The 288358-nt window shown below is 41.3% G+C and overlaps 1 protein-coding gene across 5 annotated transcripts; it reads left to right on the top strand.

Annotated features, from left to right (window-relative positions):
• Positions 1-62501: 62501 nt before the first annotated feature.
• Positions 62502-230539, top strand: FAT1 (FAT atypical cadherin 1). Of its 5 annotated transcripts, none has more exons than XM_006128452.5 (29): positions 62502-63189; positions 79625-82906; positions 115642-115956; positions 144518-144579; positions 153667-153996; positions 154502-154712; positions 160692-160831; positions 181779-182054; positions 182333-182543; positions 187451-191518; positions 192138-192334; positions 193495-193648; positions 195530-195763; positions 199143-199532; positions 203302-203516; positions 203953-204090; positions 204803-204946; positions 208743-208940; positions 212664-213465; positions 214395-214526; positions 215245-215408; positions 216093-216555; positions 216943-217096; positions 217975-218085; positions 219243-219874; positions 220186-220323; positions 222631-222690; positions 228020-228055; positions 229080-230539. In XM_006128452.5, the coding sequence occupies exons 2-29, from the start codon at positions 79645-79647 to the stop codon at positions 229703-229705; spliced, it is 13863 nt and encodes a 4620-aa protein (XP_006128514.3). In that variant the 5' UTR covers positions 62502-63189; positions 79625-79644; the 3' UTR covers positions 229706-230539. The 5 variants fall into 5 exon arrangements, with proteins under 5 accessions (XP_006128514.3, XP_006128510.3, XP_089634012.1 ...); XM_006128448.3 differs by lacking the exon at positions 62502-63189 and adding an exon at positions 66054-66208; XM_075930342.2 differs by lacking the exon at positions 62502-63189 and adding an exon at positions 66851-66872.
• Positions 230540-288358: the final 57819 nt, after the last annotated feature.

Consider the following 288358-nt stretch of genomic DNA (forward strand, 5'->3'; position numbering starts at 1 on the left):
GCAGCCTGGAGGTGTTAGCTGCTTTTCACCACTCTATGGGTAGTAATGGACAAGCTGCTTCCAGCCACAGGGGCTGTGTCCAGACTCAGGGTTTTTTTTGAAAAAAGTAGCCTTTTTTCGAAAAAACTTCACCTGCGTCCAGACTCAAGCCGCGTTCTTTCGAAATTAAATTGAAAGAACGCGGCTTTTCTTTTGACGGCGGTAAACCTCAATTTACGAGGAAGAACGCCTTCTTTCGAAAGTTCCTCTTTCGAAAGAAGGCGTTCTTGAATGTAAATAGGGCTTCTTCGAAAGAGAGCTTCCAGACTCACTGGATGCTTTCTTTCGAAAAAGCAAGCCGCTTTTTCGAAAGTTCAACGTGCAGTCTAGACGCTCTCTTTCGAAAGAGGCTCTTTCGAAAGTATCTTTCGAAAGAGCCTCTTTCGAAAGAGGCTTGCAGTCTAGACATAGCCAGGGAGGGAGGGAAGGATGGAGGATATGAGCTCTGCAAAGACACATGCCAGATCATCCCTTTCCCCTGCTTCCTCTTCATTTGTGGCTAGAAGCAGCTCCCTTCCCTTCCCTCCTGTACAAGGCTGAAAGGCTGCTGGCCACATTCTGGTGTGAACCCTGGCAGAAATCTAGAGTAGATGGCACATGTGTTCTCCCCCCATGTTTTGCCTAAGGAAGACATGGCATCAGGTAATCTGGATCAGTCCTGGGAGCCCAGATTGGCACAGAGGGTAGAGATTCCAAAGCAGGGAGAGTCAGGTCAGTCTCTACCCATGTGAGAGAGATTTATGTGAGTGTGTTTGTGTCACCGCTCTTGGGGGGGGAGAAATAGAGGTGTATGTGTCACCTTGCCCCCATGTGAACCCTAGCACCTTAAAGACGGTAAATGTAAAGAATTCAATTATTTGGTATTTCTTTTTTAATGGCTGTTCAGTCAACTTGATGTTAATTTGAACATTTGTACTGCATGGTTCAGATTGATTGCCACTGAACTCACATCAGTGCAAGTAATTTTACCAGATATCCAATATTCAGCATATAGACATATGATCACCCTAGATATAATGTACCTGTGCCAGCTGGCCTCTGATATACAGGAGATCAGAGCAGATGATCTGATGGTGGTCCCCTCTGGCTTTAAACTCTATAACGTGCCTTAGCAGAACATCACAGATCTGCACATAGTATTTCCATGCTTGTCATTTCTAATTTTTTTCTCCAGACCTTTTTATTCATATTTCTAAGTGCATGCCTAAAAATCATCATCATTCCAAGTAGATTAATATAATATGACATGTAATTACTTTTTTTGCATCTGTTCATACATACATATATCCTCATCAGCAGAGAGTCAATTATTGGGCTTCTAAATGTGGATCTTTGTAATTAGCCATTGAAATGCTTTCTTATTTCATTTCTTCTTTGTTGAATTCTTTTGCTATACCACTGTAATTTTGGTTTCACATACCCGTCTTTTCAATACTTGTGGGTCTGTGATTTGCCATGGTAATTTTTTAGGAAGGATGCTCTTCAAGAAAGGGGCAAAATCTTGGAAACACAAGATTGAAATGTCTAATGTCACAGGCATTATTCTGTGTCTGAGACTGCATTTATCTTTTCATGCTTAGTGTGAATAACAAAACTAGCACATGTGTTGCAATAGCAGTGAGTAATCTGGAACATAGGAATTCCCAGACCACAGCTTATTTTTGCAAATTCAACTAAAGGCCTTTCATTTAAACAGAGGGGCCTTTTCAACCTTAATGGATTTCAAGTTTTCAGAAAGTGGTCTAGTCCTATATGCTGTCCTGCTCTTGCTATTGACTATTATTATAGCCTCTGATGAAGCCTAAGATTTAAATATGAAATGTTCAATGAAGGTTTATTACCCTCACACTCACTCACTCAAAAATATTAAGAGTTTAGTTGAATCTTGTGACCTTCTATGGCTCCTGTGAGAACATTTCAGCTTAGCTCTGAGATATTTAAGAGAAGTCAGAAGATTTATTCATTACCTCCACTCCTTTCACTGGCTTACTGTGGATTTAACCCTGGCTAGTGCTAGTCAACACAAAGTAGCCAGCTAATGAACTCAACAATGATTAAATGATGCTTAAGGATGAGCAACATTAATGATTTCATGATGGGCAAGGATGAGGATTTCTTATACAGCCTTGGCCAGCCACATGACTCCATTTTGGTTTTACAGCATGGCATTAGGATCACCATGAACCTTAATCAGATTAGGGAAAAGGAGTGGCTGTGCTTTTTGCCTCTGTGGTGTAGAGGCATCTTCATCATTTCATCAGATTCCTGATCAGGCATTTGTCCCGCATGATGTTATTTATGTCATGTCAGCAAAACAGCCTTAATTTGTGGTTTGCAAATGATTTAATTTAACAATATCTTTAACTTTTCTGTATTTTCTATTAATTATTTGTGGTATGTGACTGGTCACCAAAATCAAATGGTGGTATTTCTATTAATTGAGTGGATAACAAACTTTATAAACAGGCAAATGGTGAATGAATTATGAATAGTGAATAATAAATAGCAAATAATGTATATCCAGGATAAATTTTCAAGACTGGCAAACATTGTCATGAATAAAATTGATAGGCATCTGAATGCTCTTGAACACTGAATAATATGATACCACAAGTAACAGAACATGTTTACTGAATTATTTCCAAAAATATTCATGGTCCACATTTTTTACTAGTTTAGCACTTTTGCTTTCCATGCTTCTACTTTCACTTTTCCATTTATATTCATGTTTTTCCAACATGATTGGAGTTTCATTAGGGGAGGTTTTGGAACAAATTGATAAACCTAACAGTAACAAGTCACTCGGACCAGATGGCATTCACCCAAGTATTCTGAAAGAACTCAAATGCGAAATTGCTAAACTATTAACTGTGGTTTGTAACCTATCCTTTAAATCAGCTTCTGTACCTACTGACTGGAAGATAGCTAATGTAACACCAATATTTAAAAAGGGTTCTAGAGGTAATCCTGGCAGTTACAGACCAGTAAGACTAACATCAGTACTGGGCAAATTAGTTGAAATTATAGTAAAGAATAAAATTGTCAGACACATAGATGAATATAATTTGTTGAGACAAAGTCAATATGGTTTCTGTAAAGGGAAATCAGGCTTTAGCAATCTACTAGAGTTCTTTGAAGGGGTCAACAAACACATGGAAAAGAAGGATCCAGTAGCTATAGGGTACTTAGATTTCTAGAAAGCCTTTGACAAGGTCCCTTACCAAAGGCTCTTAAATAAAGTTACTTGTCATGGGATAGAAGGGAAGGTCCACTCGTGGATTGAGAACAGGTTAAAAGACAGGAAACAATAGGTAGAAATAAATGATAAGCTTTCAGAATGGAGAGAGGTAACAAGTGGGGTCCCCCAAGGGTCCGTACTGGGTCCAATCTACTTCATCCTATTTATAAATGATCTAGAGAAAAGGGTAAACAGTGAGGTGGCAAAATTTGCAGATGATACCAAACTGCTCAAGATAGTTAAAACCAGACTTTGAAGAGCTTCAAAAAGATCTCACAAAACTAAGTCATTGGGTAACAAAATGGCAAATGAAATTTAATGTTCGTAAATATAGTTGGAATTATTTTTTCCAATGTGCATTACTTTATATGTACAATATGATGTGGACAAATTTAGCTATCACTACTCAAGAGAGAGATCCTGGAGTCACTGTGGATAGTTCTCTGAAAACAACTACTCAATATGCAGCAGCAGTGTCACGGGTCCCCCCCACCTGCTGTGGGGCTAGGCGCCCGGGGTACAGCAGGGCCCCGAGGTTCCTTACACGGCTCCTGGCCAGCCCAGCAGGGATTGTGCTGCCTACAGTGGGTGATCCGTTGATTTCCCCTCTGCTTGCCACCAGGAGGGGAGGGAAGGGGGTCCGGGCCCACCCTCGCTCCGTACCCCAGCCCAGGGCCCTAAGGTGAGGTCAGTATCCTCACTCAACGGGGGGGGGGGGGGTAGCCAAACCCTCTGTTCTCGGGTTCTACAGCCCCGCTCTGGGCCACTTCTTCCCCCTCCCCCTTCAGGAGGTTTAATTCACCCCCCTGGTCCACATCCGAGGGAGGCCCTTACCCGGCTCGGCCTCCTTACTCTGACTCTGTCCATCTCTGCTCTCCCCCTGAGGGCCTTCCCGGACCCCTTTTAAAAATCCCGCCACCGGCCCGTGGCCCCGCCCCCACGCAGCGTCACCCTCGTCCGGTGGCCCGGACGCCAGAGTCGTCATCAGCCGGCGCTGGAGTTTGCCCCTGCCATCCCTCGCCAGCCGTCCCGGCCACACCGGCAGTGTCCCTGCCCAACTGCGCCTCCGGATCCTGCTGGTGGGCCCCGGAGTCGGCCTGAGTGCGGGGTGCGGCCGTGCCGGACGCCGCCCCGTCACAAGCAGTCAAAAAAGCAAACAGATTGTTAAGAATAATTTTAAAAGGGATAGAGTATAAGACAGAGAATATCTTATTACCTCTATATAAAACCATAATATGCCCACATTATGAATACTGTGTACAAATGTGGTCCCCTCATCTCAAAAAAGATTGGCATTGGAAAAGGTACAGAAAAGGGCAACAAAAATGGTTAGGGGTTTGGAACATATGAAGAGAGATTAAAAAGACTGGGATGTCACATTTTAGAAAATAGGAGACTAAGGGGGGTTAGGATAGAGGTCTATAAAAGCATGACTGATGTGGAAAAAGTAAATAACGAAAAGTTATTTACTTGTTCCCATAATATAAGATATAGGAGTGACCATAGGTAGCAGATTTAAAACAAACAAAAGGACATTTTTCTTCAAACGGCACATGGTCAACCTGTGGAAATCCTAGACAGAGGATGTTTTGAAGACCAGGACTTTAACAAGATTCAAAAAAGAACTAGATACATTCATGAAGATTAGGTCCATCAATGGCTTTTAGCCAAAATGGGTAGAAATTGAGTCTGTTTGTTAGAAGCTGGAAATAGGTTACAGTGGAGGGATCATGTGAGGATTGCCTGTTGTGATCTCTCCCTCTGAGGCATCTGGTATCGGCCACTGTCGGCAGACAGCATACTGGGCTAGATGAACCTTTGGTCTGACCCAGTATGGCTGTTCTTATGTTCTTATACGTGATACATCCAGATTCCACTGTCAGGGTGTAGGAGTCAATTGCAGAAGAACCTTGTACGTTCTAGTTTAGGGGTGGTGAGGTCTGCATTCTTTCCCCCCTTTCCCCTATATCTGATGAGCCAGAAGCAAGTCTTTGGGAACATACGCCATTTAAGATAAGCATTACAATATAATAATAATGGAGATTGCCTGTCTCCTAGAACTGGAAGGGACCTTGAAAGGTCATCAAGTCCAGTCCCCTGCCTTCACAGCAGGACCAAGTACCATCCCTGACAAATTTTTGCCCCAAATCCCAAAATGGCCTCCACAAGGATTGAACTCACAACCTTGGTTTAGCAGGCCAATGCTCAAACCACTGAGGATGTGAAAAAGCTTTTGCTTGCACAGGTGACTTGCTGTGCACTTCAAATCACTTCAGGCGTGTTCTTGCCCTTTGCTCTTATCTTATACTTGTTCTTGCTATACTGGCAAGGCAATAGGATGAAGTAGATTGGACCCAGAACAAGTAGAACTAGATCAGAACCAGATCGATAACTAACAGATAAGCCCTATATCAGCACGTAATGAGTAACCCCTGGAAATTTCCATGCTTCCAAACAAGGCAGGAAAACTGTATTTAAGGCTTCACCAAAACACAGCAATTTGGACCTCACCAATGGGCTTTGGGTACCGGCGCCTCGGAAGCTGAGACAACCTCCCACTTCATCCACAGCCTACCTGGGGTTCCAGGCTTGCAGGAAGGGACGTAAGATATGCCGCTTCTTTGTCATATTGTTCTTCCAGTTATGGGGCACAGCTGTTAGCTGTCAGGAAATAAACTACTTGTGTTTGACAGATACCTGTGTGGCATCCTTTGTGCTTTGAGAACCCAGTGTTGGACCTTAGACTTACTCTTGCCGACTACAGATAAGTGCTAGCTTTCATCATGAAATTGTTTTTGTAATATGAATATTTCTCACCTTGATTAATTACCCATTCACTCACTGGCCTTCTCTTTTCCAGAGGGACTCCAGTTTGCAAATAAGTGAGAAACTATCTTGTGGTACAGCTACCATATGTCCAAGCCAGCAATAATATGATGCAGACTTATGGTTGCAGCAGAATTATGAGCCAGAGCTATGAGCTATATGTTAACCATGCAGATCATTGCTGTTCCTTAAGGGCTGTTCTGATGTAGGAAGATATCAGAAGTATTTGGGAACAGAGATTAGGTGCTGGACTGCTCATACAGATGGTTATATGTTAGGTCTGAGTAAATTGCCAGAATTGACTCATATGGCGCAAACAGTAAAATAAAGTCTTTCATCAAGATGGTTTCCTCAAAATCGTTATTATTCAGCTTGTAACAAACTAAATTAAAAAGAACCCACAGGGTTTATAACAAGCAGGAAAACAAAAGTGCTTATGAATATTACAGATAAACCAGCTTAAGGTTGAATCTCTCTAGTCCGACACCCTGAGGACCTCCAGTTAGAATGCTGCCACAGTATCTTTTGAGAGCTGTAGTTCAATTGCCTCATATTCCCATTCTCCTCTATGGTCCAGGCTCCCCAGCTAGACTACATCTCCTATGATTTTCTATGGCCAGAGACTCCATTTACGGATGCTGCCACTTTTCACCAAGAGGGGAAATTCTGGCAAGTCCTGGGTGATGTAGTTTTATTGTAGTTTTATTTTTATCTGTAGAGGAAATTGGGAGAACAAGGCACTTCCAAATAAAATTATTTCAATTTTCAGCCCAAATATTTCTGGATTAGATTTTTCTTCAAAAAGTAAAAATTTTCTCAAGGATGGGAAGAGAATAGGTCTGATCAATTGTAAAAAAGTGTTTAAGAGTAGGGGAATAATGCCAGTCATTTAAGTTCTCATACAGGCACGTATAGACACACAAATATGTGAGAACTAAGGGTATGTCTACACTACCACCCTAGTTCGAACTAGGGTGGTAATGTAAGCAACCGGAGTTGCAAATGAAGCCCGGGATTTGAATTTCCTGGGCTTCATTTGCAAAAAGCCGAGCGCCGCCATTTTTAAATGTCCACTAGTGCGGACTCCATGTCGCGCGGCTACACGCGGCACGGACTAGGTAGTTCAGACTAGGCTTCCTAGTCCGAACTACCTTTACTCCTCGTTTCCGAACTACCTAGTCCGTGCCGCGTGTAGCCGCGTGGCACGGAGTCCGCACTAGAGGACATTTAAAATTGGCGGCGCCCGGCTTTATGCAAATGAAGCCCGGGAAATTCAAATCCCGGGCTTCATTTGCAACTCCGGTTGCCTACATTACCACCCTAGTTTGAACTAGGGTGGTAGTGTAGACATACCCTAACAGATTACAATGTTGTAGCTATGCTGATCCCAGGATAAGTGAAGGACAAAGTGGGTGAGGTATTATCTTTTACTGGACCAACTTCTGTTGATGAAAGAGACAAGCTTCTGAGCTACAGCTATAAACAAAAAGTCCTCTGAATAATGGTATAAGTCATGTGTAATTGCATAGCAACAATGGAAGTCTTGTCAACTGTGACTATTATCAGTTATTTCAGTGAACCTTTTCAAATAAATAAATGGGGTCAAATTTATCCCTAGTGTAAATCTACTGATGTCAGAGAGACACTGATGTGTAAATCCAATGACATCTGTGTCTCTCTAATGATGTCAATAGATTTACATCAGGGTTGAATTTGATCCTTTCTTTAAAATGTTCAGTATTTGTCACTGTATTTTACCATAAATTCTCAAACTCTTCAATAAATTATTTGCATTTTTGACAATAATGCGACCATATCCCTGGTTACACACAAAGTGTAATGATTACATGATTGCCATGTCTTCATGTTCAGGGGAGAAAGGCAGTGACTGCTGTTTCTGAAAGACAAAAAAAGCACTTTTGAGCTAATATTATGGTCTATATCAATAGCAGCTTTAGTAGACAGATGTTACACTAATATACATATCAGAGATTACATTAGATGGCATAAGTTAAAAAATCCTGCAATCTATTCAAAGTGTTGATGCATATTTTATTTAAAATATGAGAATCTACAAAAGTACCATAAAATGCAGATACACAAAAAACATATTCCAGGCCTGATTCTCCATTGCCTTGCACATTGTGTAGTCTTTAGCCTCTGTGCAAAGTGAGTGTTAAGGGTATAATCCATTCTCTTTGGTAACATTTTACACCCATGTAGCATTAACTCTGCACAAGGTGCAACTATAAGAAAGGTAAACAGATAAAGGCAAAAATGAAGCCTATTGTTACAGATATGGAAGCAGAGAATCTGAAAAGCTTCATCAGTGACTTAGTCAGCTGACAGCAGTCAGGGACACAACTTAGGACCTCAGTGCTATTGAAACTGCTAACCGGGCAGCCACTTTTAATCACACTCATACACTATCTACTAGTAGACCTCTGTCTCCAGATCACTCAGGAGAATTGGGTATAAGTTGTTCAGAAAATCACCTGAAGTGATTTGAAGTGCACAGCAAGTCACCTGTGCAAGCAAAAGCTTTTTCACATTCTGGCATTGAAAACCTATGCTAAGTTCATGTACCCCTATTTATATAATAATAATCATAGAATCATAGAATCATAGGACTGGAAGGGACCTCGAGAGGTCATCGAGTCCAGCCCCCCGCCCTCAAGGCAGGATCAAGCTCCGTCTACACCATCCCTGACAGATGTCTATCTAACCTGTTCTTAAATATCTCCAGAGAGGGAGATTCCACCACCTCCCTTGGCAATTTATTCCAATATTTGACCACCCTGACAGTTAGGAATTTTTTCCTAATGTCCAATCTAAACCTCCCCTGCTGCACTTTAAGCCCATTACTCCTTGTCCTGTCCTCAGAAACCAAGAGGAACAAATTTTCTCCTTCCTCCTTGTGACACCCTTTTAGATATTTGAAAGCCGCTATCATGTCCCCCCTTAATCTTCTTTTTTCCAAACTAAACAAGCCCAGTTCATGAAGCCTGGCTTCATAGGTCATGTTCTCTAAACCTTTAATCATTCTTGTCGCTCTTCTCTGTACCCTTTCCAATTTCTCCACATCTTTCTTGAAATGTGGCGCCCAGAACTGGACACAGTACTCCAGCTGAGGCCTAACTAGTGCAGAGTAGAGCGGCAGAATGACTTCACGAGTTTTGCTTACAACACACCTGTTGATACAACCTAGAATCATATTTGCTTTTTTTGCAACAGCATCACACTGTTGACTCATATTCAACTTGTGGTCCACTATGACCCCTAGATCCCTTTCCGCCATGCTCCTTCCTAGACAGTCGCTTCCCATCTTGTATGTATGGAACTGATTGTTCCTTCCTAAGTGGAGCACTTTGCATTTCTCTTTATTAAACCTCATCCTGTTTACCTCCGACCATTTCTCTAACTTGCTAAGGTCATTCTGAATTATGTCCCTATCCTCCAAAGAAGTCGCAACCCCACCCAGTTTGGTATCATCTGCAAACTTAATAAGCGTACTCTCTATCCCAATATCTACATCATTGATGAAGATATTGAACAGTATGGGTCCCAAAACAGACCCTTGAGGAACTCCACTTGTTATCCCTTTCCAGCAGGATTTAGAACCGTTAACAACCACTCTCTGACTACGGTTATCCAGCCAATTATGCACCCACCTTATCGTGGCCCTATCTAAGTTATATTTGCCTAGTTTATCAATAAGAATATCATGCGAGACCGTATCAAATGCCTTACTAAAGTCTAGGTATATGACATCCACCGCTTCTCCCTTATCCACAAGGCTCGTTATCTTATCAAAGAAAGCTATCAGATTAGTTTGGCATGACTTGTTCTTCACAAACCCATGCTGGCTATTCCCTATCACTTTATTACCTTCCAAGTGTTTGCATATGATTTCCTTAATTACCTGCTCCATTATCTTCCCTGGGACAGACGTTAAACTGACCGGTCTATAGTTTCCTGGGTTGTTCTTATTCCCCTTTTTATAGATGGGCACAATATTTGCCCTTTTCCAGTCTTCTGGAATCTCCCCTGTCTGCCATGATTTTTCAAAGATCATAGCTAAAGGCTCAGATACCTTCTCTATCAGCTCCTTGAGTATCCTGGGATGCATTTCATCAGGACCTGGTGACTTGCTGACATCTAACTTTCCTAAGTGATTTTTAACTTGTTCTTTGTATATCCTATCTTCTAAACTTACCCTCTCTCTGCTTGTATTCACTACGTTAGGCACACCTCCAGACTTCTCGGTGAAGACCGAAACAAAGAAGTCATTGAGCATCTCCGCCATTTCCAAGTTTCCTGTTACTGCTTCTCCCTCCTCACTAAGCAGTGGGCCTACCCTGTCCTTGGTCTTCCTCTTGCTTTTAATGTATTTATAAAAGGTCTTCTTGTTTCCCTTTATGCCTGTAGCTAGTTTGATCTCATTTTGTGCCTTTGCCTTTCTAATCTTGCCCCTGCATTCCCGTGTTGCTTGCCTATATTCATCCTTTGTTATTTGTCCTAGTTTCCATTTTTTATGAGACTCCTTTTTTATTTTGAGATTGTGCAAGATCTCCTTGTTAAGCCAAGCTGGTCTTTTGCCATATTTTCTATCTTTCCTACACAGCGGAATTGTTTGCTTTTGGGCCCTTAACAACGTCCCTTTGAAATACTTCCAACTCTCCTCAGTTGTTTTTCCCTTCAGTCTTGCTTCCCATGGGACCTTACCTACAAGTTCTCTGAGCTTATCAAAATCTGCCTTCCTGAAATCCATTACCTCAATTGTGCTGGTCTCCCTTCTACCTTTCCTTAAGATCATGAACTCTATTATTTCGTGATCACTGTCCCCTATACTGTCTTCCACTTTCAAGTTCTCAACTAGTTCCTCCCTATTTGTTAAAACCAAATCCAGAACAGCTTCTCCTCTGGTAGCTTTTTCAACCTTCTGAAACAGAAAGTTGTCTCCAATGCAGTCCAGAAACTTATTGGATAGCCTGTGCCTCGCTGTGTTAGTTTCCCAACATATGTCTGGATAGTTGAAGTCCCCCATCACCACCAAATCTTGGGCTTTGGATAGTTTTGTTAATTGTTTAAAAAAGGCCTCATCCACCTCTTCCACCTGGCTAGGTGGCCTGTAGTAGACTCCTAGCATGATATCACCCTCGTTTTTTACCCCTTTTAGCTTAACCCAGAGACTCTCTACACAGCTATCTCCTACATTCATCTCCACTTCAGTCCAAGTGTGTACATTTTTAATATACAAGGCAACCCCTCCTCCCTTTTTTCCCTGTCTGTCCTTCCTGAGCAAGCCATACCCTTCCATACCAACATTCCAATCATGCGTCCCATCCCACCAGGTTTCTGTAATACCAATGATATCATAGTTGTATTTATTGGTTAGCAATTCCAGTTCTTCCTGCTTATTACCCATACTTCTCGCATTTGTATATAGGCATCTAAGATACTGATTTGATCTTGCCTCCCTGTTGTGCCCTGACCCTCCTTTCTCCTTGCCATTATAGGCCGTAGTCCCCCCCATTTCCAACCCATCTCCCAGTACCGCACATTCAGCACTTACCTGTGGGTTTTGCTCACCTGCCCCCGATAATGTTCCCATGCCCTCATTCTCTTGACATTTACACCCGTTTATGCAGCCAAAGCAGCATAAAGGGACTCTAAAAGCCTGTATGCAGTTGAGGTTATGTCTAGACTACAGAGCTTTTCCGGGATACCTCCGGTATCCCAGAAAAGCTCCGCCACAACCAAGGAACGTGTCTGCTTTTTCAGAACAGTTTCTGAAAAAGCATACGTGTTCTTTTGGCATCCTGGTATTCCTCTCAGTGAGAGGAATAAGAAATGTTCTGAAAGAGGAGTTTTTTCTGAAATTTGGCCCTGTTTAAATGGGCCAAATTTCAGAAAAGCCTCTTTTGGGAAAAAAGCAAAAAAATATACGCAAATTGCGATTTGCAGTTTGCATATCTTTTTCTGACTTTTCTCAGGAGTCCCATAGCCTAAGGGACTTCTTCAGTGCAGGTTCTGCAGAACACAATTATAAGGCTACCTGCTCAGGACTTCCTCACAAGCCCTCCTATGGATTCCAGGGAGTACTGCATCCCTAGGGCCATCCAGGGAAACTGCTGTAATTCTGACAGGCTTCTGGGACTGTTTAAATTATTCTGGGCTTTCTCATACTTCCAGAGCCCCTAAGGGGTGAGTTCTGTAATGAACATCTTAGAAACACACCACCGAAACTGCAGTAAGAACTTAAAAACTGAATAGTTCTACAGTATCTTAGAGACTTACAAAAAATGTAGATGCTTTTGTGGGCACTACCCACTTTTTCAGATGAACAAGTTCCTCATTAAGAACTTGTAATTCTTGCATTAGGTTCACCCCTTAATGGAAGCTGGTAAAAGCAAGCTGTGGGCACTCATCATCAGTAATTCTTCCTCTATGCTGCCCATAACTCCTGGAATTCAGAAAAAGCCAGTGATTGGCTAATGTTGACTCAGATTTAGGGAGAATTAGGGTGATTATGAGTTTTATTCATTCAGTACAGCTGCTAGGGCAGCGTGGTCAAGATCTGGCCCAGGGCCAGCACTGGCAGGGCATTCAGGCAGGCTCCCTGCCTTCTGCAGCCCCAGGCCCCTCAAAGTGTCTGGCTGCTGAAGCCATATGCCTCTTGCCAGGGAGTGGGGAGACTTAGCATCCTACCCCAACCACCAGCCCAATCATCACAGCTTTCATTGGCTGGTTTCTAGGAACTGCAATGATTGTGCTGGGGATGAGGGCAGACTGCAAAGTTTCCACACCCCAGTGTGCAGCACAGAAGCACATGGAGCAGCCAGCTGCTTTGAGTGGCCTGGCGCTGCAGCAGGCAGAAACCCTGCCTGAGAGTCCCTCTAGGCTGCTGGTCAAGAGCCACCCAGACAAGTGCCTCCTGGCCATAGTTTGCATCTGGCACCCCTGCCTATTCCTCCGCACAACCCTCTGCCCAAAGGTCACCACCCAAGCCTTCTTCAACCTCCTGCCCCACATCACAACTCCTTCAGAAACCCTGAACTCCCTCCTTCACCACTCCCCCAGGCCAGAATCCTCTCCTGCACTCACACCCTCTCCTGCACCCCCCTGCTGCAACCCAATCCCCTGCTCCAGGTCACAACTCAAACCCTCTGCACCTCCTTCCCTCCTGCTCCAGGTCACAACTCCCTCCCAGACTCTCCCCCCAGGTCAGAATCCTCTGCTGCACCCATACCCCCTCCCGGAACCTGCACCCCAATATCCTGCCCCAGGTCACAACTCCCTCCTCCCAAACTCCCTCTCTTCTTCTACAGCCAGTCCCTTACCCCAAGCTCCCTTCTACACCCAACCTCCATCCCACACCCCTTCCATAGAAAACTGAAGCTTTTGACTACTTACCAACATCTTGGAGTGCCCTCCATAAAAAATGATTGCCCACCCCAGCTTTAGAGCTTGGATTTATGAAGCCATGCTTCCCATTAAAACCAAAGAAGTGCCACTTCTCTATAGCTGAACTCCTGGGCATGGCAGACAACAGTAATACTCCAGGGCTACATCTACACTGGCCCCTTTTCCGGAAGGGGCATGTAAATTTCACTAGTCGTCGTAGGGAAATCCGCGGGGGATTTAAATATCCCCCGCGGCATTTAAATAAAAATGTCCGCCGCTTTTTTCCGGCTTTTAAAAAAGCCAGAAAAGAGCGTCTAGACTGGCCCCGATCCTCCGGAAAAAGTGCCCTTTTCCGGAGGCTCTTATTCCTACTTCAAAGGAATAAGAGCCTCCGGAAAAGGGCACTTTTTCCGGAGGATCGGGGCCAGTCTAGGCGCTCTTTTCCGGCTTTTTAAAAGCCGGAAAAAAGCGGCAGACATTTTTATTTAAATGCCCCTTCCGGAAAAGGGGCCAGTGTAGACGTAGCCCAGAAGTTAAAGCTTCTGGCATTATAGATTCCCTATAGGGCTCAGGGGATACAATTTACACACCCATGCTATGGAGGGATAGGCAAGGCACAGAATTAATCTGACTCTTAACAGAGAAAAAAATGATCTCTAAAAGTAAGCAGCAAAGTCTACTGGTGATGACTCATCCAGGGCCTGATCCTCCACTCATTGAAGTCAATGGGAAATTTGCTACTGACTACACTGAGTTCACGGCCTGCTGTAAAACACATTCCATAATCTGGCTTCCATTAGTGGGGTCACATAAACATCAGTTATGAACATGTTTACCAGAGTCCTTTTTTCCCCCAGTGCTTTAAAAGAGATTATTTATCTACGCCATAAATCTCAGAATGGCCAGTTCAAAGCCAGAAATAGGTTTAGAATGTGGCAGTGGATCTGCTCACACGAGAGCTGCTGAGAATCAGACACAAATGAAAAGGAAGGATCATGCACTCTTAACGGCTTTGCATACTTAAGATTGGATTGTTGGAGAAGTATATTTTCTAATAAAATGTGTGTGTACATGAAGCCTTGGACATCTTCAAACAAGTGTGGCTGTGTGTGCCATTGCAGCCAGTCTAATCTTTGGTATAAGTTGGGTTCTTTTATTGACTTTTGGACCTACAGTTCTTCAAATATCAAAATTTAAGACAGATTGCCCAATAATAGCTGCTACAAACATAAGCCTGATTCAAAATACATTGCATAATCTGTCTTCCATTAGTGAAGTCATTAACAGATGTTGTAAACACCAATTCTAAGCGTATTTACCAAAATTATTTCCCCCCTCCCTTATTAAAATAAAGTATAATTTTATCTACACCAAGGTTTTATCTAAGTCAGTGAAACATATATTGTTCAAAAGAAAACATGCAGGTTATAAATATTTACTTCTGTTAGAGGAAAATACAACTTATTTCCTTCCCTTTGATTAGAATTAAAATGTCTGTAGTCTATCCAATTGTTTTAGCATTCTGTACTCTGCAAAATGGGGTGAGAAATGTAAATCACCAAAGATAAACTGTATCCTGAACTTGCTAGTTTGTATATTTTGAACATTTGTTTGAATTAACTGCTTTGAAGTAGAATTATGTGATTTATATTGAATTGACTTCTAGAAAATATTCTTTGTGAAGTGATTCCAAAGTAGGTGATAGATTCATTAGTTTGTATTTTCTCCCCTCTTCTTAGCTTTTCTATGGGGGTGGGAAGACTGTATTTCTGAAATATCAATAGAAGCACATAGACACAGCCCATCTGAAGCCCAAAGTTTCCTTTGAGTGTATATTGAATGAATGAGCTCTTATACTAAAAAAATAGTATACATTCCCTATTGTTCTCTCTTTCTGCCTTCCTATCAGTTTCAGTTCCTTCATCTATTTCCATCTGAGATCATTACTTTAAGATACAAGGTCAAAATGAACTAGTTTGTAGCCAAACAGTTTTATATATGGAACAATTAGTTCTTTCCCCTTACTGATTCTAGAGACTGGTCAACTGGTTAGCCCCACAAAAAGGGCTGGATCTTCAGCTGATGTAATTTAGTCTTACTCCACTGATGTCAATGAAGCAATGTGCGTTTTATATCAGTTGAGGATCTGGCTCAGTGTTCATCATAAATTCCTGACAAAGCCAACAAAGTACAATCCTCAATTTTGAAATCCCAAGGCAATGTGAACAACAATTAGGCTACTGGTTAGTATTCTTTCTTTCTTTCTTTCTTTCTTTCTTTCTTTCTTTCTTTCAAGAAAAGAGATAAATGTGTTAACATGTATCTTCTTGGCCTCAGAAAATTTTATATGCTCATATAGACAATTTGATGATGCTTTCAGAGGCAATAATAAGAAAGTGTTGTCTGCAAATTATATTTTATCCACTCTGTCTCATACTTTTAGCATTTTTCTAATAGCTAGAGGGATTAAAATTGTGGGTATATCAAAATTAAAAATTCTCCTCATTTTGCACACTTTTTATTATGCATGCTATAGGCAAGCTAATAAATTTAGATATGCCAATGATTAGGAATGAATACATTATTGCTGAATTATAATGCACAAACAGGTTTTATGTTCTTCTGCATAATATTAGAAGCTCAAATTTATTGAGTCACAGCATTCTGATCATCCAGCTTTTAAATTAAGGCAGCAAGCATTGATTTATATCTGACATAAAGAAGTTCACTTGTCAAGGTGCTTACTGAGCCATAGTTTAATTCTGATAAACTATAGGAGTCTGTGAATGGGTCATTAAGAATTACTTGGATGTGTGTTTAACAATAAAAATGAACTTTTAAAAAACCTCTTTAAAATGGCATCATCCTATTATCTGCTATGAAATTGTAAACATTCACCAAGTCCACGTGAACAGTTTTTCACTTCATAGAGTTTAAAGATAAATTGTAACCAAGAGATAAAACTTAAAAGGAAGATACATATCTGTGACAATGGGCTGTAATGCATTTTGAATGGGTAAATATTACGGAGTAAATGATTTAGCTGTAGTGGTTATTCTGATAGCTAAACAATCATTCACTCCTCTAGTTAGCAATGACTAAGTATCTCATCCTGGCTGCTCTCTGAGCTCAGTAGCAAAACTCCTAGGCTTCGTCTACACTGCAGGATTTTTGCTCAAGAAGCTTTTTCATGGAAGACATCTTCTGCAAAAACTTCTTGCGCAAAAGCATGTCCAGACCTCAAAGCACATCACAAAAGCGATGTGCTTTGCACAAGAGAGCATCCACACTGCATGGATGCTCTTGCGCAAGAAAGCTCTGATGGCCATTCACAGAATGGCCATCAGAGCACCTGTGCTTTTTGTAAAAGTGACAAGGAGTCCTGTAGCACTTTATAGACTAAGAGATGTATTGGAGCATAAGCTTTCATGGGCAAAGACCCATTTCATCAGATGCATGTAGTGGAAATATCCAGAGGCAGGGATATTTCCACTACATGCATCTGACGAAGTGGGTCTTAGCCCACGAAAGCTTATGTTCTAATACATCTCTTAGTCTATAAGGTACTACAGGACTCCTTGTCGCTTTTGCAGATCCAGACTAACACGGCTACCCCTCTGATACTTGTGCTTTTTGTGATAGTCTCTTTTTGCACAATAAACCCCAGTTGAGTGTCCACACATGCCAATCACTCTTGTGCAAAAAGGAGTTATGCCCTGTAAAAGGAGGTATACGGGCATTGCAAATAGCCCTCTGTTCTGTTGATTGACTATAGATTTTCTTTCACAAAAATGTGCTTGAGGTGTGGACACTCCACAGGTTTTTACACAAAAAACCTGTAGTTTAGATAGAGCCCTATATACTTCAATGGGAAGGAATGGGTGGAGGTGACTGTGCCTCAACCTTTGGTGTATTTGTTTTCATGGGTCTGATCCCGCAGCCTGTACATATGTGACCAGCCCCATTGATTTAAATTGAACTGTTTTCACGATCAAGGCCATAGGATTATTCCCCATGTTTAGATGTGCATTTTTTGACATTATTTATGTATGTTTCTCTAGGATAGCTTGTGATACCCTCACTCACACTAAATAGTGCCTGAAATCATGAATAGTCCCGCTGTAGTCAACTGAATTATTATTATATTACTCCAAAAGTGCTACTCAGTATGAGTAAGAGCTTGTCTACATGGTGGGATAATGCTTTCTATGGGGGACATGATTTCTAAAACACAGAAGCAAATAATACATTTATTGTACCATGTGGATTCTTATGATGCACTCAAAAGATTCCCTGATGTCTTCACATAGTGCAGTTTGAAACTGTATTATGTTAAAACATACCAGCAGTGTCTACACAGACTAGCTAATAAACATGTAAATGCACTTTAGAAATCACACCACTGTAGGCTGTACCCTATTCCCCACCTTACAGAAATCCCTGTGGGTATGTCTACACTTGCACCTAGTTCGAACTAGGGATGCAAATGCAGGCATTCGAAATTGCTAGTGAAGCGGGGATTTAAATATCCCCCGCTTCATTAGCATGATCTCGTCGGCGCGCTAGTTTGAATCGCAGCTGATTTGAACCAGGCAGTGCGCGCCGGGATGTGTTAGTTTGACCCAAACCCTTTGGTTCAAGCTAACGTTACTCCTCAAATTTCAAAAAATATAACTGTAAGTTATATGGCAAAAATATGGCTTATCTGATTTGCTCAAGTGGTCCCATTGATATTCTTGCAATAATTCATAAGAGTGAAGCAAAGATTGACCCCAGATGTGAAATCATGGGAACTAACTGTTGCAATTGAAAAGCAGATAAAAAAAAGTAGAAACATCAAATACAAAAATTGAAAAGGGAAAATAATTGCTTATTTCTTTCCTTAAACCTTTTCTTGGGGGGAGGAGAGGTTATAATGAATACAGAGAGTACTGACGATACATGAAATGTTGTTGTGCTAAGTTTTGCCTGTGGAATTGATCACTTGATTATATACTTTATAGCAAATCAATTTCATGGTATTAAAGTGTATCCCAGAAAGATTAAACAAAAAATCTATACACTCCAGTTCATCAACAAAATAAAAATAACACAACGGAATGTGAATTTTATCTGATACTTTTCTGTATCAGACTTGATAGGTTATCTAATTTTTCCTATGTACCCTGCCTACAATATAAGATATATCTTTGTTTAAGATGCAAAATGGACTCAGACTGATTGCTGAGGTGCATTAAAATAATCAAACACATACATACAGAAAAGAAAATAATCCCAGAAACATGCTTCAATTTTAAAGAATTGGTCCTGAGAACACAGGCTAACCCAAATAATTTCTATCTTCTGCATTTCTCAGGATCAGAATGTAAAGTGCTTCATATATCACCAAAAAGTGTAACAAATTTTGTAACCATGAATGGGGTCAATTTTATTAATTTGCTAGATAGATTACAGCTTTAAAATCTAAGAAACTAAACAGGCCTATCATGCTGATCCATATTGTATCGGTGGTTATTTATACACCTCTGTTGGCTCTTCTTAGAATAGATTACAAACTGTTTGCGGCAGAGACCATCTTTTGTTCAATGTTTGTACAGCACCTAACACAATCGGGTCCTATTGAATAGCTAGGGCCCTTAGACACTATAGTAACATAAATAAAAATAGTTATTTCAATTATAAACAATGGACTTTAATTACAAAAGTCTGGTACAGATTCTTCATTGGAAGATTTCCTAATCTTCATTCTTTCTAAACTTTAATTTATATCTTTTCTTGCTTTGTCAATGTCCCAACAGTTAGTACTTTGCACCTACTGTACAATAATCTCTAGATCAGGTCTAGGGCCTGATTCTCCCCTCAATCCGCCAAGTGTATACCAGAGGTAACTTTGCTGAAGTCAATGGAGTGACCACTGACTACTATATAAAACCACCACAAATGTGCTGCAAATCAGTACTTCTATTTCAGGGCCTACAAGCAATGCAGTACCAGTACAATCTACTCTAACCTTCTGAGCATCAGACACAAAAGAAGCTGCTCTGTTTAACTGAGGATAGGTGGTCTTGAAGAAGAAACAAGGGATCTTTTATAGAAGATCATTTTTAAAATTAAAATATTTCACTACTTACATATCACTGCTGACACACAACTTAGCTGAGCTGTGAGTTTTATGTACTTTTTGTTTTTGCTGCCAGATTTTGCTATCTTCCCTTGGATAGTTACAAAATATTTCAGAAGATTTGAGAATATGATGCCCACAGACTGTTAGCCTCCTAGATCCAATTCCAAATGAGGTTATCCAGGATATGACACAGGAGTTCCAATCTGACACAAAAAGAATATCTGCACATAAACAAAACAAAAAAAACTTTCAGGAGGATAAATCTAGTGCTTGAACATAATCGCATGCCACTCAGCTGTAATCGTGCAATTTAATTTATGGTGTTTGTTTAACCCACACACCTGCCTGAGTGTAGTTCACTGTCCCATGTAGTAGCACTTACACCACTTACAGAGAGAGAGAATAGGTTTCCTCTACAGCCATAGCTAAGAGCTAGCTGGCTTTTAGCTCCAGCTGTAGAGGCTCATGCATTAAGCCCTAAAGGTGCCTCGTTTGGTTCTACTTGTTGGCATTACATTTGGACAATTTAAGATCCATAAGAGAAATGTGGCTATGGGCCTGATTCACCCTTTACTTATATTAGGTTATCCAGGCATAAATTCATTGATTGCAGTGGAGTTACTGCTTCTGATTTACACCGGTGTAAAACAGGCCTGCAGTTTTTAGTCAGATACCTGTCTAGTCATTTACTCTTTAATAACAGTGATCATTACTTTCCATTTATAGAACATATATTTTAAGAACTTTGACAGATGTGGTATAATTTAACTTTGCACATTTCTGCTACTAAGGCTGTGTCCAGACTCAGGGGTATTTTTGAAAAAAGTAGCCTTTTTCAAAAAAACTTCACCTGCGTCTAGACCGCAGCTGCGTTCTTTCGAAATTAAATTGAAAGAACGCGGCTTTTCTTTCGACGGCAGTAAACCTAATTCCACGAGGAAGAACGCCTTTTTTCAAAAGTGCTCTTTTGAAAAAAGGCGTTCTTGAAAGCAAACAGGGCTTTTTAGAAAGAGAGCATCCAGACTCACTTGTTGCTTTCTTTCGAAAAAGTGGCTTGCTTTTTTGAAAGTTCCGCGTGCAGTCTAGATGCTCTCTTTCGAAAGAGGCTTTTTCGAAAGTATCTTTCGAAAAAGCCTCTTTCGAAAGAGGCTTGCAGTCTAGACATAGCCTAAGAGAGAAATTACAAAACAAAAGAAAATTCACAATATTTACTTAGCTAACATAAATCAAGCACATACCTTTCTTTTGGAAGCCACACCCTTCAGAATCACATCCTTTGTAAATTATTGAAAGCTCTCTCAATCAACTTTTAACCTCTTATGGGAACCAGAAATTAAATATTCCCAAAGATTGAAGAAAACTGCCATGTAGAAGAGGTAGATGTTATGTGTCTGGTTATGATTCTAATGATGTTTGAATGTATTTATGATGGAATAGTCATAGAGTCTCAGCCTCAAAAATAATTTTTACGTGAGCTAAACTTTCCTTCTACTGACATAAACAAAATTAATAACACCCAGAAATATAAGTAAAATTCCTGACTTAAAATCTAATTTAGCTTTCTAAATTGCATAGAATATTACTGCGCTATTTCAAGAAGTGACAGTAGATGTAAAAAGTGTATGGGAAGCAGAGGTAAAGGGAATGTTATTTTACTACATTTTTGATAGAGGTTATGCAAACCAAATTGGTATAAATATTCTTATTAAATTGAATTTTTGACAAGTTTTGTCATGGATGGTTAGGAAAATGTGTAGAAAGAATGCTGAAAGTGTAGAAAATAATTGCAGAAATGACTGCATTTTGGTGCATTTCTACATAATTCAGATACTGTAGATAGTATGTTACATCAATATGTAATAACCTGCAATCTAAGTTGTCTGTGGTTTACTGAATAAGTCACTTGTAATTACCATCAATGTGGCACATTCATGCTTCTGAATGAATTGTTCCTTCAAGAATTGTATTTGATTAAACACAGATAGGAAGTAGGGGATTATATAATATCTTTCAGTGAAATTACACAAACCCAGCTACAATAATCATATTTGAAAAAGACAGCATTTAGAAGGATTGCCATGCTTTGAATCTTAAAAAAAACTAGACATTAGCATGAAATCCACAGGTTAATAAAGCATATTTTAATTGCCCCCATTGATTTCATTTTTGTAAGTAATATGGCATGAATGTTACAGTGAACCAAGAGCTAATTTTAGCTGTCTTCATTAATTTCATTTCTCTATAAATTTTGCTTTTAGATCAATAAAAACATAACACCCTGCAGGTGAAATATCCTCAGATGATGGAAGTAGCTGCCCTAAAGAGTAAGAAAGATGTAAAAACATGAATTATTAAGCCTGACTTTTTTTTCCACATTCCTAACAGGTTAGATCAACAAAGAGTATTTAGGAAAGAATGAACTGTTTTCCACTCCCTCCCAGATATAATTCCAGCATATAGTGAACCATGCTTTCCTTTTAAAACCAATCTTTCAACTGTGTTCATCTGTGTCAATACACATAATGCCTAAAGCAATGAAGGAATTTTAAAAAATGAAACCCGCTAACAGAATGAGGCTGGACAGCTGTTATTTTTGGTTAAGGATATTATAGTTTATAAGAAAGCTCCCAGAAAAGAATGGAATGTTTATATGCACATTCTTTGCAGATGAAAGTCGTTTAGGAATGGCTCAGTGGTAAAGCCCTATAAAGATGAACGTATGTATGCTGATAGTAAAGACAATTGTATATTATCACAATCCCTAGGAAACATTTATTTTAAATGCATTTATTATACATGCATGGAAAAAGTAGTGACTTCAGTCTTATCTTGCTCCCATTGAGCTCAATAAGAATTTTATCACTTGCTTTAGCAGGAGCAAAACCAGGCTGTATAATTCCGTATTAGAGAAAGATCCATTTGTATACCTCCAATCCAATATAAAAATGTATGCAATGGCTCTATGCACCCAGAAAGAACACATGTTTGAAAAAACTCCCTCAGAAAATTGAAATTCTATTCATTTTAAAGATTGTAATAAATGTGAGTTGACAATTTTTACTAGTATGCACAGCAGAATAAACAACTTTAGTTGATGTAGATAAGATCAGAAACATCTGGTCAGTTTAAGTAATAACAATAATTCTCACTTACGCTGTAGACCTCATACCATTTTATACAGCGGTATTATCCATTCACATTTTATAAATCGGCTTAGTGAAGTAATACAGCAAGAAAATAGCAGAACCAGGACTAGATCCCCAGTTCCCTGTCTGCCTTTGGCTATGTCTACAATACAAACATAAATCGGAAAAAGAAATGAAATTTACCGTATGCAATTTATGTATCTTTTTCTGATTTACTTCCGAAAGAATTTTTTTCCAAAATTTGTCCCACCTACACGGGGCCAAATTTTGGAAAAAAAACCCTCTTTCGGAACATCCCTTCTTCCTTGTAAAATGAGGTTTACAGGGATACAGACAAAACGCATCTGCTTTTCCGATATTTTTTTCGGAAAAGTGGTCACGTTCCTTGGATATGGCAGAGCTTTTCTGGGATACAGTAATTCCTCATTTAACACTATAGATATGTTTCAGAAAATGATTGTGTTAAGTGAAAACGTGTTATGGGGGGGTCCATTTTCCATTGACAATAATGGAAAATGTGGGGGTTGCATTTCAAGTGGCGGTGTCTGTTGGGACCGGGACATAAGGTTGGGGGAGAAAGGGGACTGGGTTACAGCAGGGAGGGGAGGTATTTGGCTCTGAGGAAGGGAAGGGGAGGAGAAGGGAGGGGGATTGGGTTGGGAGTATGCCCCTGTGATGGGTCTGCCAGGATCTGCACTGCGTCCGACGAGGGGGAGTCAGCGGGGAACAGCGCAGCAAGCGGCAAACTCTCCACCGCTATGCAGGGAGGCAGGGCAAGCTGAGGAAATTGTGTTATTCTGGGGATGGTTGTGTAATTCAAAAAACGTTCCCTAAAAAAAAACCGTGCTATCGCGAAAACGTGTTAAGTGGGCACATGTTAAATGAGGAATTACTGTACCTCTGATATCCCGGAAAAGCTTTGCAGTCTAGACATACCCTCTTTAACTACAGAGACTTCCCACTACTTTGGTTATGATAAGTAACATGGCATGGGTGTCACAAATGATACCTTAATGTAGTCAAGGCACACTTTTTTTTTCTTATGATGTATCTGTTTCAAGTAGTTTCTATAGTTAATTATGATTGAGCAACAGATAAGTCTAGCACTAGCATCAAACTGCCTTTCCATGGTTCAAAATGAAGACAGCCAATATCGGATCTTGACAAACATTTAATAACTAGCCAATTAGCCCGTCATAAGACGGGATTTTCAGGTCTCTCCTCCATGTTGGTCTTCTTTCCTGAGCCTCCGGTCTCTCTCTCTCTCTTTCTTCTCCTCCTACTGCCTCCCCCTCTCTCTCAGCTCTCCTCCGCCTTCTGCCTCTCTCTCCATCTTTCTCTTTCTCTTCTCCTCCTCCTGCCTCTCACTCTCACTTTCTCTTCTCCTCCTCTTCCTGCCTCTCATTCTCTCTCCACTCTCCTTTGTCTCCATAGGGGATGCACGCTTGTCCAGGCCCCATCCCCTGCATGTGTACGTCACCGCCCCGCCCCTCTTCGCCTCCCACCGTGGCGCTTGGCTGACTTCTGTGCCGCTCAGCAGGGCTTCTGTGCAGAAGCAAGCAGCACAAACAGCCTCTCTCTCTCGTCTCCTCCTACTGCCTCACCCTCTCTCTCTCTCTCTTTCTCTTCTCCCTTTCCCACCTCTCACTTTGTGTTTCTCTTTTCCTCCTCCTCCCGCTGTGTCTCTCTCACTCTCTCTCTCACTGTCCTCCACCTCCTCTGTTCTGCTCTCTGTCTCCTCCATGTCCTTTGTGTCTGCTCTGCTTTCCTCCTTTTGAATCCGGCACTCTTTCCTGACATCAGAGATGCACGCTCATCCAGGTCCCATCCCCTGGTTGTTCCCTTTGGGCAGCACTGTTGCCTCCCATCGTGGCGCTCAGCTGACTTCTGCACTGCTCAGCCAACCCGCCACGTGGGAGCAAGTGGCACAAGTGGCCGTTTGGGCCTTGCGCTCCCCATGCAGCACCCTCATGCTGCATGGGGAGCGTGGACCCCAAACAGCCACTTGAGCTGCTTACTCCCATGCAGCGTCCCGGCTAAGCAGTGCAGAAGTCAGTCGAGCGCCATGGTGGGAGGCAATGGCGCTACCCAGAGGGAACAGCCAGTATTTCAGCATTACAGAGTCACAGACATTATATAATAAATAACATATGATTGGACGATTAAATATAAAGATTAGGGTCATTGCACAGGGTTGAAGAAATCAGGTACAGTTAGATATTTAAAGAGTAATTCTATGAGAATAAATTTATTTTCCTTCAGCATTTCCATTTACAGTCCTAGCCAGAACCAGAATGGCACAATAAAAAATGGTCTACATTAACCTAAAAATTAAGATATGAAAATAGGGAGTATGATTAGGATGGCAAAGTAGAGAAGTTTAATATCATATAGCTTGACAGGACTGCAAATGAACAAGTTATGCATCTAAATGTCAGAAAAACAGAAGTTCACATTTAAACATGAGATAATGAAAGACATAAACTAACACTAGCAACTGACAAGTCAGAAGAGAAAAGTAGAAACACATCAACCACAATATCACAAGCTTGAAGAAAATGACTAGTATCAGGCCTTGCCCATCATAGCTTTATGGGCTTCCATAGGACAACTTATAATTGTGTAGTCATACTACTTTTATATCTGTTTAAGTTGAAAAATAAATTGTATGACATTTCTGTTGCAAAAGAATGGATCTGTTAATAAATAGAATAAGACAAAACAAATAGGAAGAAATTAAAATGAGTATTTTCAAATCTCTAAATGGGATTAATTTTAGTTTTAGTTCATGCAATGATTAGTTTCAGTTTAGTTCACCTATGAGCTCTGATTTTACTGAGGGTTTTTTTTTTTCTCCCCTGTTAAAACCATCACCTTTTTGGCAGATTGATGGAAAAATTGTCTGCATCCAGTGTCCAAAAGGGATCATCAATATAATACTCACAAATTACTGTTTGAGGGCAACATTCAGTTCTCTTATTGGGCCAAATTGTGCAATGACTTGTACCCAGTGCAACCTAGTTGAAGAAAGTGGAGTTGCCCACAGTGTAAATCAACACAGACACAGATATGGTCCATTGTCTTTAATGAGATTGTGCACATGCATTCAAGGACAAAATTAATCTCTTTACATACAAATGTGCAAGTCTTGTTGAACTGAGTTCCAGTTTATGGTGCATTTTCTTTTTAAATCTCCCATTCTCCCCCTCCCCCACTGCTGGCTTCTAGAGACTCCATATTATCCGTAGGAATGCAGGCACTCTTCCAACAAAGAGTTAGTGGAGTGTTTTAACAAGTTTTTTTATACTCATGGTTTGTAATAAGAATTTTCTTCCCATTTTGTAAAATGCAGTATCGTGAACATTTAGACATATGACTGTAAGATGTGATTCCACATAAGTGCACACATGCAAACATGAGAAGAGAAAAAGATGAAGATTAATATAGCTTTCTGTTTAATTAACTACAGTGTATTTTGTTTGCTTAGCCAATAGGCTTGTCATATAGTTGATTGTATTATGTTATTCTTGGTTGCAATGATGTTGCTAGAAGAGAGTTTAGCATTATTACTAGGAGAAGGATAGAAAGCTCTAGCACTCATTTTTCAAACCTACTTCTTCGTATAAAAACCTCTGAGCTTCTTCCTCTAGAGTAATGTTAAAAGCAAATTTCACCAAACCCACTTTTTAGTAAAATAATGATAGTATTTAATAACACTAGGCATTTACCAGTACACAATACTTTAACTCATTAAGTAATTAATCACTGTGAAGCACTTGTGTGATAAGTATTATTATCCCCATTTTTACAAATGCAGAAAGATAACAAGGTTAACTGATTTTTTTCAAGGTTACACTGTGTTACACAGCTGGGATTGCATTGTACTGTATTGTGTTTAGGCCTTCTTCCCCCATCTCTCCCTCCTCCACCCCAAGGCTGTGTCTAGACGGAGCCATATAGATTAGGATTATAGGCAAAGGCAAATGAAGCCGGGATTTAAATGATCGCGGCTTCATTTACATTTACATGGCTGCCGCGCTGAGCCGACAAACAGCTCATCGACGGAGCCATATAGTTTAGACATACCCCAAGTGTCTAATCTTGATTAAATGCTAATAGGCTTTAAAGGCAGAGAAGCATATACATGAAATTTAATCTCCTCTTATTCATTAAGAAAAACAATAAGGGCCAATTTTTAAAAAGACATTTAAATTAGACGTGCAGAAACAGTTAACTTCATAATGAAAATAAGAAGGTCCACATAGAAAAGCAGTCACACACACAAATTAGGTTTTTTGTGTTCCCATAACCACATGTGTCAGAAACAACATAGGAGTCCAGTTTTGAAAGCTGGGCCTCTGTCACCCAGCACAGAGATACTCAAATGACTTTGTGCAAAAGGCACATCAATACCTTCAAAAAGCTACCCTCAAATTCATATTGAGTAGGCCCACTGAGAGATTTAGCCACCAAATTGTCACTTTAGGCATCAAAGAAAGTGTAGAAGGTACTCAGAATATCTGTTTAGCTGACACCTACATTTCCATCAGTAAAGTCCCTGGGTGCCTACGTCTCTGACACTACTCATGCACCAAGTGGCCTAAGGCCTTACACCTCCAAGCCACATAGATGGAACCTAGCTCATGCCTAAAACCAGAAGGATTCACATAGTATTTCCCGGCCTGAGTCACTAGGCATTCTCAAAGCGTAACTAGGTGCATAAAACACAATGAAGGTGGTGTACCATACCCACCTTTTACATCCAAAAGTCAGAGCACTCACTTGGAATGTGGGGGAGCCAAGTTTAAAGCCCTCTCTTCAAGATTTTCAGTAGAGACTTGAACTCAAGTGAGTGCCTTAGCCAGGGAGCTATAGGATAGCCAAAGCTGGCATCACATGCTTCTAGTGAAGCTGTTCCACCTTTATAAAATACTTTAAATGATCAGTGGGCCACAGATAGAATGAGAGGGTGTGTCTAGAGGGTGTGTCTGTCGGCAGAGGGATGTAAATGAAGCACTTAGAAAGTACAAATGAAGCGGGGATTTAAATAAGTAAGGGTATGTCTACACTACCCCGCTAGTTCGAACTAGCGGGGTAATGTATGCATACCAAACTTGCTAATGAAGCCCGGGATTTGAATTTCCCGGGCTTCATTAGCAAGTTCGGTATGCATACATTACCCCGCTAGTTCGAACTAGCGGGGTAGGGTAGACATACCATCAGACAGCTTGATACAAGTTTAGTACAAGCTCTGGTTCTGAATCAGGCCTGTGTGGGAATCTGAAGTTAGGTATATCTTAGGTGAGAGTGTTAACATCCACCCCTATTCACTGTGAGAGAGGATTTAGACACCTATATCTAGAAGCAGCTTTGTGGCTGTGAATCCTGAATAGAGCTAGGCACCTCCCTCCAGCCTGTACTTTTGAGGCCTAAGTTCCCTGTGAGGCAAAATTAGGACCTACCCCACTCCTTGGCATTTCCCACTGGCTCCCTGCCCATCTTTCTGTCTTTTTTGAATCTCATTCAAAGGTACCTAATTATGCCCATACATTGCATAAGGAGCCTGGGCACCTCAAAGTTATTAATTCTACTGTATGGCAGGGTGCCAAAAGTGAGGGTCATGATTCTGACCTGAAGTCCCCTTCATGGAACTTGTCTTTAGGTGCTTAGGAGAATGATATTCCCAGTGTTTTGAACCATTATTGAAAAATGCTACAGTATATTTCATAATGGTGAGTAGAATTATCTCATGGAAAAGGCTGAAATAGAGTACGTTAATTTAAGTTAGTATGCAATTATTTTTAATCAAATACTACTAAAGCAATTAACTTTTCTGCAAATGGTGTTAATTGTCATTGGGCAGGTTCTCAGGTGCTGTAACCGGACTTCAGAGGCATTACCCTGATTCATTCTCTGAGTATCCTCAATTTTTATGGTCCTTTTCTGTTCCTTTTGCCTTCATCTCTAGTGTTAAGACCAACAGTGTCTGTCTAGTTATTTGTTGACTGTTATACAACATTGCAACTGGACAATTACATTAAAAATTCAGATATTAGGAGATAATTATTCTATTATGTGGGACACTATATAGGTCTCATCGTGAATCAGCAAAAGCTGATGCTATATTGGAATAGAGACTTAATATTGAAAGGTTGGTTATTAATTTATATACAAATCTAGGTGGGAATGAAGTGTTGGGGACAGAGAAAATATAAAGTAGGAATTCACTTGCTTTCAGTACAGTAGTATAATAAAAGTCAGGGAAATAAACTAAAATGAAAAAACAGATATTTAGCATGGATCATAAAAAAGAAATGTTTCATTCAAAGTGGTGTCAAAATATAGAAGAGTCTGCCAAGGGATATGGTTAAACTAAAAGCAGAGAATTTTAAACTGATATAGAGGTGTACTTGAGATGTATCTTCTGAAAGCTAAGTTGAATTACTTATAGTCAAGAGGCAGCACATGAAATCCAAGAGGCCTTCAATAAAATACAGTCCACACCTTTGAGAACTCCTCCCTAATTTCACAGATGAACTTGGTACCCAGCAGTACCAGTGATGGACATGACTGGATGTCAGTGTTCAGCTTCCCGTTGAATTGCAGCATATTTTTGCACTCAGCAGATTCTGGGGTGTTCCAAATCCCAAGTGATACCAAATTTCATGACATCAGGCTCTGCATATCCCAGATGCTTGCGTAATCTGATTGACAACAAGACTTTGCCACCACAGAGCCCAATAAATATGTATGAACCTCAAAATCAACAGTGTTGATAAGGAGGGACCAGCAGAGATCACTACCTAGGAAAAGGGTGAGTACAAATGTAAGGGAATGGGATGCCTCTCATGGATTTTGTCTGTAAGGGTATGTCTACACTACCACCCTAGTTCGAACTAGGGTGGTTAATGTAGGCAACTGAAGTTGCAAATGAAGCCCGGGATTTAAATATCCCGTGCTTCATTTGCATCTTACCGGGCGCCGCCATTTTTAAAGCCCCGGTAGTTTGGACTCCGTGCCCGTAGCTACACGTGCATGGAGTAGGTAGTTCGGATTAGGCTCTCTAATCCGAACTACCATTACTCCTCGTGGAATGAGGTGTACCAGTAGTTCAGATTAGAGATCCTAATCCGAACTACCTACTCGGTGCCGCGTGTAGCCACGGGCACGGAGTCTGAACTACCGGGGCTTTAAAAATGGTGGCGCCCGGTAAGATGCAAATGAAGCCCGGGATATTTAAATCCCGGGCTTCATTTGCAACTTCGGTTGCCTACATTAACCACCCTAGTTCGAATTAGGGTGGTAGTATAGACATACTCTAAGAGAGAGTGATCCAGCTCATTGCCTTCATCTGTATCAAGTAAATGCTCTCAAAGTCTCAAGGTAAATAAGTACTATTTATATTTAAAAGAACAGATCATTAGGACTACCTTATTTTGCATCTGCCCGTTATTATCCTTCCTCCTGATCTTTTACATCACTAAATCACCTCCGTAGAACAGCACATTAAACAGCTATATGTTTAGAGGTAAAGAGGACCAGATACAAAATGCATGTTAGGCCACAAAGTCGAAATCATCCCATATTAGTACTGCTACTCCAAAACCAAAGGAAATGTTTTCAAGCGCTTCGCCAACTTCTAAAAGCCTTTAATGTTGTTATTGCCACCAGAGAACTGATGTCTCTTCTTGCTAACTGGAAAATACAACTCTATAACTGCATTAAAAAGCTACTGTGAGACAATGATCCAGAGCAGTGTCTAGGAGCATTTGTCAAGTCATTATTTCATTGTGTGGAATTACATGCTTTGGGCATCTTTCATGACAGGGACAAATGAAAGATTACATTTGGACAGTCAAGGATACCTACAAAAACAATGATAAAGAAACATGAAATGCCTTTTCTTTCAACCTGTTGTGGTTTGGAGAAAGAGAAAAAGTCTTTAAGAAAGGTGAGTTGCCCTAGGTGGCTTGGATCTCATGACCCACATTTTTTGAATGAGTTTCAAGTTTAGGCAGCAGGAGCCAATAGGGAAACAATAGGGTCGAGTTAAAACAGGAGCGCACGATCTTTCAGTCTCATGACAAGTGGTTTTGAAAACTTGAACTGAAAATTAACTAATTAAAATGAGGAAACAGCTTTTTACCCTGTGGGTAAAACACAGAACAAAAACAGGTTAAAAAACTGAGATCTGACATGTTAAGCCTTGTGCAGGTACCAGCTCTGAATCTTCACAACATCACTGAGATCCAGTTCTCCATTCCATGCTCACTCCAAACTTATTTTGAAATCAGTGCATCAAGAAAATACAGGATCAGATCCTTTATTATTTGATGTCACCATTTTGCTATATTTATTCTATTTTTAATGAAATGCTAATATAGAAGCTTTTGTGCTATAGGGTAATTTAAAAAGAATAAGACTTACCTTTTTTCCTCTGTTTGGTGAAAGGAATGCCAATAATGAAATTCATTTCCTGTCATGTTCACCATTGGTCTTCCCACATTAAACATTTCAGCTCATATCTTTAACAAAAAACAATAATTAAAGACATGTAGAAACACAAACCTTTCTTAACAATTGAACTTCTGTTAGGAGAAAAGGAGGCATGAACTAACAGCAAAGCAAGTAACGTGCTGCTTCTTTTTTGATGTAAATAGTGGAACTGTGCTGAAAGATACGGAAGAGGCTAGACAAAAGTATAATTGAGCTGAGTTTTTAGATGCCCAAGCATGATCTCTTGCTATGTAAAACAGCTGTGTTATTATGTTACTTGTGACAGATTTGAGGGCTGGCAACCAAGTCCCTTCAGGATCTCACAAGCTTTCGTGTGTGAATCAGATGAAGAACATGTGAAAATTACACAAAACTAAATTGTCCTCTCTCTTCCCCAATAAGGAGGAGCAACCGTGTATGGACGTTCAGTGGGAGAGGTAGGGAGAAAGGAGTTTTCGCTTCATGTCGAAAAGAGGCCTGGAATTGCAACTCTAGATATGACCAAATAGCACCTCCCTGGGAGAAAAGAGGAGCAAGGAGCAGGAAGAGTTATGGTGCTGCTTCTCTGTGCACCAGTCAGCAGAGCCAGCCAGCCAGCCAAGGGACAGGAGAAGAAATTGTTTAGACAGCATTCCCTCCCAACCTCCTGCTGCTGTTTTTGATGATAGTACAGCTCTGGGTCCCATGTTGTTAGCATAATCAAACCCAGAGTGTAGCCTCTAAGGCCTGGAGTTGTCCCTATATGACTTTTGAATAAAGTATCCATACAGAAAGAAAAATACAGGAAAAGCCATTCCCTAGAATGGGGAACCTCAGGCCTGGGGGTTGGATGGAGCCCCCAGCTTGCCTGAATCCAGCCCCTGAGGCTCAAGGCCCCTCCCCAGCATTGGGGAACCCTTGTTGGTATTGCAGTCGTTCCCCCCCCCATACCCCTGCAGGGCTGAAGCACACAAAATCTACTAGGCTGGGGCCCCCTAGGCTCCGGTGTGGAGGAAATGCGGGGAGTCTCACTCCTTCTCAGTCAGTGGCCACATCAGTGTGGGGAGGGGTTGCTTCTCACTTGTGTGTGGCTCTTGACTGATTTTTCTGAGAGTCAGTGATCCTCTCCTTCCCCGTGCCCTACATGAAGCCAGATTGTGTCTCTCTGTTTCCAGGCACTTTAATTTAAGGAAGGGAAAAGTCAAGTGAACTGAAACTGAAAAAAGATTCAAGTGAACTCATTGCAAACTAAATAAGCAAACATGGCATTAGCACTCCTCTCCTTTAGTTCTGTGGGCTAGAATGGAAGGGCCAAATTGTGAGTCTTTATATTGATGAGTCTCTATTACAAGAACATGAGGCACACCCTAGCTTTAAAAATGTAGGAAGAAATCAAGACCTCAATGAAAGATTTTTTCCATTGACTTCAATAAGACCCGGAAGTTTATTCTTTGTTTTCAGTTTGTATAACATTATAGTGTGTTTAAATAACCCCTGGGGTCAAATTAATCTCTGGTGTAACGCCAACAACTTCCATGAAATAAGACCTTTTCCCTTCAGTGAACTGATCCTTGCAACGGTGTTGTAACATCTGAACTATGTTTTTTAAGGATCAGAGGGCAATGTCACTCACAGCAGCTACAGCTTCTCAAGTTTAAATAAAGACATGATAGACAATGCAAGATTTCTGTTTGCAGCGAAAAGTCAAAAAACATGGAGTCATGCTTGCTTGCATTTGAATAAGCCATATCATCTGTACTCTTTTTAGCAAAAGGTATCTTTCAAATAACAATTGCTGAAGTAAGTTTTCCTAATTACTCTATATGTTTGTTTTTTCTTAGAACGAGGGGCTTAAGAACAAAGAGCAGTCAGAAAGTTTCTAGCCTATCCAAAAAACCCCACATGATTTGTGTTCAATTGTTTTATTTTCACTGTGCCTATCCTCTACAAGTTCTTGTCTTGCATGCCCAGAAATTTCTCAGTTGATAGAAGCACCTCATCTTCACAGAAACTCTTCCCACAAAGGTTCCTTCAACCTGGAGAACAGCTGGGAAGTCTAAGGGAGCCAAATTGGGTGAATAAAATGGATTAGGAAGCCGCTGAAAGTTGCTTTTGGTTGCTATGGTCCCTTGAACCTGGGAAGTGTGGGGTAGTGCATTGTACTGATGAAACAAAAAGTTCCAAAAGTTCCCTGAAAAGGTCAAGTCATGCTCTCCTCTGATCATCTCTCAACATTCTGGGAGCCCATCTTGCTGACCCCATTCTCATGTCCAAATCTTCACTGAGGTGGGCATGTATTGACCCAGAATTAGTACTCCCTGTCTCAGCTATGTGCCTAATTTGCTGATCTTCTGTCATTCATCACGAATTTTCAACTCCTTCAATTTTTTCAGACGTGGTGGCCTCTCTGAGATATCCTGACTTTGATTCTTTCTCAGTGCCTATTTTCCCTCACTTAAATGCAGCAGCCCAGCTTTTTACTGAGGCAGATGAAGGGCCATCATCCCCTTGTGTTGCCATCACATCTTCCTGGATTTCAATTTCCTATAGGGAAATCTTTCTTAGGGAGATCCTCAATCACCACTCAGATTTTATTCTTCTCCATTTTCAAATATTCAGCAACTATCTCTCAAGTAGAAGTTCTGAAAATGGAAATAGTTATTCCTAACAAAGGAACATCAAAATATCTGTACTTTGATTTATAAAATCTGTTCCACCCTACAAAATCATTTCACGAGGCATACCGGAGTGGAGCGGTCGACAAAGGCTTCCCTTGTCGACCGCAGCGTATCCAGACTGCTCTGCTGTGCCACCAAACAGCTGATCGGCACAGCGCGGCAGCCATTTTGATGTAAATGAAGCAGCGATTATTTAAATTGCCACTTCATTTTCCTATCTCTAGTAAACTCATCTACATGGCTCCGTCGACGGAGCCATGTAGTCTAGACATACCCTAATAGTTTATGTGAAAAAAATTCTGCCTATGGATTCTCTGAAAACTATTCGCTTTGACTGTCCTCTGCTCATTATTCCTGATGGTAATGTTAGTCACATGGTACTGATTTTGCTTCTTTACTGGATGACTGAACTCTTTAAAACAGAAGAATAAAGAATAACACATGACTAGAGAATAATTAATAGCAAATACTCTTCTCTGTGCCAACAGTATTTTGGTTTTTGCATCTGAATATATGCAAATATGTGTATGAATGTATATCTTTGAACTGACTGAAACTGAAGTAGGTTAGTAAATTAATAAGTCATGAATGGCATTTTTATAGGCTTCTGTCAGGCCTTTGATTCAGTGCATTGAGCAAACTTGTGGGCTCTGATGAGACAATTTGGTTTCCCTCGGAAAAATAATGTCATTGATGGAAGAACCCTATAAGGGAACAGAAAGTTGTGTTTGAGTTAATGCTAAACACATGGTTTCCTATTTCCCTGGGAATTCACCAAGTCTGGATCAGGTCAGCATTATAAGAAGATAAGAACGGCCATACTGGGTCAGACCAAAGGTCCAGCCAACCCAGTATCCTGTCTGCTGACAGTGGCCAATACCAGATACCCCAGAGGGAGCTATCACAACAAGCAATCCTCATGCAATCCCTCCCCTGTGATCCGCCTCCAGAGAAACAGAGGCTAAGGACACCATTCCTACCTACCCTGGCTAATAGCCATTGATGGACCTAACCTCCGTGAATCTATCTAGCTCTTTTTTGAACCCTGTTAAAGTTCTAACCTTCACTGCATCCCCTGGTTGGGAGTTCCACAGGTTGACTATGTGTTGAGTGAAGAAAAACTTCTTTTTGTTTGTTTTAAACCTGCTGCCTATTAATTTCATTTGGTGACCCTTAGTTCTTATAGTTTGGGAATAAGTAAATAACTTTTCCTTATTCACTTTTTCCATACCAGTCATGATTTTATAGACCTCTATCGTATCCCCCCTTAATCTCCTCTTTTCTGAGCTGAAAAGTTCAAGTCTTTTTAATCTCTTTTCATATGGGCCCCATTCCAAAGCCCTAATCATTTTTGTTGCCCTTTTCTGAACCTTTTCCAGCATTCATAGTTCAATATCTTCATTGATTGACTTGAGGATGATTAAGCTTGAGGATGCAGCTGTTTGTGGAGTCAAGCTGAACACCATTTAGTTTCAAGATCCTGAATATACCAGTGAAATTGCCTTGTTGGATCAGTTTGGTAAATCACATCAGGAAGTGCTTGATCTGGTCAGGCAAGAAGCAGTGCAGATTGGTCTGGTTAATCTAAATCCCAGTCTATTATTATCAGGTGGCCTCCAGCTCTACATTACATCCAGCTCATTATTAACCTATCTGCAAGTAGATGACAACCACCAAATATTTTGCAAGCATCATAGGCAGTCCTGGAGGATGCTAAAAAGATGTGGGTGCTAATGTAGCAGCAGCCATCATATTGTTCAATGGCTTCTGTGATGACACTGTTTCATGTGTGTCCTCAAGGTTTTCAAAGGTTTCCACCAAGAAACTAATGACATCAGACTAATCAGTTTGGTATAAGATTTATTAAATGGATCTTGGTTTTATTGGGTAATATAAATTATTATGCACCCTGTTTTACTGATTTGTATGAACAAGTCTGTACTGACTTACAAATAGAGTTGAGGAAGACCTAGGTGTTGTAACCACTTATGAGATGAATTATTGAGATGTCCTTGGAAAGTGAGAGTTTCTCAGACCATGCTGAACAAAAGAGCAAAGCCATGAAGGAGTCAGTCATGCCATGCAGTAATTTTCTTCTCAGATGATTGAACTGTAAGTGTCCATATTATTCACTGTGAAGGAAAGATAAAAAATGATAAAAAATGTTTCATAAGTTTTAATGTTTGTATTGTTAATTATTTATAGTAAACAAATTACCCCACATTTTGTAGTCTAAATCTTTACCTTGCACGATTAAGCAAATGTAAAGATCAAAGCTGCTTTTACTATTTGATGTATTATATTTATTACAGTATATAGTTGTAAGTGTACTGCCTTTTTTTTTGTCAATGGGAAATAGTAATGTTATTTAGCAGGGGACCATAAGCAGAGTTTGTTCAAAGTTGCATGCAAAAGCTAAAGGATGGATTCTGCATTGATTTTCTCCCTATGTAACCCACTGAAACTCATTGTGTGGAAGGCATTACAGAATGGCACAACTGTTTATGGAATTAGAATCTTGGACTAAGATTTTTCAGAGCAGTTTAAAAGATCTGGGCACCTAATCAGAAATTAAAATGATTGGGAAGTAGGCATTTATTCACCTATAGTTTTGTCCAAATAGTTTTGAAAATCTCAGCCTTATTACCTGCTCCATGTCTGTCCTAATGTACTACAAAACCTGAAAAGGAACAGGTTATCTGTGCAATCTCTTTAGCTCCAAGGATTGACAAGATGTCTTTTGGAAACTACTACAAAGAGATTTCCTGCATTTATGATTAGGATCAAACTGGGGAAAAAAATAGTCCTACTATCCAAAGCTCTACCTTCAAACACAACCCTGTCCATTTGAGATGCTACAATGAGATGCCACCTGAAATAGATTGTGCAAATCTCTAATATAGTGTTGTCCCTCTGTGACCTATAGAATTCCTCAATGTCAGCTGACAAGGGGATTGCAAGACTAACCTGTTCCTGGTAAGTTCATTCTGGTTTTTCAAAGAATATCATGTCTTAAGTGAAAGCCAAGGTCATGCTGGTTGTTAATATTGTTGTAAAATGTATATACAGACACTGTCCGAGGAGTTATGTGTATACTGAAAATGTGTCCCTGAAATCTGTGTCAAGGCAAAGTTGACAAACAGGTTTTTTGTCAGACTAAAGATATTTATTCACCTGTCTCTCTGGTGTGTAAATGACACATTGAAAATTAACCCAATGAAGAGTTAACAGGGAGAGGTGAAATCAATAGAGAGGCTGCACACTAAGGGTATGTCTAGACTGTACCCCTCTGCCAGCAGAGGGATGCAGATTAGGCTGGGAGAAATTGCTAATGAAGCGGGGATTTAAATATCCTGTACTTCATTAGCATAAAAATGGTCGCCGCTTTTTTTCAGCACGGAGTTTTGTCGGAGAAAAGCGGCAGTCTAGAGAGTGATCTAGCGCTAAAGAAAGCCTTTTCCAATAGATCCTGTATACCTAGTTTTACAGCTGGCATACAGCTATTAATAACCTTCCAGGCAAAGGAAGGATTGACATGGCCCAGTGAAGAGTCTTTGGGTGGCTGACAAGCTGGAGCTGATACTCAGTTAAGGAAAAGGAGGTCTCCCTCTCATTGGAGGCTGGAGAATAACAAGGTGACTCAGAGTGCTGGCTACCCAAAGGACCTCACACTCTTTTCCTTCTTTTGTGAACAGTAATGAATTAGTTGACAATCTTTAAAAGTTATTGTCTGCTGTCTGCAGACTCAGACAGACTTCATTAAATTGGTTTACATCTGGCTCACATATTGAAGATTGTCTTTGAAAAGGTATAGAAGAAAGACCAGATTTACAAAGGAATTTAGGCATGTACAAATGAAGCACAGTAGGATTTATAAATGCAGCTAAGTAAGTTAAATACATAACTCCCATTAAATGCCTAGTGGGAATTGTAAAAGCACCTAAGAAGACTATCTGCACCTTTATGCATCTGAATAATGTTGATAACCTGTCCCAACTGACTTAGATTATTGAGCACTGAATGGTAACCTCCAGAAAAATATGTTTGCTTGTTACACCACAATGAGCTGGCCCAATATGTCCCCCTGTCTAAGATGGTTCTTGCATTTTTCCTTCTGAATTATATTAATAAAGATATGTGCTAGGTGCTGTTGTGTCATGTAACAAATGTAACGGAACTTAAGCTCCTAAATCACATAGCTACTTTGGAAATTAGCTTGGATCCTAACTTGAGGCCTCTGAAGATTTTTTGTAAATATTGGTGATAGGGTTCAATCCTGCACACCCTTTTACACTCCAGTATTCTCAGGGTATGTCTACTGAGCACCCTAATTCGAAATAATTTTGAAATAGCTTATTTTGAAATTTGGCATGTCTACACAGCACTAAATTACAAAATAAAGTGTTATTTCAAGCCATCCCTTAACCCTCATGCAATGAGGTTTACCGGGATGGTAAAATAGCGCACCAATTATTTCAAAAAATATTTTGAAATAATGGGTAGCATGTGTAGATGCGGGATAGCTATTTCGAGATACTTCCAGTATCTCAAAATAGTCGTGCAGTGTAGACATACCCTTACTGAGTAATCCAGTAGAACTTCTTATGTGAGTAAGAAGTATGTGAGGGTACGTCTACACTACAACGTTAATTCGAACTAACTTAGTTCGAATTAGTTAATTCGAACTAAGGTAATTCGAACTAACGGATCCAGACTAAAAAACTAGTTCGAATTAGCGTTTTGCTAATTCGAACTAGCATGTCCACATTAAGTGGACCCTGAAACGGGCTTAAGGCTGGCCGGAAGCAGTGCCGGCAGGGCATCAGAGGAGGACTTAGAGCGTGGAGCTGCTACCTCAGGCTAGCTGAGGGCTGCGCTTAAAGGGACCTGACCCCCACCCCGGACAGACAGTTCTCAGGGTTCCCCGCTTGCAAAGCAGTCCTGGCTTGGAGTGCCCTGAGTGCCCACACTGGGCACATCACAGCACTCGGCCATCAGACCAGCTGCACTTGCCGCAGGCTGCCATCCGGGGGGAGGGGGCAATCGGGGGGCTGCAGGAGAACTTCCACCCCCAGAAGCCCGCAGAGCCAGCCCAGTCCTCCCCATCAGGGGCTTGTACCCCATTCCTCCCTCACCTCCTTCCACTTACCCTTCCCTAGCCCCCCTTCCTGATGTACAAAATAAAGAAAACGTGTGGTCAAAAATAGAATCTCTCTTTATTGAACAAAACTGGGGAAGACTGGGAAAAGGAGGTGGGAAAGGGGAAGAGAGAGGCTGGGAGAGGGGAGGGCAACTACAATGATCAGGGGTTTGGAACAGGTCCCATATGAAGAGAGGCTAAAGAGACTGGGACTTTTCAGCTTAGAAAAGAGGAGACTGAGGGGGAATATGATAGAGGTCTATAAAAGCAAGAGTGGTGTGGAGAGGGTGCATAAAGAAAAGTTCTTCATTAGTTCCCATAATAGAAGGACTAGAGGACACCAAAGGAAAGGAATGGGTAGCAGGCTTCAAACTAGTAACAGAAAGTTGTTCTTCACAAAGCAAATAGTCAACCTGTGGAACTCCTTGCTGCAGGAGGCTGTGAAGGCTAGAACTGTAACAGAGTTTAAAGGGAAGTGAGATCAAGTCATGGAGGTTGGGTCCATGGAGTGGTATTAGCCAGGGGATAGGAGTGGTGTCCTTGCCCAAGGTTTGTGGAAGGCTGGAGAGGGATGGCACGAGACAAATGGCTTGGTCACTGTCTTCGGTCCATCCCCTCCAGAGTCTCTAGGGTTGGCCTCTGTTGGCAGACAGGCTACTGGGCTAGATGGACCTTTGGTCTGACCCAGGATGGCCATTGTAAGCTCAGGGCTCAGGGTCGGGGGTGTCAGTGGACCCCCTTGATTCTCTTGCACACCTGCTCCTGGGTGGCCAGGCTGGCAGCTCTCCTGCCCAAGCTGGCCACTTTCCTGTGCCTAGTGCGGAGATCGTGGACGACGTCCACGATGTCTGCACTAGCCCAGGCGGGTGCCCGCCTCTTGCGGTCCCAGGCAAGCTCCCGGGAGCCGCCAGCCTGGTCCTGGGAAGAGGGGGAGGGCTGGGGGGCATCGGGTGGGTGGCTCGATCTGTGCAAGGTGCAGGGTCTGCTGGCTGGGTGCTGGCAGGCTTGCACCTGGCATGGGCACCATAGCCAGCCCGTGCCCCTTTAAGGGGTCCGGTGCCGGGAGGGGGGCAGACGAGTTTCCCTGGTTTGGCCAGAGTGGCCACCAGGGAAACCTGGGGAGGGCTAGCCTCCCACTAGTTCGAATTAAGGGGCTACACACCCCTTAATTCGAACTAGCTAGTTCGAACTAGGCTTAATCCTCGTGGAATGAGGATTACCTAGTTCAAACTAAGCGCTCCGCTTAGTTAAATTCGAACTAACGGAGCGCTAGTGTAGCGCCTATGAAAGTTAATTCGAACTAACGTCCGTTAGTTTGAACTAACTTTGTAGTGTAGACATACCCTGAGTGAGTAACAGTCTGTTGTTCGTTCAAGCATCTGGTTCCCAGACTTATTCTGTAAGGCTCCACTCTATTTCTTTGAATGATTTTTTTCCCCTTCAGCTTTTCAGCTCTCAGTGTTTGATTATATTTCACTAGTACATCAACTTTTAAAGAATCATGGTCTGAGTGAAAGACCTTGATTTGTAGGTATCTGACAGCATCAACCTACAGAAGCAGCACATTTTCATAGTAGATATTAGTTTCTGTTGTCCAAGAGCAGATATAGCAGCAATGATAATAAGACTATAGCAAAAATAGGATATAGTACTAATATCATCCAATACATGGCTTCAGTTCTGTTTTATGTTGGGCTTTATTTGTAGTCTTGGAGACCAGAGCAGTTGCTGTATCAGTATTTCATCTTTAAGAGAGCCCATGCTGACCCATTTCTTTTTGCTGTGTATATTGCCATTTATTCCTCACTTTGCTTCCAGATAAATAGATAGATATTATGCACAAGCCCAATTTTAGATGTTGAGATGGATTAATGAAATGTTTTCCTGGAAAAGGTTCGAATTAACCAACTTATTTTGGATAAAAAGGAGATCTTTGCCACATTCCCCACCCTTCTGCTACATGGGGAAATGAAGCCCAGATGTTTGTGATGGTGTCCATGTGTAATGTATTTATTTTAGGGTTTTTTTCCAAATATATGTAAAGATTCTATTCTGAATTTTCTGTTGATTTGTACAAGCATAAATGGAACCAAGGTAAAAAAACTATATATCTATATATATGACAAAACGTAAGCCACCCAACTAAAGAAAGTTTTCCCTCATCCAATCTGTCCCCATAACAAAACCCAAGTGGTCTGCAGGACAGTCAGAATTTCACTAATTCCAATTTCTGATGGACCAAAGGAGGAAATGAGTTCTACCACCCAGGACCTGGTACTGAAACTCCCATCACAAAACACAGCAGACTTAATGTTTGTCCTTAAGGGTATGTCTACACAGCAAAGTTTATTTTGAAATAATGGCAATTATTCCAAAATAACTATGCGAGCGTCTACACAGCAATGCCGTTATTTCAAAATTATTTTGAAATAATAGATGGCTTATTCTGACTTCTGTAAACCTCATTCTATGAAGAATAACACCTATTCCGAAATAGTTATTTTGGAATAGGGGCTGTATAGACAGGGCAAAGGCTGTTATTTTGAAATAGGGGGCCTCTGGCCCTTCCCAGGATTCCCTGCTGGCTGCTTTGTCCACACTCAGCCAAACTCTATTCCTGTCCCTTCCCTGGAGCCCTAAAAGTTGCAGCCTCTGCAGACAGGGTTTCTGGCTCGCAGCAGGCGTGACAGCCATGAGCAACCGTGCAGCAGCACCTGCCTCACTTTTCCCCCAATATGAGCCAGTCCACTGCTAACACTCAGTGCTCCACTGCTCCCAGGGAGCAGACAGACAGCTCCCAGAAGCCTGCCAGGGGCTGAAAAAGATGTGTGCCTTCTGGTCTGGTGCAGACCTTATTGAGGTGTGGCGTGACGAGACCATCCTCAAGGATCTCCACACCAGATGCAGGAATGTGGATGTCTATGGCCGGATGACCAACAGCCTGGCCACAAAAGGTCACATCTGCACACAAAAACAGGTGCAGATGAAGGTAAAAGAGTTTTGCCAGGCATAGGCAATTCCCACTCCAGGGCAGAACCTCATACCTGCCCTTATTTTAACGACTTGGATCATATTGTGGGGGGCAGGGCATTCCCTTCCCCCATGCTGGTTGTGGACTATAGGCTCAAGATACCCATCATCATGCTCATGGGGAAGAGGAGGTGGGGGGAGATGAGAAGGAGCTGGACAAGACCAGCACCAACACTCTCCTGAGCCTGGAGTCGGCACCCCTCCCTGTGGATGAGTCCCAGGCATCATCTGAGGCCAGAGCAGGAACATCATGTGAGTGCCATCCCTTTCCTTTCTTGCAGGAGGTGGAGGATGTGCATCACGAGGGGTAGCTGGGTGCTCCTCGCTTGGCCCTTGCGGCACGAGGATCACACAGTAGCCTGTGGACGTGGAAGCATGTGTCACGCTGTTCCCAGGAGGCTGCCACAGAGGACCCTTGTGCTATTGGCCACAGGATGTCTGGAGAGGCCTGCCATGCTCATGATCCCAGGGTGGGACTCGTGACCCCAGGGTGGGACTTGTGACTGTGGGGTGGGACACCCCTCCCTCTCAGCCACCTCTAGAAGGAGGCTGGGGACATCGGCAGATACACACACTCACTCAGAAGTCCCACACATGGCACACAGTCATGCCTGCACTCTCAAGGCAACACCCACTCCTATCTGGGCCTCTGTAGGAATGTGCCCATTGGCCAGAGAGCACATCACCTTGTTCCAAGCATGTTGTCTTCCACTGAACCAAGAACTGTCACTCTCAGCTCATAGATGAGGGCTGGGTTTCAGGAATAGTAGCCCCTAAAATGACACCATCTCTCTTTATTCTCCTCAGCAGGGCAAACTGCAAGAGAGGGTCGGTCGACACCACCCAGGACAGCCTCTAGCACCCGAGGGATCACCCATGGATGAGTTCCAGAGGCAGCACCACATGGCACTCCGATCGCTGGAGCAGACCATCGACCACAGGCTTCTCCTAGAACGTGGCAGGACATCCAGCTGCAGCAAGACATTTGGCAGGAACTGCTAGAGCAGAGCTGCTCCATGTGTGCTGATATGCACTCCGTCATTGTAGGCATGTTTCCTGCTCCTGCTCCTGCTCCTGCTCCTGCTCCTGCTCCTGCTCCTGCTCCTGCTCCTGCTCCCACCCCTGCTGTCACAGTAGCTCCTCCACCCACTCTTTCTCCTGCGCCCTCTCCCACTTCTGGTCCAAAGGTTGGCAGGGTGCACAGTAGCTGCAGCAGTGATTGGACAGACTGGTTCATCGTGAATGCCAAAAGGAAAGGAGACAAATGGTCCTGCTAATAAAGTGTGTGGACACACATTGCTCTGAGAAACCAGAGACTATATGGCATGCTGGCTGACATAGGGTGCTGAGATAACCTGGGGAGATCTGGGCTCTTGAGTGTTCAGGGACTCAGGCAGCTCCAGCAGCTAAGGAAAAATGACACCAAACTCCCAGTTTTTGGCCTTCACCACAGGCGCTCTCTGCCTGATTCAGGGAGCTCCAGGAGCTTTCTACTTTGCAATGTCTGCAAGTAGTTGCCACCTGCAGCTATCATGGCTTCTTTTCATTCCCTCCCTTCCTCCCTCCCTCTCTCACGTAGTGGCCTCTTTCTGTTTAAATAGCCCACCCCTAGAACATGGCAGGGCCTCCTTGATTAGACCCTGTGACAGGGCGCTTGCCCTGCACTGGCTCTTTAAGGGCAAAACCCCAGCACGGAGCAGGGGCTAGGAGCAAAGCCCCAGCTGAGGCAGTTCTAGCTGATGAGGGCCCAGCTGGGAGCTATACAGGGAGGAACTGACAGCTGCTCTGGGAGAGAGCAATGAGAGCCTGACTGCTAGGGAAGCAGGAGGCTCCCTTGATCTAGAGCAGTGCTGAGGAGGTAAGGCAGGGCTTGGGGAGCTCTGGTCAGACAAGCTCCCAGGCTGCAGTACCTAAGAAGGAGATCAGGGTGCTCTGAGAAATAGAGGACCTTGGGATGTGAGCAGAGGGAACAACAACTTTTCCCGGAAGACACTGGTGTGGGCACTGCTGGGTGGCAGTGTCTGGAAAAGAACACTGTGACACGAGGAGAAACATGGTGCAACACCACCTAGAGAAAGGCATCCAGCAAGGCATGAAGAGCTAATTCCTAGGACAACCAGCTGGTGGTGTCGAGTTGCCCCATCACAGACCACAGACTGTCCCTTAAAGAGTTAGCACACTGGAACTCTAACAGCATCTCAGTACAAGGCGGCAAGAGTTTCATTGCTATTGAGTACAGCGTTTCACCTGTCCTAGCCCAATGAACTAATGTCACAAACTGTATCTAAAAGATAGCAATAGAAAGCTAATAACGTACTGATCATTAATATTAATGTGGTGTATGTAGGGAGAAGAAACTTACAGATGTATTGGAAACTATATTATCAAAGTGTCTCTGCCAAGCAGGGATAAAGTTACTGCCCAGTAGTCAAAGAAATGTGGTTCTGCCACCTGGAAGGCATTCCCAAGGTAGATTATTAGACAATGGGAATGCAAATTATATAAAAGGTAAACTGGAGTATCAGGACAAAATGGAGACGAGACTGCAGGAAACAGAACAGTTCTCCTCTGCAAACACCAGCAGTGAAGAACCCAGCATGAAACATTCTTCACCAGGAGATTCCATGTCATCTTCCTCACACCTTGAATGAACTATGATTTGGAGATGGGATTAACCTGAAGAATCCATTTCAGAGGTTTGAGGAACTGTAAAGAAAAAGACAAAGAACCCAGACTTATGTTTTAACTAAAAGATAAAGGAAACAAGTACCTTGAACAAGTCTGTAGCTTGTTTTATTAAGTCTTAGCCTGTAGAACGCATTTTTACTTTTATTTGTTTATAGCTATTCTTAGCGCTATCCGTAAATTTGAACCCACTTAAAATTCTAACTCCTTTTGCTAGTGAACTTATTTTACTTTTAATCCAAACCATCCTGCTGCTGTGCTTGATTTAAAGCAACTATTAACTCCAGTAAAATAGAACTACAGCATGTTAGTGTCATCTTGCCAGGTGTAACCAGGAAATGGTGGGGCTGTAATAAGCAGGCTACTGAAAGGAGAACTGCTGAATCGGAGCTGTTTGACACACAGTCAGTGCAAGCTTCTTTGCTGGTTGGGAGTATGCAAAGGGTGCTACAACCACAGGGCATTTTGAGGGATGTAGGATTTTACAGGCTGCCAGTGACACCTCAGTAGTCTGGGTTGCATCCCAGAACATGACATACTTCTTCACAGCGATGAATAAACTTGGCTTTGTCTTCTAGACACCCTGGCTATGTCTACACTGTGCTGCTTTTGTGCAAGAAATATGCAAATAAGGGTAAGCATGGAATATCGCCACGCTTCATTTGCATAATTAATGAGCAGCTGCTTTTTGCGCAAGAGGCTTTTGCGCACAAAGGAGCCATTTACACGGCTCCTTCTTGCGCAAAAACCCCCCTCTTGCGCAAGAACTGTTTTTCCAGGAAAAAAAGTGTAAAAGCTGCTCTTGTGCAAGAGGGGGCTTTTGTGCAAGAAGGAGCTGTGTTGACAGCTCCTTTTTGTGCAAAAGCCTCTTGCGCAAAAAACGGCTGCTCATTAATTATGCAAATGAGGTTCGGGGATATTCCACACAGCCTCATTTGCATATTTTTTGCGCAAAACCAGCGCAGTGTAGACATACCCAGCCTGTCATAGTATTCAAAATCTTTGTTGTGGTCAGTCCTTAGACTTCTATCACTGTCACTCTAGTTATCTTCTAATTCACCTTATCTTTCATGAGCCACCTTTACACCATAGTGATTGAGCCAGGAATGAAGGCATTTAGGAGCTGAGGGCTAAGGACAAAAAATTACTCTGAAATTCTACCTAGAGTGGTATGATTTTTTTTTCAGACAAGCAGTATTTTTTTCATTGCTGTTCAGAAGAATATAGCAGTTGCCAGTATACTAAAAATTCTTTAAGGGGAACAATTTGTCAAATAAGCTGGGTGTTTGAGGACACAGAGGGCCAAGCCAATGAAGTGTCTTGTGCACACTTTGATTAATTTCAACACTTAGGAGGCAATGTTTTATAATCCTAAATTAATTAGCCATCACAACAGCCCTGTAGGGTAAACTTTTTATCTCAATTTTACATGTGAGGAAATCATAATATAAATGTTGAGTAATTTGACTAAGTTCCCAAAGCCTTTGTTTAAGAAGAAAGAAGGAATTGCAAAGATAGTGTGCCTTGTCCGTATGCAGAAGTACAAGGGGAGAAGCCTCGTTGAACTTTCTCCAGAACACCTATTCTTAGGGGTGCTAGGCATAACAGAGCCTATTGAGTACTGGCATAAAGGAATATGTTAATGTGTGTCTACTTCTTACCTCTGTAACAAGATATGTATTAACTAATGAAAGGGTTACCATGGTAAAACCTGTTCATTGAATAGCAGTGTGAACAGGAACATAATTAAACAATGTCAATTTAGCTTAGAATAGGGTAATTTACACATACCTGTTTCTAAAAATATGTCAAGATTTTAAACCTAAGCATGAAGAAATAGTGTAAAAGATCAATTCTTGGCTAATCAGGTTTCTGTCTGATGACTATATAGCCCACAAATGAAAAACTGAATGTGTCATGGAATATACTACCACTACAATTTACTTTGAAAATATTAAATTTTTCCCTAAATTCACCTCCAAACAGGCTGGGTTCGTATGCAGTTTAAGACTCTGAACAATTTTCCTTTTGATACAGCTTTATGTGCTAAAAACCCAATTCTGCAACCTTAACTTGTGTTAATAGCACTCTTGCAGGAAGTTCCATTTAGTGAGAATTACAGAACTGGCCTTTAATTTTCATAGAGACAACTTATAAAATAAATAATTATTTTATGGTAAATGTGTTGCCTGCCTGAATGTATGATGTTAAGTAACTTAGGGTATGTCTACACTACCCTCCTAGTTCGAACTAGGAGGGTAATGTAGGCATACCGCACTTGCAAATGAAACCCGGGATTTGAATTTCCCGGGCTTCATTTGCATAAGCGGGGAGCCACCATTTTTAAATCCCCGCTGGTTCGAACCCCGTGCAGCGCGGCTACACGGGGCTCGAACTAGGTAGTTCGGACTAGGATTCCTATTCCGAACTACTGGTACACCTCGTGGTGTACCAGTGTACCGGTAGTTCGGAGTAGGAATCCTAGTCCGAACTACCTAGTTCGAGCCCCGTGTAGCCGCGCTGCACGGGGTTCGAACCAGCGGGGATTTAAAAATGGCGGCTCCCCGCTTATGCAAATGAAGCCCGGGAAATTCAAATCCCGGGCTTCATTTGCAAGTGCGGTATGCCTACATTACCCCGCTAGTTCGAACTAGCGGGGTAGTGTAGACATACCCTTAGAAACTTAATCCTGCAAGCCACTGAGGGTATGTCTACACTACCCCGCTAGTTCGAACTAGCGGGGTAATGTATGCATACCGCACTTGCTAATGAAGCCCGGGATTTGAATTTCCCGGGCTTCATTAGCATAAGCGGGGAGCCGCCATTTTTAAATCCCCGCTGCTTCGAACCCCGTGTAGCGCGGCTACACGGGGCTCGAACTAGGTAGTTCGGACTAGGGTCCTATTCCGAACTACCGGTACTCCTCGTGAAACGAGGTGTACCGGTAGTTCGGAATAGGCACCCTAGTCCGAACTACCTAGTTCGAGCCCCGTGTAGCCGCGCTACACGGGGTTCGAAGCAGCGGGGATTTAAAAATGGCGGCCCCCCGCTTATGCTAATGAAGCCCGGGAAATTCAAATCCCGGGCTTCATTAGCAAGTGCGGTATGCATACATTACCCTCCTAGTTCGAACTAGGAGGGTAGTGTAGACATACCCTGAAATAGTGCACCACAGAGAGTGACAGTGTAAACTTCCCTGTATTGCCTACCCATGTGTGCACCAAGCAAGACAGAAGATGTCTACCCTAGAATTAGAAGGGATATTCCATCTTCAGCAAACATAATCATGCTAGCTGTGATGAACCTACCATGCTAAAAAAGCAAAATGTGGCAGTGCTAAAAGAAGGGACCAGCCATTCTAAATACATACTGATGGGATTAGACTTGGGGAAGCTAGATCTTCATGCTGCTTGAGCCACTGCAGCTGCTCTTCACTGGAGTGAGGAAGGGATGATGCACCTGAGATCAGATACTTCATCTGATCCGGGATGGAGACACGAGTCAGGAAGGAAAGTTGGTGCAGTACATATTGATCTGTGAGCAGCCTCCAATAGTGGGTGACATGCTGGACTGACTGCCAAGTTAATGCAAGTTATTCCTTAAAAACAGACAGTGTGGTTCATGCAAGAAAGTATTAGCAAGTAAAACTTCATCCTCTAAGTTGGAGAGAAAACCAGTGACCTTTGTGGAAGAAAACATTGTCCTCACTCTGCGTTTGTAAGCAACCAGTAGCCAGAGGCACTTTTATTACGAGCTGCAACAAGAGAAGAACTGATTTGGATGGGGGGAAGCCCCCCGAGTCCCTGAGGCAGATCTTCGAATATAAGCAATTATGAAGCAGTTTATATACTGTACATTAGATATAATAACATTAAACAATTAGTCTCTTTCTCATTACAAACACCAATGGCTAACAGTTATTTTAGTTCCACCCAGATGATCCTTATCTCAGGGTCCCTGCCAGAGTCAACATTCTATCTTTATCTCCGTATGGAGGTGAGAGGCGAAGGCAGCGTCTTATTACAGATCTCACGTTGTCAGGCCACAAACTTAGCCTGACTCTTGCTCTCTTGCTAACAAGACAAAGATGGCTGCACACAAATTCCCTTATTCCCTTTTCCATGCCTCCACACCTTGAATATCCCAACAATGACATTCTGCGGTGATCAGTTTTGGCTCTTGTTTTGTTCAATATATACACGTATTACCTTCCTGAAATGTAAGAAATATGTGCAGTTCAATAGCATCTGTATTGCTAACCATGGAAACAACTTCCAGACAATTAAAAGGAATTTCAGCCAAGACATGGATACTACTTTCCATCTAAACAATTGCTGAAAGAATTTGAATTATTAACTCACCAAATCATTTCACATTGCTGTCAGAGAGTAATTACCAGAAGGGGTCAGATTCAAACCGATGACCTATCAGTGAAAAAAACCATTACCAGTCCTGATTATCCAGTCATCTTAGATGGCCTTTTAGCAGAAATAAATAATTACAGAATAAAATGAGAAAGTACCTTTTAATTCTTGGTAGAACACAGGCTAGTTTAATTTTTGTATTTGATATTTCATCAAAATGGAGAAGATTCTTTTACAACTCAAGTTTTTATTCTTCAGTATGGTAATCTTTGCAGTCAAAATTCAGCTGAAGAAACAAACAATGAGGAAGTCCAATGTGAGAGAAGTCATCATGAAAAAGCATTTAATCATTACTGAAAACTTGAATACATGTTGCTAAATATCAATGGAGGACAGGATCTCTTGTCTTTTAAAAGCACCTCACAGTAAATATTTGTGTAATTTCATAACCTTTTCAGTAAACATTGTACAGTAATTTCATCATGTAGGACAATTTCTGATGAGCTTTATTAATTTGAAATTGAGTATTTATTTTAAGAAAGAAAATCAATAGAGCTTGATCAAAATCAATTTTTACTTTTCTAGGCACTTATTGTGCACTTGCAATCTTAACGTGTCTGAGTTTCTAGTTTAGCAGTATCTTGGGACATCTAACTCTTGGGAAGGAGCAAAGATAAGGAAAATGGTATATTAGTCTACATGTAGGGTTTTACTTAATATGAGAGGACATAGCTTGACCTGAGACAAGTTGAATCAAATCTCTCCAAAAGTCATCAAATAAGTTTAATTGGGAAAGTGAAAGGCAGGCCTTTATTTATTTGATGTATTTATTCAAATTTTAACCTACAACTATAGGTGCCACTCTTTGTGCCTTCCCTGTAAATTAGAAATTGCAACCAAAGAAAAGCACTGTATATAGCTAAATTCACCTCAGGCCACCGCTTCCTCAACAGTTGTACAGAAGAAAGACAGATGGTCTTTGCAGCATGCTTGGAAGGTTAACAAAACTAGGGATTGGAACACCAATAGGAGAGCAAATTTCAAAAGTGAAGTCTGTCTCCTGTTTATATTGAGGAAGTTCCAGAGCAAGTGCTTTTGCCAATCTCAACTGTGGCAGTATGTCATAGAGATGAGGGGTGAATATTCAGTAAAGGAATTTAGATGATACACAGAAGACCTTGTTAAATATCCAGAGTAGAGGTCACTGTAGTGTTGCTTGCTGGACTTTCAGAGCAGTTAGGATAATTAATTATAATTAATAACTAAATTCCAACTCCTATTGAAGTCAGGAGTTCAACCATTGACTTAAAGGGAAGTTGGATGACAGTAATCAACATTTTTAGAGATGCTTTTAATCTTCAAAGTACTTTATCTTTACCTCAGCACAACTTTGCAAAATGAACATTATATCTGCTTTATGGAAGAGAAAACTGAAAAAAAGACAGATACGTAAATAACTTGCCTGAGACCAGAGACAGAGTTAGTATCAGATTTAGAACTCCGGACAGGCATTCCTGACTTATTCAGACCATCATTCCCATTGTAGGCACAGAATTATAACTACTTATCAGGAAGAAAGCTTTAATACTAATGTTCTGCAAAATAGGAAAAACTTCACAAAAACATCAACTAAAGAAAATGGTGTATAAATATGAATTTGCTGCAAAGTGACTTCCAACTGATATATTTTAGTAATGGCAAACACAAAATAATAATTAATCATATACACTATTGCTTTATTACTAGTTTTTCTCTGTTCATAAATCAACGGCAATATCTTTCCTTTGAATATTAGCGTGCCAATTAAAACCTACTGTGAATTATAAAACTGGGTTTGTAAAACATTTCATTTCAGTAGTCAGCATGGCATCAGCATAGTAAGAGTTTTGTCTCAACAGACCAAAGCAATTTCTATGAAATTCCTTCTTTAGGCCTGCACTAGTCTATACATAAAAGACAGTATCAAGACCAATGTCTTTGGGCATCAATTTTAAGGGCTAAATTGTAGTACTAAGACACATCCAGATCTAACTATGTTGAATCATTGAAAAATCTTCATATAATCTGCACAAATGTGTATAGTATGGGATTACAAGAAAACCATAGTACAGGTATTATACAGTTTCACATCTTTACTGGGACATATAGTAGGCCTGCTCATCTGTGGCATCATCATTTAAGGAGAGGATTCTGTCTTTCTTTCTTCAGTCCAACATTTCTCACCTTCTACTCACCCTGGCTCATCCCAATATGGATTCCACTCCCAACTCTATCTTCTGTTTCTTGTCCAGATCCCGGCAACAAACTTTGCTCCCTCACCCAGCCTGAAATAAACCGAAGGGTAATTTCACTGCAGCCAATCTGAATCAGTCAATGGGAGTCAAGACTGTAGGGTTGAGTACTGTGGCATTCAGCTCCATTTCAGAGTTTACTGCAGAATTTCTTTTTGAGATATTGATTTCATAAGTGCTGTCAATGTAAAAATAATACAGTAATCTTTTACTTATAGGCCCCTAACCCCTGAAGGCCTGTTGTGTAAATAAAATTAGGTAAATATAAAATGATCTTATAACTGCAATCAGAAAAGGACATATATGTTTTTATTTTACAACCATTGACCTTTATATGATCCCATTTAGGTGAAGAAATTCTTCAGTACACTCACGTAATGCAATATTGGTCTAAATGAACAATTCTACAGTGTTCATTATCTATCTAATTTACATAGTAATAGCCCTATCTGAGGTTCCATAATAGTACTAAAGATAGTATAGAGACCAAACAAGACACATTATAGCTTTATTATGGGGGCTGATGCATTTCATTGACCTCAGACCTTCTAAGTGGCCCTTAGTGATTTTATGGTTCATAATATAAAGGTCTACGGGAAGAAAAGGTGTGGGGAGAAAATTTCTATAACATTAAAATGAAAGATTAATGAGAGCTTTGAAAATGCTGAAGCTGTTGGGAGGAAAGCTAGTTTTCAATTTAGATGTTCAAAATGAAAGTAGGAAAAATCAAATGTACATGGTAAACATTAAATCCTTTTAGTTGAATCTTCATTTTAATGTACATATTAGTTTTGTTGACAGAATCTCTTGATCATACTAAAAATGAGGAATCAGTTCCATTAACAGTACAATTTCAGACATTCCTACCAAAAAAGTGCTTTTTTTACTCTGCCGCTTCAAGTATGTAAAAATGGCGTATCCGTCCTATAATAAGGCAAACACTTTCAAAGCTGGGAATCTGAAGTTAAATAGCTAAATCTACATTTAGGCACCTATATAAAACTGGCCTGACTTTCAAAAGTGCAGAGTAGCCATAACTCCTGCTGAAGATAATAGTAGCTGTAGTGCTATTTTTTTTTAACTGTGGGGGACTATTATTTAAGAGCTTTAACATGGATTTGGATGCCCAAAATATAGGTATCTATATGTGAAATATTTGGCCCCAGCTTTAAAAAATGTCATTAATAGTGGTCAAGATATTTTACTTTTTATGGGAATTTATTTATAGATTGATTAGGAAGCCCCAACAGAAGAGTGAGTGATCCCTTCTACTATCATCTCTGTTTTTTCTACAGTTGGACGATATTGATTAATGGAATAATAAATATATTCCTTCCATCTCTCTCACTATCTTTTTATGGCTGCTCTTCCATCCTCCAGAGACTTCCCATTTTCCCCATTCCCTGCTTGCTGTACCAGAAGTCCCAAGTAATGAGGGCTCCTTTGTTACTCTGAGCATCTTGTTGGCTATATAGTTAGGCTATGTCTAACAGGCGAGTTATTGTGCAAGTATGGCCGTTCTTGCGCAAGAATCCACAGAGCGTCTACACTGCCCACCCACTCTTGCGCAAGGAAATTTACAGTATGGCATGGTAAGAGATGGCTCCTTGCACAAGAGCTACGCTCTTTTCTAATAGGTGTAAGCCCTCTTGTGCTGGAGCTCTTGCGCAAGAGGGCAGTGTGGACGCTCAGCAGGGATTTCTTGCACAAGAAAGCCCTATGGCTAAAATGGCCATCAGAGCTTTCTTGCACAAGAGAGTGTCCACACTGCCATGGGCGCTCTTGCGCAAAAGCACAGCTCACACATGACAGTATGGACGTTTTCTTGTACAAGACTTCTTGCACAAGAACCCTTGTGCAAGATGTTCTTGCGCAATAAACCGCCAGTGTAGACATAGCCTTAGTGTTTTGCTACTTGTAGAGTTAATGCAAGACAAACCAGGCTGTGAATCTATGGTACTCCAGTTTGCCACTCACTGAGTCATCGTGTGGATTCTGCTACTGTGAACTAAATGTCCCATAGTGCACTTCGTGCCTAGCAAGGTCTAACCACCTTGTCAAATGGCCACCAGGCACCCTGTAGAGTCACACCTTGGTTTGCTACACATTTTTTCTCTGTGTTGATAGGGCCTTAGACTATAGCCAAAGGGTCTGATTCAAAGCCCACAAAAATCAGTAGGATGCCTTCCACTTACTTCAGTGGGACTTGGATTACGACCATACTTCAGAACAGTAGGTGACGACATAAGCTGTTAAGTTATTCTGAATGAAGTAGGGAAGCTTAGCACAGGAACTTGCTGGGGAGGCCACTGCCTTTTGCATGTGACTCCTTTGAGTAGGGAGCTGCAGAAATACAGAAGGAAAGAGTATAGTAAAATAAAATAAATAACCCTTACTGACTGGCCAATAAAATCTAATCAGCCTGGGATTTGTGTAAAAACTTCATACTATATTAGAGTGTCATTGGTGTTGGTTGCCAAAAATGTTCAACTCTGTGTCTTTTACTACATTTATGAAATTAATATTTCAAAACAATTGCCTGAAATTATGCAAATGTAAATTTTTATTACTACAAAATGTTAAATATTTATAAGAACTAATTGAGACACTGACATGTATAAAAAAAAACCTTAAATTAAAACATAAATGTTTTAAATCTACTATATTATAAACTATTCAATTAATTGAAATAACCTTCATTAGAAAATAGAAACCCATGTTGAAATGGACACTGGCAAGGAGCTTAGATGAAATGTTTATTGTTGGAAGAAAACAGATTTTTCTCTCCATGAGTTTAAAAATATTTCCCTGAAAAAAAGGGTTGTTATATTTTTATTTACAACTTCCTTTTCCAGTGTTGAACCTGGAGACAGAGCAATATTGTGCTAGTTCATGAACACCAGGAAAATAAGTGGGTATATCAAGCTCTGTTGGGTCCATTACAGTAATTATCACTTGAATCACTTTGAGTGAAAGTAAGTTAATCCAACTCCTAACTACACAGTACCTTTAGCTTCCGACTTTCAATCCTCTCACTCTAACACAGTGACTGAGCCCATTGATTACACCTCTCTTTCTTTGCTATCCCAAGGCCAGACTTTTTCTTCTTACTGTCTTGTGTATTACACTGCTTTGGTGATAGTGCCCAGATCCTCCAAAGGTATTTATGTACCTAACTCCCATTCATTTTAAATAAGCCAAAGGCAAGGCCCACACAGTGTTATAAGGTTTAAAGCTTATTTTCAAATGTGACTTGGGTAGTAAAGGCAAGATTTACAAAGTTACTTGGGCAACTAATAGCCTCTTTATGCTCCTAGGTGTAACATGCAAGTGCCACTGACATTATCAAAACCACAGCTCAACTGCTATATAACTCTGTAGGCATTTGAAGTCTACTAGGAGCCTACATTTCCACTGGTAGGCATGTCTAAATATACCTGAGTCCTTAGAGAATACCTTGAAAATCTAAGCCTAAGTGTAAAGTGTTCACATTACAAAACTCACTACAGTCCAACACAAATTGACCAGGCTATCAATAACCAAAACTTGCTTATGTCAGTGAGACATATAAGATTGTACTGTGTAGTTTGCTACTCTCTGAGTGCCTCAAATCTCACTACATATTTTAGAAATGTGTGTCTGTCTGTCTATGAGTCTGTTTGTTCAATAACTCCTCTAAATGGAAATTGCTAGGACCACCAAAATTGGTATGCAGCTTCCTCTTGTCCTAATTCAAAGCAAAAACAGTGTTTGGTTATGCCAAGAAAATGGGAAGCGGCAGGAATGGGGCCATTTTCTGTAACATGGAAAGGGAAGGATACAGAGAGGAAGGATGTGATACTAAGAGTGATTACTGGGGGCAGCAAGCCTACAGGGGAGAGATATAGTGTAATGGCACTGCGGGGGGGGGAGAGGGCTGTCATACTATCAAGAGAGTAGCTAGCAGGGCTGAGGCTCTGCAATCTTGCCAGTAACCTGAACTGGGTAAGTATCCCCCATCACAAATCCTTTCCCCCTCCCCCAGGCCTTGGCCCCTAGGAGGAGACAGAAGGCTCGCTGAAGGGGGTGGAGGCAGAAGGCCCCGGGTGGCTGAGGAGGGGTTGAAAGGAGGTGACAGAAGGCACCTGATGGCTGGGGGAGGAAGGGACCTGAGGGAGGGAGGGATCTGAGGGAGGGAGGGAAGGCCTCTGCTGGCCTGGGGGGAGGTGGGGAGAAAAGACCCCCCCAGCTGGGGAGGGAGAGAATGCCCTGCCAGATGGGAACATCCCCCTGAGTCCCTCCTCATGCCTCCACTCTCACTCTTGCACCCTCCCAGCCTCCTGCTCCCCCTATCCCCAAGGCCCTGCCCTGACTCCTGAACCCCAACATACATACTGCCAGTCCCCTGCCCTGAAGGACCGGACTATGATGGGTAAGTCTAGTTCAGAATAAAGCTCACTGAAGAGTCACTGGCCAACTTCAATGAGGTTGGAGATTTGAAAACTGAGAGGGATGATGCTGCCACATCTGCCTAGTATTTATCAGCAGATTACTGTGAAGGATCACAGGCCTCAAAACTGTGCTCCGGAATAGTGCTTAGACCACGACTGCCACCCAGCAGTTCACTCCATAATTAGGGAAGAGTCCAGGAAAGGACTAGCTTGCAGAGAGCCTCACCACAAAGCTTCCAATTGGAAGAAACAGCCCTCAGATTGGCTAAGGAGTACTATATAAACCAGAAAATCATATCAGGAAGTTGTCTGAGCAATAGAGGAATCTTTGTGTGGCTACTACTGTTTCCTGCCAGCTCTCAATTCTTGCTTTCCCACCTGCTCCTACTTCCCATCTTCCCATCCTAGACTCCTGTCTACTCCCAGTCTTGCTCCAAGCCCTTGCTCCTCTGCTCACCCTTACATCGTGTCTGGCTCTGGCCTTCTGTTGTATAGCTGCCACCGTCTTTGCTTCTGTCCCTCTGTTCTGACCACTAGGCATAACAGCCCATGTCCCTGTCATTGCAGCTACACATTGATTTGCCAGCCCCAGAACACAGAGAACAATAAGATGAATGGCATTACAAAAACCAGTGGACCTATCAGAATTCCAGGTTGTTCATGCTACAATGAACAATGCCACAATGTAGGCCCAGGCTTGTGCCAGAAGAAGGTTGATGGGGAAGAGTGTTATGTTCTTAAGCAGGTTCCTATTTCCAAAGCCCAGTGCACTTGTTCCCCAGTTGTTGGCTGGTACTTAAAGGAAATCTGTACTTAAAGGAAATCTGGAAATGCAGTGAATGGCCACTGCAAGGCCAGGTGGCATTTGAGTAAGGGATACAATGTAGGCTTCCCAAATTTGCTGTTAAGGAAAATTAACAGCTGGCTTTTCAGATCAGTTAGTTCTCTTTGTTAATAAAACAGAGATTATACAAAGATTTTGGTTGTCCTAAGGTCTTTGGGTGCATCTAAACAGCACACTTAACTCGAAATAAGCTACACAATTTGCGTTACGCAAATTACATAGCTTATTTCAAGTGTATTTTGAAATAACTCACTATTCCCAATTGCCCCTTAACCCTCATGGAATGAGGGTTACCGGGACGTCAAAATGAGCTACCAGTTATTTTGAAATCTATTTTGAAATAATGGGCTGCTTAAATAGAAGTGGAATAGCTATTTCGGGATACTTCAGGTATCCTGAAATAACTCTGCTGTATAGACTTATCCTTTGGGTAGTTGCAGTTCAACCAAAAAAACCCCAAACAAACAAACAAAAAACCTCTGGGACATTATACCTTTTCTTGTAACCCTACCAAAGACATCTTTATTACTAAATCTGGGTACGTTTAATACAGTAGGACTCCACCAAGAGCTAGAGTCCAGAGAGTCTAATGTTTGAGTTGCTTCCAGTACTTGTCTTCAGACTCTTAGTACACATGACATACTACCAAACAGCTGTGAGGGCTTTTGCATTTCACGGTATTCATGGTGATATATGATTAGTTATTTTGACAGTCTCTCTTTGAAAAGCCTTTATAAGTGCTATAAAATAGTAACTACATCAAATATTTGTGTTATTTTTACATTGTGTAAGTTCCTTGGGTATAATTTCAACAGAAAGGTACATTATGAAAAAAGAAAATATTCCTACCAGAATACCGTCAGCTAAAGGAGTATAACTATTGGCACAGATTTGTATTGGCCCTGCAAAGCTTTGTTTCAGGAGGGGAAATACCTGTTTACTTATGAATGTGTGCTTCCCCAAATCGCATCTTTCTCATGGGGGTAAGTGAAGGTGAAGGGTTGTTCCACTCTATTAGGTCTGTGGAGAGTCGCAGCCAGGAATTACACAGAAGTTGAAGCTTTTTGTCCCTTAATCCTGGACCTGTAAGGAAGGGAAACCAAAAGCCAGGTTGCAGTGAAGAACTGCTAAACCCTTCCTGCTGTCCCACGATAAGACTGTTATAGAGCATCTTTTCCCAGAGTGAGGGGAACAAAGGGATGGTTAAGCTACTGATGTTAAATGGGGGAAGAGAATAGGTCTAGATCACAACTTGTACCAACTAACATCCCCTCTTTTTCTGCTTCTCTTTTGAGGGCATAAGTGGGATTTACATGGTACATAGGGTCTGCACTGGAGTGAATTTCACCCTCAACATATCACTTCATACATAACTGACTCTGAACTTGCTGGAAGTTGTGCAAGTTCTGAAAAGGTATATTAGCCCTTTGCCCTAGAGGCTCACAGTTTTACAGACAGTTATTGATACTTGATTATTCCTGGAGGCTCAGGCTATTTTGATGTCCAGAAGTACCGTTTATCATCTGCACTTTGTGTGACAATTGCCACCTTTTGTCTTTGAGATCATGCTACAATTATTCTTGCCTTTGTCATCTTCAAATCGGATACAATTCAAAGTGCTGATTTTGATCTTTAAATCTTCATGTAGTGTAGGTCCTTCTAGCCTGAGTGACTGCAACTCTCCCCAGGTACAATCGCAACAGTTGAAAGATCATCTGAAATGCCTGAGAGCAGTCCTTGGATGTAAATATCTGGGGGAGGGTGGCAAGGTAATTCTGCAGACCTTTGACTTTAGCTTTTATAGGAGATCCATCAGAACTCTAATTTGTTAACTATAGAGTAAAAGACTCATTTGTGTGCCCAGAATTTTGCCTGAGGTAGGTTGTTGGGATCGTAAAGAAGGTGTTCTGATTATTGTATTTAGAAATATTATTTCGGAGTTTCTGCTCCTTTTTATGACGAGTCAATTTTTGTTGTCAGTTGCTGGCAGCTCAGTGTTGAAAATGTTATTAGCTATATCTTAGTTGCTGTAAATGGGCCCAGAATTTTAGACAATGGGTGTTTGTTTCCTTTTTAAAAAAATAAATCTAAGTTCCACTATCTATTGTTAACAATACTAAGTTTCATAGCTAAAGCTTAATCTATTATGGTGACCTTTACAAAGGCTTGGTCACATTCACTGATCAGGTTTGTGATTACCTAGTCCAGAATATTCTTTGCTACAAAATGCACTATGCCAAAGGTCTTTTAAAGTACTCGTCATATCTCCTCTCCCAGACTTCTCAGTGTTGCATACAACATTCTCAATGTTGTAGCCATAGGCTCACAGGTTTCAGACTGATCTTTTCAGAGACACCCTGTCATGTTTCATATTTTCACTATGCATTGGTGCCTGTATTTTGAATGCTCTCCTATCTGTCTCATTAGTGGGTTCAAGAAATATCATCATAATATACCAATTTTCTCTTGGATAACATGCTAAAAATCACCCTGTAAAGAGGACATCGTTTAAATATGATGCTGTGAAATATAATTGTTTCATAGACATTATCTGTAAGACTGAAATATCAAAAAGAAGAAAAAACATCAAATGAAAATGGAATATTGAATATTGAATAAATCACCTTGCAAAATGACTTTGTCAGTATGGATCATTATCTTAAAAACCTATTACAAAAGATCATAAAAATTATACACATAATAAAAACTTACAAACACCAATGATTCAAGCTGCGAGCTTGAACTTTTTGTTTTTCTTGAGTTGATGAATATCAGCACCCAATGTGTGAAAGTGACTGTGTGTCTCCTTTGCTTTCTATTGTAACTCTCTCTCAATCACACAACATAGTGTGGATTTGGGGATGGGGGTAAGATTGTTCTATGAGTAGCAGTAATACTCACCTAAATCTCAATCGTTCTAAGTTCTGAATTTCTAGGCCTTTATAGCATCCCCTAAGAGATGTTCAGTGCCCCAGCTTGCATGGTCATTGTTTAATCAACCAGCAAGTGAAAGTCTCCAAAATCTGGGGCCTTAGAACCTGAATTAAAGCCTAGAAGGCTAGCCTACCAACCATATTAACCAGTCATTATATTACCCATAAAAACCAGCCAACAATATATGTAATAGTCAGCTTTAAATTACTGAACTATAGTAAGACTTGGAAAGATTAGATTTTTATTGGTAATTGTTGACAAACTTCAATTACATTCGACTCACACAAATTGATGAGAAAATAGTTCCATCAATAAATGAAAATTTCAGATAGGCAAAGTAAGCAAAATACTGCTTAATAATATGTTAGCTTTTGATTTAAGAATATTTATCTCATACACTGTAATATGTTGACACTTTAAGAGTTTATAGTTTTAGTTTTCAATCCCAATGTCTGCTGCTATTAAATAATTTCTATCTGACTCCCTCCATAAGTTCCTGTAACTGTGAAAATTTTGATAAATAAGATCCATGATTTTGCCCATCTGTGAAAATTTAAATTGATAAAAAATCAGAACAAAATGGATATTATTAATTGAAACTATAAAAAAACTGAAAATCAAATTCTGCCAAGACTTGCTATTATTCAATTTTGACATTCCTGGTGACCACACAAACCACTCAAGTGGGAAAGGCCTATGTAGAAATCAGAGCCCCCAAACTGAATTATAGTCTTGAAATTCAAAATGTGGTTGTATTTATTTAATATAATATATAAATGTGACAGTTTAATCCAATTGAGGAAGTAAGCAATTTATGTGAAGAAGAAACAAAGTGCTCAGTCTTAGAATAATATGAAATGAGGAGTAAGATGATGAATTATCCAAATTTGAAAAACCCTTTCCCTTTTAACCAACCATTGAGGTAGCTTCACTTCTGTTTCACCAGAGAGGCTTATAGCTCCCTTGCAGTATTTCCATACTCCTCCAGTGTCCAGCTCTCCTCATGACCACGTAAAGAAAGAATAAGAATGATCACTAGCAATGAGGCCTAGCTCAGGAACAGGTGGGAACAGTTGCAAAGTCTTATGTGGGTTAATTTTTTATTCACATCCAGTGAAGTTGATGTACAGGGAGTACAATGCCCTCTGTACTTCTTAAGCTCCATATAGCCAGGAGATCCACTGGCACGGATGACTGACAACTCTTGATAGTGGGGGGGCACAGTTTAAAGGTTTGGAGTGCATGTGCAAGCCTGGCCTTAGGGCAAAGTGAGCAAGGCAGTTGTCTTGGCCTCCGCGCCTTCAGGGCTCCGCTCTGCCCAGTACCTTCCCACCCGGCCACTTACTCACTGTCGTGGCTGGGAGCTCCCTGGCAATGCAGTGCAGCCACTGTCAGCATACCACCTTGGGCCCCACAAACTCTTTGTCCAGACCTGGGCATGTGAGTACCCCACAAATTGCCCCTGCTCCCTTTCTCACTCCCCTGTACCACTTGCACCACTAGCCTCCCCACCACCTCATTCATGGCTCTTTCCCTGCTTACTTCTCTCATCTCTTTCCTGCTGAGGGAACAGCTCCAGCTTGAGTGAGCACCAAACATCTCAAGTAACTGCTGCTGCAGGTGAAAAAGAGATGAGACTCAGAGGGCTTATCTGTGCCCCTCTCTCTTCCCTGATCCTAGCGAGGCTCAGTAGAAGTGCTAGGTGTTGATTTCTTTCCTAAACACTCCTCCCTCTCTGCCACGCTCAGTACAACTGTCCCCTAGCACAAATGGGGGGGGGGCATTTGCTCTCATGTGACCCCATTAGCTCTGGTCTGCTGACACAGCATCCTGTATCTTGGAGCATACTCAAAGTCACCTATGTAGTTCAATATAGCTGACTAAATTTGAGACACCTGAGTTGGACTACAGGTGGGGCTACAGCTCCATTTTTTTCAAAGATACAGTAACCCCAGTGGCTTGAGTGTGTGGGGCTTTACAAAAGGGGGCTGTAGATGAGATTCCAGTATATATGCGTGGGAACCCTTCCATTGACTTCAAGTGGCTTTGGATCAAGTTTGTAAAGTAAAGCTCCTAACTTGTAAAGTGACTGAAGCTCCTTAGGGTTAGGGATGAAAGATGCTCTATAATGCTATGTTGCACTTTTACTCCATCATCCACCTGAGAATCTCAGAACGCTTTACAAATTTAGTCTCACAACACCCCTGTGAGGTTACTAAGTAAGCATTACAGTAGGAGCAGCAGTGGCTGCTCTAGTCAAAGTTTCACAGGCCATGTCATTCTGTTTCATATGTCCTGAAATTGTGACACTTCCCCCCCCCCCCCCTCCTAGTTACATGCAACTTTCTGAAATGTTAACCTTTGGGGCTGAAATTTTCCAGTCTGGCTTCTGCTGGAGGCTGAATCTTTTTGTTTTAATGGATGAGTAAATCCGTGTATTTATTTGATTATGGACAGAGTGGGAGAAAAGCATACCTTCTGCATGTTCTAACCCCTGCCCCTTTTATCTGCACAGATCTAGCGCCAAAAGATCTGCGGGGAGGGGGGTGGAATGTATCATCATAACCCTTTTTGACTGTCCTGCTGGCAAATGGCCTGGAGTTGATCCAGGTATGACCTGCTGAAAATTGCCCCCGGTGTATGTGCAGTACCCTGGGGCTGGGAGGGGGTGGGTAGAACTTGCGAGGAGTAAACGAGCAGAGCAAAGTCGCAGCTCCAAGGTTTATAAGGGGAAATCTGCCACTCCAGGGCTGTAGTGCAGAGGCTGAGGGAGGGGGCGATAAAGGAGGAAGCGCTTTGGGAAGGGGAACGGCACCAGTCTACACTTCTCCCGCCAAGAGGAGCTGGAGCGGTGACAGCGGAGTCCGACTCTCAGGCCAGGAACTGAGACCCGGGACGCGTCGGCGCTGAGTGCTCCAGGAAAGGCAGCGGTAGCGGCAGCGGGGCGCGTCACCTGCTGTCACACACTGGCTCAGGAAACGCTGCGAGCCGTGGTGGGAGGGAGGCTCCGGCTCAGGTGCCTGAGAGCCTCCGCTGTGCCGAGCCAGAGGCAGAGATCCGCCCCCAGGGAGCCGCGGGGGCCAGGGTAGGAGGACTGGCTGCCGCCGCCGGAGAAGCCCTTCATTCCAACGCGTGGAAGAGGGAGGGGACGGCGCTCCAGCGAGCAAGGGCCAAGAGCGAGCGAGCGAGGGAGAGGAGAGGGAGTGAGTCAGTGATCTACTGCAGCTCGCGCTCTCGCTCCTGAGCTGCTCAACTCTCCCCACTCTTTGCCTGGACATGTCTTGACAAACTTGGATCCTTCGGTCCCTGGCTTTTCACTCCTCCCCCCTTCAAGTTTCAAAATCGGATGGGTACAAGACGAAAGGCGGCCATCGGGGTATGGGCACTGGAGCTGGATTTGCTACGCGTTGGAAGAACGGAAGGGAGGCAAAAGTTAATACTTTAGGAGCCTGACTTTTTTATAATTAAGCAAAGAGTACGGGGATCAACTCAACTAGAGTGGACTCTGGGGAAAAGAGTGTTAAGTCCAGCTGGTCTGGTGAGTTATCTGTTTATTTTCCCTGGATTTTTAAAAAATCATTAAATGTGTTTATTTATGCTCTCCCGGAGCATATATGGAAATATTTACGCTCCTCTAGTTTAATGAAATAGACACTGCTGTGTTTGTATGGCTAATGTGGGTGGGTATATATATACCCTGCGTATACCTGTTTTGATTCCTCTAAACATACATGCATATATTTCCCTCCCTTGTTAGAGACAGAGATATATAGACAGATCAGTCAAACCCCGTAAAAAAACCAGAGTCAATTCAAGAAGGATTGTTGCAAAGATGTTCTACTGGGTTTTGCATATAACTTGTTTTAGAAATGGTGCCTTTGGGAAGGAGAGCAAGGGGTCCGGGACGATGTATTGTGGTGCAGCGCCCTCTAGTCCGCACACTGAATATAGCGGCCCCCCCTCCAGGCTGCCAAGTTCAGCATTGTCCGGAGACACCAGGGATCCGGAGGAGTCCCCACTGCCCTCTTATCTCGCTGTTTCCTGCTCCGATCTGTCTAGACTAGGTTGCGGGGTCTTTGTGTCCGCATGACTCGTGCCCCTCACTTTACAATCATTTCCACCACCTACTAAAAAAAGCAAAGGACGTATTTATACGTGAGTCGATTTCTTCTGATCCGGTCCTGAATGCATGAAGATTTAAGTCACAGAATGCGCAGGAATCATTAGGACTCCCAATGATGCCGCATTGATTGACTTATTTGGCCCGGAAAACCCGTGCACGGCGAAATGCGTAATAAATGTGCTCCTCTAATCTTCCTTTCGCCCTGTGCTTGCGTCCTGTGGCGATGTACTCCGGCTCCTTCCAGGCAATTAGAGTTCTCAGTGAGGCTGCCTAGTCAGAATTCCCCAAACAAATGTTTGATCGTTATTAAGCGTTTATCATTTATTAATGAATGAAGATCACTCCGAGGAATATTTGACCGTATTAATCTTTAATGTTATTTACATGTATACACCAGGACGATACCATTTTAGGTTTACCCCCAAATGGGTACTTTATTGGTAGCATTTGCTATTTCAAGGAATGTGTAGGAGGTACATCAAAGGGACTCTTTTTAACAACACAGCGCCTTATAGCTAACGCGCAGTCCAATTTCGTCAACACTGTAAAAGATAAGGGAGATCTCAGATGCACTCAGGTAGCCGCATTTTACATCATCTACGCAAACAATTTGGCCAATCCCACCTATAGCTGTAGTTACGATTTTCTATCTCAGCGAGCAGTGATGTTTTTGTGTATGCATATTAAGTTTCATGGTGCTGTTTACTAAACCCCAAATTTAAACTGTCAGAGGATATGTTAGTCCATTCCTGGAAAAAAAAGCCAAAAACAAAAAACAAAAAAGAAGCGTTCAGTGGCACTTTAAAGGCTAACGTTTATTTGGACATAAGCTTTCCTGGGTAAAACCCACTTTGTCAGATGCATTGGACAAGAAAGCTTATGCCCAAATAAATTTGTTACCCTTTAATTGTAGATTGTTACTCCAGTTAAATGCACCAGCGAGCGCCCAGCTTATCATTGTGTAAAAGTCCACTTTCAATGGAGCAACAGGATTCTCTTTGAATGCCCCTAGTTATTTATTTTCCCCTTTGCATAACTTGTTAGAGACTTTCAAGTACACAGCTACAGAGTAAATGATGACAATTAAATTGAGGTGGGGGCCATGAAGTACCTGATCTGAGATTTTTCTTCCCCTCCCAAAAAACATCCTCCCTGCCCTTACTGGAGACCTCCATATTGAGAACAATTTCTTTGAATTAAAGCTCCCATGATGCTTCTTCTTTTAAAACCCCTAAACACTTGTCCCCAAGGTTGAAGGTAGAAAAAGCGAGAGGCTGAGCGATTCTTCTTGCTCTCTACAGTAGTAATTTTACTGTGGCTACTCCCGTGAGTAAAGAGTGCAGGATTTGGTCCTGTGTCGCTCACATTTTGGATTTGCTAATCTTTCTGCACAAGGTTTTGTTTGGGGGTATCTTTTGACTTCTTGCCAGGTGTTTACTGATTTCCAGACTACTGTTTTAAGAGTTCTGTTTTTTCAAGTTTTAAATAAGCCGTCCAGTAAAATAACTGTACACAGTGAAATGCAAAACGGTCTCTGTCTTCCAAGTTGGTATTTTTGTCTTTTTCGTCTTTAATTTCTGGCCGGATAATGAGGAGGTTAGTGGTATTTGGGTTACAGGGCGTATATAATATGCATGCCACTTTCCAGAGCCGGAGTTTGCAGAGTTTAGGTTTTCTTACCCAGCTGTGCATACATATACCGGGGAAACACTCCCACTCGTTGCACTGAGAACTTTGTACTGTGTCTTGTGTTATCACTGGGGTTGATTCAGTTTTAGCCGGATTCCTTTTAAGGGTTGTGCAACAGGCAGGAAACTATAAAACAATTATAGTCCTGTAAATGAGACGGGATATATTTAAATGCCGATTGCAATCATGCCGGTTGATTTGAAACAGCAAACTCTGATAGTTTAATAACAAAAGAAAGGATCCCGGTTTTGAGTTTCTAGATTTGATATCATACTTCGCTCTGCTCATTTTTAAGCCTGCGAGTACCACCGAATCATGTGTTCCAAAAAGAACAACAATTAGCAGGCAAAGGTTAAGTTTTCACTGCCTCTGCTTTGTCACAGAAAGCTTTTTTTTAAAACAAAACAAAACAAAAAACCAGTGAATTTGGTCCTGCCACCGAGGAGAGATAGTGGATCTTTTGATGTGAAGGGTATAATAATTTAGGAGCCAGATGGTTGGGAGCCCTGGAGTCTCTGGTGTGGTTTAGGTTTTCATGCCAGAGAAATTAGTTCCGGAGGGAGTTGTGGTGGCAGGCCTGGCCTGCGGAGGAATATAGCAATGCAGAGTGCAGCGGCTTGGGAGAGGGGGAGAGCGCCAGGGAAGGCGGCGAAGGGGAGAAAGGGACGGAGTCGGGCTGGTCACCATGCAGCGCTGGGCGCCTACGAAGCCCCACCATCAATTTCCTCCCAGGCGGCAATGAGAGGTGAAGCGCAGGCTCTCGCGGCCTCTTGGGGAAACTTTGCGGCGAGTTGGAGGCGTGGGGCAGAAGTTTGGGGCTGGGTGCCGGAGAGAAAGGAGCCGGGGCTGCCGCCTGCCTCGGGCTCTGCTCCTGCTCGCACGCCGCCCGCAAAGGCTACAGCCCGGGGCGGCGGGGGGGGGCAAAGTCCTGCAAAGTTGGACAGGGAGTTCGGGGGCAAGAAGGGAGGGGGGTGGTGACTGGGAAGGTGCCCGTAGGGAAACCCCCCCACACCTCCTGCCTGCAAGGTTGATTGCAGCAGCCGCTCGCTTGCTCCTCCTGCCTCACCCGGTGAGCGTGGTGGGGGCGCGGGGCTAGGGGGCGGTGAGCGCCGACGTGAGCAGAATAGTAAGTCTTGAAGCGAGCGTGGAAACAAGAGGCTTGGCGCGGCGTTATTGTCCTGCATCCATCCGCTACACCCTCTAATCAAAGCCGCCACGATGGAGGGGTGGGAGGAAAAGACCTGGACGGGTTAAACCTGCGCTCATGAGCCTTCTTTTTCTTGCATGGCTTCGTCAGGCCACGCTGCCTCTGAAACTGAGCGGAACACTTTGAAAGTTCTTCTCCCATTCTCCCCCCTTCCAGTTACGTTTTAGACTACAGACTCTTGGTGGCATGGTGGCTGTTTCTGGTCAGTTCATTATTCAGCTACTGCTTGTCTCGGTTAAATGCTTGTAAAGGGGGCTTGTTATTACGAGTTTAAATGAGGAGAGAAGTATTCAGAGACTTCCCTGTAATTTCGCCTGCGGGATTCTAGTAAATTACGCCTAGGAAGAGAGGAGGTGATAATTTTGTACCCTGAAGGAAAGGTGTCTATATGCATTATGCATTTAATGGCCCGTTGTAAATTTAATATCCTGGTAGACCCAGGAAGATTTGAAATGAATACATATCTCCAGCTTATTTTCTTCTTTGTGCTTTTGCAATGTATCCACCATTGTTTGTCTCTTGAATTCCTTTGAAATTTAAAAGAGCAAAACGTGCACAGAAGATCTCCAGGTTCCTGATTTTGTGCCCCAACCCCCCATGTTTCTAAAATCCTTTGCCTGAAATTCTTCATTAGGCATTTATGTTTTTAGTAGGGACACAAATAAGTTTTGAAGCTCCACTCCAACAATATACTTTTTAAAAATAAAGAACCAAAACTTACCATCTGCTTATTATAGCTACAACTTTGACCACTAAAATAAGCAGAACTATTAGCAATGCCACTTATTTTAGGGGAATTTCTTAAAACCTATTATTCTGCCCTTTGATATGTTCAAATATTAACGGTACATGATTTAACTTACTATATTAATAGATATAGGGATGAACACCTACATTCATTTTTATAGTTACTATATTTACTAAGCATACAGCTCTTATTTATATATGCAAGTCTAAATATTGATTGAAACTTCATCCATCACTACTGTTTTGTCCTTTCATTTCTTGGGTTTTTTTGTTTGTTTTTTGTTTTTATTTATTTATTTATTTATTTTTTAGATTTTATTTTTAAAAGAGAAGAAGTAATAAGAGTCATTTATCCCATGTCTAATAACTTCACTTCAAGAAAAGCTTTTTAGGGCCCTATTCTGCTCCCATAGAGAGTCAGTGGCAAAACTTCCACTGACTTTTATGGAAGAAAGAAGTGCAAAACTTCATAGCAAAATCTTAAAAACAAAGCAGAATTAACATTTTACCCCTCAGATGAAGTGGTTTGGTCACAAAAAGTTTCAAGATAATCACTTGTTCCATTTAGACTTAACACTTTCACAGTATTGCTTGGGAGTTTTCTGTATATTGTAATTAAGAAAAGCATTTTATGTGTATTACACAAGAGATGATATGGGAACTCATTGCAATTTTCTCTTGTGAAACTCATTAACAATAACTGCTGATTAAGAGTCTTTTAATGATAAGAGTATCATTACATCAGTTTTCCACTGTTATATATGAAGATAAGAAAGTTACAGAGCTGTTTTGGCATGGTAAGCAGTTTGAGACATAATAAAGATTAAAGTCTCCCTTTCCTGGAGTAAGGGTTCAGTCTCTCAACCATTACTTAAGCAAATATCCACTACTCATACAGAACTTCTAAATTCATTCTATGTTTTCTTGTTGCCTGTTGTGGGTTTCAGAGAATATGTGAACTACTTAAGCCAGGTCTTCACTGGTTGCTCTAGAGATCAATCTTCTGGCATTCTATTTATTAGGTCTAGTTAAGACCTGCTAAATTGAAAACTGAGGGCAGCTCCTCATAGTCACAAAGAGTAAGGGAAACTGATGTGAGCATCTGCTTCCGTCGGCCTCCTTCTGTGAAGACGGTGCCAAGCTTGGCTTAAGGTACCTTAACCCGACCAAGTGTAGGCCTGGCCATAAAGTAGTTAAGCCAGTGGTTACCAACCAGTAGATTGGGATCTACTGGTAGATCTTGTAGCTTATGACAGGCAATCAATCCTGACTGGTTTGACCAAGAGGCTATCAAGTGCCAACACTTTAGCTGCCCCTCTTCCCACTGCTGCTCATCTCCTGCTCTTTGCCTTGGAGCTGCCCCCATCCCTAGAGCCTCCTGCTTGCTCTGCAGAGCAGGGAGGGGAGAGGAATGGACACAGATGTCAGGGTGTCTCATCCCAAGCCCTGTACCCCTCTTTCCCTATATTCTATCTCCACAGAATGGATGGGGGTTACAGGGCTTGGGATAGAGGGATGAACTCTTACTCCAGGAAAGGGAGGCTTTAATCTTTATTATGTCTCAAACTGCTTACCATGCCAAAACAGTTCTGTAACTTTCTCATCTTCATATATAACAGTGGAATACTGATGTAACGATACTCTATCATTAAAAGAGTCTTAATCCCAAACCCCTACCCCAGTCATGAACCCCCTCTCACACCCCCAAGCCTCTGTCCTAGCCCTTAGTTCCTTGGACCCAAATTCCTTTACAGAGCCTGAACCCCTTCCTGCACTCCAACTCCCTACCCCAGGCTCAGCTCAGAGCCCTTGTCACACTCCAAATCCCTGAGCCCAAGACCAGAGCCCATGTCCTAACCTGCTGCCCCTGCCTGGTGAAAGGGAGAGAGGGTGGGGGAGGGAGGGAGAACGGAGTGAGCAGGGGTAGGGCCTGGGAGAAGGGGCACAAAGGGTTTGAGGTAGATCCTGGATTGTGCTTAAATTCAAAAAGGTTAAAAGAGGTGCTTAAAAAGGTTGGAGATCACTGAGTTAGGCAATAGGTCACTTTCAAGGATTTAGTAAACCAAAATGTTTAGTACATATAGGGCTTGTGTTTACCCACAAGTTGAAAGTATTAGGTTAATCTTCACAACAATGTGCATTTTCCAAATAACTTTCTGGCTTTAATAAAATAACTCAACTGTAAACTTTCATAATGTGTTAATATTTTAATATAAATCCTCCCCCACCCATGTTCCACAAAACTAGTGTCAGGATGTTAACCTAAAACATGACTCCCCTTTAAATAGTCACAGTCTAATATGGAACATCAGAATTATAAGTAATTTTACAGAGAAATGAAAGTATAATAATTATTATATTGGCAGGGCTCCTATAAACTCATTGTCTTTGTCTCCCTCTTCAGGCTTCACAGCTGAGGCGTGTTCATGCAAGCTCTTACTTAAGTAGTATGTTTCTGAGTGAGTGAGGTTTTGCAGATTTATATCCCAGAAATGTACAAATACTACTAGCCAGAGCTGGGTTGATGTTAATTTGTGATGTTGGTGCATAAAGATGTTTTGACTTGTTAAGGTAGTGTATAAATTAAAAGTTGTTGATTTAAGTGTATATGCATGTATATTTACATTTATTTATCTGTGTATAAATATACACTAGGGATGTAAAAGTGTAACTGTTTAAATGGTTAACTGATAAGCTTCAGCTTCCATTATGGTTACATGCCGGCTCTCCGGAAGTGTGGTCAGTAGCTCCTGCTGGCCCTGCTCCTGGGTAATCGGCTGTTACCCTGCGCTGTGGCCATGCAGTATAAAATTTATACAGGCCGTCTTCGCTATAATTCCAAGATATGTTAAAAATAAAAAACTTGGACTTATAGCGAAACAACTTAAAAGAGGGGAATTTTTTTCCCACGGCTGACTTCTATTTTCACAGATTGGGATGTGGGTTTTTTTTTGGGGGGCGGGGGGGGGGGGTTGCATGCGACTTAAGAGCAGGGAATGGGAGGATTTATAATGCATCAGTTCCTAGAAATGTCAGCAACTTTAGAGCGGAATGGATGTATACCGGGGCAACTTATAGCAGGGATGCCCTGTATTGTAGAGCCTGTAGTGCAGCCACCGCACACTGGCTCCTGGCCCCACTCTCAGGGAGCTGGCTATACTGTGGGCTCTGCAGTATAAAGCTTATATATAAAGCCCTCAGCATGTTTAACCATGCAGCTGCTAGGATTTTTAGCAGTTACACGGTTACATTTTTAAACAATGTTTTACATCCCTAATATACACACACAATATTGATTCCCACTCTATTGGAAACTCATGGGAAAATCTCAGTAGAACAAAACATGGAAAATACTATAGAGCCCAAATTTACATTGGCAAAAGAACGTACTAGAAACATTTCTTGAGTATCCAAAACTCACGTTGAAGTTTCCCTGTAGACATAGAACAAACTGCTAATAAGAAAGTAACTAATCCTGTTGTCATTTATGCATATAGATACTTTAGTTCTGTGTGTAATCCCATTGAACTCAACTGGATAGTCTTGTGAGTAGATGGTAGTTAGTATTGTGCTTAAGACACTGAAGTAGGGCTCAGGAAATCTGTATTTTAATTCCTGTTTCTTTCACAGTCTTTGTGTGTAACTTTGGGCATACCTCTGTGTCTAAGTTCCACACAGAGGTGCATGTAGGGGAGAGGCATGTGGGTCACATGTTCCCTGCATATTTGCTGCTTGGTTTGTTCGGAACATGCTCACACTAACAGAGCATGCTCAATAACACTGGTGAAGCTAGCTTCCCTTACTCTAGTCTTCTCCTCTCCCCCATACTACCTACTATAAAAAGGAAGGTTGTCTCTGGTTCCCCATGTAAAAAATGGGGACAATTAAACTTCCTTTGTCTGTCTTACATAGTCCCAAGCTCTTTTATGTTGTAACTGCCTCTTACTTAAGTGGGGGGTGGGTGGGTGTGGCACCTCGGTTATAGTCTCCAGGCATTACTGTAGTATATAAAGGTAAATTGTGTACGTTTGTGAAATATTGGTGCCCAGTTTAATTCAGTGACTTACAGCTAGTGGTGGAGCAAACTAGACCTAATTTTAGAAAATCATTCTTTCTACTGCTGTACGAATATTTACTAATTCTAAGTTGTCTCTTGTTATGTATGTTTTTTTTTGTATGAAATGATACAGCATCTTTGTCAATTGGTTAAGTCTCCTTTGTTGTAAAAAAGCTCCCACTATAGGAAAACAATTACATCATATATTTTAAAGATGAAATGTTGGGAAAAAATGTGAATTTAATTAATCATTTGTTCTCAATAGGAACTCAAAGAATGTTTGATAATGGCATTCCAGAGGAGTATACTTTGCATATGGCTATGATATTTAGTTAAACAGTTTTGCTATATTTTGAAAAAGAATGGAAAATCATAGAGTTGTTTTATTTCAGAGATAATAAAATCTTAGAGTTTAAAACATAGCTTTGGCTAAAATATTTCTTGAATGTAGTCATTTTGCTTCACTAAGAATGAGCTATAGTTGATAAAATACAGTCTGTTTTTATAAAGCATACATCACCTGACATCTTTACATTGTTAGATTTTTCCCCATGTAATCCTTTTGTTCATGGAATTAACATTTCATACCTTTGAATCTTAATCTGAAGATCACTATGTAATGATTATCTCAGATCTATTTACAATTTCCAATATCAGTCTAAATTATGTCACATACTGAAAATCCACATTTAGTAGTTCTGTCTCATTGGATTATTATTCTTTGTAACTGACAGAAGAAATTTGTCCAAGCTGCTATCCAGGGCTAGATTTTTTTTTATTTTTTTTTTTTACTGGCAGCCAGGCAATCATGATTTCAATATTTGTATACTGTTTAAAAATGACACACATTGTTTTTGAAGTTCCTGAATAAAATAAGGAATAAGTGCTTTAAAGTATGATATAATATTATTACATGTCACAGACTAATAATGATAGAATAGTTAAAATGCTAGTGGTAAGTCACATCTATTCAACATAGAATTCTTAAAAGTTTAATTTATTTTCATACATCCAGGATTCACTTTTTCAGTCAAAGTGATTAGATAAAGGTGAAGTCCATTTATGAATAGTTAGTTCTTTATGGAGGGAAAATGATCTTTCAGATTTAGGTACCATATTAACAAGTGGTGGCAAATTTAAGGTTGGCAGTAGTGTTGTTAGTAATGGAAACACAATTACCTTTCTAAAAAAACCCTCACAATATTATTGAGGGAGGAAAGGAGAAATTTGCATAATGACATGGAATATAAGACCTATCAAAGAGTGGTTTCTGAAAATTTTGCTTTTAAATTAAAAAAATCCTTCCTATTGGAAGAATTTAAAATATAATCTTAAATACAAAGACAAAATCAGATGCAGATTCCTTCCTCATCCTTTAATTCTAATAAATGGGCCAAACTGTGCCTTAATATGAAAATAACAACAAGCAGGCCCAAGAAATTCCACAAGGGTAAGTTTGCTGAGTTTCCATGAGATCATCTGGTCTATGGAGAAAGTTTAGGCAGGCCCCAGAGGAAAGAGGTTCGCTGATACAAAGGAAGGGAATTATTAGTGCCATGCATGCATGGGGTGCCCCTCTGTACTGCTGCTATGTGGAGACCATAATCATTAAACCTCCGCTCTGCTTCATTGCTTAGATACTAAGATGATCAGTGCTCCATAAATACCTTATTAGAAAGGGAGGTATAATCCTGTTTAATCAGTTAATCTGTTAAAGGTTCTGCGCAGGGGGGCCAGGCTAGACTGGAATGCCCCCGGCCTGCAGTGCTGCTGCTCCAGCTGGGCTGGGCCCACTGCAGATGGGAGTTGCTCTGGCCAGTCTGGAGTAGCCATCTGCCCGTTGCGGGCAGGGAACTCTTCCAGCCCCTGTCAGATAACTGTAATCTGTAAGCATTACCTGGTAAGAGTGATGCTTACCAGTTAACCTTTCACATCCTCATTGGAAATATGGATAAGCCATATACATAATATGGACAACTCTTCCATTCCTGTCTCTATCCATGCAAAATGGAGCATGAACAGCTTCAGTGAGGGGGTGAAGGTGACAATCCTTCATATATTTCTGTGCCACCAAAATCAGTGTCTGCTACATCAGAGCCCTCCAATTACAAAGCAGAGACAATTGAATTCCTTATATATGCAAATCACTTTTGTGAGAGAGGTTTTTGTTTAGTCTCTGTTGAATGTGTTTAAAAAAAAAAAAGCGTAGTCATTTTATAACATGCTCTTTAGGACAATCTAATTGGCTTCTTATTGCTCTGAGTTTTAGAACTATTGACATTTTGTTTACCATTGTCCATGAGTAGGGTTACCAGATTTCTGCTAGCTTCATTCTGTGTCATTTTTTTTATACTGGTATTACCAAAGTGACATTCACATAAAGCAAGGGCATGTTGATTGTGTGTTGATTGTACATAACATTAACTATGAGAGATGTGCAGTCCCTCTGCGTCCAATCAAAGTGCTGCTATGGTTCAATCAGCTTACCCCTCAAATTCTAGGTACGTAAGCACAGTGAGCAAAACTAACCGATCTCAGGAGAACTGTCTTGGTTAGGACAATCTTGTCAGAGATGATGGAGGGCACCTCGTACAGCCTACTCACTAGCCTAGATTGCCCATTGCTGCTCTATGGCTTCATGGATCTAAGCCTTCAGTCTCACAGTTTTCAGGGACCATTGACTAATTGATTCGTGTCAGCCATTCTAACTTCCTGAATAAGCTATTTCTCTGAGTTGTCAGTGTGACATCTAGCTATGAGATGGACCAGCTTAGTTCTTGAGCTAGCTCAGGTGCTATAATATGTAAGGAAAGGAGGTAATGGAAGTTTGTCCTGTTTCAGAAGCTTGTTTGAGGGGAGCTGGAAAAAGAAGGCACCATTAGATGGACTTTGGAAAGAGACAGCAGGAGGGGATTGAAACTGCACTGGAAGGGGTGGACAAAGAAAAGGAGAGGGAGAAGAGAGTGATGAAGGGAAAACTCTACAAAGACAGAATTCACGTGGAGGGGAGGATCACATGAAGGAAAACAAGGGAAGAGTTACAGTGAAGAGTCAGTGTGCGCTGGAGAATGGGTGGAAAATAAGGAAGACATAGTATGAAAGATAAGAGAATCACAGAGCGAGAGAGAATAGTCAAATATAGGAGAGAAAATTAAATAGAGGAATTAAAAGGATAAAAAAGAAGAGATCTAAAATGTTTGTGTTTGTAATTTTGTTTCCGTATTTGTTGGTGTTTTCTTTGCAAATATCCTATATAATAGCCTATTAGGGGAAAGAAATGGGAAGGCTATTTGAGCATTTTCCAGACAAAAACAATCCAGTTTTTTCTCCCCTTTGTTCCCAGATTTATCAGAAAGTACATTACATCCTTGGCTGGAAGGTGAGAAGAGCAGCCCCCACAGCCTCTAATTATCTGGAGCATTGTCTATGGCAGATGTCTCCAAATTATTTGTTGAGGTTGTTTTATCATATTCAGTATTGTACCTTTGTGAAATCTAAATTAACAACACAAGGATCATTGTCCATCTTGTGTCTGTTTAAAAAAGCTATATATTTATTTTTTGCTACCAATTATTACTTAGCCTAAGGATGTCAAAGAAGAGAGTGTTAACGGGGTCGGTAACCTTTGGCACACGTGCCATAAGTGGCACGCAAGCCAATTTTGAGTGCCATGCGTGGCAGGAGCTCAGTCTCCTCCTTTCCTCCCCAACAGTGGCTGGAGCCTTGCGGTCACTGTGTAGTTACAGGCTGGAGAACCACCTACGGCTTCCTGCTGGAAGGGCGAGTCAGGGAGGGAGGAAGGCTTAGGCACATAGGGACCGGGGCGGCTCAGCAAGCAGAGCAGGTGGTATAACCCCACACTGAGTTCTGTGTCCCTGGGGATGCTCCTGCCCAGTCAGGGCATGCAGCTCTCAGGAGCTAAGGGGTTAACACAACACTATGGGCTCTATTCCCTGCTCTGGGAGGGGGCGGGATTGGAGCGGTTCTGTAGATCCCAGGGCTGGGCGGTTGGTCACAAGCTGCTGCTGCCTTTGTGTGGCGCTGCACTGCACCATGCTGCTCCCTGTGGGGTTGAGCAGGGGTAAGGAGCCCCTTCCCCAGCACTCTGCTGTGCATGGTCAGGCTGGAAACAGCCCCGAGCAGCCCCGGACTCTGCCTGCTCCAGCCCCAGAGCAGCAGCCTGCAGGTGAGGGGCGAGCCCTGGCAAAGGGTTGGCCAGGCAGGGAATTGACTTTGTCCCCTCCCCCAGTGCTGATCCTGGAGGGCTGAGAGTCCCAGGACTGTTGCCCGGCCAGCGTGCATGCTGGGGGCACCGGAATGTAGGGGTGGTGGGATGGTGAAGGAGGATGCAGGGACAGGATGGGCGGGGGCAGGGGTTGCACTGAGGGGGATGAGGTGATGTTCGGGATTAGGCTGCAGAGGGATCATGGGACTGGGGGGAGCAAGGCTGGAGCAGAGGAAATATGTGAGGGGGGGGGATACAATTTTACTTTGCAGAAGCTTCACTTTCCTTTACTCCCTACTTATTTGCCTCCCTCCCCAACTAGATACTTGGCTGCATTTTCACCCTCTCACCTTTTCTGCGTTACTCCCCCAGGCCTCAAACTCCCTCTGGTACTCCCACTCTATACCCTCTCCTGCCACCAAACTCCCTTCCAGACTCTGCTCTCTTCACCCCTCCTGGACCCCATTTCCCGCCCAGGTCCTGTATCCCTATCCTAGTCACTGACAGCCCTGTCCCACACATTGAACTCCTCATTTTGTTCCCACCTCAGAGCCTAAGGAGGTCCACAAAATCCACTAACTCCGGAATCCCAGAAGGGTAAATCTGGCCTATGGGATGCCCTGAATCTCAGTCCTCCCTGTCCCTTACCCTCACCCCATGGGGGAAAAGTGCCAGAAGTGTGAGGTGTCTCAGTTGGGGGCCACATTGGTGAGGGTTGGGGGAGAGGGTTAGTGGAGGGTTTTTTTTTTTTTTTGCTTCTCACTTGTGTGGTCCCAAACTGATTTTTCTGTGGGTCAGTGGTCTCTGACCCCCAAAAAAGCTCCCTCTCCCCCTGCCAGAAATAAAGAAAACATTGAGACCTTTTGTGTTGGACTTAAAATAATATTTTACTTTATTTAAAATGAGATAGTTAAAATGCTCAATCTGTTTAATAATTTAAATTAAACCATTCTCCCTAGCTGCAGCTGGTTCAGAAAATATGGTCACTGTCCCCAGCCAGCCTCTGTCCCCTCTTCTCCCAGGAGCACACATCCATAAATAGAAGTGAAAAAGTTAAATCTTGACACGCCACTTCTGAAAGGTTCCCTGTGTTAACATTTTGATCTGACAGATTTGAGATTTGTGAGGATTCTGACATATTTGGGAGCATATTTCATATTCATGGGCCAGTTGCAGAGAAAGTTCTGCCTCCTGAGCACAAGAATCTCGCTCCTGTGGTTGAAGTTCCATTCTTCTAGTGCTATGGGGGCAGCCGAGTTAGTCAGTACAGAATGAACTTAAAAAACAGCAAATAGTCTGGTAGCATTTTAAAGACTAACAAAACATGTAGATAGTATCACGAGCTTTCCTGGGCACAGCCCGCTTCAGATGAGACACAGATGGTATTGTGAGCTTTTGTGGGCACAGCCCACTTCTTGGGAACACTATGTGGTGTGTTTTAAATTCATTCTTCTGGTGTAAACTATCTGTTTTAGAAGATCATAAATAGGGATGTTTGAGTGTAAATGACTGACTGTTTGATAAGCAGACGCTTATCAGTTAATGTTGTTGGTTACACTCAGAGAAGCCTCCTCCCAGCAAGCTGAGTGGGCAAGGGCTTCTGGCTCTGCATCTGGAGGGGAGGCTACACTGCCAGCTCCACTCCTGGGGAGGTGGCTTCACTGCTGCAGTGAAGCCTCCTCCCTGGGAGCTGAGGCTTTGCTGCGGGTTCTGCACTATACTGCAGAGCTCGCAAACCAGGCAACTGTGTAACTGCTAAAAATTTCAGTGGTTAGTTGGGTACATGGTTACCTTGTTGTATGATTTTTAACATCCCTAACCATGTTATATGAGGAAAAATCTCTTTTAACCTGGGCTATTCCTTTGTAGATGGCTTTCAAGATAATGGCAAATAATTTTGAATTTGACTCTGTTCAGTAGGGAGCCAGAGTAGAGAACAGAAGACTGGAGTGAGGTGCTCTCAATAGTCTTTTTTTTTTTTTTTTTTTTTTTTTTTTTGCTGATTAAACAGGACTGCTACATTTTTTTTGAGGTTGGTGACATAGTTCCTAGGTGCAGTGCATTGCAGTGATGAAGTATGGAAGCCAGGAATGTGCAGAGCACTGTGTTCAACTTGGAATCTATTGGGATGGAGTGCTATCTCTGGTCCTGCTGCAGGTGGTAGAGTGAATTCCTTACAAGTGTTGATATTTGGGGACCTCCATAAGGATCTCCAGGATGACCATCATAGTAGTCTGAGGGCTAACACTCATAATGAAAGCTGAAGCTGTGGGTAGTTGTGAGCTCCATAATGTCTTTCCCTCTCACCACAAATTGTCCTGCATTGAAATATTGGCAGCTATGAACTGACATTTACAGACAATTGGGCTCTCCTGCTGCTGCAGAAAAGAAAGTTAATGGTGACTTAAAAGTTCTACACGTCAGTTAAATATATATACAATTTTGGAGAGGCCCTTTAATAAATGTAATTATAATGCCCTTCAAATGTTTTTGACCAGTCCTCCCCTTTCTACCTTTCATAGTATTTATTATCCTCAACTTTGCTCTGATAGGCGTTGCTTTAAGGATAAGAAAGTAATTCATTCTCTCCACATGCTTGAATTCTCATCCTCCACACTGAGAGGATGACAATTTATTGTTAATTGGGAAAGTATTTATTGTGATGTAAATTGCCACCTGCTCAAGATGCAATATAAAGACAGCCCTTATCCCTGAAAGCTTATAAAGTAACAAAAACAGAGAGAATAGAATCCCTTGGAAGTCGAGAGCAGTGAATGATTAAACTCTTAGTCTCACTCCAGTTCTTAGACGATATTATCATTCGACATGATCCATTGGACAGCCTAAATGAGAAGACATGAAAATGATTTTCTGTCACTATTGTATCAGTACCACAAGTAATCCAGTAACCTCAAATGAAAGGCTCAGTATTTCATTATGAAGCACTGGGGTCATTCATACCCCAATGATTTTTTTTATTTATAAAACAAGTCAATAACACGTGGCCTGTAATAGCGTTGTTTCAGAGACACTTTTTAGTATGATATAATCTTAATAATGATTGCAACAGCTAACCATTGTATGCCTTTTATTAGGCTTGATTGAGACATGTTTGTTACATGTGGAGGAATTTTATTCATATGTAAAAAGAAAGTGTATAACTAAAGTCGTTACTAGGCCCATTAGTTTTAAGATCAAGATGTGAGAAATACAACATTAATAAGTTATAATGACAAAGCTTATTCACTTTGAATAGCTATGGATATAGTTATATTCAATGTGAATAATGTCCAAATTTATTTTCAAATTAGAATAAGTCTTACATGTAGTTTTATATAGTCAAACTTAATATTTGCAAGAAAATTCAAACTGATGGCATTAGATTTCTTCAATAGTTGCTTTCAGTCATTTCCCTCAAGATTGAGGAAAAAAAACTTGTAATGAACTTTGGTATTAAATTTATTAATACTTCCCTTGGATAGCAATATTTTTCTGGTTAATAAAGTTATATATTTCAAGTGTTACATTTTTGTGATTTTTATTTTATTTATTATTTGACTGCTTTTAAATAGTCTGAAATGTGGAAACATTGGGAAATCAATCTAGTTATAAAGTCTAAGAGGGGTAGCTATGGTCTGTGTGTGTGTGTGTGTGTGTGTGTATAGTATCATGAACTCATCTGAAGAAATGGATTTTGCCCATGAAAGCTCATAATACTATATTATTATTATTATTTGTTAGTCTCTAAGGTACCACAGGACTAACTCATTATAATCTAGTTATGTTACTTTTAGTCATATTGGAAATGTAAGATTTTAATGAAATACTTTGTATATTTGAAATCACATAATTTATCAAAATTAAAATGATGATACTTGAATAATTTTTGTAAAAGCTCAGTTAATGATTCTTTATTTTATTTCAGGGTTTTTGATAATTGCCACCATGGAGAGACACTTGACCATGCTGCTGTTGCTGCTGGTGCAGCATTTTGTAAACTGTGAAGGAAATCAAAGACAACATCATACTTCACCAATGCAATTTACAGAAGTTCAATATAATACCACTGTTCATGAAAATTCTGCAGCCAAGACTTATATTGAGCAGCCAGTAAAAATGGGCATTTACCTTGCAAATCCACTATGGGATATAAGATACAAAATTATTTCTGGTGACAATGAAAATTTGTTTAAAGCTGAAGAGTATATTCTTGGAAACTTTTGCTTTTTGAGAATACGGACCAAGGGAGGAAATACAGCTATCCTTAACAGAGAAGTGAAAGACCATTACATATTGACTATAAAAGCAGTTGAAAAGAATACTAATGCTGAAGCCCGCACAAAGGTCAAGGTGCAGATACTGGATACAAATGACTTAAGGCCTTTGTTTTCTCCAACTTCTTACAGTGTTTCTTTGCCTGAAAATACAGCAATAAGGACCAGCATTGCTAGAGTAAGTGCAACAGATGCAGATATTGGAACCAATGGTGAGTTTTACTACAGTTTTAAAGAAAGAACAGATATGTTTGCTATACACCCAACTAGTGGTGCAGTGGTTCTAACTGGAAGACTTGACTACGCAGAAACTAAGCTTTATGAAATGGAAATCCTCGCAGTGGATCGTGGAATGAAACTGTATGGTAGCAGTGGTATTAGCAGCATGGCAAGGCTAACTGTTCATGTAGAGCAAGCAAATGAATATGCTCCTGTTATTACAGCTGCTGTACTGACTCCTTCAGAACTGGACAAGGATCCAACATATGCAATCGTAACTGTTGAGGACAGTGATCAAGGTTCAAATGGAGAAATAGCATCTTTAAGTATTGTGGCTGGTGACCTACTTCAGCAGTTCAAAACTGTGAGGTCTGTTCCAGGAGGTAAAGAATACAAAATCAAAGCTGTTGGCCACGTTGATTGGGAGAACCAACCTTTTGGATATAATCTGACTCTTCAGGCTAAAGATAAAGGAAATCCTTCACTGTTTTCTTCTGTAAAAGTTATTCACATCACATCCCCACTGTTTAAGTCTGGACCGGTGAGATTTGAAAAAGATGTGTATAGAGCAGACATAAGTGAATTTGCTCCTCCAAACACTCCTGTGATAATGGTGAAAGCTTTACCTAATTATTCACAATTAAAATATATTTTTAAAAATGCACCAGGAAAAGTCAGATTCAACTTAAACCCACACACAGGTCTTATCACCACTTTAGAACCAATAAAAGCACAGTATGCATCCCATTTTGAACTTGAAGTCATGACAAGTGACAGAAAAGCCTCTGCAAAAGTGATAATTAAAGTAAAAGCCATGAACAGTAATCCACCTGAATTTACCCAGACATCATATAAAGCTTCCTTTGATGAGAATGTGCCAGTGGGTACTAATGTCATGAGTGTGAGTGCAAAAGATCTTGATGAGGGTGAAAATGGTTATGTGACATATAGCATTTCAAACTTAAATCCTTTGCCATTTATGATTAACCATTTCAATGGTAGTATCAGTACCACAGAAGACATGGATTATGAATTGATGCCAAGGGTTTACAACTTAAGGATTCGAGCATCTGATTGGGGCACACCATATCGTCGAGAAGTTGAAGTTCCTGTTACTATTATTTTAAATAATTTGAATGATAACACACCACTGTTTGAGAAAATAAATTGTGAGGGAACAATCCCTAGGGATCATGGTGTTGGAGAACAAATTACTACTGTATCTGCTATTGATGCTGATGAGCTTCAGTTGGTGAGATACCAGATTGAATCTGGAAATGACTTAGATTTATTTATTTTAAACCCAAACTCTGGGGTGCTTTCCCTGAAGCAATCTCTAATAGGTGGTTCAGGAGCGAAAGTATCTTTTCATAGTCTGAGAATTACAGCTACAGATGGTGAGAACTTTGCAGTTCCATTATATATCAACATAACTGTAGCTGCCAGTCGTAAACCAGTGAATTTGCAATGTGAAGAGACTGGTGTAGCCAAAATGCTGGCAGAGAAACTACTGCAGGCAAATAAACTGCACAGTCATGGTGAGGTTGAGGATGCTTTCTTTGACACTCACTCCATGAATCTGCATGCACCTCAGTTTAGAAGTACTCTTGCTACTAGTGTTGAAGTAAAGGAAGACCTACCTGTGGGTTCTAGCATAATACTTATGGGTGCCACAGACCTTGACGTTGGCTTCAATGGAAGACTAGTTTATGCCATCTCTGGAGGAAATAACGATAGTAGTTTTACTGTGGATTTGGAAACAGGAACATTAAAGATTTTATCTCCCCTTGATCGAGAAGTAAAAGATAAATACACTCTGAATATTACTGTTTATGATCTGGGAATACCACAAAAGTCTGCCTGGCATCTTTTAGATATCAAAATTTTAGATGCCAATGATAACAGACCAGAGTTTTTACAAGACAGCTATTTTGTTGAAGTAAGTGAAAACAAGGAACTAAACAGTGAAATCATTCAAATTGAAGCCACAGATAAAGATTTGGGGACTAATGGGGAAGTAAAATATTCTCTTATTACAGATACAGATTTGTTCACTATTGACAGTGAGACAGGTATTGTAAAAGTTGTAGGGGCCTTGGATCGTGAAATCCAACAGGTGCATTTCCTGAAAATAGAGGCCAGGGACCAGCCCAATGAAGAACCTCAGCTGTTTTCCACTGTACTTTTGAAAGTATCTTTAGAAGATGTCAATGACAATCCTCCTAAATTTATTCCATTGAATTATCACGTGAAAGTTCGAGAGGACCTTCCAGAAGGAACTATTATCACATGGCTAGAAGCATACGATCCTGACATAGGTCAGTCAAGTCAAGTGCGATATAGCTTTTTAGATAGTGGTGATGGAACCTTTGATGTAGATAAATTGAGTGGAGCAATACGTATTGTACAAAAACTGGATTTTGAAAGGAGACAAGTTTACAATCTAACTGTGCGGGCGAAGGACAAAGGAAAGCCAATTTCATTATCTTCTACTTGTTATGTTGAAGTTGAGGTAGTTGATGTAAATGAAAATTTGCACCCTCCACGGTTTTCCAGCTTTGTGGATAAAGGCTTTGTAAAAGAAGATGTCCCTATTGGTTCATCTGTGATGACAGTAACTGCCTATGATGAGGATACAGGAAGAGATGGAGAAATTAGGTATTCAATCAGAGATGGCTCTGGTGTTGGCATTTTCAGAATAGATGAAGAAAAAGGTAAGAATGTTGTCAATCTTAATTCATTTATTCTGTAGCCAGTGTTAAGAAAAAACAAGACAAACCTAAAGCACTAACACTGTTAAGAATAGATTTATTTTTACATCATTTTCTTGAACATTTCTTTCTCTCTTTTCAGTTTTAGTATATGAGTATATAGTTAAGAAGTGAAAGTGAAAATGTTCATTAAAGTTGCATTTTTTTCTACTTGGATTAAATTTGTATAGCATGGTATATATTGGTCTCCTCTCCTACATGGGCACTGAAAGGAATATTCTATAGAATCCAGATTGTGGAGCCCTTACTCACATTGGTGAGAACTTACTTGCGTGAGTAGTTCCATAAATGAGGACTCACCAGGATGCCACAGTCTAGCCTTAGGGATAGAGTGTAAGCTTTAGCTCTATAATTTTCTTGCTTTTTTAAACTTTAAGTTAGATCATTGTTATCTTCTGAGTATAGCTGCTTTGTGTGATTTTATTTACTGCTTTTGCTACATGAATTGATAGCTTTCTATGCTCACCCTAAAAATAGTAACTGTACATTTTTGGTGAATAACAAATACATTTTCTGCTTGTTAAAAATAATATTTTATGGTGATAATCCATACGTGCAATGGTATAACAGGTTCAGAGGTTGGTTTGTTGTGTCGGTGTTTCATAGGTTAAGAACTTCCATCAGCATTTTATTCAAGTGTAATTAATTCAAAAGTGTGATCATTATAACCTCAGTAAAAGACTGAAATTCTGTTAATTGTTTCTTGATTAAGTGTCTCTGGCATAGTTAATGAGAATTGCCACTTCATTCTACCTCCCCAATACAATTTTTCTTTCTTTAAAAATTAAAATGAAATATTGTTAAGTTTCACAAAAGCAAGAAAATTGAGTGATGTTGTCTTGTACTGTCTTTCATGCCATTGTACTTGGATACTTTGTTCCTCATAATTGTATGGATTTTCACAAACCTTTGGTGCTAGATGACTTAAGCATAAATAACAAAGTTAAGTAGCAACCATGGGCTAAGTTCTGTGCTATGTAACACCCTTGGTAATATGTTATAACTTATATCAGTTCAAAGTTATCTGAAGTTTTTGCTTATTTTTTTTAATTGATTTCACAGGATATGTCTACACTGCAATAAGATACCTGTGCCTATCTGGTGCCAGCTGACTTGAGCGCATGTGGTTTAGGCTTTGGGACTGTTAAACTTTTATGTAGACTTCTGGGCTTAGGCTGAGCCTGAGCTCTGAGATGCTGTCGCCTCTCAAGGTCCTAGAACCTAGGATGAGGCCCAAGTAAGGAAGTCCAACACAGCAATGCAACAACCCAAGCCATGTGAGCCCAAGTCAGCTGGCATGGGACAGCTGTAGGGTTTGAATTGGACTGTACGCATACCTGCAGACAGGAGGTAATGCCAGTTATAAGTTACAACTCCTTTAATAATAATTCTGTGTTTTATACATGGGGTCTGCCAAATTTGTGCTTGTGGAACAAAAATGTTACGGACTTCAGAATGGGAGAGTGGGACAGTTGGCCATATTTGAAGGTTTCGTGGGAGGTTTATAGTCCTCACCTTCATTCCAGAAGATAGATTAAGGTTGGAAGGCCCTACTGGGGATTGTTGGCTGTAAGGTGGGAATAACATGATAAAATATATTCATATCTTTATGAAACAGGTATTTTATTGAGATTGACTCAAGATTTGCTAAGAAACCAAAACTTCAAGCAAACCTCAGGGTAAACAACTGGGACCAACCAGTTTAGTTGCACCAAAAATGCATGTATTAGGCATGTTAAATTTAGATTAATTAACTCGGGTGGCCAACCTGCGGCTCGTGAGCTACATGTGGCTCTTCAAAGGAAAAATTGCGGCTCCCTTTCTGGCCGACGGAAGCCTGCTTGGGCCACACGCAGCTGTTAAAGGGGCAGTGTGGTTTTTTTGCTCAGCAACTTCTTTCCCTCAGCTCTTTGTGCTGTTTCCACCACTATTTTGGCTCTTTGTCTGTAACATGTTAGCCACCCATGAATTAACTAATTGAATAGTTGATGGAATTTCCATCAACTATTCAAGTAGTCGAGTCTATAAAAGTGCTTGCTGGGCTCTTGCTAGAGTTAAAAAGTGTGGAAGCCCTGCAAGGAGCAAAGGGCCAGCGGGGGACTCCCTGCTGGCCCCACGCTTCCTGCAGCACCTCAATCTTTGAAATGCACAAAAGCCCCACGGGAGCTCTTGTACATTTCAAAAGGAAGCCCAACAGGGAGCATGGGCTTCTGCTTTTGTAATGTACTAGAGCCACACCGGGGCTCTTGTACATTTCAAAAGCAGAATTACAGCTGCAGTGGTGTGAGTGGAGACTGCTTTAGTTCCTGCTAATGCTGTTTCCCACTGTGCCTCTACCTCCCCTGCCCCCCACAGAGATGGTGCTGGGGGCAACCGGCTTTTAAGCTGGCTCCTCCCAACACCTCTTGCTTTCCCCCTTCCGTCTCTCCCCCCACCCCTCCCCCCAGCTGCCTCTGTCTGATAGACGCAGCAATGGTGGGGGGGAGGGAAGGAAGCAACTAGTTGCATCACTAATTGACTATCGCTAGTTGCACAGACTTTTGACTTATTGGATAATCTGCTAGTTGCTTACATCCCTATTGTGTACCCAAATACACATTTCATGCTTCTCCAGGAAATATCATCATAGCTAATTCTATGTGTTGAGAATGGCTCTGAACTAGTTCCCTGAGGACTGTCATGAAAGCTCCAACATGTTCCATAACAAATATATGTACTTCAGAGAACCGACAAAAATATTGTATTAGTCAGACACGTGCACATGGGGAACTGGAGCTCTAGAACACTTTATCCTTTGAGGTCCAAAACCATCTGTCATATGAGCCCTAAGCGAACGTCCTCAGTTAAACAGATATACTCTTGCAAATGGCTTAACTCTGCATTGATTTTATACTTGGATACTTTTTTAAAATATTTTAACCTTATACTAGTGCTGGCAGAACTTACATTATGGATTCTTTGCCATATTTACTCTCCCAAAGTCTGATGAATTTGGAGTTGTAGAATCTTTTGAAAATGGCCAGTTAGCAGCTGTTTAATAGCATTTTCCTTGAGTTATTATAGCAGTTAATATTTTAATAATATAAAATGGTTTGTCAGACAAACATTAAGAATTCCAGCAGTATAGATGATTTTATTTTAAATTAACTGAAACATTCTGATTAATATTAAACAAAATTTACATATAAAACATAAAATGTATATTTTTGGGGGGGAGAACAAATACAGTATAGAACCTTGCAACTTCTTGCTTCAGTAATCCATGAATCCTTACTGATCGTGGATTTAAATGTTTACACTTCACAGGATCACTAAATGGGGACACACTTGTCCTGGCAGAGCAAATGCAGGTGATGTGTGCCGTGTAGACCAGTGGGTGAATGAACTTACCCTTGCTCTTCTCTCTATTCTAGGTGATAATGCTCTTACAATAGGGCTACAGCATTGGCTGCTGCTTCTGTTCAGCTCTCTCTTTTTTCCTGTTCCTTAAGGGAAGCTCAAGATCTGCTTTTCTGTGATTTCTACTGAAACAAACAATAATCCAAGATAGGGATATGAATGGTTAACCTTAATGGGTGAAGCTTACGGGTTCTGGTTAATTGGGAAGGGCTGGAGCAGCTTCCTGCCTACCATGGGGTCCAGAGACTCTGAGCCCACTGCAGGCAGTGACTGTTCTCGCTGGAATATCCCTATCTGGGGTGGGCCTGCCCTCATCCCCACCACAGCCCCTGTCTGCAGTGGAAGGGGGGTGTCACTCCAGCCCACCCAGGTTGGAGAGGTGCCCCCCTCACTAATCACCTTTTAATTGGTTAACCGATTAAACATAATGCCCACCCCCATTCCCCTTCAGCAGTGGTTATGGCTGTTAGTTAAATTAACTCTGGGTTGAGTCCAGCTGCGGAAAAAGATTGAAGATAGAACACAAGTCACTAAAATCAACATAAATTGTAACCCTCACCCAGGTAACATGTCTGAGGGCAGGAAATAATAGTCAGGCACTTACTAGTGTTCCTCTTGCAACCATGTTGCAAGTGTCGCTCACAACACAATTTACAAATATATACAGGCTAAAGCTATACTAATGAACATATAACTGGAGAACAAAGAACTTAGGCTGTGTCTAGACTACATGCCTCTGTTGTCAGAGGCATGTAGATTAGACACATAGGCAAAGTCAAATGAAGCCGCGGTTTAAATGATCGCGGCTTCATTTAAATTTACATGGCTGCCGTGCTGAGCCGACAAACATCTGATCAGCTGTTTGTCCGCTCAGCGCGCTAGTCTGGACGCTCCCCTGCCGACATCAAAGCCCTTTGTCGGCAGCCCCGGTAAACCTCATCCCATGAGGAATAATGGGGCTGCCGACAAAGGGCTTTGATGTCGGTAGGGGAGGGTCCATACTAGCGCGCTGAACGGACAAACAGCTGATCAGCTGTTTGTCTGCTCAGCGCGGCAGCCATGTAAATTTAAATGAAGCCGCGATCATTCAAATTGCGGCTTCATTTGACTTTGCCTATGTGTCTAATCTACATGCCTCTGACGACAGAGGCATGTAGTCTAGACACAGCCTTAGATACAGTAATGATGCAGAAAGAACTACCACACACTGGTTTGTTATTTACTTGAAATAAGTAAACAGAAATTTGCATTTCAAAATAAATAATGCAGCTGAATGCAACATCAAGTGTACTGAAAGATTAGTGTGTACTCAGTTTTAAAATCTAAGAATGGTTTCACAAATGAAAACTATCCAGCAAAGCCATGCTCCTATAGCTGGAAGAAAATGAAGTCCTACATACTCATAGGTTGAAGAGCAGCCTGCAAGTTCAGATGATTAGATATAAATCTAACTTATCTACTAAACAAGAAGTAAATATATTCTTAAAATACGGGGGAGGAGGGCCTGTGCCTCGGGGTGCCAGATCTAGATGAGCCAGGGACTCCATTTGGCCCCAGGGCCTGAGATTCCACACCCCGATATAGATTCTAGAGTGCTGTGGGCTGTGCCTCCAAAAACCTGCAGGAACACGAATGCTCCTGGATCAGAACCTAAGGACATGAGGGCCAGCTGGCCAGGACAACAGGGTTGGTAGGTGGGCCAGAGTCCGCTATGCAGGAGTTTCCCGGCTGTACAGATTGGCACTGGGCTGGAGCCCCAGAGCCCTGTGGCAGGCCCCGGGAGCTCGGGGCGGAGGTTGCGGCCCTGTGGCAGCACAGGACCAGAGTCCTCCAGCAGCTTCTTGGAGCACGGGGTGAGGGCTGGAGTAGTAGTTCTCTGAGTGCCGGGCTGAGCCATTGTGGCGCCCCTGGCAACATGGAGATGGACTTGAGCCTCGCGACAGCGCAGGGTAGGATCCCTGGAGCAGCCTGTTGGACAGCAAATTAACCAGTGCAAATTAATTTTTTTTTGTATTGCAGAATAACAGTAATTTTGTTCTGAAACTAACAATCAACCTTTTTTGCTTTCATGTGATTCAGAGAATCTTATACAGGTTGGACCCCTCTGGTCTGGCGCACTCGAGACCTGAGCCATTCTGCTGGCTGCCCTGCTGCCAACTCCTCTCCCTGGGGATCGCAAGGCTGGGACTCCCCACCCTGCTGCCCCCGCTAGGTGTTCTCAGGAATTCCTCAGCCAGGGCCACTCTGCTGCCACTAATCCCATTCAGCTGCCTCCAGCCCCACTGCCTCTTGGGGTTCCTGGCCCTGCTGCTGTGGCCTGGTCCCACTGCCGCCTGGGGTTTCCCAGGGTTCCCTGGCTGGGGCGGCCACCACGGATTTCCCTGCTGGGGCTGGGATTGCCTGTTGCAGCCTGGCCCTGCCGCCAAGGTTCACCAGCCCTGCGCTCCTGTGTTGCTGCCTAGCCCCGCTGCCATCGGGGTTTTCCCAGTCAGGGCCACCCAGCCATCACAGCGCCCCCTGCTGCCAGGGGCTTCCCAGGATTCCCTGGCCAGGGATGCCCGGTCTCCATCAGCCCCACTACCAGGGGCTCTCCAGCCACCTGATGCCACTAACTCGGCAGGGTTTCCCAGCCAGGGCAGAGGCTCCCCCGAGGCCACCTGGTCTCATTGATGCTGGGGGTTCCCCTGCCTAGCCACTGCTGGCCCAGCTGGGACCCCATGTTTTTCTGTCTGGCTCCTCTGCTCTTTGGTCCAGCAACATCTGTGGTCTTGCTGGGTGACAGATGTTGCTGGACCAAAGAGCCCTGGATTTAGGAGGTTCAATCTGTATTCCTGTGATTAGTTGATCTTCAGAGGGTTAGTGTGCTTAGCAAACTCATAAGGTTAGATGAAGTTGAGAGAGAAGGTTTTGTGTGTTTCCTAAAAAAAGTAAAGAGTAGAAACAAAAATAACAAAAAAAGTGCTTTACAGGACTGTCTCTGTGTGCCGTAGAATATCATCACTAAGACTTACTGAGTATTGGACATCCTATTTCCAAGAGTGAAAGGAGGTAGTTTATTAGAATAGTGAATAAGATACATAGCTATTTAAAGTAAAATATTAAATAATGCTGCTAATAGGTTCAGGATATTTTAACCTGGCATATAATAAACTGAGCATATTAAAATGTGCTTACAGCTTATTTGTAAATGTTTCCTTTTTTGGGAATATGATTTACATTTATGATTAAATTCTTAAAAGGATTACATCCAATTTTGCATTTTCAATGACTGCCCTTTGGCTTTTATTTAACTTTTCTTATTACACCATTCATCACTGTTGAGTTTTAATAATGAGTGTGGACATTTACAAAGATTAAAAATGTTTATAATTAAATGAGCACATCACCAAATGATGTTAATCTGGATATATGATACATAATTGAGAACCACAGGATCTCTTGTTATTTCCAGTTAAACCAGTTTTGTAAATTGGCAGTCTTTAACAGATCTTTTCAGGTATTCCTCAAATTCATGTAGTAAACCAATTTGATTTACTTGCCCTAAAACTATACCTTGAGAGAATTTTTAAAAATACATTTTTATTTCAGGTTTTGTTGTAAAATAATTAATAACTCAAGTTTAAGGAAATATGAGAACTTTATGCTTTACTCATGTTTAAAGAAGACAATAATTTCCAGAGTTTTCACCTATGTGGTGTTAAGGATTGTCAGTTCTTTGAGCTACATGCAGCATGCCTAGGTACTCCCTGTGAAAACCATCTGTTGCATATTATTTGTAATCACGCTAAATCTGTCTGCTGTTTTAATGTTTGAATGCTGTTTACATGAGTCTCCATATTTACAGTTGCTGAAATGTGTAGTGGAAAAATTGGTGACCAGGCTACCTTTACTTTAGGAGACATTAAATGTGAGATTTTGGCATTGTTAGTTGACTAGGAAAATGTATTTATATATCACACTATTTGCATGTGTAAGAGAGAGGCTGGAAAACTTAGTGATATCCTTTTTTACTCATACCATCCCTCTCTACCCTTACATTGTATACCTGGCATAAGTCCAGATCATTAGAAGAGTTCTGATCTGTTCTTGAACATGGATTTGAGATCAATTTGATCACCTACAGCTAATTAGCAGAATGGCTGACAAGGAAGCCTTTAGCGGAAGCTTTCCCTTAATCTCTCAGAAATGTGGAGGAATTTGCAAGCCAAAGGCAGTACTTGTTGCTTGAAGGGGGATGTGTGGAGCCATTCCAAGGGCTCAAAAAGGGGATATGGATGGCTTACTGAAGCAGCCCAAAGAGGAATCAAGTGATTTGATTCCCTTGCTTATCTGATCAGCAGTAGGCAGAGTAGCTAATCCCACCTGGTTTCTGTGAATGAACATATCTTCCCTGATTTCCTATTCTATGTGATAAAATTAAGAAAGGCAGAAAGGGTGGCTGACAGTGGTGTACAAATTGAATCCATTCCCCACCATATTGAGGACATAGAGTTCAGAAGACTGGTAACGAGGATGCCCTAGATGAGGAAAAGAAAGTGGCATATGAATGAATGACTGTTAAACCACAAATAGTAAGGTGGGGTTAGTGTGTGGGGAAAGAATATAGCTGATCAGGAAGTGAGGTGAAATCACCCTATTTTTCTCTCTCTGCTTCCTCCTAACTGCTTTTGCAAATACTATGCCTAGGATCAGATGCTAAAGATAACAGATCCCCACAAGAGGAAAGCTATGTCAAAGATCAGAACCAGCTAGAGAGCTGAACAGCTGCATTAACAGTCTATCAAGAAGCCAATAGATAGCAGAGTTTAGCAGAATCCTGGACAAAGGAGCGCTTGAAACCAACTGGTTATTTCAATTAAATCCTGATGCAATCAGCAATTCTGCATTGTGTAGCCAGATCAAAAATGACAAAACTGTGTGTGAAATTTCCTGATCTTGTGGGGAAAGATATTTGTCTAAGGAGATTTGTCTAGGAAAAAATCTAGAAAGCAGAGATGCATTTTTGCTAACAGTACTGCTTAACTTAATATTCCAAGGAATAATTCTAATAAGACATTTGGCACATTGATATCTGAAAACAAAAACTGGTGGAAAACAGGGATGTTAAATAGGGACGCTAAATTGCGATTAATCAACTAATCAGATTTAATCAGTAAGCGTTCGGTTCTTACTACATTTAAAAGGCAGAGGCGCAGCCTTAAACCTGGGTGGCTCTTACTTCATTTAAAAGACAGAGCTTCAGTGGTACTGCACTTCTGCCTTCTCTGCCCCCCCCCCCCTCCCCCGCCCCCAACCACAGACATGGTTCTGGGGGGAATCGGCTTTTAAGACCAGGAGCTACCGCAGGTCCAGGAGTTACCCCTCTGCGGCTCTGCAGTTTAAATGTAGTGGGAGCTGGGCTGCCTGCGTGCCCAGCTCTTACTACGTTTAAACTGCAGAGCTGCAGCAGGGGTGCTCCTTCTGAGCACCTTCCCTTATCGATTAATTGTGAAGTCGACATCATGATTACCCAGTTACCTGCCTCTTAACATCCTTACCTTAGAGACTAACAAAAATATATAAATAGTATCATGAGCTTTTGTGGGCACAACCCACTTCTGATATATTTTTGTTAGTCTGCAAGGTACTACAAGATCATTGTTGTTTTTAATTTTTTTTAAAGAGGTAGTTAGTGTTCTTTGATCAGATAGAACAGTAGCAGTTTGGCAGTGATGGACATCTTTCTAAAATCTCTCTCAGCATTTTGAAAACTTTTAGAAACACAAAATGGTTAGCATGATTTTATTAACCCCTTTCGGAGTGATGTCCCTTTCCAGCCTTTTGCAGAGCTGGTTATATCAGAAGTGTAATCCAGGATCTAACTCCATGTGCAGCAGAGCAGAAATGCAGCTCTGATGTACCATTTCTGAATGTAAGATTGATGCAGAACATCCTTAAGCAGAGTTCAAAAATAGTAGTGTGGACAGGACTTTAAATCAATGTAGATTACAAAATAGAAACAGCTTTCAATCTTTGAAATTTAAAAATACTATGTAGGCAAATTAAATTGCCATAATGTTTGTTTGGATTTTTATCCCTTGGAAGAAGCTGTATTAGTTTTAAACAAACATGTTTATTTTGTGTTTTGCTCCCGGCAAAGCCATATGGTAAGATAGTTTGAGAATTTTTAAAAATATCCTGCTGGGAACACCATCACTGTGACAGGTAAATAGAGACTCCATACAAAGGCTTGGGCTTGCCTCATCCTTTGCTTCTGCATAGCTGCGGAAAGTAGGGATTGTTTTGCTGTGAACCCTATTGATTAGGTCACAATCTGGTCTGATGAAAACATAGCTGCCTACGGGCTGTCTCACTGTAGGAGATTTACAGACACTGTGTGTGAAATAGCCACATGTGGTCTCAAGATTACCTTAAAAACAGAAATCAATTCAGGCAGCAGAGTACACATTATGGGCCCATTAATTTGTTCAGTCCTCTTTGACTTGAAAAGCACTTGTGAGCAAAAGAATAATAAAAAGGAATGATTGCCAAAAGCTGTGGAAGGTGCATCTTGCCATATCACTGGTGGTGCATCTGTTGAGTTGTGGATTTATTTCCTACTGTGACATCTCCTTAGCTTTTCAAGTATGTTTTAAGGTCAAATGAGAGGAATTTGAAAATTATTATATAATGTTTACTCTTTTCTTTGAAGATTTAAAACTTTAGTCATATTCCATTTGTGTAAGTTTAACAAAGGCAATCCTACACAGGTATTTGGCAGGCTCCTATATCTTGATAGCAAGAAGTAGTTGTGACTTTATAATTCTGAATTAATTCTAAACTGTTGGTCCCACTGAAAGTCTGGCTTGCATGTCAGTTTCTTAATTTTTTATAATACTCGTTGCATCCATAATTTAAACATGTCTGACTTTAGCCTATCCAAACAAATATGCTAAAATACAAGTCATTTTATTTTTAAGGGAGCTTGTGGGAAATGTGAAAGTACCCTGAATTCAGAAAAATGGTTGCAAAAATATTTGATTCTGAAAGGAATTATTTCTATTAGCACTTCATCTTGCACCCCACTTGATACATTCATATTTAATAGCTGCTCACATTTCAGTTACACTTAATATATCTGGCCAAGACTTAAACAATAAACTGTATTTCTTTTAGATAACTGTATATTTTTGGTAGGTATTGATGGTGAAGAAGAGATTTATGGACCAATGGATGTAAATTATCTTGACCAGTCAGTAGTAAAGATGCTCTAAATCAGTGGTTCCCAACAACCGGTCTGTGGACCGCTGCTGGGCTGCCAGGCCGTGGCACACTGTCAGGCCATGCCTGTGGGGCCTGAGTATACCCCAGGTGCGTGGCTAGCAGCTGTTGGAGCTGAAGCCAGCTGTTCACAGTGCCTGAGGGGCTGAAGCTGGCTGCTGTGAGGTTTCTCAGGGGGCTGGGATACCCCCTGAGCCACCATACAGCAGTCTGCTTCAACTCCGGCAGCTGCCACGTGTCTGGTGGCTGCTGGAGCTGAAACTGGCTGTTTGTGGCCGCCCTAGGGCTGAAATTGACTGCTGTGCAGAAGCTTAGCGGGCTGGGGTGTACCCCAACCTGGCCCCCGAGCCACCGCACAGTAGCTGGCTTTGGCTCGGGCAGCTGCCACATGATGGGCAGCTGAAGCAGGCTTTTGAGGTGGCTTTGGGGACTGGAGTACGCATTTTGGCAGACCAGCAACATCTTATTTGTATATTCATTGTCATCCTCCAAAAGTTTGTGAATGGATTTGCCAGTGCGCAATATACAAAATGTTGGAAACCACTGCTCTAAATTCTTTGCATTCTGACGTCTATATCTGTGCAGGAATTGTCATTTTTGCTATCATGAAAGTATAACTTGAGCTATGGGATGAAAAATTATGTATAAAATTCAGTGGCGGTACTGCATTAGGGCCCGATTCTGCAATCTGCTATTCACCTGATAAATCTTTAGTTCCAAGGGCTCTTTTTAATTACCTCACCCAGTTACAAATAATATATAAATCATAAATTTAGTTACTTTTACAAAAGACCATTTTCATTTTGCTGTTACTGTCAAAGCATATAACGGACCAAATCCTGCTGAGTCTTTCTTAGAATGGTTTCCAGGATTTGGTTCTTGTTTTACTGCAGAGGGACCAGTGATATTTTTATCTTTAACACAAAGAAAACAGTCTATACAGGTAACAAATTAAACTTTGGAGTTAGGTGTTGTTGGTGTCAACTGGGTGCTGGCATTATATAAATAGGCTGGTAAATTAGGTTAAGTGTAGGTTAACCTGGAAATCCACAGCCTAATATTTAGATTTGGAAGGTTTGGGGGATGGGCTCTACAGCCCTTTGAGAGTGAAGGGTCAGTGGGGAGAATCAGTACCTCACATATATCTATATTTCTTGATCACAACTTCAGTAGTGCCCTGTTTGGTTTCAGACCTCCAGCAATCACCTGTCTCAGGGTAGAGAGACTTGTCCCACTCCCTTCTGACTAGAGGCTTGAAGTTTGCACTATCCTCTGCCAAATTCAGCAATATCTCCAGCAAGTCAGCCTCCATAAAGCTCAGCACATGAGCTGTGCTGTTTCTCCCAGGACAATGACTGTGCTTTTACTAGTGACAACCAACATTCTCTCTAATTTTTTTCATCCATGTGTGGAATTAATTTTGTGTGTCCCAGCAATGTGTGGGTGGATGTGTGCTACCAGTAGAAATAAAAGACCTAGATATGATTTTATATATATATATATATATATATATATATATATATATATATATATATATATATTTAAAAGTTACCATAAGGATCAATACTTTGGGGCAGGTTAGGCATTTTAGAACTCACTACTCAAAGAATTTAAATTTGAGCATCAGAGAAACAATTACAAAATGAATAGACTAATCAAACTAAAATGATAGTACTTAGAATAAAATTACAGAGAATATATGTGCATTGAAGGAAGTACAAAGAAATAACAGCAACACAAATATGTGTTGGGAGGTGAGTGCAAAAGAGAAGCCTGTGTTTGTGTGTGTGAGACAGTCTGTGTGTGTGAGAGTTGGCAGCTGGGGAAGTCTGAGAGACTGTGCACTCTCTCTTTAAGGCTCTCTCCAGAAAGCTGACCAAAGCACCTGAACTTTCCTGAGCCCTGTGGCCCATTCCCCTCTGTAGAGATGGGTACGGAAGAAGGGGGAGGAGGATACCCTGACATTAATGCGCCCCACCCCTGTTTCTGCAAAGCCAGCTGGAGGGACTAGGGAAAAGCTGGGCAGGAGCTCCAAGGCAGAGGGCAGGAGCAACAGAGTTGCAGAGCAGCAGGGTGAGGCACCTGAACACGTGCTGCCATGCACAGCTCTGCTCATTAAATGCATGGCACTTGATTCACTCCTGGGTGAATGCACTACTGTGCAGCTCAGAGGAGACCCAGATGACCACATAGATCTTCCTTAGTAGAGTACAATTATTTGAAGGACCAAAATGCACAAAGAGAAAACACAAAAAACATTAAGTTGAGAGTGTAGGAGGTCACCTGGATATAGGCTTGCCAGATAGTTTTACCAAGAATACTATGGCAGGGGAAAAAATTGGTTGAACAACAACAACAAAAAGAATCCCACAACCCAGGAACCAAAGTTGTTGAGCAAAGGGGGAAAAAAAAGTCACAGCGCCTTTAAATCACCACGTTTCCCTCCGTCCCCACCAGATGTGGCAGGGGAAGAATGTCCCAAGCAGCCTGCCATCCAAGAAAAACAGAAAATACTGGACATACTTTCTGTGTTTTTTTTTTTCTTTGAATGGACAGAAACCGCAAATACTGGACTGTCCGGGCCAATATCGGACACCTGGCAACCCTACCTTGATGTCACCTCCAATTGTAACATAAGGCTTTAGTGGGTGTCAGTCTTTCCAACCTGTGAGTAAGGGTTAGGGTTTTTCAGTGTTAATTTACTGGGAGGTGTGGTTCCCAGTGCCTGGAGATAGACATGCCAGCTCAGCTCAAGCACATGAACTAAAAATAGCTGTGCGGTGATTATGGCACCCATAGCAGCTTAGGCCAGCTGCCTGAGCTCAGATCCAGAGGTTGAGTGATGTTGACAACCAGCACTGCAATGTCCACACTGCTATTTTTAGCACACTAGCTTGAGTCTGTCTATCCGTGCTGGGAATCACACCTCCGAGCCGCAGTGTAGACGTTCCCTTGAGGTCGTGTCCATTTGCTGAATCAAATCCTTCAGGTTGTGCTTCTACGGAGTTGTTTATAATCACCCAGCACTGTTTGTAAATTATGGATGAGCTGTGATAATTCTCCTCGTTGGAGTAGAATACAGTCATACATAAACATAAATTTATAACCATTCATAGACCCCCAAAGATAGATACTGCAACCCCATGCAATAGGATTACATCTTCCCCCGTAAAGAAATGGTTGTAAATAGCGTGTTTGACTGGCATCCTAGGGGAACCAGAGCCTGTGGAGTGCCATTTAAAGTGTATGCATGAAATACGTCCCTCTTCTGCCCAAGCCCTTCTCGCTTGCTCAAGAGCCCTTACACTCACCTCATTCAGACTTGAGTGAATGGTGTTAACAAGTGACATGGGGTCAGTGCTTGTTGGATTTTGTCCGGGGAAAGATAGGGGTTGGACCATGGTTTGTGTGGTCTTTCCAGCTCCTTGTCCTGTGATGAGGAAACCCTACTTCAAACTTCAACAGTTCATGCAATAAAGATTTTCTCTCCCTCTCACCCCACCCCTGAGCCAAATTCCTTTCTCTGTCCCACCTCTAAGGAAGTTAGGGCCTGGGGGCTCTTGTGACATAACCTTAGGAGGAAGCATAGAGCCACCCACACCCCCTGGGATGATAATTTGTTCCTTACAGGCTGAGGCCTTATCTTGGCCCCATTTTGTCTGGCACATTTTGTCTAGGGTGAGAGCACAGCCGGTCTGCCTTTGCTGGGAAAAAAAACATTATTTTGGGGCTTTAACACCAAATTCAATGCCATAAGACTGTGCATATTCCCACAGTCAGAGTTGTAGAACTTTCTATGGTGTCAGGGTGGATTTGATTTAAATTACTAATCAGGAAGACTCGATTTCATCATGGTTTTCTACTTAAAAGTGTATTCTTGTTGTTTGTTATAACCTTAATACATATCACAACTCAGAGATTGTGAGGTAGTTTTTATTTTTAGAAAGTACTCACTATACATTTTTAAACAGTGATTTATTTTGAAAACTTTTCAAATTCGTTTTACAGCAATATCAGAAAATAAATGATTGTTTGGTTATTTCATTTACCAGAGGTAATTGAAGCAGATATTTATGAAGTCATTGGGAGGTGAACTATGTACAGTTCAACAGGTTAATCATTAATATTTGGAGGATTTTCTTGCCATGCTGCATTAGAAGGAGAACATCACCAGGCATTTAGTTAAAACAATTTAAATATAACAATGTTATATATTCTGGAATTTTTTTCAATGGCAAACATAATATTTTAACATAATAAGCATATTAATTTTTGAATGTAATTAAACATTCAAGTTTTTTTTAGAAATCAGGCTTGTTTTTGATCAAATTTATTTAATAAAAATAGTTATATGAAATACTAAAAAAAAAAATTACATCGACTGACAACCAGGTTGACATGAGAAACTTAAAATATTGGCTTCTGCAGTCATCTTCACTTTCATTTTCCTATTTGTTCATAATGTGGAAAAGAAAAACAATCATTCCTGCTTTTTTTCAGGTCTCAAACGATTTCTCAATTAGAAATGAATTAGTCCAAAGGAAAAAAAAATCTTTCTGCGCTGGCAGAAAAAGCTACTGCTGTTAAAAGTGAGATTATCACTTCAACAGTTTATGAATCCAAGTGCTTAAGTGACTTCAACCAGTTCACTGGTGTGTGTGTCTTTAAAATGTCAGCAGCAAACACACATTTCTTGAATAGTTCACCCTTAGCTTTAAAGTTTATTTTAGTTGGCATTATGGAGGAATGATTGTGGGATCCATGTCCTAGCCAGCTCCTCCTCTTCAGAACTTAAGGTTTGACCCTGGTCCTGAGTATTGAGAATATTAGCAAGAAAATGAGCTGGAGATAGTGCCTGTTCCTTTCTTTTCTTTTAATGTTTGTAATTTAACTCTGTCATTTCATATTTCTCTCTTTAAGATATCAACTCAGCTCCTTCCAAATTTCAGCAGCATCAGCAATAAAACAGCTATTTCCCTGCATTTTCTTCAACACTACAGAAATAGGCTTCTGGATACTCAGCACGTGTTCAACATTCCTCTTAAGCCAAATGTTGAGAACTTAGGTTGCAACAGCACATCTAGTGTGAGGTTTTATTATTGAATTCATGACTCAGACCATGACCTAAAGGGAGTTGCCAAAGTAATAGAGACTGGCATTTGCAGTAAATAAAAACTGCACTTCAAGAGGTAAAACTGCAAGTGCTCTTGGATTACTTCTTTGGTGTAAAATTATTGATCTATCATACTAACCAGTTCTTTATTTTTAAGTTATTTACCTGTGTCTCCGTTAGGAAGATGGGGTACACTAATGTTTTGTTTCCCTCTTTCCTTTTTTTCATTACCTGAAGAACAGCTAATGATTAACAAATGTTCAGCTACTTGTGTAAGGAATGCTGATTGCTTTGGGAAAATATATGGTAATGATGTGCAGTTTCCCAAAGAAATTTTGTACAATAGTTCATGCCCTTGTAACTAGGCTGCATATTGCGGTTGTAATCTAAGGAATTCACTGTGTTTAGATGTGGAAAAGGATCCTAATTAATATTTTTGAAAATATTGTCTCTGCATGTGACTTTCATATCACCCAGTATAGAATATAGTTTGGATTGTTGGTTTTTATGTTTAAGACATTTGATAGTAAAAACCTTCTAGGAGAAAATACAGACTTGTCAGGAAGTGCTGATTTTTAGTAGGTGTATGAGAAGGTATGGGTGTTGTAAAAGACATTTACCATACATCTCATAGTCTTCACATTGTCAGCTTCATACTACTTCTAATCAGTTTCATAATGAGGAGTTGCATAGAATAAAGGACAAAGGTTCAGAGATCAGGAGCTGTACTCATAAATATTTTCAACTGCATGTTCATTTGCTAGATATACCCCTATGCTTTCTGAGAAGTGCTAAAAACTAAATGGAATAGCCATCTGTACTGTGTGCTAATGGTGGAATTTCAAATTTAGTTAAATTCATCCAAAGAAAGGTAATAATGACAGAAATATTTAATCTAACATATTGACATTAAATAGGGCTTCATTGCAAAGAGACACAGCTGTTTCAGATGAGGTAAGTGAAAGTCAGTGAGAGGAGTTTGGAAAAACAGTGATAAAAAATACATTGTGAAGTAAGTGACAATAGAATTATTTTCAGATGTGCACTGGCTAATGAGAAGCCTACACTTGAGAGAATATGGTGATCTCTGTAAGCGAAAGATTACTGCAGATTATAAAGGGTTAGGTTTAAAGTGAATATATTGATCTAATTTGTGACCTTTTCGCTGACTAGAGATGGGAATATATGCTGTTCTATGGGTGTAATTCAGGGAATATAAAGTCCTTTGAAAATTCAGTTGCTCTATTTAATATCAGAATACCAACTACTTTAAATTATACTTTAGGGAACAATCCTGCACTGGTAGGAGACTAGACAAGGTCACCTACTGATCTATTCTACTATTATAAATGCTGGAGGTGAAGTGGGGTTTGGAATGAAGGCTGACTGCTCTCAAGCTCTTAAGCACTAGCCTTACAACCCCCTGATGGCCCCTGGTTTGAGAACCCCTGTTCTCAATGGTTCAATACAAAACTTAGTTTTGTCAATGGTTTACAATTTATCTGCAATAACACAATGATCCTTCGCTTGCAGAACCTAAATCAGTGTAGGAAAAAACAGTGCCTCCATTTAGCACAGATTGGTGATATTTAGGTTCACCCCGATATTGTCTGCTGGGGAGACAGGTCCAATCATGGCACTGTTATTGGCGGTATAGGATTATCTGCAGTGAGAAGTGTTTTTGTAGGAAGTATTCTTGTAACAAAACAATAACAATCTGCTCATCAAAATGTCTGCAGATCCCATTTCAAGGAAGGTAAAGCAATAAATATTGGGCAAAGAGAGTTGAGCTCTTCTTGGGTATTTTCCCTCCAATATATATTCGGGCTTCTGGTTTTGGGGTTTAACTAATAAGCACAGATATAACTCCCTTGATTTAAAAAAAGGAAAAAGGAGAAACTGGTGTTTTATCCAACATACTGGAAAAATGCTGAAAATGGCTACTTGTATCTAAGGGCTCAGTGTTGTTTATTTTATAATGATTGACAACACTGATAGGCTTTGAATTTTCTTTTAAATGGCAAAAGTCTATCAATAAAAATTGTGCTCAACTGACAATTATGTATTTTGTGGCTAATAAAAATGAAAGTTCAGTGTTTCATTTTTAATCACAGAAAAATGTGGATTTTTTTAAATTTGAGAATTTGTGGGTTTTATCCTAAAAAACTAGAGTCCCTACTGAGCATGCTTTCTGAGCAATCTTCTTGCCACCCTCTCAAATCTTGTTCTCTGTAAAGCGACAGCCCGAGCTGGTTGTCTTCTCATTTGTTTCCTGCCTCTGGCAGAGCTAGCAGCATATGTCTACCTCAGATACTCCTTTCCATTTTTTCCCCTGCATCTTAGTATAATCTCACAATGCCCGCTGGAAAGTAAAGGTGTAGGTTTCCCAGTTGTAACTCTGAAGCTGTTCATTGTGTCAATAGAGGGTCTTTCTACAGAGTTACTTATCTGTCTGTGACTAAACCCTAATAAGAGACAAATATCAGAGGGGTAGCTGTGGTGTTAGTCTGAATCTGCATAAACAACGAGAAATCCGGTGGTACCAAAGCTCCAGTAAATCTGTTAGTCTGTAAGGTGCCACAGGACTTCTCGTCGTTCATCCTAATAAGAGAGTGACAGTTATCTCCACTCTCAGCACCCAGTCATCATCTCTGATTCCTGCAATCAGATGATTACACTCCCTGTTCCAAGGGGCTTAGTGGTGTTCAGGGCATGAGGCAAATTCTAGATTTAAAATAGCTGAACCAGTTTGACAAATATCAAAAGCTCAAAATGGAACCCCTCCAAGCCACCATAGCTGTGATTGACAAAGCTTTCTGGCCTCAGCTGATTCGAAAGATACATAATTTCACATTCTTCAGGTTTGCCACAGAGCCATATTTGTTTCTAGTGCTGGCCCCTTACCTTTAGTTTACCTCTTCCAAGGTCATTTATAAAAAAGATGGTGACAATAGCAGTGCCTCTAGGAAGTTTGTACATCTAAATATGTATACCAGTTTTGTCTTTTCCCTGAAGAAAAGAATGTGTCCCGAATGCCAGTGAAGATAATTAGAACAAAGATTGTGCCAGATCATGAGAACATACTCTCCTAGCCCCAATAACAGTTGGACTGCTTTAATAAGTTAAGTGATCGACATTTGGTCCAGAGTCATGGCAATTTTTTTTCAGTCGTATTACCGCTATAGTGATTCATTGTTACAATAGCATAAGCATAGCTTTCCAGGTTCTCTCTCTCTCTCTCTCTCTCTCGTTCTCTCATTTTAAATCATGGTTGATTGACCATGCAATAACAAAAGAGAGATTTTTCCTTTCCCTTTCTGCCAAGAAATTAGGTTGCACTTGTCTGTGCTTCACTAAATTTTTCTAGCAATATAATAGTTAACATTGTACTTACCTAAAATATACACTAATAAGGTTTTTTTAATGCCTCTCCAGATCAAGGTTTCAGCAGTATAAACTGTTTCTGGGTATAGCAATTACATTCCTTGTCCAAAAATCTAGCATACAAGTTGCGTAGTTGACAGAAATAAGCTGGAGCTATTAAAATAACCGTAAACTAGAAAGACAATAGGAGCTGTCTGCCTTTGTCCCAAAAGATTTCCTGAACTGGAAGTAATAGGCTGAATTCTAATGCAGCCACATCAGGGATCTTCTGATTGATTGTATGTATCAACTTTTCCCCTTATTCCTGTGAATCCATGCTCACTTTGTACCCTTACAGTCTTTTTTTTTTCTATTAACTCAGATATGGTTCTGATGACCCATAACTTTTGTGAACAACTATTTAAAAGGTTATATTTAAAAACATAATTTTTGAAGTTCTTTCTTATATTTGTTTTTTCTCAGTGTGCTGTGCATAGGTTTTAAGTTAATTTGACTTTTTGTATAAATATGAAAGCAATGTAATCACTCTTTTTTGTGGAGGTGGATTTCTTAGTCTTAACAAACCTTTGTAATATCTCTTTTCAGTGTTTACAAGTGTATTCTCAACTTAGTGTTCAGTTTTGACCAGCGTTGGCCTTTTAAACCATGTATCATCTTTGAGCTAAACTAAAGTGTAGTTTTAATTTGCTGTTGGCTGATATGAGAATTTCTCTTCCATACCACTTTATTCAGCTTGCCCTATACTGTTTATGAGCTATGTAGTGCCAATCTATAGTGACCGTACTTTTCTCTCCTCCATATTTCAACACAATTTATCTTTCCACCATCTGTTCATAGTGGAGAAGTGAGGTAGTCACAAACAATTCTGCTTCTTTATGTTTTATGTCAGGGTTTGGGTTTCACTCTATGCTGCCGCATTCTGTGTTGTCTGGTTTTGTTTGGAAGCAACATTTTACCATGTATGCATTTTTTAATTGCTTCAATTTGGGGGTAGTGAGTCTGTGGTGCTTTGAAAGCCAAGTTCTTTAAATATCAGCCTGATCCTGTTCAAGTAATGTAAAATGTAATATGTTCATATTTTATAGTATCTTTGTCTTAATAAAAAGTTTCACAACATCTACTGCTATACATAACTCTCCTAATAAGAAAAAACTTAAAAACAACAACAAATAGACTAGTAGAACCTTAGGGTGTGTCTAGACTACATCCCTCTTTCGACGGAGGGGTATAAATTAGGCACTTTGAAATTGCAAATGAAGCTAGGATTTGAATTTGCTGTGCTTCGTTTGCATAATTACGTCATGGTGCTCTTTAGAAAAAGCGCTATTTTGAAAGTAAAACTACAGTCTAGACACGGTTCTTTCAAAAAGGGAAAGCTTTTTTTGAGAGAGCCTCTTTCGAAAGAGGCTTGCAGTCTAGACATAGCCTTAAAGACTAACAAAACATGTAGATAGTACCATGAGCTTTTGTGGGCACAGCCCGCTTCTTTAGATGACAGAAGTGTAAGAAGTCCAGTTACAAGAATAAATAAGAAGTGGACTGTGCCCACAAAAGCTTGTGATACAATCTACATGTTTTGTTAGTCTGTAACAGGAAAAAGTTAAAAAAAAATAGACTAGTAGCATCTTAAAGACTAACTCGGCTACCCCTCTGAATCTTCTAATAAGGGGTTCTTCTTTTTTAGCAATATGCAGAAATCGTTTCATTTTAATACAGCATGAAAGGATGGTGGAAAGAGAGGGCAATAATTTTGATGGGGGTGGCCCTTTTCACGAATTTAGTAAGTGAACAGGGGCTGCACTCTTCTATGATATTAATGGAGGGGAGGAAGTGTGTGGTCTGGGATGGAAGTTGGATGCAGAAGGGAGCTTGGCATGGTGGATTGGGGTGCAGGGATTTGGTTGGTGATCTGGGGCAGGAGAGTGAGGTGTAGAGTCTTGGAGGGAATATGGGTTCAGGAGCAGGGATGCAGATCGGGATGTTAAATATTGATTAATTGAATAGTCAAGTAACTTCATAAATTCTTATCGGTTAGCCGACTATTCTATACTACCTGGGGGCAGGGCTGGCTGCCAGTGCGCTCTAGCCTCATTCCCAAGGAGCCCCCAGCCATTCTGCGCTGCTGCCTCCTTATCAGAGGAAGCAGTGCGGGGTGCCAGGCAGGGGCTAGTCTGTGAGGGGAGCCAGTTTAAAAAACCCCTTGCAGGCCGTCTGCCTGTCACCCCGTACTGCTGTCTCCGATACAGAGGCAGCAGTGTGGGGTGGCAGCAGCCCCTGTCCCAAGGGTGGTGGTGGTTTGCCCTCCCAGACCTGTGCAAGCTCGAGCTGAATGCCTGCTCACCTAGCTCCTAATCCACTTCAAATGCAAAGCCACAGTGGGGATAGGACCCGGACCCAGGGTGAGCTGGAACTGAGACAGGCTGTCTACTCACCCAGCTCCTAATACACTTTAAATGAAGAGCCACAGCAGGGGTAGGTCCAGGACCTGTTGCAAGCCAGCACTGAGCCTGCTAAAAAATTTACTGGCTGGGGGGAGGCGGGGATGTGTATAGTCTATTCATTAATCTATAAGCTTTTGCTTATCGGTTAATTGGTTAATCGTCTACCCTATTACATCCCTAATGCAGATGGTTAGGGTTGTGACCCAGAGGTTAGAGATGCAGAGAGGAGGAAAAGGGTTGGGTGCCAGGTTCAGGCAGTGGCTGGGAGGAGTTTACCTAAGTGGCTCCCGGCCAGTAGCAGAGCAGGTCCTTGCAGTCCACACTCCTACATGCTGCTCAAAGTGCCTGGTGGGGAGAGGGGCATGAGTTTTTTGAGCACCTTCAGCCTAGCTTCTTCTTTGCTTCCCTCGCCTCCTCTTAAAGTGCTAAGAGAAGAACATGGCCCTCACAGCCTGCCATTTTGAGTGGCATGTGGGGAAAGGGCAGTCAGGGAGCCAGCCCAAGGCTCCTACTGTGCTGCTGGCATTTTGTCCTCCCCTACTCCATGCTCTGCTCCTCAGCAACAGCTGGCTCCTATCGTTGGTCTCTGCTCTGCTCCTGGCTATGGCTACCAACTACTGTCCCTGGGTGGGAGAGAGCATGGACTGGTTCCATTATTGATAAGGGGGATGCAAAATAAAAAAAAATAAAAAAAAAAAAAGTTTGCGGGTTATTGGTATAACAATTTACAGTATTTAACAGCTTTGGAAAATGTCCTCACATCACAGTTAATATGTTGACTCAACCAATTTCTGCTCTATTTTCCACTAAATTCAGTATAGTTGTTTGAAGACTGAATTTGAACCGTTTTATTTTACTAATATGAGTTCTACTTTGTCCAGATAGTTTTAAAATCTAGCATTAGATATAAGCAGAATTTGTATGATCATATTTTTCTGTACAGGTCAGTACTGTAGAGGAAATACGCAGTAGTTAGCAAGTATTGTGTTAAAGTGCATCATCTTATTAAATGGGTGTGCAAGTATATCTTTCTGATGCAAAAATTATATGTATCCAACTGTGCCAATGGCTAAGACATAACGTATACTTCAATCACCTCATTCCCTCTGGGCTAATGTTCTGTTATCCTAACATACACACCTGTTCCTATTTAGAAGAGGAGACGGTCCAGTCATGCTGTGAAGTCTCTTCAGCTGCACAGTTGGATCTGTCATCTACCTGTTAATGGATTTGTTAGTGCAGATGTGCTATGACTCCTCCAGATTATTGATATTGCTAGCAAGTAGTAACTAGAGAAATTCTCTGAAAAAGAAAGTGAAGCATACTAGAGAATGGGCAGTTCAATATTTTTAAGGGCAATCAGAACAGTTAAGAGCTTCCTCTTTCATATATTAACCCTGTCTAAGCAGGATTTTTTAGGAACTGGCTTTGGTAGTTTATTAGGATGAATATATATCTATCTATCTGTATATTTTAGAGAAATGTAGCTAAAAACTCTTTGTTGATATCATTTGATTTTGTGTTTATCATGTCTTTTAAGATTGGAAAAAAATTGTAATTTCAATATAGTCTTATTTCAAAGTGAATTAATTACATAAACCTGCCATTGCTTTATTTGTATCTGCACTAGCAAAACATTCTTCTGAGAATTCTTTGAAACAGAAATTGGAAAGTCTAGGAATGAAATCTTAAAGCACTTCTGTATCCTCCTTCTTCTAACTAATTGAGGGAAGAACAGTAAATCTGCAATTCTGCATAAGATCAGGTTATAGAAAAAGTTCTATATTAGTAGGGTAGATTTTATGGAATTATAACATTTAAACATAGGTTGTGGTAATATTTATCGAAATTGAGGACAAAAATAAGATGCTGAAAGATGGCAAGGTAATACCATCTAATGTTACTGTGTAAATAAGAGAATCCCTAAATAAACAGCCCCACTGTATTGTAGAGCTATATCCTTTTTTATCAGGCTTTTTAATTGATTTTGAAAACATCAAAATGTAAACAACTTGAGTACATTTAAAATGATAAAGCAATTGAATTCTTTAACAGGAATTAGCAATGTTTGTTACTTTAAGGTTCATCTTTACTCAAACATAAAATAAATGAGCCATTGAAATGTCAAGAAACTATACGAATCAGTGAAAATACATAAAATTAATTGATTTCTTAATTATGCACATTTATACTTTTCATATAAGTTTGTAAACAACTAATTTGCAGAAGGGAATACATTGGCTGGCTGTTGCTAAGCTACCAGTCTTCCTGTTTAAGACCAGTTAGAAGTTTCTAGAGCAGAAGAAACAGCATGTACATATGTAATTTCAAAAATGCAAACAAAGGTTATTTTGAATAAGGGCAATTTCAAATCAGATTTAAGAAATCTAATAGGCGATTTACCTGGGTAATTCAGCTTTATTGTTGATAAATCTTAAAATGCATCCAAGCGCAAATATTTTCTGCATGGCTATCGCTCCTTATTCTTCAGGAAAAAAATCAAATAATTCTTCCTACTCAAAGTATATAAGTTTTTTATATGTGGGTTTTTTTTAAAAAAAGAGTAAAAGCCAGCATTTTTTTGGCTTGATTGCACTATCAAGACATTAAGTCAGTTTGTGTGCCATTTTTAAAAGCTCACATTGCCTACCACATCTTCAGAATGTTAGGAGTTAGACTGTAGTGCCTCTTTTGGCACTCTGCCCTGTTTATACAGTAGACAAGCTGACATTTTACTTTAGCAAAAGGATTCTCATTCCATTCCTTCTATAGCAGATTACTTCAAGGAGCTCACAGGATGGAGGTTTTGGTCTTTTTAACTGTGTTTTAAGTGCTGAATAGTTCTTTGTCTCTATGACATGACATTACAGCCAAGTGCTTAAGGACAATTGTTTTGCCTAGTTTAAAAGATCTAGTAAGATCATGTGGTGTTGTTTTTTATGTGGTTGGGCAAATAATATGCAGTTTCTTTGACATTATTTTTGGATGTTGTTTTAGCAAAACTGCAGACAAAAGGCTCAATTGTACCTTACAAGGAATACCACACACTGGGATCTGTGAGGAGTTGCACCACCCTAAATTGAGAGCAGGAAAGAATTTTCCTTTGTGAATCCTTTAGGTTAAATGGTTATATTCTCCCTTCCAAAAGTAGAATTTATTCTGGTATACAAGACTGTGGCTGTACTTGGTTGTGGCTCAGGAGTATTCTCTTTCTCTTACCCACTTTGGTGCCATCAGGCTATAACTGGCTATAATTTTACAATGGTACTCATTTTACATTTTTACACACGGTAAAGAACAGAATATACTGGATTAAAATGTTAAGTCTGAGTTAGAAATATAGATGAATACATTAAATGAAGCATTTTACGTTCTCTTCATCTACTTTGTTTTCCTTCACCATGTCTGACAATGAGCATGAGGCTCAGTACATAGAATCACATTTGCCAAGTCTCTTGATTTTGTTTTTCATGCTTTAGGGCAGGGATGGGGAACCGTTTTTTAGTTGGGGGCCACCAACCCCCAGAAAAATCAATCAGGGCCACCAGAGGCAAGTGGTGAAGAAAGGAAACACCTCCATCAAACTCATCAGCAGGGGAAAGGGAAGCCGAACAAGAAGACCCTGACTCGCTTTGCTTCCTCCAGCAGCAGGGGGAGCTGTGCTCATGCTACAGGCCCATGGCAAGTCTCCAAGGGACATGGTATCAGATTTAAGTATCAGAATCTGTCCCTGATACAGACAAAACGAAACAACTGCCTAAAAAAACAAATCAAAATTTGTTCTTTCTGTAGTTCTGCCAGCCACAGGGGGGCGAGAAATGACCATACTTGGTCCTGCAAAATCCCTCTTCCGGGACCAGTTAGGTCCCCAGGGTGCTAGATTAGGGAGGTTCAACCTGCATTGACAGCCATGCATAGAAGAAATACAGCTGTGCATATATTCATATAGCAAGAAGGGACTGGATGAGAGTTAATTTCAATAAACAATAATTTAAAGCCTTCTCTGAATATTTTTATCTCTTCCTACTTGGAAATGTATAGTATTAGACATCCTCCCCCTTTTTTTAACTGTTGTGTCACTAATGAGTTAAAAGATTGGAGAAGATAGAATTCTGTTTTGCTGCCAGAATAGACTAGTAGCAGTCGGGAATGCATGCCTCTTGGTTTGTAATAAATTTAATCTAATTTAATTTTTAATCTTTCAATTGGACTTTCTACTGAAGGTCAAATTTAATCCAAATATGTGTTCACACAGTTTTCAAAATAGTCTTGCTGCTACTTCACATAGCAGTGACAGCTTTAAAAGAAGCTAAGGAAGGTTTTGATTTATCAAGATTATTAGAACTTAGATTAATTAAGTTTGTAATCAGATTTCAAGCATCATGTTCCAGGCCAGGGATTTCTCTTGTTTTGTTTCAAATGTCATTCCCAGGGCAAGCTCCGCTAAACTGCATTTTCATGCTTTGGTGAGAAATGATTGCAGGTTTTGATTTCCATTACAGAATCATTAATATTGTTAATGAGGGTTCTCTTGGATAAGCATACTTAAAGAGGATCATCCCTGGGAATTGGGTGTATTATAGTTTGAGCATTTATTAATTGGCATTTATAGGGCTGTCTGCCTTTGGTTGGATTTATACATTTATTTGTATTTTATTAGTGACTGTGATAATGGTTTGGTTTAAATTAAGACCCATGAAAAGTTGCATTTTTTTTTTCAACAGTTCTTTTTTGCTTAGAATGAGAAGCGTACTACATTTTAAATACAGGCTGCATCTCCAAAAACCGGGACTCCCTCGTTCTGCAATGTCCATGGTCCAGCAGACTTGGTGGGGAGCCCCGGTGGCAAGAGGGCTGGCAGCCTCAGTAGCAAAGCCAGGGCCGCATGGCTCTGGTAGTGGGGTCAGGGCCAGAGACGTGCAGCTGTGGCAGCCCCATTAGCAGGGCTGGGGATGTGGCAGTTGGAGCTGCTGCGGGGGTGGTTAGGACTGGCAGTGGGAAGGAGAGACAGGCTGGTAGCAGGGGACCTCCCCTGGTCTTGCAAATTCCCTCGTTCGGGATCCATCAGGTCCTGAGGGTGCTAGACTAGAGACGTCCCATCTGTACATCCATTTTGGCTTTTTTATTCTGTATCATTTGTGATATTTCCCAGGTTGTGAAGTGGCTGAAACATGGGATATAGTGCTGGTGAAGGAAGGAGAGGGTTGTACCCCTCAACTTGCAATCCTGATTCCTCAAATATTGTGTTCTTGAGGCCATTTATTCTCCCAGAGTGAAATCATTGAAGAACTTCTGTTCTTACTGAGTGCCTCTTACTGAAGTCTTCAGCTCCAATTGGAGCAAAATCTGACCCTAAATTTGCTACTGTGTAAATGGGTGAAGAACTTGACCTCAAACTCAGCTATCAGTAAAGGAGCGATTAGGAACCTGCTTTAGGTTGGGAGCCGCTGACCCACAGAAAAATCAGTTGGAGGCTGCATGCAAGAGAGAAGCCAAAAACAACCCCTCCTTCCCATTGATGTGGTCCCCTGACTGAGAAGGAGAGAGACACTCCCTGTATTCCCCTCAAACAACAGAGCCAGAGGGGCACAGGCTAGTAGATTTTATGTGCTCCGGCCCTGTGATGGGGTGGCGAGGGGACTAGAGCTCCAGTGTGGGCTCGCTAATGCTGGGGTGAAGCCCTGAGCCATGGGGGTGCATCTAGCCCCTGGGCCTTCGATTACTCTCTCCTGCCATAAAGTGCTTAAAATGTAGGGATACACCTTCCATAAAAACTGCCTAACAACATGGAAACAGTGATGCTTAAAAAAAAAAAAGCCAGATTCTTATTTACTTTAAAACCTCTTTATGCCACTCTGGCAATGTAAACGAACAAAGACCTTTCAGTGGGGATAAATGTAACTTAGTCCCACTTTTAAGACCTTTTATACTGCAAGATTGATATAAAAGGGCCTTAATATAAGTGAGAGCATTGCACATTATGTACATGTAGATATTCTACCTTTCCTCTTCATTCTAATAAGCAGGGCTTAATGAACGGCAGTGAAAACCGATCGCCAGCGCCATACTGCGCATGCGCAAGAGCCACAACGCGCATGCGCGTGCCGCGAATGAACGGGGCACGTGGCTGAAATCTACTCGCCACGGGCAAGTAGATTGTATTGTTTGTCGAGCCCTGCTAATAAGTACATTCTGAAATACTGGCTTACGTGTGATAAGAAAATCATCCTTCAGCATCTTCATCCTTTGTCATGAAAGCAGGTCAACTGGAGGCATTGAATGGTAGGAAAACATTCAGAAATATATATCTCAAACTTTCTGTGTTTGTGAATGTTTTAATTCACATGAATATAAGCACTTGTTAAAGTGATGGACTTAGAGCATGGATCAGAGCCAACTGTAGCACAATCAGGAATTGAAATTTATATTTACTTAAAGTGGAGCACTTGCTATATTTGTTCTTGGACCCATTCCAAAAAAGCAATGGAAGTTGGAGGGATAGATGTCAATCTCATGTAGCTTAAGACCTGATACCTTGTAACCACCAGAGCTAGAAACAATATTTTTTTTCATACTGCTGAAAAGATGGAAACTCTACCCACAGCTATCCCAGTGGATAAAGTATTTATTTATTGGCCTTGGATGCTCACAAAAATCACACCTTTCTGAATTTTGTTCTTTTTGGTCTTGTTTTTCTTGTTGTTTGAAGTCATGCATAATTTTGTGACTGCTCTCTTGAAAACCATTAGAGCTATAATCCAATGATTTATTCTGTCTTAAAGCTTAGAAAGTTGGCTTTCAGATGGTATAAAGCATTAGTTAAGCTACCATAAAGTATTACTGTGCTCTAACTCTTGTGTGAGATGGGCTACTAGAATAATATTGAGAAGAGGATTAGTTGGCAGTCCAGTACAAGGAGCAAGACACTTTTGGGAGCATTGGTCCTGGACCAGCGATAGGAAAGAAAATATCGTTATACCTGTGAAAAGCATCTCCATTCTTGTTTAGCTGATCTGTTCCAGTTCTGTACTTTTATGATCAGAGACTGCAAATTGTATTGAATTTAGTGTGTTTTTGTGTGTTTCAGTGTTCCTTAAGATTTAACATGGGACTTTTTATATAAGGTCTCCAACCTTTTTAAGCATGAGATCACTTTTTGAGTTTAAGTACAATCCAAGATCTACCTCAAATATAAATATCCTTGCCCCACCTGCTCCTTCTCCGAGGCACCATCCCTGCTCACTCCCTCCTCCTTCTCACTCATCCTCACTCACTTTCATCAGGCTGGGGCAGAGGGTTGGGTTCTCGGGACTGGAGCAGGGGCTTAGGGTGCGGGAGGGGGGCCATGACTGAGGTAGGGCTTCAGGATGTGGGCTCCGACTGGGCACTGTTTACCTCAGGTGGCTCCTGGCTGGTGGTGCAGTGGGGCTAACTCACCCCTGCACTGGCCCTGGACCACTCCTTAAAGCAGCCAGCAAACTCCATCCCAAGTCCAAGTTATTCCCCCCTCTCTGCTTTGTGGAGAAAGGATACAGAGTGAGAGAGGGAATCTTAACAACAACACCCCTCCTCTGCCTCCCCTCCCCTGTACAGCAAGCAGGAGGCTCCCCAGGGAGAGGGGCAGCTCCAAGGCAAAGGCCAGGAGATGAGCAGCAGTGGGTGGAGGGGCAGCTTAAGTGTCTGAACTTGATAGCATCTTGGCCAAACCAGTCAGGATCACCTGACAGAGGCTCCAAGATCTCCAGTAGATCCCGATCTGCTGGCTGGTGATCACTGACATAAGGACAGAGCTGAGGGAGTAGGACTGATAAGAGATTTTAAGGCATGATTTTGTGTATGGTGTCTGATACACACCAGACTGTGATTTTTTTTTTTAATAATGGAATGTGGTGTCAGTATATATTTGTGTGTAGGGGAAGCCCTAGAAAAAAATCTGTCTTGTCACAACCAGAATTCCTTTGAAGAAGTACACATTGGATTGGTAGTTCTCCCTCATTTTGAACCTCAGAGCTGGCCTGCTGAGAAGGGAGAAAGTCAAAGATGAGCCATATCCACACAGAAGCTTCAGGGGGTAGCCGAATTAGTCTGTACAGGAAAAAACAACAAATGGTCTGGTAGCACCTTATAGACTAACAAAACATGTAGATGGTATCATGAGCTTTTGTGGGCACAGCCCACTTCTTTAGCTCTACTAACCAGGAATAATAACTAGGAATGTAGGTTTGGCACTAAAAGAAATTGTGGCTGACCTGCATGCAAAGGGTGAGGGAAAGCTGCTTGACTTCATTTCTTCCAGCCCTCTTTTGCATGTACTGCATGCTAAAGTAGTGGCTTTTTGTGCCTTCATTTTTAATATTGTCAGAATAACTTAATTCTTAGAATATATGTGTGCCCATTTTTAATAAGGTATCTGTCTTCTCTAATGTGTCTGTCACTGATACCTGTTCTAAAATGTAAGGAGGTGGAGAAGTTTGTGTTTCTGCCACATTTTGTTTGCATATTTGAGGAATCTTTGCATCAGGTAATGTTTTATTTTTGATATTAAGTTCAGATCCCAATACAGATATCAGTGTTATAGTTTCTTCGGCTGTTCCACAGAATGAACTTCTTTCATTTGTTTAATCTGATTCAGACTTTTAAGTATCAGTCTTATTGTAGAAATATTTGTTCAACAGTTTGGGATTTGTTCCAACAAGAAAAAATGAAAGAATGATTCATTTCACTCTCACTGTCAGCTTAGGTAGCTCAGGCTTCCTGTTGCTGATCACTAATGCAAACTTACAGTGCATGTGACCCTGGAGCAAGTTAAAATTGCAAGAATTCTCAAAGCCAGTGCGATCCTGTTGGGTAGAGATCTGTGCTAGATGAGTCATTCAGTGGTTAATTAATCAGTAGGTCTTTCATTGTACATTTTCACAAAAATCACAATTTGTCATGGTGAAGAATTTGTAGAAATCATGTTATGAACTCAAACCTTATCTGTAATTAAACTAAAAATAAATTTTCAGGAATGTCATATTTTTGGTTGTTACCGTGATAGTCCATTTGTATTAGAGTTGCCAGGTGTGTCTAATTTATTATTGGAACACCCCGTTGTAAAGGGATCCTGGTGACTCTTGGCAGCACTGCTGGCATGGCAAGGCTGGCAGGCTCCTAGATGAAGGGACTGCCACAGGGGCTCTGTATGCTCCCTTCAACCTGAGCACTGGGACAGCAGCTCCCATTTGCTGGTTACCACAGCATGCAGAGCCCCATGGCCACCACTTTGCCTAGGACCCAGGGGGACATAACACTGCTTCCAGGGAGCTTTCTGAGGTAAATGTTGCCCAGAGTCCACACACCAACCCCCTTTTCCTGCCCCACCTGGAGCTCTCTCCTACCCTTCAGCACTGGGCCCACCACAGAGCCCTCACCCCCCTCCCTTACCCTGATCCCCTGCCCCAGCCCAGTGAAAATGAGCCAGGGTGGAGGAGAGCTAGTAAAGGAGGGAGAGGAATGTAGTGAGCTAGGGTGGGGCCTTGAGGAATGGGTGGGGTTTAAGGGTGTTTTGTGATTAGGAAGCTGGCAACCCTATTCTTATGTTCTGTTCTGAACATGGGGTTCTTTTGTTTTCATGCATTAATGTTGGAGAGAGATGTCAAGAGACTAAGACTTCAACACTCTATTCATAGCATTAGGAGTCACTGTAACTAAGGAGGGTGATGGAAGTTAAAGTCTACCCTTCTGAGAGCTTTGGAATGGAGGACCATTTTTAAATGAATTTGCCATTTTATTTCATGATATTCTATGTTAAGAATGTAGGAGAGGCATATTGTGGTGATATGCTTTATTAATTGGGTTGAGCATTCTACACAACCTTCAAGTGGTAGAGAGGCCCTGTTGAAAGCCAGGCTAGGAGGAAATTAATGTAATGTTGCATTTGCAAAGATGCCACAGAATAAATAACTGTACAGCCTAGCTTGCATAGATTGTACAATTGAAATGCTTGCATGCCACATTCAGTACTGGGGGTTTCTATGGAAATACTGTGGTTAAAAGTGAAGTCAGTATTGTTAACCTGGTTCATTAACTCTGAAGTAAATCTTCTTAAGAAGTAAAAAGATATAAAAAGTACAACAGGAGTAAATAATAGAAATGGTTCCTAGAAATTCGGAGTGGGGGATTATAGACCAATGCAGTTTTAAAAAAAAAGCCTGTTTGTGCACTGCGGATATTCAGAAATTATGCTTGCAGGTTGAAGGCCATGGCTAATTAGCAACTGCTTAACAAAGACGCAATGATTGTGTATGATTATTATATGGGAGGTGGGGGCTAAGAAAATTTTAGGTAAACATTGATAAGAGGAAAATATAAAATACCAACTTATTTTAAAGTAGTATCTTGTCTATGCAGTACATTGCTGTTTTGAGCGGATTCCTCTGAAAAAAAACTAGACACACTATTATCTATTTTGTTTTCAACATCATCCTATGCAGAGTATCAATGTGTTGTAATATACAGAACTCTCATTTGTTCTTCTCTTTATCTTAGCCCTACCCTTTTCTATATTTTACACAACCAGTTTCCATAGTGACATCTGGTGGTGATTATGAAATGTTGATTACTGTGCTTGAAATATGTATTTCTGGTTTACAAGTAAAAGGTTATTTTAATTTTATTTCTCGTATTACACACTAACTTTTCCAGAAAATAATCAAAAACTTCTGGTGCTAAATTACTTAGATAACCTAATATAGTGTTGAACTTGTACTGTAACAAGAGGGTAAATAAAGTCCAAAGACTTCAAATAAGTCGTAATTAATATCTTTGGGGCAGGAATGTTAAATGATAAGCTAATTCTCCAGGGAGGTTAGAAAAGAAAATAGATTTACAAATATTGAAATAATACATTATACAAATTCAGACCCTTTTAATACTAATGTTTTTTTTTTAAATATTCGGGTTAGCCTATACATGCACAGCTTGTAGAATCTTTGTCATTCATGTTTTGGGTTTGGTGGTGTTTTTGTTTTGTTTTCTGACATGCTCTTTATATTTATGGGCATTTAATATTATTGCTTTTTGTCCCTCTTCTTCAACAGGTGTAATAGAAACGGCTGATTGGCTGGACCGTGAGACTACTTCACATTACTGGTTAACTGTTTATGCAACAGACCATGGTGTTGTACCTTTGTCTTCTTTCATTGACATCTACATAGAAGTTGGGGATGTTAATGATAATGCTCCACAGACAACAGAACCTGTTTATTACCCAGAAGTCATAGAGAATTCACCTAAGGATGTATCTGTCATTCAGATTGAGGCATTTGATCCTGATTCCAGCTCTAGTGAAAAATTGACCTACAAGATTACAAGTGGAAACCCACAAGGATTCTTCTCAATAAACCTCAAAACTGGTATGTATATATTCTACATGTCTATTAATTTATTGTCCTGTGTAAATGCAGTGGAATGGACATAATTCAGAAAGTATTTTTTAAACATGTTGGACATAATATGACCCTCATGTAACTTTCCTTCAAGCTGCTTCTGTTTTTTTTCTCTTGTGCTTAATATTGATAGGCAATTAGCATTGGATCAATTATCTGCCATTTTTTGATTTAAGTAAATCCACTGAAATCAATATGGACTACAGTACGTGTGTAACTGTTCACCATTGTAAAGAGTTAATAATCTGGCATATAATTTGAGAATAAAAACATTCTCCAGTTTACCAGATACAGTTCTGTTGTTGTGTTCTGAAAATTTGGGGAAAATATAGAAATTTCACAGTATCTAACCAAGAAGCATAAATAAAAGAAAGGAATGATGCTGAAAATAGAAGTACCTAAATGTGTGTAAGAATGGAGAGCTGGAAAGCTAAATACTGTTGTCACTTTTAAATGAAATAAAAACTAGGGATGTTAAATTTCGATTAATCAGCTAATCAAGTAGTCAATGGAATTTCCATTGACTACTCAATTAGTTAATGAGGGGGGTGCCTGTTGTGCCTCTCCCTTTGAAATGCAGACAGCGGGAACCCACTGGTGCAGGTTCCCCTCTGGGCCTCTTCCTTTGAATGTACGAGAGCCTCAGGCGACTCGTGTACATTTGAAAGGGAGAGGAGCAGCAGTGGGACCGGTGCGAGTGGGACTGTTCTAATCCTTGCTCATGCCATTTCCCCACTGCCCCCGACCTGTGCTGTCCCCCACGGTCATGGTACTTGCCCCCTTGCTTTCTTTCTGATAGTTCTTACTATACTAGGTGCTTACATCCCTAATTAAAACAGTAAACATTACTTCAAACAATGTGAAAATGATCAGCTAATATCTGCCTTTGGATGACCGTAGAAAACATTAACGAGATATGTATGCTATTTTTCATTAGCCTTTTATTAAAGGTACAGGAAGTGGTACAAATGCGGAACTTTGTCACTGATTCTCAGTTTAATCATATCAGTTTTTAGGGCACAACTTTGCATTGTATGTGTAAGGTATGTGGAGATGCTAAGTTACAGTTGGAATCCCAGGAAGCATTTCTGCTGAGTCAACTGAAAATGCCTCTTGGGGATCCTGGGAGTCATGTATATAACAGCTGAGCTTTGACTTTATGCACACCCTGCTACCCTCTCTGGGCAGGTTAGTATTACTAGTACAAGCAGTGGTTTCACTCTCCAACCACAAAGTCTAGGGAACAAAGGAAGTAATTCTGCATTTCCCTTTCCTGCTCTACTCTAGCCCCCAATGCCATTTTCCCATTGAACAGGGGATTCAGAAGACCAAAACTTTGTTAAAATCCTATATCTAAATAATATGGAAAATGGTGATTTCAGACTAATATATCTACCTTTTCCTTTGCTCCCAGGCCTGCACAAATAGATGACATCTAACAAGAAGTACAACAGCATAAAAAAAACCCCCACAAATAAATGAAATTAAATGTCCTCACCAAAAATGTATATGCCTTTTGTTACTTATTCCCTGTTTCCATCTTATGGCAAGGCAGAAGGCATTGCATAGTCAAAAAAATTGATTAATTACTGGCTTTTATATATGGAAATGAGGCTCTTTATTACTTTGAGTGGAAGTCAGAAAAGATCCAGGTGTTCGGGAAAGAAATTGCTGGAGTCAGATAGGCAAACACAAAGGACTAAAGAAATTTGATTCTGATATTTTTCATATTGCTTTATTAGCCATTTACTTCAGGAGAGAGGCTTCAGATATTATTATAGATTTGCAGGGCCAAGGGCGAGTAGATTGTAACCCGGAAGAGCTGGGTTCCGGCGATCTGCGCATGTGCAGAACAATCTTTGCATACGCAGATTGCCGGACAGCGTGGCTGGCGAGCGGGGCTCGCCGCAGTTCGGCGAGCCCTATAGATTTGTCATAATGCTGGCCCTTTAAGGCAGATGCCTAGAATACTTGTACCAAGCTGCAGTGGAGAGAATGATCTGCCCTGTATTCACCTGTTTAAGTAGATAGAAAGCACTTAATTAAAGAGCACATGGTCCTAAAAAAGGGCTTACGAGACCTCAGCTGAAAAAAGTTCCTGAGAAGAAAGGAAGCTCCAGAGGAGAGGAGCTGCTAGGGAATCTAAACTAAGCAAAAGCTTTCCAAGCAAGGATGCCTGGAAGAGACCCTGAACAACTGGGAGAGAGATTACAGAGCTAGCTGGGCTGTGGAGACGCCTGAGGCCTTACAGCTGCTGAAACTTGGAGATACTTTGGTTTGGGACTGTAAAGTTTTGTGCATGCTCTGAGGTAAAAGGCTTAAATCTTTGTACAGGTTGGACCTTGCTGGTCCGGCACCCTCAGAACCTGACTGGTCCTGAACAAGGGGATTTGCTGAGCCAGAAAAGGTTCCTGCCCTCATGACCGTGCTGCCACTGGGGTAGGGTTCTAGCTTGCCCCTGCTGCTATCCTTGGCCCCGCTAGTGCAGGGGCTGGAGTGCCATGGCCAGAGCTGTGCAGTCAGGGCAGAGCTCCGCAGCCTCCTGGCTCTGCAGTTGGGACAGGGTGGAAGGACAGGGACGGAGCTTCACGGCCCATGGCCAGAGCTCCCTGGCTGCTGCTGGGGCTAAGGCTGGAGTTCTCTGGCCTCTAGAGCCAAAACACGTCCGAATCTCCACAACAGGGGATGGGGCCAAAGCTCCTTGGCTGCCGCTGGGGTTGGAGCTTCACAGCTGCGGCCAGGCTAGAGCTCCCCGACTGCTGGGGCCAGGGAGCTCTGCTGGGGCCAGAACTCCCCACCATGCTATCCGTCCCCTCTCCCGACCACATATGTATTCTGGGCTCCCAGCTAAGTCTCTGGTGCCCCTTACGGTGCTCCTGCCCCACCACCAGACCTCTCTCTTCCTGGGCTCTGTGGTCCAGGAACATCTTTGGTTCGTGCCAGACCACAGATGTTGCCAGACCACGGCGTCCTGGTTAAGGGAGGTACGACTTGTACTTGTTTCATAACATTTTATTTATAGTGTTTGGCTTCTCCTAGACCTAGATGAGTGTGCCCTCAGTGTTACCTTGTAAGAGGAGAAGCTGAGGCTGGCCACAGCAGTGCCACACCTAGTGACAAGGGGATGCTTGGGAGGCAATGAGACGCCTGCTAGAGGTATGAATTGCTATATAGAAAACAAATGTATAAAAAAATTCCACACAATTATATGTAGTGCTAACCTTTCACAGATGCTGCCAGTTCACAGAGTGGCTATTTAAACACAAGCATACTGAGGAGAGGAAAGATGGAATTTTTCCAGTGGTGGATTTCAGCTGAGGAAGAAAATCTAAAACAAGATGAGTCTTGATCTTTCCTCATATCCATGATTTCATCAGTATAGTGGGACCCTCCTGGAACAGATTCAGATAAATATGTATTTGAGACACTATAGTGCAGTAGTTTTCAAACTTTTTATGCCCAAGATCACTTTCTCAATTTAAGGGCAACCCAAGATCTATCCTGCCTCTTACTCAAAGCCCTACAGCGACCTCGCCATCTCCTTTCTCTCCCTTACCCACTTTCACTGGGCTCGGCAGGGGTTTAGGGTGCAGAAAGGAGAACAGGATACTGGCTTTGAGAGGGGGGTTGGCGCTGGTCCAGGTGCTTTGGGGGCACAGGATGGGGCTTGAGGGTGTAGGAGGGGGTATAGGTTGCTGGCTCTGAGAGAGGGTTCAGGGCTGGGGCAGCAGTGCAGGTTGGGGGGCAGGAGTGAGATCAGAATGCAAATATGGTGCATATGCTGGCTCTGGGAGGGTGCTTAGGGCTGAGACTTCAGGTGCAGGAAGGGTCAGGGATGCTTGTTCTTGAAGAAGGGCCAGGGCAAGGCCTTGGAGTGCTGTGGATTGGTGTGTGAATTCCTGTGGGGAGGCACTTAACTTCCAGTGGCTTCCAGTCCATGGCACAGCAAGGATGAGACAGGCTCCCTGCCTACCATGAGCCCACACACCACTCCTGGAAGGAGTCAATGTGCCCCTTTGGTCATGGCCAGGGAGCACGTGTCTCTGCGCTGCCCCTTCTCCCCCTCAGCTCCGTTCCCGGCCAATGGGAGCCGAGGGAGATGATGCTTGCAGGCAGGAGCAGCACACCAAGATTCTTGCCCTCTCTCTCTCCCTCACACATGAGGCTGCGCTGGCCCTATTTCTGGGAATGGACAGGCATGGGGCTAGAGCAAGCAGGGAACCTGTCCATTCCCAGCAGCCCCACTCCACCCAGATTGCGATCTATGGGGATACTCCCCAGGGTCGACTAGTCAACTGGTTAGTGACAACTTTTTAGTGTAGGATGTTACTTTCAAACCTCTTGTTTGCTTTTACATAGCTAAATAAAAGTATAGGATAGTGACTTAGGAGATCTGACTCTGTTTGACTTGATATTTGACAAGTCACTTACTTCATTTTAGAGAAGAGTTATATTTATCTATTCTGAAGGGATTTGATGAGTTGTGTTCATGAATTCTTTTGTAATGCAGTGCATTTTTGTTTCATTTATTTTACATAATGCAATTACTTTAAAATATATATTTCCTGAAAGTGAAATCCTCTTGTGGCAGGATGCTGTTTTTCTGTTATTATTTCCTGTAATTTTGTACTGTTTTTATCATTTTTTCTTATCCTGAAAAGTCCACTAAAAGAAAAGGGTTGCGCTTTAACAGACCAAGTAATAATGGCTCAGCAGGTAAAACACTTGAATTCAGATGGTAAAAAGGAGTTTTGTTAATTACCTCTGGACTACAGCCATTAAGTTGTAGCCCACAAACAAAGGGGGTTGATTGACTCACAGCAAGGCAGCCTTTGAATATATGTTTCACATAGGTGTATTAGTTCTGCTCTACTGTGGTATAAACCAGGCTCTTTGTTAGAGTTCAAGCTATATTATTAACAGTGGGTGTGTCTAGACTGTAAGTGCTACAAGAGCACAGCTGCAGTCAGATCCCCCAATGGGGGAGGGGAGGGTGGAAGGGGTAGTTGCCATGGGGCCCAGTCATTTAAAAGGGCCCTGGGATCCCAGTCACCACTACTAAGGCAGTGGCCAGCACCCTGGACTGTTTAAATTGCCACCAAAGCCCACAGTGGCGAGGACCAGACAGTACTGAACAATGGCTGAGGGATGCTAGCTCCAGCCTCACGTCTTTCACCTGAGGCCCTCCCCTTTCGGGGGCCAGGATTCACTGCCATGCACACGTCTTGCCCAGGGCCGTGGCAGTTTTGTCAGCAGTTCTGGCTGCAGTGCTCCAGCTGCAGCACCATAGTGCTCGTAGTATAGACACTAGTTACAGAGCTAAAAGGGGCTTTTCTGTCATTTATAGTTTGTTTCATTTCTACTCCAGATCATTATCTGAAGAAGTGGGTTTTGCCCATGAAAGCCCATGATACTTACGGCGGTATCTGCCCACCCTGCCACAATAATAGGGCTATTCCAGAGTGCGGTCGCCACTTGATTGGTCACCGCCGCATGCCTCTTACTTCAGGGCAGCAAGGCTTAATAGCCAGAGTCAATGAGTGCAGCGGGTTGCTCCTGTTTGGAGACCTGGGCCCATCCTGCCTCACCAGGTCCTGACCCAGGGCCCTATGAGCATGGGGCTTGCCTACCGCTCCCTCTTAGCAGGGGGTCCAGCCAAAACATGCTGAGGATGCCTGGGTGGGAGGGGCAGCTCTTGCACCCTCCCTGGGTTGCTTCCTACCTGTCCCGTTGGGGCATTGTCCCACATAGCCATTGGTTTTCCCCATTCTCCAGTTATGGTTTTTCCCTGGGTCTCCGTAGGGGTTGAGAAGTCACTGCCTTCTGGCCCTTCAGCTCCCTCTATGTGGACTGCGGGCTGTAACAGCGCGGGAGCTCCATCTAGCGAACTTTCCCCTTCACTGGCCAGTCCAGACTGAGCTGCTCCTTGGCCTTTTATACTGCCCCAGCATTTGGAGCATGCCATGTTGGGTCGAAGGGGTGGGACTACCTCCACTCTCAGGGTTTTCACCCCTCCCAATCTAGTGTGGGGTATGCCTGCCCCATCACAATACTACCTATACTTTTGTTAGACTCTAAGGTGCCACAGGACTACTTGTTTTTATAGCTTGAGTGTCTACCCGGTAGTGTCTACATGATACCAACAGGTGGAATTGAACCTGTGACCTGTGGAGCTTAGAACATGAGCCTCTACCACATAAACTAATATGGTAGACTCTACCATATTAGTTTATGTGGTGAGTCTGTCTAACTCACTGTTCTAAGCTCCAGAGGTCCCAGGTTCGATTCTGCCTTTTGTGTCCGTTATCTTAATTATGTTTCTGAGTGTGAACTCCCCCCAACCCCCAGCTGAGGTAGCTGTGTTGGACTATGTTTTAGGTGTAGACCACCTTTCAGAGTGAGACCTGAAAGGATAATGTTTTGAGGTGTGTGGAGGGGAAAAAAACAGGTGGTGTTTAGAGAATGAAATGGGGGATTACAGGAAGAGAAAGGATGGCCTCCTGTTTCAGGAAGTTGAATGTCACGCTGAAGAATTGGCTTCTGCCTCTGCCACCGAGCTCTTGTGTGATCCTAGTCAATTTGCTTAAACCCAGATTATCACAGGTAGTTGCTAAATCGGTGTTAGTTGCTTTCTGGGTGCCCAATATGAGACACCTAGGATCAAGCTTGTAGAAGTGCTGAGTGATTTATTACTGCAACTGAAGTCAGTTTGATCTTTTGTTAACATATAAAATGTTATGAAAATGCTAATATCTTTGGAAAATCAGGTAGTAGGTATCTTAATCTGGGCAGCCAAAATTTACGGACATTTTTTACAATTTTTGCCTTAATCTGTGCACCTCCACCTACAACATTGGTACTTTCTAGGTAGTAGATTTCATCTTCTCTCACCTACTTTTTATTCAGAGATTGGAAGAGAAAAATAAGCTTTTTTTGCTTAACTTTGGGTGAACAAATCATTGAAATGAACTATTTCAATATACTTAAATGAAGAAAAACATTCTCTCAGTGTAGCAGAAGAAGCTAGTGCTGTCAAAAGCACTTCAAACTCTGGTGCTCAGCCAGTGGCTTCAGCCAATTCAGTTATTTGACTTTCTCTAAGACTGGCTGGAAATATGTACCACTTAATATTTTTGTGTTTAAAAAAAAAAAAATGATTTTAATAGATTATCATAAATTTAGCCCTTAAAGCAAGTTGTAATCCTTTCAAATTTACTTTTCTGTTATTTATAATAAATCTATTTAATTTCTATGAAATATATAATTTTAAAAACCTGCTTCATTTTATTTATTTTTTAAAATAATCTATTTTCTTACGGTCTTTCAGGAAGGATATTGTAACATGTACATAGAAGGGAAATGGATTAAAATTTCATGGGCCGTGTTAATCCTGGTATTTCCTTATGGGTTCTTGATTTTGAAACCCTTATGTTCTTTTGAAATAACTTTTTTGATATAACTGATAGTTTTGCTACATTTTTGGCTTTTTTAAAGTTCTTGAATACTACTTTTTTTTTTTTTAAATAAAAAAGGCTGTTAGGAATTTTGCTAGTATGTGGCAGCTTCTGAAATTCAAAACATAACCTTTGGACCTTTAAAATGTACATAATGCTAACATTTGTGTTTGAATTATAGGCTTTTTTAGAAAATTCCACCTTCATTTTTATACATGAGTCCTGCCATATAATATCGATTTAATTTAATTGAAGAAAGTTTAACCATAAACAATGAGATTAAAATTTTGTTCATACTTAGTGTAAGGATCCTGCTGTCAATTTACTAGTCTTCGCTAATCCAGAGCATTGTAAAGTCCTAAAAGGTTAATAGTCATTGGGTATAATGGCAGATTGTCCAGGTCACGTTCTCATATCAGTTTATAACTATTCCTACCCTTCAAAGCAATGTCAGTTTTCTGTGGCTGATCAGGAGACTGAGTAAAGTGTAATAGGAAATAGCTACAGCTGCAAACAACTTCCAAGGGTTTCCGATATCGCTGGAGAGTTACTTAGTGAGGAAATGAAGGACTTGTGGCTACACTGTGTTATACTTCTTTATATAAAGGAAACCTCTATTGTTTAACATTGTGGTTCTTCATCCTGGTTGAGCCAACATTTCAAAACTAGGATCAAACATCTTTTGTTAAGTCCTGTGCTAAAGCTGCTAAAAAGCCAAAATTGCATTTAGCTACAATTTTTTAATTGTTCAAACTGTGTCAATTTATTCCCTAGCCATTTCTGCCACAAACCTTGTAATGTATATCTTAATTATATGATTAGCTTTTACTTATTTGATATATTTTGAAGAGAGGAAAAAATGAAGATGTGCAGTCTTGCTGTGGTCATCTAAATTTTGGTCTTATTGAAATTAAGAGAACTCTGAATTGGTCCCGGACTGTAATACTGCAGTTGCAATCAATGGGGATTGCACATACAGACTGAGGTCAGAATATAGCTGTACATATGGAGACAGAATTTAATTTATCACATGACTACTATTCTTTATAAAAATACTCTAACAAGAATTTGAAGATATGTGACTGCACTATTGATAGATTTATTTCACACGTTGTCTGCAGTCTTTTAAATGAATATTTTTTCTTCTTAACTATAGTTCCAATATACTCTGTTAAAAAAGAGAATAAGGTATGAAGTGAGGAGGAAAAAAAAAGAACCGTACCCCAGAATTGCTGCCACTCTTAATTGCTGGTAAACCTCATTGCAGGAGGAATAACAGCTAATTCGAAGTAGGGCTTTAATTCGGAATCCCATTTCACTGCCGCGTGTAGACATGGGCAGTTACTTCAGGCTAGTCAATTTCTAAAATGGTGACTGGCCGGGAACATGCTAATGAAGTGCAGGATATTTAAATCCTACACTTCATTTGCAATTTCGGTCGCCCTCATTAGCCTTCCTAGATCGAACTAGGGGGCTAGTGTAGACATACTCTAAGTTAGGCCATAAGATACTGTTCTAATTTAGGGTATGTCTACACTTGCACCCTCTTTGAGAGAGGGCTGCAAATGAAGACATTTGAAATTGCAAATGAAGCCGGGATTTAAATATTCCACTCTTCATTTGCATATTCACATTGTGGCACTATTTCGAAATAACAGACGCAGTGTAGATGCTGTTATTTCGAGAGAAAACTCTTCTCTCAAAATTACCGGCAAACCTCATTGAATGAGGAATAAGGGTTATTTCGAGAGAAGGGTTTTCTCTCGAAATAACCGCATCTACACCGCGTCTATTATTTTCCTGTCAGAAAGTGAAAATTGACAAGAATCCTGTAGCAGGGCACATCATTTTGATTTTTCCTGACTGAAAAAATTAAATGTTTAGGCAAAATTGAAATTTTCTCCAACATTTTGGTTTTGCAAAAGGCATTCTTTTAGCTCAGAAAATAATTTTGACTAGCTTTCAAAAATGTATCTGCTTGTTTTTAATAATGCAAAATTTGTTCCTATTCAGAAATGGTTAGGTACTTCCAGCTTGGCTTTCTGTTGAGTTCCTGTTTGATGGAAATCCAAAGACAAACCTAGCAATAAAGGGAGCGTGGACTTGACATCTGGTGTAGTGGTGATGGGGAGTTAGGTATAATTAGGGATGTTAAAATACGTTAATTTTTCTAAACATGGAACCGCTGAAATTTTCAGTGGTTATGTGTTTACACGCAATGGGGCATGTGGAAATAGGTGCTCTCAGGCAGCTGCCTTTTAAGGTGGCTTCCCATGAGCACTGGCTTCAGCATGCCTCCCCCCCACCCTCTCCCCCACTGCTTCTGATACAGATTCACCTGCTACTGCCTCTGTGGGAGGCAGCGCGTGGTGTCAGGGGGTGGGCATGCAGCTCCACAGAAGCTGACATGCGCAGATGGAAACTGGCTTAAAAACTGGCCCCCCTTGCACTCTGGCTCCCACCTTCCTCCACCCCCTCAAGCTGCCTCTGATACTGAGGCAGCAAGGGGGGGAGGGTGCGTGTAACTGTGCAGGTTAACTTATGAGCCCAAGTAGGGATGTAAGTGACTAGTCAACTACCTGATTATCGGGTAGTTGAGTAGTTGACTAGTCACTTCCACCCCACCCTTTGCTATCTTATCAGAAAGAGGCAGCAATGGGGGCGGGAGGAGCAGGAGCCAGTGCTGGGGGGAGCTGGGGAAGGGGAGGCAGAGGTAAGGTGGGGGATGAGGCACAAGCCAGGAATAAACTGATTCTCGGTTCACACCCGATCCCCCCACTTTGCTTCTTCCATTTAAATGTATTGAGCCACTAGACTCTTAATACATTTAAAAGGCAGAGCTGCAGCAGGGTTAGCTCCTGTATCTGGTGCAGTGGAGCACCGACCCTCTTCCTCAGAGAAAAGTGTGGCAGGGTTCAGTTTGAGGATTGGGTGTAAATAATTAAACAAATGATAACCTGTACAGTGCAGGTTATCCGTACTTATAACAAATATTACCAGATGTTTTTGGTGAATAAATTCACAGACTAATTGAACCATATCCTTTTTCTCCAGTCTTTCTTCTGGCATGGCTGGCCTACTCTTCTTGATGGAAGATTTCTACACCCAAACTTTGTTGTCTGTCATTATTCTTTATCCTTCTTTCTCCCTAGTAGCAGCACTGAAGCACTCTCTTTAGCATAGGATGTATTTTAGGTCTCTGCTCTGTGCAATCGCTTAAGAATGGTTTGAAATTCCACCATTGAAATAGGAAGAGGAGTTAATTGAATTTCTCAGAGGAGTGGTCATGTTTGTCTGTAACTTTAAATACGAGTAGTCCTTTGGCACATTAGAGGCTAACAGAAATATATAGGATCATGAGCTTTTGTGGTTAGGATCCACTTCATCAGAGGAGTTGAATTCATTTGATGAAGTGGGTCTTCAACACCATGAAAGCTCATGATGCTGTATATTTTTGTTAGTCTCTAAGGTGGCACAGGACTACTCGTTAATTAAATTTGTTCATGAAAAAGGATGAAGGGGGTCTGGTGAAGACAGAGAAGCTTCAAGTCCTAATTTAAAATAGGGGCAGTATGTTGTGCTTATTTTTATTTGATTGAGCCCACTTGCCACTTGGTATCCGTAGTTCAGGATAAGTTAGATGATTAATGTTGAAGTTCTTTGTATATTGTTGTTATTAAATTTGCTTTAATTTTGATAATCTGCATAAGGAGCGAATAACTTGTAGTGATGTACACACACAAATCACATATAGAAATCTTAAATTAATCTATAAAGCTATCAGGGGGAGTATTTCTGATATCACTTTGAACTCCTCCTTCCTCTGGATTTCTGTAAATTTGCATAATATGTCCAACATAAGCCATTCATAATATCAAAGGGTAAAAAGATAGTGGAGAAGAATCCCCCATAGCAGAGAGCTGTTATATTTTCAGATGAACTTCTCTACTTTCACGTAGATATGATTTAGAGATGGGGGAGACAATTCCAAGAAGATATATGTTAAACTCATAGCTGAGTAGCCCATAAAAAAATCAAAAATTAAGAATCCTGTTTCTTCCTTTCAAAGTCAGAATTTTGTAGCTGAAAAAAACCCAACATTCATTATGAGGCTGCCCAGTTAATTCCTGAAAAAATAAAAAGATGTAAAAATATGGTAACTAGCCATTACTTGCTATTTCAGTTTTGTGAGAAATGTGTCATGTCTAGGCACAATACCTTCCAAATCTGCTATTTTCATATGCATATTTTGAATCTGTTAGAAAATTCTCCACTTTTCTCTTGGTAGAAGAGAGGGTGTTACGTATACAAAACGTTTCCATATGTGAAGCCATTACTCAGTTCTCAGTTAGAGCCTTCCTATGGTATAGAAGACTTGATTCCCAACAATTTACAGAATGATGGAATTCTGCACAATCAATCAATCACTCAATAAATAAATAACCCCACATACAACATTTAAAAATTCAGCAAAATTCTGCATATTTTGTTTGTCAAAATAACTCAATCACATCAGTTTCAATTATTTTGGTAATGTATTTCAAAACACCTGTCAACAAGTATGTAACAATACAGAAAATGAAAAAAGAGTCAGGAAACATTTTTTGATTAATAGGTTCCTTACTAAGTAGATGAATACAAAACTCTGAGTAATAATTCTTTTATACTACAGCACAGAAAGGCACTCAAAAGAAGTCTTGGGGTAGTTAGAAGTAATGGAGGAGCTTAGGGAGAGGAAAGTAATTGCTGCAAAGGAACCTGGGTATGAACTCAAACATTTATTGGATATGGATGGGAAATGTATGGAACAGATTTTGGGGGGAAGGGGCAGGTGATGGAGAGCCTTTAGATGTTGGTTATCTCTTAGTCTCTCCCATTTAGTCAGGCACTGCCTCTGGCCCCATGTGTCTGTGCCCCTGTTCAGTTTTGCCCTTTCCCCCTTCAGCTCTGCATCCCCTTCTCTGTCCATGTGTCCTAGCACTCCCTCAAATGTTCCCGCAACTCACCTCCATGTGTTTCTGGACCTCCCCTTCTCTGTTAGGGTTGCCGAATTTGGAAGAATTCATAGAGATTTCATCCCATGACAGACAGTCTTTAATTAAAAATTAATCTTTAATTCCTGAAGACTCCAGGACAATCATGGCAAATTGGCAATCCCAACCTCTCCTCATGTGGCCCTGCATCTCCCCCTCGCTTCCATGGCCCTGTGTATTCACTCTCCATTCATCCACTGCCCCAGAATGCCCTCTCCCAGTAGCCCTTATGAACCCCTGTTGACTCCCCCCCCCCCCCCCCCCAGCAGCCCCACACTATCTGTCTCCCCATGGCTCCTGACCTGGCCCCCCAGCGGCAGTGAAGAAGACAGGCTCTTTCTCTTTCTTATCATGTCTGGGGCTTTCTAGGACTGTCTGTTCTGTTCTAGCATCACAATGCCCTCTGGTGGGAAAAGGACTGAACTGCAACAACTTTTCAGTGGAAGTTTCCTTAAACAAAAAACAAAAAATGTGCAGCACAAGAAATATGCATGCACGCACTGGTGCAGAATTCCCCCAGGAGTATCAAGTGGAACGGAATACAGCAGTTATTGATGATGATGAAGGAAAGCCATCTTTTTATAACTGAAAAGCTTTCAGAGGAACCTGTGAATTTAAAGTCTAGTATTCTAAAGAAATCCCTGTAAGTTGGGTAAATTGAAAACTAAATAATTATTCATTCAAAAAAAACCAAAGCAATCAAACAGAATTTTAATACTTTAACTCAGAAAGTCATGCTTCCCATGTGTATTTATTTTTGTCACATAAGTAGAATGTAATCAGATTTGTTGAGATTTTTATTCTTTGTTAAAAGCCGGTTCCCCCCAGCACCATCTCTGCAGGGGGTAGGGGTAGCTGGGACTTGGCACAAGCCGGGAATCAGGTGATTCCCGACTCACACCTAGTCCCAGATGTGTATTAAGAGCCAACATTTAAAAGGCTGAAGCATAGCTCTGGATCCCTCCTGCTGCACTTTAGCCTTTTAAATGTATTAAGAGCCTGTGTAAAAAGCAGAGCCTCAATGGGGTTAACTCCCACTCCCTGCTTATTGACTAATCGACTAGCTGATGGAAAATCTATTGACTAGTCAATTAGTTAAACTAAATTTAACATCCCTAGTTTGAATACAGGTGACCCCCGCACTTATGACCTATTTGGTTCCTGGAAAACAGTCATAAGTTGAGGCGTCGTAAGTCAAACCCTTATTTCCCATAGGCTCAATATTATAAGTGGCTATTCCGTTCCTCAAAACCCATTTCATACCCTAAAAATACCAAAATTGACTATGGAAATGGAGGAAAACTAAACTAAATGGTTTAAATAATGCACAAAGTAACTAAGTAGTGTGGTGGAGATGCATGCAGTTCAAGTAGCAGCTGCAAACTGGCGAGCCTGACTGACCTTGTGCATTTCCTATTTTGGGATGATGCGTGGAGTCTGTGTTGTACGCCATCGTAAATACGAGCGGCGAATGTATATTGGGGTTTTTTAGGTGCTATCTCGCATGAAAAAAATGGCCATAAATGCAGGGGATCGTAAGTCGGGCGGTTGTAAGTTGGGGGTCGCCTGTATAGTATCTTTACATTTAGGTCAAATTTTGGTGTTGATCATTCTGTGTGAAGTTAGAATGACTCCATTGACTTGAGTGGAGTTACTCTAGGCAGTGTTTCTCAACCGTTGTTTATAAAGTACTCCCAGCCCCCCCGCTCTAACCCAGTGCACCCACCCCTCCCACAGAGCCAGGCACCTCTGGCCCCCTGCTCTAACCCAGTGCCCTCCCCTTCCCACAGAGCGAGGCACCCCAACACCTCCACTCCGACCCAATGCCCCTCTCCTCTCCTCCCTCAAAGCCAGGCACTGGACATATGGTACCTGCTCCCTTCACCTGGCCCTGCCTCAGCGTCTTGTCCGCAGGAAACAAGCGGCCCGCCAGCGCCGGGCTCGCCGTGTGGAGCTGTGCACTCCCACCCCAGCCCAGCACCCTGCTAACACGGCACCTGGAGGCAACTGCCTTCTCTCAGTACACCACTGATGTGGGGAGATCCTTTGGAGCAAAGCTTATTGTGCCACTTCATTGCCTTTTAGCTCTTCTCTGCAGCGCCATGGGGAAGGGGCAATGGGGATGAGGTGTACTGAGCTGCTGGCGAGGGTGGAGGTAATGTGCATCTCCAGGTTCAGCTGCTCTCCCCACTGGAGCACCCCAGAGAGGTGGCTGTGGTAGTGATTTTTTTTTTTCTCCCAGTCCAAAACCGCCCCCCAACTTGGAAATGCCCTGGATCTCACCAGAGCTGCCACAGCTGCAAGCTTTCCTCACCATGGCTGGGGTGCATGCGCAGACCAGCTGTTGACAGCCTGGTGCGCGGCTCCGACCATTTAATTTGATAGGTAGGTGCCGCTGCTCCCTCCCCGATTGCCTTTGCAGAGCAAAATCTCAGAAATTTTTTGCCAAATTTCACTTGCGTTGATGTACTCCCTCCAGACTTCTCCACATACCCCTAAGGGTACGTGTACCACCTGTTGAGAAACTGCTCTAAGGTACACTGAGGTTATGAAGATGAAAATCTGCTCTTCAATGTTTGCTTTCCAAGGACAAAGTTAGAACATTGTAATAAAATAAGGCAACAGCATGCAGTTAGTCTATCTAACATCTTGTATGGGGTATGTCGGAAAGTTTTCTCTCCAAAAAGGCAGTTCTTTTTATGTAGTATATTAAGTACTAAGAAGTTTACATGTTAAACCACACATTTTAATTTCTCATTTTGTTTAATGCAAATTACTACATTTTTTTTCTGAAATCTTTTAATTTCATGCTGAGAACATAAACTTTTGAGGATCAAATTCTTCTCTTTTGCACCACTATGTAGGAGAATTTAGCCTTATCTATGTGTGTGTCAGAATTAAATGAGAGAGTTCTCGTACTACTTTTGTAGCTAGCAAAAGATTTTTTTTCACATAGTAATAAATTTTCTACTTGTGTTCCATGATGCACTTTGATGTCTGTAGAAATGTCATGCACCCAAAAAGAGTTCCAGCAGGTGAGAATTTTATTTTCCCAGTTCTCAATAATGTTGCCATTTTTCTTGTGCTTGAATTGAAAATAACGCACAAGTAAACATAGTGGGACTATTCTGCCTGGCTAGTTGAAAACAATTTAATTGTGTTAAATGAGTTTTTTGACAATTATAACAGCTTGGACAAAACTGCTCACTGTGTTTTAAAATGGGATGCTTCTCTCTGAAACTAGACATTGCTAATTACCAAATAATGCTAAATGGCGGGAGGTTAAAGTTCATAAATTGTTTGCACAGCAGGGCAAAGTCACCATAAATACTGAGTTTATATTTATGGTGGTTGAAACCTTGCTCCACTGTTTAAAAAAAAAATGTATAGAGTTGAATGGATATCTTTAATGAATACAAGGAAAAAAGTGGAATATTCATGTTTGTTTAGGTACAGTAATAAATGTCAGATCCAGTAGCCACCAAGAAAAGGTTTACAATGAGCAGAAAAGCCCAAAGAGTTATGTATGGTATCTTTTTTCTATGCCGAGGAATTAATCACAAGCTTCTGCAATCCATACTTATGGTGCAGACATTTTATGGCAGATTAATCATGAAGTATAAAAACATTCGGAACAGATGAAGTGAACCCTAAAACTAACCTTAATCCTTTAATCATTACTCTTTTATGTTTCTGCTTTCAGCCGATCATGACTTTATTACACATTAACAGCTAAAATATTGGCCTCGCTGAGATATTGCTCTTTGACTAGAGTAGTATATATTTGCATTAGTAGAAATAAACCTTAAGGATTTTATAGAGGAGATCATTTTAGTAGCTGTTTAAACAATATAATTATGACATCTTGAAACTGTCTTCCAAGGTGTCATGAGACTTGGCAAATAGCTGTGAGCTTACTATTAAAGATCATGTGACTCAAGAAGAAGAAAAATTAGAGAACAATGAAAAGGAAGTATCTTTGCACAGCGATTTCTGAATAGACTTGGACTGTGGTATTTTGAGAGACTTAATAGGAGTTCAATACTACTTGCTACTCTGTGGTTATAAAACCAAGATTTGTTACAGTAAATGTAAGGTTCGTTTCACAGTGAGTTGTATATTGTTAGCAAACTAGCAACACTAACAGGAGTACTTAAAGAACCTGACTATGCACAAGTGCATATAGTAAGCAAACTGAAAAAAAGACAGTTGTTTGGTTGGATTACAATGATACTACTTTCTAGTGAAGACGAGGCCTTTGTGGTTACTTTTAATAATAATAGTTTAAATCCAGAGAAGGAAGTTGAGGTAGAATCATTGACATGTAGGGCAGGAAGAGACTTGAAGAGATCATCTAGTCCTGTGGTCACCAACCTGTCGATTGTGATCAACTGGTCGATTGCAAGGGCTTGACCAGTCGATCACAAGGCGTTCAGGCCCCCCCTATTTCCTCCCAACCCCAAGAAATCCCACTACCTACCTCCAACAACAGTGGAGGTAGTGCCAGCTTCCTGCGGGGTGGACGGAAGTCCTGCAGCTGTGCGCCACTTCCGGGGGTTCTGGAAGTGTGCTGGCTGCTGCCCTCCCCCAGGTCTGTGGCGTGCTGGGAACTTGGGGAGGGGGAAGGAAGAGTCCCCTGAGGAGGCATGTGCCAGGGCTTCCCTCCTCTGTGGGGGGAAGGAGTCCCAGGAGGAGGCAGGTGCGGGGGACTCCCTCGCCCCAGCAACACCCTGTCCACTAACCCTGCCCCCCGGCACCTTGCCCCCTCTCCCCTGTCCCCCATTGGCACCCTGCCCCCACTGGCAACCTGCCCCTATCCCAGCACCCTGTCTCCACTGGCACCCTGTCTATTACCCTAGCACCCACTAGCACCCTTCCCCAGTACCATGTCCTCTGCTCCCACCAGCACGGTTGGGGCCACATTAGTGAGTCTTGGGGGGGAGGGGTTTGGAGGAGGGTTTTTTTTACTTTTCTGTGGGTCAGTGACCTCTGACTCAAAACAGTTTCCCTGCCCCCTCTCATAAATAAAGACAATGAAACCTTTTGTGTTTGACATAATATTTTATTTAAAAATGAAGCCTGGCCAACAAGCCCCCAGTTGGGGCCAAGCCCTCCTCTGGCCACAGCATCATAACACTCCTGCAACCCCACCTTCCCTCAGGCCCTAGATCTGAGCCTATCATACACTGGACCCCCCTGCCCTGAGCCCTTCACATACTCCAACCCAAATTCCTGCACCCTCACATCCACAAGCCTGTGGCTTGCTTAGTACCCCAACACTCCCCAGTCTGGAGCCCCATCCCTGAGCCAACATCCCCTTCTCCACCTCCTCCTGCATCCAGATTTCCTCCCAGAGCTTGCACCTCTCACCCCTTCCCACCCCCAAATCCCTCATTCCCACCCCAGAGCGCATACATTCTGTCTCAACCCAGTGAGGGTACGGATAGACTGCAGGAGATTTTCTGGGATTCCAGAGATATCCCGGAAAAACTCTTCTGCATCCAGGGACGTGTTTGTTCTTCCACTAAAAAAAGCGGAAGAGCAAACATGCTCTTTTGGTAACCCCTGTATTCCTTGTTCTACGAGGAATAAGAGGGCTTCCAAAAGAAGGGTTTTTTCTGACATTTGGTCCAGTCTAGACAGGCCAAATGTTGGAAAAACCTCTTCCTATAGAAGAATCGGGGGAAAAAAAGCAACAGTGTAGAGTGTATAAGGGCCTGGGATAGCAAGTGATGGAGAGGAGGAGAATAGAGAGGGCGAGGTTTCAAGGAATGGGTGGGGTTTTGGGGGAAGGATGGGGTGGTAGATCTTGGCTTGTTCTGACATTTAAAAAGTGATCTTGGTTGTAAAAAGGTTGGAGACCACTGATCTAGTCCATGCTTGTGCAGTGGCACCAGTTGTATCTGTATCCCTGACAGGTGTTTATCAACCTGTTTTTAAAAACCTCTAGTCATGGGGATTTCAAAACATGCTGTTGAATCTTATTCCAGTGCTTAACTATTCTTATGATGAGAGAGTTTTTCCTAATATCTAACTTGTATCTCACTTGCAAATGAAGCTGATTATTTCTTGTTATATCCTCGGTAAATGCTGAACAATTGATCACTGTCCTCTTTAAATTAACTTTCCTTAACATTTCTTATAATCACTTGTACTCCCATTTTTTTAATGCAGGGCAATCTAAGTGTTTTTTGCAGAAATGTACGTTGTACCCCCTTACTCAGATGTGTTGTACTCTTGCCTTTTGTGGGTGGGTTTGTGAACCAGTGCAAGAAATTAAGACAACTGAACAACAACATAAAATTTTCAGAAATATCTAAATTCCAATGAAAATTGATGGGGATTGGACATTTTTGAAAATTTTACTCTCCATCAAGTGATTGGGGATGTGAAAGGTTAAGTGGTTAACCAATAATCATCACCCTACATGGGGAATGTTTACTGGTTCTAGTTAACTAGTGGGGGTTGGAGCAGCTCCCTGACTGTTATGGGCAGGGGGCTGCTTCAGCCCCTTAGGCAGCCCATTGCAGAAAGGGGCTTCTCTTGTCTGGAGCAGCCCATTTCTGCAGTCAGGAGCTGCTCCAGCTCCCCGTGTGTACTGGCTCCTGTCTGTCCCAGCCCCTTCCTCTTCACCCTCCGCTGCTTCCTCTGTGAGAGGCAGTGGGTGGCAAGGGAGAGAGGCAGCTCTGTGGGAGCCAGCACACATTGAGAAAGGGCTTTGGGGAGGGCTGCTCATCAGTTAACCATGTACCCGGGTGTGCACATTCACATCCCTACTCTGCAGTTTAAAATTTAAACAGGCCACTAACTATTTCCATGAATAGGACTTAGGCTCAGTGTTTCAACACTTGCAGTCCCCATCCTTGAATTAGGTATCCAGGCTCCTTATATAGTGCATGGGGAAGAACCTGTGAAATGAGTCTGCAACAGCCAGTACATCGAGTAGGGAGCTGCCTCAAGAAGCAATAGGAAATGCTGAAGAGAGGAGTGGTCATAGGGAGTAGGTTCCATCTTCTGAATGGCATTTGCAGCCATGAACCCTCTCTCTCACCTAAGTGCTTTTTGTGGGACTAAGGGTAGAGGAAGTCTTTTATCCCCACCAGGCAACAGAGATAGTTGTCTCTTTCTCCTTGTGAGTGAGTGCTATGACCATTATGTAAAGTATTATAAGGAGCAGTGTTTATTTCAGAATTGTATTTTGTGGGATCTGATCCAGTTGGTGACTTCTGAGCATGCATGCTGGGTTTGGGAACATAGGCAAAATAGATGGGAGAACACAGTTTGCAGATCCTGGTGAGACTTAGGCATGAGAGAGGTGCCCAGACATCTAGACTAAGACATGCATTTGCTCACCAACAAACTTTTTTAGGTGTATAGGGGAATTTACTCATGAAATTTAGGTGCCCAGAGAATACTAAGTTTTGAGGACTTGAATTTTGGATTCAGTTGCAATTAAACATCTTAAATCCTTTTGTAGCTTGAGCCCTAAAATTCTCTAGTGTGAAAAGTTTTTTGTTTTGTTTTTTGTTTTGTTTTTTTTTTAAGTCTAGATAATACTTTCTCAAGGAGTTATGCCTTCATAAAGGGGATCTGTACAACCTGAAAATAGCTGTGCTGAAATTGGTACGGTTACTCTTTGATGATGCATCAGAGCAATTTACCGTAATATAGCCACTAAACTGGTTTTCAGTCTTCTTGAAGAAAAAATTAGATTCAAAATGTTTATTCGCTTGACTTTCAGATGTTTATGAATGCTGTTTCTCCCCCCTCTCCCCCCGCCCCCCGTAGCCTGTGTATTATTAATCTTTGGGAGACTGCAGGTCCTGTCTGTACTCTCTGCATGAAATGACTAAAATGATTAATGCCTTCTATGATCAGCAAATTCCAAATCTTTGTTGCTGACAACTGTTGAAATAGTTTAGGGAGGGTAGGTCTGACTGGGAGAGACTTGTGGAGTTATGTACTAGACTGAGTAAAGTTCTTTGGCTACTGATAACGTGAGTGACTTTATGAAATATCAGATCTGGGACAAAGTAATGCCCTTTTGAGCCAATAGATAGTCCTGCAGTCTGTCATGGCAACACACTCAACACACATAAATATTGGCATAATTGTACTTTATTGAATTTCCTACTTCATGACACAAGCTCATTAGTAAGGGCCAGGCTTCTACCTTTTTACCGTCATTAGGTAAAATCCTGTCACTTGAAGTTAATGATGAACTCTCATTCATTTCAATAGGACCAGGATTTTACTTATTTTTACCTTATTTGTTGCATGGTTGTATAAGACTGTTCAGAATAAGGGCCTGGTTGAGTGAATAAAGAAGAATTTCATCCTGCATGTTAGAGCCATAAAAAGTAAATGTACTTAAGTACAGTAGAACCTAAGTATTATGAAAACCAGAGTTACAAACTGCAGAAGTAAGCAATCAGGCAGCAGGAGAGGTCAAGATAAAATAAAAATAAAGGCAAACACAGCACATTATTGTTTTAAACGTAAGATATAAAAAAAGAAAAGTTTACATTTTTAGAGGAGGCAAGGAAACTGTTTCTGTGCTTGTTTAATTACGATAGTTTAAAACAGCATTTTTTTCAGTTTAGGAACGTTTCAAAGCTGTAAACTTTTGAAAGAACAACCATATTGTTTTGTTTGGAGTTACAAGCATTTCCGAGTTAGAAACAACCTCCATTCCTGAGGGATTAATAACTCAGAAATTTTACTGTATTTCAGTCCCACTTAAATCAATGGAACTACAGGCCATCCTTGCTAATAGGCCAAGATACATTGCAAAAACCTTGGATTTATAGCAAAACAACTTAAAGGGGGGAATTTTCTTCCCGCGACTGACTTCCATTTGCGCAAATTTTTGGGAGGAATTTTTGTGTGCGACTTAAGAGCGGAGAATGGGAGGATTTATAACACATCAGTACCTACAAGTGTCAATGATTTTAGTGTGGAACGGATGTATACCGGGCCGACTTATAGCAGGAACACTCTGTACTCATGCTTGAAGTGTATGGAATCACAGAAGTGTAGGACTGGAAGGAATCTCGATAGATCTTCCATTCTGGTTCCCTTCGCTGAGCCAAGACCAAGTACAGGTTAAACCTCATTAGTCCAGTACTCTCTGGTCCGACAACATCTGTAATCCGGCATGATTTTAGTTAGCAAATGTTTATCAGATAGTCAACAAGCTTGTCGACTAGTTCCCCTCCCCCCCCTTTGCTGTCTCTATCAGAAAGAGGCAGCAAGGGGGGGGGGGGAGAGATAGGAAGTGCTTCAAAGCGGTAGCGCCACGTGGAGCCCGGGGCCAGACCTTGGGTTCCACACAGCGCTGCCACTTTGAAAGACCGTGTGCAGTCCAGCCTGCTGCCCTGGGCTGCACGTAGCATTTGCTTATCGGCTCCCCTGCCCAGGTCAGCGCACGGAGCCAGGAGCATGGAGCCATTTTGGAGGGCGCGGGGGTGGCTTACGAGATGCACCCTGGGGGTAGAAGTGCCACATGCGGCTCGCAAGCCTCGCGTTGGCCATGGCTGGCATAGGGTGTGTGTGTGTGTGTGTGTGTGTGTGTATATTTATATTTAGACACAAGGGGTAAAACTAGGGATAGCGTAGAAGACTTTTCTCTGAATTAGAGGGGTAGTCGTGTTAGTTTGTATCCACAAAAACAATGAGAAGTCCTGTGGCACTTTAAAGACTAACACAGGGGTTGGGAACCTTTTTTGGGTCGGGGCCGCTGACCCACAAAAAATCAGTTGGGAGCCACACAGAAGTTAGAAGGAAAAAAACCAACCACCACAAAAAAAACAAAACAAAAAACAAATCAGCAAAAAGCCCCCAATTGAGAAGGAGAAAGTCCCCACATTCCACTTGCACACCAGAGCCTAGGGGGTCCCAGGCTAATAAATATGGTGTGCTCCAGCCTGGGGGGCAGCAAGAGGACTGGAGTGCAGTGCAGACTCCCCAATGCTGGGGGGGAGCCCTGAGCCTTGGGGGCTGGATCCAGGCAAGCCGGGGCCACATCCAGCCCCCAGGCATGAGGTTTCCTACCCTTGGACTAACAGATTTATTTGTACATAAGCTTCTGTGGGCAAAATCCACTTCCTCAGATGCAAAATGCCACAGGATTCTTTCTTTCTTCCTTTCTTTCTTTAATAAATGAAAATGTATGTATCTATGGTATTGGTATTAAACAGACTTTTTTTTTTTGTTTCCCATAGTTTGCATTTTTCTCTTAAGGAAATAAATGTTACATTTACATGTCTGTCAGTTTTGTCACTTTTCCTAGTTAATGATCTTTTTAAAGACAAACTTTCCCTTCCCTTTCTGCATTGATCAAACGGGTGGTAAATTATTTACTTTGTATTTATGAAAAGTATTTTCATGAAAGCTTGCATGGTTCTAGGACTAGCATTTGATTAGTGCACCCTTTACGCAGTGTATTGCTGTTTACATTTCAGCAAAGCAAAACAAGAAGTGGTATGACATAATACAGCAACGTTGGTTGCTTAGCTTTTGAATTTCAAATAAACAAAATAAGCCAACATACAAAAAGGATGTTCCCTGTCCTATGAAAATCCTTGTAAAGTGTGGTTTTAGTCAAACAAGTAACCATAGGACCTCACTGATTCAGAGTTTCCCTCCCAGTGTATCTGCTGACATTAGTGACCAAAATGTTTTCACTGCTTTTTACTTCTTTTAAGCCTGCAGAGCCAATCATTAACTTGTTCTTGTGCATTTGTCATAGAAGGAATTATTCATTATGTTTCAGACTGTAAAATCACACCAGTTTTCTAGAAATATCATGTTTTATCATTAGTTCAGTAATGTTTTTTAATAAGGTTGTGTTTTCTCAAGGATGACTGACCTAACTAACCCACTGTATACATTGTGTACATATTGATTCACATGAAGAATCATGAACTAATCTATTTGAGTAATTCCTTTATTGCAATTTATTGGAATAATTTAATTTATTGAAATGTATTTCTGTGTGTTTTTCACTCAACAAGAGCAGATAGAATAAAAAATAGGAAAATTGATTGTAAAATGACACTGTCCTTTTCTGACAAAAAATTGACAGTTTTGTCACAGCTCAATACTCATTTCCCTTATTCAGAAGATGGGCACAGCATGACTTTTGCTGATTATGTGTGTTGTGGTGTTTTTAAATAAAGTTACTTTCCGTACTCATGATTCAAAGAGACAATGAATTGTGATTCATAGTTCAAATCCATGGTTATTTTATACCGAGTGGAATAGCTTCAATAGGAGAGGTTGAGATGGACTCATCAGTGTATCTCATAGAACAGGGCTACTCAATACGTGATGCATGGGCTGCATGTGGCCCACGGCCCATTTGTTTGTGGCCCGCAGAGTGGTTTGAGTTTACACGGGGCTCAACATGAAGCCTGGTTTCCATTGGACACATGCTTCACAATGGCGAGGCGTCTCCCCAGTGAGGTGAGCACTGAAAGACGCAAGCAGACCAGTCAGCTGGAACAGACGGGTACAGGGAGTCGGCGTTTCTAGTCGCCAAGGAGGAGGTGCCAGGAGCGCCGGGGCATTGTGGGAAGTGCTGGCTGCTTAGCTTTGTGGGCAGAGCCTGAGAGAGGTGCTGACTGGCTCTCACTGGCCATGTTTGGGTCCAGTGCCGCAGCTTAAGGCTTAATCTTTGTATTTATGCCCATCAGCATGAAAGAAGCTATTTACATATATATTTGTATGTACATGCGACCATGTACACATAAGTTGAGGCCTTCTGCATGTGCTGAGAGTATCATTGTGGTCCCCGTGAATTCCAAAGTTGAGTAGCCCTGTTGTAGCCCAATGTCTAGGGTACTGACCTGTAATGTGGGAGAGCCACCTTCTCTGCAGCTAGCAGAGGGAGGAATGGAATCGAGGTGTTCTACATCCCAGGTAAGCACCCTAATCAGTGTTGACAGTTACAAGTGAAACTGCTGCTTTCTCCTCTACTTAAAATATATTTTCAGTTGATATGTTTGACCCTAAACAGGCCTGCCAACAGAGGGGAGTGGGACAAAGGGGGCAACGATGGTCCAGCGATTCCCAGGGGCCTAGGGCTCATGACCATTGTTGCTCTCCCAGGACCTTTAAATTGCAGCAGAGCTGAGGGGTAGGAGAGCAGGAGTGGGCTGCAGTCTGGGCAGTGCTCAGGGCTAGCTCTTCTGCCTGAGGCCCAGCCCCTTCTGGGAACGCAGTCTCCCCTCCCCCTTTGCCTAGTGGCCTAACATGGCTGTCGGCTCCTTTGGCCCTAAATGATGTTTTTCAGTTTGCTGATTTTTTTTTTTTCAATGTTTATTTTCAGTTTGATCTGAATTGATTTTTTTCTTCCATTTTTTGGAATTGCCAGGGAATTGAAATATCAGTTCTCTACTCATCTCCATTCAAGACAGTACTTAACAATCAAAGCAGTCAGAATCTTGCTGTGTTTGTAATAGTGTATAAAGGGTTTGATTTAAGTTGCAGTACAGCAACTCTCGTAGTCAGTTTAAGTTCAACTTATTTTTTTAGAAAAATGGCTAACTGTGAAGAGTTAAATGCAAAGAATGCAGTATGTGTGTGTGATTCTAAATGCAGAGGTGTTGTATTTCCTTCATTGGCACTTAGTTTCTGCTGAATTTATGGAATGTATATGGTGAAGACTAAGCCTTCTGTTAAATGTGGAATGTTTTAATAGAACTATGTGGCATGCAGCATCATAAAATTCAGTCAAAATATTATTCGAAAATGGTTATTAATGTATCAAAGCATATTCATTTTAAGTACATTGCTTACCTATCTGTTTCTAAAATGTATCAATCAACTTGAGTTACAGAAAAGTCTAAGCTGATTAATTCATTTCACAAACGGTAATGTGAAGATTGTTTCGCTATAAGAAGTTGTTTTGCTGTAAGAACTAGGTTATACCTTGGACTCCTAGTTTGGGGCATTTATATGCAGTAAAGATGGAGTATGTTAGTGTATATTTGCATTATGATGTAAGCTTTTCCAGGAGTACTTGGCATTTTCACTAGTGCTGCTCCAAAGGGTCTACCCTCCCTTTCCGTAAGTAAACAGCATTAAGAATCCTACCGAAGGTTTGCCTTATGGAGTTAGGTCTGCAGGCTACTGTGGAAAGGGAGGGGTCCCCAGCCTTGTACAGTAGGTGGAGTCTGAGAATCTTAAAGGAGCCACAGGGCATTCCAAAGTATAAATACATGGATCTCCTAGATTGACTTTACATCCATTGTACTCTCTGAGGGGCTCCTTTCTGTACCATTCCCCAACCCTAAATAGCAAGACACTTGAGCAGCTGAGCTGGCACTCTCTATTCTGCGCTACCTTCTTCTGTGGGGATGGCTGGAACTACAGAAAGGAGATTAGAGATTTAATCCCATTTTAGATTATCTGTCAGTAATCTGCTGGGTTTAAAGTCCCCCAAGCTCCACAGAGCAGTTACTTCCCCCCTGCATATGTAGAGCATCCTCAGAAGCACTTTATGGGCTTCCAGAACAGGACATACAGCAGAACTGCTGCTTCCCAAAGTCCTATGTACATATTTTGCCTACATAAGGGGAGGTGAGCATCTGGGATCCCATTTGCTCATTTAGAGTTAACAGTTAACAGTTCCAGGCTGCTCCCCCATGTGCAGGTGACAAGGAAAGGGAATGGAATGGTCAGCCTCAGCCAGGAGGATAGGTAAATGCTTTGTCCTAGAGTGTATGAAATGTTTCAAGCTTGCCAGTGTTCACAGTTCTGTACTCTTTGTGGAAAGATGTAACCTTGAGGAACTGAAAATAGAATCTCTCCATGTGATTTCTCCCTCCTCCCCCCCCCCCAAAAAAACCAAATGTACAGCATTTTTATACTGCTAAATAGAGAATTTTTCTTTTTTTCTTCTTACATTTAATTAATTCCCATTCTCTTTGAACTGTGTGGTGGCCACTTCATAATATTTATAAGTAAGGCTAAGATTTAATCACAGAGGTCATAGCAGTCATGGATTTCATGACATTACTGGATATTCCATGACTTCTTTGGCTTCAGCTGAAGCCAGGGCTGTAAGCCCCCACACCTGCCCTAGAGTGGGGTCTGCAGCTAGGACCATGTGGCCTTACCTGGTGGCTGCTTCTGTCTGGGGTTACAGCCAGGGTTACAGCAGGAGCCATGTATCCTTGCCCTGTGTCTTGCAATGAGGGCTGCAGCCTGCCATGCACTCCTGCCCCCATGGCTTATATGGTTTGAGTAAAAGTTTGAGTAAAGGCATGGATAGATCAGGGTCTCTGTTAATATATATTTGCACGTGATCTGTTTTTGTCTTTTACTAGAAAAAACCTGACACAAAACCTTAGCCTTAACTGTAAGTATATACAGGGCATCCCTGCTATAAATTGCTTTGGTATACATCCATTCTGCACTAAAGCTGTCGATTCTTGTAGGATCTGATACATTATACATCCTCCCATTCCCCGCTCTTAAGTCGCGCACAAAAAAATTGCACAAATGGAAGTCCGTGGTGGGGAAAAAAATTCCTTGCTTTAAGTTGTTTCGCTTCAAATCGAAGTTTTTTGGAACATACCTTGGACTTATAGTGAGGACGGCCTGTATTACTAAAAGTTGTTATAATTATTGGAAGGAGCATACAGCAAAATAGGAATGGTCAGTAAATATTAGTTAGAAAAAGTACCCCGCACAATGGAAAAACCAAATGGCTGGAAAACTGAGGACAGTTTTTGATCATCATTGAAAGGGTTTTGATTTTTGCTACCCATTTCTTGAAATAGTCTGTTTAGGTGACAGGTATTATATTGTCATAGGTAGGAGTTTCTCATATTATTTAGAAGTGATTGTGCATTTTGTTGGTGTAAAAAGGTTAGAATTATTTTGTGGCACAAGTATTTGCTAGCTTTGTACCAAAGATATAGAATTCTATTTCAGTTGGCATTTCTTTGAAAGTAAAACTGGAATCTTATTGATAATTATTTGTTTCAAACTCTACTTTTATCAGGGCCATGACACAAACTTGGTTATTTTCTTTTCCAGTCTATCAATTCAGTTTTCATTAGCTGATGGTTTTGTTATGAAAGGTGTGTTTGTAATAATAAAAATGAGGTAGCATGAAACTAGCAGTTAGGAGACCTGAGTTCTATTCTTGATTCTGCCATTGATTTATTGCAAAATCTTGGGCAAGTCACTAACTTCTCCATACGTCAGTTCTGCCTCATGGATTCAGCCTAATAGTGCTTACCCATAATTGCAGCATGTTTAGCAGTGGTCCCCAACATGGCGCCCGCTGGGCCATTTATGTGCTCAAACCTGTCTTCTCAGCATTTTATACAAAACACTCATCACACTCCCTGTCACTCATTCACATAACCCGATGTTCGTCTTTGGCTCTCTAATGCATTACCAAGTCATATGCAATTCTCATTTCATCTTCCCCCATAACAGCTCTAATATCAACCATTTTCTTTTTATCCCTAGAGCTAAAAATATTTGGCTTCATGTCATCTTCTTCCTAGATTACTGTGACAGCCCTCTTTGTTCACCTCACAATATAGATTTCCCTACAGTAGGCAACTAAGCCAACTGTAGAGCTATTTTGCACTGCAGCTTTAATCTAACACAGGCGAAGATCAGTGGCTAGTCTTTGGTCCTAGATTAGCTGTATGCTTCTGATAAAATGATTGGCAGATATTAAAATTGACTTCTGCAACGAGTGGGGCCAGTTGTCATAGCTCTCTGTGTGCGAGAGTGATGTAGACATGTAATTCCCATTGTCTCAAAGGAGCTGTACAGATGTATCTGAGAACAAAATTGGATCTGCAGTCTAGATACTAAAACAGCTTATACTTTGGCTCACATTACAGAGGATATCGTCACAATTATAAAGACAATTAAAAACAATGAAAACTTAAATTCTGCATGAAGGGATGAGACCACCAAGGAAGAAGTCTATGTTAGAATGTTGCTGATCAATCTCCATCACAATTACTTGTCTGCAAGGACTGATGAATTACTCTTTTATATTTACAGGGCTAATTACAACCACAACAAGAAAACTAGACCGAGAACAGCAATGTGAACACATACTGGAGGTAAATGATTCTTTTAGATCTCTGAAATACAATAACTGCATAGAACTCATTAATTTACAAGCAATAATGTTTACCATATGAGAGACTCTACATAATGAGTCCAGGAAACAGAAGTAGAGAAAGAAAGAAAGAAAGAAAAAGAAAGAAAGACTTATTTTTAATGGATAACAACTCTCAGAACTAATCACCTAATAACATAGTGTGTCGGTATTGTTATCATTTTTAGAACAGATGTAAAGACAGAATTAACATACAGGCTGATTTTTTTTTTTTCAACAAGCTAACTTTTTTCAACTCTAATCTGAGATGGTGTGTTTCTTCGAAATCTGACTTGAGATCAGAGCCATTACTTTAGGCAAATTGCGTAGCTTATTTCGAGTCAATTTCAAACGTTTATTTCAAAATTTGCCGCTGTCTACACAGCACTTATTTCAAAATAAATCGCTATTCCAAAACATCCCTTACTCCTCATGGAATGAGCTTTACAGGGATGTCAGAATAGCAAACCCCTTATATTTTGAAATAATGGACGCATTCAAATGACACAGAGTAGTGCTGCAGTGTAGATGTAGCCTTTGAGAATAGCTGTCATAGCTGTCTTTGCTGAATGTGACTGTGTATCACCAAAAGATGGATGCAGACTTTTTATATGGATGGCATGTTAGGAGTCTTCATTTTTCCTCCTATTGCAATGCAATTATCTGTTGCATTCAAAACCTAAGGATAATTCTCTTGGGAACCTACATTTTAACTTGAACATATGTCTGGTAAGTTAATAGGTAAAATATTAAGCACATGTTTGTGGAATAGGAGTCTAATAAGCGAGGTATGAAACTCTTGTCGCTTTCCTTTACTTATATGTGCTTTTAATGCAGGAGTGGGAACCTCAGGCCTGGGGGCCCCCAGCTTGTCTGGATCAGGCCTCTGAGGCTCAGGACCTCTCTCTACTCCCAAGGCTGGAGCGCACAAAATCTACTAGCCTGGGCCCCCCAGGCTCTTGTGTATGAGGGGAATGGGAGGAGTGTCTTTCTCCTACTCAGTCAGGGGCCACGTCAGTGATGGGGGAGAGGGTTGTTTTTGGAGGGGTTTTTTTTGCTTCTCGCTTGTGTATGGCCACCGACTGATTTTTCTATGGGTCAGTGTGCCCCAACCCTAAAAAAAGATTCCCCGTCCCTGTTTTAATGGATGAACTGAAGTTTAGTGCTCAGATATTTGTTCTAGAATACATTAAAAAAAGCCTCTCAAATAACTGCTATATGTAGCTTAAATATGATATGTTGTACTGTTACAATATGTGTTACTGTTTCTCTGACCTGAAACTGGCAAATTTACGTTAGTATACAAACCTGTAAAAGTATAGATCTTTGTCCTTTATTCAACTTAGTTAAATGCAATTTTCCAAGTAGCAGATCTGTTGACACTTCAAGAGTTAAGATACCTTATCTTGGCCGATGTAGTATTTTTTATTAAAAAATAATAATAATAATAATTGTGCTGCACACTTATCCTGCTGCCATTACTTGAATTTCTGAACACAGTTTATAAACATGAATTAGCCCTCATGAAGTCCCTTTGGTAAGAATTACTGTACCACTGAAGCAGAGGATGGCTTTTTATTTTAATTACTGGGATGGTGTAATTAGCATTAGGTAGAAGTATAGAGCTGCTTGACCCTTTGTTTAAAAAATAAAAAATTTGGCTATGGTCACCAGTGTGTCTGCATGAATTGAGTCAAAGCTCCAGTTACCTGATCCGGAGGAGGAATTTGATCTCTGCTTCTTCCACACTGTATCCCCTAATATAAGTAGCCTCTGCGGGGAAGTAAGAAGGCACCTCTGCATAAGCACATATATTGACCCATAATCTTGTTCAAACTAGGTTTGAGAGACTTTATCTGAAAAAGCGTACTGTACCCATGAAAGCTCATGATACCATCTACATGTTTTGTTAGTCTTTAAGGTGCTGCTAGACTGTTAGCCTGTAACTGGAAAAACTAAAAAAACAACGAATTTGGCTACCTCTCTGCAGGTTTGAGAGCTCATTCACCTAAAAACATCATCGTATCTGTTTCATTTTTCTTCATGTTATAGGTCATAGTTTTCTTCATCTGCCCAATAAGCAGGGCTGGCCTTACCATGAGGTGAACTGAGGCGGCCGCCTCAGGTGCCAGACTGCGGGGGAGGGTGCCACTAGGACCTAGAGTGTAGAAGATTGTGTCTGCTGCTGGTGCATATGTATTCTCTCTGCAGTACCATGAGAGGAGTAGAACAGGAAGAAGGCAGAATTGAGACTTTTCAAAGTTTTGGCCCAAGCAAGAGGGTGTGGGGGTGTCATTTGAGCTCCCCACCTCGGGTGCCAAAATGTAGTGGGCTAGCACTGAATCTGCCAATAAGATTCTTGGTTCTGTTAAGAGAAACATCCTTGTGAGATAATCCTGTGTGATATGTTAGATGAGTCATACTGACTATGTTAGTACCTTTGTTGATATCCCAGAGTTTCATCAGCTTGGATATTATGTTTCTTACTTGTCCCCAAACTTGGTCTTCACCAAGTTTTTTTTTTTAATTTCTTTTGAGTCTCTTGTAAATGGAAAAGGTGTCTGAAACTTTATCTTATTGATTAAATTCTTGGATTATCTAGTGCTCCCACACCAGTCTTGTATTCACAGTGCTATAGTGAAGGCACTGATATTCACACTGAAATTTACAGTATATCTAATACTTCACTGGACATCTACTTGTTCCTGAGCTTTCAGGAACTCAAAAGGGATTGTAGGAAAATTACGATGGTGGTGTATCTAGGAATATAAAGGGTTAAACGGTTACCTAGAAAGCATTACTTTACGGAGGTAACCAGTTAGCCAGCTCCCAGCCAAAGCAACTCCCCAGCCGCGGTTAACATTTTTAAATAGGATTTTACATCCCTAGTTGCATCACCTACCTTGGGTTTAATCAAACATTAGATGGACACTAAGGGTACGTCTACACTGCAATGCTATTTTAGGATACCAGAGATATCCCAAAATATCTCATGTCTTTTGAACGCTGTGTAGAGAGCACCAAATTACAATATAGACTATTTCAAAATAAACTCCAAATAAGCTATGCAATTTGTGTAGTGCAAATTGCGTATCTTATTTCGAGTTTCAGATGCTGTATAGACACATCCTAAAAGTCTGAAAGGATCCTATGAAAAAAATGTAAGAAATAAACTAAGCTGGACATACTGGTAAATGTATTCCCTGATAGCATGTGTAATCCTCTATATGCTACATTAGGGTTTTTCCAACTTTGATCGCAGCTTATAAGGGCAAGCCAGCCGGCTGCGAGATGCTTTGTTTACCTACACCTCTCAGGAATATATAGCTTACGTTGGCTAGGAATGGCACTCTGCAACCAATGGGAGCTGCTATTGCCCATATCTGCAGATGCGCAGGTAAGCAAAGCATCTTACAGCCAGCTAATGGCTTGTCCTTACAAGCCACAACCCAGAGTTTGAAAACTCTACATAAAACACAAGAGACCTCACTGAATTGGGCTTCACAGTGTGCTGGTTGTGCACACCACCATCCATGAAGCTGAGGGTTAAATTTAGCCATTCAATTCCAAATGCTCGGCCATCAATGTAGTTTCCTTATTACCACTGGAGACAATGGGATTGCACAGCTATAACAATAGAGCAGAATTTGGGCTATAGAATCTTTTACTACAGTAGTAACAATGAACAGGAAGGTACACAGCTTGGCTTGCAGAACACAGACTGAATTTGCAAGCGTGGAGTACAGTATTGGAAAAATCATCTTTGTCCATATAAATCTGCAAAGCCCTTGCATTATCCATCTTTAAATCACTTCCTAAACCCCACTTATACTGCATTCTCTACAAAACAGTTGGAATTGGTTAGGCAGCTGTTGTTTGTTCCCACTGCTTATTACAATGACTATAATCATGTCAATGTTATTTGTTCCCTTCTTTCACCAGGATTTGTTGTATGCATCTTTTATTTCTTGTCGTATATTGCCAGTTTCAAGGCCAGAAGGGACCTCTGTAGTCGTCTTGTCTGACCACCTGTATTACACAATCCATAGAACTTCCTCTTTCTTCCATTTGTTATATATTATAATTTTAAAAAAATTCATAACTACTTTAACTTCCCTTCTAAACCAGGAGGTATTTTAACCTATTTGGCCTTCTTCCTCAGTTGTGCAGTTGTGGCTTGTTGAGCATCTGGTAATGTTTCTTTAAACAAGTCCCAGTTATCATTCACAATTTTCTGATTAAATTCTTCCTCAGCTGATTTGACTTTATAATTGTTTTCAGCTTTGTGAAATTGGAAATCATAAAGCAGCAAGCATAGCTATTACTGGTTTAGATTTTGTTTGGTTTACATATTATAACTGTGATCAAGTCATGATCATTTGTACCTGAGCTAACATTAATTTTTAGTTCTGTGATCAGTTCCTTTTTGTCAATATGAGGACTAACAGAATCCCATGTCAAATGCAACACTTTACTGAATTAGGAAACCTTCATCTATAATATTCCAAGGAATTTTTAGTATTGAGGCCTCCAGTATGTGTTACTCAAATTGAAGCTCCTCCACATGATCCCATATTTTTTTTCTCCCCTACGCATTCTAGATAGGTGTTTGAGGAGGTCATCATGTTTCCAAATGTGAAATGATATCCAGATGCAGACACCAGCTAATACTTGTGCTTTATGCTTGTGACACTGATTGATTCATGAGTGTTCAAGGTCATTCTGAGTTGCCAGTGACTTCGCCTTTTCTGACAGAGTACCACTCCCTTCCTTCTGTCTTCTGTGCTGCTTTTGCCAATCTAGTTCTTCGTAAACAGATTATAATCTTGAATTTTAACATTCCATTCGCGCAAATCATTCCACCAGATTTCAGTAATACCAACTAGATTGAAATTTATGCTAATAAATGAGCAATTTTGGTACCTTGTGTTTTATTTCATAGGCTCCTGGCATTTGTATAGAGACAGCTAAAGAATTTCTTCTCAATATCATTTGGGTTTTTTGATTAATGTTCTCAACATCTCATTTTTGTGCTGACTCCTCATAGCTCCATCTTTTCTACCTCTTGTTTTTAGTTTAAAACCTTGCTGATTACTCTAGCCAGCCTGTCCCTATGTATAATGCCCTGCCCCCCCAAAGAGGTGGAGGCCATTGCAACTGTGCAACTCCTTTTTCCACAGAAGGTCTTTCACAAAAGCCTCTAGCCCAGCGGTTTCCAACCTTTTCCAGATGGGGACCCATTTTGACAATTCAGGAAGACTTAGTGACCCAGGGCAAGTCAAAAATTGTGTGAATGGCTCCTTAAGAGACACGTGGGGAGACCTTTTTGAAATGTAATGGCGACCCATATTTGGGTCCCAATCCATAGGTTGGGAAACCCTGCTCTAACCCAAGGCACTTACCAAGTCAGAGGCTGGCTTCCAGTGTCTTCAGCTTTCTGTCTTCCTTTGCTCATAGGTCAGGAAGGATCTCTGAGAAGATTGCTTGCAGTCTTCTTTGCATGCTTCTGAGTTCCCTAAAGTCATCTATGATCTGTGATATGTCCTGCCACACAGACTGTAAGCTTTGTGTAACAAGAATCATCTTTCCGTTATCTATGTAAACAGTGTCTAGCGCAATGGGACCCTAATCCTGCTTCCTACCATAATACAAATAATAACAAATAATCTGTAAACTGAGCAAATTTGATCTGACATAATTTCAAGACAACAGGATGCTATTCTATATTTGGACTTTACCTTGCATTGTTATCAATATTACTATTATAATGTGCTCTATGCAAACAGTAATAATAAGGATTGATTCTTCTTTGGTTTTGGTTATTAGTTGTCTCCTGGTATTGATATAAATACTCCTTTAGTTCTCCTTTTCTCTTTCTAGGCCACTGTGACCTAATCAATAAAGCTTTAAATTAGAGTCTGCAAAGTAAAAAAGGGGAGATTATTAACCATTACTCTGTAATGAAAGCCAAAACATCTGAATGCATATTTGTTAATTTTATGCTGATAACTTTGAAAATAGGTTGGAAAGAAACCCAGAAATTCATAGAATAGTGGCAATATGTGCAGCTTGAGTCATGCACTATGCATCTGGCTAATTAATTGAGCATTGAAAAGATATCCAGATGGGTTGGTGGGTTTATTCTTTGCGTGCTATTAAAATTGATCCTTGATTGCACTCTTGTTTCATAGTAATAAATAATGTGCTCCATTCTGTTTGTTTCTAACATTTCCCTATTTAACAAATGAACATTAAACAGTTTTTTCTTTTAAATATAGCTAATTTAATTTGGGCTGTTTTCATGTTGCCCTTTACTATTTGATTTCTGTTTTACCTTTCTTATCAGAAAGGTGTAGTACAAAATTCTATTTAAATAATTGTTTTACTTAGTTGTAACACCTAAGAAACATACAACTGATAAGTTTTCAAATCATATTTCACTTTTTTTTTTTTTTTAAACAGACCAGTTATTCTGTACAATCTGGTATTTCCTATTCTCTTGTTTCCAGTATGATTCATCATGCTTTAGGTTTACTGTAGAAGCCTGTGTAAAGTTCCCTTCATTCACCTTCAAAGTAGGAATAGTATTTAATAGTACAGGAAAGCTTCCATATATTTAGACATGAGGGTGAGTAATTGCAATTTATTTTGTCTAATGCAGGTGGATCTGGCTCATGGACGCCCTGCTGCTCCCCTGCCCCCAGGCCAATTAGGGGGCAGAGCGGAGAAGACTTTGCGTGTTCCCCCGCCCCCAAGCCTCAAATAGCCTGGGGGGGGGGGGGGGGAGAATGCGCAAAGCCTTCTCCTGCCCTGCCAGTAGCACATGGTGCTTTGAAGCACCGCGCACTGCTCGTAGGGTGAGGGGAGAGTGGAGGAGGTTTTGCCAATCAGAGCTTGGGTGCGGGGGAGCTGTGTGAAGCTTCCTTCTCTGTGCCCCGGCTCTGCGAGGAGCCCACAGAACTTCAAAGTGTCCTGTGTTCCTCTCAGGGTATGAGGAGGCTTCTCGCGCTCCCCAGGCCCTGATTGGCCTGGGAGTGGGGGAGTGTGCCAAGCTTCTTCCAGGGCATGGGTGCCTAGTGGGAAGGGTGGGCAAAGGGGCTTCCCCATCCTGAGACCAATCATGGTCTGGGGGTGGGGGAACCCCACCCCTTCCTGTTCAGGCCCCTCCTCTTCCGGGGTGGCCCGGGGCTACTTCAAAAATTTTTGAAGTGGCTCCTGGGCAAAACTTGTCTAATGTATGTATAAATGATGAAATGCTAATGTGTAACTGCTTAGATTTATTATTTATGCTACAAATCATACCTTTCCAACCCCATACTTTCCCAGAAGTCAAACAATCATTACCTCTTCATGTATAGACAAAGTGAAATCATGTCCCTGTGAAGTTAATGGCCTAGCTTTCCTTTCATACTGAGATCCCTATCTGATGTTTCCCTCTCCCATAATCCTATTTTATATTTATGATATCCTTGCCTCCTACATCACTTTCATATTCAAACTCCTATGAAAGAATCTGGAAGAAAACCCTTTATTCTCCCCTACTGAACTCCACACCAGTATTCTCCAAATGCCACATGATTGGCAGTAATCTTAACTAGAGCAATTCCTCATCCATATTGCTGAAACTCTCTACCAAAAGAAGTTTCTCTCTCAGAAATACTTGTTCTCCTCCACAGAATCCTATATAGAATTAAAGTGAAGTAGGGGACCTCCCCTCCGAACTTATTGGCAGAGACTTTGGGGTTTTGTTTGAGTTTAAAAAAATCATTATCCACTATCCATTCTGATACAGTGAGCATATTCCCTGCTATCAGTTTCCCGGGATTACATACTAGTGGCCCTTAAGCATTCCTATGTGTTTCTTTTTAAAACAAGATGATGGAGTAAAGCAAAAACATAGAACACGAAAGCAAAGAAAGAGAATCAAGAAAGGAAAAAAGGAGAGGCAAAGGAAAGAGAGGTCACAGAGGATCAGACGGAGGAAGAAATTGTTTATCTGGGTCAAATACCACTCTATTTGCACATTTTATAAGATTGTGTTAAATTTGTAATGCTCATCTTATTGTGTTAAATTCATCTATACATTTGGCTCTTTGACACTTCATAGCTATTGATTTCCTCTTTGCTTTCTAAGTAAGTTCAAACTGATATCACATTTTTGTTATTTATTTGTACTTCACTATGGTCAATAATGTCAAGTCAGCCCTGGAATTAATGTTGAGAAAGATCACTTATTTTTGTGTCCCTAACAATTGCTTAAAGTGTAAGAGTAAAGTTTCTTTTCCCATTTCCTTAAAGTTTGGAAAATGTGTTCTGTGCTTAGTATTTTTTGAAAAAATACTAAACCTTAATTCAAACTAAATAATGTTGTTTTATGTTTTAGTGTTACTGTTTTTAATGCACAATCCTGTCAAAATTTTAAAGTTACACATTTTCTTGCTCCTTATAGGTTACATCTTTTGAATAGGGAAATCAGAACAATAATTTCAAAATAAAATCTTTAAGAAAATGCTGTTACTTTAATATGTTTTTTCAAACAATGGCTTTATTAAACTTACTTGCTGTTGCTAACATTCCTTAAGTAAAATTTCAACTACAGGTTGGACCTTCCTGGTCAGGCACCTTCAAGACATGACTGATCCCGAATGAGAGAATTTGCTGGACTGGGGAGGTCCCCTGCCACAAGCCCCCAAACCCTACCGGCTCACTACTGCCTCAGTCAGGCCCCTGCCTCTGACTTCCCCCACCCGAACAGCCAGCCTGGCCCAGCTGCCACTGGCCTCCCTGCTGCAAGCTCCAGCCCTGCTTGCTGTGGGTTGCTGGGACTTGTCATGGAGCCTTCTGCTAATCTGAGGAAGTGTATATCTGTGTGCATGAGTGTATTGTTAGTCTCTAAGGTGCCACAGGACTACACTTTTTTTTTTTTAGAATTATTCTATAGTTAGAATACATATTTGAAGAGTATTGGATTAAAAATGCATTAGCACATTCTTGAAAAGGCCATGCTGAAGTTGAAGACTAACCTTATTATCTTTTCTTATAAAAATAGGTAACCATTACGGACAATGGTATTCCTGCAAAATCAACTATTACCCGGGTGGTTGTGAAAATCTTAGATGAAAATGACAATAAACCTCAGTTTTTGCAAAAGTTCTACAAAATCAGGCTTCCAGAGCGTGAAAAACCAGAACGTGAGAGAAGTACCAAGAGAGAACCTATTTATCGAGTTATAGCTGCAGATAAAGATGAAGGCCCCAATGCAGAAATATCTTATAGCATTGAAGATGGTGATGAACATGGCAAATTCTTTATTGAACCAAAAACTGGAGTGGTATCATCAAAGAAGTTTTCTGGAGCAGGAGAATATGATATTCTTACAGTGAGTCAAGCTCCCATAGGCCATTAATCTATTAAAATGCTCTTTTGTCTGTGCTTTCATCACTTGTAATTCAGGGTTTGCAATTTAACAAGTGTCAGACAATGCTTGATACTGGACCAAAAGTATTGTTTTTAAAACTCTGAATTCAACTGTCACTTGTATCAAGATCATGAATCCAAGAAGCCCTGTTCTTTTCAAGAGTGAGGCGCATGGTGACATATTTCAGAAATGAAAACAATAATAGTTGAACTTTCACTTTCTTCAATAAAGCTAGTGAATAAAAGTGAAAATTATGATAACCTGTGAGGAGCTGAGTGCACTCAATTCCTACCCTCTTCATGGGTTTGATGGCAAATAGCACCTTTCAGGAGGCACTCAGACTACTTCAGATCTGTTTGCTAGTGATGAGCATGTTTGGGCTTTATTGCTGTAATTGTTATAAGCATACAAATGAAAATGTATGATTGCTTTAGCACAAGAGTTGTCTTTGTTTTATATTCCATAGATAAAGGCTGTGGATAATGGTCGCCCACAAAGATCCTCAACTGCTCGGCTTCATATCGAATGGATTTCAAAACCCATGCCATCCATAGACCCCATTTCTTTTGAGGAAACGTTTTTTTCCTTTACGGTCATGGAAAGTGATCCAGTAGCTCACATGATTGGTGTCATAGCTGTTGAACCTCTTGGCACACCACTCTGGTTTGACATTACTGGTAAGAAGGCCTTCAAGGTATTCATTATTAATATAGATGAGTGAATATTGTGCTAGCTGAGATTTTTGGATTATTCCTTGCATCCTTTTTGTATTACCCTAGTTCACCATCTTTCACGCGATTGAAATTCTCTACCTGTGAATATAAAATATAATATTGCAATGTTGTGTTATAAGAGCTTTAACAATGACTTGCAAATATTTTGTATACAAACCAAGTGGGAATGAATTACTCCTGAAGTTTTGGGAAGGAGGGAAGAATACAATTAAAAAAAATTGCTCTTCTCCATGCTAGTGAGGGTTTCCGCACCCAAGAATAAATTCTCTTGTGGGAGAGAATAGGCTGTGTTCATGTTGCTTTCTTACACCCAACCCCGTGCTCATCCAGGAGAGGAAAGTTTTAAAGTTCTTCCAACTCTTGGAGCCAAGTGAATGGCTTCTAGTAAGCATTTTGCACTATAGCAACTTCTGTTTGTACCTGATTTGGGTTTGAATTTCTGCCCCTGGGGGCCGACACTATGCTAGTAGAGTAAATTGGGTCTATAGGTGCTGGAATTAGTGGTTTGGGGAGTATTTTGCCTCTTAAGTCTTTCAAAATCAGGGATTGCCAGAACCCGCTTCTGGAAATATTCCATGATGCACTGTTGCTGGTCATGTCACAACCTACCAGAACCCTACATATTTTTAGGACTGGGATTTTCAAAGGTATCTGCAAGGATGATGCACCAAACTTAGCATAAAGTCAATGCATGAAAATAGTCAAAGGAAGGTGTATAGAAGTTTTCTGCCTACCCACCCATGTAAGGGTGAGAGGGAGCTGTTTGCACTGCTGGTAACCACATAGCAGAGAGAAAAAGCAAGGCACTGCTGTTCCAGGCACGCATGGGTGAACAGTGGAGGGAAATAGGTAAGTGAAGAGTTGGACTGAGAGTGGGATATAAGTAGAGATATGAGGCTGATCCTCTCAATGTGCCAACAGGATCAGATGAGTTAGAGTGGATGGGAAAAGAAATCTCCTAGGGTATTCTAAACTACAGCACTAATTCAAACTAACTTAATTCAAATTAGTTAATTCGAACTAAGCTAATTCGAACTAGTGCATCTAGACCTGAAAACTAATTCGAATTAGCGTTTTGCAAGCTGGGAAGGGCTAGCCTCCCACTACTTCGAATTAAGTGGCTACACAGCCCTTAATTCGAACTAGGCATTAGTCCTTGTAGAATCAGGTTTACCTAGTTCGAATTAAGCTCTCTGCTAGTTCGAATTAAGTTCAAACTAGCGGTTTGTGGGTATGTCTACACTACAAATTTAGTTTGAAATAACTTTCATAGGCGCTACACATACAAACCTCCAACGTCCACGACCTCCGCACTAGGCATAGGAAAGTGGCCGTCTAGGGCAGGATAGCTGCCAGCCTGGCCACCAAAGGCCACATGCGTACCCAGGAGCAGATTTGCATGAAAATCAAGGTGGTCCAGTGAGACCCCCGACCCTGAGCTTAGAACATAAGAACATAAGAACGGCCATACTGGGTCAGACCAAAGGTCCATCTAGCCCAGTAGCCTGTCTGCCGACAGCGGCCAACACCAGCTACCCTGGAGGGGATGGACCAAAGAAAATGACCAAGCCATTTGTCTCGTGCCATCCATCTCCAGCCTTCCACAGACAGAGGCCAGGGACACCGTTCCTACCCCCTGGCTAATAGCACTCCATGGACCCAACCTCCATGACTTTATCTGACTTCTCTTTAAACTCTGTTATAGTTCTAGCCTTCACAGCCTCCTGTGGCAAGGAGTTCTTCCACAGGTTGACTGTTTGCTTTGTGAAGAAGAACTTTCTTTTATTAGTTTGAAGCCTGCTACCCATTCATTTCACTTGGTGTCCTCTAGTCCTTCTATTATGGGAACTAATGAAGAACTTATCTTCATGCACCCTCTCCACACCACTCATGCTTTTATAGACCTCTATCATATCCCCCCTCAGTCTCCTCTTTTCTAAGCTGAAAAGTCCCGGTCTTTTTAGTCTCTCTTCATATGGGACCTGTTCCAAACCCCTAATCATTTTAGTTGCCCTTTTCTGAACCCTTTCCAAGGCCAAAATATCTCTCTTGAGGTGAGGAGACCACATCTTGTACACAGTACTGAAGATATGGCGTACCATAGTTTTATACTTCCCCTCCTCCTTTTTCCCCTGGCTTCCCCCTTCCAGCTCCCTCCTCCCAGGTTTCTCCCTCCCCTCTTCCACCTCCTTTTCCCAGTCTCCCCAGAGGTTAATCCCCTCCCCCCAGTTTTGTTCAATAAAGAGAGTTTCTATTTTTGACCACACGTGTCCTTTATTTTTTACATCAGGAAGGGGGTCTAGGGAGGGGTAAGTGGAAGGAGGTGAGGGAGGAATGGGGTATGAGCCCCTGATGGGGAGGATTGGGGTGGCTCTGCGGGCTCCTCGGGGTCGAAGCGCTCTTGCAGGGTCTCCTGGATCCTGACAGCCCCCTGATTGATCCCCCTGGATGGCAGCCTGTGGCAAGTGCAGCCTGGCTGATGGCCGAGTGCTGTGATGTGCCGAGTGTGGGCACTCAGGGCACTCCAAGCCAGGACTGCTTTGCTGTCCGTCATTGAGGTAGACAAGCAAGCGGGGAATCCTTAGAACTGTCTGTCCGGGTTGGGAGTCAGGTCCCTTTAAACACAGCCCTTGGCTAGCCTGAGACAGCAGCTCCATGCTCTTAAGTCCTAAGCTGATGCCCTGCTGGCACCTTTTCTGGCCAGCCTTAACTTCAGTTCAGGGTCCACTCAATGTAGACATGCTAGTTCGAATTAGCAAAACGCTAATTCAAATTAGTTTTTAGGTCTAGATGCACTAGTTCGAATTAGCTTAGTTCGAATTAACTAATTCGAATTAAGTTAATTCAAATTAGTGCTGTAGTGTAGACATAGCCCTACTGGCCACAAGTAGACAAAAAGGATCCATGAAAGGAAGGAGTCTCAGAGGATTAAGTGGGAAATGGTTTCAGGAGTGGTTAACAGAGAGCAAGAAAAATGTCTAAAGAAGGGACTGTAGACTTGGAAAGAACGCTTGTGGGTGACTTTTATAAGGCAGTGTCAGCTGAATAAAGCAATAGTGTTTGCTGGGAAGTCTCATGAAGCAGGATCTTGTGACCTCTGCTTTTGGAACATGCTATACGGTTAAAAACAAGGTTTTAAAATTTCATTGCACCGTGTCCCCTTTCTGCACAATCCCAAGATGGAAAAGTGAAGCTTGAGCTCACCCAAGCCCTGTTCTGCTGCTCTTGGTGAGGAGACCCAAGACCCATTGCCCCAGGAGGGGGTGATAGGCTAAGCCCAAGACTAAGGGCTTCAGCATCTGGGGGGGGAGGAAGGGGCGCTGGAGCCTGAGCCCCACTACCCTGAGCTGAAGTTCTTGGCCTTTGGTCCCTGGTGGTGGGCTTGGGCTTCAGCTTTGGCCCCAAGCAAAGAAGCTCAGGCTTTGGCTTCTGTTGTGGGGCCAGGCAGGTCTAATGCCAACCCTGGTGATCCCATTAAAATGGCCACGACCCACTTTGGGATCCCCAGCTATGCTTTGAGAACCTGTGTGATAGAGACACTTTTTTCATTTGATTTCCTTGTTTCAATACTATGTGCTGTGTATAGTGTGTTTACATTCTGATTTTTTAATATCTTTCTTCTAAGCATGCTGCATAGTTTAGACATTTAATGTTCATATTTATATGCTTAGCCCTTTTGTGAAGATACTGAAGACAAGTGGCCTCATCTTGCAATTGTTCCATAAGCACAACTCCTACTGGAGCTTTGTGTGTAGATTGATGGTAGATCTGGGTCCAAGGACCGTATCTTGCTACTTGTATTTGTTAAACTATCCAAAATGTATTTTTATTATTAGCTGCTGTGACTACATTGCACTATCAAATTATCAGCTGTTCTTACAAATTTTTACTGCACCTCTTTACTGTTTCAAATAGCATGAAATAATTTGATTGACAATTTTCTTTTGTGTTCTGTGCTTGCTTTCCATGCTTTCTTTCTTTTTGGCTGTGCCAGGAGAAGGGCTTGCTAGTGAAGTTTTTTACATCTTTCAGATGGCTTGTGACCTGAACTGTACAGCAGAAGGTATCTGCTGAGATCACATAATTTATTAATTGATTATGAGATCTGAAATAAAACATACAATTTTAGAATATCTTATTAACACTTCAAGAATGAAAGTTTTCTTAGATGCTTTTGTGACCATTTTTGTTGTGGTCTGGTTTGTTATTGGTAAGTACACACTGCACCAAATCACAGTTCTAGGTTTGGATTTTGGCCGCAATTGATGCTTCTGCAATTTTAAATTGCCATATGGGGAGTGATGGAGTGGGTGCTGATTCAAGAGATTGACAGATACCAGCACTGATAGAATAGTAATACTAGACAAAACATCTGTGATTTCCTAGTCTTTCCAGGTCAGAAACTAAAAGTCTGCTGCTGAGGTGGTCTTTATTTCAGAAGAAGTGCAGCTCATCCATTCACCCTACTGTTTTCCTGTATTGGTGAATGTGACTAGACTGAACCATGAAATTCTCCCTTTGTCAGCTACAAAAAATATATGGCTTGCCAGCAGTAAAAGATAATTTTATGGGCACGCTTTCTGAAGTTTGACTTCTGGCCCAAAACCAAATCAAACTTTTTACATAAAACCCTTTCAAACCAAAACGTGTAATATGAATCTCAGCAAATTTGTTCATGCCAGGGAAACTTCCTCTGGGACAGGAGCTGGGCTACCCCCAGACTCCCAAGTCACCAATACACTTATTCCGAGTTACTATCTGTCAATCAGTGAGGCAGACTCCAGACCATCTGTCCTAGTCTGATATATCTGTCTGTAAGCAGACACAGCCTCTAAAGGCAAAACATTTTCAGGAAATGGCACTGATTTCAGTATTGCTTTTAATTCAATTAAGTAGAATTTTGCCATCACTGATATTTCACTTTCTCACTTCTATGCATGTCTCTTTATAGTTGAAATGCATTTGATATCTTTAAAAAATCACTCTGCTTATGTCTGAATAGTATGCTTCTAAATATCTAATTAGACAAACATATGCACAGTGTAATTAAGATAAATGGCTTAACCACAACTTCTGTTACGTTGACAACAATAGAAACTTAATTTCTTCATATTAAATAGTTTATCTAAAAGTCTAAACCAATTGATGTTAATGGCCAGTATTTGTCACTGCTTAACAACATTTTGTCTTAATGGATAGTATGTTGTCAGGGCAATCTGCTTAGAGTATCGGAAATATCATTATGATCAACTGAACATTTACATGATTTGCTGTTTGTTACTGAGCTGTTTCAACATGGTTATTGAACTGATCTTCTTAGGGCAATTTGAAGTTGTATAAGCAAACAAATTTGTTTCAGAAAAGAGCTTAGTGCCTTTCAAGGAACTATGTTTTTGTGCTTTTTCCCCTGATTTTTTCATCTTTTGGTATTACTTCCTCTACTTTGACCTTAAAGACCCTAGTAGTGATAGCCCTCTTGGTTAGGACAGCTTGCAGGACTTTTTAGGTTTTAAGGCCTGAAAGTACTTCCTGCCCCACATAGGCCATATAATTTCAAGCAGTAATTCTTGCAACACTCGGTATTGAGTGTTGGAGCTGGAGCATATCTTTAGAAAGGCTCCCAATCTTTAAATCAAGATTTCGAAAGATGGTAAATCTTCCCTCAGGATGCAATCCTATGAGCCAGCAAAGAAGCTCTGTCCAAAGCCATATGAAGGATTAACTCAAACCCACGCTTAAATGTCCTAGTGGCAGCATATTTTGCTGCCAATCCATTTCCAGTCCAACAACGATTTTAAAATACCTTCAGAACTATTTCCCCACCTCCATTTAAGTCTCTTAAGACAACACAGTGTAAGTACATGAAAAAGCACAGTACTGCAGTGTTTTATAACATTTGTCTCTTTCAATTTCTTGAACCAGGTGGCAACTATGACAGCCGGTTTGATGTAGACAAGGGCACCGGAACCATCATTGTAGCTAGACCTCTTGATGCAGAACAGAAATCAAATTACAACTTGACAATAGAGGCAACGGATGGAACCAGATCTGTCAGTACCCAGGTAATGGATTTCTATTGTGTTTGTTAGAAGAACTCGTGAGTGAAGAACTTGTAGCCCTTCTCTTTTTGGACATACATAATGGTATGTATAAATTAGGGACAGGTTCTGAAAAAGGAGTGGATTATGATATTGATTCTGCTTCAGTCTTTGGTTAGTGAAGTGGAATGGTTGTGTGTAAATAGATAAGTACAATTTAAATGATCAGCTTTCAAATTATTACAGTATTGTCAAAGTAAGTGTAAGTCACCTTATGTATATGATTCACTTACCAAAAAAGAATTAATTTTTAAAAATCAACAACTTCCGTGAATGTTTCAGCAAGGCATTAAATTAAAAAAATGAAAGTCACTTGAGAGCTGTTGATTGAAAGCTTTCAGTATGGAATCAGAATCGTTGTTCTGCAGCACAAAGCAAAGGGCAGCGTATTATGAGCCAGCACTTCCCCTCCTTCATTAAAAGCCATGCAAGCAGGTTCTGTATGATGATTTTTCAGTGAACATGTCCCATTGTGGAGATTCCCTTGAATCACCTTCCAGGAGAGGTGGGGTTTGCCACCTATGCAAAGAAGGTGTAGGGCTGGAAGACCCATGAAAGGCCATGTGTGTCTGTACCAACTCTGGCATGCTTGGAATTTCACTAGCAGGGAGTTCTTCTTGGGTTGGTATCCTTTGGGGAGGTTACACAGAGAAGAAAATGTAGCCCAGTGTCCTCCCCCAGCATGGACTTGAGTTCAGAGATCACTCTGCCAGGTCCAGGTTGCAGTGGACAATGCCATGGAGAGGGTTGAGTTCCCCTTCCACACTGAAAACTCATGAATTGGACTGGAAGATTATGATATGATTCTCTTTAATTTCTAGTATCTCTTCAGTTAGATCACTATGTATGTGTCATTTATAGCTTTTTATCTTTTCTTTTCAATTAAATATGGAAAAATTCCTTAATGTGAAGGTTAGATTGCACAACTAAAATATAAATGTCCAAAAAAACTAAAGAGAAGGACTGAATACTATTTTCATCCCTTCAGCGTTGCACACATCTGCATACATTTATGGCTTAGGTGTTGTGACAAAAACAGGTATATATTAAACTGCATGATATTTGATCAAAAAGAAGAAGCTACCCTAACTACATATGTACAGTGAAAAGACCTAGCATTATTTTTACTCGTTAGTGCAGCCTTCATGTATTCATATCTTTTGAATTTCCTTTTCTTTTTAAAAGAGGAAAAAAAGTTTCACCTTCCTTTTGGGATTTGTCAAGAGCATAACTGTTCTCTATGACGCCCACAATGCTTAGGACCCCTTACCTCTAGAGGGAGAATGTAAGAGTTGCTGCTGTAGTTTGATTTGAAGATTCTCATATATTACCCTGAGGGTTGACAAGTCTTATTCCAAAGACAGGCCCAGTCAAATTATTATTTCAGTTATTTTATATTTAGGAAGCCTGATGTGCACAGGTACAACACTCGCACTATAGGAACGTGTATATTTACAAATAATTTATTTACAGATATACACACTCAGCAAGGTAGATAGAAATAATACAGAGATAATACAGAAAGTACATTAGAACATCCATGCACCACGCCTTGCAGAACAACCTGGGTGTTAGCGCTTCTTTTCCTCATTACTGTCACCTTCCTCGTTTTCACCAGTGGCCACCTTTCTGGCCCCCCCCAAAGTCTATATCTCTACCTTTGCTGCCCTGGGATGCTACTTTTCTAATATGTTATGCTAACAGTACCATGCCTAATGTATATTTAATAGGGGTTACCTTTTCTCCTTATTTGTATTTCCTCCTCTTACCAATGCTAAGGTGTCCCTTTCCTGCAGGTTAGTATATCTGTGATTTCAACCCATTATCATATATGTCAGTCAGTTACCATAGCACACTTGCGCTTGGATATTCCATCTAGAACCTTCCAGAACCTGGTATCACCTTCTGTTCTCTGGTCAGTTGATGTTGTATGCCCAAGACTTCCCATTACATCATGCTTCCAGTTCCTCATAACTTATGAGTTACTTAAATTAATCTATGCCAAAGTTTGCAGGTCTTAAGCATCATTTAACTGCTAAAGCAATGTCTTACAGGATTCAAACCTGTAGGTTCCTTGCATGACAGCTGAAACAAAAGGAAGTACTATTTCATGCAACACACAGCCAATCTGTGGAACTCCTTACCATGGGATGTTGTGAAGGCTAGGACTTTAACAGGGTTCATAAAAAAGCTAGATAAATTCATGGTGAATAAGTCCATTAATGCTATTAGCCAGATTTGGTAGGACTGGTGTTCATAGCTTGCTTGTCAGAAACTGGGAATGGGCAACAGGGGTGGGATCATCTAATGATAACCTGTTCTGTTCATTCCCTTTCGGGGCACCTAGCATTGGCCACTGTTGTAAGACAGGACTGAGCTAGATGGATCTTTGGTCTGATCTGGTATGGCCATTCTTATGTTCTCATGTTAATATAATAAAGCCAAATATATTGCAAAGCAGTGACTATAGCAAGGGTAAGCTGGCCCACTGGGTCTACACTGCCACCAGGGAAACTGCAATTAAACTTTGTTCCACATCCTGGGCTGTTGGCCAGTTCAAGAGGATGCAGATGGGAAGGTGGCTGAAAAGCATTTAAGTCTTCCTGAGGCTAAGGAAAGGAGATTGTAGCGGAAATCCTGAATACTGCTTTAAATTATGATGCTGCTAATGGCCCCCAAGGCCATTCATTCCATCAGCTGCAGATTGTATGATTTTGTTCTATGCTTCATAATTGCACACAGATTCTTAACCATTGTGTTTAAATGAGTTTGTTATTCTACATTTTGTAAAATAAGGTAAATTTTGTAAATACTTAGCAAACTCCCTCAGGAAAATTGGAAAGGAAGTCATTAATTTGTCTCTTTTCCCTCTAAATTCACTGATTGTTTTTCCTGTGATTTTCTTCTACCTCTTTCTCTCTCTGGCCTTTCTCTTCTTATCTAGAGATGTCAGAAGCAGAGATTGCAGTTTCTCTTGCAGGAGAGCGCAAAGTCTTCCATTTCATTATCTTTCTCTTACCTCTGTGGTGGCATAGCATGAGCTGTTCTGTTAGAATCTCACGTGACTGTGGCTATGGATTTAAGTGTGTAACTATAAAACTTGTGGTGCATGAACAGAATGTTCACTGGCTTTACTTTACATACATCAGCTTTCAGAACTCATTCATCTGCCTTCTCTCATACACTCTAATCCCTGTATAACCCAAATGCACCAGTCTATGTAAGAAAGTCCACAGGACTAGAGTTAAGAGCCTCTGTTTCAGGAAAGCATCCCCATATTTGATTTATGAAGAAAAGCTGTGTAGCTCAGTCTTCCCACCTTATCTTCAGTTTGATTTCACAGACATGTTGATCTCTCTCTCTTTTTCTGTGTGTGTGTGTGTGTGTGTGTGTGTGTGTGTGTGTGTTTGTTTCAGTTGGGATGACAGAGTGATGTCATCGTGTCACTGGTGTTGCCCTGTCTCCACCTTCAGGCAGCTCCTCTGGCCCTTGCATCGCTCTCCCTCGGGGGGATCATTTTAGACTGCCACCACAGACATTAGAAGACTGTATACAGGGGCTCAAACTCAACAGCTCACGGAGGTCACTCAGGCTCCGTCATCCCCAGATCCAAGATCACCCCATCTTGGGGCTCAGCGTCACAGTCACCCCTCAGATCCAAGATCAGCCTGCTCCTGGGGGCTCAGATGCTCAGGGCCCCATGCGGGCTGCAGCCTTAGCTGCAGCTGGGCTCCCCTGTTCAGCATCATGCTGTGGGCTGTCTTAGCCACTCCTCTGGGTTGCCGCTGCCTCCACCCTGCTGGCCTCCCTGCTCCTCACAGCCCAAGCACTGAGGCTGGGTGCTAATGGTGGCCATGATCTCCGCCCACCTCCTGGACTGCTAAGGTTGGCTGCTGCACTGCAGGGCCGAAGCCACTTGAACCCACAGATACAGGACAGAGCTCAGGGCCAGCCTAAATGGAGTCAGCTCAGGGATGCAGAGCACGCCAGAAACAGCAGAAATTAAGCACCAGGTAAAGGGCAAAAATCTTTAATTGAACAAACTTCTGTTAGTGACACAGACAAACGTCCAGGCTTCCACAGAGCTCTTCTTTGGGTGTGGGGAAGGTGACCAGTGCATCACAGCCAAATACAAGGAGGGACCGATTGTTAAACATAAGGGCTACATCTACACTGTCCCCTTTTCCGGAAGGGGCATGTAAATTTCATGCGTCGTCGTAGGGAAATCCGCGGGGGATTTAAATATCCCCCGCGGCATTTAAATAAAAATGTCCGCCGCTTTTTTCCGGCTTTTAAAAAAGCCGGAAAAGAGCATCTACACTGGCCCCGATCCTCCGGAAAAAGTGCCCTTTTCCGGAGGATCGGGGCCAGTGTAGGCGCTCTTTTCCGGCTTTTTTAAAAGCCAGAAAAAAGCGGCGGACATTTTTATTTAAATGCCGCGGGGGATATTTAAATCCCCCACGGATTTCCCTACGACGACTCATGAAATTTACATGCCCCTTCCGGAAAAGGGGACAGTGTAGACATAGCCAAGCAGTTCACACATGGTATAGGATAATGGCTCTTAACCTTTCCAGACTATTGTATCCCTTTCTGGAGTTCTGGCAGTGAGTGAGGGGGTTGGGGGATGCAGGGTCTTGGCTTGAGGGGGGTGAGGGTGGAGCTCCAGCCCACTCCCTCACCACACTGCCGAGACCCCATACCTCCCGCCCCCTCTCACACATCCTCTGCCAAGACCCCGCTCCCCCAGCCTCCTTATATACCCTCTCTGCCACTCACCCCCAAGTGTTTACAGCATTCGCTTGGGAGACCTACCCTATTATATCCCACTCACCCCCAAGCTGAGACCCCACATGCCCAGTGCCTTCACACATCTCCTCCACCGAGATCCCGCATCTCCTGCCTCCTTCCCCCCGGCAAGACAGCCTGCCCACATCCCACTCCTACACCTTATCTCCTGTCCAGACACCTTCCTCTAGAGAGATGGGGGTTGGCAAGCATAGCGAGCATGGGGCAGAGCCCCCTAGTTTCCCCTGAAAATAAAAGTTGTTTATGACAACCAGTGTACACTTAAATCATTATATCTTTAGTTAACACTGATTATTGTTCAAATGCTGAAGTTATGATGGATTTTTGTGAGATTGATGAGTAGTAAGCAGACTGTGATACACACAAATTAATTAACTTGTAAATCTGAATATTGTGTGTGTCCAGAAATATTAAGTGTAATAATCCTCCATGATCATCTTTTAACTCACAATACTTTGACTAAGCACTTCAATACAAAGAGCAGTTTGATTAAGAGTAGTTGTATCTAAAGTAATCTTAAATTTAACTTTTATCAAATTGTCTGTGGAAAAATAACAAAACAAATATACAGCCTCGTCACTGTATCTGACTTCTAAAGTAGAAGGCTTTGCCTGGCTGTAAGCCATGAACATCTGTGGAACATTTGACTCTCTCATGACTTTATTTAAATTGCTTGTTTGAAAAATATCCAGGCAATGGGCATGAAGCTGTTATAGTTTCATATGCTGCAAAATGCTGAATGCATGATGCACAAAGAGAATAAACAAATTCCAGGCCTCATGTAATGATGTTTGACATTGGTGGAGAGGAAAAGCATTGAAAAAATAATTCATTCAAAGTACTTAATCCGTTTGGATTACATTGTTTTGGCCTTAAATAGGAAATATTATGCTTGGAAAATAAGAACAAATGCATGAAATACTCAGTTGATTTTAGTGAAAAATACTGTTTACTGCTACAGCCATTTGCAGTGCTTGGTATTGCCATTTTCAGTAAGTAGAAATAATAGACAAGGTACTGTAAGGCTAATTACAGCAATTTACTTGTTGCTTTTCTAGAAGCAGAATATTTGAATTTTGCTTATGTAAAATTTACATATTGTTATTCTTTGGGGTCAATTTGGGAAAGGAGGATAGAATGTTGTGCATTGGTTACATCTTCATTTTTCATACAGTAACCACACAGCTCCACAGAAATGCTTTTTTAGTAGTAGAATAAGGTTACTTGATCTTACAAGCTTTTAAAACTTTAACTTTTAAAAGACTATTTATGATCAAGAATTTAGTAAAATATTTCTTAAACTACATAGGAAACAAAGGTAAACTAGTAAAATAGAAAAAGAAAATTATTTTTAGTCTATATTTTACAAGGGTAATGTGTTCAAAAGGTGAAAAATTTATTTTTTCTCATGGATAAATATTCTCATTCTGTAGTTTTAGTTGCGGCAATGATGCATGTATTCTTTCTTCTGAGCATTTTCCTATCACAATTTAGCTGTCACTTGTGATACTACATTAAAATGCTTTCATCTTTGTATTCCAGATCTGTTGCTCACTAGATCTGCATGCACAGATCTCATTGACATGAGTGGAAAATATGTGTGTAGATAGTAATGTGATAAGGCTAGCACTTTAATGGTATGCTCCTGTAATCTGCATCTTCTCCCTCCAAGCTACTAATTTAGTGTATTCAAAGCAGTTTTGTAATATTTTCTTTTAAATATAATATGTAACCTACTCTCTGCTTTATATCACTATTTATTGAGTTATGTATTTCATTTTAAGATAGCATCATACAGATTGTAGTTTGTATTGTGCTTACCCAGAAGCCTGTGTTTTCTGAAATAGCTTTTAAAGTTACACCTGTAATTTTTTTGCATATGGTTTTAGGATCTGAAAATGTATTGTAAGAAACTTGTTTGTGAAAACTTCTCAGTGCTAGGTAGAGACTGAATTGAAACAGCTTTAAAAATCTGTTCCTCGTACAATTTTATTCAGTTTTATGTTTTTACATTTCCAGAGACACTGTACATTGCCACCATGGAAGTAGGAAGACACAAAATAATAACTATAATAATGGACAAGTTCATCCAAAACTTTCAGTTTAGTTTTTACAACCCCATGACCAGGTCAAATATAAAATGTGAGTCTTAAGTTTTAGGGCTTAATTGTGACTTTACTGATGTTTTGGTCCAGAGAAAGAGCAAATGAGAGTGACAGACTTAATAGCTCAGTGTTTACAGCATTCTCTTGGGAGACCCAAGTTCAGATCCCTGCTGTAATGCTCATTTATACATAGTGGAATACAGGCAGTCCCCGGGTTACGTACAAGATAGGGACTGTAGGTTTGTTCTTAAGTTGAATCTGTATGTAAGTCGGAACTGGCATCCAGATTCAGCTGCTGCTGAAACTGACCAGCGGCTGACTACAGGAAGCCCGAGGCAGAGTTGTTCCATATTAGGCAAATGAGGCATCTATTGTCTTCCAATGATAGAATAAGTCCTTTCACCACTAAGGTATTCGGTAACAACAGACATGGTCTTCTCCTTGTGTTTCTTTAAAATGAAAATGGAGAGCTTGCACATATTACTCCAGGAGAGTACAATTGGGAATCCCAGGCAGAGGGGAGATGCCTTCCACTGGCCCAGACTTAGACTTGTTTCATTGTAACTACATCCCTGCATGCCTGAGCAACAGAGATGTACTGACCCTAACCTCTGGTATAGGCAACACTAGGTTGGAGAGACAACTTCTCCTGTCAGCATAGGTACTGCCTCTCGGGGCGGTGGATTAACTACGCCAAATGCAGAGAGCATTTTCATTACAGTGCTACAGAGAGGCCTAAGTCTTTCTGTGGTATGTGGTTTATAGTCCATACCCTGCTCTTCATTCTTTTTTATTGTCTGTTTTTCAGCTGCTCCCCATTCAGCTTCTTGGCTACTGTTCCCTAACTCTTCCCATGCATTAAATAAGGATCATGTATACCTAACTTGGAGCTGTGGATTCCATTAGGCGGCTGAGTGTCTAAATTTTAGGTGTTGTAGCGCTGTGTCTGAGTCACTTTGATGTGCCAATTGTTTAGTTGGTAGGACTTTTCGTGTGTGAAATTCAAGCAGATGTATTCAATCTTGAGCTCATATTCAACATGAATGATGTAGTACACTGTGAAGGGAAACCTCCTTGAAAAAAACAGTTGTCCTTTAGTACAGTATTAATCCTGAGGTCCCTTCTGCTTGTATCATTTGGTAGTACCAGGGGAAATTAAAGTTGATAATCCTGATATTGTGCTCAACATCCCCTTTCTCAGCTAAACCAGTTGTTCTTTGAGTGCTTGCTCATGTTGAATCTATTCTAAATCTGTGCATGACCACACATGTTGTCATCAGAGATTTTTCCTTTTTGCAGTATCTGTGGGATCAGTGATGGTGCTCCCTGGAGTGCTGCACTCATGCATTGGTTTATCAGATGCTGACAGTCCTCCATCCCCTTAATTCCATTTTAGGGAAGAACTGATTGAGAATTTGAAAGTGGAAGGCAGCTTGGGTGAAAGCAATCATGAAATCAGAGTTCGTGATTCTAAGGTATGATAGAAGGGAGAACAGCAAATTAGAGACAATGGGTTTCAGGAAGGCAGATTTTGGTAAGTTCAGAGAGCTGGTAGGTAAGTTCTCATGGGAGGTAAGACTGAGGGGGGGGAACAACTGAAGAGAGTTGGCAGTTTTTCAAAGGGACATTTTAAGGGCTCAAAAGCACGCTATTCCGCTGCGTAAGAAAGATAGAAAAATATGGCAAAAGACTGCCTTGGCTTAACCAGGAGATCTTGCATGATCTAAAAATAAAAAAGGAGTCATATAAAAATGGAAACTAGGACAAGTTACAAAGGCTGAATATAGGCAAACAATATAGGAATGCAGGGGCAAGATTAGAAAGGCAAAGTCACAAAATGAGCTCAAACTAGCTACAGGCATAAAGGGAAACAAGAAGACATTCTATAAATATATTAGATGCAAGAGGAAGACCAAGGACAGGGTAAGGCCCATTGCTCAGTAAGGAGGGAGAAACAGTAACAGGAAACTTGGAAATGGCAGAGATGTTTAATGATTTCTTTGTTTCGGTCTTCACCGAGAAGTCTGATGAGGGAATGCCTAACATAATGAATGCTAGTGGGAAGGGGGTGATAGAAATGTAGCCGTGTTAGTTTAGGGTAGCTGAAACAAAATACAGGACAATGTAGCACTTTAAAGACTAACAAAATGGTTTATTAGATGATGATGGGAAGGGGGTAGGTTTAGAAGATAAAATAAAAAAAGAACAAGTTAAAAATCACTTTAGAAAAGTTAGATATCTGCAAATCACCAGGGCCTGATGAAATGTATCCTAGAATACTCAAGGAGCTGATAGAGGAGGTATCTGAGCCTTTAGCTATCATCTGTGGAAAATCATGGAAGACAGGAGAGATTCCAGAAGACTGGAAAAGGGCAAATGTAGTGCCTATCTATAAAAAGGGATATAAGAACAACCCTGGAAGCTACAGACCTGTCAGTTTAACTTCTGTGCCAGGAAAGATAATGGAGCAAGTAATTAAGGAAATCATCTGCAAACACTTGGAAGATAATAAGGTGTTAAGGAACAGCGAGCATGGATTTGTAAAGAACAAATCATGTCAAACCAATGTGATAGCTTTCTTTGATAGGATAACAAGCCTTGTGGTTAAGGGAGAAGTGGTGGGCAATGGTATACCTGGACTTTAGTAAGGCATTTGATATGGTCTCACATGATATTCTTATCAATAAACTAGGCAAATACAACTTAGATGGGGCTACTATAAGGTGGGTGCGTAACTAGCTGGATGACCATTCTCAGAGAGTAGTTATTAACGGTTCACAATCCTGCTGGAAAGGTATAACAAGTGGGGTTCCACAGGTCTCTGTTTTGGGACCGTTCTGTTCAATATCTTCGTCAACGATTTAAATATCGGCATAGAGAGTACGCTTATTAAGTTTGCAGATGATACCAAGCTGGGAGGGGTTGCAACTGCTTTGGAAGACAGGGTCATAATTCAAAATGATTTGGACAATTTGGAGAAATGGTCTGAGGTAAACAGGATGAAGTTTAATAAGGACAAATGCAAAGTGTTTCACTTAGGAAGGAACAATCAGTTTCACACATACAGAATGAGAAGTGACTGTCTAGGAAGGGGTACGGCAGAAAGGGATCTAGGGGTTATAGTGGACCACAAGCTAAATATGAGTCAACAGTGTGATGCTGTTGCAAAAAAAGGAAACATGATTCTAGGATTCATTAACAGGTATGTTGTGAGCAATGCACGAGAAGTCATTCTTCCTCTCTACTCTGCACTGATTAGGCCTCAGTTGGAATATTGTGTCCAGTTCTGGACACCACATTTCAAGAAAGATGTGGAGAAACTGGAGAAGGTCCAGAGAAGAGCAACAAGAATGATTAAAGATCTAGAGAACATGACCTATGAAAAAAGACTGAAAGAATTGGATTTGTTTAGTTTGGAAAAGAGAAAATTGAGAGGGGACATGATAGCTGTTTTCAGGTATCTAAAAGGATGTCACAAGGAGGAGGGAGAAAACTTGTTCTTCCTAGCCTCTGAGGATAGAACAAGAAGCAATGGGCTCAAACTGCAGCAACGGAGGTTTAGGTTGGACATTAGGAAAAAGTTCCTAACTGTCAGGGTGGTTAAACACTTTAATAATTGCCATAGGAGGTTATGGAATCTCCATCTCTAGAGATATTTAGGAGTAGGTTATTAAATATCTATCAGGGATGGTCTAGACCCATGGTCACCAACCCATCGATCACGATTGACTGATCAATCAGGAGGGATAGACCAGTCAATCGGGAGGCGTTCAGGGCCTCCCCAATTCTCCCCACCCCCAAGAAGCCCCACTGTCTACCTCCAGCGACAATGGAGGTAGTGCCGACTTCCTGCGGGGTGGACAGAAGTCCAGCAGCTATGCGCAACTTCCAGGGTTTCTGGAAGTGCGCTACCTGCTCCCCTCCTCCAGGTCTGTGGTGTGTCGGGGACTTGCTGCGTGGGGGGAGGAGGTAGGAGTCCCAGTGGGAGGTGCATGCTGGGGCTTCCCTCCACTGTGGGAGATGGGAGAGGAGTCCTGGGGAGAGGAACACGCCAGGGGCTTTCCTCCTCTGCAGGGGAGGAGGGAGAGGGGTTAGGAGTCCGGGGGAGGGAGGGTGTGCCGGAGCTTCCCTCCTCTGTGGGGGATGGGGGAGAAGTCCTGAGGGGGGGGGGGGGCGCATGACGGGGCTTCTCTGCTCCATGGGAGGTGGAGGGTTGGGCTCTGAGGAGGCATGCAACAGGGCCTCCCTCCTCTGCAATGGGGGGGGAGAGAATCTGGGAGGAGGCTGGTGCAGGGGACTCTCTGCCCCCACTGGCACCCTGTCTCCTGCCACAGAACCTTGTCACCTGCCCTCCCGGCACCCTGTTCCCTTTCCCCTTCCCCCAGCCACAGAGCCCTGCCCCCACTAATACCCTGTCCCAGCACCCACTAGCACCCTTCCCCAGTACCATGTCCCATGCTCTGACCAGCACAGTTTGGGCCACATTAGCTAAGCTTGGGGGGGGGGGGGGGTTGGAGGAGGGGTTTTTTTGCATCTTGCTTGTGTGGCCCCCAACTGACTTTTCTGTGGGTCAGTGACCCCTGACTCAAAACAGGTTCCCTGCCCTTCTTATAAAGACAATGCAGAAACTTTCTGTGTTTGACATAGAATTTTATTAAAAAGTAAAGCCTGGCCAACAAACCTCCAATTGGGGCCAAGCCCCCATCTGGCCACAGCATCAGAACAGTCCTGCACTCCCTCTTCCCCCAGACCCTAGATCTGAGCCTATCATACACTGGAACCCCTTGCCCTGAGCCCCTCACATACTCCAACCAAATTTCTGAACCCTCACATCCACAAGCCTGTGGCTTGCTTAGTACCCCAACCCTACATCTGACCCCAATACTGCTCAGCCTGGAGCCCCCTCCCCGAGCCAGCATCCCCTTCTCCATCTCCTCCTGCATCCAGATTTCCTCCCAGAGCTTGCACCTCTCACCCCTTCCCACACCCAAATCCCTCATTCCCACCCCAGAGCCTACATATCCTGTCTCAACCCAGCAAGGGTACGGCTAGACTGCGGGAGTTTTCCAGGATTCTGGAGATATCCCAGTAAAACTCTTCTGCATCCAGGGATGCATTTATTCTTCTGCTTTTTTTTAGTGGAAGAACAAACATGCTCTTTTGGTCACCCCTATATTCCTCTTTCCATGAGGAATAAGGGGGCTTCCAAAAGAAGGAGTTTTTCCGACATTTGGTCCAGTCTAGACAGGCCAAATGTTGGAAAAACCTCTTCCTACGGAAAAATTGGGAGAAAAAAGCAGTATAAAGGTTGGGGATAGCAAGTGAAGGAGAGGAAAAGAATAGAGAGGGTAGGGCTTCAAGGAAGGGGCGGGGTAGTAGATCTTGGCTTGTTCTGTCATTTGAAAAGTGATCTTGGGTGTAAAAAGGTTGGAGACCAATGGTCTAGACAGTATTGGGTCCTGCCATGAGGGCAGGGGATTGGACTTGATGACCTCTCGAGGTCCCTTCCAGTCTCTTCCATAGCAAGAGCTAGTGGTTTTCTCTCTTCTAACTTCAAATCTTTGGGCCTTGTAAATAGTTTGCTTATAGTAATTAGTGTAAAGTAGTAGTTAAGGTAGAGAGTCTTATTGTGGACTTCTTACAAGGCGAGGCACACCCCAGTCTCCAGGTTTCAACCCCCAAAGCAGTAGCCTCAAGTGTTTGATGGAATCACATATGAAGGACAAGTGTCATATCGACTTAGGACCCAGAAAAATTGAGAGCCCCAACTTGCGTCTGCCCCGATATCCCCGAGCATTGCCTCGGCTCCCCATCCACCAGATGGTACAGGGACCCCATGCAGAGCTGGGGACCCTCACTCCCATGGGAGAGGTGTGGGAGTGGAAAAAGCAGGGGCTGGGGTGCGGAGATAATGGGGGAATTGGGGACGGGTGTGTGATAGGGTCAGGCAGAGAGGGTTGGAGGCTTTTGGAGTAGTTTTTTGCTCGTCATTTGTGTGGTCCCCAACTGATAGTCCTTCCCACCATAAATAAAGAAAACATTGAAACCTTTTGTGTTGAACATCAATTAATACTTTACTTTATTTAAAATTGTTTGATAAACTAACATGAGACAGTTAAAACGCTTAATCTGTTTAATAATTTAAATTAAAACAGTCTCCCTAGCAGCAGCACTAGCAAAATGAGCTCGTGCATAATTATGTAATTAATGGCAAGTTTCAATTAGCAAATGGTGGTCCATGTAAAGTTTTGGTCCATGGACCAAAAAATTTGAGAACTATTGCGCTAGAGGCTGAGTGCAGCCCAGGTAGCAGCCCCGGGGCTGGGCACCGGCAGAGGGGAGAGGAAACACACGGGGGCATCCCCCTGCCCCAAAGCCGCATTGGCTCCTGGGTCCCTGGCAGGAAAGCAAGGGCTCCACGGAGTGTACTTCTATGGGACCCCACTCCCAGCAGGACTGGACACCTCTGGGTCACCCACCCACCCCCCACCTCGCCTATTTCCTGAACCCCCCCTTTCCACCCTGACCCCAGCCCTTGTTGGCAATCCAGCATCACACCCCCCACAAAATAGGAACTGGTGCTGTCTTCCTGGCAGGGGGACCCCAAGCTTCCAGGGACATCCAGCTTCCAGGGAAGCACACGCACGCTGCTCCTCACCTCCCCACAGGAAAAGTCGGAGTGGAGCCCAAGGCGGGAGACCAAGTGGGACGTGCGGTGGAGTTGCTCCCCCCTCCCAGGAGAGTGGCGCAGCACAGGGCAAGAGGGTTAAATCTTAGCACATGGCTTCAGAAAGGTTGCCAACCCCTAGCCTAGGCATCAAAAGCTTCCAGCAATGCTGCTGACACTAGGGATGTGAATGGGCAACTGGTTACTCAGCAAATGTCACCTTAACTGGATGATAGTTACTGGGTAATGGTTAATCAGTGCCGGGAGCAGCTCATGTCCTCCCACCAGCAAAGGGCTGCTCTGGCCCGCAGGGCTGCTGGCTCCCAGCCCACATGGGGTGGGTGGGTGGAAGGGGGAAATAGGGGAATGGCAGCAGCTTGCATGCTGGGAGTCAGTAAGTTGATGCAGGCTGGGAGCTGGCAGCCTTCCTCCTTCTTCCACCCTCAACCGTCTGCCACTTCGACCCTGCCCCTATGTCTGCTCTCCGATACTTCAGACTTGGGCTGGGTTGCCCAGCTGGGTGAACTCATCACATAAGGCCATTGTCTCTGGGGGTATGTCTACACTACCCTCCTAGTTCGAACTAGGAGGGTAATGTATGCATACCGCACTTGCTAATGAAGCCCGGGATTTGAATTTCCCGGGCTTCATTAGCATAAGCGGGGAGCCGCCATTTTTAAATCCCCGCTGCTTCGAACCCCGTGTAGCGCGGCTACACGGGGCTCGAACTAGGTAGTTCGGACTAGGGTGCCTATTCCGAACTACCGGTACACCTCGTTTCACGAGGAGTACCGGTAGTTCGGAATAGGACCCTAGTCCGAACTACCTAGTTCGAGCCCCGTGTAGCCGCGCTACACGGGGTTCGAAGCAGCGGGGATTTAAAAATGGCGGCTCCCCGCTTATGCTAATGAAGCCCGGGAAATTCAAATCCCGGGCTTCATTAGCAAGTGCGGTATGCATACATTACCCCGCTAGTTCGAACTAGCGGGGTAGTGTAGACATACCCTGGGACACTCTGGCCCTATGTATCCATGTCAGGGAGCTCAAAGTGGTTTGCCTGCCAGGTTCTCTAACTACACCTTAAGGGCAAGGTAGTGTAGGCAGGTCCTGAAGAACAATTACCATATGAACATATGCAAATCACCTCAGCAGGACCTTCTTGTCTTGTCACAAGTTGTCACATCATCCACAGGTGGTCAGTACAATGCCCCAGAGGTGGACCCGTTTGCGTCCAGGCAAAACAGGAAGTACCAGTGTTCTGCTCAGTCGGGAGAGGGAGGATTGGGGTTCCCTGTCAGACACATTTTTCATCCTGTGCTCACAGAGTACGAGTGAAGATCAGACAGCACAGGGTGAAGGTTATTCTAATATCCCCACTGTGGCCGCACCAGCACTGGTTCAGCATGCTGCTAGACTATTTTGTAGCCACCCCTCTGCAGCTGTCCCTTTGGCCAGTCTACTGTCCCAGAACCATAGCAGCTTTGTACACCTAAACCTGATGGCCAGCGGCGGATATAGGGCAGGGCGAGCGGGGCTGTTGCCCCGGGCCCCGCGCTCCAGTAGGCCCCGCACCGGGCTGAAACGGCCGCTTACTCCAGCGTAGCCCAAATGGCGGTTTGCACCGGCGCCGCTTGCTCCCGCGTGACATCACGGCTGCGCAGCACAGAACGCAGCTGAGGGCCATGGCAGAAGCAAACCGCGTGATAGAGGCTCTAGGTCCTGCCCCTTAGCCGCGTAAGTCACTGCCCCGCCCCCTTCACCTCCCGCCCTGGCACTCGGCTCTGCACTGCTCAGCCGGTGCAAACCGCCATTTGGGCTCTGTCAGTGGAGGAGGAGGCAGGAGGAGAAGAAGAAAAGAGAGAGTGAGGAAGAAGGAGAGTGAGGCAGGAGGAGAAGAAGAGAGTGAGTGAGGCAGGAGGAGAAGAAGAAAGGAGAGAGTGAGGCAGAAGGAGAGTGAGGCAGGAGGAGGAGAAGAGAAAAGGAGAGTGAGGCAGGAGGAGGAGAGGAGAAAAGGAGAGTGAGGCAGGAGGAGGAGAAGAAAGAGAGAGTGAGGCAGAAGAAGAGTGAGGCAGGAGGAGAAGAGGAGAAAAGGAGAGTGAGGCAGGAGGAGGAGGAGAAGGAGGAGGAAGAAGAGGAGGCAGGAGAGGAGAAAAGGAGAGTGAGACAGGAGGAGGAGAAGAGAAAAGGAGAGTGAGGCAGGAGGAGAAGAAGAGAGAGAGTGAGGCAGAAGAGGAGAAAAAGAGAGAGAGACAGGAGGAGGAGGAGAAGAGAGTGTGAGGCAGGAGGAGAAGAGAAAGATAGAGAGAGGCAGGAGGAGGAGGAGAGACAGACATGGAGGAGAGACCTGAAAAGCGCTGTTGGCAAGTTTTTTTAATAATGAACATTTAACATTGATATGTGAAACATGTGTAATGAAGTAATGTGAATACGCAACGTGTGACAAATTGAAACTGATTTGCACATACACTACCACCAGTCGGTTGTGTTCGTGGCGCATGCCCCATGTCACTCACTCCATTTTTTACAGATAAATAAAAATTTTATAAGTGTAAATTTGCCAACAACCCCAAATTATAAAATGACTAGCTGAGCGAGAGATGCAGGTAGAAAATATTTGTCAGGAAGCCAAAAATTAAAGAAGAAAAGAAAACTTGAAGAATGTAATCTCAGTCTAAAAGGTACTATGGAAAAATTTGTTCAAAAGACAAACAAATTAGATGAAGAACCACAACAGTCCCAGTCATCGTCACTGTCATCACATTCAGATCCAGTAGAAGTAGATTCTGTGGAATTATCCACATTTACTCCAACTTCAATTACGACAACAGAACATAATCTGCCATTAACATCAACATTCACTTCGTCTTTAATGGCACCAGATCTGCCAGATGACCCATTAACTGCAATAACATCAAGGTTATTAGACAAACCAAAGCAAAATCATCCACTTTTTTTAGAAGAATCCGCAATAGCTGAAGTCAACATTAGTAGCAAAGATCTTGCCAAAATTGATTCCAAGTATTCAGAAGAGCTTTCATCAGAAGAAGATAATTAGTGAGTTAGAATGTGCCCCGAAAAGTAGCTTAACTGACCCTGCAAAATGGCCAACTATTCTAACTGATAGTCAGGTTGTTTATTGCTGAGCAAGGACCCGTACAAATAAAAAGTTTTAAATTTCCTAGAGATGAACAAAACAGATCTTTTTCAGCAAATCATTACTCCAGATTATTAAACAATGGAGAAATGATGGAAAGAAGGTGGTTAGTTTATTCTTTACTTGAAGATACTGTGTACTGCTTTAGCTGCAAATTGTTTGCACCAATTCCAGTTGCCCTTGTCACTGGCGGTTTCAATGACTGGAAACATTTGGCTGAAAGATTAAAAGAGCATGAAAATTCACAGAATCATCGTGAAGGAATGATTAAATGGACAGAGCTACAAAAACGTTTGAAGAATAAAGTAACTATCGATAAGATGACGCAAAGCATGATAGAAAAAGAGAAACAAAGACTTGTTGCAGTTTTCAAACGTATAGTTGAAATAATTATATTTATGGTGAGTCAAAATTTATCATTCAGAGGAAAAACTGAAAAACTTTTTCAATCCCATAATGGAAATTTTTTGGGAATAATTGAATTATTACCTAAATTCGACCCAGTGATGGCAGAACATGTATACCATTTTACAGAAAAGGATACTCAAAACCATTTTTTGTCATTTAATTCAAAATGAATTAATTATATCAATATCTGAAATAGTTAAGAAACACATAATTGATGAAGTAAAACGGGCAAAATATTATTCGATAATATTAGATTGTACTCCTGACGTCAGTCACCAAGAACAGTTATCGATGATACTCCGATTTGTGAATATAGAAAATAAACATTTTAAAATAGATGAAAAGTTTATCAATTTTTTAGTTGTTGATGATACAACAGGAAGAGGGTTAGCAGAAAGGTTAAAAAATGAACTCCAAGATGTAGGATTAGATTTAAAGGACTGTCGAGGACAAACTTATGACAATGGGGCTAATATGAAGGGTAAAAATGTAGGAGTGCAGGCTTTAATTTTACAAGAAAATCGAAGAGCCTTTTATGTACCCTGTGCTTGTCACAATTTGAATTTAGTGTTGGGAGATATTGCAAAATCGTCCACGCAAGCGGTGACATTTTTCGGGATAATACATAGGGTTTACACAATTTTTGCGGTGTCAACAGCAAGATGGGATGTATTTAAAAGACATGCTCCTCTACTTTCACCAAAACCACTTTCGGAAACTAGATGGGAGTGCCGTATTGAAAGCGTTAAAGCAATTCGATTTCAAACAACTGGATTGGACAATACTTTAAGTGCCATTTTCAATACGGTAACGGATCACAAACTTAAATGTGAAGTACTTGCTGTCAGACAGCATCTAAGAACATATGAATTTTTAACCAGCCCTGTTATTTGGTATGATGTATTACTTAAAGTAAATACTACCAGCAAAATTCTGCAGAAGACAAATATAGAAATGGATATTGCTTTAAATCATTTAAAGTATCTTGTATCATATTTGGAGGAATACAGATCTTCAGGATTCCAAAGTGCATTAACTACAGCCAAAGAGATGTGTGATGAATTGAACATTAATCCAACATTTCAGGAAAAACGTCTAACAAATAAAACAAGTTTTCATATGAGGGAAATGACGAACCTATTGAAAACACAGAGGAATCATACCGAATAAACTACTTTTTGATAATTGTTGATTCTGCTCTTGTTTCTATGAAGAAACTATTCGAGTTGTACGAAAATCACAAAAACATATTTGGTTTTCTACATGATATGAAAAGCATCAAAGAAATAGATAAGGACACACTAAAAAAACTTCGTATGGATCTTCATGTCATTCTACAAGATGGTGACTCCTGTGACATTGAAGGTTTAGATCTTTACGAAGAGTTGCAGAACTTTTGTAGAATTATTCCAGACAGTTGTATTACAGTTCATGATTGTTTGAAAATAATTTGTTCGAACAATATGGAAGACATATATCCTAATATCTATATCACTCTTAGGATACTTCTAACTAGTCCAGTGACAGTAGCTTCGGCAGAGAGAAGTTTCTCTAAATTGAAACTAATAAAGACTTACTTAAGGTCTGCTATGAGTCAGGAGCGTTTTGTAGGTCTTTCGATTATATCGATTGAAAATGACCTGTGTAAAGAAATGGACTTTAATGACACAATTGAAGAATGTGGTGCCAAAAGAGCTAGACAGTTATAATAGACTTAAATACAAATGAAAATGTTTAATTATTAATGCAAAATTTTGTTTAAGAATGACTTACAATATAATTAAAATAAAAAAAGTCCAACTAAATTAAGTTTCTATCGAATTTACCCAATTCACATTTAATATGAAAATAGCCATCAATTTGTGCATTTGATGCCTTTTTTCTATTTTTTCTCCAAAGGGGGGCCCCGCTAAATTGTTCTGCCCTGGACCCCGCAAAACTCTCATCCGCCCCTGCTGATGGCACTACATTTGACAGCATAGCTACCTCTTGACTAAATACAGATAAATAGGAATGCTCGGCCTGTATTCAGTGGGTCTTTTTGGGCAACAAAAACCCCTCCAGCAGAGTGCCTTACCTGGTTAAGTGGAAAAGGTTCATGTGCTAGACAATGGAGACCTATCAAAATTGAGCAGGGATTGCTGCTGAAGATGTTGGATTATCTTCTGGATCTCATACTCCAACGTTTGTTCCTGTCATCAGTTGGGTTCCATCTAGCTGCTGTTTTGGCTTTCCACCTTGCATTCCAAGGGAGATCAGTCTTCACTCATGGCGTGCCAGCCCAGGTTTTGAAAGATCTGGAGCATGTGTACCCGCATGTCTGGGATGCTGTCCCTCCCTGGGACCTGAAACTTGTGCTTTTGAGGTTTGTGGGGATCTCCTTTCAAGCCCGTGGCTTACTTCCCTCTTGGAAGGTTTTGTTCCTGGTTGCAGAAATGTCTGCCCTCAGGATGTCTGAGATCAGAGTGCTTACTGCAGGGGAGGATGCTTGCCTTTGTCATAGATAGGACAAAGCCATTCTATAAGTCAACACGATTTTTTGTTGCGGTGGCAGATAGAATGAAGAGTCATCCAGTGCCTGCTTAAAAGATATCTTCTTGGACTACTGCCTGCATCTGACATTGCCCTGAGCTAGCATATGTGCCTCCACTGGCAATCGTGATGCCACACTCGACTAGGGCATAGGTTTCATCAGCAGCTTTCCTGGGGCAGATTCCAGTCCAGATATGTGAGGTAACTGCCTGGTCATCTGTCCATACATTCATGTTTCCTCCATTTACCCAGCAAGCTTGAGACAGTGCTGGCTTTGGCAAGACAGTGCTGCAAACTGTGTGATCATGAACTTTGAGACCACCTCTTTGGATGCCTCTTGTGAGCCATCTAGAATGGAATCAACATAAGCAAGCACCTGAAGAAGAAAAATAATTACCTACTTTTTCGTAACAGTACTTTGAAATGTTGCTCATGCCCATTCCATTGCCCATCCTCCTTCCTCTCTGTTGCAATTGCCAGCAAGAAGGAAATGAGAGGACGTAGAAATGGCAGCACATGATATACCAACACATGTGCAGGGTATTCAAGGGGATGCTATGGCCAATACTTATATATACAGATACTGCTAATGTAAATATCTCCGACCACACGTGTAGGTGTACACACACTTAAATGGAATGGATGTGAAAAACAACAGTCACAAGAAGGTAGTTAGCTGTGGGAATGAATGTTGAGCTATTATATTTGCTTACTCAATCACAGTACTGCTGATCTATAACTCATTACTTTGCACAGTGTTTTTAGATACCTTGAGTCAGATACTGTATTCTACTCTGTATCCTTTGCATTGCATTGCTCTGGTAGTGCAAAGAGGGTGGAATCTGCCTATAGTTTCCTTGCTGGGATTCTCCCAGTAGGACCTGTAAACTCCTACAGTGTGATCCACATTGAGTACAACATATCAAAGAACCACAGATCCTGTACCTTTGTTAGTCTCTAAGGTTGCCACAGTATACTACTTGCTGTTTTCAAAGTTACAGACTAATATAGCTACCCCTTTGACACTTCTGTAGAATAAGTAAACATTATTTTCATTGTGCAATGGACATGAATAGTTTCCATTTAACAGACTTTTTCTTAAAGATTTTTAACTTTCTAGACTTCTGGCTTTATTTTGTCTTTTTTCCCCCCTCCTAATTCCCCAGTGTCCTGTTTTCTTCTGTATTTTCACCAATGTTTATCAACATAATCTTTTTTTCTATTGTGTTATTTCAGGTATATATCAAAGTGATAGACACAAATAACCACAGGCCTCAGTTTTCCACCTCAAAATATGAAGTAATTATACCTGAGGACACAGTGCCAGAGACAGAAATTTTGCAAGTTAGTGCCACCGACAGAGATGAGAAGAATAAACTAATTTATACAATGCAGAGTAGCATTGATCCTGTCAGTCTCAAGAAATTTCGTTTGGATCCTGGAACAGGCTCTCTTTATACTTCTGAAAAATTGGATCATGAGGCCATCCACCAGCATATACTTACAGTAATGGTAAACAAGCATACCTTTTATTCTGCATTAGAAAATATGTTTAAAAGCATTATAACTGTATTGTGAAAAAGATAATGTACATTTAGTTCCTGATATTGGAGAAATTTCTACATGTGTTTAATGGGACTACTCAAAGAGTGTAAAGTTATTTGAATGGTAAGGATTGAGGTATAAATTATTAATAGTTCTACTGTTTATAATGAACTCTGGGAAATTGGATTAGTAGCTGTAGTAATAAAGCTTCGTGCTAATTACTAATATTACGTTCATTTTTTTAGGTACGAGATCAAGATGTTCCTGTGAAACGTAACTTTGCTAGAATTGTCATTAATGTTAGTGACACAAATGATCATGCACCATGGTTCACCAGCTCTTCCTATGAAGGACGGGTATATGAGTCAGCAGCTGTTGGATCAGCGGTACTCCAAGTGACGGCATTAGACAAAGACAAAGGGAAAAATGCAGAAATTGTATACTCTATTGAATCAGGTATATGCAGAGTCTCATAAGTCTTCTATATAGCTTAACATTTAACTAGGTCATAGTTGGCTTAAAATGCAAATATGTAAAATTATGCCATTATACAATCAAAGATGAATATAAATGTTTCCATAATGTTTAAAAAAAAAACCCACAAATTCAAATGGACTTCCTATTACAACTTAAACATTGTTTCATTTGGCTACTTCTTGAGAATCTCAAAATGAAAACATCTAGGAACCAAAAAGAAATACATGTGAAACTTGTCTCATCTGTTTTGTTGTCCAAGTAGAGAAAAGTTACCCTTAAAAGAGTGTAAACATTATCATTAGTAAAAATACATTTAGATTTTAAAATATGTTTTGATTTTATTATCTAAGATGTATTTTGTAAAACGGAGAAGTAAATATTTTAATTTTAAAAAAATTAGGCAAGGTTCTTGGAATTGTCTTGTTGGTACATAGCATGTCATGGAGTGGGAGTACAGAAGGTCACTTTAAATCACCTTCATGTTCCTGTAATCCATGAAGCACTGGCTGGTTTCTATTTAAATATAATGTCTGTCAAGCTATCACTCATTACAAGGTGGTTTAAAAAGGAGTGGGAGTTTGCTATCCTAGTCCTACAACTCCTGAGGATTGTCCTCTGAGTAGCCAGTTAACTTGGGTTTGCAGTTGCTTTGTGCTGATAAACTAGAGCTGTGGTCACCAACCCGTCGATCGCGATCGACTGGTCGATCACAAGGCCTCGCCCAGTCGATCGCGAAGTGTTTGGGCACCCCTAATCCCCATTTTTCCCCCATCCCCAAGAAGCCCCACTACCTACCTCTAGTGTAGTGCCGGCTTCCCGCGGGGTGGACGGAAGTCCTGTGTGAAGCCCGCGTCACTTCTGAGGGTTCCGGAAATGCGCGGGCTGCTCGCTTCCCACAGCTCTGTTGCATGCTGGGGGAGAGGGCGTCAGCCCTGGAGGAGGAGTGCGGAGGCTTCCCTGTGCCGCCGGCGCCGGAGGGGTGAATTGAGCGCAGGGGTTTCCCTGCGCTGTGGAGGGGGTCGGCCCTGGAGTTTGGCCGCGCTGTGGGAGGGGAAGGAATTGGCTGGGCCACACCATGGGAGGGGGGTTTGGCCCTGGGGCAGGTGCCCGCAAGGGTTGGCCACGCTGCGGGAAGAGAGGGGATGGGCTGGGTCGTGCCGTGCCGTACCGTGCCTTGGAAGGGGGGTTTGGCTCCAGGGCAAGCACCCGCGGTGGGGGGAGGGGTTGCCCCTGGGGCAGGCTCCTGCAGGGGTTTGGCCCCGTGGCAGGCACGCACGGGGGTTTCCCTGCGCTGCGGCAGTCGGGCCCGGAGGAGGCATATGCTGGCTTCCCTCGGCGGGGAAAGGGGGTAGAATCCTGGGAGGAAGCAAATGCAGGGGACTCGCTGCTGCCACTGGGACCCTGACCACACTCCCCTGACCCCAGCTACAGAACTCTGTCCCCACTCCCCCAACTCTGTCCCCACTCCTCTGTCCCCAGCTACAGAACTCTGTCCCCATTCCCCTCTCCACTCCCCGAACTCTGTCCCCATTCCCTTGTCCCCAGCTACAGAAACCTGTCCCCACTGGCACTGTCCCCTGCTGCAGAACCCTGTCCCCTGCCCACCCAGCACCCTGTTCCCTTTCCCCTGCCCCCAGCCACAGAACTCTGTACCCACAAAATGTATAATTATAGATTTAATTATAGATTGCTTCATTTTAGATTTAAATGGCATGAATAAAAAATAGACCATTTATTTCATAACTATAAACATGTGATTTTAATTTTATATATCGCATAATTTACAAATAAACTCTTTATCAGAGTGTGTAAGTACGGGCTGGGGATGGCAAGTGATGGACAGGAGGAGACTGCAGAGGGCGGGGCTTCAAGGAAGGGGCGGGGTGGTAATCTTCGCCTGTTCTGAGATTTAAAAAGTGATCTTCAGTGTAAAAAGGTTGGAGACCACTGAACTAGAGCAAAGCAGCCACAATGGATTTGACCACTTATTTTTAATCTCACAGTATGTATTTAACACATTGCCGTGTCCGGTCTTTTAATTAATTATTTCTTAGCATTCAAAAATGGAGTCTTCTCTTTATACTGACTTCGCCTCCCTGACTTGCCAATGTTTCTCATCTTTCGCATAGAGGGATCATTAATGATGATAGTTCATTTTTCATGTTTATTCATTCCAATGCCCTTCTCCTTGGCTTTTCTTCTGAGGTACCCTCAAGTGGTAATGGTAGCAGCTTTAAGAAGTGAATACCCACAGGAGCCAGATTGACATTGCTAACTCATTTCATGTAGAGTACCAAACCACCCCAGTTGGTTAATGCCTTTTGGTTACACTAGTGAATTAGATATGAATGACTCCATATTCCCTTGCCAAGCAACAGAACTGTCCAACCACAAATGGTGCAAAATGAACAAGCTTTGCGTTTTTTAGCAATTTAATTCAACTCCATTTACACCCTTTCTTTTATTGTATAGCTTTGCAAAATGCTATATAATAAAAGTCAGTATAAAACATCTGAAACTTTATTAAAAATTATACAAACTATGTGATTGTCATATGCAGATTATACCTTATGTTTTGTCTGAACCCTAAAAGGATTTTTTTAAACAATACAAATTCAGGATTAAGATTATAAAGAGATTTCTGTTGTTGAAAATACGAAAAGCCATTGCAAATATAATATATGCTTTATTTTCACAATTTTTACATAAATTTGATTATATTCTCCGAGGGAATGAATGTCCAAGCATTTCAAAAAAAGAGTTTGAGCACACTTTCTCTTTCTTTTCATCCAGTCCTTCTCCCCAGCCCCCATCTTCCAATCTCTCCAGATTTTTGAGAGAATAAATATTAAACTTTATTTTCCTTGGCTTAGTTTTTTATGGAATTGTCAACTACTGGGAGGTTAAAGCATTGGGGTTGATGTCCTAAGTATATGGAATGAACATTCCTTAAATGCTTGTAATGGCTGATGGGATTTGTAATGAGATATTCTGAGAATTCCACTGTGCTTAAAGCCTTAACTAACAGAACAGAAAATATCAACTACCCACTCATCTGCATAATTCAAACATTTTAAATAAAATTTTCCTCTGTTGAGAACATAGTTTTAGTAATATTTGCTATGTTTGCTGTCCCTTGTAATTCAACTTTTGAGGAACCATAAATACTAGTCTAATTTAGTGCGTGTGCTGAAATCTTACAGGCTGTAAAATCCATTACAGTGTCTTTACTTTTAAAGGCCTTATTTATAACTGCTTGCTTTCAACTGTTAAATATCAAATTGCAGCTAGTAATGTTCAGAAAGTTGTCATTTTTAGCATAGGGTATAATCTATTAATTAAGGGTGAGATGTTTGCTTTAGTTCTCTCTCTGTTGCCTCTTTATTCCATGCCTTCATCACTGCATTCTGTGTTTGCCAGTCTTCTGCTGTTGCAGTCTTTTTAGCTTATTCCATGTCATTTGGATAGCTTTCAATTTTGCTTCTGTTGTGTGTTCCTTGGTCTGCCTCATCACTTCTTGTTCTGGGGGTTCCAGTCCAATACCTGTTTTTTTATGTTGTTTGGGTAAATCCTACCCATCTTAATTTTGTTCCATAATTTACCAGCCTATTGATTGTTGTTTCGTTCTCTTCCAGTTAATTTGTGCTGACTTTTTTCTGGCCATCTGATATTGGGGATTGGTCTGAGGCAGATGTTTTGAAAACTTTAAATTTAGATAGTATGGTTTTAATAATTTAACTCCCAAGTTTCAGTACCATATAGTAAGACCTACTTTACAGTGGTGTTAAATTCAACATTTAGTTTGATGGGCACTTTTCTCTTTCTCTTAGCTGAGCTTTAAAGTTACAAAGGCTTGACTAGCTCTTGTTATTTTGCTTTGTCATCATCTGTTTCACCTGCTGTGCTTCCAATGTGAAATATCAGATCTCTTCTTTGTGAATCACAGAAAGTGTTATTAGTGTTTCTTATTCTGTGTGGATTCTCATTGTTTTAGTTGTGTTGGTTGTGATTTTAACCTTGGAGATATTTGCTTTCTTGCATATAAAATTCTGTGGGTATGGGATAGCAAATTGATGTCATCTGCAAAATCATGGTCTTCTAACTTCTGTGTGAAATTCTGTTGCATGCCTTTGATTGTTCTGAGGTCTTTCTCATTATCCAGCTTACTACAAATAAAAAGAGCATGGGTTAGAAAAGACATCCTTGTTTGAGACTCATAATAACTTCAAATAGTTTAGTCAGTCCACTCTTATGTATTACTAGGCATGTCATATGTTCATTGCTGCTCTGATTAATGTTAATAAATTACTGAGAGATTGCGTAGTGTGTAATTCACTAAGGAATCTTTAATTTGGAATAATGGTTGAAAGGATGTTTGCATTAACAGTTAATTGAGATGCACTTGAGACACATTTAAAAAACTTTTTCCACAAATATTGCAATGAATTTTAATTCCTGAAGTATAGGCATAATGCTACTAATTTCAATTCCTAAATATATTTTTATGTTTAATAGTGGCTTTGATTTGATTGACTCATTAAGAAGATTGATTTAAAGAAGCAACATCACCTGTTATTTTTTTTAAGTTATAGGTTATTTTGAGACAATCTATATTTCTACTTTTTATTTTAGATCTGGACAACTTTTTTCCAGTATTGAGGCAAAGTATTTTAGAGTAAAACAAAAGTTAGTGCTAACTATTCTTTACAGGAAAATTCTAGATCACTAGAAATTGTTTTAGAACAAAATTAAGAAACATTAACACTTCCTTTGCTTCTCAGCATGTACTAATTTTTTTAGTTTATGGCCAATTGGGCACAGACCCTTAATTCTTGTATATTTATTTTTGTCTCATTAACTTTTTGTTTCTTTTTTTTCCTCTGCAGGGAATATTGGAAATTCTTTTACTATAGATTCCATCTTGGGCACTATTCGAATTGCAAAAGAACTAGATTGTAATAACCAAAGAGAGTACAATTTGATGGTGAGAGCTACAGATAAAGGAGATCCTCCAATGAGTGAAGTCACTTCAGTGCTTATCTTTGTCACAATTTCTGATAATGCCTCACCAAAATTCACACGAAAGGAATATTCTACAGAAGTCACGGAAGGTGCCAGCATTGGTAGCTTTGTTGGAATGGTTACTGCGTATAGTCAGTCTTCTGTAGTTTATCAGATAAAAGATGGTAATGTAGGTGATGCCTTTGATATCAATCCAAACTCAGGTGTCATCACCTCTAGGAAGATACTTGATTTTGAAACTTTGCCTTTTTACACACTGACTGTTCAGGGAACCAACATGGCTGGGTTATCTACTAATACGACTATTTTGGTGCATCTCCGGGATGAGAATGACAACTCACCAGTTTTTATGCAGGCAGAATACACAGGGCTGATCAGTGAATCAGCCTCAATTAACAGTGTAGTTCTAACTGACAAGAATATCCCTTTAGTAATTCGAGCTACAGATGCTGATAAAGAATCAAATTCTGTGCTGGTTTACCAAATTGTCGAACCTTCGGTCCACAAGTATTTTGCCATTGATTCTAGCACTGGTGCCATTCGTACTGTAATGAGTTTGGACTATGAAGAAACAAACATTTTCCAGTTTTCAGTACAAGTACATGATATGGGGACACCACGCTTATTTGCAGAATATGCAGCTAATGTTACTATTTATGTGATTGATATCAATGATTGCCCTCCCGTGTTTTCAAAAGATTTGTTTGAGGCATCCCTTTTGGTGCCTACATATAAAAGAGTACAAGTCATCACCGTAAATGCTACAGATGCTGATTCAGTTGCTTTTTCACAACTAATTTACTCTATTACTGAAGGTAACATTGGAGACAAATTTTCAATTGATCCTAAAACTGGAACTATAACTGTACAAAATACAACTCAGTTAAGAAGCCGATATGAATTAACAGTCAGAGTATCTGATGGGAGATTTGCAAGCACTGCATCTGTAAAAATTAATGTGAAGGAAAGCAAGGCAAGTCCACTCAAGTTCACACAGAGTTCCTACTCTGTAGTAGTGCGAGAGAATTCCACAAAGGCAGAAAGAATAGATGTCATTACTGTGGTAGGGAATCAAATGAATGAGCCTTTGTTTTATCGTATTCTAAATCCAGATAGCAGATTTAAAATCAGCAGCACTTCAGGAGTACTTTCAACCACAGGGATACCATTTGATCGTGAACAGCAAGAATCTTTTGATATAGTGGTAGAGGTGACAAAGGAGCATAAACCATCAGCAGTTGCACATGTTGTGGTGAAAGTCACCATAGAAGACATAAATGATAATGCTCCAGTTTTTGTCAATCTTCCATATTATGCTGCTGTTAAAGTAGACACTGAAGTGGGCCACATTATTCGACGTGTTACAGCAGTAGATAGAGATGTAGGGAGTAATGGAGAGGTACGCTATCACCTCAAAGATCATCATGAACACTTCCAAATTGGGCCCACTGGTGAAATCTCACTCAAGAGACAGTTTGAACCGGACACACTAAATAAGGAATATCTTGTCACAGTGGTGGCAAAAGATGGAGGAGAACCAAGTTTTTCTGCTGAAGTTACAGTCCCAATCACAGTTATGAATAAAGCCATGCCAGTTTTTGAAAAACCTTTCTATAGCGCAGAGATACCTGAAAACATACAGTTACACAGCCCTGTTGTCCATGTACAAGCAAACAGTCCAGAAGGACTTAAGGTGTTCTATAGCATCACAGATGGAGATCCTTTCAATCAGTTTACTATCAACTTCAACACTGGAGTAATAATTGTTGTTGCCACTCTAGATTTTGAATCCCATCCTGCCTATAAACTGAGCATACGAGCAACTGACTCACTGACTGGAGCTCATGCTGAGGTGTTTGTAGATATAATAGTGGAAGATATAAATGATAATCCTCCTCTGTTTACAAAGCCATCTTATACTGTGATCCTTTCAGAGGCATCTGTAATTGGCACATCTGTTGTACAAGTTAGTGCTACAGATGCTGATTCTGGAACGAACAGAAGGCTTTCCTATCACTTGGTTGAAAATAATAGCAAGAGTCATGAGTATTTCCACATGGATAGTAGTAGTGGACTCATTCTGACAGCAAGAACTTTGGATTACGAACAGACTCAGCAACATAAATTACTAATAAGGGCAGTGGATGGTGGAATGCCCCCCCTGAGCAGTGACCTCATTGTAACTGTCAGTATAACTGACCTCAATGATAACCCACCATTGTTTAACCAACTGCTCTATGAAGCTAAAATTAGTGAACTGGCTCCCCGTGGACACTTTGTAACCTGTGTAAAAGCCTCAGATGCAGATAGTTCAGATGTAAACAAACTGGAATATTCAATTCTGACAGGCAATGATCACATGAATTTTGTAATTAATAGCAAAACTGGCATCATCTCCATCTCAAACCTACGTAAACAGACCCTGAAGTCTCTTTACAATCTTAATGTGTCTGTGTCTGATGGGGTCTTTAGAAGTTCAGCTCAGGTACAGATAACTGTTATGGGAGCCAATTTACATAGCCCCGTATTCAGTCAGAATGAGTACGAAGTGGAACTAGCAGAAAATGCTCCATTGCATACCTTGGTGACTGAAGTTAAAGCGACAGATGAAGATTCTGGGTCTAATGGCCAAATCACTTATCATATTGTAAATGACTTTGCCAAAGACAGATTTTACACTAATGAGAGAGGGCAAATATTTACTTCTGAAAATCTTGACCGGGAAACACAAACTGAAAAAGTAATTTCTATTAGTTTAATGGCCAAAGATGCTGGAGGAAAAGTTGCTTTTTGCAATGTTAATGTGATACTTACCGATGATAATGATAATGCCCCTCAGTTCCGAGCAACAGAGTATGAAGTGAATATTGGATCTAATGTTCCAAGAGGAACATTTATCACTAAAGTTTTGGCATCAGATGCTGATGAGGGTACAAATGCAGACATTACATACACCATTGAAGCAGAGTCTGAAAGTGTCAATGAAAATTTGGAAATTGATCCTTTGTCCGGTGTAATTACTACAAAAGAAAGCTTAATTGGTTTAGAAAATGAGTTTCTAACTTTCTTTGTTAAAGCACGGGATGGTGGATCCCCCCCAAAGCAATCAGTTGTTCCTGTATACATTAGAATACTCCCTCCAGAAGTGACTCTTCCCAAATTTGCAGAGCCATTTTATTCTTATGCTGTTTCTGAGGACATTCCTATTGGAGCTGAGATTGATGTTATACATGCAGAACATAATCAGACGTTAGTATACACCCTAATTAAGGGGAATACTCTTGAAAGTAATAGGGATGAATGCTTTGTGATTGACCGACAAAATGGAAGATTGAAACTTGAGAAGAATCTTGATCATGAGACAACTAAGTGGTATCAGTTTACAGTACTAGCAAAATATATGAATGAAGGTTATAATGTTGTTTCCTCAGTAGATGTAAGCATTCAGATAAAAGATGCAAATGACAATAAACCGGTTTTGGAGTCAAATCCATATAAAGCTTTCATTGTGGAAAACATGCCAAGTGGAACGAGAGTCATCCAAGTGAAAGCAACTGACTTGGATTCAGGACTCAATGGGCAGGTTACATATAGTTTAGATCCATCACAAGAACTGGAAATCACAGAGTCTTTTGCTATAAACATGGAAACAGGTTGGATTACCACCCTAAAAGAGCTTGACCATGAGAAACGGGATAAGTACACAATTACAGTGGTTGCATCTGATCGTGGTGAAAAAATTCAGTTGTCTTCTATGACAGTGGTTGAAGTTACTGTTACAGATGTGAATGACAACCCTCCTCGCTTTACTGCGGAGATCTACAAAGGGACAGTTAGTGAAGATGATCCACCTGGTGGTGTGGTTGCTATCTTAAGTACCACTGATGCTGATACAGAAGACTCTAACAGTCAAGTCATCTATTATGTTACAGGTAAACATTTTAAAAAAAAGTCATATTAACTTGGGTTATAGAACTTGAATAAAGTGAGTTATCACTTAGGCTTTAAAAAGATTACAAAATATTTGAAATGGGGCATCTTTGACAGAAGACATATTTTTAAGTTTTAAAACATTTCAGAAGCTATCAGGATATATCATTTTTCTTTTACTTCCTTAAAAATGGTCACCTTTTAATTCATTTTGCCTTCATGATAATTATATCTATGGGAGGAAATACTTAAACTGAAATAAATTGTGCATTGAAAAACAAGCAAAATCCATAAGAAATAGATTAAATATAGTTTAAATTATTTTTTGGTAGATTTTTTTTAATGTTTTCTGTTTAGTGTAACTGCTTAAATATGTTGTCCTCTGTAATGCTACATTAATCACCATGGCAACACTAATAGCAGCAAATACAAATGCATTTCAGTATGTGTATTTATTTAAAACCTGATTTCTTTTACCCCTCAAATATGAAGATTTTTTTAAAATAGAAAGCTATGAGGTATGATTCTTGGGGCGGGGGCGGGAGACAGTTGTTTTTGCTTTTTCTTCTAAATAGTAACATTATCTCTTTTTGTATGAATTATGTATTTTTTATTTTTTAGGAGGAGATCCCTTTGGACAATTTGCAATTGAAAACATACAGAATGAGTGGAAGGTCTATGTCAGAAAACCTCTGGACAGGGAAGAAAAGGACAATTACCTTCTAAACATTACAGCTACCGATGGGATATTTGCAACAAAAGCTGTGGTTGAAGTTAAAGTCTTAGATGCGAATGACAACAGTCCTGTTTGTGAAAAGGTAGCTTGAGTTTTACATGGATGGCCATTTTCAATGCATGCACCATTTCATTGTAAAATCATCTTTATCTTACATTGAAGAGATTGACACAAATTGGTTGCTTTATGGAAATGGCTTTCTAATAAATATGGAGAAGAAATGTATTTTGGGCTAGTGAGACAAGAAGTTGCCAAATAAGGGTAGTCTGTTGGGCATATTTCACTATTTTAAAAACTCGTGAGGCTTATTCTGTGACCTATTCATAATTCACTTTGCCACTATGCAGAGGACGGGAAGACTGTGTATTGAATTTCAGTTCTCCATTTCCCATGTGAATGCAGGCATTACAAAGACAAAACAGGGAGCTTTATGCTGCTACTGTGGCAGTGCATACCAGCTGATTTCCATAAGAAGTGTGGCAACAAAGTAGTCCAGGTACCTGCACTTGGCAGGATGATACTGCTATGCACATGTTAATAGACGTGGAGTTAAGTATGCTGGGCTCACTGGTGCAGAAGCTATCCTTGATAGGAGTGGAAGGGTTGTACAGCCAGGGAAATTGCACTGTCAGAATCCTAGAATTCTGTAATCCATATATGTCTCCAAGCCTGCTGAGAGAGCCATCTCTCTTGCCACTTTTGATTCCCTGATGAAAGTTTACTTCTGCCATCTCGCTGATGAGATCTCACCTATGTCTTTAAAGCTTGTTTATGTTGTGTTTTTGTTTTTAACTGGAGACTTACAGGCCTTATGCTGTTTTATTAAAGGAATGAATCGGTTCTTTATAAGTCAGACAATTCTTGGACACTATGGCCTATTGGGAGGTCTAGATAGGAAGTTGAATTAAATTCACAATACAACAAGTATTGATGTCAGGAAATAATCATATGTTCAGATGTTTGGACCTCTTGGCTGTGTCTAGGTACTTGGAATCCTCAAGTTTGTAAATACTTGCAATAAATAATTACCTCACTGAATAATTTATTAAAGGTGAAGCAATTAACTGGAAAATCACATTTTTATCATTTTCAGATATTTTGATATCTCGTTCACTTTACATGTTCCAGAATCCTTTAATGTCAAGTAGATAATTTCATCTGTCCTTGTCTTCTTTACCCTCCCCCATTAAGCATTGCTCTCTAATACATTTTAATCTTTCAATGTTACTTTAAAACTTCTAGACTTTATACACTGATACTGTTCCAGAGGATGCCCCTCCTGGAAAATTGATCATGCAGGTCTCTGCTACAGATGCAGATATTCGTTCCAATGCAGAAATTACTTATACACTACATGGCACTGGAGCAGAAAAATTCAAGCTCAATCCAGACACAGGTAAAATTCATAATATATAATACATAGAAAACTACAGACACTGCCTTTTTTTAAAAAATATTTACAACTAGATAAATATTGATCCTTACATAAATCAGCCTGTATGCACAAAAAAAGGAATGTTGTTCGTTCATTTTTTAAATGCAAACTTAACATTAAATTGTTTTAAAGAAAAATGGTAAGCATATGAAGAAGACATAAAGTAATGAACACACAAATAACTTGTGAACTCATAGCCTGGAAATTTTGTTAAGGACAGGGGTATAAATGAATTTTTAAAACCATTAGATAAGATCATGATAAGATAGATCCATCAAGATGGTTGGGTTACAGCCAAATGCCTCAGGTGTCCCTCAGAAGATGGGACTGAACAGAGCATGGATCACTCAATAATTTCCTGATCTGTTTATTCCCTCTGAAGCATCTGGCACTGGCCAGTGTTGAAAAACTGGGTACTGGCCAGGTGGACCATTGGTATGACACAGTACGATCATTCTTATGTTCCTGGGAAAAAAAAGTCAAAACACCTTGAAGCCAAAAGTCGAGTTTCCTTAATTGCTATCAAATTTCTATGCCAAATATTAAATATTGTACATTTTTTATATTTAATATATTGGTTCCTAGCCAGGTGGCTAACCATCTGGCTGGATCTAAACTTGCTGTACATAGCAAGTATAGTACAAAAGAGAGATCCAGTGATCTCAGAGCTTTGCAGCTAGTGACATGAAATTTAATAGCTTTAGTGAACCAGAACCATCCCAGACTTGCTTGGAGTCATCATGTAAGCAATCTACATTCCATCACACTCTTATTGGTTCACTTTTATGCCAGTCAAAGCTACATAAGCAAGAGTTAGCTGGACTTCCTTTGAGGGCCTAGCTTCCCAGTCTTCAGTCCAATGTATGCAGAGTTCAGAAGAAAAGGGTGACAAAAATAAAGTGAAGGAAATGATGCAGCTAATGTGAGGGAGCTAAAGGTAATGGGAGTACAGTGGTAATCATGGAAGGATTAAAGAAGAAACATCAGGATTTCCATTATGGTAAAACAGATTGTTCTCAAGTTTTCTTTCTGCAGTTTGCTGGTATTCTAGCTACATAAGTTCAGAGCTGTTGTAACAAGCAGTCCTTGCAAACTGAACCATGAGGTTTAGACTTTTGTGGAGAGAGGAATTTGTGGGTGACCAAAATTTCTGTAGCTCTAAGGAGAATCTCAGAGACATGGCTATTTGCTAGAGGGTGAGTGTCAGCTGGGAACCATGCAAGGTTTACAATTAAATAGCCTGAGAGAAGATCTTGTGGATTTCCTAGATTTTTGTACAAGGAAGAAAGGGGGATCCTCCCCTACCAAGTCATAGGCAAAAATGTCTCACTTTAGGTTTTAGTAGATAATGAAGCTGCCGCCTTCCCCCAGCCCAAACCATTTGTAAACTTCCATAACCATCTCTTCCTTTCCTCATTCAAAAATATGTCACACATTTCTTTTCAACTTTGCATTTCATTAAAGCAAGGATTTGAGCAATTTTTTTTTCAAATAATGAATCATAGATGTATGCATGCCTAGATGTATATGTTCTGTATATGGGGTATTGTACATTTGATCCATTGCAATTTCAGAAGGGTTTTCAGAAAGCAAAAGGTTTCCAGCTATATGAGCTGAAAAGATAGCCCCTGACATGTTTTGCCCAATGTAGGACTCATTAGTGTGGTACAGCTGTTGTCTCAGCCATTGACAAATTTATCTTCAAAAGGAAATTGTTATTTAGCTTTTGTGAGTAAAAACAAAGATAGATTTTATAAAAACATCATGGTACAAATCATTATGGGATACTTAATTCTGATGACTCAAATAAGTCCATTTGTTTTATATCTTTTCTGTTTATAGGTGAAATGAAAACATTAGCACCGCTTGATCGTGAGCAGCAAGCAATTTATAATCTTTTAGTCAAGGCCATAGATGGAGGAGGAAGATTCTGCAAGGCTGATGTTATTCTCACTCTAGAAGATGTGAATGATAATGCCCCAGAGTTTACAGCTGATCCTTATTCCATTACAGTGTTTGAAAACACTGAGCCTAAAACACCATTGACAAGAGTGCAGGCTACAGATGCGGATGCAGGTAAATGTTACTTAACTATGTTTCTGCCATAGTCTCACAAATGACAATAATCCTTAGCTAGTGGAGATTGAGCTGTCTTTCAGTAGGACTTGCAGGTACTCAGTACCTCTCAGGATGAGGTCACTAATTGATATGTTTAGGTCAGGAAATCTGATACAATTTTCATCTCAGTAGCTTTGAAAGTATGCACTTGTACCTCTGTCTAGTGCTGGGCAGGACTCCATTTTCATGCTGCAAAAGAGTTTAAAACTTCAAACATTTCTTCCATTACACATTAGGGTGAAAATCGGGGGGTGGGGGGGGAAGGGAGAGGTGTTGTGGGAAAAAACAGGAAGAAGGGGGTCCAGCCACCTGCAGAATAGCCAATAGCTGAGTGGTTAAGATACTCATTGGGCAAGTAGGAGACTCCTGTAGAAGTCCTTGCTAGGCCTGATTCTGAAGGGCCTAGAATCTGGGTGCCCAGCATCCAGGTGGGTACCCTAAGCACCTGGCTGTTGGCTGTTCTAGGGTAGGCTTCTTCCTCTCTCTGGCAATGATGAGAATCTCAGTCCTACTCCAGGGAGACTTCAGGTTTTGATGAATTTATATTATCTGACAACCTGTGTCACCAAAAGTTCACAGCTAGCTCTGTGACCATGTGCAAATTATGGAGGGAAGTGAAAAGTGTGGGCCCAAGCCTCCTCTCACATTTACTATTTTTGCAGTGTTGTAGGTCTGTTGGGTTAGTGCAAGTTGGACCTCCCTGGTCTGGCACCCTTGGAAACTGACCAGTCCCAAATGAGGGAAGTTGCCAGATGATGGCAGATCAATTCCAGTCTCTCTGCTGATGGATTCCCAGCTTTCCTGGGATCTGTCAGCAGACCCAGCCAGGCTTCTGTCCTGGCCCTCAGGTTTCCTGCCTCCAGGCTGCAGTAGCTGGGCTCTGAACCCCTGCCTCCCAGCTGTCAAACCAGGGACACCGGGCTCCCAGTTTCGCCACTGTGCTCCCTGCTTCCGGGCTACCACCCCAGCCACCAGGCTCCCAAGCTTCACCCCCAGCTGCTGGGCTCCCTGTTTCCAACTGCTAGGTTCTCTGTCCCAGGCCACCACCTCGCTTTCTGCATCTGGCCCCCTGGCTGCTGGACTCCCAACTGTCAGGGCTCTCAGGTCATAAGAACGGCCATACTGGGTCAGACCAAAGGTCCATCTAGCCCAGTATCCTGTTTGCCGACAGTGGCCAATGCCAGATGCCCCAGAGGGGTGAACAGAACAGGGAATCTTCGAGCAATCCCTCTCCTGTCACCCATTCCCAGCCTCTGACAGAGGCTAGGGACACCATTCCTACCCAACCTGGCTAATAGCCATTGGTGGACCTAACCTCCATTAATTTACCTAGTTCTTTCTTGAACCCTGTAAAAGTCCTGGTCTTCACAACCTCCTCTGGCAAGGAATTCCACAGGCCAACTGTGTGTTTCATGAAGAAAAACTTCCTTTTGTTTGTTTTAAATCTGCTACCTCTTAATTTCATTTGGTGACCCATAGTTCTTATGTTATGGGACAAGTAAATAACTTTTCCTTATTAGCTTTTCCACACCAGTCATAAATTTAAAGAACTCTATCGTATTCCCCTGCCCCCTTACTTTCCTCTTTTCTAAGATGAAAAGTCAAAGGCTTTTTAATCTCTTTTCATGTGGGACCTGTTCCAACACCTCATCATTTTTGTTGCCCTTTACTGAACTTTTTCCAATACCAATATATCGGTTTTGAGATGAGGTGACCACATCTGTATGAAGTGTTTAAGATGTGGGTGTCCCATGGTTTTATATAGAGGCCCTTTTTTAATGATTCCTAACATTCTGTTTGCTTTTTTGACTGCTGCTGCACATTGAGTGCATGTTTTCAGAAAACTATCCATAATGACTCCAAGATCTCTCTCTTGAGTAGTTATAGCTAAGTTAGTCTCCATCATATTGTATGCATAGTTGGGATTATTTTTTCCAATATGCATTACTTTACATTTATAAACATTAAAGTTCATTTGCCATTTAATTGCCCAATACTTAGTTTTGTGAGATCTTATTGAAATTCTTCTTCACAATCTGCTTTGGTCTTAACTATCTTGTTTAGTGTATTGTCTGCAAATTTTGCCACCTCACTGTTTATCCTTTTCTCCAAATCACTTATAAATAGGTTGAATAAGATTGGACCTAGTATGGACCCTTAGGGGATACCACTAGTTACCTCTCTCCATTCTCAAAATTTGCTATTTATTCCTACCCTTTGTTTCCTGTCTTTTAACCAGTTATCAGTCCATATGAGGACCTTCTCTCTTATCCCATGACAACTTACTTTACTTAAGAGCCTTTGGTGAGGGGCCTTCTCAAATGCTTCCTGGAAATCTGAGTACACCGTATCTACTGGATCCCCGGTGCCCCCATGTACCATAAATGTTGCTGGACCAGAGAGTCCTGGACCAGAGATGTTCAATCACTACTGATTTTCAGGCACTCTTGCTCAAATGAGTGTCTGCTAGCAGAAAGTCATGTTCTAAAAAACATGACCCACAGACAATAGACGGTATCATAGAGTATAGCTCCATTAATTGTACTTTATATGATACTTGGTGGTATTGAGATAAGTAGCTTGTCTTTCATTATTTAGCTATAGAAGTATTATATGAATGTGAGCTGAATATGACATTAAAAAGAACTTAGAGTCAGACTTTGTGCTTATAAATTCAACAGGAGCATATGAATTACAGAAGCATATGGTTCCTGTCCTGATGGTCAAGTTGTAATGTTTGGTATTGCCTCAGTGCTAAGAAAAACATTATTTATTCAGATGAAGTTCAATAGCAGCAGAAAGCCAATTGCACGCTTTGCCTGCTTCTGGGGCTCATAAGCAAAATGAATGGCACAAAGTGCTATGTTGTCAGTTTAATGTAGCACTCTTGCCAGAGAAGGTGTGCCTGTTCATCTTGTGTACTTGATTCTTTAAGAAATTTACTGGATTAGAGCCTACTTATTTGATGCAGCTGGGCGCTATATATGTGTAAAAATATGTTTAAAGGATTTAACCCTGTAACACAGAAATTATTATTTTGAAGTTATAATTAGATTTATATAATTAATCAGAATTTTATAACAGAGACTGTGAATAAAATAGAAAGTTAATTAATCTTTCTGTAGTAGGAGTCACAAATCCACAGTCTATGGTATAGTTTATACCAAGTCAGTAGGGTCTACTCTTGACAGTAGCCTCTACAGTTACTTAAATTTGCTTTAATGTGGTTTTCAGTATTTCATTTACGCTCTTTTCCATGTGCATTGTTATATATTAATTATTATCATATATTTTAGCTGTCATGTTCCATTAAAAAGTCTTCTGTTTTTAAATGCAGGGATGAACAGTAAAATTCACTACTCACTAGTGAACTCTGCTGATGGACAGTTCTCCATTGATGAATTTTCTGGAATTGTTCGGTTGGAGAAGCCTTTGGATCGGGAGTTGCAGGCAGTGTACACTCTGACTTTAAAAGCTTTAGATCAGGGTTTACCTAGAAGACTGTCCTCTGTTGCTAGTCTTGTGGTTTCTGTTTTGGACATAAATGATAATCCGCCTGTGTTTGAATATAGAGAGTACAGTGCCACTGTACCAGAGGACACTTTAATTGGAAAAGAAATTATCCAGATTTATGCTGCCAGCAGGGATTTTGAAGCCAATGCTGAGATCACCTATTCAATAGTCAGTGGAAATGAACATGGAAAATTCAGTATTGATTCAGCAACAGGTAACAGAAAAACATATTAATTTATATTAGCGTTATTATTTTCACCATGCACTGTGTTATATTACACATCATGAAACTGATTAGCGAAGGAGATAGTCTTAAAATATATGTCCTGTGAAGTCTGCGATACCTTAGACCACGTATTCAGTCTGGGCAGATTGAATTTTCTTTTGGGAAGGTTGAAATTTCTTATGTGCAACATCAATCTTGAGGTAATGTGTGGATGTGCACCCACTAGTACAAACAAAAACCATAGATATAAGTATATATTTTAAATAGTCCATAGGTGTGACAGAAAAAATATTAAAAACGAGATAACAAGGAGCAATGCTTATGATTATTTAATATGAAATTAACACTTCCCTTGGCTGAAGAAGTGGTTTGTACCCACGAAAGCTCATAATACTTTTAATATTTTTGTTAGTCCACGGTGCTACAGAACCAGAACGCTACCAGATAGCGAAGACTTGACCTTAATGCAATGCAGTTTACTATGTATTAATTTGTCATACAGGATTTAAAAATAAAAACCATTAATATCAGAGTTTTAGGTGTCTGCAGCACTCAAAATAAATGTTGTTAAAATAATCTTTTTCTTTTTTACCTTAAGGTATTAGCACAGGGGTGGGCAATAATTTTGATGGGGGAGCCACTCCAAAAATTTATTAAGTGGTCGAGATCCACACTCTTCCATGATATTAATGGAGGAGATGCAGAATTGTGGGATGCAGGTTGGGTGCAGAAGGGAGTTTGGGGTAAAGGATCTGGAAGGGAGTTTGGGTGAAGTAGAGGGTTGTGACCTGGGACAATGTACTGGGGTGAGGAGGGGGCTTGAGAGGGGCTTGTGACCTGGGGCAGGGTTTCAGGAGAGGGTGCAGGGATCTGGGCTATGATCAGAGATAGTAGATTGGGGTGCAAGGTCTGAGGGGATTGTGACCTGACGAAGGGTGTAAGAGGGGTTGCAGAGTCTTGGAATGTGTATGGGGGCTGGAGCAGAGGTACAGAAGGTTTGGGTTACATAGGGAAGAGGGGCAGAGGATTGAGGGAGGGAAGGATGGGCTGGAATGCTAGAGACAGGTTCTAGCTAGGAGACCTTAGCTGGTTTCAAGCCAGGAGCCCAGCAGGTTCCTTAGCCAGAGTCCCTGCCTTCGAGCCCCTGTACATGCTGCAGGAGCCATGTTTATTGCTCTAAACTGATTAGTGTGAGCCCAGGGGATGAGGGTGGAAGGGCACTTCCCATAGTGCCTTCCTGCAAACAGGCAGCTGCTATTGGTCAAAAACAGTCAATGGGAGCTAAGGAGGGGCAGGGGTAGCATGAGAAGCCTGTCTTGCCTCTGTTCAGGCTCTCACCATTCACACCTGGCCCTGCAGCTGGCTTCATTGAGTTCCAAGCAGGGTGGAGCAGTCAGGGAGCCGACTGAGGCTCTCGTGGCTGGATCAGGCCTACAGATCATCTTTTCCCCTGCCCTGGAGAAGAGACTGGAACAGCTTCTCCATTTGTAGCAGGCAGCAGCTGCCTTTTCCCCTTCCCAGCTGATCATCTAAACTTCCTGCCTGCACAGGGAGCTCTGAACTTCTATGCAGGGCTCAGAAAAGGGCCGCGCAGCTGTGAGCTTACAGGGAACCTTGCCTTCGACTAATCTGTTTTGTTACTGTCTGCTGAAGATGTGCATTCATTTAAAAAGAGTAATAAAAAATGAAACATTAACTGCAGGTAACAGTTTTGGTCTCTGCTATTTAGGATATCCTTGCTTAGTCTTAGAAGTAGAGTAGAATTTTCCTAACTAATGTGTTCTTCACCCTGCCAAAAATAAAAACAAAAACAACTATACAGTAATTCCTCATTTAAACGGTAGATACGTTTCAGAAAATGATCGTGCTAAGTGGAAACATGTTATGCAGGGTCAATTTTCCCATTGAAAATAATGGAAAAGGTGGGGGTTGTGTTTCAAGTGCACGTGCGCTCGCAGCTGGGACTTAAGGTTGGGGGAGAAAAGGGACTAGGTTATAGCAGGGAGGGGAGGTGTTTGGCTCTGGAGAAGGGAAAGGAAGGACAGGGGAGGGGGTTTGCAGCCAGCGGTTGGGTTTCCCCAGCTGGCCAGTCACCGGCAGCTGTGCGGGGCTTCCCCTGCCTCCCTGCAAAGCGGCAGAGGTTCGCCACTCACCACGCCATTTCTGGCGACCCCCTCTGGCTGGATGCCTCATGTCCGGTGAGGAGGGGTCGCCGGGGAATGGCGCGGCGAGCGGTGAACCTCCACCACTTTGTAAGAAGGCAGGGGAAGGCCTGGGCAGCTGCCGGCGACCAGCCAGCTGCGGAAACCCAGCTGCCGGCTGCAAACATGGGGCGGAGAAAAGGGTGAGGCATCCGGCCAGAGGGGGTTTCCAGGGAACAGTACGGCGAGCAGCAAACCTCTGCTGCTTTGCAGGGAGGCAGGGGAAGCCCCTCACAGCTGCCAGGGACTGGCCAGCTGGTAGGGGAAATCATGTTATTGCAGCAACGGGTCGTGTTGTTTGAAAAATGTTCCCTGAAAAAAAAATTGTGCTATCGCGAAAACATGTTAAGCGGGTACATGTTAAGCGAGGAATTACTGTAATTACAGATAATAGTCTTCAAAAACAGTGAATAATCCTGTGGCACCTTAGAGACTAACAAAAAATGTGATGATATCATGAGCTTTTGTGGGCACAACCCACTTCTTTAGTCTGTTCACAAAGCCATTATGTATAATCTGAATAAGTTAGGTTTGATAAAAGAGAGACGCTAAATTAAACCAACGAGAAAAATTAATTATTGATCCACAAAAAGTGATAATTATAGAAGAGCTGATATGGCATTACAGAAACATGGAACTATGTTACCAATCAGTGTGTCCAGTCTAAATATGAAGGCGTTTAGGAGTACATGTCAATTGGACTGCAGAGACTAAGTCACTTAGATGCTTTTGAAAATCTTACCCTTTAGTACTGCTACTTTATTAAAAAGAAACTTATGACGGAAGGAGCACTGAGGTATAGTACTTGTACATACATTATGTATGGGGTTTTTTTTACAAAGGGTATTTTCAGGAAAAAAATAGTCTCTCTCTCCGAGGGCCTTGTTTGCCCTCCTTTGGTTATTGTTAAACTGGTACTACTTCCCCACTCCTCATCTGTAGTTATACTGGTATAACAGTGGTTGTACCCATATAGCTTATCCCCACATGGGAAGGAAAACAAACTATACTGGTATTAGGCACCTTCATATAAGCACAACTGTGTCTATATAAGATGTGGTGCCACTTCCATAATGACGTTTAAAAAAAAATCCTAACCAAAATCCTTCGACTGGTACAAAATGTGTGTGTAGCCCAGGCATTTCTACTGCTTGCATTGCTTGTGTTTAATACACACTTGACATAATAGTCTTCTGTTTGTGACATCAAAGCTAGTTTCTGTGTAAGTGAAATCAAAGATTATTTCACTTGCTTGATTTATTTTGATAGAAAGTGAAAACAGGACATGTTTTTTTCTAGACCTTCCCTGCAATAAAAGAGCAAAGGAAAGTAAGAGTCAGAAAAAGAGAGTTGGATATGAGAGTTTTTCATGACAGCAGCAACTTCTGAATGTTTAGGGTTTTATCTCATTGCTGTTTATCTCCCATTCTACACTGGTGTAACACAGAAAGTAATCAAGTCATAGGGGTACTTGGAAAATAATTATACTGACAAGCAATAACATGTGGTACCACAGTAATATCCAAGTATTAAAATGTGTGATTTTCCTTTTGTAGGAGCCATTTTTATTATTGGAAGCCTGGATTATGAAAGTTCCCATGAGTATTACTTGACAGTGGAAGCCACAGATGGTGGCACACCTTCATTAAGTGATGTTGTAACAGTGAATATTAATGTAACAGATATCAATGATAACACTCCAGTGTTCAGCCAAGACACTTACACAGCAGTAATCAGTGAGGATGCCATGCTTGAACAATCAGTCATTACAGTATGTATTATCATGTGGTTTTGTTTGTTTTATGTTTTGTCTATACTTTATTCAGTTGTGGCGTAGCTTTTCTCTTGGAGAAATAAATATACATTTGAAGGTGGCCACAAATGAAATGGATACCAACCTGCTATGTAGTAAATTGTTAACTTCTTTTTAAGAAAACTTCATACCTGGAAATATAAACCATATAGGGAAAGTGCAGAATATTTTGTATTTGTTGCAGACCATTTATATGAATTATGATTTCATTTGCAGAGAGATTCCAGGGAAATTAGTTTAGCTGACTTGGTATATTCCACATATTAGAGTTTTTGCCTTGAGAACTCTAATATGCTAAACTTGAAACAGCTGTGCCTTCCATTAGAATGAGTTTATTCAAAGCACACCACTATCTACCTAGATCAGTTTTAAATGAAAATATAATGTTCTTTAGGTTATAGCAGATGATGCTGACGGACCTTCAAACAACCATATTCACTACTCAATTATAGATGGCAACCAGGGGAGTCCTTTTACAATTGACCCTGCCAAGGGTGAAGTAAAAGTAACTAAACTTCTAGACAGAGAAGAGGTAAGTTTTATACCTTTTTATTTAAGATGATTAGATTAAAATGCTACTTTTATGTTAACCTGACACTGCCATTTTGGGGAGGTGATGTTTATGTACATTTTGATGACTTCAGGTGTTTTAAAATTAAGGTAAATGTTTTACAATGACGGCACTTCATTTAAATTATCGCCAGCTATAGCAGAGGTGGACAATAATTTTTGATGGGTGGGGGGCCACTCCAAGAATTTGGAAAGTGGTCGAGAGTCGCACTATTCCATGATATTAATGGAGGAAGTGCAGGGGTGTGGGATGGAGGTTGAGAGCAGAAGAGAGCTTGTGGTAAGGGAGGGAGTTTGGGTGAAGGAGGCAGTTGTGACCTGTGGCACTGGAGTGGGGTGACCCCTCCCCTCCGGACTCTCAGTTTTTTAAGGAAAAACCGCCCCACAGTCACATTTCTGAGGGGCATGCGGGTAGGGCGAGGCAAGCAGAGAGCTTGCTGGGGCTCCCCACAGCATCCACAGGCCGAATTCAGCCTGCAGGCCAAATTTTACCCAGGCCTGAGCTATGGCATTAGTTTGTGCTTATTTTATTCATGTTGTAAGAGGGTTTTTTATTTATTATAATACATGATGCATGTTAGAGTATGGTTGTTGGACTAAACAGTTAATGTAAATACTTCTGTTTGTCACTTTTTGTTTCTTTAATACACTTGTGATTTTTTTTTTTTTTTAAGATTTCAGGATACACATTGACAATTCAAGCTTCAGATAATGGAAACCCATCCAGAGTCAACACAACTACTGTAAACATTGATGTATCTGATGTAAATGACAATCCTCCAGTGTTCTCAAAGGGGAACTATAGTGTTATCATCCAGGTAAGCTAAACATAGCACTATAGATTTTGACAATCAAACTTAATTGAGTATTTGGATGTTAATCTGTGGCTTGATAAATAATAGAAAAAAATGGTATATTATTTTTATTATTTAAGGCTGAATTAATATAAATTGGATTATTTACACTAAACTCTGACTCAGGTAAACAAGGGTTGCAGAATCAGCACCATAATGAGCAACCTAATTAAAATAGTTGCAGAGAAATACTTCATTCATAGGATGTGTGTCACTTTTTGACATGTACATTACTATATTTTGTTAGTGTACAACATTCAATATTGCATATACAATACAGCTTAAAATCTATTACAGATTGATTTATTTGGCTAATCATAAATAGAGATTATGCCGAGAAAACTATATTTTAGCTGTTCAGTTATTGTAAAGTGTGTGCTCTGTAATCCTGCACATAGATCATTATTTAATTCATGTTACTCTATAGCAGACTCTTTGGCTGATTAAGAGATGATGCTGAGCAGCTGTAAAAGAAATGTCATTCACATCTCACATGGCACGGATGGTAGATGTGAACTGATGTTTTGAGGATTTATGTATGACAACCAGGAGATAGAGATAGAAAGAATATGCTAAATAAAATATAACAAAATTATGTTTCAGAGAGTTACTTCAATATCGTAAGCTTTTATGTATTGGTTGTGCCCTTCAGGTGTGTGACGGGGCATGACAAATCTGAACTGGGAAGGAAATAGTGGCATTAGAAAAGAGATTAAATAAGCAAGTATTCCTGTCTTTGGGAAACCCCTGAACCATATTTCACTCACTGATGATTAATCATAGCTAACTCACTTGTTTGTGTCTCGTGGGTTATACCTTTGATCTTCCATGTGAAAACAAAAACAGTTTTTCAAAGTTCCACATATTCATAAAAATGTATCTTTGACAGCTCTCAACTGGGGGTAACAGAGTTATGCTTAATTGCAGGAAAAAAAAGTGGGGGAGAAAGAGAAGCGCATGAAGTTAAGCATACTGGTTTTATTCTTAGTCTTTAATGGGGCGGAATGTTAAGTGATAACACAGATAGTAAGATGAAAAATAAAAGATGGTAGTTATATGTTCTCTTGAACTAGTCAACCAGTAACTGAGTGCTACCCTAGAAGCATAATTCAGCTGTAACAACAGATAAGCTTTAGTTTTCCATTATAAGGTGGTAATAATGCTTCATATGCTCAAATGATCAGCAGGTAATTCACATGGTAAAGGGAAATTCCTGCTGGCAGAGGCAACTCCAGCACCAGCTGTTCACCTACACCTGGGAGTCAGGTGAAATAAGAGTGATTTGGGATAGTTGCATTACGCTAGTGTAAATTACAGCATCGTATGCTTTATCTCTTGCTGGCATAGTTCAACACTGTCCAGTGCTCGGAATGAGAGAGTCATAATTCATCCAATGAGTCATCCTAACATAACACCTTTTATAGATGGGGAAATGAATGCACTCCTAATACATGTGAACTTGAGTCTAGGCCCAACAGCTGTATTGGCTCCCCAGGGAAGTCAGAATTAGGAATGCTAAATATTGGCTAATTGAACAGTCAATTAACCTCATGAATTTTTATTGGTTAGTCAACTATTCTATAGTCCCTGGAGGTGAGACCGGCAGCCAATGCACTTCATCCATGCCCCCGAGGAGCTCCTGCTACTCTGCACTGCTGCCTCTGTATCAGCACAGTGTGGGGTGACAGCAGCCCCTGTCCGGGGGGAAGGATGGGTCTGAGCTCCCAGACCCCATGCAAGCCAGAACTGAGCTGGAGTGCCTGCCCGCCTGGCTTCTACTATACTTTAAATGCAGAGCTGCAGCTGGAATTGGTCCCGGATCTGGTGTGAGCCAGGACTGGGTCAGGCTGCTGGCCAGCCTGCTAAAAATTTACTGGCAAAGGCGGGAGGGGAGGGGGGAGGAGGAAATGAGTATAGTCTATAGCATTAACTATAAGCTTTTGCTTCTTGGTTAATCGACTACACTATTCCATCCCTAGTCAGAATGGGCTATGAATACACCTGCCTCTACTCCAGCTCTTAGAGCATGGGAGTGAGGCACACTGTTAAAGAAAGTAATAGTTGCTGCTGGGCTCATGTTTCCCTGTGCTCTCAAAGGATTAAGCCTTTCTTCCTTTAGAACCGTGGGTCAGATTTAAAAGGTATTTAGGTGCCTAATTCCAACTAAAACCCAGTGAGAGTTAGATACATAAATATCTTTAAAAATTAGATCTGTGGTTGTTTGGAGGGATGCACAGCCCATTATCACCCTAAAAAATATGTGCAGTTTTTTACAGCCACACTCTTGCCCACAATTACTCTGTAAATATCCATGGAGTTAAGAAGGGAATCCGTTATCACTGGTTCCCATCATCTCTATTACCTCTGCCAGCTGAAGTATATGTCTGGAGTTTCCCCGTTCCCAACAGCCCACTCAAGCTGGAGGCGGGGAGGGGGAAGAATTCTGTATTACATGAGGTCTAATACCTCAGGGCAAATGGTGAGCTTCCCTCCAGTCTGATCATAGTGTAACAAGGAAGAGTGCTACAATGGATTAAAATAAGATCGGAGATATATGTGCCCTGGAGTTCTGAAAATCTGGCTACCTAGGTGCCTAACTTTAGGTGTCCACTTGTAATAATGATGGTCCTGATCTGTTTTATGGGCCTGCTAGCATGAAGAGTATCAGCTGCTAGCTCAGACCACTAAATGTTGCCCTAGGAGAATCTCAACTAGTTCCTCATGTCATTTCTGTCCCAGAACCTTTTTAAAAACAATAGTAGAAGGGCTGCAAAGTTGATAAATGGAGAGGGTGCTTATTGGGAGGAAAGATATTCCTATAATAGACAGCATTTTTGTCCTACATTGCAATAGCACATCCTTCTACCAATATATTAAAATTAAAAGGGCTTTGTGCAGCGCAGCTGTCACATTTAAATATTCTGGGGGAAATGGTACATAATTTTTGTTCCAGAAGTAAATGGCCATTTTTGGTGTACAGTAGGGATGTGTCTAGACTACATGGTTTTGTCAACAAAAGTGGACTTTTGTCGACAAAACTATACCTGCGTCTACACTACCGCTGAGTTCTGTCGACATAACGTCGACAGAACTCAGCAGTTTCGTCGATGGCGATAAACCTCATTCTACGAGGAATAACGCCTTTTGTCAACAGAAGGCGTTATTGCATCTACACTATCCTTTGCGTCTACGCTCTCGTGTCAGCAAAGTGGCTTGCTTTGTCTACAGAACTGGATGTAGTTTAGATGCTCTGTCGACAGAAGCCTGTAGTCTAGACTTACCCTAGATGACAGATCTGACCAATTGGTTAAACACTGGTTCATCCTAGTGATATATACACTTAGAGGTTGTTTAAGTGTAAAAAATTCCACTTGAAAGCCATTTGACAGGGGCTCATTCTCCCACTTTGTGGTTATTTTGCAGGAGAAAGGCAATCCTTGTGCTCATTTGTGTACAAGGGCTGTGATTGTCCTTATTAGGTGCCATTAGTAAGATTTGAAGGGTTTGAGTTAATTTAACCCAAAGACATCACTCCTCATTAAGTCCAAAGGTGGTTAAAAAGGGGGGGGGGATTTTCAAGACTAAGCCATTTTTAAACACAATAAGCCAAAAATAATGAAAAATTTCCCAGAAAATAGAAAACCAATTGTTGTTTGACTCTACTGTGATACCAGTTGATTTTTTTTTCTATTGTGGAAAGGAAATCCAAATCAAGGTGTATCTTTCATTATGTTAATGCAATGTTCATATATATTTATAGGAAAATAAGCCTGTTGGATTTAGTGTCCTCCAGCTCGTAGTGACCGACAAGGATTCTTCCCATAATGGCCCACCTTTCATCTTCACCATTCTGAATGGAAATGAAGAGAATGCTTTTGAGATTAGCCAGCAGGGAGTGCTTACTACGTCTGCTGCGTTAAAACGCAAAGTGAAGGATCATTATTTTCTCCATGTTAAGGTATGAATGGCTTCTCTCTAACCGGTTTGGCTTTAATCAATTTATTTGCCTAGTCATTTTTTCCCTGTGCTAGGAGGATGACCATTTGCAGTTAAGTGACATGACCTCTATATCTCAGAAAGTGATTTAAACCGCCAGCTCTTGCAGTGAGATCGCCACAGGCAAACCCCATTGACCTCAGCAGGACTCTCTGTAGATATGGGATCCTTCTTTGTGGATTTTATTGCAGGAATAAGGCACAAGTGAAAGAAGTTCATAGAGTGAACATTTTCCTTAAGGTTTTTATGCACCCCTTCATTTTGTTTCCTGTTTTTCAGAATTCTCTCGTGCTCTCCTTAATTTTTATTAGGTATTTTACTGCATGTGAACCATCTGCCTGGGAAAACAGACAGACTCTATATCAGTGGTTCTCGACCAGAGGCCTGGAGCCCTCCTGGAGGAGGCTTGACCAGGTTTTGGGGGGTCCACAAAACAGGGCCATTGTTAGACTTTTTGGGACCCAGGGCAGAACATCTAAAATCCCCAGCTGGGGCTGAAGATGAGGACTGAGCAACTTAGTTTTGTGGAGGACCCCATGGCATGCTAGCCATAGCTTTTATATTCAGAAAACCAGTTGTTGTGGCACAGGTGGCTCATGGAGGTTTTGTAGTATGTTGGGAGGCCTCAGGATTAGGTAGGGAATCCCTGCTATAGATCTGTGTTGATGTTCCTGAGACCACTTACTCATGTTTCATCTTTCTGATTGTGGCTGTAACTGAACCTTGGAGGAATAAGCTAGAGAATGCTCACATGCCCTTAACAGATTAATGAAGACTTCACAGCACTATAATGCTGAAATACTACCTATTGATTAAAATATCTTTATATAACAGTCGTCTTTTCATATGGCTCTCTCTAAGAACAATAGCAATATAGTTTGGTTTCACATGATACACATCTGATACTAATTTACATGTTGTGTTGTAACAGTGTTTCCACCCTATGGATTAGTTTCTCCTCTAGTGTAAATCAGTATATTCTAGTGATTCTATTAAAGTCAATAGAATTGCACAGATTTTATACCAGCTGAAGATCTGGCTCTGATATTGAAACTTTTTCAAGTACCAGATGGCTTTTATACTTTGGCTTAATCTCTAACCCAACAGACTGCTATCAAAGCAATCTACAATAAAGGCAAGATGGTTTAACTCAATCAATATTACTTTCTTTTATAGGATAGTTTCCCCTGATATGTTTTTTATATCTGTTAGATGACCGTGCCATAAGAAATTATCAGACCACTCTTCATTCTTTTATCAGATATTATTTAATTCAGCTTTAGACTGACATTTATGAATAGAGGAATCTAAGATCCTAAATCCAAAGATTTCCCAAAATGTTCAGATCTTAAATGTCACTTGTAGATGTCTTGTTTATCTCTTCAAAGCTCCAAATGCTACACTTAATGAATATTTAACATTCCTGGAAAAACAAGGCTTTGCTTTTCACTAAAACTGGTGTGGGGGAACTGTTTTCCCATCTTGGAAAAAAAAACAAGATTGCCAAAGTTTTTCTTTTCTACAATGGGATGAAACTATGCCATTTCCCATTTTTTCCATGAATAGAGAGGGACACCCAGGAACAAGGAGCCAGAGCTCAAGTGGTTAGAGAAGTTTCTTGGAATGTGGGAGACCTCTGGATCAGTCAAAATAGGGTCTTGGATCTCCCACTTCCCTAACCACTCTGCTAACTGCCAGGCTATGCTGGAGTGTCTTTCCCTTTGGTTTTAAACAGGAATGCCATCTTTGGAAACCTTGTTGAAATCAGCCTTTTCCCAATTTTTTATTTTTTTTTTTACAAATTGGCATTTTCAGACCAAAAAAAAGGTGTCATAAAAAAAAAAATTCTGATACACTTTGCCTCCTACCTGTTAACGAAGGGACCTGGAGAAGTCCCGCCCACTCTTCCGTGTATGCTGAGTCAGTCCATATTGAAATAACAAATATATCAGACTTACTCTAAGCATATATCTTGCCACCAGGAAGAGAAAAGAGAGAGCTGTAGTTTATTTTTGAGTGTCATTCACAGATGCTATGCTAATGGGCATCAGTGCAAGAACCAAGATAGGGAGAAGGTAGTCAAGGGTAGGAAAGCATTTAAGAAAAACAGATATTAAAATAATCAATCTATATAAATTCCTGCCTTATAAGTTCCCTGGAGCTAGAGAGAGACTGAGCTCCTTTAGACTCCTCTGTAAAGCTCTTCTCTGTCTGTCCCACAACAGCCTCAAAGAAAGCTTTTTATCTGTTTATAACCCTTTAATGTCTTAGTTCCCAGACTGGCAAAGCAACACGCAAAACCAAACGTAGCATGTGTTTGAGCACTGTCTCCTTATTTAAACATTTGGACTATTAAAAGCTTTTCAGACATAAGCCCATCTTTCTAAAATGATTACACAATATTAAAATGATATATATTGAACACACATAATACCTTTTTAAAATCTTATGTTCAGATCTTCATAAGTTTAGATTGTTTGAAAATGTAAATTGATTTTCTTGTGTGTATCTTCAAATTTACTAATAATTTCCAGTGGCAATAAAATACAGGGTATTTTTTAACATAATAATAGGATTTTTCTTGCATGTCCTGTTAAAGCTTCAGTGCTCACTTTCACTCTTTGTGAGAGAATGCTACTCCAGAGAGTTAATACAGAGAGAAGAAGGAAGAGAAAAATGAAAAAAATGGAAAGACATTAGCTTTTCTACCTTGTATCTTTTTCCTCTTTGTATCGCATTATGTGTTCTTGTGCCGGAATAAGTTGTGGGTTCACAAGCATCATGTTAAAAAAAAAAATCTTTGAATTTTGTTGGAGATACAGTCTGATGCTGAAGATAATGAGTATAGTTTCTGAAGAAAATTCCATCATCACAAGATGTTTTTCTTCATCACAAATACAAATGAGGAATACAATATAATTAAACATAACTTTCTGCATTTTCAATTTAATATAATGTTTGGCATTTCATAACTTGGATTTGTTTTAAGTAAGATTCTCCCAATGATTGTATGGAAAAGTATGTGTTGGATGTTTATTGCATGACTCATTGTGACTTTGTAAGTTATTTCCATGTTTGACATTAAAAAAAAATACTCCAAGCGCCATCTGCTGTCTGCTACCAGCTACTGTGCATTTCTGATTTGTTAACACATATACCTAGAATTGCAAAGAAATCTACTATTATAAGCAGGATATCTGTTTAATCTTTGCAGATCTAAAACATTTTAGATACTTAATGAATGAATAGGACTTGAACCTTTATTTCAGATCCTTAGCATTTCTTTTTTTTTTTTTTTTTTTGCCATGATATCATTGCCTTAAAGTAGCTATTATTATATAATAGTGTGTTTGGGACTCCACATTGGCAACTTTTTCTGTTTTAATAAATAGCAGTGGCAGTGTTAAAAGTTGTCCTTACTTCTTCATCAGTTTAAATTTTTTTGCACAGATAATAGAAATACATCTGTAATTTTGATATGAGCTATTTATGTTGTCACTGCTAGGTTTTCTCTCAAGCTCTGTGTTATATATGAAACTTTTTAATAAGGCATCTTATACAAATATTTTTTTCTGAAATAAGCATCTTGTACGGATGTTTACGCTGTACTGTATAGTTAATATTTCTGTTAAAAGCTGATGAGACAAAGCAGAAATTCACTGTTGGTCACTTTATTTTCCAATAGGTGGCAGATAATGGAAAACCACAGTTGTCATCATTGGCTTACATTGACATTAGAATTATTGAGGAAAGCATCTATCCTCCAGCAATTCTGCCACTAGAAATCTTTATTACAACTTTTGGAGAAGAATATTCAGGTGGTGTCATTGGGAAAATCCATGCGACTGATCAAGATGTTTATGACACTTTAACATACAGTTTGGAACCCAAGATGGAATCCTTATTTTCTGTCTCTAGCACTGGTGGCAAACTGATAGCACACAAAAGGCTAGATATAGGACAGTACCTTCTCAATGTCACTGTTACAGATGGAAAATTTACTACTGCAGCTGACATTGCAGTGCATGTCAGACAAATCACTCAAGAATTGCTAAACCACAGCATTGCTATACGCTTTGCAAACCTTGCTTCTGAAGAATTCATTGGTGACTACTGGCGCAATTTCCAGAGAGCTTTAAGAAATATTTTAGGTGTGAAAAGAAGTGACATACAGATAGTCAGTTTGCAACCTGCTAATCCACCTTCGAATCTTGATGTACTACTGCTTGTTGAGAAATCTGGTAGTTCTCATCAACCAACCAGAATTCTACTCCATAAGATAAACTCCTCGGTAGCTGATCTTGAGGAGATCTTAGGTGTCCGGATACTTGAAGTTTTCCACAAGCTTTGTGCAGGCCTGGATTGTCCTTTGAAATTTTGTGAAGAAAAGGTGACGGTAGATGAGAGAGCCATGTCAACCCACAGCACAGCCAGGCTGAGTTTTGTCACTCCACGTCATCACAGAACAGCTGTTTGCCTTTGCAAAGGTAAGGAAAAGATGTATCCTATGATTTCAAACAACCAGGGACATTGATGGTACACTCATTTTAAAATCCAAATTCTAAAAATATGCTATAGCCACCATTGGCATGATTGTACCATTTCACGCTAGAAAAGGGAAGAATAAGGAAATGATTTCAGGGGTAGTTCTTGCCCCACATACAGCTGTCCACATTTTTGATTGCTTATCCAGAGTGTACCCACAAGAGGGCTTTTTGGTTTCTAAAGCATTTTACTTGGTTTATAATGGTGAAAATCTCATTTTGCAGCCCTACCTTATTTCATGACTGAATGCTGGGATAGTTGCCTGTCTTTTGACAGGCAAGTCCTCACAAAGCACCTGTCTATCTCCTGGGTGCTGCTTAGAGCGTTGTCCTCCACAACAGGACAGTGGATGGTGTCAGGAGCCTTATTTTCCACTGGGATAGTAAAACCTGGCTGTAGAATAGGAGCTACTAGGCTAGACCCTGCATGGAAGTAAATAACACTACACTGAGTTATACCCGGTGAGGTCTGGCCTATGAATCTTTAAAAAAATATAGGTACAGTATTATTTTCTAAAATAACTAAAGTTTTACAATGGGTAAGGATCACATCTTTTGATGGTCTTCCAAAACAGATAATCTCCACACTTTGGGGATTAAAAAAAGAAACTAAAAGAATATTTATCTGCATTTACCTTGGTAAAAGGGCACATTTTTATTTCAAAGATTCTGTTGGCAGGAGTTAAAAGTATGACTGTTTAAGAATACTCTATGTACTTGCTGCCTAGCTTATTTTCTTGTCAATCACTCAACATAATAACCACTTTACTCTCCCATTGTCTAAAGTTAAGAATTTTGTTTTGTATTTTAAGTTCAAGGTGGTTTTGCTTTAAAATACCATGACTGAAACAATAAACCGCTCTGTTTTATAGACGGAAAATGCCCCCTTGTGAATAATGCCTGTGAAGGAAACCCATGCCCTGAAGGTACTGAATGTATAGCAGATCTTAAGGAAGGAAAGTACACCTGTGTTTGCCATAGTGACAAGCCTGGTCAGTGTCCTGGTAAGTTTTTAATTCTGAAATACTTTGGATAAGACCAGTGTTCCCTCTTAAGATTTTTCCATCCATGAGCAGAGTGAGTTTTGTCTTGTGTACCAATATTGAGGTCATGTGTGCTTGTGTGGATGTGTGCCACCGTGGCACCCACCAGTTACTAACAAATATCTTATATATTTAAATGTTATGAAAGAAAAAGGGATAATTGCATGACTTTAAATGTTTATTTAATATTAAATCAAATAAAAGGAAAATTAATATTTGAAATTTTTCAGTAGCTGTTTGGTACCTCAGTGAGCAGCCAGGCAGCCACTATGTGGCTCTGGCTATAATTCCAGCCCTGAGGATAGCTGCACCATGGCCCCAGCTCTAGGAGCAACTGCACTGCAGCTCTGCCACACGGGGGAGCTGCCCGCCCTGAGAACTGTCGGGCAGTCACCACACAGCTCTGGCCCCATCTCCAGCCTTGGATGGAGCAAAGAGCTGCCCAGCTGTGCCAAGACTTATTTTTTAAGCAGCCCCCATTTTCCCTCCAAGAGCCCCACACCAGCTTATCTCCTGCTGTGCGGCTCTGCTAATGAAGTAGGCAGAACTTAAATTCTTTCTCCCTGCCCACGCAAATGCACACCCTAGAGGGAGCTATGGATAAGACTGCAGTACTTTGAAAGAACTTTGGCTATAATCTTCTGTTAAACCATGTCATGTTTTTCTATCTTTTTTTAAGCATCAGTTGGTTCCTCTGTGACTTTTACGGGGAGCAGCTATGTAAAGTATCGTCTCTTAGAAAATGAAAACAAAGAGGAAATGAAGCTCACAATGAGGCTTAGAACGTATTCAACTCATGCAGTTGTCATGTATGCCCGAGGAACAGACTATAGTATCCTAGAGGTATGTTATCTACCATTGCAACGCCCTCTACCTCATACTTTGTTTTTACATCAGCCTAATTAAAGGATATTTTTAGTACCAGAGTGTATAGATTTAATAATTCCACCATTTCAGAATTCTCATAATCGTTATCAAAAGGGTTTTTTATGTAATAATTCCTTTTCTTTACTAAAAACTGATCCTTCGCTCTTGTTATAGCTGATGGTATTTGTTTAAAACCGTCAAATTTAAAATAGGATCAGTCTTTTTAAAATATACTGATATATCATACAGAAATGGTATTAAAGTTGTATTATTTAAACATCTCCCAGAACACTGAAGAGGGTTACTCCGGTTCTTTAAACATTCTCTAATTAATCTGTTTAGCAATCTGTCACTTCCTTTACCACAGGAAAAAATAAAGACAAAGTAAAGTGCACATACTTTAATTAAGCTAAACAAAGAGCCATATGCACAATGATTCATCATCATCACAAATGTGTTTGTAATATTACATCAATAAACCTCCCATATGAACAGTATCTAATAATGCTTTGCCATTTCATTAGCATAATTGGAAACCTCTGTTGGCATAAATATTTAGCATATTTGCTTAAGGTGATAATGTTGGTTGATTGTCACAGAATAACATAAAAGCTAATGATGTGTGGGTGTTTGTTCTTTTTTTGTTTTTCCCCTTCGTAGATTCACCATGGGAGGTTACAGTATAAATTTGACTGTGGCAGTGGTCCTGGCATTGTCTCAGTTCAGAGTATTCAGGTTAATGATGGTCATTGGCATTCAGTGTCTCTTGAAGTGGATGGAAACTATGCCCGTCTTGTTCTGGACAGGGTTCACACTGCATCTGGTACTGCGCCTGGCACACTTAGAACACTAAACCTAGATAACCACGTGTTTTTTGGTGGACATGTTAGGCAACAAGGTACAAGGCATGGGAGGAGTCCACAGGTCAGCAATGGTTTCAGAGGATGTATGGATTCCATTGTACTTAATGGGCAAGAGCTACCACTGAACAGCAAACCCCGAAATTATGCACATATGGAAGAATCTGTAGATGTATCTCCTGGATGCTTATTGAGTGCTACTGAGGGCTGTTCAAGCAGTCCTTGCCAGAATGGAGGCATTTGTAATCCACTGACCAATGGAGGTAAGTTTTATTTATTCTTTTGCTGGTTGTTTTAAGTCAATTTTCCAATGCTCTGATCCTGGGCCAGCTGGAGAACAAAAATGCTCCAGGAGGAAATGTTTTGATTTTTAAGGTGTGTGTGTGTGTGTGTGTGTGTGTGTGTTTTAAAGAGGGATGTTGAGTGGGTGTATTCTGAAACTGTTTATATTGCTGTTAACAAAGATTGTCTTCATCCAAATGTCATTGTGTTCCTTTTTCTATTTGGTTAATTAAACCCTAAGAAGTTACACTTCCTTGCCCTTCAGAGGAGATATTGACTGCTTTCCCTGCCTCCCAGTAGGTTTGAAATGAGAGATCCTTTAAATGTACCAGTGTCATGCCTTTCATACAGTGTTTGCTCGGTTTTAGGTTATTACTGCAAGTGTGCTGCCTTGTTTATGGGAACCCATTGTGAACTGAGTGTCAACCCATGTGCCTCCAATCCTTGCCTTTATGGTGGCACTTGTATTTCAGTCAGTGATGATTTTGTCTGCCAGTGTAGAGGACAGTACACTGGTCAGAGGTATGTCTTCATTGTTTGTTATAAAAATGTAGCCATCACATTCCATGGCTGTACTCTTGAAATCAATAATCTGTTACTGCAGCAGTTCTCAAATTGTGGGTTATGACCTCAAAGTGGGTTGTGACCCTGTTTTAATGAGGTCATCAAGGCTGGCTTTAGACTCCCTGGAGCTCGTACTAGAGCTGAAGCCCAAACCTTACTACTCAGGGTCAGAGCCTGAGGGCTTCAGCCTTGGGTGTTGCGGTTCAGGTTATAGGCCCCCAGCTGGGACTGGAGTGCTTGGGCTTTGTGCCCCTGTCCACCTCCCCATCCTCCAGGGCAATGTGGCTCAGGAGTCTCAGGCTTCAGTCAGTCCTCCTGGGGTCATGTCATATAATTTTTGTTGTCAGAAGGGGGTTGCCATGCAATGAAGTTTGACATCCCTTGTGTTACTGTAACAAGAATGCATCTGAAGTCTTACCATATAACTAGATTCTCTGTATCCTCTTCCTTCTACTGAATTTAATGCTTGACCATGTGAGGTCTGACATACCTTTGTGTCCACTGAAGTCAGTTAAAGTTGATGGCACTCAGCACTTTACTAGGGATGTTAAAATGTATTTAATCAAGTAAACGTGGAACCGCTGAAAAATTTCCAGCAGCTACAGGCTGGTGGCGGGGAGGAGGTGTCTCAAGCCTTCTCTCTGTGATACAGGGAGGGTTAGGCTGCTTTCCGTGCACACTGAGAACCTGAATGTAACTGTGAAGGTTAATTGATGAGTCCAGGCTCATTAACTATGTACACGGTTTCACTTTCACATCCTTACATCTTATAGTATCAGGCCTGCAGTTTGTTCCACTTATGGGAAGATCATTTATACAATTTTTCCCCTTTTCAGGTGTCAGTTGGGTCCATATTGCAAAGACAACCCTTGCAAAAACAGTGGCAAGTGTATTGATAGTTTGGATGGGCCTGTTTGTGAGTGTGAGGCTGGTTTTCGTGGAGAAAGGTTAGTAGCTTTGTACATCTGGTTATATTTACAGGTTTAGCAACATTACTTTATTAGCACATCGCTGAATTATTACAAGCATAAGAACATTTTGCCTGAGCCAGAATCCTTATAATTGTGTAACAATGAAAACTTAAGTTTTGTAGGAGAATTGTCACTCAGCTTAAGTATGCTCAGTGTCTCCCAACCTTGCACAATGTTTATATCTTACTCAAATACATATCAGAGATGTTTCTGGGTTCCTTCATGATAAACACTGTCCAGAATATTGAAACTTCTGACCTCGCAGAGTAATATATTACAATGCAAACCACATACATTTGGAAGCTGTATTCCTTGCATATTTGATTGTTGGAGCAAAACTGTCTTGAAAGAGTAGTGTTTCTTTTCAGGCTGTCTTTTCCATATCTGTTAGTGAGGAAGTCATAGACTTAATTTCCCTTTCTGTAGGGAGGAGGAAACACTCATCAGTATGTTAATATTTTCAGTTTGTAAGTAAGGAAGCCCTAACGTTCTTATGTTAGGATCAAAAGTAATCAACTAATGAGTTATGGAAAATTGAAAATATTATAGTGGTTTATTCTGTAAACTCCTGTAATTTTTTTTATTCATACTGTTTCTCAGTTATTTTAGAACAAATTGCTCAGAAACATAATTCTGTAGTGTAAGGAGCTGTTAAACATAACTAAGGATGGCCATATCTTTCCCTAATAAAATTACTGTTCGGTTCAAGATAAAAAATTATTGAAGTGACATGCTGAACTCACATAATGAAGCATGAATGCTATAGGAGTTCATGTGAGCATACCCCATTATAAGATCTGGGCTTTAGGTAGTCAGAATCTAGTTTGGACATAGAGCAGTTCAGATAATAACGTTGATGGTACAGGCTGGAAATAGTAAAGAAAATTTAGGGTCTCCATCTTCTCATCTTTTGAAATGCTTATGTTTTGGGAAAGTATAAAATTGATGTCACTTAGAAAGGAAATGTTTGTTTGAACCATGCCACACAAGAAGACAGGATACAATAGCAAATTGTACAGCCAAATGCTATATATAAAAAGCAAATCGAACCTGTAACTGCTGAGTACTAGGAGTTTTCATGTAGTATGAGCTAAGTTGCATAAATGTTCACTGTTATGTCTCTCCTCTGGCAGGTGCCTGGCTGATGTTGATGAATGCACAGAAAATCCATGTCTCAACGGTGCCCTTTGTGAGAACACATATGGCTCGTATCACTGCAATTGTAGCCATGGTTTTGGAGGGAAATCCTGTGCAGAGATTGTTCTCAATAAATATGTTTCAACATCTTGGAACATTAGTTTAGCAGAAGTAATTGGAATTATTGTTTTCATAGCAGCAATCTTCTTATTAGTTGGGATTTTTGTGTTTTGCCGCAAACTAATGAGTAGAAAGAAGAAACGCCAGCCAGAGTCTGAAGATAAACACCTGGGAACAACAACAGCTTTCTTGCAAAGACCATATTTTGACTCAAAATTGAACAAGAACATTTACTCAGACATCCCACCTCAGGTGCCTGTTCGTCCTATTTCTTATACTCCAAGCATTCCAAGTGATTCCAGGAACAATCTTGACAGGAATTCTTTTGAGGGGTCTGCCATCCCAGAGCATCCAGAGTTTAGTACCTTTAACCCAGATTCTGTACATGGCCATCGAAAGGCAGTGGCTGTCTGCAGTGTGGCACCTAATTTGCCTCCGCCACCTCCATCTAACTCTCCTTCAGACAGTGACTCAATTCAGAAGCCTTCCTGGGATTTTGACTATGACAGTACGTAATCTTCTTTTGTTAAAATGTAGTTGTACCATAAATGTATTTTAACCTTTAGAACTCCGAGTTTGAGAATGTAATATTGATATAGGGTTCTGAGTTTATGGAAGTGTCGAACTCTAGATTTTATTGTAAGCAGCAGGACACACATGAGGAACAGTCTTTATGGATACATTTTACTGGTTGTAGTAGTTGCCTCTTGCTCTGAGGTATTGTCAGGTTTTCAGGCTCCGGGGGGCATTAATTTTTATGAAGAACGTTCAATGCAGAGTACATTAATTTTTTGATGTTACATTTCTTTTTGCTTTCAGCTAAAGTAGTAGATCTTGATCCTTGCCTTTCAAAGAACCCTCTGGAGGAAAAGGCCTCTCATCCTTATAGCACTAGAGAAAGTATGTCAGAGGTCCAGTCCCTTAGCTCCTTCCAGTCAGAGTCATGTGATGACAATGGTATGTAATGCCTAATTACTCTTCTCTGTTGCTTACGCTCATTTGCTTCCTTCCGGCTTATCACCACATATAAATATATAGAGTTATCTGTATCTATGGATAGATTAATATATATTATTTAACATACGATATTTTCATTTACATACCTTATAGCTTAGTTCCTAAAGGCTACTTAAACCCTGTAAAATTAAATACGTGTTTTAACTGTATTACATTTCATGTTAAATACTGTATCCTGACAAAAAGTCTCTTGATATAGCTAATGATTGATTACAACTTAATCCATATCCTCTCTATAAAGAAATTAGCCTCTGCACAAGTATAGTTTTAGCTTTGACATTCAGCTTTCAGTAAAGCTTTTTGGTGTTACAGTTTCATTTGTTTCCTTTTTTTTCTTGCTGCGGCCTCAGCTCCCATATGGATCAGATCAGTACTGAGTGAGAGCAGAGTTTAAGGGACTGCTTGTAAGTTTGATTATATTAGTAATGAAGGAAGTTGTGCAAAGGGGATTTTATTGTAGAAGTATAGTGGTAATTATCTGGCTTTTGGCATGATCAGATATGAATATATATTAAACCTTCATGGAGCAAAAACATGCCAATGCATAAAACAAAATTATTCTATAATCAGTATAAATAGTATTTGATGGTGACTCTTGGCAACCAAAAATCACTCAGGTTAGTTTTCAGTCTTTGCTTTTTTACTAATTGGGAAGCTTTCACTTAATTTTATTTTCATTCTAATTACAGGCACTTATTGCCTGTTTATGAACACATCATTTTTGTTTACAAAGTTTTCAAGGTTAAGGAAAATGATTGAATACCTTTTTCTAAACGAATCGTAGATTTGTCTGTGTTGATAAATCCAAAATTATTGAGTTAAGATGTGTGTTTATGTATCATCTTGAACTTCCTTAATTACTTAGGAACAAAGTTCTACTTCTCACCAAAGTAGAATGATGTCTTTTTATTAGTGTGAAGTTACATGTGTATTAGTGCTGTATACAAGAGCTAGTCTAAGTAAAATGATACCAAGTATGTTGGTAAAATGCTCAGACATATATAAGCAGCTATATATTTTTTTAAACTTTTTTAAGACAGATGTGAGAGGTACCATATATCAAGTAATATTCTACATAGAACAGTGAAGACAGTGAAAATGTAGTTGTGGGGTGATATTAACCTTTGATCCCTTTAGCTGAGGTACACAAAACTCCCCTTGGCTTCAGTGGCAGTTCTAGACTTGAAGTAATGGCAAGTTTTGACCGTAATTTAGAACAGTTTTGGCTAATAGTCAGCCAGTCTTCTTTCCACCCCACTCCGTTTTAAAAGGGCTGGATATCAATTTTAAGTTCAGAACAAGAGATTCCTTTTAATACCTTATCCCAAAAGGTGCCGCTTTAGCGTCCCATTAGTGCTTTTTTCATGCCATTTTAGTTGCTAGAGAATGGCACTCAGCTCTTCTGCTGGACATTGGGTCAAAAGGGGTTCATGAAACCAGATATTCCCTCAGATACGTACATAAAACTGTTAATCCCTTCTAGAAGGTTTGTGTAATGTGCGTGTGAGGGTAGAATCTGAATTTGCAAAAGTACTTCTTTTTTCCCCTGTTTCTTTTCCCCTCGCTAGACAGAAAGCACACACATAAGTGGTCTAGGAATCTTTTATTTTCATTCACATTGATTTTGTTTCAAGAAGACTAGTACAGTATTGTGACACTGATTTGGCAATGCAAGCGCAAAGGTCTTTGAAATTCAGCTGTTCACAAGACCACTTAACTTACCAGTGCAGCTTGCTAATATAAAAACACGTTTCACAGGTAACTATGTAAATGCTTGGTATTTTCCTTATTCATTCTCTCTTATATCCTCACTAAAATTTTTAGGTCTCATTCCCTTGAATGGTTCCACAACAACTTTGGTTTTAAAGTGGAATATATAATATTATGGGAGGTCTTGTTTAATACCTTTACTTTCACCCATTGGTGTTCTTTAGACGAATCCATTTTTTATAAACTTTCTAGCATAACACCACAGCTAAAGACATTTGCGACCAAAACACTTCAGAAAGTATCACCTGACCAAAGGAACTTTGTCATAAATTATTGAGGTTTCAGGACTGGTTATGTTATAAAGTTGCCATTATACAGAAGAATAAATTAAACACTATACATATTTAATATATTATTTGTTTAAAGTAATACAAGACTGAATATTTATTGTATTATGTCTTTAAATACATATGTGCTGTTTACATTGATACTAACTATAGGTTTGTTTTAATTTGCTCCTTCCATACCATTTACAAGCTTCCATAGTGACTGTAATACACCTTGTCAATGCTGTTGTTGACTCGGTGGAAAAAGAAGGTATATATGTGTTTTCACTTCTTTATTTACTGCTTTGGCAGAATATTGCATGTTTTTGTCTTGTAGTAAAGTAGATGGTAAATTGTGACATGTTGTTTACTGATCAGAAAACAGTGTCTGTTTTCCTGTGTGGTGTTTATATTTTCTGTACCGAGATATAAAATGTGTGGACAGGCTTTCAAATGTGAGGGCTTATGCGCCTAACAAAATATGGCTTGCTTTTTGGAGGTGCTTCCTTTCCACAAATGCCTGTGCAGCAGGTCAAGCACAGTCCTAGTCCTTAATTGTCTTGTTGCACAAGGCCCATGAGACTCTCGCTGCTAGAGTAGCATGTGGACAGTGGGAGAGTTGGCACACACTGCACTAAGTGTACATTCCCATTAGCGTTTTCCTGCCTTAGGTTCAATGGGCTTGATTCAGAACCCTTTTAAGTCCATGAGAATCAATCCATTGACATCAGAGGTCTTCAGATCAGGGTTAGTGTGTAGCCCCTATTCTCATCCTCGATCTTGATGTATCTATTTTACAAAACTTAAAATTGCTTTGGAGATGCCAGTGTCACCTGTCACAAGTGTGACTGTAGTAAACTTTACAGGGCACTGAATCATTGTGAGTTAGGGATGTAAGTGACAACTAGTCGACTATCCGATCAACATAAGCATTTCGGATAGCTGAGTAGTGACTCAACTAGTTGCTTCTCCCAGAGGCAAGAAGCAAGGGAAGAGCAGGAGCAGTGCTGGGAGGAGCCAGCTTAAAAGCCAGTTCCCACCAGCACTGTCTCTGTGGGCAACAGCAAAGGCAGAGGCGTAGCAGGGGGACCAGGTGTGAGCCAGAAATCAGCTGATTTCTGGCTCATGCCCAGTTCCACATGCCGCACCTCTGCTTTTTAAATGTATTAAGAGCCACCTGACTCTTAATACATCTAAAAGTCTGAAGCATGGGGGCGGGGGACCCAGGTGCGAGCCGAGACAGCTGATTCCCAGCTTGTGCCTGGTCTCCCCCACCGCTCTTCAGCCTTTTAAATGTATTAAGAGACTCACAGCTCTTAATAAATTTATAAGGCAGAGATACAGCGGGGTTAGATTCCCCGCCCCTTAACAACTAATTTACTAGTCGATGGAAATTTAATCAAGTAGTCATTTAGTTGATCAAACACATATTAACCTCCCTATTGTGAGTCTGAAGCAAGGCCATTTGTTCTCCTTTGTAGCAAATGCACTTAATATATTAGAGCCTCACAGACTTTGGAGCAGAATCACCATTTTTGCTACAAAGGGAAAAGTGTTGTGAACAGCTATACTTAGGGGATATCTGAGCGGCTATTTCCACCTTAGGTCCAAAAGAGAAAAAAAAATCTGATACGTGTGCTTCAAACAGAAAGTTCTTCTTCACAAAGCAAAGAGTCAACCTGTGGAACTCCTTGCTGCAGGAGGCTGTGAAGGCTACAACTAGAACAGAGTTTAAAGGGAAGTGAGATCAAGTCATGGAGGTTGGGTCCATGGAGTGCTATTAGCCAGGGGGTAGGAGTGGTGTCCCTGCCCAAGGTTTGTGGAAGGCTGGAGAGGGATGGCACGAGACAAATGGCTTGGTCACTGTCTTCGGTCCATCCCCTCCAGGGTCCCTAGGGTCGGCCGCTGTCGGCAGACAGGCTACTGTGCTAGATGGACCTTTGGTCTGACCCAGGACGGCTATTGTAAGCTCAGGGTCGGGGGTCTCAGTGGACCCCCTTGATTCTCTTGCACACCTGCTCCTGGGTGGCCAGGCTGGCAGCTCTCCTGCCCTAGACGGCCACTTTCCTGTGCCTAGTACAGAGATCGTGGACAAGGTCCACGATGTCTGCACTAGCCCAGGCAGATGCCCGCCTCTTGTGGTCCCGGGCAAGCTCCCGGGAGCCGCCAGCCTAGTCCCGGGAAGAGGGGGAGAGCTGGGGGGCATCGGGTGGGTGGCTCGATCCGTGCCAGGTGCAGGGTCTGCTGGCTGGGAGCTGGCAGGCTTGCACCTGGCACGGGCACCGTAGCCAGACCATGCCCCTTTAAGGGGTCTGGGGCCGGGAGGGGGGCAGACGACTTTCCCTGGTGTTGGCCAGAGTGGCCACCAGGGAAACCTGGGGAGGGCTAGCCTCCCACTAGTTTGAATTAAGGGGCTACACACCCCTTAGTTCGAACTAGCTAGTTCGAACTAGGCTTAATCCTCGTAAAATGAGGTTTTCCTAGTTCGAACTAAGCGCTCCGCTAGTTCAAATTAAGTTCGAACTAGCGGAGCGCTAGTGTAGCACCTATCAAAGTTAATTTGAACTAACGTCCGTTAGTTCGAATTAACTTTGTAGTGTAGACATACCCTAGGAGATGCACTCATTTGCAAATGTTTGTGTCTCACTCTTTGGTCTACTGAGAATCTATAACACAAAGACTGCTTTCCGTATAAAACAGTGTGCTCAAAATATTGACTGTGGGTCAGTTGCCAGGTCCTTGCTATGTGGCTGCAGAGATTCCACTACCTACGACACCTAAGTATTTGTAGTGTGTGAGAGGCATAGTCAGAGTAGAGACTGGATAATTGAGTCCATGCAGGAGTGCATACCTTGTACACTGCATGGAATCCTAGTCCAAGCCCATTCCCTTCATCAGGCCAGAGGAGGGGAGAGGCCATAAGTTCCAGTGCAATGCAAATAATCTGTTTCTTTCCATCCTGTTAATGGATCTTTAGAGGTTGATTCAGGCATTGGGCTGAAATAGCCTCAGGAATCAGCTACTGAGAAAAAAAACTGTATTCCTGCCCCTCTGAATATTTCATAAGCCTTAATTAGATAGGATGTTTTATACTTTCCTAGAAAGGATTTATCAATCTAAAGCCACCTCAAAATGTAGAATTGTTTAATGTTGCTGTGGCTGACATTTGACTTATTAACCCTATAAAAACTTAGGTACTGCCATATTCAACCAGCCAAATAGCCACATGTGGCTAGTGTTGGACACCATGTCTTTATAACAATGTTTCAGAGACTCAGATTTTCATTATTAATCATTTGATACTTTACCTGGGTTGTTTTTAAACCACCCAGGTAAAATATCAAATGATTAAATGAACATCATAGAATCCTAGGGCTGGAAGAGTCCTCGAGTCCAGCCCCCTGCCCAAAGCAGGACCAACCCCAACTAAATCAACCCAGCCAGGGTTTTGTCAAGCTGGGACTTAAAAACCTCTAGGGATGGAGATTCCACCACCTCCCTAGGTAACCCATTCCAGTGCGTCAACCTCCTAGTGAAATAGTTTTTCCTAATATACAACCTAGCCCTTTCCCACTATAACTTGAGACCATTGCTCCTTGTTCTGCCATCTGTCACTACTGAGAACAGCCTCTCTCCATCCTCTTTGGAGACTCCCTTCAGATAGTTAAAGGCTGCTATCAAATCCCCCCTCACTCTTCTCTTCTGAGGACTAAACAAGTCCAAATCCCTCAGCCTCTCCTCGTAGGTCATGTGCTCCAGCCCCCTAATCATTTTGGTTGCCCTCCGCTGGACCCTCTCCAATGCATCCACATCCTTTCTGTAGTGGGGGGCCCAGAACTAGACATGATACTCCAGATGTGACCTCACCAATGCCGAATAAAGGAGAATAATCACTTCTCTAGATCTGTTGGAAATGCTCCTCCTAATGCAACCTAATATTCCATTAGCCTTCTTAGCTACAAGGGCACATTGTTGACTCCTATCCAACTTCTCATCCACTGTAACCCCCAGGTCCTTTTCTGCTGAACTGCTACTTAGCCAGTGGGTTCCAAGCCTGTAACAGTGCTTGGGATTCTTTCGTCCCAAGAACAGAACTCTGTACTTGTCCTTGTTGAACCTCATCAGCTTTCTTTTGGCCCAATCCTCCCATTTGTCTAGGTCACTCTGGACCCTATCCCTCCCCTCCAACGTATCTACCTCTCCCCCTAGCTTAGTGTCATTTACAGACTTGCTAAAGGTGCAATTCATCCCCTCAACCAGGTCATTAATAAAGGTTGAACAAAACTGTACCTTGAACCGATCCTTCGGGCTCTCCATTTGAAACCATCAGCCAGACATTGAGTCATTGATCATTATCCGTTGAACCCGACAATCTAGCCAGCTTTCCCGCCACCTTACAGTCCATTTATCCAATCCATACTTCCTTAACTTGCTGGCAAGAATATTGTTGGAGACCATATCAAAAGCTTTGCTAAACATCTTCTCTGTTTAGCGGTAGACTTATGTTGAAAAAAATAAAACCCAGAGCTCTGTTTATAGGAAGAAAAATGGTATATGTAAAACCACGTGGAACAAAGAACCAATCATCAGGCAAAATCCTACCACTCTTAATCAGTGACAAATCCTGAAGCATACTTTTAGTGGGAATTTTGCCTAAGCGATGACTTATTTTTTGCATTTGCTGAACAGCATCTCGAGAAGTCTCTAAATTTGTATTCACATTCTCTTTCCCCAAGTTCTCATAATTCATTTCTCTAAGGTAGGCTCCAGCCCTTGTAGAGTCAGCAGAACAGGAAGCAAATTTTTACCTCTATGACTAGGGATGCAAATGCGTAACCAGTTACCCCATAAGCATCACCCTTACAGTGCTGTGCAACAGGCGGCGGGTACTCAAGCCTGGCTGGGCTCACCGTGTAACAGGTAGGGGGGTGCTCCAGCCCATCCAGGCCAGAGCAGCCTTCCCACCTGCTTTGCAGCGGGCCCTGCCTGGCTGGGCCCACTGCAGGTGGGAGGGGCTACACCAGCTGCCTCCCACGCAGGGCACGATATAGCAGGACAGTTAACCAATTAAACATATAAACATTTTAAACAGGATTTTACATCTCTATCTGTTGCCCCAACAATACCCATTATATTGGCTTCACAGGGTATGTCTACATTGCAATTACAAATCTGCAGCTTGTCTATGCCACCTGACTCAGGCTTAGGGGACTTGGGCTTAAGTGGCTGTTTAATTGCATTGTAGACATGTGGGCTCTGGCTAGAGCCTTAGTTCTAAGGCCTTAAACTGGGCTCCAGAGCTTGGTGTACAGTCAGAGTCCAAACACCAACAACGCAAAGCAATTAAATAGCCCCTTTGTCTGAGCGCCACGGGCCCAAGTTAGCTGGTATAGGCCAGTCACAGAGTCTTTGCAGTGTAGATGTACCCTTTATGGCGTATTTGCCCTTCCCTAATATTACAATATTGAAAAGTAAGGGAGCATATAGCATGTCCACTAGAAGCAGCACACAGTTTACATCATTTGTATGTCTTCACATTCACCTATTTGATTCCTAATTCAAGTGTTTTCTCCTTTTTCTTCTCATTTTGCCATCTAAAGAGTCTTTTGCTGTTCCTGACCTCAGCAATTCAAGAGGTGACTTCTGCATGCAGTCGTTCATTGATGTTCACTTAACTGTTTGTTCATATTTGGTTTTAATACTGACTCACCTTCAGTGTGCTGTGTATTTCTTTGCAGTAATTACTATTTATTTGCTAGACTATGCATCTTATTTAGATCCTGTAACATTTTTCCCTTTCTAGTGCCTATCTTAAAAGTAGAAAGGCTTTAAACTGAGTGATGTATTCCATCACCGATACTAGCTTGGCTTCCAGTCTCCAAAGGAGCTGTTTATACTTACTCAGAAAAAAAAGCTTACAAACAGTTCCGTTATTTATGCATGATATATTTAATCTTGTGATTGTTTTTGTGTGAATGCAAATGTCTTTACTAATAGAGATTAAAAAAAGGTTTTACAAATATGTTTAATAATTATATGCAGGACTCCGTTATTGAAGTAGTGGTAGAGTTGAAGGACAGTAATTAATGGAATAATTAAAATGGTAAAGTTACTTTAAACATTCTGTAAACTTTACCAAGCATAGATTACTACTCTTAGTTGGAAATGCATAGATTATATTTTCTAAATACATATTAATAGGAAGAAATGCTACTGATATCAGTGTAATAAGTAAATAAAAAATACTGATCCGTGGGAATTTAGGTTCACCAGGGAGGCTGTTTTGGTGGGTGTTTTTTTGTTTTGTTTTGTTTTGTTTTGTTTTTTTAACCAAAAGAATGATTGTATACCATTGTGTGTGTCAGCCCATCCCATAGATGAACTGCAGCCACTTCCACTTTTTAGAGAGATATGTCCAAAATATTAAAATTCTAAATGTGGACAAAAGAATAAATTATTTAATGCTTAGCATACTATAAAGTTGTTTTGTATTAAATGTCTTTGTGAAACCGGGAGCAGATTGCTCCAAAAATAATTAACATACGTTATGTCCTAATTACTAGTGGTCATGATTTCTTCAGTACAGTGTTTTCCACTACAAGTATATTTTGAGAGCAAGATACTAATACTCTTTTTTTTAAAAAATACTTCACATTACAGGTTACCACTGGGATACATCAGACTGGATGCCAGGTGTTCAACTTCCCGGTATCCAGGAGTACCCGAATTATGAGGTGGTTGAAGAACCAGCTCCTCTTTACACAGACCCAAATGCCATTGATACAGATTACTATCCTGGAGGCTATGACATAGAAAGTGATTTTCCACCTCCACCAGATGACTTTCCTGCTCCCGATGAGCTCCCGCCGTTACCACCAGAATACAGTGACCAGTTTGAATCAATACAGCCACCTAGAGACATGCCAGCCGTGGGAAGCTTAGGTTCTTCTACAAGAAGCAGGCAGAGGTTCAACCTTAATCAATACCTTCCCCATCATTACCCAGCAGATATGTCAGAACCTCAGAACACAACCAGTGGAGTCAACAGTAATTACAGAGAACCTTATGCTCCTTATACTTTAGGGTACAATAGAGACTTTGAAGCACCCCCTATAGACAACATGTCCCTGTCTGTGTACGCTTCCACGGCTTCATGTTCCGATGTGTCAGCATGCTGTGAAATGGGATCTGAGGTAATGATGAGTGACTATGAGAGTGGAGATGATGGCCACTTTGAAGATGTGACAATTCCTTCACTTGATTCCAAACAACATACAGAAGTCTGACACACTCACTCAACAAAAGTGCCTAGGCTTTACTGAACTTTAAGGATTCTTGAAGAGCTTTTTATTCTTGGCAGCAGTGCTTGAACGCTTTTGTTTAGTGAGCTAAAACTGGCATGGCTGCACTGGATCATGCAGCTCATTTCAACATATTAGCCTATTTCCATTTCCTGACCTACTTACTGTATGGACAGATTAAAGGTTTCCATTGGCTGTGCCATTTCTAAAAGTGTTTTTTGTACTTACTTTGTCTGTTGTTTAAAAAAAATTACAAAAAACCCATATACCATTTCACCATGTTAGCATGATTCATGTATTTATATAGTTCTGATGCAAATTAATTTTCTCCAGTCTTTTATGTAAATTTTATGTACAGTTTTGATTTTAATAGTTTTAACTCGATTTTGTAGATATTTTGTGAATTTGTTTTCCACTGAATCTAGTGGTGTTAGTGTGTCATTAAACTAGCACCCTGACTTTTATTATTGGGGCTTCACTGTATGTATTTTTTTCCCCCACTGAGTTTTGGCATTTCATTATAAGAATTTCAGCATATATATGCAATTCCAGCTGTACATAGGTTAGACGAGATCTGATATTTTCTGGGTCAGATATATGGAAATGTCTTAAATGGGTTGCTGTATTTTAGAACTGTAAACATTTTTCCCTTCTTGGAAAGTGTGTTGGAGACCTCTGCATACCTGTATAGAACCAACACCACCACGACACAGTTTTTATAGTGTCTGTATATTTGTGATGCAATGGTCTTGTAAAGGTTTTTACTGAAAACTACCATTAGCCAGGCTTTCTTACTGACAATAAATTATTAATAAAATACTTTAGCTTTCCTCTGTGTATCTGTTATGTATTATACAAAGGAGACAAGGCATTCAGTGCTGCGTTTTTAAAATCTGTATTTACTTTGTGCTCTATAGTGTTTGCTCCAAGCAACCCCTTTTTTTCCCTTTTTAAAAATCAAACTGCAACTGTGTTAGGTGCCCACTAGATGACAGTGTGTGACTATTTAATGTTTTTGTTTTATTTTTAATAAATCTGGCTAGTATGAATAAAGATGCATACAAAACTTAAATAGCCTTCTCACTATTTCACACTTTCTTTTAAAAATTTATTTGAATTAATTAAATTACCAACTACCTAAATTGTGAAGCATTTGAAACAACAGTAAAATACATATAAAAAGTTTTGTAATATTCATAATTATTTTTCTGAAGCAGTTTTTGCCTGTATCATGCATACAACTTCTTACAAGTGTTTTCCAAAGAGTGCATCAACTTTTTGGTGTGTGGGTTTTTTTTTTTTTTTTTGTTCCCTACTCACTTCCACTATTCGAAGTTTCAATGTTGTTCCCTGTGCACCAGTGAGCAATTCTTCTGACACTACAGTGCATTACCTTTGTCAACATGAGCCTGGTAGCTAAATGTTGCAATCTGGCCCTGCATACCTAAATTCTTAGATATAAATTTGACAGTGAGTGGCTCTAACGTAAACAATAGATTTTTTTTTTAATGATATAGTGAAAAGGCTGGAGACTGGAATTAAGATAAATGAAGGACAGAGATGTTGAATCAGTTGGCCTTTTTTCTTTACATCTCTTACCATGAGACTAGAACAATTACTTCAAAGGACTTCGTTAATAAAATCATCTGTTTATTAAATGGCTTAGAGTGGTTAATAAATCTTGTGTCAAAGAGCTGATTGGGAAGGTTGCTGGTGCAATCTTTAATAAACCCAGTATTTTGGGTCAGTCCCTCACTGGTAAAGCCAGTGCCATTTTTTCTCAGGATTGCATAGTGGTTGGTTCTCTGTAAGATTCAACTTTGAAAGTTACACCAGCGTGGGCCTCTGTCAATGTGAGGAAAACATTACTTCTGCACGGACTAAAGCAGCTTCCTAATTGGTGTGACCCAATAGAAGGAAGAGATGACAGTCTAATATGCCAGCCTGACATTTTCTTAAGCAACTGAAGCAGAACAAAAATGGTGAGCTAGATCAAAGGGTTGGTATAAACATGGGAGTATGTTTTTAATCAAAGGCTTTGTGCCTTTAACAGAAATTAAGTTTATATCAAAATCAACCAAACTGGGAAAACCTCAGTCAAGCTTTTTAATCTCTGAAGAAAACTGTAAATGTTGAGACAGCTTTTCAATTATTGTTTGTGGAAAAAAGGACAGTAGTAGAAAAATGAATGAAATCAGTAGAAAATGTTCCACCCCCAATTGTCTTTTATTGACAAAAGAGCATTGTGCTAATCATTAATTTAAAGCAATGGTTCTCAAACTGTGGGTTAGGGCCCCAAAGTGGATCATGACCCTGTTTTAATGGAATTGCTAGGGATGGCATTAGATTTGCATACCCTTGGTCAAATCTTGAGCCCACCATCCAGGGCCAAAGCAAAGCCCAAAGACTTCAACCCTGGGCAGCAAGAGTCATGTTACAGGCTCCCCATTTGGGGCTGAAGTCCTGGGGTTTAGGTGTTGGCCTCCCCTGCCCAATCCAAGATGGGGGGGCTCAAGCAAGCTCAGGCTTTGGTCCCCCATCCTAGGGTCATGGAGTCAAAAGGGGGTCTTGATGCATGGAAATTTGAGAACCCCTATTTAAAGGATGGGGAGATCAAGGGCAGAGAAAATGATATGCTGTAACATTATTTGTGTGGGTGAAGCATTAGTCCTCTGTTTAACCATAGAGAAGAAATTCATTACATGCTGCCTTCTCATGAATGCTGGAATCTATTGCCTGCTTTGAGTGTAATGGTTCTGACCAAATTTATCATCATTCAAAAAAGAAGCTTCAGGGGGTAGCCAGGTTAGTCTATATAGGATAAACTTAACAACAAAAGAAGAAAGAGGGGGGAAGGAAAAAGAGCTTCCTTCCCTCTTCTCCCCTATTTATTTTGGGTCTGCACATCCTAAACTCATAACTCCGGTCATCTGAAGAAGTGGGCTGTGCCCACGAAAGCTCATGATACTATCTACATGTTTTGTTAGTCTATAAAGTGCTGCCAGACCTTTTGTTGTATTAAAAACAGAGTGCATATCATGAGGAATAAAAAACAATCTGGTGAAACTTGTAACCCTTTTAGAACACTGAATTGATGTTTCCTTTCTATCTGGCATTATCTTGGTCTGCCAATGCTCAGAAATGGGTGAGTAATCTGAATGCCACTATGGAACCACACCGTTCAAAAAAAGGGAATGCACCATGGCTCTGTAGTTGCTGCAGTAACTTTAAAATGATGCACTAAAAGGCACCAGTTTTTCCTGAATGGTCTCAGATGCACTGTAAGGAATGTTAACAGTTAGTTTTGTGCACTTATAAGATGAGGGATGTGTGGTAGGGTTTATATTTCTTTTCATATGAGCTACACTAACTTAAAATATGAATCAAAGTGGTCTAAATTGTGCCTTTTCATTTAGCCCTGTTTATGGGGAGGTCTATGGCTGTCCTTATCTCCTTGTCCCCAGCAGTCGAGGGAGAGAATTTCATTCCTGCCAATCCCAACTGTTCAAAACAGACAGTATGATATACTGTAGATTGTGGTAAGGATGTGGAGTCCTGCTGGCTTGTATAACCTGCTCTTTCCACTCTGAGTCTAGAGAAGCCCCAAAGTAGGCTGTGGGGTTTTTACTTTGGCCCTGCCCCAAGCATTATTATTGCTCCAAAAATGGCTTCACAAAAAGAATTGGGGAAATGACATTATATAAACACCATACTCAATCTACATTAAAGAATGCTGAGGTTGCAAAGTTAAATGTGTAAAAGCCAGGAAAGTGCCCTCATTTAAGTTTTGCACGCTTGTGTCTATGTGTTGACACCGAGCCTTAAGATATCAGACAAAGTGTTTGGACTAGAGGGTGAGTGGTAGTGACATGGTACTTTCAAGGCATGTTGCAGTGATTGTTTCTTGGGCATTTGGGTTGGGCGCTGGGTTCATGAGTAAAAGGTCAGGTATTTTGGCATTGTACGTGACTATTTTTTCGTTTCTGCATGGGCGGTGGATGATGCATTTCCATCATGAGAGTTCTGCTTTTTTAGCTGTGCATTTTAATTGATGTAAAAGTGCCCCAAGACGGAGATGGAGCTTTCAGTTAAATCCAAAGGAAAACTAATTAATTAGGAAATCATTATTTAGCAGGACCCCACTTCAATCAAAGATTGGATGGCACATGGGGAATGCCTGTGAGACTTCTCTTTCCAGTGTGTATAATACATTAAAATAAACACTAAGAAAAAATTGCATACCATATGTACTATTTTTCCCTCTTGATGTTATGTTTGTTATAGTTGGGAGGGATTAAATGTGCTCTGGGTGGAACTCCCTTCAGTTTGTTTGCACAGTAGTGTGGCTTTCACTTGTTCTTTCTCACAGGTGAAATTTCAATGAGTTTTCAAGCTGAGAGGAGGTTGATCAATAAGAGCTCATCTCTCTTATTAGTAGCTTGCTGTACATACAGACAGATCAAAGAATGAGCTACTGCAGAAGTCTTTTTAAATACTTTCCTGAATAAAATTATTTCACAGCAACAGAATATTAATAATGGTAAATGCCTACATTTCTCAATAGGAGCCTAGTGGAATTTTCAAAAGCACCTGGGTGCCTTTGGCCCATTGGAGTATATGAAATCAGTGGGGCTACATCTACACTGGCATGATATTCCGGAAATGCTTTTAACGGAAAAGTTTTCCGTTAAAAGCATTTTCGGAAAAGCGCATCTACATTGGCAGGATGCTTTTCCGCAAAAGCACTTTTTGCGGAAAAGCGTCCATGGCCAATCTAGACGCACTTTTCCGCAAAAAAGCCCCGATCGCCATTTTTGCGATAGGGGCTTCTTTGTGGAAAACAAATCTCTGCTGTCTACACTGGCTCTTTTACGCAAAAGTTTTTCGGAAAAAGACTTTTGCCCGAACGGGAGCAGCATAGTATTTCCGCAAAAGCACTGACAATCTTACATGAGATCGTCAGTGCTTTTGCGGAAATTCAAGCGGCCAGTGTAGACAGCTGGCAAGTTTTTCCGCAAAAGCAGATGATTTTGCGGAAAAACTTGCCAGTCTAGACACAGCTTGGGAGTTAAGCACTTAAGGGCTTTTATATATCCCAGTAGGAACCTGTTTGCATCTTTCAACACCTAAATACCATTGAAAATCTGGGTATGTCTACACTTGCACCCTAGTTCTAACTAGGGATGCAAATGTAGGCATTCGAAATAGTCAATGAAGTGAGGATTTAAATAACCTGCGCTTCATTAGCATGATCTCGCTGGCGCGTTACTCCGATCAACAGCTGTTTCGAAAGTGAAAGTGCACCTCTGTTTGAGGCGTAACGTTAGTTCAAACCAAGGGATTTGGTTCAAACTAACGCATCCCGGCATGCACTTTCACTTTCGAAACAGCTGTTGATCAGAGTAATGCACCGGCGAGACCATGCTATTGAAGCATGGGATATTTAAATCCCTGCTTCATTGACTATTTTGAATGCCTACATTTGCATCCCTAATTAGAACTAGGGTGCAAGTGTAGACATACCCTCTGAGAATACCAACACAGGGCCAAATTTGCAGATATTTATTAACCTGTATTTAGTTTTGAGCACTTTTGGGCAGGCTTTTTCGTGAACCCAGATGGATTGATGGCTTCATTTGGAGAGCATATGGTTCTGCATGGTTTCTGCATGGTACAAAGCAAAACTTTATGGTTCTTACTTTGCTAAATTTTAGGGAAACTCCTCCCGCTCCCAACCTCAAAATCAAACAATCGCGTCCAGACAAATGTGTATAAAATAACAAAAATTAAGGACACTAGGGGGCTTTCTCTCTTTTTTTTTTTTTTTTTTTTTTCGTGAAGCTAACAATTTTTTGACAGGTCTAATAATTCTTTTGCTACTGAAAATAAATTCAATTGGCAGCGAGAATTTTGTATGTAGCATATTGAAGTAGGAACATGTAATTTGCTTTGATCTTGACTGAAACCTAAAGAGACAGAGCTGGTTTGAGAGAAATTTACTAATTAAGTTAGTTTATATCAAGCTATAGTGTAAGTTCCTGAATGTCTTTTTCACAAGTTGTACTTGTCGGCAAAGCGGGCTCTAGAATATCAAAGATCAATGTCTATTTATTATTTGCTGTCTAACACATCACAAATATTCTTCCCTTGTTACTATATTGCTTGAGCTTTTGTTACAATAAGGTCTACTGGACAGCAACCTTATATAACCTAACAAAATATGAATAGAAATCTCTGTAGAATTAGGTACCAGCTATGGCTATAAAAATATAGTGATTAATCAGCAATATTCAAGTAGTTGAGTTTTTAGAGCATTCTCTGAGATGAGAGCTGTGTTTCATGAATGTCTCTTGTAAACCCCCTGCTGCTGGTGATCATCTTTCAATTTCTTTATCAATAGTTGAATATACATCAGGAGAGAAGATTTTTACAGTATGTATGAGGAACTGCAGTCATACCTCTCATTAGTGATAGCATGACTCATTCACATGAGTCCCACTGCAACAATTTGAAAATAAACATGAGGGACGGTGTTCAGATTTGGCATAACTAAAGTGGTATATATTGAAAGAGATTACGTTGTATCAACAATTCGAACTTCCATGTTTTATTCCTTGTTTTAATATTTAACTCAAACAATAAATAATTCTTCTGTGCGAGTGAAGACTTCAGGAATCCCACGTTGAAATAACATACCTTTTGGAAGGTTACTAGGAGGCTATTAAGAGATCACCTGATTTCTCAAAGGTAATAAGAGGAAAATGAGAGTTACACCCAAGGAAATAGAGTAACATGATTTATACCAGAATTACCTTCCATTTCTGCCAATGAAAGCAACAATGTAACCAATCTGTTGAATGGACTACAATTATTATCATTCAACATTACTGTCATACATGTGACCTCAAATAGTCTGTACTCCTTAGATGTCTTTATTAAAGCAATTATTTCCTGGTCATAAGCAGCTCTTCAGGAATATTTTTAGATCCTGGTAGTTCATACAACATTATAAAATGTGTTGTAATTCAGAGCAGAGCTTTTTACTCTAGATCACTTTGAAAGAGACCAAGCACAGACTTGAGCCAGGCTCTGTCACATCCTAAGCCAGTGCCCTAACCACCAGGCTCCAGAGTCTTTTCTGCCTGTCTTCTTCCAGGAATGAAAATGAAATTGCTTCCACAAAACATTTTAGGCTTTGACAAAATAGGTTATTTTGACAAAACTTTCTTTCTCCAAAAATGTGCCCATGAGCTTTACTGATTTGATACAAAACTGGGCAGGTGGGGCTGGAGAGCTAGGCTAAACTGTGAAGAACATTCAAGATTAGAACAAGACTTTGTATGTAATATGGTATAGATGGATGGACCTGTGAAGCGACTCTTAAGACAGGAATGATCTGGTCATTGAAATGTCAAGCCGAGACAAACCTGGAGAGAAATGTTTTACCTGGAGTGGAGGAGGACAAAGTTGTGGTAAAAATACTACACAGGAGGAGGTTGCAGTGAAAGGCGCTTAGAAAAATGTTGACCGTGTTGAAACTGAGATCCCCATGAAGCTGAGGCAGGGTTCCAAACTCCCAGCCTGTTCTCAGCAATTTTCAAAACCTGCCTGGTTTTCTGCCTGCTCATTGGTAGCCGGTTGGTGAGGGCTCCAAGCTCCTCAGTAGCTCATTTGGGGATTGTCCCCTGAGTCAGGGACCCCAAGGTTTGTAGATGCGGGATAGCTATCCAAGTCCTGTTCATGGAGATTTTGAAATGTTTGGTTTTAAATAAGAACAGAACTAAATTCTGAAATTGAGATCATCAGTACAATGGAATTACCTTTCTTTGCTCTGCTCTTTCAGGAGTTAAGATGCAAAATCATAAAAGCTTGAATGACAGTTTTGGTGGTTTGAACAAACATCATAGAATCCTATAGTTGGAAGAGACCTCAGGAGGTCAACGAGTCCAACTCCCTGGACAAAGCAGGACCAACCCCAACTAAATCATCCCAGCCAGGGCTTTGTCAAGCTGGGACTTAAAAACCTCTAGGGATGGAGATTCTACGACCTCCCTAGGTAACCCATTCCAGTGCTTCACCACCCTCCTAGTGAAATAGTTTTTCCCTAATGTCCAACATAGATCTCCCCTCCCTGCAACTTGAGACCACTGCTTCTTGTTCTGTCATCCATCACCACTGAGAACAGCTTCTCTCCATCCTCTTTGGAGCCGCCCTTGAAAGAGTTAAAGAAGAAAGATCAGTTCTTTGAAATGTGATGTAAAACAGAGCAGTAACATTTAAACGTGGTCAGGAAAGATGGGCATAGACGTGCTGAGTCAGACAGTGCCTGCCTGCTGATCACAGTTACCAAGTAAGGAAGGCTTGAGGAAAAAGGTCAGAAATTCAGTTTTGGCTTGTTAAGTTTAGATGCTGACGGGAAATCCACAAGGAGAGGTCAGCAAGAGAGGCAGAGGTCAGTGAGTGGGGGAAGAGGGACGGCACTGCTGTAGTGCAGTGGCAATGCTGATTCCCTGACAGAGGAGTAGTTATGGTACCATCCTGTATATTTATTAGATCACCTGTAGTATCTGAGCCCCACCAAGTCTTTATCCTCATCATATCCCTGTGAGGTTGGGAAGTGCTGAGATCAGGCCTGCTGGTGGCGGGCAGGAGGGGAAAGAGAAGGCAGTTGCCCTGGGGCCCAGGGCTCCAGCCACTGCTACTGCTAGTTGTCAGAGCCCTAGGCCATGCTAAGGGCGGGAGAGGAGGGCATCAGCTGTGCTCCAGGCAGCGCTAAGGGCTGGCTGCATTTGGCTCCCACTCCTTCTCGGAATGCAGAGCTGCCCCCTCCCCTTCCCCCCACACACACACCTCACCCACAGGCCTGCAGAGGCTGATAGCTCTGCTGGCTCTGATCCCCTTTTTTACAAATAGCCTCTCTCTACCTGAGTAGTCCACATAACTTGCCCGGAGTGATGCAGGACTTTTGTGGTCAGCAGATACTGAACCCACTTATTCGATAACCCAAGCTAGTGCACTAATCACTGATCCATATTTACTCAAAACTGGAGCACACTGGATTTTCATACCTGTTTCATACATTTGATGCATATTTTGTATTACTGAGTAACATCCCTATCTATAGTCTGTGTAAGCAAGCACGAGTCAATACATGGTTTATCTCAATGAGTAGACATTTAAACAGGTGCTAAAGGGGCTCTACATTTCATTCTTTTGAACAGTACAACATGTAAGTAAGATTTTTAGGAGGGAGTCAAATTGTTCTGTGCTTATTTTATCTATTATGCATAATGGCTGCAATACGGTCTTTGTGAAAATGGCTCAGTGATTAGGTTTTATAAGGGTATATTAAAATGGCTTAAACAATTTAATCTGTGAACAAGTGACTAGAGCTAAAGACAGGCACTTTCAAACTAAAACTAAATACATATGCAAAATACACAAAGGGCCTTCTCTGCTTAGTTTCCCTTGAAAATTACTTACTTTGCTGCAAAAAAAGAACTATTGAGAGAGATGTTAACGTTGCAATGAGGATATAAAATATTTTTACATACAAATGATGTCATGTTTCTCCTAATGGACCAGGAGTACTCAACCAAACTCTGAGAGAGCAATTTCTGTATTTTACCATTCCTAAAATTAGGAGGAAAAGTAAGGTAAGCATATTGTCCCTGTAATACATTGTATGATAATTTCTCGATGGAAGTTTAAATGGGTATCTAAGGTTTCTATTGAAAAAATGGCTTAAACATGAAGAATAATGTTTATACAATGGCAAATATTATGAAATGGTTTAATAGACTATAGGGGACAGAATGAAAATGACAGAAACAGTTACTATTCAGGTTTAATTATGTTTCTGGGAATCCACCCTAGTAGTTACCTAATACACTTGTAAAACAATTATAATTGAAAAAGTTAACAAAAATACTTGAAACTCACAAGTACTCAAAAGAATGGAGGTACAGATTTGGTTTTATTTTTTTCTGAGCATAATCATCCATCCCCAACTATAAAGTAAATAACCAAAATACTAATTAGCTTAGCAAGGTATGTACATTTATTTTATATTCAAAATAATTACTTTTTGTACTATGTCATATGCTATTTGAATATCACCCATGGTATTGATAAAAATTAACAGATAAGTATAAGTACCATTGAAATACATTATTTTATTTTGATCATTCTGAAGTAAAACTTTACTTGACTCCGACAACTGTGATATATAAAGGTTTCCAACAATCTCTCTTCAGCTTGTTTTCACACCTTAGAAAAGACAGATCAATATTATCATAGTGTAAACTTGCAAACATATCTTCCAAAAACAACCATAGCAGTTTTATCAAGTCAACTAAATTGGGCCTACACAAAGAATTGTGTCCCCATGCTGTCAGGATTCCTCCAACTTGTTTTCCTCAATGCAAAGAAGGCTGCTGATCAATATGTAACTTGTGCCTGTTTTAATGCTCTGTTGGCTTTTTCCATCAATGTTTGGGTAGATGATGCTCATTTATCTACATGTTCAGGTATTTACAGAATGCAAGCCACTGTAGTATCTAGGCATCCTCCCCGCCCCAATCAACTCCTTTTTACAAGTGGGGAAATTGAGGCACAGAAAAGTGACTTGTGTGTAATTAACCAGCAGGCCAGGATGGAAAGGGCCTAGTCTAGCACTCTACCTGCTCCATCTATCTCAGCTGACATTGACAGGTGCTTAGTCAGTTGTGTAATTACATTGTACTCATGGGGAATGGACAATTGTAAAATATATTTTTGAAAATGGAAAAGAGCTCTGAACAGGCAGAACAATGACCAATGTGAGCCATATGGTATGTAGGAGACTAGGTTGATAGTAGCTTGCGCATGATGTATATCTGGGACCTGAACATGAAATCTCTAGACTAGACGTGAGAGTGCCAGCTACTGAGTTACAAACATGACAAACCATCACTACAAGGGTTTACTATTTGCTTATGTTTTTCTGCTTGATAACTCTCAAGACATTGGATTCTGAGTCCAGGGTGCGGTTTGTTTTCATTAAGAGGGCACAGCCTGTGGATGTGAGCTCTTTTGTCACGTACACGAGTCTGTACACGAGTAAAACAAGGGCAATGAGATTATTTGCAAATACTTTGCAGCTGGAATAGTAATTACAAAAAAGGGTCTGGCTCCATTTTGCCTGTTTATTTTGCTTTGCTAAATGCAGAGGGCAATCACTGGTATAGAACAAAAGGTAAATAACCTCAATCAGTGTTTAAAATGTGAAAAGGTTTGAGCAGAAGCTCTGTTGAACTGCAGAATGATAATATGGATTTATCTCTTGTGGAGAAGGATAAAAGTCACCTTGAAAAAATTAGTAAGGACAGCTGTATTCTGTTAAAATGGTCCCAAAGGCTTTGTGTTGCCTTTATACATTTTATTCCATGCTTGGGTTCCTGCTGCATTTGCCTGCTTACGGCCACACAGCAACAGAGAGTTTATTAACCAAAGCCTGTTGTTGCATAAAGTGGGATTAACTAAGAGGTCTCTTCTTTGCTGGTCTGGATAGGTCTTTTCATTGAGTATTTCATTGTTCATGGGAAGACAGACAGAAAGACATGCCCCAGAAATGACATGCAAAAGATCTTTGGGCTGAAAATTGGATATCATGCCCCCTCTCCCATTGATGTAAGCAGATGTAGGCAATAGCTTAATAATTAGGGGGAAAACTGTTACCATGGGGGTTAGGGAGAAAATACAGTTGGAAAGTATATTAGCTGGATACATTATTATAAAGCAAATTTTCTGATAATGTGTTTTCCATAAGTGACTTCCATAGAAGATAGACTAGGCAGTGTAATAAGGAAGCTGTCTTCCTTAAAGAGAAAAACATTACATATTTGTCACAGTTTGATAGAGTGCTAAATTTGGTGGTGGTTGTGTTTCCAAAGCTTGAAATATACATTTTAATTGTCAAATAAAAATAATCATGTGTAAAACACTCATCAATTCAGCATTCTCTTTTGTCCATAGAAATCTCAGCTTGTTTGTGTCAAGATTTTATAATCTCTGCTACCCACAATGGTTTTGCTTTTCTTGCTCTAAATGATAGTAACAAAAGAGACAAATCTCCTTTAATACAAGATATGTCCTTTACTTACATGGTCCCCATTTTAATCTTTCTTTCCAGTTATTCTTCAATGAGCATGAAAATCAATTATGTGAACCTCTACTTTATTCATTGTGCTGTTATAGCAACATTCTCCTCCCTCTCCCCTCAATGAACTGGCTCGGTCCAATTGGTTAAACATAAATGGAAGTCTTGGAGGTAGGTTGGCTCCTGAATCCTGATGGATTGGCCTGACAATTGAAGGACAATAATCATAGAATCCTAGAACTGGAAGGACCTCAAGAGATCATAAAGTCCAGTCCCTTGCCCTGATGGCAGGACCAAGCACCATCTAGATCAAGCATGTCAAACAGGTCTCTGGTGGGCCGTATGCAGCCCAATCGAAATTTTTTGCAGCCCGCCACTGCATTTTTATAAAAGAATAAAGTGCGGCCCACTGGCCACTCAGAGCATGTGGCCAAGTGCAGATCACAGCCGGCCGACCTGCTGCTCTGCATATAGCACTGCAGTGACTGCTCATGGCTGGCTGGGCTCTGCACTCTGTGTGCGGTGCTCAAGCAACTGGTCATGGCCAGCCGGGTCACTCTGTGCTGGGTGCTCCAGCATGTATTCACAGCTGGCCAGCCGCTCTGCACAGGCATCAAGCACCTACTCACAGCTGGCCTCTGTGCTCATGCCGCCCCAGTGCCTGAGGAAGAAATGTGTGGTGGCACCGGGACTCAGGCATTAGGCTGGGAGTGCCTGGCTCTGGGGGAGATGAGGGGGATATTTTGTTAATATTTTGTTTTTTATTTATTTATTCCCAAATAAAGTCACAAAATGTATATTAATTTTATATCAATAAATGTCAATTTTTTGCAATTGCATGAATTTTATATGTTTATGTAACAATCTCAAACTTAAAGTATCTGACATTTTCACAGAAGCTTGTTCTATTTGATTAACCATAATCTATACTTGTTTTTATTTCAACAAAACAAGGTATTTATCATATAAAACATTAAAAAGTACCTTAAATTTATATTTAAATTAAAAATTATCTTATATAGGCAAATACAATAGCTTGATGTGTAAAATTGTCATTATATTAAAACAAGACATGAAAAAGTATAAAATATAATCTATAATAATAAATAATTATGACTTTCTGAGAGAAGGACATTTTCTTTGGTGGCCCTGAAAGCTATCAATTTTTGTTTGTGCGGCCCTCAGTAGGCTTTGAGTTTGACATGCCTGGTCTAGATCATCCCTGATAGATGTCTGCCTAACCTACTCTTAACAGTTGAACTGTAATGCCTCACTACTGTTGACCCCAAATACTCAAAAAAATCTTGGGTCAAGCCCTACAAATCATTAATAGCTTAAAATTAATATGATTTTCAAAATAAATTTGTGGTTCTCTTTATTCCTCTAGGTTTCAGAACTTTTGGGGCTCATGTTTTCTCTGCAAGCTGTCAAGCCTTTTCCTTTCCTTTCCTTTCCTTTCCTTTCCTTTCCTTTCCTTTCCTTTCCTAGGTTTTCTTTGCGATCATGACAGCTAGAAACTTTATCAAATAAAAGCTGAGATTCTCATGAATTCACATCACTCTGGGCACTGGGACTTAAAATTGGTAGCCTAAAGTTAGGCTCCTAAATCCTTTTATATGCATCTAAATAGGTGATCTGATTTATGAAACACTCAAGCTCAACAGCTCCCTTTGATTTCAGAGAACGCTGCTCCGTGTTCAGCATTTTTAAAAGCAGAAAAAAAATTCTGATGGCTTGGTTGGGAAGTAAGAGCCAAATTTAAGTCATCTGTTTTTTTAAATACTTGTGCTTATTTTTCCCCCAAAGAAGCACCTTTGCCTTTGGGGCCAGAGTCCCTTCTGAAGGATCCTGTTATCTTTCCTGGAAAAGGAAATTATTTTCCTTCCAAGGACTGCAAATATTTGTTCAGATATCCCTAACATTAACATAAGACATGCTACACTCACAAGCAATAGAGCTTTTATTCAGCCATGTTAAAAATGTACTGTTTTTTCTTTATTCCTTCTTAATGACCAGCTCTAAAAATAGGATTTTGTCCTTAAGATATTGCTGAAGAATCTAAGGAACATTTCATCACCAGACCCCTTGCTATATTGTCCATCTCTCTCTCCAAATCATAGGAAGGATCTGGGTTACCCTGACAGAAGCCACGATGTTAAAAACAAAAGCTATCAAGCATTGTTCCTAAATGCAAATCTAGCCACAGTGGTCTTGTCTATGCTACAATAAGGACAGTCATAAGTAAATAAAAGCTGGTGCTACTGGTTCGTAAGGCTTTGGGGTTTGTTTCCCCTTTCCCTTCAAGAGGATGTTTAATATATGTTTATATTACATATGAACAAGTCACACCTACTTAGAAGTAACTTTATGAGGAAGTCAGTTCAATACAAAACAAACAATAGAAAGAGTGTATTTGGCAAACAGACCTTACAAATCCACATTGGTACTATACGTCATTGCAAGGTTAGGCTTACATATCATCTGAAAGAGCTAATTTAAGTAAGGGCTAAGCAATGGCAATTATAAGCATTTTATTTTGACACAACGTCGATGTGGCAGGTGGGAGGAGGGGGCCAATAGCACAATGAGCTTTCCTTTCTTGCCATTGGCAGGGAAGAAAGTAATTTAAATTTCTTATAGGTGCTGTCATATCGCAACCCACCCCCCAGGAGGGCTCAGGGCATGAGTTGTGGGGGGGAGTTGTGTTATGACAGCACATATATGAAATGTAAGCGTGGGGATGGGGGAGGGGCTCAAGGCAGAGGGTTTGCATGTGTGTGGAAGTTGGGTGCAGAGTCAGGGCCAGGGCCTGGGGATGTGGGAAGCTCAGGGCTGGGGGCTGTGTGTGTATGTATAGGAGAGTGGGGGCCGAGGGTACCATTTAGGTAGGGCTGGGGGGAGCATACAGTTCGTGTCGCTTACTCCTCTGCCCCCTCCCCTCCTCACTCAGAAGTGAGAGAAATAGAGCCAAGCTGTGAATTTTCCTTTTGATTCCTCATAGTGATGGGAAAGGGAAGAGCAAGCAGCATCCTGGTACGTATCTTGGGGGAGGATGTTTTGGCCTGCTTGCTCTCCCTAAATGGTACTCTTGTGTGGGGTAAGGGGCAAGGCTCAGGGCTATCCTGGGCATTGGACTGTCCTGGTCGTGGCCTGGTTACTTGGCTGTGGACGGGATCCTACCTCCCACTATTCCTGTTCCTCATTTGCCCAGCATCCAGCCAGCACAGTGAGAAGGGGGAAGGGAGGAGGGACAAGGCAGCAGAGGTTGGAATGCAGATGCCCCACCAGAAGCCCATCTGGGAACATGAACTCCTCTTACAGAGTGCCCCCAGCCAGCCCCTTTAACCTTCCTGGCTGTCTGCTGCTTAATGCAGCTTACGAGGCCGCTGCCTGCAGGAGAGCTTCAGAAGCATGCCTTGCCTCCTCCTTCAGTGGAGCGCCTCAGGGCCAACTAGCTCTTTCTTGCAGGAGCAGTGCACCAGGGTGCATTGCCTTATTTTCACCTCTGTTCCTTACACCCATGAACAAGGACCAGACAAAAATGCCTTCTTTCGGCTCACGGAAGGTAAGGGTTGTGAGCCTGATTCTGATCTCATTAATATCACTCACCAAATGTCCATTGACTTCAGTGGAGCAGTACTGTATTCTAAGTGATAAAAGTAACCACAGTGGAAGTAACCTCACCAAACTTGGCAGTGAAGGGTACAGAAGGGACAGAGTCCTATCCCTATGCTCCCTCCACCCTCTACTAGAGCTGTCTCTATACTTCAGCTAGGGACAGATATGTCAACACTTTGCCCAGTCAAGAGGTGAAGCAGCAGCCTCACATTCCCTTTCAGAGATTCAACACCTTAAAGGATGAAGGTTCCTGTGAAGTCTAGATTGCCCTCTTCATCTACTGAAGTCAACTGGAGTTGACATCATTCACTTTCTTGGATTGAACTCAACACCTTGCCAGATTGACTCCATCGTCCTTACATGGTCCTGCTAGCTCTTCCATTCCAGACAGTTTCACTTTGTATATTCTATAATAACATGCCATTCCCACACATTCCCATACAGCACTACAGTAGCACCTTACCTTAGTTTCTCTCAGTTAATCCATCTGTAAGTTAACCAAGCTTTTAACTGCCAAAAGCAGCCTCCTTTCAAGAGTCTCATTTATTAACAGAAAGTTCAACAGCAATTCAAGAAAGCCCTTCACCCAGGCAGACTCCAGTTGAACCTACCAGTCCCACATCTAGGTCCTTTAATCTGAAATACATTCTGGCTGTGTCTAGACTGGCAAGTTTTTCCGGAAAATCATCTGCTTTTGCGGAAGAACTTGCCAGCTGTCTACACTGGCCGCTTGAATTTCCGCAAAAGCACCGATGATCTCATGTAAGATTGTCAGTGCTTTTGCAGAAATACTATGCTGCTCCCATTTGGGCAAAAGCCTTTTTCCGAAAAACTTTTGCGTAAAAGGGCCAGTGTAGACAGCAGAGATTTGTTTTCCGCAAAAAAGCCCCGATCACGAAAATGGCGATCGAGGCTTTTTTTACAGAAAAGCGCATCTAGATTGGCCACAGAAAAGCATCCTGCCAATCTACACGCACTTTTCTGAAAATGCTTTTAACGGAAAACTTTTCTGTTAAAAGCATTTCTGGAAAATCATGCCAGTGTAGACGTAGCCCCTCAGTCTTGATTTGTTCCATACAGCCAGGACCTCCAAGGGACCTGCTATTAGCAGCTGTTCTCCAGACAACCTACTCTCAGGCTGGATCTCCTGAAGCTATCATGGAGAGCTCTCCTTAAGGTTCTATTCTTAGCAGAGTTTCCTGCTCTGTTTCAAGGAAGCACCTCTTCTTAAGATCATCCCTTGTCTAGAAACAATCCCCTCTAACTGACCTCTGGCAGCCTCTCCTTAGCCAGTTAGTTGCCAACCAGTCACATAGGCAGCTAATTGCCTACTGGAACACTGTAATGGGATTCATTCCCATAAAGCTCTTCTTAGGTAGATTGGGCCCACTCTGTCCTACATGCCTGTGACGAGGTGTACCAACCCCAAACTAGGTCTGTAGGGAATAACCAGGCCTAATTGGTTGAGAGAGCCCTTCCCCACAGCCCTGCTGGGCATATGCCCACTGGAGGACTAGTATAAAGGCCAGTGGAGCAGCTCAGACAGGGCTGACCAATGCCGCAGAAGGAGCTGCTGCCAGAGCTCCTGAGGAGAAGCAGCAGGCAGACACTGCAGCAGAAGCCAGCCAGTGGAGACTGGCCGGGGAGGCTCCCAGTCCAGAGGAGGAACAGCAGATGGGCACTGCAGTGGGGACAGACTGGGGAGGCACACAGCCCAGAGTTGGGGAAGATGCACCCCCAGTCAGAGACAGGGTAGAAAGTAGCCCAGGGCAGGATGCTGGAACCCAGAGAGGGTGTTGTAGGTGGATTCCCAACTGAGTTAGTTATGGGACATGTCCCCTGGGCTGGGACCTAGTGGAGAAGGAGCACCGGGGCCTCCTACCCCATCCCATTGACCCTAAAGGAGGGTGTTACTCCTGGACCATGGACTCTGGCCAGTAGGCCTTACTGTCCTGCAATAGGGAGCGTTTCCTTTTGACTAGGGCTCTAGGCCCTATTTCCCTGCTGATAGGAGCTGTTGTTGACTAGGCCACTGGGCTTCATTGTCCCACTAATGGTAGCTGTTATTGACGAGGCTACTGGGCCTTATTGTCCCTCTGATGGGGACTGCTACTGACTTGGCACTAGACCCTACTGTCCTGCTGATGGGGGCTGTTATTGACTAGGATGCTGGGCTTTATTATGGACTTAGTCTTCTAATACAGACTTTCATAGTGGGCAGCGGTACATGGGATTGTACCACTCATGGGATGGAGTACCTATTGAGGGGCCTGATAGGCTCTGCATCCCTCTTTGGAGGGGGCTGTGCACACCTGCCTGGTGACCACATCATATAAATATTCCAATCAAATCTTTAACTGATACTGGTAGCAAGCTCAAGAAAGCTTTTAGTTTCCCTCTGCTTGTAATCTCATCACAGATATAGAGAGGCAACCTCACCTTTCTCAAAGGCAATAGAACATAACATTTAGGACATTTTTTATTTTGTAAGCACATTCAATTAAGCAATAATAAGGCTGAAAACCAACATCAGTTATCAAACATTTTATACGAATGATTATTTGACTAGCTACTTAAAACTCTAGCAGCAGATTAGTTTTGCACATCTGGCTCTGTTTATAATCAGCATTTTTATGGGAACAAAAGCATATCCATATATGGTCCATTTAATTACTTCATTTGAACATACAATGAAATAATTAACAAGACAAGAATAGACAACTCCAGAAGCTAGTCACGCTGCATCCTTATGGATTGTGTCCTTCTCTGCTTTTTGATATTACCAGATTTGAATTACTTTGTGATAATCATGCTGCATTTTATGCCTCATTACTGAAATGTGTATTGTGATGGCCATTTTGGGAAACTGTCTAATTAACAGTCTGTTCAAAATTTCTCGTATAAGCTCTGGGCTTTTTATGGAATTTCTATTTTAACTAACATTAGGCTTAAACTGGCATGGAAATGTTAGGGGTAGATGAACATTTCCCAAGATTTTAATTTGCTGGAATGTTCTTTAGCTAAAAGTGGACAAACAAAATATTACTTGATTTTTTTAAAAATAGCCTTTTAAAAATTAAAGTTGGAGTATTTTATATTGGAGTATCCTACTATAGTATAGGATAAATATCTATGGGGCCAATCCTGTATTTTTCCCGTAGCAGGAGCCTTTACAATGATAAGGACAATGCACAAAAATCTGGATCTGGGTTTGGATTTCAAAACACGCCCATGTACACACCAACACTGGGAGCTATTTATCCATGACTTCACTTTTAAACAAGTCAATATTAATATTATATCATCAATTTACTCCTTGTGTACACAGGTAAGGTGTGCTGATTTGCAAATGCTACAGCTATACATAATTGTCCTAGTAGTTATACTGTTTACAAAAAAATCTATACAATGAGAAAGGTGGCCTTGTGATAAGGCACTGGACTGGGATTTTGGGATCAATTCACAGGGTATGTCACAGACTTCCTGTTTAAACTTGGACAAGTCATTTAGTTTCCCTGTCAATTCACCCTTTCTAAAGTGGGAACACTAATTTCTTATGTCACAGAGTTAAGAATACAGACTATCAGAGGTGCTCAGATATTATGTGGACCATATAAGAAAGATATATGCCCTTACTCCTTTATACTTGACATTTGTGTCTGGTGGGCTCCTGAACCCCGTACTCCTCTCTCAGGATCATGGCCTATGAATAAGGCAGCAAAAACTATCTGCATGTATCTATCATTAGCATTTCTAAGCTTTCTATCACCATAATGCTTACCTCCTAACTAAAGGATGAATTTTTTACCTCTCTTGAATATTTTGCAACAAGACTTTCTATATTTAAAATGTCATCAAAAGCAAAGACGGGAAAACTGAAGTACTTGTATCAACATAACTAGAACAAATACATCTGAGAAATAAAAAAGAATGATTGCAAAATGTTTCCTGGTAATGAAGACAAACCACTTCTACCAAACAACTTGGTCTGATGAAAGCGCTTTTATCAATTTACATAAAGAAATCTTAATATAGAAAAATAGCAGGAATCTGATTAGCTTTAAAACAGGTAAAAGACAAGTCAACATATATCCATTCAAGGCTCTTTCTTTAGCTAAAACAAATAATTAAAACTGGAAACTGACCTCACACAATAATATCAGTGGACACCTTGAAGTACCAGTTGTAAAATCTCTAGGTAGCGATTGTTTTTGCTTATTAACTTCAAGCCCCTGTGTGACACATGCAGAGCTGGCTCCCTAGATGGGCACTCATGAGGCTGTTGTGTTTGGGCCCAGTGTGCTTTAAGTCTTCTGAATCTGAACAGTCTAGGCACAGCAAGCCCTGGGCAAACTCTTGGGTGAAGTTCCTCTGTCAAGCATCCCTTCTGAGATCTGATACTACAGTCCAACTATCTAGCTACAACTCCTCCCCTCCCTTTCCTTCCATTTCCTTATATATACCCTTTCCCATAATTCCAGCTTGTGGGTACTCTGGGTTTACAGCTTAACTCTTCAGGTGCATGATACAGCAAAAGTAAAAAGACACAGAGATAAACTTTGTACAGGATTCTAAACACCATTACTCTTTATTTCACACAAGAATCATAGAATACTGGAAGGGACCTCGAGAGATCATATAGTCCAGTCCCCTGTCCAAACATGGTCTAGCTCACCATTGACAGATGTCTATCTAACCTGTTATTAAATATCTCGGTGATGGAGATTCCATGGCCTCCCTAAGAAATACAGGGATCTAGCCAAAACAATAAACGTATCTGTTCCCATTCCCATGTCTCACCTCACTCACTACTTTTGAGAGTTGTTTTGTTGAGGTAAAGTCCTCTGAGGCTACATCGATACTGCACCTCTCGTCACAAGGAGGAAGGAGAAAATTTGTTCCTCTTGGTTTCTGAGGACAGGACAAGGAGCTTAAAGTTCAGCAGGGGAGGTTTAGATTGGACATTAGTAAAAAATTCCTAACTGTCAGGGTGGTCAAATATTGGAATAAATTGCCAAGGGAGGTGGTGGAATCTCCCTCTCTGGAGATATGTAAGAAAAGGTTAGATAGACATCTGTCAGGGATGGTGTAGACGGAGCTTGGTCCTGCCTTGAGGGTGGGGGGCTGGACTCGATGACCTCTTGAGGTCCCTTCCAGTCCTATTATTCTATGATTCTATGATTCTATGATCACAAAAACTTATGCAAATGAAGCACAGATTAGCAAATGGCCACACTTCATTTGCATAATTAATTAGCAGCCATTTTTGCACAAGATGCTTTTGCACAAAAAGGAGCTGTTTAGACAGCTTCTTTTTGTGCAAAAACCACCTTTTACTCAAGAGGAGTTATTCTTCATTTTTTTCAGGAAGAACAGCTCTTGTGCAAGAGGGCAGTTTTGCACAAAAAGGAGCCATCTATACAGCTCCTTTTTGCGCAAAAGCTTCTTGCGTAAAAATGGCTGCTAATTAATTATGTAAATGAAGCCTGTCAATATGCTAATCTGTGGTTCATTTGCATAAGATTTTGTGGCAGAGAGGTGCAGTATAGACATAGCCTGAGTAGTCCAGGTTGCTCCTTCATCGTACAACTTCTGATGAGAGTCCCAGAGTTTTCCTCTGATCCCTGCAGTCAATGCCCTCCTACTCTCCTACTCAAGATTCTTCTGCTACTAGTCTCTTCTCAAAAAGGCTGACAAGAGACCATCTCTCTTTTATAACTTCCCATCGCCTTTATCTTGTGTTCAGCTTCATCAAATGGTCTGTTTACCACCTGGCAAAATTAGTACTTCTCAGTAGCAGCCAACTTTTTCTCCAAGGATACATTTATTCAAAGAGGAAAATTATTAGCCCTGTGTCATCGTCCCTTGAAATTTCCATCCAACATGTAGATAAAAAGACAACAGCAAAGGTGGTAAGCTCCACATTCAAAATGGATCTATTATCTATTGCAGTCTAATAAATAAAGATCCCTCCCTAAGCTGTACATAGATTCCCCAAATCATCATACAATTCCTGCTTTTACTGATTAGTACTTTATTCCAAGGGTAACGCTCTTAAAAATACTACGCACACAAGTAAGTGAAATGGATGTTTATGTTTAGCTATACATTTGTGATTGTAGGGGAAGGCAGAGCCGGCACTACTGACCACAGGGGTGATTTACAACTATTTTACAGAGGGTAAAGGAATTGATAAACAATAACTGTGTTAAATGAAATTTACTTCCCCTGTTTGCCGGTTTTTAAGATAAACATTTTTATCTCCCTAAGGACGTCATCATGATGGTAAATTCCAAAGGTATGTATCCTGCTTGTAGATCAAATATCACTTGGTTCAATCTCTATTCAGGTAATTTGCCTGAATGTTCAGTTCATATCCATTACTGGTGATCTTTACACAACTGAAGCTTTTGGTGATCATGTGATCATCAGCAGTACAGTGCCATTCTTTCATAAAGAAGCATTGTAATTCATTGGTCTAATAACATGTCTGTACTAAGAAAGCTGCCAAAACTAAACCAGTGCTGATGGAAGACTTTTCTGGGTTTGTCTATGAATATCCTCCTGGCAGATCTTGTCCTGTCACTTAATGTGGAGCATCTTACAAAGACTATGAGAATGAAAAACATTAATCCAACACTCTTCAGATTTCCTCAGTGTCCACGTTTTGATGCCATACAATATAGTAGGTATATTTGTGGTTTTATAGCTCTGCAGCTTCATAACAAACCTGATGTCATGATGTCCCACAGAGCCTGTTGAAGGGCCCAGAACATGGCAGCTACTTCTCCTGTGTGAGCATTCACATCCATGGGGCATCTGCCAGCATTTTTTAAAGACTTCACAGATATATGATAATCTCCCTTTCTTCCCTACTCCACAGTAGCTCAAAATTGATCTTGTGAAGCTTAAGAACTCCAAAATGTGAGAACTAATGAAGTCCTTGTATGTTTGCAGTCGTGTTGTATGCCTGTTGAGAAATGACTTTAGTAGCTGCTGGCTCCTATTAAATTATACATAATGTGCTACTGAAATAGTTTGTATCCATACTGAAAAATCCATAATTAATACTAGAAAATCAACATCCAGTAGGATTTGAAAAAGCAGATTTCACAAACCTTTCTGTAATCACATTCAAAAATTGTTTCTCACTGTAGGATTTGGAAGATTAGGGCTCCAAACAATAAAATAGATTTGCCTGCTACTAAGCTGAGCCTTTGTGTTCTTTGCTCTAGAAATTACTCACAGTTTTTGCAGAGATCAAATAAAATATGAACAGGTTTTTTCAGTGTACCAGAAGTAACCTACATTAAATTGACACATTCCTATCTGCTCTAACCACAGTATGCACACAGAGATGATGTTGTTAAAACTTACTCCATCTACATTTTTTCCTTTATTTGTAATTAAAAAACAAGCATGAATGTCGGGTTTGGCTATCTCCTGAACTTGACTGTTCCTAGAATCCCTTTCAGAAGTTGTTCCTTCTTCTAGCTCCCTCCCTCCCAACCCCGGCTTTAGAAGCCAGCCCTTTAGGTGATGTCAGTAAAAGCCCCTCAACCTGGCACAGTGAATTAGTCAGCAGAATGAATAATTCTGCACCAGTATGCATGATCCTATGGGTGGTTGATGCAGCTGGGGCTATGGGAGGCTGGCCCCCAGAACCACCTACACCCCATCCCCTCTGCTAAGGCTCTGCCCCCACTATGGGAAGAGGAAGAGATGAAACAGGGCATGTGCGTGCACCCCGGTCTCCCTGGCCCCCAGAGCACCATGAAGGGAGGCCACATGATTCCCGTCTGCCTGGCCTCTCGACCATTGGGGAGGGAGGAGGCTGTACAGCTCCAGCCTGCCCAACCCCTGGAGCACAGGGAGGGCAGGCACTGGAGGCAGCAACACTCCCCCTCTAGAACGCCTACAGCAGGCAGTCTGTGGCGGAGTAAGGGTGGGGCCATGCCTGTCGGTTTGGGATGACCCGATGCCCACGCATGGTCCTATGTCTATAACGTCATCAAATGACAAAAACTCCTAAAGGTGTGTCAGCTGCCAGTGTATCAGTCTGAGGTGGTTGTATTACAGTGCAGTGTGATCGGCTGAGTCTGTTAACACACTTTCTAAGAGGGCAGCCTAAAATCAAAATGTTTATCAATGGCAGCAGGTTAACTTTTGGTGGTGTGGTGCTGTTGGGGTTTTTTTTTTTGGTTTTGTGAGGAAGCTGATTGAAGTGTTTTGTCAAAAAGTATTTTTATAAGTCAATCTTTTCCTGACCTAACTGGATGCCTTTAACAAATAGTGAGTTCTGCTAGTAGCACAGTATTGGTCCATGAACATATTTGCATAAGAAAAGAAAATGGATGAGTTGCTCCATCCACTTCTTGACATCAGTTTCATCACATTTAATTCTTGCTTTCCCAAGTCCTTTGAGATTTGGTGTGGAAAAATTCTTCATCAATAACCTGGACATGAACTTGGCACAGATTCCACTCATAAATCAGCTGGGCTAATAAAAAGTTACACACCAGCCAGCAATTTCTAGCACTGTCAGCTTGAATTATGCTGATCAGACCTACAGTCTCTTTGTTGACATGTTTGATGTAGTCCAATGGTTAATCAGTTGAAAGCCAATTGAAGGTATGCTGTGCTCCCTCAAAATCCAAATTCCCTGCTATGGATTCCTTTCAAATATCAGTCAGTGTATTTCCCACATCTTTATCAACAGATGCATCTCTGTTTAATGTAATTTACATGGCTAAAGATAGCAAGTCATGGCATACTTGAATTGTAAGATTGTATGTGGTCTATGATTTAAACTAATCATTGTGGCAATGACACTGCAAACACAAAACACCTTTAATTTAGTGTTGCTCTTTGCTGTGTTATGTCTGAACTGTGGTGGAAGCTCCTCAGAAGCTCTTCCAGAAGATGGGCCTACCTTTTTATTTGGTCTTTCAAACCCATAGCAGACCATTACACTATTTAAGTAATTATTAATAATGTACAAAACAACAAATAGTCTAGTAGTATGTATATGTTTTTGCAATTTGTTAATTTCACACATCCTTGTATTCATATTTTTTACCACATGTGCAGTTATCCCAGAGCTGGCCTGTCGCATTTCTTTATGAAAGTTAAATACTGAAACGACATTTTTAAATCTGTCAATTCTATGGTAGACACAGTAGCCTTAGAAGGAAGGAGCTACACAAAATAGGATTGGGAATGCTTTGCAAATCTTGCATTGAAAGAGGGAGGGGGAATACATGAAAAATGATCTAATAGTCTGTTGATATTAAGCACGGAGAAGTTCTGGTTGTGTTAGCCATCTCACTGGGTATTCATTCTGTAATTGTCAATATTGGCAAAGGACTGGGAAGATTCCCATCTAGAAAGATTCTCTCTCTTTTCCCGAGTCTACTAAAAGCTTACGCTATGACACAAACTCAGTACGGAGTGGTTCTTATATTTCTGTGTCCATTTCTTGAACAGAAACTATATGCTTCCTAAATTATTTGCTCTTCAAATGTAGTTCACGTAAGATCTTGCTGTTAGGTTTTTATATACTGTATGTCTTAACACACCATAATATTTCAATCAATGCACTCTAGCTCAAACTGTAATGTATCAGTCAATTTATTTTTGTGAACCAGAGAGTAGAATTATCCTGTGAAACACATATCAGGCATGGCTCGCTTTAATTTTTTTGTTTTGAATTATTACTGGTCTATTTGTCAGAACTACTGATGGCTCAGGAATTAGTGAGTGAGAAATATGCAAGTGATGGGATGATAATCCTTCAAAGGTCAATGTCTCAAGATAAATGGGCCATAGATGAATAGTGAGTGCATGTGTGAGTACACTACAATGAGGAAGACCCTTATTTAGCTAACATGTATCTCTATTACATGCATATCTGGAGTTGTAAAAAATTAAGGGCAATATTCTTATCACAATTTTGATGCCTGTTTCAAAGATTTGACCTTTTAGGGTGTGTCTAAACTACATGGCTGCGTCTAGACTGGCTGCTTGATTTTGCGCAAAAACACTGACGTTCTACTGTCCGAAATCAGTGCTTCTTGTGCAAATGCATTGACATTCCCATTTGGGCAAAAGCCCTTTTCCGGAAATGTTTTTGTGCAAGAGGGCCAGTGTAGACAGCTAAAAACTGTTTTGCGCAAAAAAGCCCCGATGGCGAAAATGGCGATCGGGGCTTTCTTGCACAAAACCATGTCTAGATTGGCAGGGACGCTTTTCCGCAGAAAGTGCTTTTGCGGAAAAGCATCCATGCCAATCTAGACACTCTTTTCTGCAAATGCTTTTAACGGAAACACTTTTTCGTTAGAAGCAATTGTGGAAAATCATGCCAGTCTAGACGTAGCCCATGGCTCTATCAATGGAGCCATGTAGATTAGGCTGATTGGCAGAGGGAAATGAAGCCACGATTTAAATAATCGCGGCTTCATTTAAATTTAAATGGCTGCCGTGCTCTGCCGACCAGCTGATGGTCAACTGTTTGTTGGCAGATTGGGGGAGTCTGGATCCGCCATGGTCGACAAGGAAGCCTTTGTCGACCGGCGCAGGTATGCCTTGTGAAACCAGGTTTACTTGTACCGGTTGACAAAGGCTTCCTTGTCGACCACGGCGCTTCTAGACTGCCCCAATCTGCTGACAAACATCTGATCATCAGCTGGTCGGCAGAGCACAGCAGCCATTTAAATTTAAATGAAGCTGCAATTATTTAAATCACAGCTTCATTTCCCTCTGCCGATCGATGGAGCCATGTAGTTTAGACTCACCCTTAGAGTGATTGCTTCATTTCAAATGTTCCTATTGCAATGTTCTACCAATAATGTCGTGATTATTGGATTAATTTTGAATGCAAGTCTCCCATTTGTAATGCCTTTTACTTGCAGAAGGGTGAAATTGGTTGGTGAGAAATAACATTTTTCTAAATCTAAATATTCTGGCATCTGGATGCCTGATTTAAATATAATTTCGTACTCTATTTCCAAAGGAGTGAAGATTTTACTGAAAGTGCCAATAAATACAATTAAATCAATGTCTCTATCATATGTTCAGTGCCATACTGTGAGGCTCTTGCATAAGAGAATGATGGGAAAGGTGCATGGGGCAGTGGGAAAGGTGCAAAACCTTAATCATAATTGTGAATTCCTCCCATACAGTCCTAGGAGAGAACAGCCCCACATGGATGTGGGGAGAGATGTTAACGGAGCGGCATGGGAACAGCTCATTGTACATCCTACATATATGCACACTTGTACAATGACAAACATAGGGAGGGATGTGTCCCATACTTTGGGCTGTGCCTTATAGACACATCACAGTCCTATATGAACATACATAAAAGTTACTACTGGTATACATACAGGGTTAACAATCCAGTGTTAACAGGCAATATACAATGTTGTCACTGCCTTTTTTTTAAGAGCACAATTTGGGTTTCACCATTTGATCAGTTATTTAACATTTAGTTTTGCTACGATCATTAAATGAATTCAGATACACATGACAAAATTGGATGTGTGCATTTTGTTACCTCTAATGAGCATGTGATATATGTTTTTAGTTGCACAATTGAGCTGTTTCAGAAACAATTTGGAAGCAGTAGCCCAGAAAAGATGTTGACGCGCATGGTCAATTTCAGTACAGCAGAATTAAAAATTATAATGAAGATGATAATACAATGTGAGTATTTTCAGTCTGTTGAAAAAATAAGGAAAGACGTAATTTACTGTCTGTGGGAGATGATAGAACAGATTGGGCTTTTTTTTTTCTTAATGACTGTTAAATTTCTAGGAAGACTTGAAGAAAAAATAATCTGAATTCAAGCAAAGAACAGAACAGAAATACTGACGAAGTTTCAGGTATACAATGTAAAACCTATTGGTTTTATTAGGACCATTACTGGAAGGATGGTCATATTAATTTATTTGGACTATATAGGCCAAAGTTGTTCACATAACCCCGGCTATATCTATACAACAGAGTTTTTTCAGAAAAACTTCACTTACATTCACACTGCAATCATGTTCTTTCAAAAAAAACCTGAAAGAACAGAGGATTTTTCCAACATTGGTAAACCTCTTTCTATGAGGAAGAAGCCTTTTTACGAAAACTCTTTCGGTGTATGTGGACTGGGAAGAGGGAGTTCTTTCAAAAGAAGAGGAAAGAGGAAACAGTACAGGTGCCCCTTATGGCCACTCCATCCATAGTAATCACAGCTTAAATGCGAGATAAAGTCCATTCAATGTGGACACTATCTTTTGAAAAAGCAGATCGCTTTTTCGATGCGCTTTGGCAGTGTGGACTCTGTCTTTTGGAATACGTTTTTTCGGAAGATTTCTTCCAGAAAAGCTTCTTCTGAAAGAAGCCCGCAGTCTAGATGTAGCCCCAGACTCTGTCTAACATTAAACAGTATTAAACAAGAACTGGGGTTTAGTATACAGAGACCACAGCCTTCTTAGTACCAAGACAAAAACTTCATTAAATATCCCTTTAACTTTAATTGAAGATAAAGAAAAGGAAAACTAGTTGAAGCATTTGAAATGTAATATGTAACAATAACTTCCATTGTTTCATGTAATGTAGTTGTATCTGTGTTGGGCCTATAATATTAGACAGACAAGATAGGGGTAATATCTTTAACTGAACCAAATTGTCCCTCTAACTATCAGAAGCTGGTCCAATAAAAGGTATTATTTCACCCATCTTGTCACTACATTTTAAATAAGACTCTCATTTTAACTGCATTCTATGTTTCCTTTCCCTTCAACTGGAGTCTTTAGAATGAAACACCCCACCCCTTCCACCCACATGAGGACAGGGGACTGGACTCGATGACCTCTCGAGGTCCCTTCCAGTCCTAGTATTCTATGATTCTATGATTTGACACTCAGATGGTATCAAAGATGGAAATAACTGTCTTTTTGGGGGGAAAAATTAGGTGAGAGGGAGTTGGAGGTAGTGTGGTTTTGTTATTAAAGTCTGATCCAGTTTCATCCCAGGTGGTTAGGATTCATTTAGAGCTGATAAATATCATCTGGCTCCCTCTTTGGCCCAGTCTAGTCAGGGCATCTCTCACAATTACAATGATGAAAGTCCAGGCACCCAACATGGTGGAGGTGGCAGGCAGGATAGCAAAGCTTTCTTCAATAGATTCCTTCTTTTCATCTTATTTTCCTTCTCAAAGTGTATTTCGTTAAAAACCCAAAAAGGGAGTGGAACTTTCACTTTTTACAGTTGAACTCATAAGTAGGGTAGGCACAATTATCACTACAGCTTGTTCTGAGCATGCTCCACTCCTCACTTGAGACTTGATGGCTTTTGAATAAGGTGACCAATTCTTCAAAACAAAAAAGCGATCCTGTTTCTTTTGCTGTCTTTCTCTATGTTCCTCATTGCTGCTTTGTGGTTTTGTTTTTAGTTGCCTCCTTTGCTGACTTATCTGCTGTTCACCTTTCTTATTCTCCTTTTAACCTAACATGACCTGAACATGTTCAGCTACATTTCCTTCCTGCTTTTCCCTTCCCCCAAGACTGTCACCTATGTCTTGCTTCTTAGTGCTACTGCAGTTTTCTTTTCCTATATTCCCTGTATTTCTCTTTTCCCCAGTTCTTTTTACTGCTCAAACTTTTTTTTCAAAATCCATCTTTCTGAGTTCTTTTCATATCCTCTGTTCTCCTTTTCTTCTCCATTTCTCCTTGTTCCTTTTCCTCCCCTAAACATATTTTCCCTACTTCAGAAGTTCAGTTCTCTTTTTGAGATGCAGAACAGCTCAAATATGCTTCCCTAGCACTGGGCCCAATCCGGCTGACCTTTTAGGAGCAGAGGTGTAGCTTTTTGCCACTTTGTATCTAATTGACAGAGCCAATCTTAGGAATTTCAAGTCTCTCCTTCCTCATTCACATCAGTGAGACTTTCCCCTGCCCTCCTGTCCACCAACAAAAAAGTGATGTAGTTCATTGGAACTGAGCAGTATCCCTTTAAAGAATTTGTGAACCCCCAAGTAGTATTGTATTCACTATGGTCTGTGTATAAAATCTTCTAGACAAGCATTGTATTCCTGCAATAAAATCTGGGTTATGAGCATTTTGGGAATAACTCTGAACAAAACATGGTGGTTCAGTTGCAAACTTTTGAAAAAACATTGACTTAATATAGCTTTTGAAACTTTACTTTGGAGAAGAAAAATGCTGCTTTTAACCGTCTTACTTTAAATGAAACAAGCACAGAAACAGTTTCCTTACTTTGTCTTTTTTTTAAACTTTCCTTTTCTAGTAGTTTACCTCCTTTTTTAGTAGTTTATTATATTTGTTTTTGCTTTGTCTCTGCTGCAGCCTGTTTGCATGTTTCCAGTTCCAATGCAGTGTGTGGTTGAACAATCAGTTCATAATTCTGAGGTTCTACCATATATAGTTAGTAAATATGGTTATTTTAACCCCATTGTGCTTGTGCATTTCCTTCATATTATATTTGTTGGGTAAAGAGCAAAAGACACCAATTGGCAACAAGGTTGGGACCCTAATTCAGGAATACAATGAAACTGAGAGTGCCACCAGAGGACTCAATTTATTTACAGCAGGGTTTCCCAACCTATGGGTCCGGACCCAAAAGTTACCATTACATTCCAAAAGAGTCACTAAGGGCACGTCTAGACTACATTGCTCCGTCGATGAAGCCATGTAGATTTGCTTACTTGGCAAAGGAAAATGAAGCGGCTATTTAAATAATTGCTGCTTCATTTAAATTAAAATGGCTGCCACGCTGTGCCGATCAGCTGTTTGGCGGCATAGCAATGTAGTCTGGATGCTCCACAGTCAACATCAAAGGCATTTGTCAACCTTCCTGATATGCCTCGTGGGATGAGGTTTACCGGGGAGGTTGACAAATGCCTTTGATGTTGACTGTGGAGCGTCCAGACTACAGTGCTGTGCCGCCAAACAGCTGATCGGCACAGCGCGGCAGCCATTTTAATTTAAATGAAATGGCGATTATTTAAATTGTTGCTTCATTTACTTTTGTCTACAACCCTAATCCGTTGATGGAGCCCTAAGTGTCTCCCCAGGTGGCTCTGCCTCCCCTCCTCCTCCTGTTTTTTTAATTGCCCTGGGTCACCAAGTCTTCCAGGTGGGGACCCATTTTGACAATTCAGGAAAAGGTTGGAAACCTCTGATTTACAGGGGTACTATCAAATTGCTATACAAGTGGAGGGAGACACAAATGCCAGTGTAACAGGGCAAACTCACCTTTTCAGCATTTTCTATTCATGTCCTTCTCCAGGACACTGTCACTCCTGCTTTAATGTTTCCACCAGACAAAGACCTGCAGCACTCCCCAGACTGCAGCATCTTCTGGGCATAGCCCTTCAGCTGTGCCCCACTTGGTCCATTCCCCCCTTCAGAGAGCCAACAGTCTTCAATTCTGCCACTAGACTCAGTGGCAAATTGTAGTCCAAAATCTAGCTCCTCACCTGAGGGACACACTGCAGTTTGGATATCACTGGCAGGTGGCTTTGGGGGGCAAGGGGCAGACCGAGGCTTGCCCACTACTCTGGGTTTATGATGGGATGGACCAGGTCTTGAGGCCAGGAAAGAGCCATGGAGAAGTCCTCCAAGGAGGCTAGAGTGGCTGCAGAGAATCCAGCCAATCAGGGGCCAGGAAGGCCTATAAGACAAAACTGCAGGACCAGAGTAATCTCAGTGCCTATGGAGTCTTGAAGAGGTGTTGACCATTGCTAGCTGAGGAACAGAAGCACCACAGAAAGATCCAGGAGGAGAGATATTGCGGATTATGGGACTTGAAATACAAGCCCTGAGGTAAGGGTGAGGAGTGTCTCCAGGAGGATAAGTCCTGGAGGCATCACTCTCTCCAAGTGGGGAAAGAAACCGAGACACAGAAACTGAGGGACACTAGCAGATGGGTGCTGGTTGCCGGTTAGATTGGCTCACACAAGATGTAACTTGGCCAAAGGGCTGAGTAGCCAAAAGGTCTGATGAACAGAAAGAGTGCGGGAACACCCATTCAGCAAGATTTGTCGAACAGCTGTATTAGCTTCTTTATAGCTGTGAGAATGAGTCCACATTTCAGGGGTATCTTGCAGCATTTTGTAGCACATGAGAGGAAAATCTGTGTTGTTAAAACCAATTAACTGTATATTTTATAAAGCTGAATCAGTCACAAGGGATTCTGTGTGCTACGATCTCTGAAAAGTTATCTTGTTAGTCAATGAGAAACTGGAAAATGTTGAACTTTCAACCCAGTTTTAAAAGCCAGTGTATATGGCGATGAGTCAACAAGCAGTATAAAGGTGAGCAATTTAAGGAGGGGAACTCTAACCAAGAAGAACAAACTGGAAAATATCTTTCTTGACGTGAACCTATATGAAGTAAACATGGAAAGAAGTTTTCTCTAACAACCTAGTCAAAGAGGATTAATTAGAGGGAGAGAGACAAGTGCTCAAGGATAATATGTTATTGTGATCACTTCTTATTTTGTGATTGCCCAAAAATATGACAGTAAAACAAAACAAATGTAAAGGCAGTCCAGAGGAACACACAATCTAAATTCAACATGACAAAAAGGGGACTTAGAACTAGACAAATGTTAGGAGAAGTTGATAGCATGGTTCTCTAGCAACTGTGTGCGATATTGTAGGGGAACTCGAACTACCCTGCTTTGGCAATAAATGGTGATGTTTGCCTTGTCCAAAGTGCAGATTTCTGGCCTATCTCCAGTCTGGTGCGCCAAAGCACGCAGGCTGGGCCTGAGAGTCAGGAATTGTTTTGCATAACTATGCAGATTAAGCAGGGTACGTGAGACCACGTCAAGAAAACACAGGACAAGCGGCGTTGTGCTAGTGCTTGTTTCTGATAAGCAAAAAGTACAGATATAGCCATGAAATTGTCAACTGCGCAAATAGCAGCAACATCCTGAGCAGCAGGATGTACCCCAAATAGGGGCATTGGGCATTTTACGTATCCTACACACTATGTAATCAATTGGTAAATATTATTAGAATGACCAAGTCTTGCTTTGCTATAAATTGGGTTTATTAAGAACAATCGATGGGAGGGAATGTGCAGAACTTATCCACATGTCCTGCTCGATGTAACTAGAAGTAATTCGGTCCTTCACAATGGCGGCCTACTGTATGGCGTTCCAATGCATGGGAAGAAACGGATCCACGACCTCCTGCCTGGTACTGTAGGTAGCATACAGATGAAGTGTAAGTGAATTAAGCTTTATTATTGTATACAGGCAGTCCCCGGGTTACGTACAAGATAGGGACTGTAGGTTTGTTCTTAAGTTGAATCTGCATGTAAGTCGGAACTGGCGTCCAGATTCAGCCGCTGCTGAAACTGATCAGTTTCAACAGTGGCTGAATCTGGATGCCAGTTCTGACTTACATACAGATTCAACTTAAGAACCCCAGGCATCCCCAAGTCAGCTGCTGCTGAAACTGATCAGCGGCTGATTCCAGGAAGCCCGGGGCCGGGGCTTCCTGTAGTCAGCCACTGGTTATTTTCAGCAGCTGCTGACTTGGGGACACCTGGGGCAGAGCAGCTGGGGTGCTGCTGGGTTGGTCCAATGGCGCCCAGAGCGGCGCTACGGGACCAAACAGCAGTGCCCCAGCTGCTGTACCACAGGCATCCGGAGCAAAGCCGCGGAGCACGGGGGCAGCGGGACAGCCCAGACGCGCTGTGGCTATCCTGCTGCCCTCTGGCTCTGTGGCTTTGATCTGCTCTGCTCCCCGTTCCCCTGGTCTGCAGACCAGGAGGACGGGGAGCAAAGCGGCGGAACACGCGGGCAGCGGGACAGCCCAGACGCGCCGTGGCTATCCTGCTGCCCTTGGGCTCCGCGGCTCTGCTCTGCTCCCCGTCCCCCTGGCCTGCAGACCAGGGGGACGGGGAGCAGAGCAGAGCAAAGCGGCGGAGCACGCAGCCAGCTGACAGCCCAGACGCGTCTGGGCTGTCAGCTGGCCGCGTGTTCCGCCGCTTTGCTCTGCTCTGCCCCCCCTCCCCCTGGTCTGCAGACCAGGGGGAGGGGGAGCAGAGCAGAGCAAAGCCGCAAAGTCTGGGCTGTCAAAGCAAAGCAGAGCAGCAGAGCAAAGTCTGGGCTGTCAGCTGGCCGCGTGTTCCGCCGCTCTGCTCTGCTCTGCTCTGCTGCTCTGCTCTGCTCTGCTCCCCGTCCCCCTGGTCTGCAGACCAGGGGGACGGAGAGCAGAGCAAAGCTGCGGAGCACGCGGCCAGCAGACAGCCCAGACGCATCTGGGCTGTCCGCTGCCCCCGTGTTCCGCCGCTTTGCTTCCTCTCCCTGGTCTGCTGGAGACCAGGGAGAGGAAGGGCCCCGTTCATAACTGCGGATCCGACATAAGTCGGATCCGCGTAACTCGGGGACTGCCTGTATAGTAGATCTTTTAGCAGTTGCTTTTGCATTGCTTTGTGCTGTATTAATTGCTTTAGAATGTATAGTATTTAAGGTTTAAATTGTATAGTAATTGTTTTTTTAAGACTTTTAAAACTTAAACAACTGTATTAACTATGTAAAGCTTGCAATAAATAAGAAAGTGGTTAAGTAGCTCTGGTGTGTCCTGGTTTCCCTTGGATCTAAAATAAATCAAACCACATGACAGATATATACACAAATTGATGGTTCCCGTTAACATTTACTTTTAAATGTTATGTATTTATTTTATATTCCTCTCCTCCCTCACTTTACACAGATGTGATGGCAGAAATGAATATTTTAGGAAGAATTTGAATGAGGCAAGGGAGGTGGCTTGATCAACAGTTCTAGGGAACACATTTCCAGTGGAAGGGACAGCATGAAAGTGAAGAAGAAATGAATGGCAACGATTGTTGAAGAGGAGATGAAACACATATAGGCTACATCTAGACTGCCATGATGTTCCACATATGCTTTTAACAAAAAAGTTTTCCGTTAAAAGCATTTGCGGAAAAGAGCGTCTAGATTGGCATGGACGCTTTTCCGCAAAAGCACTTTTTGCGGAAAAGTGTCCATGCCAATCTAGATGTGGTTTTGTGCAAGAAAGCCCTGATCGCCATTTTCGCGATCGGGGCTTTTTTGCACAAAACAATACCGTGTTGTCTACACTGGCCCTCTTGCGCAAAAGCATTTGTGCAAGAGGGCTTTTGCCCAAACTGGAGCAGCATAGCATTTCCACAAGAAGCACTGATTTCAGAAAGTAGGAAGTCAGTGTTCTTGCGGAAATTCAAGCAGCCAGTGTAGACAGCTGGCAAGCTTTTCTGCAAAAGCAAGTGCTTTTGCGGAAAAACTTGCCAGTCTAGACACAGCCATCATGACTGTCTCCCCTGGTGGAGAAGACAGGGAAGCAGGAATGGAAAAGGGGAAAAGACCAGTGTGTAGGCAAGGCATGTGGTATGGGGCAAGGACAAGAATTTGAAATTGATATGCAGTATTATAGTGAGCTAGAAAAAGATGTCAAAAGAGATGGAGGACAAGACTGAATAGATGTATGATAAAAATGATAATGGCAGCAGCATTTTGAAGGGACTAGAGCAGCAAGTTTGGTATAAAATATAAGGAGATTTTAGCTTTCTTTAGTAGAGTATAGGTAGGGAAGGGGTTGAATCCGTAATATATTTACATGTTCTAAATTGTTGTTTAGACAGTGATAAGGATAGTGTAAATGCTTTGAGAGATTATAGAGGCATCCACAGTAACTATTAATCTCTCCCTAATTAGGATTGTGTGGCAATTTAATGTTTAGAGGTAGAAATAGATATTTCAGAAAATCATAAGGAATTAAACTTTCACGCAACGTTTCATTTTTATCTATTGTATAATACAAACGTTTGATTTTGTGAATATCTCTAATAAATATTATTGAATCATTTATTTCAATCCTTTCCCTTCCTTCTCTGCTCACACTGGGCACATCTACACAGCAGCGTTATTTTGGAATAACTGACATTAATCTGAAATTACATAATGATCATCTACACTACAAGCCTTTATTTTGAAATAATGTCAAGCTGGAGAACTTCTTATTCCCATTCATGGTAACCCTCATTTCATGAGGAGTAAGGGAAGTTGAAGGAAGTGTGTTCTTCCTTTGATTTCCTGCTATGTAGACAGTGCCAAAAGCCAAATTAAGCTATTCAACTTCAGCTATGCAACCGACGTAGCTGAAGTTACATATCTTAATTCGACTTTAGTCCTGTGGTGTAGAAGTACCCACTGATGCTGAACCCTGTTATGTTTTTTCCTCTCCAGCAGCTCCAAAATGTACCTGTTCCTCCCCATTCTTACTGCACAAATCTTTGTCCAAACCCTGATCATCTCTTTCTTATATTTATTAGAATCTTTTATCTTCAGCCTTTTCCCGATACCTATCTTGTTCCATTCCACTCCTACTAAAATGCTATTGCAAAACAATCCATCTTACTCACCACTCTGATCCTGGTTAGCCTGGAATTTCTTGGAAGAATCACAGTACACTACAAATGGAAGGGAACTCGAGAGATGATCAAGTCCAGTCCCCTGCCCTCATGGCAGGACCAAACATGGTCTATATCATCCCTGACCGATGTCTATCCCACCTGCTCTTAAATATCTCCAGTGATGGCGATTCCACAATCTCCCTAGGCAATGTATTGCAATGTTTAACCACCCTGACTATTAGGAAGTTTTTCCTAATTTCCAACCTAAACCTCCCTTGCTGCAATTTAAACCCTTGCTTCTTATCCTATCATCAGAGGCCAAGGAGAACATATATTCTCCTTCATCGTTTTAGGTACTTGAAAACCTCTATCACGTCCCCTCTCAGTCTTCTCTTTTCCAAACTGAACAAACCCAGTTCTTTCAGTCTCTCCTCATAGGTTATGTTTTCTAGACCTTTAATCATTTGGGTTGCTCTTCTCTGGATTTTCTCCAATTTCTCTATATCTTTCCTGAAATGTGGTACCCAGAACTGGACACAATATTCCAATTGAGGCCTAATCAGCACAGAGTAAAGCGGAAGAATGACTTCTTGTGTCTTGCTCACAACACTCCTGTTAATGCATCGCAGAATCATGTTTGCTTTTTTTTTTAAACAGTGTTACACTGTTGACTCATAGTTATCTTATGGTCCACAATGACCACTAAACCCCTTTCAGCAGTACTCCTTCCTAGACAGTCACTTCCCATTCAATATGATCCTTCCTAAGTGAAATACTTTTCATTTGTCCTTATTAAACATCATCCAGTTTACCTCAGACCATTTCTCCAGTTTGCCCAGATTATTTTAAATTATGACCCTATCCTCCAAAGAATTTGCAACCCCTTCCAGGTTGTCATAATCTGCAAACTTAATAATTGTACTCTCTAGGCCATTGTCTAAATCATTGATGAAGACATTGAACAGAACCGGTCCCAAAAAACCCCTGCGGAATCACACGTGCTGCTAAGTCCTTCCAGCATGATTGTGAACCATTAATAACTACTCTCTGAGAATGGTTATCCAGCCAGTTATGCACACCTCCTTATAATAGCCCCATTTAGGTTTTATTTCCCTAGTTTATTAATAAGAAGGTCATGTGAGACCATATCACATGCTTTACTGAAGTCTAGGTATACCATGAGTGGAAGGAAAACGCTGTGAGATTACTTTCTTCCAAGCATCACCCTGCACCTGGAACTCTTTCTTTCACACAGTCTCTCAAATGCTCTTCTTCGGATCCCTGCTCAGCCTACACATATTCTATATGGCCTATGAATTCTAACTTAGTTTCCTAAGATGGGGGCATATCAACAGGGACATATACAAAACTGGAACCACCAGAGATACAGGTTTAACATAAGTTCTCGCCTCCCTTCTGCTTGTGCCCTCTGGGTGCAACATGACTGATAAATCACCATCACATTTAATTATTTTTATTTCACTTGATAGTTTTAAGTGATGAATCCTGTGGTTTGACCTTTATTGATATTTTAAATGCCCAGTTTTAACCATCACTAATGGAGACAAAATTCCATGTAGTGATTCCATAACTGTTATGCCGTTCTGCTTCTCTTCCAAATGAAGAATTTTCCAGACATGCTGACCCCATTGGCTAGGGACTTTTGATTTTAATGGAAATAATCACATATATATTGCCACAATTAATGCAACTTATCCCTGAATATAATTCTAACTTCCATGCTGTGCTTTCATGGAGGCCCATTTCATTGTCTAGATTTTATATGAACAGTATAGGACTTCAAAAGAAAAGACTGTTGACTAATTCTAGTCAAGGATAGACTCTTTAAAATATCTATACATCATTTAACTCATTTTGCAGACAGTACCAGCACCAGCGGAGACGTAGAAAAAAAACAGATGTAATTCCTTCAGTTCCACTCATACCTCTGTTCTGCACACTATAGCTGTATCCATTCCCAAATTATCTCGTAGCAAAGCAGCATTGTTAATTGTCTTGGGGTCAACACTTCAAGCTTAGCTTGGGACCAGAAACACAGAAAAAGTTCCCAACAACCTATTTCTTCTGTCAGTTCCTTTTCTGTCCTAGATTCCACATTTCTGTAACAGCTGCATTTCTCCTTCATGCAGACAATACCTGCATCCACCCGAGTCTTCATTTATTTCTCTCTTCCTCATGGGGAAAAGATTTTCTCCTTACTCGGTGCACCAGACTTCCAGCACTATCTTGCTGTATCACTTGCAGTTTCACTAATTCAGACTGACATACCATCTGCACCATCTATTTAAGGGTCAGCTCAAACATTACTTGTAATTCTGTAACTTCCAAGAGTGCTGCTTGTCCCTACTATGTACCAGTCTCTATGTGCTCTGTTGAAACCATGGCAATGCTGTAAGGTCCAATTAAAAGCATCTAAGTCTCTGCCGTTTAAGATAAGCATGTGTGTCTTTGAATTCGTTTTGGATGTATCTCAAAACTTTAGGTCTTTATCCAAAGTTCACCTCTCTGTCTTTGGTTCTGTCATTGAACTGGGAGTCTCCTGGATGGAAACCGGTTCACAGCATTTCTGCTATATAATAGTATGTCTGGGTTGGATAATTCCACAGGGTTGCCTTTTCACTGTATTCTATTACTTCTGCTTCCAGCCTTGGTCCAAACCAGACAGGGTAGTGGCATGCGAAAATGAGCAAACAAACATTAGCTGCATTTATTCAAACTGCAGCAAAGGTTTGATCTGAATTCTGAGGAAAGGTGCAATTCAGTTCTTATTGCATCCAAACTAGTTTCCCTATCCCCTCACTTTCATATAGCACAGTTCTTATCAAACTGTTTATGCTCAGAATTGATGTTCTTTCATAGCACAGTTAAATAGTGTAAAACTGTGTTCAGCCTCATTGCCAACTGCACAGTTACTAATAGTCTCTACTGCCTAGCTAGGTAGGTGGTTTTGTTACGCTTCTCCGGGCCACATCTTTAGCTGCTGCAAACCACTGATGCTTCATTGACTTCAAAGAAAGGCCATCAGTTTACAGCAGCTGTGGAGCTGGCCTTAAGTTAAACACTGTTTCTATACAGTCCAGTCTGTTGCTGAGGATTTAAATGGCATTTTCATTATCTAAAGATTATTATTTTCTCTACTATGCAAGATGATTCAAAATAAGACACTGCAGAACAAAGATGCAGAATGAATGCTCTCCTAGAAATGAGTATTAATAGTATCAAGGAAAAAGATGAATCACTGGGTGACAGAACATTTCTCTCTCTCTCTAAGCCTAAGTCTACAATAGTAAGGACCTTACAATGGCACAGCTATACAGTTCCTGTGGTGCTGCTGTGAGGTCTCCCATAGAGCCGCTCTGTGCTGATGAGAGAGCACTCCTGCTGGCATAATTAAATCATCCCAATTAATGACTGTTGCTATGAACATGGGAGAGTGTCTCCCATTGACATACCTCTGTTTGCACTAGCACTTTTGTAGGTGAAACTTATGTAGGTGTGTTTTCATACTCCTGACTGACAAAAGAGCTAGTGTAGGCAAAACTTGAAGTTAGCTTCATCCTTCTCTTGCTCTTTCCACTTTACTTGCTGAGTACAGCTATGGGATAATTCTCAGTTCAGAGAAACTATAAATGGAGTGCTCATATGCATATCTCATGCTCTCATTTACATATCTTCTTCCAATCCTTTTTGTGGAAAAGGTTTTTGCCATAAAAAGCCCTGTGTAGATGGGGCCATTTGTCGGATAAAAAAACTTTTGCACAAGAGCCTGTAAATCTCATTTTTTGAGGAATTGGGGATCTTGCGCAAAAGTGGTTTTTTTTCCAACAAATGGCCCTGTCTACACAGGGCTTTTTATCGCAAAAAACTCTTCCACAAAAAGGATTAGAAGAATTTATACAAATGAGAGCACGAGATATGCAATTGAGTGCTCCATTTGCATTTGCTCTTCTGCAAAACTCCACCATGTAGACATAGCTTAAGATATATATGTGTGTGTTTACTGATACTCAGAAGAGATGTTCCGTATATTACAAAGTTCAGTCCTTCAGCTTCAAAAATGCAGCCCTTTGTTCAGTTGGCAGAGTAGCTGCTTCAGTAAAGCTAATATATCATGTGCAACTTCAGAGTTGAAAATTCTTGCGATTTTTTTCCCCCTAAATCCATGAAATGTGAGCCCAGCAGACAAAAGTAAAAAACCCTCCAGATTAGTATTTTCTAAAAGAACTCATGATTTTTATCCCAGACTGTGGGGGTGAGAGGGGTGTGTGTGCATGTTGTGATTATGGAACATTTTCTACAGTACCCCCTTCAGAACACCCAAGTATGGGTCAGGACACGTCAGCCTGACACACTAGAGGGAGTGTTAAACTGATAGATTCCATGGGGGCATGTCTTCCCAGGAAACAGGGCTGAATGGGGGTCAGACCAGAGAAGTAAGGTGGGGCAACTTGCTATCAGAAAAAGTGTGGAGGAAAAGAGGAAGAGCCCAGAAGAACCTTCAGTAGAATCTTAGGCCATGCTGCTCCTGGTGAAACCCCACTGGATGCAGCAAGGTTAGAACTGGATTGTATCCATGGGGATAAGATGCATTACAATGTGGCCCAGTTACCCTGGAGCTCCAAGGAAGGTTTGGGTGGAAATGGCGTGGGGTAGTAGATGGGTTGTCCACACGATTATATTGTCCACAGATTGGATCCCATTTCCATTTGGAACACAGTATGAAACCTGGGAGCCCAAGCAGTGGAAAATTAAACCCAGGTGGAAGGAACTAAAACTGAGGGAAATAAATACAAAAACTGAAAGTAGATAGATTGGAAAACAATGGGCTTAGGACAACAAGCCATCAGGAAGAGAATGAAAGTAGAGTCCCCTGAAAAACAGAGAGGAAGGAGAAAAAAATACAGTATTTGAGGCAGAGATAATAAATAGTTCATATCTGGTAGCCCCAGTGGTCATCAGAGCCTCCCCCCACTTAGCAGAAAACTGAGACAGAGCCCAGGAAGTTCACGGGGTTGGGAGAAACAGGGACCCAGGGTGACCAGGTGGAGGAGTAGATGCCAAAGGTCCCACAATGGGTCAAGAATAGGGAGGCAGGTGTGAGGGCCTGTTGGCAGAAAAGAATTATGGGAATGACCTCCATCCACCACATGTAACATCTATGGGTGGAGAATGGTTAAAGCCCCACAAGAGGAGACATGGCCATACGAGGGGTGAGAAGAGATTCAAGTGGAATAACATCTCTGGCAGGGAGGAAGAGCTCAAAGAAAATTAAAAAAATAGGATCAATGGGCAGGACTGGGCAGTATGTTACAGAGTGTTGGGAACTAAAAGCTGAGCCAGCGTTATGGGCACTTTAAACACCAATTAATTCCCCAGAGGGGGACTAGCTGGGGCCCAGTTAGTGGAGAATGGGCTGTGGAAGGACTAATGAGCAAATTAGTCCATTAACATAGGAGGTATAAAAAGGTAAAGGAAGATAGTACAGTCTCCCACAGCTAGTCTATGGAGGATCTCTGGAAAGAGAGCTCTCGTCCCTCTCCTTGGCAGAGACCTGAGGAGAAAGGGGAAATAATTATGGTGTAAGAGCAAATGTAAGCTGTCTGCAGTAGGCTGTTTAACAACTAAAGGTCTTTGAGGCTGCAAAGACAGAAGCAGGCTGTCACCCTGTTGCAAGCCCCATGATTTTGCAGACATAATATTGGCTTCTCGTACTTTCACAAGCAGCTCCTGGCAGCTTAGTTTTTCTGCATCAGCTGTAAGAGATGTTGCGGTTTTGGCTGCAGCTATTGGAGGCTGCTGTTGGGAACAGGAGGGTAGGCATTAGGCTGTAGTTATAGCTGCTGCCTGCAAACAATGCTGCTGCATTTGCTGCCTCCTGTGTAAGCATAGGAACAGCAGGGGCAGATAAGCATAGGGCTGGAAGTGAGGAATCCCTGGAGCATCTGCCCCCTCCCTCTCTGCACTCTCCCACCTGCACTCTCCCCTATGTATTGCATTGTGACTAAGCTGCTATGTGGAAGGGACGTATCCAGAAAATGAGAACTAAGGCAACAGCTACTTAGAGCAGTATCCAAGGGCAATAGGAGAAAGCCGGGGCAGGTGTGAAGGTAACAAGAGGAGATGCTGAGCAGAACCAATTTCCGGATTTGGAGAGGTTGGTGGAAGGATGTTGGCTGGCAGGGGAGTATATCTATGGATGGGAGCTCGAGGGAGCATTATCCATGTAAGAAGAGAGTCCAGAGTGGACGGAGAGTGACAGGGAAGGGGAGTCACCCCTGGAGCTGAAGTTTGGAATTTTTCAACAATTTTTTTTTTTCTGAAAAGTTTAATAAAAATCTTCCCATTTATTTTAATCAGCCCTACTGGTGCCCATTGGAGGGCAGGCACTGCAGGACTACAACATAGCTGAGAGAGGAGAAAGGATCAAGAAAAGGTATCAGAGAAGTAAATGGGAATCCCCACCCTGCATTTAAATGTGTGCTGTTTTGGGTAAGAGTTTTCTGAAATACAACCAGGAAAATCAGAAAACAGACCAAACATGGGAATTTAAAATACAAAAATAAATCTCATTATTTTCACACTAATGTCATGATGGACCTGTGATTTTTGAGCTTCCAGGAATTGGCGACATCATTCTTGGCTGCTGTCTTGAAGTTGCTAGTCCCTCACTTTCCTGGGAACATGCATAATAAAAGTACAAATGTAAGAAGAATGAGAGTGGACCAAATTCCACCCAGGTGTAATTCCACCGGCAGTGGAAGGAGTTACAGTTGGGATGGGTTTGTCTCTGTGTAGCTAGATATAGTAAGAAATTTCACTGAGTGCTAAATGAGCTTCTCTAAATAAAAGCTGACAATTAATGGTGTTTGGAATTCACATTTTTGAGAAGTGTTTAGAAGTAGGCAACTTCAGACCTTAAATATGTTCTCCTATAAATATATTCCTGCCTTGCTAGCATAAATAACTGTAAAATTAGTTTTTCAAACCTATTTAGACTCAAGACCTATGGCTCAGGATAATGAGTTTCAGACTGCAAAGTCAGACACTGTCTTTAGTTATGCTGTCAGTCTGTGCAATAAAGTTGTAGCCTTAGAGATGAGTGAGTGGGAGAAAAAATAGCAGTTTACTGTAGCTAGTATTCCAGACAGAGCAAAAAGGCTTGGAATTGCAATTAAAGCTTTGTTACAAAAGCTACACTTTAAAAAAAATGTGGAACAAGCACACAAAAAATCATCAGGTTGGTGGCATCCTCCCCATTGCCTGCATTATTTCTGATATAGATACTATATTTATTTCAGGGGGAAGTGTACAATTGGAGTTGCTTGCTGGTTTTGATAGCCAGAAAGGTGAGTGTGGCATGTTATTGAATCTGACCAGTGTTGGCACTTGGATAGTGTGGCTGTGAGATGTGTGGCTGGAGAACTGTGGCAGGGAGGTTATTGCTGAGTGAGCAACACCAAGGGAATTTGGGCAAATGCAAGAGTTCTCTTCCATGGGGTTTGTGCAGCTTGGAGTGTGTGTTCAGGAGTCACTGGTGGATTTTGGCAGCTGGGAGGAAGTTCAGTTAAGAGGAGCTTAGAATTGGATGTTGTTATAGAATCCTAGGGCTCGTCTACACTGGCCCCTTTTCCGGAAGGGGCATGTAAATTTCATGAGTCGTAGTAGGGAAATGCGCGGGGGATTTAAATATCCCCCGCGGCATTTAAATAAAAATGTCCGCCGCTTTTTTCCGGCTTTTAGAAAAGCCGGAAAAGAGCGTCTACACTGGCCCCGATCCTCCGGAAAAAGCGCCCTTTTCCGGAGGCTCTTATTCCTACTTTGAAGTAGGAATAAGAGCCTCCGGAAAAGGGCGCTTTTTCCGGAGGATCGGGGCCAGTGTAGACGCTCTTTTCCGGCTTTTCTAAAAGCCGGAAAAAAGCGGCGGACATTTTTATTTAAATGCCGCGGGGGATATTTAAATCCCCCGCACATTTCCCTACTACGATAGGTGAAATTAACATGCCCCTTCCGGAAAAGGGGCCAGTGTAGACGTAGCCCTAGTGTTTACAGCCAGAAGAGACCACCAGGTATTCTGATCTTCCCTCTGGTATATCACAAACCACTAACACCACCCAGCACAGATTGTAGGAAATATTTTAGCAGTAAGGATGTAGGAATTTGGCAGTTAGAATGGAGGTCATATCAGGGCCTGGGATAGCTTTGGGAGCTACCTGAGCTGTTGGTCTGAGTGGTTGGCAGGGGAATTTTGGCATTTGGTTAATGACATTTATCATAAGGTAAAGCTTTGAGGATTTGGAGGCTAAGAATGATGTATGTGGCTCTTCCTGAACAAGGGAAGGTTTACTAGCGTGTTGAATTGGCTGAGCAGTGTTGGGTTAAGTAAAGGGTAGAATGATGAATCTGCTAATGAAGAGTTTGTGGCTGCTCTTTTCCTCCTCTTGGGAATGGGAAAGGATAGGTCTATGACAGTTAGAAGCAGTGGATTGTGGAGCAGGGTGTTTGGGGTCCTGGGAGGAGCATGGTGCTGAAGAATACGGGGAGGTGGTATGGGGACACATGATAGTAGTGAAAACATCTACAATACTTGTTTCTGCTGTGGTGCACCTATCACTGGATTGAGTAACTGCGGTCAGCTGGGCTCTCCACAAGGGACCTACAGTTATTCTAGAAGCTGGGAAAGCTGTGTGGTTTGAAATTGCTGCTTGACAATGGGAGAAGTAATTGATGTGCAGAATGATGGTCTTTGTCTCTGTGTCCAATTGCAGTGGTCAGACAAGAACTGCAAACTCCAAGGCTGGCACTTTGTGAAAGTTCCACTGAAACTGATCCCAGATAAGTGAACCTATTTCCTGCTTTAGTTATCCTGAAATATATGTTCTCTTTTGCACCTTACTGAATATTTGGAACATAATTACCCCCAGAAAAATTTCAAAGACATCATGAGGAATAAAGTGAAAATTCAAGCATCAAAACAGCTAAGTAGCTCTTCACAGTGCTGAAGTATTTACCTGTGTGACTGAATATGTATCTGCAAAGCTGTTAACATGCCCCCTGGCTTTTCCTTCTCTGGTTGCAATGTTTCTAGGAATGATCACAGGGCCAGTTGTCAAGCACTGTAAGCAGAGGACACATTATTTCATGTAATTTCTTTAGATTGAGAAATAAAAATATTCAGCCAAGTCACTGGTAACCTATATTCATTCTGGAGTGGTAGTGAAGCGGGCAGAGTGCACCCACGCAGAGTGAGAAGAGGGAAAAAAGATGTGAATGCAGCAATACCTGCTTGTAATATCAACACAGACAGGGACTAGGGAGAGGATGCTGTGGGAAAACCTTGTACTCAGACACTGCACACCAGAGTGAGCAGCTCAAGAATAACATAAAATAGTCATACTGTGTCAGTCCAGGGCTATGTCTAGACTGCAAGCCTCTTTCGAAAGTGAGCGTCTAGACTGCACGTTGAACTTTCGAAAAAGCGGCTTGCTTTTTCGAAAGAAAGCATCCAGTGAGTCTGGATGCTCTCTTTTGAAGAAGCCCTATTTACATTGAAGAACGCCTTCTTTCCAAAGAGGAACTTTCGAAAGAAGGCGTTCTTCCTCATGAAATGAGGTTTACCGCCATCGAAAGAAAAGCCGCGTTCTTTCGATTTAATTTCGAAAGAACGCGGCTTGAGTCTGGACGCAGGGGAAGTTTTTTCGGAAAAAGGCTACTTTTCCCGAAAAAACCCCTGAGTCTGGACACAGCCCAGGGGTCCATCTAGTGCAGTAGCCTGTCTTCTGACAGTAGCCAGTGCCAGATGTTTCAGAGGGATTGGGGATTGACCAGATTACGGCAATTTTGGGTCCCAGGATCTTGCTAGCTGTAAGAGATTTAGGGACATTCACACCATAGTGCAGTGTCCCTGACTATCCATTGATAGACCAATCCTTTAGAAGCTTATATAATTATTTTTGAACCTAGCTATACTTTTGGCTTCATAATAAGTTCCACAGGTTGACTGTGCATTGTGTGAAGAAGTACTTCCTTTTGTTTTAAACCTTCTGCCTCTTAATTGTCAGGTGACCCTTAGTTCTTGTATTATAAGAAGGGATAAATAACATTTTCCTATACCCTTTCTCAGCATTGATCATGATTTTCTATACATCTATTACCTCCCGCCTTGGTCATCTCTTTTCTAATCTGCACAGTCCCAATCCTTCTAATCTCTCCTAATATGGACGTTGTTCCATTCCCCTAAACACTTTTGCTGCCCCTTTCTGTATTTTTTTCCAGCTCTAATATCCTTTTTTTTTAGATGGGCAACTAGAACTGCATAAAAGTGGCATCATGCTGCTAAAACCACTTGCCAATCATTGGCATAGCTGGAATGAAACTCAGGAGTTATAATTTCCAGTGTCATGTGATGATATTCACCTTTTCAAATTTAGCACAGGTGGGTACCATCCAAAATCTGGTAACTGATTGACAACTAGTGTGAACTGAGAGAAGCAGGTACTGTGATCTCAGGTTATCAGCATGATGTAAGAGCCTGAATGGAATAAACTAGACTTATCTCTTGCTAGATCCTAGCATACCATTGTTCATTTCAATATTACAACGATCACAATTGTTGGTTTCAGCAGAGATGCGAAGGGCCAAATCAGCATGGACACAGAACGACCTTCTCATCCCTATAAATTGTCCACTTAGTAGACATTCAAGCACATTGACAATGGAGTCTGTACTACTACCCACTGTGTATACTGTATCTTTTCTATGTATAGAAGACTTCACTCTTCAGAACAGTCAGTGAGGTACCTTTAAAGAGCTCTGAATTTACTTTAAAAAAAAGTATCCTTTGATTATTGAACAATGGAAGATGTGGCGCTTCCTTTCTGAAGTCATTTATATGGTGCTATTTATATGGTAGTTATTTATATGAAGTACTATTTATATGGTCATTTGGTGAAGTGAAACACAGGTAAAGATTTTTGAGATTGAGCCACTAATGTAGGAGTAGGATTTTATATTTATATTTCAGGTTTAATAATGTAGTAATGTATGACTTAATTTCATCCTGCCAGCCACCCACTTTATGACCATCTGGGGCATTGATAGAAACTCATCTGACAGACTACCAGTGTCTATACCGATGTTAAGGCAGAGACAGACCATTAGGCCCTTTAGTTAAATATACATTTCTTTGTTTTAAAGTTTAGTAAGTAAAAGACAGGATCTTGTATTATGTCTATGTTAATAAGATTAGAGGAATGTTGAAAGCCCGGGCCACAATGTGAACTGTTTTGATTACAAGATTTAGTAAGGTTTAATTTACAATGCTTTTTTATTGCTCAATATAAAACACTGTTGTTTGTAAACTTTTGAAGGTCTCTGTAACAGACTGAAACAAAATACAGGACTATGTAGCACTTTAAAGACTAACAAGATGGTTTATTAGGTGATGAGCTTTCGTGGGCCAGACCCCCTTCTTTAGATCAATATGTGGAAGAAAATCGGCACAACCATGTGTTCACTTTTTTTTTTATTGTATCACTTTGGTATAAATGGTTGTGCCAATTTTCTTCCACATATTGATCTGAGGAAGTGGGTCTGGCCCATGAAAGCCCATCACCTAATAAACCATCTTGTTAGTCTTTAAAGTGCTACATAGTTCTGTCTTTTGTTTCAGCTACACCAGACTAACATGGCTGCATCTCTATCTCTGTTACAGACTGTTTGTGTGAATGAGGAATGAATGCATCAGGAAGAGATAAGGTGTGAAGGCCATCATTAAAACCAGATGGTCAAGAGAGAAGGGGGAGAATGTGGGGTGAAGACAGACTTATCAGCATCAGAAAATCATCAGCACACAACAAGGAAGAGGCAGATTGACGGCTCTAAAGGTGAAGGCTGGCACCCCTAAAGACAACTAATTAACAATCCAGGACAGGATGACCCTATCAGAGGTGTTTTGGAATATTTACATCAAAAGATAACAAACTGGTCACAGACTGAATCCATAGACTTCAGCAGGGAAAGAGGATTATAAAAGCAGGGTGCTTTGCTATGGAACTTTGGGTTCATCTTGCCACCAACTCCAGGAGCGTCGGATTGCGACCGACAAAGCCTATGTTCCTTCTGCGATCAATTTGGTTGGCCACTAGATTGATCCAGACTCTGGACTGGTAACTATAACATTGACCTGCGGGACTGTGTGCATTGTGTGTGTGTGTGTGTGTGTGTGTGTGTGTGTGTGTGTGTGTGTGTGTGTGAGAGAGAGACACTGAAAAGCATATGCTAATTGCTGTATTCTCAATAAATGTGGCCTACTGCCTTTTCCCCTATAAAAGATCTCATGTGCTTTGTATAAGCATAATCCAAAAAGGTTAATAATTCCAGTGTTTTGCTCACTGATGAGCATTACTTTCTTTGGTGGTGCCTTACATTGTCCCATGGACTGCTAGACTGTGTCTAGACCAGTGGTGTGCCATTGGTGGCCCCCATAGCGCGGCGCCTAGATCTGGCCAGCTGGGGGCTGGGCCCAGCAGTTGGCGGCCCCTGCGGTGTGGGGCTTGCAGATCAAAAAAGGTTGCGCACCACTGGTCTAGACTACAAAGTTCTATCTTCTTCCGCTTTTCCTTCTGAAAGAGGCTTTTCCAACAATTGGCCCATCTACACTGGGCCAAACGTTGGGGAAAAGCCTCTTTTGGAACATCCCTTCGTCCTCATAGAATGAGGTTTACAAGGATGCCAAAAAAACATGTCTCCTTTTCCAAAAAAAATGTCAGAAAAGCAGGCATGTTCCTTGGACGCAGCAGAGCTTTTTCCTGGATGCCGCTGGTATCCTGGAACAACTCTTCAGTCTAGACATACTCCTAGCTAGCAGAAGGGGTATCACACAAGAATAATGGTAAGAACTGATGCATTGCATTGAGGAAGTGATGATAAATAATCTACTGAAAGAATTGTCACTAAGTCTGGTATTATTTAACAGCTTCATTAGTACTCTGGAAAAAGCAGAGATGATCATGAAAATGAAATGTACTACCAGGAAAATTAAGTAAAGTACACAGATAATTTACCAAAGGCAGCAAGAAAGTTGAGAAGACAGTCAAGTACTTAGAAGGAAAAGAGGGACACAATTGCTGTCTCAGAAAAATAAAACTGACCTACTTAGGTTTGCAAGTTTCCATCTGTTCTTACGGATTTTCTATTCTATTAGGATAAAAGTTTAGAAAATTCTTTGCTCACAGTAGTATCCCACCTGTCGGAATCTGCAGAAATCATGTGCTGTGCACATGGTTTATTTTCACATCACTGGCACAGGGTGAAAGGCAAATCCAGCCATTTGAAGCTTTATACCCATTTGCAAAACTTATCGGCTACGTCTAGACTGGCCCCTATTACGAAATAGCCATGCTAATTTCCAACTTTGGAATAGGGAAATCTGAGGGGGTTTTAAATATCCCCCACGGGATTTAAATAAACATGTCCGCCGCTTTTTTTCCGGCTTGGGGAAAAGCCAGAAAAAAGCGTCTAGACTGGCGCGATCCTCCGGAATAAAGCCCTTTTCCGGAGGATCTCTTATTGAAAGTAGGAATAAGAGATCCTCCAGAAAAGGGCTTTATTCCGGAGGATCGCGCCAGTCTAGACGCTTTTTTCTGGCTTTTCCCCAAGCCGGAAAAAAAGCGGCGGACATGTTTATTTAAATCCCGCGGGGGATATTTATTTAAATCCCCCGCGGATTTCCCTATTCCAAAGTTGGAAATTAGCATGGCTATTTCGTAATAGGGGCCAGTCTAGATGTAGCCATCCTGTCCCTACCATTGACAATTATGATTTAGGTTTATTTTAAAGTCAGAAGTGTCTTCTGTCATAGGTTCTTTCTGGGCTAACAATTGAAGTAACCGTGTAGACAAGAAAGATACCATTCAAGCTCTTTTTATTGCTGAAGTTCTAAATCACACATATGCTCAGCATATATTTGGTGTATGGATTATAAAAAGCAATTGTGGCACTGTTTCCTTTTTTACTGGCGTCTGCCAAAGACGGGCTAACACATGATATAGCCTCAGATTACTTTAATTCATATTTTCAAAACCTTGTAATGACTTTTTCCACTAATGTATTTGTTAGCATATGTCTTGTCTCAGCAGTGTCCAGTGTTACATGTGCCATAGATATACTTCCAACTAAACAACAAGGGCCTGATTCACCACAGGTTTACTCCAATTTTATGCTAATATAATTCCACTGCTTTCAGTGGTTATCACAGGCATAAAAGTAAAATAATATGGTGGCAACTTAAGCCCTTCACATCTTGTCCATTGTCTCACTACTTCCTTCTCTTTTCCTGCTGACTGATATTCTCATCAAACTTGGTTTTACTCTTATCCTCCCATGGCTTCCCATTCTCTCTCACCATCATCATGTTTCCTTCCCCATTCAGTTTCCTCAGCACCAGTATCTAATGTTCTGCCCTTTACTGTTGGATAGGAAATGAACCTACTTGACTTTTGATAGTTACTACAGTACCACACTCCCATGGTTTCATTAGTAATATTTTTCCATTTCGGTCACCTTCCACTCTAAGCATGGTCCCCAGCTCTTCTGCAAATGCACAAAAAAGATAAATGAGTAACATGATTAGGTAAACAGATGCCATGGACAAACATTCAAGGAAAATCAAGATGCTGCTACTGTTTCTGAGTTGAGGGAAGAGCACCGCATTGGGGAAAATGAGGAAGTAAAGTGTGTGAGGAGGTACAGCAGGAAAAAGAGAACTTTGAATTCATTACAATTACTTAGCATGTTTCTCTAATTATGAAGGAATGGTTCTGACCCTAAGAATGGCAGAGGCCATAGCAGCCTCTTGCCCCAAATCACTTACTTCTCCTCAGGAATGGTAAGCACCCCGTATCTGGTCACAAGGAGAAAACGAGACAATAAAAGTGTGAGCAGGAGGCAACATGCACTGCATAGCTTGTAAGGTAGCAAAGCTAGATGCTCATAGGCTGGATGCCAAGCAGTATGGTAAGCAGATAGGGGAGCTAGTAACTTAGGGTATGTCTACACTACAAAGTTAATTCGAACTAACAGCCGTTAGTTCGAATTAACTTTCATAGGTGCTACATAGGCAAACCGCTAGTTCAAACTTAATTCGAACTAGGTAAACCTCATTCTACGAGGACTAACACCTAGTTCGAATTAAGTAGTTTGAATTAAGGGCTGTGTAGCCTCTTAATTCGAACTAGTGGGAGGCTAGCCCTCCCCAGCTTGCCCTGGTGGCCACTCTGGGCACAACCAGGGAAACTCTTCTGCCCCCCTCCCAGCCCTGAAGCCCTTAAAGGGGCATGGTCTGGCTACGGTACCCGTGCCAGGTGCAAGCCTGAGAGCACCCAGCCAGCAGACCCTGCACCTGGCACGACACGAGCCAGCCACCTACTGCCACCCAGCCCTCCGCCTCTTCCTAGGACCAGGCTGGCGGCTCCCAGGAGCCTGCCCAGGGCCGCAAGAGGTGGGCGCCTGCTTGGTCTAGTGTGAACATCGTGGACCTCATCCAGGTTTGGGGGGAAGCCTCCAACATCCACAACCACCACACTAGGCACAGGAAAGTGGCCGTCTAGGGCAGGATAAATGCCAGCCTGGCCACCCAGGAGCAGGTTTGCATGAAAATCAAGGTGGTCCAGTGAGACCCCGACCCTGAGCTCTGAGCTTAGAACATAAAAACATAAGAATGGCCGTACTGGGTCAGACCAATGGTCCATCTAGCCCAGTAGCCTGTCTGCCAACAGTGGCCAAGAGTAGGTGCCCTGGAGGGGATGGACTGAAGATAATGACCAAGCCATTTGTTTCGTGCCATCCATCGCCAGCCTTCCACAAACAGAGGCCAGGGACACCATTTCTACCCTCTGGCTAATACCACTCCATGGACCCAACCTCCATGACTTTATCTAACTTCTCTTTAAACTCTGTTATAATTCTAGCCTTCACAGCCTCCTGCAGCAAGGAGTTCCACCAGTTGACTGTTTGCTTTGTTAAGAAGAACTTTATTTTATTAGTTTGAAGCCTGCTACCCATTCATTTCATTTGGTGTCCTCTAGCCCTTCTATTATGGGAACTAATGAAGAACTTTTCTGTATGCACCCTCTCCACACCACTCATGCTTTTATAGACCTCTATCATATCCCCCCTTAGTCTCCTCTTTTCTAAGATGAAAAGTCCCAGTCTCTTTAGCCTCTCTTCTTATGGGACCTGTTCCAAACCCCTCATCATTTTAGTTGCCCTTTTCTGAACCCTTTCCAAGGCCAAAATATCTCTTTTGAGGTGAGGAGATCACATCTGTACACAGTACTGAAGATATGGCGTACCATAGTTTGATACTTCCCCTCCTCCTTCCCCTGGCTTCCCCCTTCCAGCTCCCTCCTCCCAGGTTTCCTCTTCCCCTCTTCCACCCTCTCTCTTCCCCTCTCCCACCTCCTTTTCCCAGTCTCTCCGAGTTTTGTTCAATAAAGAGAGTTTCTATTTTTGAACACATGTGTCCTTTATTTTGTACATCAGGAAGGGGGGCTAGGGAGGGGTAAGTGGAAGGAGGTGAGGGAGGACTGGGGTACGAGCCCCTGAGGGGGAGGACTGGGATGGCTCTGCGGGCTCCTTGGGGTGGAAGCTCTCCTGCAGCCCCCCGATTGATCCCCCCCCAGATGGCAGCCTGCGGCAAGTGCAGCCAGGCTGATGGCCGAGTGCTGTGATGTGCTGAGTGTGGGCACTCAGGGCACTCCAAAACAGGACTGCTTTGCTGTCCCTCATCGAGTTAGACAAGCGAGTGGGGAACCCTGAGAACTGTCTGTCCGGGGTGGGGGTCAGGTCCCTTTAAGCACAGCTCTTGGCTAGCCTGAGACAGCAGCTCCACGCTCTAAGACCTAATCTAATGTCCTGCCGGCACTGCTTCCGGCCATCCTTAACCTCGGTTCAGGGTCCACTCAGTGTGGACATGCTAGTTCGAATTAGCAAAATGCTAATTCAAACTAGTTTTTAGGTCTAGATGCACTAGTTTGAATTAGCTTAGTTCGAATTAACTGCTGTAGTGTAGACATACCCTTAGACATGTTGGGACAGATACGTTGTCAGTTAGGCCTAGCAGATGGTTAAGCTGTTGAATCAGTAACTTAGCTTCCACAGTCAGTGAAAGTGGATACTATGGGTTAGAGCTGCACAACAAGCTGTAGCCGTACAGGAACTCCCTCCCCCTCCGCCCCCACCCCAACATCCATCTTCCTTGCCTGGAACATATAGGGCACACACAGTTGTCCAGGGTCACTGTGAGCTAGCATATCTGGGCCTCCTGTCAAGGCTTCAAAGACTATGCTGATTTTACTGCTCTGTAAGCATAGATATGAGGATGATTGAGCTAATCACTGACCAAGAGGCTGCAGAGGAGTGCCCTTGACTGAAACCCTTATTGATGCGAACACACACTCGTTGGGGGGGGGCGGAGGAATTTCCCGCCCAGTAAAGAACGTCCAGTACTCACAATTTAGTTATCTCTCTTACAAGTGTAAATTACTTGAAACTCCCTTGTAAGAACTAGTGTCACAAAGACGGACCAGCACAATTTGGCATCTTAGATAAGAAAGAGTATACGGGCCCCTGTGGGTATAAAAGATGGGCCCAGTAGCACATTTACTCTGAGTGTCAATTTACCATCTATCTTCTGGTCGGGTCAGGTGATTGGCCTCCTGAGGTTCCATGAGGATGCCCACCTCATATTCATCTTTCTTAGGAATTGAGGGACCGGCCCTGGCCTGATACACTGGAGTCAAGAGGCACAGAAGGGGGTAAAAATTGTACCTGGATGTGTCCTTTGTCTTAAGTGTACACATAGACTTAGCGGTCTTTAAAGATTAAGCTGTCAATTGGTACCATGGTACCATTATTTCTATTTTCTAGCTTTATTTTCTCTGTAACCATTTTAAGATCTGTATTTGCTAGCAGTTAAGAAATAGAGCAATAGCCACTGTAACCATATGCTTTAGAAGTCTCTTTAATAAACCTGTAACTGGTTAAGTTTTAACCTGACTCCTTCAGTTGCTGTAACAGAACCAGACACAATTAAAAGAACTCCAGCTGGTCATAGGGCAGACACAGTGAGGGAGAACTGGGCGTTTGGGTCCTGTCACCTCCACGAGACAGACCCTTTGGGGCATCCATCAGCCTTCCCTAGGCTGCCCTCTGCAAAGGGACCCCGGTCCTAGCAGCTAAAGACACGGATGAAATAAGCTCTCCCTGCACACCCCTGGGGCATTCGTCAGCCTTCTCTGGGCTGCCCGCTGCGTAGGGATCCCAGTCCTAGCAGTTGAAGACTTGGATGTGACACACTCTCCCTGCAAACTCTCGGGGTCACCCGTCAGCCTTTCCTAGGCTGCCCACTGCAAAAAGATCTTGATCCTAGCAGTTGAAGACTCACACGCACACGCACACGCACACATACCACACATTGCCCTGACCGTCGGCTGACACAAGCACCCAAAACAGACATTATAGAGACCATATCTGGCCACCAGGTCATCAAAAGTCATCTGAAAGCTCCATGGAAATCTTTGTAGGGTATAAAATTGGAGAATGAAGGAGGTGGCCAGAAGATCACAGCAATATTACTGTAGGTCTATTTCTGCCTATATACGCTACAGGATGGGGTGGCCAACCAGTTAGATACAAAGGCCAAAAGCCCTATGATCGGCTGTGGATAGTAATGCAAAGAGTCACACATCCCTCCCCTAGAGCCAGGCCCCCCAGCCCCCTCAACACAATGCCCTCTCAGCCTTCCCCACTCTAACCCAATGCCCTCCCCCTCCCACAGAGCCAGGCATTCCCAGACCCCTCCCAGTCTAACCCAATGCCTGGGTCTCACCAGAGCTGCCACCTCCACAGCCACGAATTTCTCCCTTCAGGGACTGCGGCATGTGCACAAAGCAGGCATGAGGCTCTGAATGAGCCGTAACCCTGAGAGCCGCATTTCTGTGAGCAAAGAGCCACATGTGGCTCAAGAGCCACAGGTTGGCCACCCCTGCTGTAGGACATTGTGATACATGCTGTCATGTATCTAGAACTCCTAGGATGCCTAAGCAAGGGAATTCTGAGTGGGAGTTGAAGGGTAATTTTACCTCTGTAGTTGGTACTGGTGCCACCACTGCTGAAATACTGTGTCCTTTCCTGGAGGCCATAGTTCAAGAGGGATGTTGATGAATTGGGGAGGATTCAAAGAAGAGCCACAAGAATGATTAAAGGATTAAAAAACCTGCCTTAAGTGATTGGTTCAAAGAGTTCATTCTATTTAGCTTCGAAAAGAAAAGTTTGAGGAGGAGTGACTTGATTACAGCCTGTAAGTATCTACCAGGGCTCTTCTGTCTAGCATGTTCCATTGGCTGGAAGTTGAAGCTTGACAAATTCAGACTGGAAATTAATACATTTTAACAAAGTCGTTAACTATTACAACAATTGACCAAGGGTAGATTCTTCATCACTGATAACTTTTAAATCAGAGTTGATGTGTTTTTCCCCTCCCCTAAAAGAGATGTTCTAGGAATATTCTGACAAACTGCTATGGTCTGTGTCATACAGGCAATCAGACTAGATGATCACAAGGATCCCTTTTGACCTTGGAATTTATTAATCTATTCACAAGCAATCTTTATCACATGTAGAGTCCTGCTGTAATGAGTGGAACTGGTCACATGACTGATACTTAGTCAGACAGATCTATTCATGTCAACAGGGCTAGTGATGTAAGGCTGGCAAAATCAGGCCCTACAGTAGTACCTGCAGTGCATCAAAATCAGGTCCTACTTATTAACCTGCAGTGAGAACATGGGCTCAGTCCTTCAACCCTTAACCCACATGAATAGTCATGCACATGCATGAGCAGGATTGGACCATTTAGTTACCCAAATGCAGACAAATCAGTCCTCTTCCCAAGAGCACCTATTCAAAAGCCTGTTTGGAGATTTGATGAAACACAGAGCACTTTCTCAAACTTTTAGAGAAACTCAGTTAATAGAAACAGATGTTCTGCATATTTCTTTGCAATCAAATACCTCAAAAGTGTACAGTAGAAAGTGCTTTTGTTATGTATTTCCTAATAATAAATATTCTCTTGGTCTGACTGAACTATGCCCAAATAAATAAAAACCAAACAAACTAAAAATAACAAAAAGAAAGTCAGTGTTAACTGAAATAAGACAGTATCTCTCTCCCACAGCTGATGCCTTACCCATTAGATCAGGGCTACTCAACACGTGGCCCATGGCCCGTGGGCTGCATGCAGCCCGTAATCTGTTTCTTTGTGGCCCACGGTGCAGTTTGGGTTTACGTGGGGCTCAACACACGGCCCATGGGTGGGAGCCAAAACAAAAAAAGTAGCCAATATAATGGTCGTCTGTTGATAGGCGTTTTAGTAGTTAAATTCCTGGACTGCCATTGCTCATTAAAAGTGTTGCCATATGGGTGAAAATCAGGTAAATATTGCATTTTATTAATATCAGCAGAACTGACTTAAATGGGGCCTGCATGTTGTGTAGTCTTGCCTTAATCTTTGTATTCATGACCATCAGTGTGAAAGAATCTGTTGGCATATATATTTGCATGTATATGCAACCACACTTAAGTTGCAGCCCTTGGCATGTGCTGTGAGTATCATTGTGACCCCCGGAGCTTCCAAAGTTGAGTAGCCCTGCGTTAGATCCAACAACATTTGTCCAGTTCCGCGCTCACACACAGTAGTAATCCAGGTTTAAAAATTCTTGGGCATAGAAGGAACGGTGAAGTTGACTATGCATGGCACATAGGAAAGAGCAGGAGACCATAACTCATATATTCAAAGTAAAGTTGAAGGACTGTGACTTGCAGGTATCCCTGATGGACATCACTTGCCAGGGCTACTCAGGGGATGTTGCTGATTCATTGACTTACTTTTTGTACACAAGTCAAATCTGTGCAGTATATGACAGCAGTGACATTAAACGCATTAAAACAAATTTGCCAAAGGCCTGGTTCTGACCTCACACCTATTAAGTGTATGGATCACAGTGGAGTTGGTCCTGATTTACACAAATATAAGTGCGAATGAATCAAGCCATAAGTAAAAAACCCTCAAACTTGATTTTCTGTTATCTGCTTTCAGCATCCATTACTGGGCCACTCATTTCAAATATGTCTGTGTTTCATTAGGTCACATTTTGCTAAATCATATATCCAAAATGCACAATTGCTCCGAGGGTGGTAGAGCAGACAGGTTTTCAAGACACCAATTAGAGCAGTTATAAAAAGACAAGAACTGTGCAAAGGATGTGGTTTGTGTGGCAAGCAACAATCATGACAATATATGCACTGTCCTGGTTAATGAGTAAGTTTTCATTTTATTTTATTCATGACATTTTCATATACAGTTTATCGGGTGGTATCTAAACAGTTTTTCTGTCCACACCCCTCCAAAATAAGCAGTAACAACTTCTGAAGGGTGAGATATCCTCCTTAGAAACTGCCACCTCACAGCAACAGGGATAAAAACAAGTGTGAATAGCAATTTCTGAGATAAGCCAGAGATGCCTAAGAAACGGCTCCTATTGAGATCAAATGGGGAAAAAGGGGGTAGTAGAGGCTGAAGATATGAGTTTCCTCTGAGAGATTTTATGCTGAAAATGCTTGAATATTTAGTTTAAAACCCACCCTGACAAGAAGTTAAATCTAGCACTAAATTCCATTCTGCCTTGTTTGGAAGGCAAGCAAATCTGCCCCCAGCAGCTCCTTGTAAGGTTCTACAGTTTCTGGCATACAAAGCTGCCCTACTGAAGATACCTAACTACTGGCTGCAGCAGAGCATGCAGTCACATGCCATTTCAATAGCTCTTCAACCAACCCATTTCATCTTCTCAGTGGTGTCTATGGCCCACGAAGCTCAGATCCGTAAGTGCAGAAGCATAGTAAGACCAAGATATCTTTCATTCTCCTTTTGGATGTTGTCTTCTGAGCAACTTGCATTTGGTTATCAGGAGTAGAATGCTCCCTTTGCTTTTTCAGTGCAAAGTACATGTAAGCATTTGGTCAGGCCTAAAGTGCCATCTAGAAAAATGGCAACCTGCTAATTCTTACATTCCTGTATCTAGGATCCACTTTTTTTTAGTTAAATCCTAGACCAGTCCTAACCACCAGTCTAACATTCTCAAGTCTAGTCTTAGTGGAGACTAAACTCAGACTTAGCTGCCCGATTTTTTCCTTAATATCTTCTGTATTCTTACACCCCCATGGCTCCAGCAGTGCTACATGCTGATGTAGCCACTGCTGCCTATGCTATGGGCCAGACTCTCAGGTAGCTACAATGAAGAAGTGCAACGAAGGGCAATCACAGATGACTTGAGGAAGGCAAAATACAGGACTATGCAGCATTTT

This window comes from Pelodiscus sinensis, chromosome 4 (genome assembly GCF_052426305.1).
Source record: "Pelodiscus sinensis isolate ZL-2025 chromosome 4, ASM5242630v1, whole genome shotgun sequence".
In the NCBI taxonomy this organism is placed as follows: Eukaryota; Metazoa; Chordata; order Testudines; family Trionychidae; genus Pelodiscus; species Pelodiscus sinensis.

Bases quoted from the DNA above. Each gene is read 5' to 3' on its own strand.
- FAT1 (XM_006128448.3), top strand. From the start codon at position 66,064: ATGCAGAGTGCAGCGGCTTGGGAGAGGGGGAGAGCGCCAGGGAAGGCG. The intron at 217,097-217,974 runs GTATGTCTTCAT...TCCCCTTTTCAG, and splicing joins GGACAGTACACTGGTCAGAG to GTGTCAGTTGGGTCCATATT. The intron at 220,324-222,630 runs GTATGTAATGCC...ACCATTTACAAG, and splicing joins AGAGTCATGTGATGACAATG to CTTCCATAGTGACTGTAATA.